The following is a 279,422-nucleotide window of genomic DNA, read 5'->3' on the forward strand; positions in this document are numbered from 1 at the left end:
TTGTCTTGTGGCCTAGCATGTGATCTAACCAGGTGAATGTTCCATGTGCACTTGAAAAGAATGTGTATTCTCCTGCTTTTGGATGGAATGTAATATAAAGTCCATTTGGTCCAGTGATTCCTTGATTTTCTCTCTAGATGATCTGTCCATTGATATAAGTGGAGTGTTAAAGTCCCATACTATTACTGTTACTGTCAATTTTCCCCTTTATGTCTGTTAATATTTGCTTTATGTATTTAGGTGTTCTATGTTGTGTGCATATATATTTTTATTCATTGTTCTTGGATTGATCCCTTGATCATTATGTAATGTTCTTGTCTCTTGTTCAGCCTTTGTTGTAAAGCCTGTTTTGTCTGATACAAGTATTGCTACCCCAGCTTTCTTCTGATTTTCATTTGCATGGAATACTTCTTTCCATTCCCTCACTTTGTGTGTCTTTAGATCTGAAGTGAGTCTCTTATAGGCAGCATATATATGGGTATTATTTTTGTATCCATTCAGCCACCGTATGTCTTTTGATTAGAGCATTTAGTCCATTTACATTTAAAGTAATTACTGATAGGTATGCACTTATTGCCACTTTCTTAATCGTTTTCTGGTTGTTTTTGTAGTTCTTTCGTTCCTTTCTTCTTTTTTTTTTTTTTTTAATTTATTTTTTTATTGAAGTATAGTTGAATTACACTGTTGTGTTCATTACTGCTGTACAGCAAAGTGACTCAAGTTATACATATATATACATTCTTTTTCATATTCTTTTCCATTATGGTTTATCACAGGATATTGAATATAGTTGCCTGTGCTATACAGTAGGACCTTTCTTCTTCTTTTGTCCTATTCCTTTGTGAATTGATGACTATCTTTAGTGTTACATTTGAATTCCTTTCTATTTTTTGTGTATCTATTACAGATTTTTGGTTTGTTATTACCATGAGGTTTACATATAGCAATTATATATGTGTGATTAAGTTGCTGATCTCTTGATTTCAAATGCATTTTAATATCTTTTTGTTGTGTACCCTTTACTCATCGTGAGCATAGATGATTGTACTACTTTTGCCTTTTAACCTTCCTAATAGCTTGTATGTGGTTAACTTACTACCTTTCCTGTGTATTTGCCTTTACCAATGAGCTTTTTCTTTTTGTAATTTTCATGTCTCTAGTAGTGGCCTTTTTTTTTTTTTTTTTTTTTTGCTTAGTCAAGTCCCTTTAACATTTCTTGTAATGCTGGTTTTGTGGTGCTGAACTCTTTCAGCTTTTGCTTGTCTATAAAACTTTTGATCTCTCCATCAAATCTGAATGAAAACCTTGCCGGGTAGAGTATTCTTAGTTGTAGGTTATTCCCTTTCATTACCATATCATGCCACCCCCTTCTGGCCTGCAAAGTTTCTGCTGAAAAGTCAGCTGATAGCCTTATGGGAGTTCCCTTGTATGTACCTTGTTCCTTTTCCCTTACTGCTTTTAACATTCTCTAATTTTTGCCATTTTAATTACAATATGTCTTGGTGTAGTCCTCTTTGGGTTGATCCTGTTTGTGACTCTGTGCTTCCTGGACCTGAATGTCTGTTTTCTTTCCCAGATTATGCAAGTTTTCCACCATTATCTCTTCAAATATGTTTCCTGCCCCTTTCTCTCTCTCTTCTCCTTCTGTTCTGGGACCTCTATACAGTGAGTGTTAGTGTGCTCCAGTTGTACCGTCCCCACTTCTTTTTATTCTTCTGCAGCAATTGCCACTACTGTCTTCCAGCTCACTGATCCATTCCTCTGTATCACTTTAATCTACTGTTCTTTCTGGTGTATTTTTCATTTCAGTTATTAAATTCTTCATCTCTATTTCATTCCTCTTTGTATATGCTTTCTTAAAAACTTCTAACTCCTCACTCTGTTCATCCATTCTTCTCTGAATTTCTTTGATCATCTTTACAATTGTTACCTTCAACTTTTTATTGAATAAATTGCCTATCACCTCCACTTCACTTAGTTCTTCTTCTGGGGCTTTACCTTTTTCCTTCATTTAAAACATGTTCCTCTGTCACCTCATTCTGCCTGATTTGCTGTTTTTATTTCTATGTAACTGCTAGATTGGTTGCATTTCCTGACCTTGGAAAAGTGGCATTTTGTAGGAGACGTCCTATACATCCCAGCAGTGCACTCCCCTCTGGTCACCAGGGCTGTATGCTCTAGGGTTGCCCCTTATGTGGGCTGTTGTGGCTAGCTAATTACTATGGGCAGTCTGGTAGGCAGAGCTGGCCCCCAGTCCAGTTGGCTTCTAGACCCTGCCTTGTGCAGAGCCCACCAACTAGTTGGGGCCAGGTCACAAGGCAGCTGCTTGCAGAACCCCAGGGGGCCCCAGGAATCCTGATGTTGGTGTCAGCCGGCTAGCTGGGTGGTGCTAGATCCTGGGTTCTCTGGCTAAGAGGCCCAAGGTGTCCCAGAGCTGAAGTTGACCTGCTTGTGGGCAGGGCCAGGGCCTGGGGGATGCTAGGGCTGGTGCCTACCTGCCTGCTGATGGGTGGCCTAGGTCCTGCCATGGCATGCTGTGGTCTGCGGCTAATATCTACCTGCTGGTGGGTGGGGCTAGTGCCTGCTCACTGGTGTGAGGTTGGTCCTCAGCCTAGTGCCAGCTCACTAGTACGTGGACCCAGGGCCTAGGGTGTCTTGGGACTGGTACTTGCCAACTGGTGGGTGGAGCTGGGTCCTGGGTTTAGTGTGTGAGGTGAAGTCAGGTCCCGTGCCCTCCAGTGGACACTGGCTGTGAGTTCAGAGGGTCTTAAGGCAGTCTGCCTGCTGGTGGGTGGGGCTGCCCTGGACCCCAATCCGGCCCACCAGTGGGCAGACACCAACCCCAGGACCACTGCAGCCCTGCAGTTTGCTATGTCAGGACCCAGCCAACATACCAGCAGCAGACGGGTACCAGCCCCAGGACCCCCTGAGCCCTGGCTAGTTGCTTGGCCTGAGACAGCCCCGAACTGGTGCCTACGGGCTGTTGGGTGTGAGCAGTGGTGGGGCTAGGTCCCAAGGCTAACGAACTGGAGGGAGAATTCCAAAATGGTACTTACCAGCACCAGCGTCCTTGTGGCAGAACAGGCTCCCCAAAATGGCTGCTGCCAGCGTCTATGTTCCCAGGGTGAACTCCAGTTGTGTTGCCTCCTGCCTCTCTGGGAGACTCTCCAAGATCGCGGGTGGCTCTGACTCAGGCTCCTTTCAAATTACTGCTTCTGCCCTGAGTCCCTGAGCGTGTGGATTTTGGGTGTGTCCCTTAACAGTGGAGTCTCTCTTTTCCACAGCCCTCTGGCTCTCCCCAAAGTAAGCCCCGCCAGCCTTCCAAGCCGTTCTGGGGGACTCATTTTCCCAATGGCTGGGGAGCCTGACGTGGGCCTCCGAGCCCTTGCTCCTTGGGGACAACCTCTGCAACTGTAATTACTTTCGTGTTTGAGGGTTGCCTGCTCCGGCAGTATGGGTCTTGACTATACCCCAACTCTGCCCCTCTTACCCATCTTGTGGTTCCTTTTTAATATCTTTAGTTGTAGATCTTTTCTGGTAGATTCCAGTCTTTTTCACCAACAATTGTTCTGTAAATAGTTGTAATTTTGGTGTGCCCATGAGAGCATCTTCCTACTCCATCTTGGTCAAATTCCCTCAGTCCCTTGGTGTCTTAATCATAAGTTCTCACAAATGGGTCTACTTCTGGATTCTCCTTCCTCATCTATCCATTGATTTATTTGATTATTCCTGTGTCACTATCACATGGTCCTAAGTAGAATGCTTTTACATTTTGATATTGAAGGTACTCATCCTTTCTCAGAATTTTCTTGGCTATTCCTGAACAGTATCCAGAATTTTGAGCTCTGGAGACACAAAAGGTCATTAAATCTAACTACATGAGCCCTGTATTCATCATTGTTGGCCTCTTTCCTCTTTTGCCTGGAGGTACAGGTTAGACAACACAGGTCTGGTTAATGGCCACCTCCTGCTCTAACATTTCTTGGTGAAATCCCTGCAGCCACAGCCCAAGTCCTGCTGCAGAGAAAATGGCCCTTGTGGTCAGTCTCTAGAATTAGGCCCTTGAGGGTTTGAACTGGTGCCAGAATTTCACAGCTCTTCAAGATTAGGTAAAGCAGGAATAGCCCAACAGGGGACCACACTCTGCTTGAGTGTAACTGAGAGGATTTTAGCATAGGTGCAGCACTCTGCTCATGACTGGCTCAAGCCCTCTCTCAGTGAATCCTGGTGACCATTCTTTTATATGAGACATTCCTCATTTGAGTTTGTAGCGTGAGACTCATTTATTTTTACATCTATTTTAAATGTGTGTAATAGGCCACTTAAGTTCCTGCATCAAAACAATATAAATAAAAGATAATATCTGAGTATACACTACATGCTAAATTTGTAACTATGAAGCTAATATATGTGAATCACTCACAACAATCACCTTAAGAGAAAACACTCTGTCTAGCATCACAAGGCTAGTAGTACACAGTGAACAAAAATTGTATCTCCAGAACCCACACTATTAACAACCATGCTGAGCTGCTTCTCCCAATGGAAAATTTAAATTGAATTACAAGGTTTTTGTCACAAAAGCAGCAGCCCCTGCCTCATCAGCAGAGAACCTGCGCCGAGTTCCCAGCTCGGGATGCCTCCCCCACCTGACGTGAGCGGCTACAGCACCAACACAAGATGCTTTACTTTTCAGCTTCTACTGCACACTCAGCGGGATGCCTCCCCCTCCTGATGTGAGCGGCTACAGCACCAACACAAGATGCTTTACTTTTCAGCTTCTACTGCACACTCAGCCCCATCACTGGGTCTAATCTGCTGAATTAAATAAATTTTCCTTCAGGTTTCCCCAGGATTTTGGGCTCCTGTTCTCTAGTTTCCTGAGGTTCACAGGTTCATCTTTGGTGAGTTTGCTGGTTTTCTATTTCTCTGCTTCTTCCTGACTGCACTCTTCAGTGCCTATTTCTCAGCCATCCCAACTCAACACACAGGGTTTTCAGTGAATCTGTGATAAAGAGTGACGTTCTGTGGACCCTTTCCAGGATCGCAATGTTCCACCCTATCCCCTGGGAAGGAACTATAGAGCTCAAGACTTCAAAATGTTTTCATGTGAAAATACCTCACCCCCGCAACCTCTCATGTCATCCAAGCACAAATCCTTCTTTCATCCTGTAACCCCCAGAGTCAGTGTTGACTGGAGTTCAAAGGACAAAGTGAAGGCTTTAAGTGTCACTTAGCTGAAGACTTTTCTCAGCAATCTGGAAAAACCCTGTTCACTTTATAATTTAGGAGAGAACAACAGCTCACCTTCTGGCAGAGCTCATGGTCACAAGGGAAGAAAAAGTCTTACTGAAAAATATTTTAAATGATTTAAAAGCAATGATTCAACAGTAAGATTAACAGGCCATGCACAGCAATGCCAGTTCCCTGAAAAGCATTCCTTGCTGTCACTTATCAACATGGGGAAAGTTCAGCCTGTGCGGAGGCCTCCACCTCTCCTGCCGGAACTGGCCTCAGCTATGGTTCCATCCTGGCCTGGGCCTTACCAGTTGGAGTTGCTGCTCATGAAGCCCACAGCCCTGCCTCTGCCAGCACAGGGCTTACTGGCACAAAACCCTTCAGAGCTGTAGTTGTCAAGATGGGGCATTTGCACCGCATATGGTACAAAATATCCACTGGCGTCATGCAGGAAAAATTAGTATTTCTAATTTTAAAAGATAACAGTAATAAAAAGTTAACTTCATTGTATTTTTAAGTGACACTGGTACCCTCACTGGGATCCTCATGCCATGGTTCACCTCTTAACAAGATCAGTATCCTAAGGTCACAGAGGCAAATTCAAGATTATGACCAACTGCAACTTACGTGCTACAGGATGTAGTGGTTTTGTGGTCCCAAACAGTATGTACCCCCTTTAAGAATGCTGTTATTTGAACTTGGAAATCATTTTCTGACCTGCTGACAAGTCTTCCAAATGAAGAATCTCAGTGGGTTTTGACTCATTTATTTAAAAAGTAATAAATGCAGCCAAAAAAGCACCTATTCCACTTGGATTTACATATGTTTGAGACATACTCTTTTCAGTTATGACAGTCAGTTTATCTTGATAGTTTTTAATGAACTTTCAACTAGAACTTCAGAAAATGTTAAGCCATGATTTTAAAATTGTTTCTCGAAATAGGCGGAGGAGAAGGACGTGAGCTCACCTCTTCTTACAAAAACACCAAAATCACAACTAACTGCGAAACCACCACTGACAAAAAAATGCTGGAACCTACCAAAAAAGATATCCTACATCCAAAGACAAAGAAGAAGCCACAACAAGACGGTAGGAGGGGTGCAATCGCGATAAAAATATTTCTCACTTTGCTCAGTACAACGTTTCTTTTAGAGCAGAAAAGTGTTTTTTGTACTGTTAACCAATAAAATATTTAAAAACATTTATTTCACCATAAATTCATCCATTACATCTTAATGTGTATAATAAATAAGTGGTAAATTTTTATTTAATATATAAATAATTTTTAAACTGATAAATATGTCCAAACTTCTGGCATCTTATGACTCTAAGGTTCTGTTTCAGTTACTAGTGCTACGTAACAAACCACGCAAAACTAGTGGTGTAAACACCATTGTTTTATCATGCTCATGGATTCTATGGGTCAGGAATCTGGAAAAGGTACAGGAAAGATGGCTTGTCTCTGCTCTCTGATGCCTGGGACCTCAGCTGGAAGACTCAAAGGCTGGGTGTTGGAATCATCTGATTCACATCTGAACCATGTCTTGTGGCTGATGCTCAACATAGGCTGGGACCTCAGCTAGGTCTGCTGGAGGGACACCTACATGTGGCCTTTCCATGTGGCTGCTTAGGCTTTCTCACAGCATGGCGCCTGGGTGCCAAGAGTGAACATCTCAAGAAACAGGACGTGGAAGCTGCCAGTTTCTTCAAGGTCTGGGCTTGGAAATTGGCCCAGCATCACTCCACCATATTCTGTTAATCTAGCACTCACAGAGCCCATATTCAAGGGGAAAGGACTTAGACCCAAACTCTCAAATAATTAAGAGTGGCAAAGAATTTGGGGAACACGTTATAAAACTTGCACAGATTCTAAGGTTGGGGCTCAGTCAACCACACTGGTCTGTCAGCTGCATAAAGATCTCCAAATTTACAGAGCTTCCAACATTCTCTTTTGATCTTGTGAAGTACCAGCTTGGCAGGCATTTAAATAACTTGGGACTCCTCTTCCCCCTCCTGGATCCCTAGTGACCTCTGCCTCTGTATCTTTACCTTAGTTTTCCCACTCTGCTCCCAGATCCCACAGAAAAGCTCTGCTCTCTGGAACTGTTCCACTGAATACAGGCTAAAGATCCCCAGGGCACTGGTAGGCTGCCTTTCTAAAATGAGACTCACAACCCAACTTCTAGCTTTTATTTGGCAGGGAGGGAGGGGGAAGGAGGAAGAAATGAGCTTGTTTGGCTGAGTGACTAATCACAGGAAATCATGGATCCTCCTGCAGAAACCCCTAGACTAGCTGGATGACTGTGTCCAGCCTGGGACACCACACAGTGAGAACTTGAAATTACAACAGATGCCCAAGACAGGGAAGAACTCGAAGTCGTATTTAAAAGGAGAGGCTGAAGAGTTCCTTAAACCACAGAAGGAAACAGTGAAAGTAGAAAGAGATGACAGTATTTTCATGTATTTGATTGCTTGTCAGAGGGAAAAGAGAGAACAGAGGTGCTGTGCCGTTCCAGGAAGCAGAACAAGAACAAGTCAGAGTTTCAAGGAGTCCAGCATCCAGAGGCTATTTTGTGGCAGTCTGGGTGAGAGATGATAGCAAGCACTGAGAGAAGAGAGAGATCAGAGACATTCTGGAGAATAACCTGCCAGGACTTGGTGAGGAACTAGCTAGGGAAGGAAAGGATGAAGGAGATGGTGGTGGTGAGGATTTGGGGCTGGTCATTCAGAATAACTTCTAAGTTTCTTCTCAACTCTCAGATACTGAGATTCTATAAAAGTCCAAACTATGACAGATGTCTCTGGGATGAGGGCATGAAATTATCCCTGGAAGGAACTATTGAGAGAAGGCTGCCAAGATATGTGGACTGGCCTGGTCTCAGTGGAGGTGGGACGGGTAGGTCCACCCTTCAACCGATCAGGATGCTACTCTTACCTTCCCTCTTCAGCCTAAAGTGTCTCCACTAGATAAACTACTCAAAGGCAGCCAGTCTCCCACTTACTAAGCAATACATCCCTAAGAGCCAGTGTACAAAGCACCTAGCGGGCTGTGTGTGCGTGTGTGTGTGTGTGTCTGTCCACTTACTAAGCAATACATCCCTAAGAGCCAGTGTACAAAAGCGGGCTGTGTGTGTGTGTGTGTGTGCAGGGGTGCAATGAACCTGTACATGGGACCACAGGGCTAGGCAGAGCTGCGTTAAGACTCCAGGAAAGAACCTGACCTCCATCAATTTAACAATCTCTCAAGCCACAACCTGGAATTGACTCAAACATGTTTATTGAGCTAAATCAGCAAGGCACAAAAGAGGCTAGGAAAGACATTCCCAAAATACAGAAAAACGAATGGGCTCCTTCCATTCAACACAGGCAGTGCCCCTCTCCAATACTGAGGCGAAGCTCCCCCCCCTCCAAACAAACAGCAGAAAATAGGCACTCTGCTCAAACAGAGGGACAGAGCCATGGTGCACCAGGAAGGACAGGGGGCTTATGACTGCTCTATCCTAGCAGCACCAGAGAAAGGTCAGTCAGAGAAAGGTCAGGTTAGAAAGGCACAGCCCACCTCTCCTTCCCCTCAGAGACCAGGGGTGGGGAAGTAATGATTCCTTTCGCTCCGTTTCCCATTGGCCTTTTCCAAGTGGTCATGTCGTAGAGGTGGGGAGTGGAGATGGGGAGTGGAGATGGGGAGGGACATAGGGTCATGTCAGAAATCCTACAATGAGAAAGATGAAAGTAAGAGATACAGAGACCTAACAACAGACCAAAGGGCAAAGAGATGACTGCAAGGTCCTCCAGAGGACAACTCTCATTCTCTTCCTGTACCACCCCTCCCCCAGGATACTTCTAAAGCCCCAAGGCAGCTGAGACAGCAGGTCAGGGGCTGTGGCCTTTCTTTCCACCTACTTGACAGGCACATGTGCTCCCTGCCAGCATCTCCCAAGGATGCACAACTCCTTTTAACCTGCCTTCCAGTCTGTGTTGGGGATGCTCACCTCAGTGTTCAGCTCTGCAGAATCTAAGAGGTCCAGCCCGTGCTCACTGGAGGAAGACTGCTAGAGAGAATAGGATCAAAGATCAGAAGGGTCCCTCCCCACTCCCATCACCTGCAAACAACAACAAAAGGTCCCTTTCCAGTCTCTTGCGGCAAGCTTGAAGGCTGGGGTAGGCCCCTGAAGCAGCCAGGGAGGGAAGAGGGGCAAAGTCAGAGTGGGCAGCAGCATCAGAGTCATCAGAGAAGTGCTTCCTCTCCTGGCCTGCCAACTGAGACCCTTAAATTCGTTCAGCTTTGGAACGAGAGAATGGGGTTTTTCCTGAGGGGACTTTAGGAAAGACTAATAGAGGCCTTGCTGTCTAGTCTCTGGGTTGAACATGTTATCTGGTTTTCCCTTTGAGCACAAGACCTCCACTCGCCTCTTCTACTGTGTCCTTTCTCCACCTTCAAAGAGCAGAGAAGGGAGCAGAACAGCAGCAGACACACAATACTTTTCTGTTTATAAGGCGCCTTCACTTCGTATTCTGTGTAAAAGGTCCATTTTAAAGATGAGGGGGTTGAGAGGGGTTAAGAAGCTAACTTGATAAAGTGGTAAAACGGAAGACTTCTAGGTCTCCTCACTCGAATTCCATGCTTTTCCTACTGAACCGGCAGCATATCCTCCTGAGGAAGCAGGCAGGCAAGGGTAGAAAATGGAGTGACTGGAGGAAGAGGGGCTGGGGCAGCCCTGTAAGGAGAGAGGAAGGAAGGAGGGCTCTGCCTGTGTGCATGTGTTATGAAGAGACTTGCTGAACGGGCTGCAAGGTTGGACTGGGTGACCTTCCATCTCTATCTAGCTCTAGGACTCCCTTTAATTCTTAGGAGATTAAGAGGAAAAATACCTCCAAGGGGATTGAGAGTGTGGGAGTGCTATTCCAGTCCTTTTTGGTATTTAAAATTTTTTCCCCCTATTTCCTTAAAGTCCAAGCAAAGTCAACAGCAACTTACAAACCCTTCCTCCTTTACTCTGTGATTCTTTCAAAACGTCTTGGGCAGCTTCCAAGGACAGGGCTTCATCAGGACAGAGGAGAATCACAACAGTTTCTCTCCCTCACATCTGCTTCCAGTTCTAGAGGGAGAAGGGACTGTTGGATCCACTCACCTTGTCTGTACCTTGCCACTCTTCACTTAAGTCATTCTGAATTTCTAATTCTTCTTCATCCTCTTCCATCAGGCTGAGCCTGGAAACAGTGGCAAAGAGTAGAGGTTTTCAAGGACCCCTGAGAGTTTCTCAGAGGCACCCCAGGGGAAGAGGGTGGGCAGTAAGCAGACCAGGGCTCCAGAGTCCCACTCCAGCTTCAATCAACGTAGCTCTACTTATACCTGTTTTACATACTAGGGTTCCACGTTACACTGGAAGGAAGTGTTCTGTGGTTAAAACAAGTCCACAAAGGACCAGCATAGAAGCAATGAGAAGGAAAGAACCCCCTCACAATGGGTGACAACTGAAGTGAAGACAGAAGATGATGAGAAAAGCTCACCGGGTCAGCCGGTTGCCCAGACCAGGACGCAAAGAGTTGAGTGGAGTCTGGAAATGCTGTGGACTCGAGGACCTTAACCTCTGGGCACCTAAAAGGGACTGGCTGTTGGGAATGAAGGTGGATCAGTGACAAGGGTTAAAAATAAAGGTAAAAAGAGGAGGTAAAGTGGCCAGCATGAAAGCCAGTAAAAAGCTCAGAGTGGAGGGAAAAAGAGAAAATGTAAAGCTAAAGAAAGGGGAAAGGACCGGAGAAGAACCCGAGAATGAAGGGGTGCTGTGGGAGGGAACAACACAACAGAAATGACGAGACACCAAACTGGGACATCAGAGCCGGGCTCTCCTGGGGCCGCACCCTTGGGTAAATGCCAATTCTGAGCCGCCGCCTTCTTCCATCTCTTCCAATCCCCCCAGGGGCTGCCTACTTTTCACAGCCGTTGAGGTGAGGGTGGGTGTGGGTGGGATACTGTTCAGCTGTAGGCTTTCCTCCTGTGATGCGGAGATGTCCTCTCTGTGCCACCTGGAGGGGCCTGCAAAGCAGCAGAGGCACATGTTAACTGTAGACCAGGTACCACCACAGACACTTTTAGTTTTTCAAGACCTGCTCAGGATTTGGTAAGGAAAAGTTATAAAAGAAGGGAATGGAAAATCTAGATGGTCTCATTATGACACGACTAAAAACGAGTACAGCACTATGTACTATAAAAAGTAGGGTTTACAGAATTGTACCAAGGACTTGTCCAAGAAAATCTCATTACACAGCTTAGAAAACAAGAAGGAAAGAGACATACATTCCACAGATAAACAGTAACATACAGAGATTAACCAAGATGGCGGAGTAGAAGGACGTGCTCTCACTCCCTCTTGCGAGAGCACCAGAATCACAACTGGCTGCTGGACAATCATCGACAGGAAGACACTGGAACTCACCAAGGAGGATACCCCACGTCCAAGGACAGAGGAGAAGCCACAGTGAGACGGTAGGAGGGGCGCAATCAGAGTACAATCAAATCCCGTAACTGCTGGGTGGGTGACTCACAAACTGGCGAACACTTATACCACAGAAGTCCACCCACTGGAGTGAAGCTTCTGAGCCCCACGTCAGGCTTCCCAACCTGGGGGTCCGGCTACGGGAGGAGGAATTCCTAGAGAATCAGACTTTGAAGCCTAGTGGGAATTGATTGCAGGACTTTGACAGGACTGGGGGAAACAGAGACCCCACTCTTGGAGGGCACACACAAAGTAGTGTGCGCATCGGGACCCAGGGGAAGGAGCAGTGACCCTGGGGGAGACTGAACCAGACCTACCTGATAGTGTTGGGGGGTCTCCTGCAGAGGCGGGGGGCGGCTCTGTTTCACCGTGGGGACAAGGACACTGGCAGCGGAGGTTCTGGGAAGTGCTCCTTGGCATGAGCCCTCCCAGAGTCTGCCATTAACCCCATCAAAGAGCCCAGGTAGGCTCCAGTGTTGAGTTGCCTCAGGCAAAACAACCAACAGGGAGGGAACCCAGCCCCACCCATCAACAGTCAAGTGGATTAAAGTGGATTAGAGCTCTGTCCGCCACAGCAACAGTCAGCTCTACCCACCACCAGAGCCTCCCATCAAGCCTCTTAGATAGCCTCAACCACCAGAGGGCAGACAGCAGAAGCAAGAAAAACTACAATCCTGCAGCCTGTGGAACAAAACCCACAGGTACAGAAAGATAGACAAGATGAAAAGGCAGAGGGCTATATATCAGATGAAGGAACAAGAAAAAACCCCAGAAAAACAACTAAATGAAGTGGAGATAGGCAACCTTCCAGAAAAAGAATTCAGAATAATGATAGTGAAGATGATCCAGGACCTCGGAATAAGAATGGAGGCAAAGATTGAGAAGATGCAAGAAATGATTAACAAAGACCTAGAAGAATTAAAGAACAAACAAACAGAGATGACCAATACAATAACTGAAATGAAAACTACACTAGAAGGAATCAATAGCAGAATAACTGAGGCAGAAGAACGGATAAGTGACCTGGAAGACAGAATGGTGGAATTCACTGCTGCGGAACAGACTAAAGAAAAAAGAATGAAAAGAAATGAAGACAGCCTAAGAGACCTCTGGGACAACATTAAACGCAACAACATTCGCATTATAGGGGTCCCAGAAGGAGAAGAGAGAGAGAAAGGGCCGGAGAAAATATTTGAAGAGATTATAGTCGAAAACTTCCCTAACATGGGAAAGGAAATAGCCACCCAAGTCCAGGAAGTGCAGAGAGTCCCATACAGGATAAACCCAAGGAGAAACACGCCGAGACACATAGTAATCAAAATGGCAAAAATTAAAGACAAAGAAAAATTATTGAAAGCAGCAAGGGAAAAATGACAAATAACATACAAGGGAACTCCCATAAGGTTAACAGCTGATTTCCCAGCAGAAACTCTACAAGCCAGAAGGGAGTGGCATGATATACTTAAAGTGATGAAAGGGAAGAACCTACAACCAAGATTACTCTACCCGGCAAGGATCTCATTTAGATTTGATGGAGAAATCAAAAGCTTTACAGACAAGCAAAAGCTAAGAGAATTCAGCACCACCAAACCAGCTCTACAACAAATGCTAAAGGAACTTCTCTAAGTGGGAAACACAAGAGAAGAAAAGGACCTACAAAAACAAACCCAAAACAATTAAGAAAATGGTCATAGGAACATACATATCGATAATTACCTTAAACGTGAATGGATTAAATGCTCCAACCAAAAGACACAGGCTTGCTGAATGGATACAAAAACAAGACCCATATATATGCTGTCTACAAGAGACCCACTTTAGACCTAGGGACACATACAGACTGAAAGTGAGGGGATGGAAAAAGATATTCCATGCAAATGGAAATCAAAAGAAAGCTGGAGTAGCTATACTCATATCAGATAAAATAGACTTTAAAGTAAAGAACGTTACAAGAGACAAAGAAGGACACTACATAATGATCAAGGGATCAATCCAAGAAGAAGATATAACAATTATAAATATATATGCACCCAACATAGGAGCACCTCAATACATAAGGCAACTGCTAACAGCCATAAAAGAGGAAATTGACAGTAACACAATAATAGTGGGGGACTTTAACACCTCACTTACACCAATGGACAGATCATCCAAAATGAAAATAAATAAGGAAACAGAAGCTTTAAATGACACAATAGACCAGATAGATTTAATTGATATTTATAGGACATTCCATCCAAAAACAGCAGATTACACGTTCTTCTCAAGTGCGCACGGAACATTCTCCAGGATAGATCACATCTTGGGTCACAAATCAAGCCTCAGTAAATTTAAGAAAATTGAAATCATATCAAGCATCTTTTCTGACCACAATGCTATGAGATTAGAAATGAATTACAGGGAAAAAAACGTAAAAAAGACAAACACATGGAGACTAAACAATACGTTACTAAATAACCAAGAGGTCACTGAAGAAATCAAAGAAGAAATCAAAAAATACCTAGAGACAAATGACAATGAAAACACAACAACCCAAAACCTATGGGATGCAGCAAAAGCAGTTCTAAGAGGGAAGTTTATAGCTATACAAGCCTACCTAAAGAAACAAGAAAAATCTCAAGTAAACAATCTAACCTTACACCTAAAGAATCTAGAGAAAGAAGAACAAACAAAACCCAAAGTTAGCAGAAGGAAAGAAATCATAAAGATCAGAGCAGAAATAAATGAAATAGAAACAAGGAAAACAATAGCAAAGATCAATAAAACTAAAAGCTGGTTCTTTGAGAAGATAAACAAAATCGAGAAGCCATTAGCCAGACTCATCAAGAAAAAGAGGGAGAGGACTCAAATCAATAAAATCAGAAATGAAAAAGGAGAAGTTACAACAGACACTGCAGAAATACAAAGCATCCTAAGAGACTACTACAAGCAACTTTATGCCAATAAAATGGACAACCTGGAAGAAATGGACAAATTCTTAGAAAGGTATAACCTTCCAAGACTGACCCAGGAAGAAACAGAAAATATGAACAGACCAGTCACAAGCAATGAAATTGAAACTGTGATTAAAAATCTTCCAACAAACAAAAGTCCAGGACCAGATGGCTTCACAGGTGAATTCTATCAAACATTTAGAGAAGAGCTAACACCTATCCTTCTCAAACTCTTCCAAAAACTTGCAGAGGAAGGAACACTCCCAAACTCATTCTATGAGGCCACCATCACCCTGATACCAAAACCGGACACAGACACTACAAAGAAAGAAAATTACAGACCGATATCACTGATGAATATAGATGCAAAAATCCTCAACAAAATACTGGCAAACAGAATCCAACAACACATTAAAAGGATCATACACCACGATCAAGTGGGATTTATCCCAGGGACGCAAGGATTCTTCAATATACGCAAATCAATCAATGTGATATACCATATTAACAAATTGAAGGATAAAAACCATATGATCATCTCAATAGATGCAGAAAAAGCTTTTGACAAAATTCAACACCCATTTATGATAAAAACTCTCCAGAAAGTGGGCATAGAGGGAACCTACCTCAACATAATAAAGGCCATATATGACAAACCCACAGCAAACATCATTCTCAATGGTGAAAAACTGAAAGCATTTCCTCTAAGATCAGGAACGAGACAAGGATGTCCACTCTCACCACTACTATTCAACATAGTTCTGGAAGTCCTAGCCACGGCAATCAGAGAAGAAAAAGAAATAAAAGGAATACAAATTGGAAAAGAAGAAGTAAAACTGTCACTGTTTGCGGATGACATGATATTATACATAGAGAATCCTAAAACTGCCACCAGAAAACTGCTAGAGCTAATTAATGAATATGGTAAAGTTGCAGGATACAAAATTAATGCACAGAAATCTCTTGCATTCCTATACACTAATGATGAAAAATCTGAAAGAGAAATTATGGAAACACTCCCATTTACCATTGCAACGAAAAGAATAAAATACCTAGGAATAAACCTACCTAGGGAGACAAAAGACCTGTATGCAGAAAACTGTAAGACACTGATGAAAGAAATTAAAGATGATACCAACAGATGGAGAGATATACCATGTTCTTGGATTGGAAGAATCAACATTGTGAAAATGACTATACTACCCAAAGCAATCTACAGATTCAATGCAATCCCTATCAAATTACCAATGGCATTTTTTACGGAACTAGAACAAATCATCTTAAAATTTGTATGGAGACACAAAAGACCCCGAATAGCCAAAGCAGTCTTGAGCCAAAAAAATGGAGCTGGAGGAATCAGACTCCCTGACTTCAGACTATACTACAAAGCTACAGTAATCAAGACAATATGGTACTGGCACAAAAACAGAAACATAGATCAATGGAACAAGATAGAAAGCCCAGAGATTAACCCACGCACCTATGGTCAACTCATCTATGACAAAGGAGGCAAAGATATACAATGGAGAAAAGACAGTCTCTTCAGTAAGTGGTGCTGGGAAAACTGGACAGCTACATGTAAAAGAATGAAATTAGAATACTCCCTAACACCATACACAAAAATAAACTCAAAATGGATTAGAGACCTAAATCTAAGACTGGACACTATAAAACTCTTAGAGGAAAACATAGGAAGAACACTCTTTGACATAAATCACAGCAAGATCTTTTTTGATCCACCTCCTAGAATAATGGAAATAAAAACAAAAATAAACAAATGGGACCTAATGAAACTTCAAAGCTTTTGCACAGCAAAGGAAACCATAAACAAGACGAAAAGGCAACCCTCAGAATGGGAGAAAATATTTGCAAAGGAATCAACGGACAAAGGATTAATCTCCAAAATATATAAACAGCTCATTCAGCTCAATATTAAAGAAACAAACACCCCAATCCAAAAATGGGCAGAAGACCTAAATAGACATTTCTCCAAAGAAGACATCCAGACGGCCACGAAGCACATGAAAAGATGCTCAACATCACTAATTATAAGAGAAATGCAAATCAAAACTACAATGAGGTATCACCTCACACCAGTTAGAATGGGCATCATCAGAAAATCTACAAACAACAAATGCTGGAGAGGGTGTGGAGAAAAGGGAACCCTCTTGCACTGTTGGTGGGAATGTAAATTGATACAGCCACTATGGAGAACAATATGGAGGTTCCTTAAAAAACTAAACATAGAATTACCATATGACCCAGCAATCCCACTACTGGGCATATACCCAGAGAAAACCGTAATTCAAAAAGACACATGCACCCGAATGTTCATTGCAGCACTACTTACAATAGCCAGGTCATGGAAGCAACCTAAATGCCCATCAACAGACGAATGGATAAAGAAGTTGTGGTACATATATACAATGGAATATTACTCAGCCATAAAAAGGAACGAAATTGAGTCATTTGTTGAGACGTGGATGGATCTAGAGACTGTCATACAGAGTGAAGTAAGTCAGAAAGAGAAAAACAAATATCGTACATTAACGCATGTATGTGGAACCTAGAAAAATGGTACAGATGAGCCAGTTTGCAGGGCAGAGGTTGAGACACAGATGTAGAGAACGGACATATGGACACCGAGGGGGGAAAACTGCGGTGGGGTGGGGATGGTGTTGTGCTGAATTGGGCGATTGGGATTGACATGTATACACTGATGTGTATAAAATTGATGCCTAATAAGAACCTGCAGTATAAAAAAACAAACAAACAAAACAACTAATACTAAACTTTCAATGGGTTATTTGTATGGAAATATGTTAATATAAATGTTTCAGACATTACATGAAATTTCTAGAAATCTTATATGTTCTGGTATAATGTTATAAGTCATAATCCTAGTTATTACCTTAAAATGTATATCTCAGAAATAACTAATTTTCTTGTCAACTGCATTATTATGAACTTTCATCAAATTTTTAACTGTGGTCACTTTTAAGTCTTTTGTCATTTACAGACAGTTCTGTGTGTACTCTGATGCTTTTGCAAATATGTTCCTATAAAAGGGTTTCATCTTTAAGAAATTCATGGAAAAGACTCTGACAAGCACAGGTTTCTGGTAACTGACTGTACTGCTGAACTGAATGAATAAGCATTTTCAGAACTCTAATGAAAAACTGATGAACTCATAAAAGTGCTAACAAAAGATCAAGATGAAAAAGAAAAATTTAATTACATGGGACTGAGTGAACTGATGAGGATGAGTATAATTTTTGTGACTTTCTGTCTGAATTAAAAAAAAAAAAATCCAACAAGGACTCAGAGGCAAAGAATATACAAATCAATTTTCACTGCAAAGTAAAGGAGCTGTTACAGTGGAGGATTACTGGACTGAATGTCAATATTATGACATAGTATGAGTGTGTTTCATGTTTGGTAATTGCAATCATTGTTGCTTTTGTTGTGGTCATCCATGTACAATGCTTGGTGTCAGTCTATTTATCTCTTGTAAAAATAAAATACAGTGTGTGTGTGTGAAAAAAAAAAAAAAACAGTAACATACAAACACAAATGTGAGAGAGGGTTGGAGTCCCTAAGATTGAGAGGTCTCAGTTAATCAATGAAGACATCTGAGATCCTATTCATTCAAGATTTCTGTAGTGAGAAAAAGCTTAGAATGGCCTGAAATGAGGGAGGAAACATGAGGGTTAAGGAGAAACAGAAAAATGGGAGACTGGATTTTTTAGAAGCCAGAAAAAAATGAGATAACTGCAATGTCAGCACAGTTCTAATATGAAGGGTAAATGGAAGACCTGGGGCTCAAAATATTAAGGACTCTCTCCTGCAGAGCTCCAGGAAGGCAGAGGAGGAGAAAGAACCCCAAAATGTCTTAGAAAACCTAGGTAATGCTATTTTTAAAACATAAGTCAAATCCATATTAATATCTGTCAACTGTAAATGTTCATACCCCCATTTTCCTCCCTCCCCACAGCCTTGTTTGTACACTGAACTGGCAACCGGAGAGTGAGCTGCTTCTGGTTTAAGCAGAGGGCTACCGAAACAGGGAAGAGCCACGTCCGTGAGCTTGTGTTCCCAGAGAATAAACCTTGGGCCCCCACGTTGACTCCTAATCTCTCCAACCTATTATCACTGGCGTAATGTCCACGGATTCAGCCCTGGGACCTCTCCCTATCTCCATCTTCCCTGGCTTCCTTAGCCATTCAGGTTCATGACTTTAAGTACCAACTCCCACATCCATCTCAAGCTTCTGCCTGCCCCCCTCACTCCAGATTCCTGTCTGTCCAACATCTCCAGCTGCAGTAACATGGCTCATACCAAAGCCCTGGTCTCATTTCTCACTCACAGCCTTCCCCATCTCAGTTTCTATCAACTCCATCCCTCCAATTATTAGGCCAAAATCCTTGGCGTCATCCTCAACTCCTTTCTTTCTTACATCTTACATTCTTTCTTATCATGAGGTCCTATCAGTGATATCTTGGAAGTACGTCCAGAATCTGGCCGCTTCTCACCACGTCCGCCGCTCCCCTGGCTCACGCACTCTCATCTCCTGTCTGGGCCCCCACAGCAGCCTCCTCACCAGTTCCTTGGCTTCAACCCCTGCCTCTCCTTCGGTCAGTTCTCAACACAGCAGCCAGAAGGAACCCCTTAAAATTTAAGGCAAATCCTGTCACTCCTGTGCTCAAATCCTCCAATGTTTACCCATCTCACTCTGAGTAAAAGCTGGAGTCTTTATTCTGGCTTGTATGCTCTGGACTCCTACGACCTCTTTGGTTTCATATCCTACAGTCTCCATTCAGCAATACCGGCCTTCTCTGCTGTTCCTTGAACGTGCCAGAGACATTCCCACCATGGCCTCTGGACCGGCTGCACCCTCTAGTCTGCTATTCTGACATACACAAGGCACCCCCTCTCTCACTTCCTTCAGTTTTCTCCCCTGCATTCATGTTCTCTCCAAGGCCTTCCCCTGATCACTCTTTGTAAGACTGCAATCCCCGCCTCACCAGTATTTCCCCATCCTCTTCCACAGCATGCATCACTGTCTATCTGACACTGTTCGAAAGAAAGTTCACTGCAGTATTCCCAGCACAATTGAGCACAAGGTGCTCAGTAAGTGTCTGCTGAATGAACAATGGAACCGATCTTTTCAGTTTTCTCCTACCTTTACAAACTGTTTCAGGCAAACCAATCTATACATCTATGTGCTTTGGCAAACTCTTACCTTTCTATGTTCTGCTTGTGCTCTTCTGCTAGCCCATGATACTCACTCCTCCTCTGTTCAACTTATATAAATCTTACCCATTTTTCAAGATCCAGCTTAAATCCCATCTTCTTGATAAAGCCTTCATAGATCAACTAAACTTAAAATGATACCTTCCTTCCCTGAATTCTATAGCATTCATCTGTCAAATCCTTGGGAATTTATTACTTACTGGTGACTTCATAACTCAGATTTTCTATAAATGTATCTTCTTTCTTTTCTATTAGATGGTAAGCTGCTTGAGAATCCTTCATGGCCTCTAAAACACCTAACACAGTATCTCGCATAGAGTACGTCCTTAGGTGGTATACAAAAGACATTAAAAGGAATTCATACCCTACCTCACAACACACACAAAAATTAACTCAAAATGGATCACAGACCTAAATGTATTAGCTGTAACTAGAAAACTCTTAGAAGAAAACACAGGAATAAATCTTTGTGACTTTAGGCAATAGCTTCTTAAGACATCAAAAGCACAAACAACAAAAAAAATAGATAAGTTGAATTTCACCAAAATTAAGAACTTCTGTATTTCAAAGGACACCATCAAGAAAATTAAAAGACAACCCACAGAATGGAAGAAAATTTTTCTGTACCATGCATCTGATAAGAGACTTTTGTCTAGAATATGTAAAGAACTCAACAAGAAAAGGACAACCCAATTTTTAAATGAGCAAAGGATTTGAACAGACATTTCTCTGAAGAAGATATACAAATAGCCAATTAAGCATGTGAAAAGATGCTCAACAGCATTAGTCCTCAGGGAAATAAATGCAAATTTAAACTACAATGAACGAGATACCAATTCACAGCCACTAGGAGATGGATAAAATAAAAAAGACAATAACAAGTGTTGGCATGAATGTAGAGAAACTGGGGCCCTTGTACATTGCTGTTGGGATTGTAAAATGATGTAGGCACTTTGGAAAACAATTTGGTAGTTCCTCATAAAGTTACACATAGAGTTACTGTATGATCCAGCAATTTCACTTCTTAGGTATATCTCAAGAGAAGTGAAAACCTACATCCACACAAAAACCTACACATGAATGTTCACAGCAGCATTATGCCTAACAGTCAGGAAGTGGAAACAACCTAAATGTCAATTAACTGATGAATGGATAAATAAAATATGGCATATCCACAAATGGAATGTTATTTGGTCATGAAAAGTTATGAGGTACTGATAAATACTAAGTATGGATGAACCTTGAAAACATGATGCTTAGTAAAAGAAGACACACAAGGCCACATACCATATGATTCCATTTATACAAAATGTCTAAGAATAGGCAAACCCAGAGACAGGAAGTACACTAGTTATACTGCCTAGGCTGAGGGAATGGGGAGAATGGCGAATGACTACTAATATTCTAAAATGTACACTAAAAAGCACAAACTAACACCTCAAACTTATGATTTCTAGGATATAACCACTTAAGATGAGACTATATCAAAAAAAAAAGAATATCAGTTTAAAGAAAAAAACAGGTAAATTACAAGACAGGTAGTGATCTGAAGATTAAAAAATCATGAAGGTTATATAAAAATCTTTAAAAATTGGAAAATAACAAGATGTCACAGAGAGGCATCCTAAATGTACAGATTTCTTAGTTCAATCTCTGGTTTTATGATTAGTTTCTACTTCATTTTTCACAGAAGTTCGCTGTTTTTAGTTGGCTAGATTAACCCTGAAGAAAATGAGTACCCTTAATGATAGTAGGTGATCAATGAAATACTTATGTGACCAAACGCAAGAGTTTGAAGGAGGCAAAAGCCAATATGCTGCTTATGTAGGTAGTGGCGATCAAGGAAGTAGCACTGAGCACCCTGATACCTGCATTCACAGCACTTTACCTTCAATGCGCCTCTTCTTGGAGCTGGGGTAGCCCTGAGGGTTGGCCTCTGCTGTACTCTCTACAGGGCTGAGGGACTGGCAGTAGGTGGTGACTGGACCCCAGGGACGGCCAGGTGCCTGGGAGACACGTTGCAGACACTTTTCCAGGTAGGACAGTCTAAGAAAGGGGTGGGATGGAGAGGCTGAAGTGGTCACAGGCCCTCACCACACCCTTCTTCTCTAACCCCCATCTTTATCCACCCACGCCCTAACTTACAGCAGCTGCTTGTCCTGATGGAAGAGTCGGGGGGAGAACTCTGAAAGGAGCTCCAGGAATGCCAGATTTGGGGGCTGACTGGAGGAGCCAGCTGGAGGAAGCTCAGACAAGGAGAACCTGATGCCTTCCCTTGGTTGAGCAAAATCATTTTAGGAAGATAGTCCCTTCCCACTTCCCTCCCAGGGCTGAGGCATCCTGTCCAAGTGCTTCTTCCCCTGGACCCAGCCTGTCTCCAAAGGATACCCGCTCACCAACTCTACTGCGACTCCTCGGCATGTTTACCCTCCCCCTCTGAGACCTCACTCCCAGCCCTCCCTGTACCCAGCCTCTGGCTCAGCCCTCTTAGGAAGATTCAAGTACCTTGCTTTCCAACCAATACTTCCTTACTTGTGTAGCATGACCACAAGGTCACGGTTCTGTAGCTGCTGGGGTCCAAAGCTCAAGGCAAACCTCCTGGCCAGGTCCCTCATCTCGATGAAGGCTGGAAGCTCATTCAGGCCCTGGGGCCCCTGTTCCTGCAGCAGTTCTGTGTATAACTGTGTCCAGGGGACATGGCACATTTGGGAAAGGGAGGAACAAGATAGAAACAAGGTAGTATAGCATTCCCTTCTCTGCCCAGAAATCCAAAAGGGCTTGGGACACCATCTGCTATTTTTACTCTTTCTTTCCTCCTAGGACACTGACCCTATTCCTGACCCCCTTGCAAGAGAGAGGCTTCACCCTGCTCTGTAACAATAAAAATGTCTGTAGTAACTGAAGGGGTTGAGAGAGAACAGACTAGAAAAAGAATGAGGAATTCCCTATCACTTTACTGTTGGTGCTCCCATGTCCTAACTGACATGGAGTTTCTATGGGGTTGGCGTGGAAACTGCCCAGACAGTTAAAAAAATACTTTTTATGGCTCTACTAACTGTGAAGGTGACTGTCATGTGGAATAAAAGCCAAAGTAAATCAGAAACTTCCTGCTCTGAAGGATCTCACGTTCTAGACGGCTGTGGGTGGGCTGCAGGGAGGGCACGTCAGGTCTGAGGCACTGTAGGCGGAAGGGCGTACCTGCTTGAGGCTCAGCAGCAGGATTCGGGAACAGTGACTTCGGTCGATCTGCCTTGCTCTAGTTAACGTTTCCTTGATAATGTCACCATAGTCATTGTAGAACTGATGGAAAGGAAGTGCAGAAGATACTGTCTGACCACAGGAAAAAACTATTTGTTTTGTTTCTTTCTTCACGGCCCTAACCGTATCTCCTTCCAAAACAGCCTTAGGTAGGGAAATGTGAACCTAAGCATAAAACAACTCATACTAGACCACACCTCTAACCAACAGGTACAAAGCCCCAAAGAAATCAGTTTAGGCAAATAAGGGAAGAAACTCTGCCCTGAGCCCATTTCTTGGAGAAGAAGGGCAGTAAGCATGCCAGAGCCCAGTGTCATCCAGCACCGAAGCCTTTGCTATTTGTCTTTCCCGACTAGAACAGAAGCTCCAGGAAGGAGGAACCATTGACTATTTTGTTCACTGAGGTGTCCTTAGTGCCTGGGATAGTACGTACTCAACGAACAGAAATCAACACAATGGTGGGTTGAGGAAATGAGGTATATATCTAGGTACCTCGTGAGGATTGAACCCTCTTCCATTCTTATTTCCCTTTCTTACATTACCCCATTCCATAGACTAGATTCACATTAAAAAAAAAAAAAGTCTGGACAAGAAGAATAAGATACTTTCCCTCCAATGAGTTTCTTCCTCCTAACAGTTTTTTCTCCATTAACTATTTACTACTAAGTCTCTTTTCTTTATCCCTTTATTCTAAACTATTGGCCTTCCCCCCTGCTTCTCCTTTTAAGCCTGATACCATCATCTCCCCAACCCTCCTTTCTGTAGTGCTACAGCATCTGCAGCCATGGCCGTGCTCAGCTTGGCGCCCTGCTGTACCTTGTTGTAGTGTTTGAAAACATCCGAGGCTGCGTCCATCTCCAGCACCCCATAAAGCAACAGCTTGCAGAACCCAGCCAGGAGGCGGCGCCGCTGGTGCAGCTGCTCTATCTGTAAATGATCCTCCTGGGAATGACCTGGTTCACATCAAGTGGAGAATGGAAACATCAGAATCACAGATTCAGACCTCCTGCCCTATATGCCTGAGCCCCAGGTATAGAGCCCCTGTACCACTGCCCAGTTCTCCAGGCTGGATGAAGACGTGGTCCATGAGGAAGCTGGCCAGCTCAGACTGGAGAGTGGCTTCAGGAATAAAGACAAGGGGCTTAAGGAACTCTCGTCCCCCGACAATCATCTGAGGGCTGAAGATGAGCAGCAGATCACTTAACAATACAAAAGCCTGTCAGGGAAAAAAATGAACGCTTAAAAAGGACAGAATATTGACCAAGACAGAAATTACATTGCTAATTTCCCCTCAGAACGGGGTTTCCTCAGACCACAGGGTCGGGGTGGGGGGAATGACTCGCGTCCTGACATACGCTCACTTGAGTAAACGCTCACCTGCTCCTGAATCTCAGGATCCACATCCGAGAGGCAGTTCTGGCAGAGTTCACAGAAGGTCACCATCCTGCCCTTCAAACTCAGCAGCTGCTTCTGTGGAGACAATGGCTTCAGCAGGGAGAAATGAAGGAAGACACGGGCTCCTCCATTCCCGTTCCCCCTACTCAGACCCATATTCACCTGGGAAGCACCTGATCCAGAAACGTGGGTTAGTGTCCAGAGAATGGAAAAATAGACAAGAGTCAAGGCTGGCAGGATCACCTGTAACAACCAAATGTTACAAAATGAGGGTCAGGAGTAAGAGGCAGGTGGGGAGAGAGAGACAGACAGGCAGATACACACAAAGGAGGAAAAAAAGAAAAAAGCAGACAAGAAGAGAGAAAATGAGATTAGGAGAGACCCAATTCCTTTTCTGGTAGAAAAAAACTGATTCTGGAAGTCTTCAGAGGATTCTATCCTGAGTAGGAATGCCACCTCTCCCTAATTTATTTAAAGTCTCCTAGACCCCCTCAATATTATCCTTGACTCCCCAGAAACCAGAGAGAATGGCTGTTTTCAGGTGCTGGAAAGTACATTCACCTTCCAAGATTGGGATGGAAGGAACGACACACATGATCAAGATCTCTCTCTCTCACCCGCTCCACAGCCCTGGGACTCGAACTGCGTGTGAGGCGGCCACCTAGGACATGGCCCTTAAAACTCCTCTCCTGCCTCCACGTCTCCAACTTGTCTACTTGCCTGGTGAGGAACCTCTCCTGTGTCCACAGCCTTCCGGAGGAGTTGGTAGCACGGCTCATAGAGCTCCCAGCGGGTTAGGTCATGGGCACTTTGGGGGGCAGGGAGAGAAAAACGTTACACTGGAAGAGAATGAGAGAAATCAACCCCACAGACAGCGGTAGAAACGGAAGAGGGAGCAGGAGGGGAGCTGCTCACTTGTAGAAGGCAGAGAGGCGCTTCAGAGTGGCTGCCAGACTGTACACCTCATCCTCATCTAGGAAGGACGACTGAGGAAGAAAGAAGGTCCACAATGGGATTTTCCCAAGAACTCACAGATCCACACCCCCATCTTGGGGCCTCTCCCACACAAGACTGGGGTGTCCTGTCATGCAGCCCCACTCCCAACCTGCAGCTGCTCTTCAAGCTCCTGCTGGAAGCGGTCAGTTAGCAGATCCACAAGCTGGCTGCGGGCAAAGTCCACCCGGCTGAAGAACGTGAACTCCGGATTACAGAGCAGATAGAGGGCATGAGCACCAGCCTCAAGCACCGCTGGTTCCGCGTGCTTCACCACCACCTCTTGGAGCTGCTGCAGGAGCAGCTCCAGGTGCTGAGAGAGAAAAAGGTGGGAGAAGACCGTGCTGTGGGGGGGCGGGGAGGACAACTCCTCCGGAGGGGACTAGAGGTGGGGAGAAAAGAAACAGGGTCGAAAGCTTTAAACTTCAAGGATAAAATGCCTCAGAAAGGGAGGGCTTATTGGTTTTTCTAGAATCCAGGTTCTTGAGAAAAACCGGATACTAGGAGTAGAACCTTTGGCCCTAGGACGTAAGTAGCAAAGTATAGGGAACGTGTCCTCCTCTCTCACTTTCTCCAAGCGCCTGGTGCAGTAGATGTTGAGGTCAAAGTAGTTGAGAAGCTGCAGCAGGGGAGCAACCTTCTCCGCATCAGCTGAGAACTGTGGTGATTGAGAGGGAAGCCTACTTATTACCTGCTATACTGCTAATCTGGAGGCCACTTCCTTCCACCCGCTCATTCCCAGAGGCTGAGCAGTGGGGCACCTCTACCTTGGCCAGGAGCTGGGGGAGCAGGGGGATGAGGTGCTCAGTCAGCTTCACCTTGTCATCGGCTTGGATCTTACGTTCTTTGGGGGTTAAGCCCTGGAATTACAATCATTTGGGGGTGGGGGTAAAAGTGTGTGTACATGTATTCCTCTGCCCAACAATCTTATCTTCCCAGGAAGGAAAACTCAGCAGCCCCCTTCAGATTTCTTTCTCTGGAAATGGAATTCTTTGAGGGGCAGAGGAAGGAGCACCCGAACCTAAAACTTGAGGGTTAGGACGGACAATACCTGCCTGGATTTAATATTGCTAACCAACCTACCCTGCCACTCGTGCCATACCTTCCTCCCCGTGACCCGCCCCACAGGCGGGTGACCCTCGGAAGCTTGCCGGACACTGGACACAAGGATTTCTATCAGTGTGCTCTCCTGTACGTCGCCCAGGTCTAAGGTGGCAGGAGGATGGAAAACACAGAATCACAGGGTGGCACCCTCCATCTCCAAGGACCCCACCGCCCCACCGCCCATGACACCTATGCCTTTCACAAGTCAGGAGAGAAATCTCTCCTGGTTTCCTACTAGGAGATGAGAGGTCCCCTGCCCTGGCTACCAGATGGCACACACTCTGGTCCTTCTCCAGCAGCAGGCTTGTCAGACTCTCCCAGTCCTTCAGCTGAGGCCCTGCACAGTCCCACAGGCTGTCTACTAAGTATGCAGCGTGGTAATGGAGCTGTGGAAGAAGACAGATGTTAAGTTACTGAAGCCACATGTTAGAACTCTAGGAATTGGCTACTAACGAACCATTTCTCTCCTTTCTGCAGTGCCAGCTCCCATCCTTCTCTACCTGAAGGTCTTACGCATGAGAGCCCAACAGCTCCTTTCCATACGTCACCTCACTCTCCACAAAAAAGGACAGCAGAAGGTGGAAGAAAGTCCTCTGGGAGCGCGGACTTCGGCGTCGCTCTCTCTCACCCACCGTTCGTGTCTCACACTCAGGGTAGAAGAGCCTGGTAGAGGGGACACAGGGAAAGGGCATAGCACGGAAGGAAGTAAGCAGTGCAACAGTTACCATGGAAGGAAGAAACAGTCCAAGGAGAGGATTAAAGGAAAAAGAGGCGCAGAGCTAAGGAAAGCCCCAAGGCGTTGAGAAGGGAAGGAGACACCAAGGGAGACTTTATAGGTATGGGAAGTCCTTAGAAAGAGCAGCAGCAGATGATGGAGAGAAAACAACAGATGATGGTGTTGAAGGAACAAACGAAAAGAGGCCCACTCACTTCCAGTACAGAAACTCCCCTACAGCAGAGGCCAGGGCTCTGTTAGAGGCGTACACAACAGGGTAGATGCTCTCACAGTCTGCCTCTGTCAGCACCCCTTCCATGTTCCTGCCAGGAGAAAAGCAGAAGAAGCAGGTGGACATAGATGTCGTCCTCTAGCACAACTAAGGCTAGAAACAAAAAGGGAAAACCAACAAGGATTAACTCACAAAGAACTTTCAAATGGAAGAGTGGAAAACAGAGGGATATGAAGAGTTAGAGAAGCTAGGAAATTTGCCCCCTGGAGATCCTGCAACTTGGGAGTGACCTCTGTCTTTCAACCTGTATATAAACAAGAGTCAACCTACAATCCGTGGAGGGATAGGACTCTGGAAGGGCCTGTCTGATGCTGAAAAGGTAAGTCTGAGATGCTTGCCTCTCCACTTCCCAGGACTCACTTAAGGATAAGTGTTAGTAACCTGACGGCCTCCACTGCCACGTCATACTCTCTGTCCATGACCATGGAAACCAACCGGTCCTGTAAGAAGGAGAACATTGCTCAATAGCTCATTGTATCCATCCCAAAACACCGTTTTCTTAGAATCTGAGGGATTCCTAAAGACAGGGTGTAGAAGCAGACACTGGGATATCTATGGATATATAAAAGTAACAGACATGGGTAAACGAGGTGGGGAAATGGGAACCACAGACAGAGCCAAGCACAGGAGCACTGTCCCGATTTTACCTTAAAGCGGCTGGTAAAGAGCTCCAGGCGTGCAGTCCAGTCTCGGTTGCCGTACAGCCCTTTTAGAGCCTTCAAGCACTTCAGACGGACTTCTCGATGCTACTGAGGAGAAGGGAAATGTGGCCGACTCCTCCTCTACTCACCCCCACTGGGCCTCCATACTTCCCTCTCAGATTACTCATTCTGGGCCTGGGTGTCCTCTGTATCGAGGACTCTGAAATGTCTCAGAGACAATGAACAGCTGTCTTCTCACTTAAAATCCAAAAGGATCACAGCAGAATTTAGCAATCATGATTAAAAGGATCTTTTGGCTACCACCCTAGCACTTGCATTACCACCCTGTCAATAACTTTCTCGCCTTTCTACAGGGAAAGTCTTTCTCCACTCGACTGTGGTTTTGAGGCATTTAATCGCCGAGATATATCTTTCTCTCTCCTAACTTATCCTACCCTCCCAAATACTGGGGGAGTTTCGAGGTTCAGTGTCTTGATGAGCTGATCACTGACCACTAGTGAAACACCTAAGTGGCAGTACCAGGAAAAGCTGAAGCATCCCAGGGCAGGGAAGAGGACTGACTCAACTCTCACCTTATCATGCAGGGTCCAGCCAATATATTTTAAATAGCTGTCAGTGAGGAAAGAGGTACTGTAGCTTTGCATCCAAGACCCAAGCTCCTCAATGCAGATAGCACGGATCTCAGGAAGGACATCCCTAGGCACAGAGAGAAACTGACCCTTATTACCTTCTCTCCAAACTCACTTTCCATCCCAGCAGATATCTCTTTGTCACAGGAGAATCTATTTTCTTGACTAAACACCAGGTACTAGGCCTTTCATTTCCTCCTCCCAATGTGAGTATTTTAAAAAGTGAACACTTTATTTCTGTAACCAACCTATAAAATAGTTGAACTTATCCTCCATGCCCCTTTTAAAAACTGATTTTGGAATTTAATTTAGCTGTTGCCCAAACTGCGTGTGTGTGTGTGTCTGAGGTACAGTTGATGTACAATATTATATAAGTTTCAGGTACAACATAGTGATTCACAATTTTTAAAGGTTATATTTATAGTTATTATAAAATATAAGCTATATTCCCTGTGTTGTACAATATATCCACGTGTCTGTTTTGCTTCCACTTCAAGATAAGATTACATCAGCTAAAGGGTTCTGGAAAGGCAGAGGTTGAAATCTAGGTAAGAGTGAGACACAAATACTGAGGAAGATGTTCTTTACAGTATAAAACTCCCCTGCCTTTAGCACAGTGTAAGGCACAGTGAAGTGGGCTAGGAAAAGGCTTGCCGAGCTGTACACCCTCAGAAAGGCCCTGCCTTTTGGCTCTCTGCTCTTGTCCTCTCAAGGCTCAAGCCCCAGGAAGATGGGGGAGGGGAGGTCTCAGGCAAAGCTGGAGCAGAAGAATACTCAGCAATGCCTTACCCTCTTATCGTCTCTCCCAGAAGAGTTTACACAATCCTTTGTAGGCGGGGATAAACTAAACCTAATTTGGAGCATTTGTTGTTAGAGTTTTTGCCCCTGCTGCACTAGCTGTGGGACTAACCAGATAACTCAGGGTTAGGAGGAGACCTTGTCACACTTCCACAGACTCCATAACTGAGGACCAGCTGCTTCAATGAGAGGAGCCCAGTAACTCACCTGTACCGATGTACAAAGACACCCCTGAAGAGGGCATTCATCATTCCCTCAATCTCCTCTTGATGCTCTTGGAGCTGGAGGACAGGGAGTAACAGGTCAATCTCTCATGTCCCCCAGTAATATAAGGCCACAAAAATATAAGAAAAGCATGACATCCACCTACTTCCTATTAATAAGAGGACACAGTCTGAACCTCTGGTATCCTTTGTTCCCTTTTAAACCTTCTAATTTTTTTTTTTTTAATTTTCAGGACATATGGCTTTATTTCCCACACGTTCATAATACTTCTTTCTCCCCAAGTCATTTTTTCCCCCACATGAGAAATACACATCTATAGTAAGGTATGAAAGTTACAGGCCTCTAACTTTCTCTTTCTATGGATTAGATACCTTGGAAAAGAATATCACCTACTCATCCACTTGTGACAGTGGATAGGCCGGTGAAATCAGGCAGTCAATAGATACATCTAAAATACAAAGTTGATGAGAAGGGTGGAGTTTGCAAATGAAAGTAATGAAACTTATCAGTCAAAAGCAGCGAAAAAGAAAATGTAGCCAATACGTTCTCAGAATAGAAAAAGGTTAAACCTTCTAATTCTGGAAGAAGCCGTATAGTCAACTAATGCCTCAGAGATCTGTGTTTGGAAAAAATAATATCCCTTCTGTGTCTCATTATTTTGACTATCTTTGGCTATTCAGAGGCCCTAGCTGGTAGTTACACATGTTTTTGACTAACAACAATTGGGAAAAAATTTTTAATAAATGCAGTTTGTTTGGCAAAAGAAGCGGAACTAACAAAAAAAGAGAAGAGATTGTATCAGTGGTTCTCAACTGGTGGCTCCCAGGGGACATTCAGCAATGTCTGTAGACATTTTTGGTTGTCATAACCTGGGAAGGTACTACTGCCATCTAGTGGATAGAGGCCAGAGATGCTGCTAAACATCCTGTAATGCCAGGACAGCTCCCTAAATGCCATTGTTGAGAAACCCTAGATTAGATGAATAACAGATAACAAGGAAGCAGAATTACAAGGGAACATTCTTTAAGACAACTGCCCCAACTCTTCAATAAATCAATATATTGGGGGAAAATGGGGGGTGGGCAGAGGTTCTGTATAAGAGACTTAAGAAACACAACAACCAAATGTAATGCATAGTCCTTAATTAAATCCTGGTTGGAATTAACCAGATATAAAAGGTACTTTGGGGACAAATGGAAAATTTTAAATATGAATTGCGATTACAAAATATTAGGGAATCATTGTTAATATTTTTGGATATGAAAATGGTATTGGGATCATGTAGTAACATTTTTTTTAGACGACACACTTAAGTCTTCAGGTTGAAATACCAGTATGTCCATAATTTAGTACAAAATAGTAAAAAAAAAAAAAAAAAAAAAAAAGATGATGAGGCAAATGTAGTGAAATATTAGTTAAATCTAGATTTAAATCTAGTTAAATCTAGATTTAAATTAAATAATCTAGTTAAATCTAGATTATTTATATGCAGCGTTCATTCTACCAGTGTTATCTATTTTTCTGAACGTTTGAAAATTTTCTTATTTAAAGGAAAAGGAAAGAGAGGGAGGGAGGGGCTTCCCTGGTGGCGCAGTGGTTGAGAATCTGCCTGCCAATGCAGGGGACACGGGTTCGAGCCCTGGTCTGGGAAGATCCCACATGCCGCGGAGCAACTAGGCCCGTGAGCCACAACTACTGAGCCTGCGCATCTGGAGCCTGTGCTCCGCAACAAGAGAGGCCGAGATAGTGAGAGGCCCGCGCACCGCGATGAAGAGTGGCCCCTGCTTGCCGCATAGAGAAAGCCCTCACACAGAAACAAAGACCCAACACAGCCAAAAATAAAAATAAATAAATAAATAAATAAATAAAATTTAAAAAAAAGAGAGGGAGGGAAGGAGGAAAGGTGGGTCATCAGTACCAAATTCTATGTAAGTTGAAAAGGGAGACTGAAAAAAGGTCATTGGCTATAGGGATTAAGAAGTCACTGGTTTGGAGAAAATAACTTGAAAGAAAAAAATGGGGATAGAAGCTACGTAGTGAAAGGATTCAGTTGGATATTAAGGAAGTAAGGAAATACTAAAAGGAAGGATAGAAATGGAGTAGCTTATACAGGAGAATGAAAGAAGATTCAAGGGCTTATATACATTTATAAGTGGAGAGAGGAAAACAGTGGGGAGGGAGAGATTAAAGACAGGAAGCCAAACGATAACTGATGAAGCAAGAGCCCAGAGAAGTCCAAATAATAGGAGTCACCCTAATGTATATAATTTAAGATTTGAGACACACCCAGTACACATGAGGTTTAAGACATACTGACAGTGAAAACAGCAAAAGAGAATCAGGAAGGCATAGATTTTTCTCTAATGATTTAGCATGGAAGATATCCTTGGTGAGAGCTGGAAAACAGTCAACTGGCATAGTTAGACATGATGAGTCCTGCCAACCTCATGGTGGGGGAGGTCTCAGATACTTAGGGGGAATGAGGGGAAAATCAGTGTTAGTCTCATGACAGACACAGCTGTTTGAAGGTTTAATCAGTGTAAAAGATTTTGTTGGGGTTTATGTCCTCCAGTGGTCTTCTTCAAGTTTAACAGGAAACAAAGCAAGTACCTACTATGTGCCCAGCTAGGCAATTTATTCATCTCATTTAATCTTCACAAAAAGAATTATCCCCTTTTTAAAGGAAAGGAAACTGAAGCTTAGAGGTTACATAAGGCCATGGAGCTAGTAGCTAACTGGAACAGAATTTAAACCCAGGAGAGATTGAAAGGCCTGTGTCCTATCCATTCCTTGAAAACTTGGCCTCCCGCATCAGTGGTTCGCCTTCAGTACTCCTGTGGTAACCTGCATACTGCACACTTGACAAGAAAGTCAATGCTTAACCCCCTGCACAAGATGCAGGCACAACATTTAAACACCTGTGATAATGAATGCAGACAATGGAAACTGAGCAAAAGTGGAATTATAGAGAACTCTAAAATTTACTCTAAACTAGAAATGCTCTATTGAGCCCACATCCCAGAAACAAAGTGAGTATGCAATAACCTCTGACCGGAGGGGTCTATTAAACTATTGCCAGACTCCATCATTCATGATCTGAAAGCTTGCCTGGGGGACTGTGCCTTGGCAGAGAGAAGCTTGGGGACTGATAAGGTGGGCTGCAGCAGCTGTGATGGAAGCCAGGAGAGGAGGGAAGAGGCAGGGAACACTTCTCACCTCTTTGCGTTTCTCCAACAGGCTCTCCAGTCGCTCAGGTGACCTCTGTCCTGGCCCCTTGTTTCGTTCAGCCTCGTACTGACGTTGATTGTTGTCCTTGTGCAGACTCAGTTCGAGGGCAACTCTTACCAGGGAGGTCATCAGCTTCATGGCTTTGTGTCAGTAAAAACAAGATAAAGAGATCATTACTTAAGTCAGAGGGAGGGAGGGTAGGTTCAAAAAAGAAGGAAAAAAAAGGGCAGTGAAAAAGAAAAGCTAGAGCAGGGTGACCCTAAAATCCTAAGACTCACTGTTCTGGAGTGGATTTTTTCTCTCCCTAACTCTTTTGGGCTTCCTTTAATCCTTAGCATATTCCCAGTGGTGAGCTATAAGAAACACATTAAGGTTGGAAACTATCACTGTAATCCACTCCTTTTTACAATTCCACTAATGAGAAACTGGATGGAGGTTTGGGATAAAAGAAGCATGACCCTGAAGTAAAGAGCTAGAATGCAGGTAGGAAAGAAGATCCAGGATTGGAGAACAGAGGAAAGTTCTACCAACCCCCAAGAGAACATATACAGAATAAAAGTGACTGCCTACCAGCCAGGGTGCTAGTGTGACGGAAGGCACGGACTTGGGAGTCTGAGAGGCCAGTGAGCAGAGAGATGAGGTTGTCCATAGGGAAGCCATCATAGAGGAGACTATACTGGCACCGATAGACCAACGTCCTCACAAATTCACAGAAGCTGCCCTGGAACTTCTTCCAGGATGGGCCTGGAGCTGTCAGAGGATAGTCTCCTGAGTCCTGTAAAAGAGTTCATGAAAAGGATGGAAAAGTTATTACCAGGTCTACGAAGTCACAGGGACTGGATGTCAAAACCCAATAGTATAGTAAAAATGTATCTCTTATACCTCATTCTCAACTCTACAGGCATATTCAGATAACGTGTATAGGTCCCCTTTGCTCCCAAGAGATTAAACTCCTCTTTCTAAAAGCTATCCTATTTCCCAGAATCCGAAAGAAGAGGATAATGGGCCTTGTATTTTGAAAAAAGAGTGGCAAGAGGATCCTGGACTGTCTTCCCCCACCTCATTAAACTGTTCTGTTAGGTGCTGGATGATCTCCGAGTTGGACATCTTCTTGAACATCTCAGCGGTCACAGTGCCTGAGGAATGGAGGAGATGAGGTACTTAGAAGGCAAATAACAGGACACTATGACCATTTAACATATACATTTGAAGATGAGCTAGGAAATGTACTGAAAAGAGCTTAGGTGGGGAATCAGAAGACCTGAATCCTAGTCATAAATCTGCTACCATCTAACTGAGTACCTGCTATAAGGCAACCTCTCTAGAAAACCCAAGGGAATCAAACAGTGGAAAACTATGGTTAAAAAAAATATTCCAAACAATCAAAAAACAAAGAAAACTATGCCAGATTCTTATAATACAACCTGCAGTCTTATAAGACTAAAGTTAGGTCATGGCCTCTGGGGACCTGGGGCCCCACAACTTCAGTGGAGAAATATGAGATGAAGTGGCTGAGAAATAAGGAATAAGAAAATAAAAGATTATTTCATTTAGAGAAAGGAAGAGTAAAAGTCTGATGGTCCATTTCCAAATTTGTAAACAACATACCATCACATTAGCATGATTATTTATTTTTCTCCAAACGGTCTTGTCTCCAAACCAATACATTTCCTTACTGGATCACTTCCCTATTTACCTATCAACAATGTAGTTGATACTAGTTAAATAAGTGAAATTTTTCTTATGCTTTTCCCTCTCCATTTATTTAGGAAATGCCTAATCCTACACATCTAAAAGGAGAAAAAGTTTTACAATATAGGAGCAAAGGCTGGGGATTAGAAAAGGGTAGGAGTTTCCTCACCTTTACATCCACATGACCGGATGAAAAAGTTAATGAGCTCCAGGAATCCTGCATCCTGGTCTTGCTTGTAGCTATCCAGCCACTCATCTACCAAGGACTAGGAAAACAATGTGGATGATTTCTATTTCTGGCAATATGACAGACTAGAAATTCTGTATAAGCTTTCTAACTGAAGCATCTAAACTTCTGATTAAAATATTAAAACATCTTTTAAAATGTATTGCTAAACCAGAATGAAAGGTAAAATTCCATAAAAGCCAAAAATGAAGTGAAGGTAGCAATTCTGAGAGATAAGCAAGCTGACTTTTGCTCTGAGGGGTCTCTTAACTACAGACAGAAAGTTAGGAAGCTAACTTTCTGTCCAGATGGCTGCATGGAATGTAGAGCATAGGAGATAGAGCCTAAAGGGCTTCCAAAAAGAGTAGTCCAAAAGGAGGTTCCTGCAAAGAGTCACACCCTCATGAAAGCAAGAATGAGAAATAAACCTATAGGTAAGATGGGGCCAGCAAGAAAACTAGCTTGTTATGACCTTAGTGTGGGGTATAGGGAAAAACGAATTGTCCCTTGAGAATTCAAAACCATAAGCCAGTTCCCATATCTGGATTTGCAGTCCAGATCCACATTACCTCTACAATCAAAATACCCTCAATCAGATAATTTAATTAAAAGTGATTCTGGAGTGTCCTCACTCAACCACCAGAAGCAAACGTAGGTTTCCTCTCTTAACAACCCATCTTCAACCCAGGCCCCAAAGAATTCCAACACATAGAAACCAGTAACAAAAATAAAAATAGAAAAACTCCGTATGTTTGAAAATTCTAAATTTTTCTAAAAACTATAAAAATCCACACTATACATCAATAAGGGTGAATCTCAAACAACTGAAATAATTTAAGTCACAGAAAACTAAAGAACGACTCATTCACTTAAATTAAGGAAAACACATTCATTAGTGATAAAATTATAATGCAAGACAAGAGAATGGTTAACAGAAAATTCATTCTAGTAGTGATCTCTGGGTGGTGAGGGAACTAGGGGAGTAAGGTGGAGGGAAGATACACAAGGGTCTCTACAGCACCATTAAGGTTTCATTTCTTGAGCTGGGGCTAGGGCCTGGGTGATCACTGAAAAAAAATGTTTAAGTGCATATATGCCTTACATGTTTTTAGATGATAATAGAATTACAATAAAATTATTGAAAAAGAAATGTAAGAAGAGAAAAAGTATGTGGGGAGGGAAAAAAATTAGGTATAACTGTAAAAGTGGAGCTAAAAAGTGACAAGGGTGAACAAGTTGCCACCCAAATCCAAGCTTCTTTTCTACATTATCCAATGCCTCTCCTTGTCTCCTCCGTCAATCAATCAAGGCAAAATCTATCCTGTTCTGTGATACTATTAGGAAAGGAACATTCCCTCTCATGTAAGATCCCCCTTATATCAATCACTCCAAGGATTCACTCTGTGGTCTTATCTGCCTTTCCTGATACAGGTTACATTCACTAAAATGTCTACATTAAATGAAGTTTGTAGGCACTTCTACTTATCTTTCCACCCAACAAGGGGTGAGAAGGTATCAAGAAACAAAGGTGAGACACTCTGTTTTACCTGCATGTCACTTTTGGCAGCTTTCACAGCATCAAAGAGATCACTGGCTGGTGGCTCTGACTCTTTCTGACCATGAGCACGTACCATTCGGGACCCCTTCTTTGGACGTTTTGCCACCTAGTAAGTGTAAAGAGATCATGAATATCTTTAAAAAGTCAAAGTGACATTAACACTTGGTCTCATCACACAAGTAGGCTTAAGCTGCCAATTCCACAACAGAGTTTGAGTTACTGACTCAGATTAGAAATAGCTGATTTTTATATTGTAAACTTTATTATTTCTAGTCTCTTGTCCTTTTAAAAGTCCCTAAGCCCCATTCCTGTTCCTCTATACCCTAATACCCTCTTCTCTTATTCTTTGCTCTTCAAAATCTGCCTTCTTCCTACTTCTGTCCCTTAACACTTTTTAAGCCTTGTCCTTTCATCAAGCATATCAGCTGACCTCTTCTAGGTTTTCTTTTGCTGCTTCCCAGACCAGGTTCAAAAACAAAACAAAACAAAACAAAACTGACTCACTGGGGTTGTTTTGAGTGGTCGTTTTGCTGCTCTCTTCCTTACATTTCGTCTCAAGTTGTCTTCGAAGTCACTGCCTTCACCAGCTGACAAAGATTCACTATCCCTATGAGGAAGTGTGGTTCTGCTTAGATACAACACCCTAGTCCCTATATATAAAAGGGTAAATGAATTATAATTTCTTTTTGTCTCTAACTTTACACCCCTCTCCATGAGAAAAATATATTCAGATTTTAAGAGGAGATGAGCTTACTGTTGCCAGGAAGTAGGCACAATGTCTTAAGGGAAAACTTTCACTTGAATAAAGCACTGGAGATGAAGAATGAAGAACTGAGGTAGGTGAAGGACAACCCTTTCTTAGTATCCTCTCTGACTAAGAGAATCAAAAGATATTCACATAAAAAAAAAAAGATATTCATGTAAGCAGTGAGGGGATCACTGCTGAGTAGAGAAAAATGGCTCAGGAAGTCATGTATTACTAATACACAAACCAGAGATTAATATGTGCCTGGTGTTAAATTTTACCCCTTGAAAACAAATTCACGTCTTGTTGATTAGGGTTAAATTTACAAAATAGATATAACCTGGTGCCAAACAGCAGCACGGACAAATAGAAATGATTCAGAAGAGACCAATTAAAATTACCATGGGATATTCTTATAACTGAAGCATAACCTTTAAAAATTGTGAATCATTATGTGGTACACCTGAAACTTATATAACATTGTATATCAACTACACCACAATAAAAAAAATTACCAGGGGATAAATCAGACCTTGATTAATTTTTTCCTGGAAAGATTTTTGTAAAACCCAAGACATACTCATATAATCTTCACAGAATAAGCTCATAAATGTTAACAGATAAGGACCTGTTTATAAAACCCCAAACAAAAGAACTACAGGACACCAGCTAAAAAGTATACACCAGTTTTCAGGCACCAAATAAAGAACTCTTTTCCCTGTCCCCCATCTGTGGGCCCCCACCGGAGGCTGTCCGTGAACATACAAAAGTGTTCAAGAAAGGTTCAGGCAAGTTGGATGATGGATTCAGAACAGGATGGATTATTCCTGACGCCTCCAACACATAGGACAGCCGAAATCCAGCCTGTTCTGAACCAGTATAGCATCTCCTGGCTTTTCATACGTCACACACGTGTTGCCACTTTACCCGTCTGTTAAATGAAAACGGGAAAAGCTGCGGACAAGGCAACGATGTCCCACCAACCCCACTCACCCCTCCGAAGTCTGGTCCGAGTCCCTGTCATCGCAGGGCACCGCGACAGACGAACTAGAAGACGCAGACAGGCTCCTCGGCCCAGTCCCAAGCGCTCTGCGCAGCGGGGAGGACACGCTGCTCGGGGAGGAGGAGCTATGCAGCTGGGAGGAGGACGACCGCAGGGTGGGCATGGTGGTCCAGCTGCGGGAGAGAGCGAGAGAAGGGGGAAGGCTTCCTGCCCCACCGCGTCTCCATCCGCAGCCCCGACGACCCCCCTTGTTTCCAAGGGAACTGCTTTGGAACTCGGGGAGTGGGGGGCCCACAAAAAACAAGACGGAGAACACACTGTAGATCAACTACACGTCAAATTAAAAAAGAAAAAGAAAAGCACAGCTTTTATGGTTTCTCCTGGGATAAACCATAATAGAAAAGAATATTTTTAAAAACGTATGTGTGTGTATAACTGAGTCACTCTGCTGTACAGCAGAGACTAGCACAACATTGTAAATCGTCTATTACTTCAACTGAAAAAAAAAAAAAAAAAAAAAAGACGGAGACAGTCCCGACCTAAGGCATCAGGGCGATAAAGACACCACGGCCCCAACGCCGACCTCCGGTTTGGAGTCACTCCCCAAACACCGAGGAAGGCACACACCAGGGCAGCTTAAAACACACCCCTATCCCCAGGATTCGGAGTCAACTGCCCGTGAAAGGAAACCAGCTCACAGGGTGCAAACGAGAAACAAGAACCCCCCCCCAAAACCCCCTCACAGAAGCACCTAGACTTCCATTTCTACAAGGCTAGAACGGGACTCCTCAAGGACCCGACTGCGACGCGCTTAACGATTTGGGGCTAGAGGCGCCATCAGAACCAGGCCGGAAACACTGAAGGAGTCACGGAAAGCTCGCATTCTCCATTTTTCCAGAAGAGGTGATCTCTACTCAACGCTGGGCTACGCTATTTGGGCGGAGGAGCCGTCTAACCGCTCAGGAGAGCGACTATCAGCCTTTGGGTCTGGGATTCCTGGCCTCTGTGGAGGAGGGTATGGAGAAGGGAGAGTCCTCTCTCAGGGCCGGAGTGCGGGGAAGGGCGACCGCCTGGGTCAAAGAGGAGCCTCACTGTCTGAACCTGGAACAGCGACTTCTGGCCGAGCAGCGCTGAGGAAAAGTCACCACCGCGGGTCCCTCGGGTCTCTGTGGTCACCCTCCCCCCGACAGCCCCACAGTCCGGCACGGGCGCCCGCCGTTTCCCTTCTGGGGGCAGAAGAATCCAGAAAAACGCGGGAAGGCGCGAGCCGTGCAGTGCGCAGGCGCGAGCCCAACGGCTCGTCTCGGAGGGCAAATTGTCGCGAGGCTTGGGCGTGTGCGAGCTCGTGCTCACCACGTTCCAGTCACGGCGCTCCGGCAGCCTCGTGCGGCCACGAGCTCTTCAGCGTGCCGCCGTGTCACGTGGGCTCCGGCGCGCTGGCCACCTGCTTCAACTCGGCTCCTCCCGGCCCCGCCCCAGCCCCGCCCCTCTGCCCCCAAGTTCCCCCTCCATTGGCCGGGCTTCACACTGCACTAGCAAGAGCTCCTTTAATCTGGCTTCTCAACTGCCGCAGGCTGGGTTCCACCCAGGCCCCGCCTCGCGACCCAAATAGCCACGCCTCCGAGGAAGGCCACGCCCTTCCCCCAGCCTCCTTAGTCCTGCCGAGTCCCGCCCCGCTGCCGAGCTTCCCCAGTACATTGGCTTAATTTCTCCCTTGATCCCGCCCCTGAGGCCGGCTCCTTACCATCATTGGCCGGGCCCCGCCCCGGGCCCCGCCTCCTGTCCGGCTCCCGCTCCCATTGTCTCGGCAGATGCCGCCTAGTCCCGCAATCGTGCTCCGTGTTCAGTTTTCGGAGGTCGTGCTCTTTCTCTGGCCGGCGGGGCGATCCCGCTTCAGAGAACCGGCTTCCTGAGTTCGGGCGGCTCTTCTTTCCTCCTTAGGACCCACTTTGCCGTCCCAAGGTGGCAGCAGCTATGTACGCGCTGCGATCTCTTCTGCTTCTCCTGTTGCCTCTGTGTCCCGGTCCTGGTCCTGGACCCGGTATCGAGGCAAAGGTCACCCGGAGTTGCACTGAGACCCGGCAGATCCTGGGGGCCCGGGGATATAGCTTAAGCCTACTCCCTCCCGCCCTGATCTCAGGTGAGGAGAAAGAGGAAGACTAGAGAATTGGGGGCGAGGGAGGGGGCGGGGGCCGGTCCCCCCCATCTCACAATAACTCTTCCCTTTCAGAGTGGCCGTTATAATAATCTTTTCATCTCATAGTAATAATGTCTCTTCTCCTCCGGAACTTCTTTACCAGGATCACAATAACACTCCTGTTCACATAATACCTCTCTACTCCACCCCCACCCCAGGAATCCCTTTCTAGTAATTAGCACCCCTCTCTGTGTTTCTTTATTCACAGCCCAATTTGTTCCCCTCGCTATTTCCATGAGCCCCTTCTATGACAATACTTTCTTTCTTACCAGGTAATCCCACCCCTCCAAACCCCATTCTTCCCATTGAAGCCATCCTGTAAGTCCTTAGAGGCCTAGGGTGTGCGATGTTAGGCAGGCTACCTAGGACCCTCTGATCACTAAATCGGCCCATCCTTATTTGATCCTATGGCTAGTGGCAGTGGACTTGGGGTGGGTGAGGGGACAATAAGAAGGGGGTAGAGCCAGGTGGGAATGAGGTGGCAGACAATAGAAAAGAAACCAGACAGTTCGAAGAGAAAGGATGGCCCCCAGAGATCAGCAGGAGAAGGAAGGAATTTCACGACACGACTTCCCACCATTCCTTCGTGTCTCGTCTATCCAGGTGAGCACCTCCGGATCTGTCCCCAGGAGTACACTTGCTGTTCCAGTGAGATAGAGCAGAAGCTGACCTGGGAGACTGAGGCCACCTTCCGAGGCCTGGTGGAAGAGAGCGGCTCCTTCTTGGTTCACACACTGGCTGCCCGGCACAGAAGATTTGATGGTGAGGACCTGGCGTCCCCAAACCTGGCCTCGCACCTCCTCTCTGTGCTCATGACCCGAGCAAGCATCCCGTCCCCGCTCCTGACTCTACCCCTAAGGCACTCTGGCCCTGGCTTAGCCCCCGCATCCCCACCCTAGGCTCTCTCAAGGTCCTGCCCTCCACCCCCAGCCCCAATTTGCCCAGACCTCTAAGAGTTGCTTAATTTCTGACTCACTTTTCTTTTCTCTCCCATGCCCATCTCTTCCTGCCTCTGCCCTTTCACTTTTCCGTCCTTCTCTGGCCTTACCCCACCTCACACCCCTTTCTCTGCACTTGCCACAGAGGTTTTTCGGGAGGTGCTCTCGTCAGCCGAGCACTCCCTGTCCCTGCTCTTCCCCCGCTCCTTCGGCCGCCTGTATGCCCAGCACAACCCCTTGTTCAGTGGCCTGTTCTCTCGGCTACGGGACTACTATGAGAGGTCCGGTGAGGGGTTAGATGATGCCTTGGTGGATTTCTGGGCTCAGCTCCTGGAGAAAATGTTCCCCCTGCTGCACCCACAGTACATCTTCTCCCCTGACTACCTGTTCTGCCTCACGCGCCTGGCCTCTTCTGCTGATGACTCTCTGAAGCCTTTTGGGGACTCACCCCGCCGCCTCCGCCTGCAGGTGAGGGGCCCCAAGGCCTGAGCTTCAGCCACCTTTGACCTAGTGACCTCTGAAGTATGTACTACTCACCTCCAGCCCAATGACCCCCTTTCCATGCCCCAGTCACCCCTGACCTGGTGATCCCTCTATGCTGCATGGCAGCCATGTCTGACCTGGTGACCCCTATCTTGAGCCCCAGTCATCTCTGCCTGACCCAGTGCTCCTTGGTCTCCTTTAATTGGATGGCCCCCCTTTCTGTGTCCTAGTTTACACAAGTTGCTGACCCACTCACCTGCTCTTGCCTCCCCCCACCCCACCTTTCTGCCAAGTCCTCCCTAATCCCAATACCTTGGCTTCCTCTGGTTCAACTAACTGTGAATTAGACACTTAATATTTAAGAAGGATTTTCATTTATAGTCTCTCATTTAATTACCATCATAACTCTAGGAGGTAGATATTAGCATTCCTATTTTACAGATGAGGAGACTGAACTTCCCAGAGGTTAAGGTCTCACAGCCAATAAGTGGTAGAGCTATGTTTCACACCCAGGTCTCCTGGCTTCGGGTGCAGTGTTTGTTCTGATACAAGCCCCTCTCTCTCCAAGCCCTGTAAAATGTAATCCCTCCACCTCTTCCCAAGCCCAGTTCCCCTTGGTCCTTCTAGACTGTGATTCTTTTGATCCTCTTGAACCTGCCTCCAGGGACCACCTGACACTCCTAACCACCCCAAGATAACCCTACAAATCTCACCCCCCTGCTCATCCCCTTGGCGCAGTCTCTTGGTCCCAGTGTTGACTGACCCTCAACAGTCCTGTGGTTTTTCTCACCTTCTTTCCCCTCCCCCAGATAACCCGGGCCCTGGTGGCTGCCCGGGCCTTTATCCAGGGCCTGGAGACCGGAAGAGATGTGGTCAGCGAAACGCTTAAGGTTAGAGGGAGCCTGAGCATGGGCAGGGCCCAGGGAGGGAGACAAGAAGTAGGAGAGGTCCCATGAAGAAGAGTCCGGTGCCAGCTGGCAGGAGAGGCCTGGGGCCTTCCCATATCAGCCTTGAAGCCCTGGCATCCCAGGGTAAATCAGGAAGGCTGGAGTCTCCCTTGTGTCATGACTCATGATCTCCTCCCACCTCTGACCCTCTGATGACTCTTACCCCCTGCCAGCCTCTAGGGGCCTGCTCATCTCCGTAGCATCTCTGAGATTGGAGTACTGGCCCTCCTGGTTTTCTCCAGGACCACTCAGTGGCTCCCTCTTCCCTGCTGCTGGAGGCCAGATTCCTGGCTTGGCCTTCAAGGCCCTCTCTCGACCGCTCATTCTCTCCCTGACCTCCCAGCCTTACTTCCTGCATCCTCATTCTCCTCTCTCCCCAACCACGATGGGCTCACTCTTGTCCTTGAACCTTTTCTCAGATCCCTCACTGCCCCATCTCTCCCAAGAAGCAGCATCTGCAACCTGGCCCCTAGGAGCCTCCCTCCTCTGATCTGTGGCAGTCCTGGGGTCACTCCTGCTGCCACACGGGGTCATCAGTCCTAGATGTTCAGAGCCTGGGAAAGGTGGGGTGGGGTATTTGATTTCTCTCTGTGCCCAGCACCAGGCTTGGCTGAGGGCAGCCAAGCGTGGATGACACAGGCCTGCTCTCTGCTCCCAGATGCCGCTGTCCGAAGGCTGCAAGCGGGCTGTGATGCGTCTGACAGGCTGCCCCCTTTGTCGGGGGGTCCCCTCGCTGCCACCCTGCCGGGGCTTCTGCCTCAACGTGGCCCACGGCTGTATCGGCAGCCAGGGACTGGATCCTGACTGGGGGGCCTATCTGGGTGAGGGGATTCAGGAAAGCCTGGGAGGGCTGTCTGTGTGGCGGTGGGCAGGGTGGACCAGGGAGGGAGTGTTAAGCGGTACTGAGGGGAGAGGATGAGGAGCGGCTCTTCTCATGTCAGTTTCCCCCATCTAAGACCTGCTGCTTCCCTCCAAGGCCGGGGTCAGGATTTGCGGGAACATCCTACTTCAGTGAGTATCTCCCTGGATGTCCCCTCATTTCACCCTTTCTCTTTTTTTCCCTCTTTCAAGATGGTCTCCTGTTCCTGGCCGAGAAGATCCAGGGCCCCTTTTCCTTTGAGCTAGCAGCACAGTCCGTCGGGGTGAAGATCGCGGAGGGTTTGATGCATCTGCAGGAAAACAGCGTGGGGCTGTCAGCCCAGGTACGGGGGGCGACGAGAAGAGTGGGAGTTGGCGGGAGGAGCGGAGAGAGAAGGGTGGAGGGGGAGGCCCCGGGCTGGGGGTACAGTGCGGGGTGTCAGGGAGACACTGTAGGGCCTCTGGATAAACTGGGGTGTCGGGGGCGATTGGAGTATTGGAGTGTGGTTTTTACCGCGGGACGACTGTCTGTGGGGTCTCTTCCCGGTGCCGCAGGTGTTCCAGGAATGCGGGAGCCCCCAGCCGGCGCCGGCCCGCGCCCGCCGTGCCCCAGCCCCCCGGGAGGAGGTGGGCCGGCTCTGGTCGGCGGCGGCGGCGGAGGAGGAGCGGCCCACGACTGCTGCGGGCGCCAGCCTGCCCCGGCTGGTGAGTGGCGGGCGGCAGGCGGGGGTGGGGGGCGCAGGCGCGGCGAGGGGCGGGGGGCGCGCGCACCAGCTCCTCCCGGGCTCTCTTTGCGTCCAGGTGTGGGAGCTCCGCGAGCGGCTGGGCCGGGTGAGGGGCTTCTGGGCCGGGCTGCCGCTGACAGTGTGCGGGGACCCCCGCGTGGCTGCGGACCTCTCCCAGGAGGCGGCGCCCTGCTGGACCGGAGCTGGGCGGGGCCGGTGAGAGCCGGGCGGCGGCGGCGGCGGCGGGCGGGCGAGTCGGACTCCGTGGGCGGGGCGGGGCGGGAGCCTCCGGGGCTGCTCTGCTCGCAGGTACCTGTCGCCCGTGGTCGGGGGTCCCCAGGCCGGGCAGATCGACAACCCAGAGCTGGATGCGGAAGCCTCGAGCCCCGACCTCCAGACGCGGAGGCGGCGGCTGCAGCTCCGGGCGGCCACGACCAGGATGAAGGCGGCCGCCCTGGGACGCGACCTGGAGCTGGAGGACTGGGGTGAGGCCCCGGGCCGCCGCGAGGGCCTCGCTCCGCCCGGCTTTCCGCGATTGGACCCGGGCCAACCCGCAGCCCGGCCCCCTGCTTTCTGTAGTCCCTCCCCTGGCGTCTCTCGGTTACTATCCATTCATTGACTCACACGTTTTACACGCACGTATTGAGCGCTTTACTCAAAGGTAGGGGGTAGAGCACCAATGACAGGGTCTCTATCCTTGAGTTCATGGTTCCCTGGGGGAGACACCAAAACACTCTTACAGAACGGTGGGAAGCTCCTAAGAGTGGGCAATGGGTTGGGGGAGACTGGGGAGGGCGGGCAATCCCGGGAGGTGGGGAAGTGGGGTGCGGGCGCCGTGGGGCTGGCTCCCCAAAGTAGAATTTGACAGGGAAGCAAGGCACTGACATCCATTTTTTTTCTCTCCCACTGTCTGTCTCTGTCTCTCTTTGTCTCTCCTCCCCCCCTTCCCGTCTGCTCGCTGCTTCTGCGTACGTCTGTTTTCTCTGTCTTTTCCTGTGTATCCTCTCTCTCCATCTGTCTCTTTTTTGTCTGTCTCGTTGTCTCTTCCTGTCTCTCGTTGCCTTCTCTTATTCTCATGTGTCTGATCTCTCTCCTCACCTTCCTGTCATTCGCTTTCTCCCTCTTCTCACCCTGCCTGCTCCTCCACCCCTCCCCTTTCACTGTTTTTATCTCGAGTCCTCTTCCTCGCTGCCTGTGGCTCTTTCTCTCCCCCTGTCTCCCGCTACCTCTCTTTGCCATCCCTGTCTGTTTGCGATCCTCCCCCTCCCTGCAGAGGACGCTAGCGGCTCTGGAGAGGGACAGCACTATGCAGATGACTGGATGGCTGGGGCAGCAGCTGTGGCCCCCCCGGCCCGGCCTCCTCGCCCTCCTCGAAGGGATGGTGCTGGGGGCAGAGGAGGAGGTGTCATTATCCGCCACAGCCAAGACAAGAGCAGGACTGGAGGAACGTCTGTCGGTTTTCACACCCAACCCCTCCTCATTCTCTTCCTCTCAGCCCTGGCCCTGCTTGGACCTCGATAACTGGGGAGGGGTGCCCTGGCATCAGAAGGGTTCGTGGCCCGTCCCCTCCTCCCCCCTCTGCTGGGTCTGGGGAGGAGTCGAAGGGGGCTGCGGAGAGGGTAGAGAAGGGACTTTTTTGGGTGAATGGCTGGGGCCCCAAATCCAGGAGATTTCCATTGGTGGGTTGGGTTGGGGGTGGGTGTTCACAATATTTATTTTTTCATTTGGTGTCTGGGGAGGAGGGGCCGGGGGTATTTATTTAGGAAGGAGGTGTGGTCTCTCTAACCCAGCCTCTATGGTTAGGCTGGTGGTGAGCCCCAACAGAGAAAAAGGGAGGAGTTTTAGAGTTGCGGTGGGGGGGGGGGTGGGTTTGAAGGAAGTTGAAGGTGGGGATGGGTGGGGGCACCCGGTCTCAGAAACAGACAAAGCTGGGTGCTTGTGGGGTGCAGGACAGGGGACTAGGATGTCAGGATCTATGGGTCTGGGTTCTATCGAGTTTTTTCAGTATCACTTTCTTAAACTAGAAAAAAGAAAGAAGAAAAAAAAAGCATATCTCATGGCCTCTGCCATCCGCCACATCCTTCACAAGCTTCCCCATTTCATGTTTCAGTGTTCGACTCGCTGTTTATTCTATAAATAAATGGCTAATTTATTGGACCCTATGTGTGACTTTCTGTACCTTTAGCCCAGAGCCTCTGTGACCAGCAGTTCATTTCTGCCTGCTTATCTTGGAACCTGTCCCCTGGGATTGAGTTTGGGCAAGCTGTCCACCCTCTGGGTCTGAGCACCTTCATCTGCAAAACGGGGAGAATTGCGGGGAGGGGACCGCAAAACTCTTTTGGACCCAAGCCACCGTTAATATTACCACACCACTGACCCTGCCTTCAGGGTCGGGGCCCCAGTTCTCTGTGTCAGCCTCTGGCTACCTTGTCATGTCCTTGACAATGCCTGCTTTCAACTCTTGTCTGTTATTCTCCTTTCTTCTTTCCTTCTTTCCTTTGGTCGCCTGAATGAGTCTTTTGTTCTGCAGAAAGCTGAAAGAAAAAGTATAATTGATTCCTAAGTGCCAAAGGAGGGTAGAACTGGTGCCTCCCAATGGCAGGCTGGGTGCCCTGAAGGAGAGGGAAAGGTGCAGGGAGGGAGAGACCCAGAGACGCGATCAAAGCCGAATCAGCTGCAGAGACTGGCGGGACAAAGGGAGGGAGGGGGAGGAGCCTGGGCACTGAGAAAGTTTATGGGGAAAGTTGAGCCGAGCGAGGAACCGGGCGGTGGCTGGAGCAGGCGGGAGGGCCAGACCCCGATTTCCCTGCTGCTCCTCAGGTGGCCTGGTGAGTGGGCATGTGAAGCCGAGGCCTCGGCCAGTGGAGGGACTCTGTAGAGTTTATGGGAAGAGACTTGGGGGGTTTCATAGAACCCCAGAGGGAGCCGACCCAGGGCTGGCAACAGACTGAGCAGTCACCAAAGCTGGAGGGAACTGCGGGCTGGAATCGGGGGTAATGGGAGGAGACAGGGATGGATGGAAGGAATAGAAGAAATCTGGACACAGGAGGGAGTCCGGTGAGGGGCTGGATCCTGGAGGCTGGGTTGGGGGAGGAAATTGGGGGATGATGCCAGAGGGGGCGGGTCTCTAGGTGGCAAGTGTGGGTTCTCTGCCTGGGGTCGCTCCGGGCTCGTCCTGGAAGGGGGCCGTCGGGGCTTGGTGGAGGGGCTGCGGGTTGGAATTGAAGGGGCAGGTTTGGACTCCCAGTAGATTGGGAAGCTGGGGCCTGGGAAGGAATTCTGATGCCTGGCGTTCGGGTTTTGTCTCTTTGTGTCGCGGAGTCTCTCTCCAGCCCCACCCTCTCAGTCCCCTCTGGGTGCACTGCTGGGGTTGGAAAGTGGGAATGGGGGTGTGGGGGATCTGGGATCTGGACTTCCTAAACAACCCTACACCCCCCAGGCCCTCTCACACACTGGGCTCTGCCTGGCGCCGAGAGGGAAAGCATACCTGAGCTTAGATGAGCTGGCCGACTCTTATTCTTTACAAAGTTGCTCCTGTGGTTTCACCTCCCTGGGTTCCTAAGCTGGTGCCTTGTCTGGCCCTCATTCCCTCCTTATGGCTTCTCCTGTCAGCCTCAGAATGGGGCTCTTCAGCCCGACTTGTCACAGACAGAGGGGCAGAGGAGGTGGTCAGGGGCCTGGTGATGTCCGTTTCACTGGTCTGAGCGGACTGGTCTGATCCTTCTCCCCTTCCCTTCCAAATCCCTGGGGCTCAGTGAGGAACTGTCAGTGGGGGTTGGAGGGAGCTGCAGGCTGACAGCAGAGAAGCAGTCGTGGGGCACCTAGAAGATCTGGGTGTAGAGAGGGCTCCCCCCTCTGCTGCCCCCCTGCCCGGAATGAGGTCTCAGCTGCAGCAGCAGCAGCAGGAGAGAAGGCTCTACCCCTTCCTTAGACTCTCCTCCTTCCCCCTCGTTTCCCTTCTAGACGCTGACAGAGGCAAAAATCTGCTAACTCAGGGGGCAGACTCAACCGGGGCTGCGAGCAGATCTGGGGAATGAACCCCCGAACTCGAACCGGCGCCTTCCGCGGCTGCACGGCTGTCTCAAGCTGTCTCTGCCTCTGTGCCTGGCCCTTGCCCTGTCCCTCTCTAGTGTCACCCTTCCCTCTGCCACATGGGCCCTCTGTCTCCTACCAGGACCATGCGCCTCTGGGGGCCTCGGAGCCTGGGAGTGGCTCTGGGAGTCTTCATGACCATCGGATTTGCCCTCCAGCTCTGGGGGGGTCCCTTCCAGAGGAGGTGAGTTCTCATCTTGTCCCAACGCCCCACAGATGCCCCCCTCACTTGCTCCTCCCCATCCCACCTGGGGCTGTGACTCTTGGGGACTCAGAGGACACTCCACGCCCTCGTCCTTGCTCCACAAGACACCCATCCACCTGCTGGTGAGGGACAGGACACTTCCCCTCCCGTCTCTCCCCAGGCTACCTGGGCTGCAGCTCCGACAGTCCTGGGCCTCAACCCCAAGACCAGCTGTTCCATCCTGCCTGCCACGGCAGCGACTCGTGTTCCTGAAGACGCATAAATCCGGGAGCAGCTCTGTGCTGAGTCTACTTCACCGCTACGGGGACCGACACGGGCTGCGCTTCGCCCTCCCTGCCCGCTACCAGTTCGGCTACCCAAAGCTTTTCCAGGCCTCTCGGGTCAAAGGCTACCGCCCTCAGGGTGGAGGCACCCAGCCCCCCTTCCACATCCTCTGTCATCACATGAGGTTCAACCTGAAAGAGGTGAGGAGTGTCGAGGGGGTGGGCAGGACTGGTGAGAGATGGGCTCATGCCTGTAGTCAAGACCACCAGGGGAGGAGACCCCAGGCCTGGAGGCTCCCCAGGCATCCCCTCACCCAAGAGTTGGGCATGGGGGCCACAAAGGTGAGTCCTGCTGCCCCCTCCTCAGCTGTCCCTCCCTCAGAATTTTCTGGTAGCCGAAGTTCTGCCCTCTCCCATCTAGAGTTTACTGCAGTCTCTCTCCTTGACCAATTTATCCTGCTGGCATCAGTGTCCCGCCAACTCTGACCCCACCCCAACCCTCCCTCCAGGTGCCCTGGCCCTTCCTGGCCCCTTCCATTGGCATTACCAGGGCCCTGCGCAGTCACTGCCTTCTGACCTGTCTGCATCTCACTCCCCTCACCACATCTGCCAGATTTTGAGGATCAGCTACATGCCAAGCCCCAGTCCCAGCCCCACCCCCAAACCCCCGAGCCTCAGTTCTAAAGAAGGAGATGAGTGCACGTACTCACAGGTCATCCGTACACACACACACACACACACGAACCTCTTGGAGGAAGAAAATCAATGGGCAAATGAACACATACAGGGAAAGAGCGAACTTTCACTGAATACTTCTTGGGTGCTGGGTAGTCATCTTACCATCATCCTGCCAGGAAGGCATTATAGGTGTTTCCACTACACAGATGAGGAGGTGGAATCTCAGAGAGGCTAAGTGACAGGTCTCTGTTAACGGAAAGCGACAGAGCTAGCATTTGAACCCAGGCCCAGCTGCTCCAAAGTCAAAGCGCCTTCTGTGGGCTGTGTGCGTATGTGTGTTTGTATTTGGAACTGTGGGGAGAATATTCATCAAAAGAGGTGGGGCTTTGTGGAGAGGTGGGTTTTATAGGAAAGGGTGGACATGACTTTGTAGTAAGGAAAATATCAGGTGTTCTTAGAGCAAAACATCTTAAAGACATGATGTCAGTGGTGTGTGTGTAGGTGGTAGAACTTCAGTGGTGGCTGCAAAGGCAGTCCTGTTGGAGCTGGAGCTGGAGAAAGCAGCTGAGCAGCATGAATGTGATCTAATGGGAAGCGAGGGGGCACTGCTGGGAGTGAGGCGAGGGCAGCGATCACTGAGGCAGGTTCCTCTGGCGTTTAGGATGATCGTCACCACCCCTCACTACCTCCCATGTTCCCCACACTTCCACATCCTTCAAGGTAAGTGTTAACCCAGATTTATTGATGGAGGCTCTGGGAAGGCTCTGAGAAGTTCGATGACCTGCCCAAAGTTACACGGTTGGTAAATGGCTGAATTGGGATTTTATTCCAGGTCCATCTGATGCCACAGACCGTTCTCTGCACTGTTCCCCTATGCCTTCAAAGAGACATACAGCTCACAGGCTCGCCCTGCAGGCATGCCCACATCGGCAGAGCAGACTGGAAGACTCGTCAGGGAGTCAGGTTCAATGACAGAGGTCACGTTCAGAGGCGGAAACCCTTCAAGGAGCCCCAGAGCTGGGTTCTGGCATGGATCTGCCTGCAGGACCACGCCAGAGTGTGGCTCAGCCCAATTCCCACCTTCCTTCTCGCCGAGAAGTGGGATCACACATCCCAGGCCTCAGAGCAGCACCGTACCGAGTGGCCATGGCTCCCCAGTGCCCATTCCAGGGGTGTCTCTTGCTCTGCAAGATGCCAAGGAGCCCCAGGAGTGCCCTGTCCTTCGGCCATCCTGGGCTTGGCCTGCCCACCTGATGCCTATACCTGAGACAGCGTTACGACTGCTCTGTCTCCTCCCTATTTGCTGCCAGTGATCCTCCTGAGGAGGCCTGAGGCCAGCTCCTTTCTTGGAGTTGTGACAAAGAGTCCCAGGGTAGGCACTTAGGTTTTTGTTGGAGAAGTAAACACAAAGCTTGATTCCTAGAAGTGTTACTGACCAAGGCAGACAGAAAGGCCCAAGGAAGTTAATGTTCTCCAGGAGCTTCCCATGTTCCAGGTTCCTTCCTATCCTGTCTCGTGTAACCTCCATAATCACTTGGGAAGGAAGGTATGATGGATCCCCGTTTTGCAGATAAGCAAATTGAGTCTCAGAGATGTTAAGTACCTTACCCAAGATCTATATAGCTGGTGAAGGAAGCTGGGGGTTCCCAGCAGAGCTGTCAGAAGGAGGTTGCAGGAGGCTGGGGGATCAGTGGGCACTGGGTTTGCTCTTAGTTTCTTCCTGGCCTAGTTTTCTCTCCCTATGTCTGTTTCCTCTTCTCTACAGGTACTTCAGGTCATGCCTTCTGACAGCTTCTTCTTTTCCATTGTCCGAGACCCAGCGGCTCTGGCCCGCTCTGCCTTCTCCTACTATAAATCCACATCATCGGCTTTCCGCAAATCACCATCCTTGGCTGCCTTCCTGGACAATCCCCGAGCCTTCTACCAGCCCGGGGCCCGTGGGGACCACTATGCACGCAACTTGCTATGGTTTGACTTTGGCCTCCCCTTTCCCCCCGAGATGAGGACCAAGAGAGGGAATCCTCATCCCCCCAGAGATCCCAACCCGCCACAGCTGCCTTCTGGTGTTGGCGCGCGAGCCCTCACCTTGGATCCCAATGCTCTCTTCCATCCCATTCCCACTGTTGCTGATGGTCACAGCCAGACGTCCAGCTCTGCCTCTTTAGATTTGGGGTCTTCATCCTTCATCCAGTGGAATCTGGCCTGGCTGGACTCTGTCTTTGACCTGGTCTTGGTGGCCGAGTACTTTGACGAGTCATTGGTCCTGCTGGCCGATGCCCTGTGCTGGGGTCTAGATGATGTGGTGGGCTTCATGCACAACGCTCAGGCTGGAGGTGGGCAGGGCGGAAGTGCTGTCGGCGATGGGGGACTGACTGCTGAGGACAGGCAGCTGTCTGCACGGGCCCGAGCCTGGAACAACCTGGACTGGGCTCTCTATGTTCACTTCAACCGCAGCCTGTGGGCCCGGATAAAGCAATACGGCCAGAGCCGGCTGGACAGCGCTGTGGCGGCGCTCCGGGCTCGCCGAGAGGCCCTGGCTAAACACTGTCTGGTGGGGGGAGAGGCTTTAGACCCCAAGTACATCACTGACCGGCGGTTCCGCCCTTTCCAGTTTGGGTCAGGTAAGGTTTTGGGTTACGTGCTTCGGAGTGGCCTGAGCCTCCAAGACCAGGAGGAGTGTGGGCGCCTGGCTACCCCTGAGCTACAGTACAAGGACAAGCTAGATGCCAAGCAGTTCCCCCCAGCAGTCTCTGTGCCCCTCAAGACTTCAAGGCTACCCTCCCCCTAGGCATCAGACCACCGAGTCTTAGGCTGAAAAGCAGCTGAGCCACAGGGGCACAGTGATGAGTGTGAGGCAGCCAGATGCCCTTTCTGCTTCCCCCAGAGACCATGTCTGCTCCCCAAAGGACCAGTGGAACTTTGCACGGATGTGGGCCCCACGTCCTCCAGCCTGTGCCGAGGAATCCTAGTCCTAGAAGCATCCTCCCCCCATCTTGCCCCTTCCCCTTTCCAGCACCTCGTCGTCGTCCCCCCCCCCCCCCCAGGTCCAAACAGCACTCTCAAAGTCCCCCTGGAGGAGCAAACCATGGAGTACGGCAGAGATTGTTTGGGACACAAGGGATCGGAATAATGCGTCCACCTCTCTATGAAATATTTGTTACTGGGCTATACTCATTTCACTATGAAATGTTTGTTGAATGAATAAATAATTTGAAACTTTGACCTGCTCTATATAGGGCGGAAGGGAAGGGGACGGAGCATCTTCCTGGGAGAAACGGGGCTGGAGGGCGTTCTTTTCATAGTTCTTCTCTAAGAAAGGGGTCTGTCTGCAGTCTCACCTAAACCCTTCGGGCAGCAGCCTAACCACAGGCACACGCCGCTCCTCTTGTCCAAACTCCGGTCGCCCACAAATTGCGGCGCCTCCGGGGCCACGCCCCTTCCCTTCCGCTTCCGGTGTCTCTCCAGTCATTCGGCCCAGCACCCCGGTTCCGGCCCCACGGGGTCTCGGTTCCGGGCTCGTTGCCCCGGTTCCCGGCCCCGGCTGGTCTGTCGGGCCGGTCCGGCCGCGCGCAGCACCGGTCGGGGCTCGGGGCTCCCCGGGCCCCCCCCAGCGGCCCCCTCGCCCTCCGCCGGCCACGGCCCACCTCGCTCCCCAGCCCGCGCCGCCCTCGCCGCCCATGGAGTCCCAGTGCGACTACTCGATGTACTTCCCGGCCGTGCCGCTGCCGCCACGCGCGGAGCTGGCGGGGGACCCGGGCCGGTACCGGGCGCTGCCCCGGCGCAACCACCTCTACCTGGGGGAGACTGTCCGCTTCCTGCTGGTGCTGCGCTGCCGGGGCGGCGTGGGGTCCGGCGCCGGAGGCGGCCCGGGCTTGGGCTCCCGAGGGGCCTGGGCAGAACTGGCGACCGCGCTGGCCGCCCTGGCCTCGGTCAGCGCCGGAGGGGCGCCCGTGGGCGGTGGCTCCGGCGACCAGGATCCCGAACCCCCGGGGGGCGGGGACCCTGGTGGTGGGGGGTTGTTTCGAGGCTGCAGCCCCCTCCTCACCCACGGCCCGGGCCCTGCTACCTCAGGGGGAGCGACCACGGTGAGGAGCTCGGGGCGACACGGCACAGGGCGAAGGGGCGGTCTGCTGGGCTCCAAAGACCGGAGGGGAGAGGGACGCTGGAGGGAAGCGGGAGGCCGATGACGGGTGAGGAGAGGGGAGGGCGAGAACCACGTACCGCAGATCTTAAAGGGAACGCTGGCGCTGCGGGCGGCCTTGACTCTTCTGACCTCTTCACCCTTTTCACAACCCAGCTGCCTGTGGAGGAACCAATTGTGTCCACAGATGAGGTCATCTTCCCACTCACCGTTTCACTGGATAGACTGCCCCCAGGGACACCTAAGGCCAAGGTAAGGCTGGCACGGGGTGAAGCTGTTGTCCTAATTCAGACGCCCTTTCTGAGGCTGGCCGTGTGTCTCTCCTCTCGACTGTGGTCCTGTGTCTCCTGTGCTCAGATTGTAGTGACCGTGTGGAAGCGGGAGGTTGAGGCACCAGAGGTCAGAGATCAAGGCTACCTGCGCTTGCTGCAGACCCGATCTCCTGGGGAGACCTTCCGGGGCGAGCAGAGCGCTTTCAAGGCCCAAGGTGGGGAGGAAAATGCAGAGAGGAAATGCTGGAGTCTGGAATTTGGGGGACAGTGGAGGGGTGATACTGGCAAGTGCCCAAGCTGGAGAGAAGAGCAAGATTAGAACTGTGGGTTGGAATGAGGCTCACCCAGCCCGTCATCTCTTGCCTCCACCCCCTCCTGCAGTGAGCACCCTGCTGACTCTGCTGCCCCCTCCGGTTCTGAAATGCCGCCAGTTCACTGTGGCTGGAAAACACTTGACGGTGCTCAAGGGTGAGCAGATTGGCGGCTCAGGTCTTGGGGGGCAGCAAGGGCACTGACTGGGTGTCAGTTACTCTGGTGGGGATAGATCCATTTTAGGGGGGATAAAGGTGGGGTCCAGAGGGTCCAGATACTCTGAGCTGAGCTGGTTCCCTCCGACAGTGCTGAACGGCTCCTCCCAGGAGGAAATTTCCATCTGGGATATCCGCATTCTCCCAAACTTCAATGCCAGTTATCTGCCTGTCATGCCCGATGGCTCTGTGCTGCTGGTGGACAATGTCTGGTGAGGTCCTGGGGAGGGACAGGGCCGCACAGTGGTGGGGATAGGGTCAGGGCCGAGAGCTCTGGTGTGGAAAGATCCAGTTCTGGTCCCTTTCTTCTGAACTAGTCACCAATCTGGGGAAGTCTCCATGGGCTCCTTCTGCCGGCTCCCTGGTACCTCTGGCTGCTTTCCCTGCCTGCTTAGTGCTCTGGAGGAACACAACTTCCTGTTCCAGCTCAGAGGGGGTGAGCAGCCCCCTCCAGGGGCCAAGGAGGTGAGTATAAGGGACTGGTGTGTTCAGGAGAAAGGGTGAGAAAATGCAGTGGGAGGAAGAGGCCAGGGGGTTGACTAAGGGGAGAGGGAACCTCTGATACATGTGATGTTTCCCTTTGTCCCTCTGGCAGGGCCTAGAAGTTCCCCTGATCGCTGTGGTTCAGTGGTCCACGCCGAAGCTGCCCTTTACCCAGAGCATCTATACCCACTACCGGTGAGTTTGTGGGACACCCCCCCCCCCGGCCCCCCCGGGCACCATCCTGTTCATCTTTGTTTCGAGACACACACATCCTGCTTCCCTCTCTCTCTCACTGCTTCTAGCCTGCCCAGCATCCGCCTGGACCGCCCGTGCTTTGTGATGACTGCTTCTTGTGAGTCACCTGTTCGGACCTACGAGCGTTTCACTGTCACCTATACGCTGCTCAACAATCTCCAAGACTTCCTTGCTGTGAGGCTCGTGTGGACGCCGGAGCACGCCCAGGCTGGTAGGTGGCTGCCAAGCCTAACCTTGTCCCGAAGGGAGGGGAAGGGAAGCAGTCACAGAGATGGGTGACTGTGGCCACTGCTTCGGCTCTGAACCGGGGTGGTCTCCATGGTGTCACAGTGGAGAGTTTAGAGAGGCCGCGGGGCAGAGTGATTTTAAGGGCCTTGACACTGGAGCTGGGCTCCCTGGTATGTTTGACTTGTCCCTCTCCCACTTCTTAGCTGTGTGACCTCTGGTAGGTTACTTAACCTCTCTGAGCCTCAGATTTCTCATCTCTCAAACGGAGATAATAACACCTCGTGGGGCTGTTACAGCGACTTAGTGAGTTGATATTATGTGAAGTGGTTAGAATAGATCTCAATACACAGTATTAGCTATCGTCATTTATAAAATTCAGCAAACAATAGCGTATACTCAGTTTACTCCACAGAGTGGCTCTGAGGATCGAACAAGACTGGGCTCGTGAACGCCCTCTGCAAACTGAGGAACACCATACAGATGTGTTTCCCAGCCCCCGTTTCTGCCCCCCAGGAAAGCAGCTGTGTGAGGAGGAGCGCCGGGCTATGCAGGCAGCCCTGGACTCCATCGTCTGCTATACACCCCTCAACAACCTCGGCTTTTCCCGGAAGGGCAGCGCGCTCACCTTCAGTGTGGCCTTCCAGGCTCTGAGGACGGGGCTCTTCGAGGTGGGCTGGTGGGGGCCAGGTTGTGTGCTGGGTGAGGCAGAGCGTCAGGTGGAAGGAGTCAGGGCCGCTGGCTTCTGTGGCTGAAGCATAATGGGTGGTGCTACAAAGCCGCGCGGAGGGAAGGTGGAATTTAGATCCGACTTCGGCCTGTCAAGTGGGGAAGATGACCTGAAAGGAGGTCGGGGGCCTGGAAGCCGAGCTGGGTGGCTGATCCACGTCTCCCTACCCCAGCTGAGCCAGCACATGAAACTGAAGCTGCAGTTCACCGCCAGCGTGTCCCACCCTCCGCCCGAGGCCCGGCCTCTCTCTCGCAAGAGCAGCCCCAGCAGCCCTGCTGTCCGGGACTTGGTCGAGAGGCACCAGGCAAGCCTGGGCCGCTCTCAGTCCTTCTCCCACCAACAGCCCTCCCGCAGCCACCTCATGAGGTACGGAACCGCGGGAGGGGTGCCAGTTGACTTGGTAGAGGCCGGAGTTGGAGAGGGAGCAGGAAGGGGCCCTGGGTCCAACCAGAGCTCATAGCCTCTGCCTTCCCCCAGGTCGGGCAGCGTGATGGAGCGCAGGGCCATCACGCCCCCCGTGGCCTCCCCTGTCGGCCGCCCCCTCTACCTGCCCCCGGACAAGGCTGTGCTCTCTCTGGACAAGATCGCCAAGCGCGAGTGCAAGGTCCTGGTGGTGGAGCCCGTCAAGTAGCACCGTCCGGCTCTCCTCCCTCTCACACTCCTGGAAGTCAACAGCCCCCGGAGCGGTGCTCCCTCCAGGCTGTGCCTCCCCTGGGATGCCTCCCACCGAGGGTGAGGAGGCCCTGCAGGGCCGCCTGTCTGTGTCTGCTGATGTGGGACGAGGGAAGAAGCTGTGAAACGGACAGGGATGGCTGCGGCGTGAAGCCAACAGTATTTCCTGGACCTCCTGGAGGGGCTGGCCCCACCCCTCGGCCAAGGCAAGGGCTCCAGGAGCTCCCTTGCCCCCTGCCTTGCACCCTGGTTCTAAGTTTACAAAGTGTTTTCTTCGTTCCTTTAAGTTGTCTTCCCTGCCTCTGACATTCCCTCCCTCCCTCCCACCCGCAGGGCTGAGATCAGAGGGTGGTGATGGTAAAGGGACCCGACAATGACATGACCCTCCTGTCTCAGGTCCGGGGAGAGAGCTTGGTGGCCTCCCCTCGCCTTCATGTTTACGTTTGCAGTTTGAAGCACTTTATGTGGGGTTTTTTGGTTTTTTGGGTTTTTTTTTTTTTATTTGTCTGTTCCTGTAACTTATTCTCCAACTACTGCTTCCAACTGAAATAAGACTATTAAATGCCTGTTCAGGAGGGAGAAGAATGACTGTTCTTTGTGTGTTGGTGGCAGGAGCAGAGACCCAGGGGCTCAGAAAGATTCCCTTCAGCATGTACACCAAGTAGCTCGCCTCAGCTCCCTTCCCACCCATTTTGTTTTCTTCTGAGTCCCAGTTTTAGATGTCTAGAGGAGGCCTTGCTCCACTCCTCTGGGCTGAGGCCCTAGAAGCTGGAAGACACATGGGGCGTGACCCTCCTCCCCCAATACACACGACACATCCCTGGGCCTGGGAACATCAGACTCACGTTTATTAGGAGGGAAGGTGAGGAGAGGGAGGTCCCCTCGCCCTCACTCTCCTTAACATAGTACAGAGTCCCCAAGCCTCTGCCCTTCCCGGTAGGGGTGAGGAAGTGGGTGAGCAGACAGCCTTAGTTCTAATGGCAATCAAGAGAGAGGTGGGCAGAGGTTTGCGTCTTCCTCATCACAGAGGCTCACGGCCCCATCCACCTCTGCCCCTCGCCCTCTGGCAGGCTCACACGTCAAGGGGCTCCCGGCCTCGGTTCTGCCTCTTCACCACAAACACCCTCTGTCCCGACACGGTCACCAGCAGCGTGTGTTCTCCAAAGACCACTGGAGGGGAGACACACCTTCCCCCGCCCCGGGAGAGGGAAGGGAGCAGAGAGTTAGTGGGGTGTGAAGGCCTCCCTGGGGGGTCACACACAAACTGGCTGGGCTCCAAAGCCAAAGAAATTTGACAGTTCCAAGCTCAGAGATTTGAAGATGGGAGGTCTCCATTAAATCCCCTTCCTTCTCTTGCTTTCTCATAATTCTGATGCAGGGGTGAATACCAAGGGGAACAGAGTGGCCAGAACGAGGGACCCCAGGGAGGTGGTGGGCGGCTGGTAGGAGATAGGTGCTTTTCCCTGAGAAGAATAGCCTCGGGGAGCAGCTCCCCCCAACACCGTCACCAGGGCCAGGGGCTCACCCGACAGGCGCTTGAAGGGTACGTTCATGCTGTGGTGCAGCCGGAAACCGCAGGCCGTGCTGACCAGCTCAGAGATGGCGCTGGCTGCCTGCTCGTCATTCTCTAGATCCCCAGATGACTGCATGCAGACAGAGGAGGGAGGATGGCAGGAATTAGGGAACAGAATTGGGAGAAAATTCCAAGGACACTTTGGCTCTAGCACTTGTAACCTGCCTCCACTTTCCAATACCCCAAGGTCACCCCCGGTTTTGGAAAGACCCACCTAAAAACTGCCCCGTGACGTTGTTGCCCCTCTTGATGCCATCCTGTTTGTCATCCTTAAAATACCGGGCTTCCTCCCGGGAAGCAGTGACTCTCATCCATTTCTTTACTGACGCTGTTTTCTTAATCCCTGAATCTTGATTTCTCTCCCTGTTCCCACTTATTTGATAAAACCACATTCTCAAACATCAGTGCCCACCCACCACAGACTTGTTCCAGGTGCCATCTTTTCCTCAGTCTTCCCGTTTGTTGCCCTGTCTGCAGAATCTGAAACATAAACATCCCCTTTGTCCCTGAACCCCTTCCTACTACCTAGCCCTTGGGTAATGATGTCACAGTGGCCTGGGCTTCCTCTCTTCTCGTGATGATCTCAACTTCCTCTTCCTACCTCCTCAATATGGGCCTCCCACTGAGTCAAATTCAGCACCCTTTGCTCTTTTGGACATTCTGTACCTCAGTTACCTCATCTGTAAACTGGGGACAACGATACCTATCTTATGGGCTTGTTGTGAGGCTTACGAGAGCATATTAGCAAGATGCTTAGAATAACTCCTAGCATTATATATTTAATTGCTATTATTCTATATCAAACTCAGTGTTTAAAGTTGAGCCACCAAAATTCCCCTTACCTCTCCCCCTCCCCAATCAACTTCTTAAGTCCCTGTTTGTTAAGGCACCATCATTCTAGGCTTGAGTTCAAGGTCTTACAGCATGGAAAAGTTATCTCCTCTATTACCTATCTCTAGTCATTACGAAGACATATTGATCCTTCCTTTAAAAATCTCTTCTCTGCTTGCTCCTTCTCACTGCCACCAGCTGTTTCATACCTAGATTTCGGCAACAGCATCCCTGCTTCTGAATCCCGCCCCTTCTGGCTCATCTTTACACCTAATAGAACAATTCCGCTCAATCACTTCATCAGCTCATGTTTCTGTTCAAAAACCCTTCAAAGCTCCTGTTACCCCCCAAGATTAATCCACAGGTGTTAACCCAGCCTTGAAAGTCCTCCACAATCAGATCTTTCCTTACCATATCCTCTTCTTCACTCAAACATTTCCAAATCTTTTCAACGTAAACCCACCAGCAATTCAGACAGGCTGATGTCACACTCCTGCAAATATGTCCACCTCCCAGCCCTGAATATGCTCTTTCTTTTCTGCCTGTTCACAACCATCCATCTTTTAAGGCCAGCTGAATTCTTGCCTCTTCCATGAAAGTTTCCTTGCCAAAACACAAGTTATAACACGAACGGCTGAATCCTTCACTCCCTGGACTCCTTCAGTTACCTTTACCACGTGCAATACTTTGAACTTTTAACCTTAAGCCTTGTCTCTCTAGCTAGATTGAAAACTTCTAGAGAGCTGACACTATATTGTACTGCAGAACAAAATACCAAGCCTCTTCAATAAACACCAAATAAAGACATACTCAAGAATAACTCAGGTAATGTCAGTTATCAACAAACCTGTAACTAGTCTGACTTTGGTAAAGTCAGTAAACCTCTTTTACCTCAAAACAGTTACAGGACTAAGATTCCAGAGATAGATTAATTGATTTAATCCCTGAATTTAATTCCTATATGCCAGGCATGACACCAGGTAAAGATCAAGAACAGAGACAAATCAGGCTAAACTGGGCAACGTTAGAAGGCATCATCGGGAGATGTGTATTGGAGGAGCCCCCCCCCCCCTTTTCCAGAACGCACCGCCAGCACTGCGCCTTCACTCAGCACCAGGTAGCCGAGCTGGTCTGGGATTCGCTCCAGCCCCTGGGTCAGTGCAGAAGTCTAGTGGGTAAAGATGCAATCAGTGAGCAGCAGGCCAAGAGGACAGCCCTTGGCAAACCCAAGTCTCTCTCTTGACAATGGCCCCCCAGGCCTCTTTCCCCAGCCAGGGCCCTTCCAGACCCTCTTCCCTCTACATGGCCTTCAACACTGATCTTCCTGAGCCTCCATCAGTCCTCACTCTCTGCCCCTGGGCTCCACCGGCCTTCCACACCCCACCTTTGCTACCCCACGGACAACTCCCCTCAGCCCGGTCTCCAATTCCACCTGTGGCCCGCCTCTCCCCCTCAGATTACTCCCCAGCCTCTACACACCCTCCCACCGACCCCTGCTCAGCCCTCTACGTCGCCACCCCTCCATCTCCATTCCCTCTCGGTCCCGGGGCGGATAGGAGGTGTGGGCGGAGTGCAGGCTCAGGACTGGGCGACCAAAGAGATGGGGGGGCACGGACACCGAACCCCCGGCGCGTAGTCCCGCGCATGCGTCCTCACTCACCATCGCAGCCTTAGGTGCTGGGGGGCGCTCACTGCCAGGCGTAGCTTCCGGCTCCAGTCCCAGGTGACGTGATTCCACCCGGCGGTCTCCTCCTCCTCCTGCCTTGCACCGCCCGACTTGAGTCCCGCCCCCAGAATGCGGATTGGAGAGTGGCTACGTCATCAGACTGACTCTGCCAGTGTGGAGCGCCGCTTCCCAGAGACGCACGCGGATTGGCCGCAGACCCTCTTTAATATTCATCTCCTCTTCCCTCAGCCCCAAAGCGCCTAGATGGGGGTGGGGGGGGGGGTGGGGCATGTCGGCGGAGGGGCGGGCCTGGGGGGGCGGGGCCGGAGGGAGGAGGTTGGGCTAAGGGTTTGCGCCTGCGCACACAGGCGGCCCGGGTTCCACCTAGGGGTAGACCGCCTGCAGTGGGACAGTGAGAGAATAGAGTAAAAAAACGTGAAATGCGGATGAAGAGCTATTCAAATGCTACTCTTGTGCCTACTGCGGGCAGCTCTCTAAGACAGGAATTTGTTCCCAAAATGGTTTTTTGTCCCGGGATTCTGTAAGAAACGGTGTGATGGTGCATTGATCCTCGCTAGCCAAGGCAGCTGCAATACTGAATATTCTCTGCCAGGAATAATTAGAAAATGACCTTGGAGTCATTTTTAAATATATGAGTGTCATAGAAATTTTTTGTTTTAATTTAAATAGTTTTTAGGCCTGCTGCAATATTAATGTGCGTGAGGGAAAATGATAAGTAGTAATAAAACAGTAAATACTTGATGAGGATGTGGAGAAATTGGAGCCCTCATACATTGCTGGCAAGAATGTAAAATGGTGCAGTTCCTGTGGGAAACAGATTGACGGTTCCTCTAAAAGTTAAATATAGAGTTACTATATTTATAAATGAAAATTAGATGTAGAAAAGTTAAATATGACCTAAAAATTCCACTCCTAAATACATACCTAAGAGGACTGAAAACATACATTCACACAAAACTTGTACACAAATGTTTTTAACAGCATTATTGATAATAGCCCCGAAATGGAAACAACCTAAATATCCATAAACTGAAGAGTGGATAAATGAAATATGGCATGTTCATACAGTGGAATATTATCCAGCCATAAAAAGGAATCAAGTACTGATCTATGCTACAACATGGATAAACCTTGAAAACATTATGCTAAGTGAAAGAAATCAGACACACAAGGCCACATATTGTCTGGTTGTATTTATGTGAGATGTCTACACTGGGCAAATCCATAGAGACAGAAAGCAGATTAGTGGTTGCCAGGAGCTGAGTGGAGGGGGAAATGGGGAGTGACTCTAATGGGTGTGAAGATTCTTTTTGGGTGATGAAAATGTTCTGGAATTATAGAGTGATGATGGTTGCACAACCTTGTGAATGTAATGAAAACCACTGAATTGTAAAGCTTAAAAGGGTGAATTTTACAGTATGTGAATCATATTTCAACAACATAAAACAAAGTGTTGTTGCTTGAGGAGAAAACTAGAGAAGATGGATGCCTTTTTAAAAGATGAGGTATGATTATAATATAAAATTTAAATTGGAGGAGGATGTAGAGAAAGTTCTGTAGAGATGCTTGATTTGCAAAGCCTTCCCTGGCCTTAGATATTGATGACAGTTTGTGGTATCAATTTCTTTTTTTGCACATACTGGTTCTGAGCGTTTTCATCTGTACACTGGCCTAACCCTGTAGGGTTATTATTATTAACCACCCTGTAATAGTATTCCCAGATACTATACAGATGAGGAAGTGGAAACAAGAGAGACTGAGCCTTGCTCACGGCACACAGCTGGCAAGTGGCAGAGCCAGATTCCAGTCTAAGTCTGCTGATGCTGAGGCTGATGCTTTTTCCATTGCTCCATTGGCCAACTACTTTTTGTTTTTTTAAGCTACATTTAATTTTACCTCAGAAATTCCCTGTTCTCATTTTACTTAACACAGAGGAAACTTTTACAGGACATTGCTCGTCAGCCATCATTAGAATTGTTTCATTTTCACAAACAGCTTGAATCCTACTACTCATGTAGGGAGCAAAGTTTTTCATTCTTTCATTCAACCGGTGTTATTGAGCACCTTCTATGTACCAGACACTCTTCTTGGAATTGAAGATACAGCAGTGAATAAAAATAAGACATATTTTTTTTTATTGTTTTCAAGTTGTGAGGAAGAGGGTGAGTCAGATAATAAATAAATATATTATGTGGTGAGAAGTGTTATGAAGAAAAATGAAGCAAAGTTTCCACTCACAAGACCCAGACCTAGTGAATTCTGTAAAACAGACCTTATTAAAATCATTCCTTTCTTTCCTTAGCCTCCCCACAGTTCAGTTACTTTTCTACAATCACCTCTTTTTGTTCTATCTGGTATAAAAGCACGTAGATCTGGCCATTTCTTTGGGTCTTCATTTTCTTGTGAGGGCTCCCACGTCACGTAAAACTTGTATTAAGTCTGTATGCTTTTCTCCTGCTACTCTGTCTTATGTCAAGTCAATTCGCAGACCCAGCTGAAAACCCTAAGAGGGTAGAGGTAAAAAAATTTGCCTCCCCTACACTGTGAAGGTACTTCTAAGGTAGGATGAGTATTTAATTTTGAACAAAGCACATTAGCCTCCATAATGTGGATGGGCTTCATCCAACCGGTTGAAGATCTTAAGGGAAAAGACTGAGGTCTCCGGAGAAGAAGGAATTCTCATCAAGACTTTAATAACATAGAAACCCTCCTGAGTTCCGGCCTGTTGCCCTGTGGATTTCACGCTCAAAACTGCAATATCAGCTCTTGCCTGAATTTCCAGTCTGCTGACCTACCCCACAGATTTGAGACTTGCCAGTCCCCAAATTTTGTGAGCTAATTCCTTAAAATAAATATTCTCTCTCTCCCTCCACCCCCCTTCGCCTTATTCTCTGGAGAACCCTGACTAATACAGTGGTTAACTTATGGCTGGTTTCTGTGGGTTTGGCATCTTTGCTGCCTCGGTTAGCATCCTTTTTCTTTTCGATTCTGAGTTTTGGGGGGTGGTTGTTGTTTGCTTTGAAACTAGACGTCCTTGCCTCTTATTTTCCCTTATTTTCCTAGTACCAATTCTTACCCTATCAAACGGCCATCAACAAACTTCCCAACCCCAAGTCTGCCTTTCTTGATTCTCTTCACCTTGACCCACCCCTTCAACCAGCACTTTTCAAAGACTACAGTGCAATTAAATTTTTAAAAATTAATTTTTAAAAAGACTATAGGGTAAGAGTCAGAGTCATGTGCTTTGACCCCATAACTGCTCAGCTTGTAAGTGAGCGAGGCAGGCAAACAAAGCGTCACAGTGATGTGTAGTAACTGCTACACTAGAGATGAGCCCCTTAGGTCCCGTGGGACAAGGTTTGTGCGTTGGGAGGGGTCGAGTTGGGGGTAAATTTTAAAATGTGTGGTTTCCAGTCAGGAGGCTCTGCTAGGCTGAGAGACGGGGTGTTGGGATCATTTGGAAACGGCTTAGACAGAAAGGAGGAGGCCAGCTCTGCCACTGGGATGGACGAAAACATGTTATTTCACGCCTCACGATTTGTTCCCTCCTTTTCAAGAGAAGGAAGGGCAAAGAGCAAAGTTAGAGACCACGAGGCCAAAACAAAAAGTCTCTAAAAACCAGAAGGAAATCCTGGGAGCAGCTGGAATAATATAGAAAAAAAATTATTCAATTTGTAGGTTAGCAACGTGCTAGGTACTGAGGTAGACACTGGAATTGCAAGGTGGACCAGGTCCTCATCTTCAAGGAACTCATTGTCTAAAACAAGCTCAGTGAGCACTCACCAGCGTATTCTTTTTTTTTTCTTTCTTTTCATTTTATGCGTATTTACATACTCAAAAAATTAAATTGTGGCTATATTACAAGTGCTATGTGTCGTCCAGTTTGTCCTGTTTATAGTCATCAGTTTTCTCCCATGTCAGGGTCACATTTCCCAGTCTCTAAGGCTACTTAGCATTCCAGGATTCAGGTATCATAACTGATCTAATCGTCTCTAGTGTTCATTATCTTCATCAGAATATTCTTAACATTCTTCCTCCAGGTATACAGATACTTGCACAGCGAACTCCCTCAGGGTCTCCGCCCAGTTTTCACTTTATCCGAGAAGCTGATCCTGTCCCCTTGATAGAAAACAGCACACCCACCACCACCCTGACCTTCTACGTCCTCTCACCCGACTTTGTTATTAAACTTTATTCAAAAGCAGAAACTAACACACCATTGTAAAGCAATTAAACTCCAATAAAGATGTTAAAAAAAAAAACTTTATTCAAGCGTAATATACGTACAGGAACAGTTCACATATCATAAATGTACAGCACAGTACCTTTTCACAAACTGAACGCACACGCACCAGCATCCAGATCAAAAAACAGCATTACAGCCCCCGAAGCACTCTTCTTGTCCAGTCTCAACCTTTCTCCCATGGAGAAAGAGACTTCTAACAGCATCGAGTAGTTTTGCCTGTTTCTGTACTTGACATAAATGGAGTCACACAGAATGTACTCTTGTGTGATTGACTCCTCTCCTTTAGCATCAAGGTTGTGTGATTCATTCATGTTGCCATGTGGAGGTTTCGTTCGTTCATTCTCATTGCTCTACAGTGTTTCATTGTGTGCACGTGACACAATTTATTTATCCATCCAACCATTGATGGGCATTTGGGTATTTTCCAATTGTAAGTTATTAGGACTAAAGCTTCCATGAATGTTCCAGTTCATGTCTTTGGGTGAACATACGTACACATTTCTGTTGGGTAAATACCTTGGGGTGAAATTGCTGAGTCACAAGACCTACTTTATTTTTTTAAGATTTTTTTAAATTATTGAATCTTTTATGTATTAATAACAGTGTGTATGTATGCACACACACACACAGAATGAGAGAGAGAGAGAGAGAGAGAGAGACACTTAGATCTTAAGAAATAGAATATTACTGCCATAGTCCATTCAGGCGGCTATAAAAGAATAGACTGGGTGGTTTACAAACAACAAACATTTATTTCTCACAGTTCTAGAGGCTGGGAAGTCCAAGATCAAGGTGCTAGCAGATTTGGTGTCTGGTGAATGCCCACTTCCTGTTTCCCAGATGACATCTGTGCTGTGTCCTCACATGGTGGAAGGTGTGAGAGGTCTCTGGGGTCTATTTTCTTTTCTTTTCTTTTCTTTTTTTATAGACCTTTATTGGAGTATAATTGCTTCACAATACTGTCTTAGTTTCTGTTGTACAACAAAGTGAATCAGCCATATGCATACATATATCCCCATATCCCCTCTCTTTTTTTTTTTTTTTTTTAATTTTTATTTCCCCTGTCTAGTTTAGATCCTCTTTATGTATTCTTTTTTTTAAAATTAATTAATTAATTTATTTATTTATTTTTGGCTGTGTTGGGTCTTCGTTTCTGTGCGAGGGCTTTCTCTAGTTGTGGCGAGCGGGGGCCACTCTTCATCGCTGTGCGCGGGCCTCTCACTGTCGCCGCCTCTCTTGTTGCAGAGCACAGGCTCCAGACGCGCAGGCTCAGTAGTTGTGGCTCACGGGCTTAGTTGCTCCGTGGCATGTGGTATCTTCCCAGACCAGGGCTCGAACCTGTGTCCCCTGCATCGGCAGGCAGATTCTCAACCACTGCGCCACCAGGGAAGCCCTCCCCTCTCTCTTGAGCCTCCCTCCCACCCTCCCTATCCCACCCCTGTAGGTTGTCGCAAAGCACCGAGCTGATCTCCCTGTGTTATGCTGTTGCTTCCCACTAGCTGACTATTTTACATTTGGTAGTGTATATATGTCCATGCTACTCTCACTTTGCCCCAGCTTCCCCCTCCCCGCCGTGTCCTCAAGTCCATTCTCTATGTGTACGTCTTTATTCCTGCCCTGCCACTAGGTTCATCAGTACCATTTTTTTTTTATTCTGTATATATGCATTAGCATATGGTATTGGTTTTTCTCTTTCTGACTGACTTCACTCTGTATGACTCCAGGTCCATCCACCTCACTACAAATAACTCAATTTCGTTTCCTTTTATGGCTGAGTAATATTCCATTGTATATATGTGCCACATCTTCTTTTTCCATTCATCTGTCGATGGATACTTAGGTTGCTTCCATGTCCTGGCTATTGTCAATAGTGCTGCAATGAACACTGGTACACGTCTCTTTTTGAATTATGGTTTTCTCAGGGTATATGCCCAGTAGTGGGATTGCTGGGTCGTATGGTAGTTCTATTTTTAGTTTTTTTAAGGAACCTCCATACTGTTCTACATAGCAGTTGTATCAATTTACATTCCCACCAACTGTGCAAGAGGGTTCCCTTATCACCACACCCTTTCCAGCATTTATTGTTTCTAGATTTTTTGATAATGCCCATTCCGACTGGTGTGAGGTGACACCTCATTGTAGTTTTGATTTGCATTTCTCTAATAATTAGTGATGTTGAGCAGTTTTTCATGTGCCTCTTGGCTATCTGTATGTCTTCTTTGGTGAAATGTCTGTTTAGGTCTTCCACCCATTTTTTAATTGGACTGTTTGTTTTTTTGATTTGGAGCTCCATGAGCTGTTTGTATATTTTGGAGATTAATCCTTTGTCCATTGTTTCATTTGTAAATATTTTCTCCCATTCTGAGGGTTGTCTTTTCGTCTTGTTTATGGTTTCCTTTGCTGTGCAAAAGCTTTTAAGTTTCATTAGGTCCCATTTGTTTATTTTTGTTTTTATTTTCATTACTCTAGGAGGTGGGTCAAAAAAGATCTTGCTGTGGTTTATGTCAAAGAGTGTTTTTCCTATGTTTTCCTCTAAGAGTTTTATAGTGTCTGGTCTTACATTTAGGTCTTTAATCCATTGGGAGTTTATTTTTGTGTATGGTGTTAGGTAGTGTTCTAATTTCATTCTTTTACATGTAGCTGTCCCGTTTTCCCGGCACCACTTATTGAAGAGGCTGTCTTTTCTCCATTGTGTGTTCTTGCCTCCTTTGTCATAAATTAGGTGACCATATGTGCGTGGGTTTACCTCTGGGCTTTCTATCCTGTACCACTGATCTATATTTCTGTTTTTGTGCCAGTTCCATACTGTCTTGGTTACTGTAGCTTTGTAGTATAGTTTAAGTCGGGGAGCTGGATTCCTCCAGCTCCATTTTTCTTTCTCAAGATTGCTTTGGCTATTTGGGGTCTTTTGTGTTTCCATATGAATTGTAAAAATTTTTATTCTAATTCTGTGAAGAACGCCATTGGTAGTTTGATAGGAATTTCATTGAATCTGTAGATTTCTTTGGGTAGTAGAGTCATTTTCACAATATTGATTCTTGCAATCCAAGAACATGGTATATTTCTCCATCTGTTTATGTCATCTTTGATTTCTTTCATCAGTGTTTTATAGTTTTCTGAGTACAAGTCTTTCTCTCGGGTCCATTTTCAAGGGTGTTCAAGCCATTCATGAGGACTCCACCCTCATGACCTAAGCACTTCCCAAAGTCCCCACCTCCAAATACCATCAAATTAAGGATTAATATGAATTTGGCAGGTTGGGGATGCAGAGAGACACAAACATTCAGTCTATAGCAACTATCAACTCTTTGAAACCCTTTGTGTGTCTCTCTATCCCATCCCCCTCTCTACCCCAGAAGTAACCATTATTTCAAATTTTGTTTGTCACTTCCTTGATCTTCTTTATCATTTTGAGATAGATTTCTAAGTAATACCTAGTTTTGTTTTTCATGTTTCTGCCAAAGAAGTGGTAAAACCTACATGCCTTTATACCAAGTTGAGCAAAGAGGTGATTGTGGAAAAGTAACTAAACTGTGGAAAGACAGGAATTATTTTAATAAGGTCTGTTTCACAGAATTTTCCAAGTCTTAACTTCCCATCCTTGATGATAAGAATGTTACTTTCCTTCCGGTAGGAGGTGGACACATCTTCCATATGAAGGTCTTATCTCCTGCTTTCAGGAAGAAAAAGGGGAGAGTCAGAGCATCCTTCTTGCACCTACTGGTAAAAATACCTTTAGCGCAAAGTAATTTTTATGTCAAAGAGGCATATTTTGGGGCAACATATCCTGGTTTCCTTCAATAGCGACATCTAGACTGGTGTTTGACCAGACAACTGGGCACACAACCTAGCCAAATTGGCACATAAAATGAACCATCAGAGCCACAAAACCCCAAGAGGGCGGGTGCCCATTTGCTGTGATGGTTTTCATGGCAGCATTCATACCTGGGCCTGTAAAAGGGTTCTTGGACTCCATTGCTATGTATGTGTGTTGCAGGGCGGTCCCCACACTAACAAGGAATTCTTGGGGCACCAGCTGGGAGTCTGAGAATTCAACAAAATTCCACTCAATTCTGACACTGTCTACCCAGAGGTAGCATCAGATTACACAGTTTAAGGGCTCAGTCTACAAGACTGCCCCCTCCCCCACTACAGAGACCAGTCAAAGCCCAGGTTAACACCTGTGTTTTTGATCAACTGGCTCTAGATTGGAGGTTCCAACAATCCCCTCCTCGGGTTTGATTAATTTGCTGGAGTGGCTCACAAAACTCTGAGAAAGATTTTGCTTGCTAGATCACTGGTTTATCATAAAAGGATGGAACTCAGGAACAGACAGATGGAAGAGAGGCACAGGGCAAGGTATGGGGAAAGGGCAGTGGAGCTTCCATCCTCTCTCCGAGGGCACAATTCTTCCTGAATCTCCAACCCAGAAGTTCTCCAAATCCCGTCCTTTTGAGTTTTTATGGAGACTTCCTTACAGTCATGACTGATTAAATCATTGACCATTGGTGTAGGAGGTGGGGATGGTGAGACTGAAAGTTCCAACCCCCTAATCCCTTGGTTGGCTCCAATGACAACCAGTCCAGAACCTCAGAGTCACCTCATCAACATAACGAAAGACACCTTTGTTGCTCTCCTCACTTAGGAAACTCTAAGGATTTTAGGAGCTCTGTGCCAGAAATGGGACAAACACCAAATATATATTTCTTATCATAAATCACAGTATCACAGGCTGCACTCCTGGGTAATCCTTCCCACTTTCCCTTTTTTACCCCTGCCCCTACTCAGGAGTATTATGGGATAACTGAGCAAAAGGGAAGGAATGTGCTTTGTAAGAACATATCTTGGGGGAAGCTTGGGGAGCCAGAAGGGTAGGAGGCATTTGGGGTCTGGGACCTGGCAGCCGGCAAGCGCCATGTAATGTTGCAGAGTCCACTTCCTTGGTTCTCTGTGGCCAAGAGGGGACCAAGCCTATCTGACCTATGCAGGCTCTCTTAAAGCCCAAGCCACCTCCATTTCTCAAATTTAGTAGTATGTGAAAACCAAAGAGAAGCAAAAGCAGGGTTCCAAAATTGTGGCACGATTGAAATAGATACATTTAACAAATGAATGCTTTTAACAGGGAGACATTACAAACCTTTATAATTTTGAGAGTCATGCAATAATTACAGGGTTTACAAAGTTAATCCCTGAGGCAGAATGCTGTAATGAGACACCGGTTAAACTGTAGGCTGAAAGTCTCCTTCCTTTATAGTGGGCATGTCTCTGGCTGAATATATGACCAACCCCCTTTAGAGGACTGTTCAAAACCTACATTTGAGGCTCTTCGTGAATGAGGCCCAAGAAAAGAATCCCTCTCGCTCTGGCTAGGCTCCAGATACAACTTTAACGTGCCTCAATTTCTAGTTATTCTTATGACCCTAAGGAAGGGGTCCGAGACAGAATTAATAATGTGGTCACGAGTCACATCCTCAGCTCTGGCCTCATACTTTTTTTCCACACTCAACTGAATTTATAGTTCCTTCTAGGACTATAAGTTTCCCAGGACTGGAAAGGGTTCATTCATTTATTAAGTTAGCTTAAATCATCTAAGATCCTACAGCAGTCTGCTTTTCCTGTATTTGGAAATACTAAAATTTAGGACAGTGTACTAAGTTCAAAGTTCATAATGCTTTGAAGTATTTTTATGCTCTGAATGTTTACATTTTCTTGTCAGTTTCTTGCCATGTGGTAACTATACAACCTGCCTAAAGACGAATATTTTTCTACTGGTATTTCAATTTGTGACCTAAATGTTCAGGCATTCAGAATGAGAAAACTATCCAGATTTGGGAAATGAGGCTTTATTTATAGAGGTTTTTAGTAACTTATAAAACTAACAGCGTTTGACAAAGTTTGCCAAGCTTTATAGTTAGAGATCAAGGGCTGTCCACAGCAGGGAAGAACAGTTTAGAAAAATTATGAGCTATCCTATTTTTAGGTAGGTTATGAATGTTATCTATCTGAGTGAATTCTTATGCCTTGGTCAGAGGTAATAGCTATACAAAGGAGTTGCTTACCTTGGCTTTCAAGTCTGACTTTAAAACTGCAAATTTTGACATAGTTTGGTTTATTAGCAGCCTTCTTAGGAGGTTCCAATGTATAATTATTTAGCTAAAATCACTAGCTCTGGGAATTGTTTAATTGATAACGCTGTTCATTGTGATTTCTACCTGTAAACAGCCTACTTTAAATTATTTGTTATAGCCAAGAGAAATGTCTCTAAAAACAGTTTTATCATTTTTAGTGTACATCTACCCATTGTCTGCCCCTATGCTCTATTTTTCCTCCTGGTTACTTATGGCTAGAATGGGCATTCCTGTGTAACTGGTCCAGTTGATTGCATATGTAATGGATGATCTACCTAACTTATGTTGTCTTAGAGTTTTTGCCCTCGAGGAGAAAGTATGGGTCACTTTCTTTGGCAACAGGGCTTGTAAGGTGAGAGGTTTGGTGGCCTTGTTCTAGGTCCTTTGGTGGAAGCCAGCCTCTGCAGGTAGAGAATGCAGAGCTTGGAGATGGACATCATTTGAGGTTATGTTGTGGAGGGATTTCATGGTGGGAGCTGGTAAATGAAAGGTCACACGGAAGATTTAACTGAGATGGTGAAATGGCATATCTACAGACTCGTGTTTTCCTACCTATGAAGTGAAGTATTGAAGTGGGTCTGTTTTTTGAATTCTGGATTGCAGCCCTTCAGCGGTTCAGGATCAGCATTAATCACTGACACCTCCCCACACAGCCCCAGCCCCGCCCCACACAGAAACTATCGGTGTGTCTTACGAAATTTTTTCTCGGTACTTTTGTTTCAGTAATATATAGGTGCACTGGTGTCACCAGTGTTCGGGGCCCTGTGCTTTTGGTAGAAGCAGCATGCATCCTCGCTCCTATGGTTCCACTCAGTCTAATTGTTTGAAAAGTCAATAATGCATCGCTTTAGAACCTACTTGGTGGACCAGGGAAATGAGACGGTAGAACACTGCCATCAGTTGCTGTAGTAAGTGACCTCCTTTTCATCCTGTTCCACCTATCTATGTAGTCCTGTGTAAAGAAAACGTTTATGTCCGCTTCAGTGACTCGGTGAAAAGCTACTAAATTGGGTCCTTATCTCATGCATATTTTTAAATTGGCTTGTGCTGTGGTGCTTCTGATTAATTCTAAAATGGAGCTTGTGGTTCTTAAACCTGTTGTGTGCTAGAAATACCTGAGACTAGCTCTGCTCCCACCCTGAACAATACTAAAATTGAAAACTGGGAAATGTGTCTCAGGACACTCTTTTCAAAAGTTCCCCGAAATGCTTGTGACACAGCCTGTCACCACCAGTTGGTGGAAAGTTTAACAACTTTGGACCTACATCTTGTTTTAGTTGTCTTAAAACTTCATGTCATTTTGTATTATCTTTTAACTTGTTCCCTTTCTGTTTCAGGCTATACTCTTCAGTGAGGGGAGAGGGTTGTGTATTTCATCACCAGCAGAGGACTTCCGTATACTTGAGCATAGCAATGTGACGACTGCTCTGTCTTATCACTGTCTGTAGTCTTTAGACAAGGTTTTGTTGCTGTTGTTTGTTGTTGTTGGTAAAGTTAAAATATAGAGGCAGTAATGATGCAAAAAAGTTAATATGCAATGTCTAGTAAAATCTTACTAATTTATATGTGGACGTGGCATATATGAATTAAATGTATGAAAAGAAGAAGAAGATGATAAGTGCTATGGGAAAAAAAAAAAAAAAAGCAAAAGTAGATCAGGGCAAATGGGATCCAGAGTGTGCTACAGTATTAAATAGGGTGGTCATGGTGGGCCTCTCTGAGGAGACATTGAGAAGAGTCGAGTGAAGACCGGCAGGAGGTGAGGAGGTCAGCCTGGAGGAAACCCGGGACAGAGTATCCGCGGCAGAGGTAACATGATGCCAAGGCTCGGTGTGTGTGCACGGATGTGAGTGCCTGATGTACTGGAGAATCGGCAGAGAGGCCAGCGTGGTTGGAACTTTCTGTGCTCAGGGAGGTAATGGGCCTGATCTCATAGGGGCATATGTAGGAATTTGATTTCTTCCTCTGAATTAGTGGTTGTCAACTTTTTCAAACTTATCCTGCCCCTTAGGAAACTTTCTAGACAATTTTATTTTCCTAATGGCTATCCTTTCATAACCTGTTAATACCACAGATATAACATATATTTGTTTACGTACTGTGGCCCTTTGGAGGGCCACTAACCATTGTACAATAATATCCAAGGTTCTTTTCACTCCCTGCCCCCCGCCCCAAACCACTTTTACCCCCTTGGACACGATACTGCTCCTGTTGAGAATATATGTTCTGAGTGAAATTCTATATAGTTGGTCCTGCCTGTCACAATCGGGGGACATCCTGGGGTGGTGGGTGATGGCCCTGAATCACTCTGAGAGGCTGCTCAGGACCCTGGCAGGAGCGAAGGAAACTTTACTTTCTCACAACCCGTAATTCAGACCCACACTGTTTTCGTACATTAAAGAAAATTCGAACGTGGACACGAATTTACCTCTTGCCTCTTCGGTAGGAAAACCCCTCCCACAGATCCCATGCCCGTTGCTCTCATTTTTTGTTTCCTTGTGCTTTATTTCACTGCCCCCCATGACCAAGTGAGTAATTGTGATCCTCGGTGGGGGACCCGTTTCACCTCCTCCCCTTCACACCCACCACGTGGGCACCAGTGCACTCGCACAGCATTCCTAATGCTCTTGATCACGCTTTCCTGCCCCAAATGCACTGAGAGCCCAGAGTGGGGAAGGGCAGTAAGGGAAGGAGAGGGAGTAGGGTAGAGAGGAGGGAGAAAAACAAAGGAAGGGACAAGTAAAGCGCGAGTAGGTCAGGGTTGGGAAGTGTTTGGGATGAGAAGATGCTAATTATTCCCACACAGCTGGTACCCTGCAACCCCCTCTCGCCTGATGGGGAGACGTCTCAGTGATCCTGTAAGCCCTCTCCCAAGACCACAACAAAAACAAAGCTAGGAAACTCTGAATTTGGTTATAAGTCTGAACTCTCTAGTCAGGCTTAAAAAAATACTTCATGATCTGGCTGTAATCTTCCATTCCGGCTGCATCTTCTGCCTCTGCCTTCCTGGGATTATCCGTTTTTCTCTCTCTGCAGGTGGCACTTCTGTCTGGGATGCTCTTCCCTCCCTCCTCTGCCTATCTGTGAACTATTTCATTCTTTAAAGCCCTCTTCAAACCACCACTTCCTCTGGGAAGACTCTCCTGTGCCCAGAATTAATCGCAGGGTCCTCTGTGCTGTTCTAGAAATTACAGCATCATACTGCAGCTACTAGTCTGTAAGCTGGGTTCCCACTTTAGCGTTGAGCTCTTCACAGCATTCTAGCAGCGTGCCTGACCCAGCCGTTGATCTATGTTTGCAGAAGGAATAAATGAAAAGAGGTGGGTAGTTAGAACACTCCCTCACATCATACACAAAAATAAACTCAAAATGGCTTAAAGACTTAAATATAAGACAGGACACCGTAAAACTCATAGAAGAGAATGTAGGTAAAACATTCTCTGACATAAATAGCAGCAATACTTTTTGGATCCGTCGCCTAGAGTAATGGAAATAAAAGCAAAAATAAACAAATGGGACCTAATTAAACTTAAATGCTTTTGCACAGCAAAGGAAACCATAAACAAAATGAAAAGACAACCTATAGAATGCGAGAAAATATTTGCAAACAACGTGACTGGCAAGAAACTATCGGTGTGTTTCAAACAGCACATATGGCTCAATATCAAAAAACCCCCAAACAACCTGATTAAAAAATGGGCAGAACTGAATAGACATTTTCAGAGAGGAAATGCAGATGGCCAACAGGCACATGAAAAAATGCTAAACATTACTAATCATCAGGGAAATGCAAATCAAAACCACAGTGAGATACCAACTCACACCTGTCAGAATGGCTATCATCAAAAGGAACACAAATAACAAATACTGACGAGGATGTAGAGAAAAGGGAACCCTCGTACACTGTTGGTGGCAATGTAAATTGGTGCAGCCACTGTGAAGAACAGTATGGAGGTTCCTTAAAAAAATAAAAATAGAACTACTGTATGATCCAGCAATCCCACTCCTGGGCATATATCTGAAGAAAACCATAGTTTGAAAATATACACACACCCTAATGTTCATAGCTGCACTACTTACAGTAGCCAAGACATGGAAGTAACCTAAATGTCCAGTGACAGATGAATGGATAAAGAAGATGTGGTACATATATAAAATGAAATATTACTCAGCCATAAAAAAAGTATGAAATAATGCCATTTGCAGCAATATGGATGGACCTAGAGGTTATCATACTAAGTGAAATAAGTCAGACAGAGAAAAGACAAATACCATGCACTATCGCTTATATGTGGATTCTAAAAAAATGATACAAATGAACTTATCTACAGAAATAGAGTCACAGATGTAGAAAACAAACTTATGGTTACCAGGAGGGAAAGTGGGGGAGGGATAAATTGGGAGATTGGGATTGACATATGCACACTACCATATATAAAATAGATAACTATTAAGGACCTACTGTACAGCACAGGGAACTCTACTCAATACTCTGTAATGACCTATATGGAAAAAGAATCTAAAAAAGAGTGGATATATGTATATGTATAACTGATTCATTTTGCTGTACAGCAGAAACTAACACAACATTGTAAATCTATACTCCAATAAAAACTATACTCCAATAAAAATTTTAAAAAACAATGCAACAATAAAATTCTTATACATGTGAAAAAAAATAAATTTCTTCATATTATAAAAGACTTAGAAATTAGGAGAAAAGGCACCAACAGTCCCAAGACCTCAACTACAATCACTATTATTATTATTTTTAATTAATTTATTTTTTATTTATTTATTTTTGGCTGTGTTGGGTCTTTGTTGCTGCGTGTGGGCTTTCTCTAATTGTGGCGAGCGGGGGCTACTCTTCGTTGTGGTGCGCAGGCTTCTCATTGTGGTGCCTTCTCTTGTGGTGGAGCACGGGCTCTAGGTGCGTGGGCTTCAGCAGTTGTGGCACACAGGCTCAGTAGTTGTGGCGCATGGGCTTAGTTGCTCTGCAGCATATGGGATCTTCCTGGACCAGGGCTCGAATTCGTGTCCCCTGCATTGGCAGGCGGATTCTTAACCACTGCGCCACCAGGGAAGCCCCATTATTGTTATTTTGATGTAGTTTATTTCTCATATTAAAATGTATTTTTAAACATGGAAAAAAAAAAGAAAAGATACATACACCCCAACGTTCATAGCAGCACTGTTCACAATAGCCAAGATGTGGAAGCAACCTAAGTGTCCATCAACAGATGAACGGATAAAGAAGATATATATACATTTATGTATGTATATATACATACATAAATGCAATACTACTCAGCCATAAAAAAAATGAAATAATGCCATTTTCAGCAACACGGATGGACCTAGAGATTATCATACTAAGTGAAGTAAGTCAGAGAAAGACAAATATTATATGACACCACTCATATGTGGAATCAAAAAAATAGTACAAATGAACTTATTTACAAAACAGAAACAGACTCACAGACATAGAAAACAAACTATGGTTACCAAAGGGGAAGGGGGCGGGGAGGGATAAACTGGGAGTATGGGATTAACAGAGGCACACTACCATATATAAAATAAACAACAAGGATTTTCTGTATAGCACAGGGAACTATATTCAATATCTTGTAATAAACTATAATGGAAAAGAATTTTAAAAAAGAATATAGATATATACGTATATATGTGTAACTGAATCACTTTGCTCTATACTGGAAACTAACACAATATTGTAAATCAACTATACTTCAATTTTTATAAATAAATAAATAAGAAAAGAGATTGGTGAGGAGGGAGAAAGAGGAAAGGAGAAAGAGCAGAAAAGGAAGAAAACCGAACTAGTAATCAAAGGAGGCAGGAAGTAGAAGAATAAGAGGAGGAGAAAAAGAACAAACAATCATGCCTCATCCAGAATTTGTAATGTGCATTTTATGTCTTCAGAGCTTTTGCAGGTTATATTTACCAACTCAACCACTTTGTAATGTAAATAAGGTAGATATGATTAATTTCATTACAGAAGAAACAAGTTAAGCAAGTTATGCAAGATATACAGTAAGTAGCTAGATATTAACAGTGGGTATGACCTGAATCCAGGATTTTTGAGGGGAGTGGTGGAGGTGTATTATGTATTTCTTTGCAGAGATAAGGAAAAAAACAGATTGTGAAAGGAGAAGACCACCCCCACCCATCCACCCCTCCCCAAAAAAGGAAGAAGTAAAATATTCAGGAATTTGGAAGGGATGGGGTGGGTTTCATGTCTGTTTTTCTCTTAAGTCAATAGTCACATTTAGCTCCTCAACCATACAACTCTAGAGGATGGATTTGAGGTTATTTGTTTTGGAGAAATGAAGGCAGAGGAGGTAAGGGGGAAAGGAAACAAGTTGAGTCTTGGGGTTAAGGAATATAGTGACATCTAATTCTTTTGTCATTAGGACTAGATGCAGCTTAGGACAGTGCAGACTGGAGCCCAAAAGGTGCAAAAATGGGAAGGAAAAGAAAGCATGATGGGTTTTGTGTAGGGTCCCTAGATGAAACTGCATCCCTAGGGCAAAGAGATGGAGGAGGTTTGTTGATGAAGGCAGTTAACATTTAAAAATCTATTTTAAAAACCAAACAATACAGAAGAATTGTAGCAACATTAGGAAACATGCATAAGCAAAAAGGTGAGAATAAAAGTTACCCACCATCAGGGCTTCCCTGGTGGCACAGTGGTTAAGAATCCGCCTGCCAGTGCAGGGGACACTGGTTCGAGCCCTGGTCCGGGAAGATCCCACATGCCGCGGTGCAACTAAGCCCGTGCAGCACAATTACTGAGCCTGAGCTCTAGAGCCTGCGAGCCACAATGACTGAGCCCGCGTGCCACAACTACTGAAGCCCGCGCGCCTAGAGCCCGTGCTCCGCAACAAGAGAAGCCACCGCAATGAGAAGCCACCACAATGAGAAGCCCGCGCACCGCAACGAAGAGTAGCCCCGGCTCGCTGCAACTAGAGAAAGCCCATGCGCAACAACAAAGACACAACACAGCCAAAAAAAAAAAAAAAGACTAATGGAAAAGAATAGAGAACTAAACTAATAGAAAACTATCACAAGACTTGTGACTTATCTCCCATTTAGAAAAGAAAAACAGACACAATATCTACAGCGATTATTTTAAATAAAAGTATATCCCAAGTAGCCAGCATCAAGTACAAGTCTTGAAGGCATCTGAAGAGTAGGAAGGTAAAATAGAAAAGCTAGCCAGTTGTTCAGTGATCATGATCTCTGTGAACTCAACTGTAAAGTTGGCATCAGACTAATTGTAGCACTTGCTTATCATGCTTTTGAGAAAAGTCCAGCTAATTTATCCCTCTCCCCCTTTCCCCTTTAGTAACCATAAGTTTGTTTTCTATGCCTGTGAGTCTATTTCTGTTTTGTAAATAAGCTCATTTGTATTTTTTTGATTCCACATATAAGTGATATCATACAGTATTTGTCTTTCTCTGTCTGACACTTCACTTAGTATGATAATCTCTGGGTCCACCCATGTTACTGCAAATGGCATCATATCATTCTTTTTTATGGCTGAGTAATATTCCATTACATATATATACCACACCTTCTTTAGCCATTCGTCTGTGGATGGACACTCATGATGGCTGCTTTACAAATCCTCATCAGATAATTCCAACATCTGAGTAATCTTGGTGTTGGCACTGGGTGATTGTCTTTTCTCATTCAAGGTGTGATTGTCCAGGTTCTTGGTATGATGAGTGATTTTCTCCTGTATACTGGACATTTTAGGTATTATATTGTGAGACCCCAGGTCTATTTAGCAGGCAGTCACCCTGTTTAGGTGTAGCATGTAGGTCCAGGTGGGGGAGGGATGCTCAGCTCCCTTTGGGTCCTGCTGATGCCACCCTGGAGTAAGTGGAGCACCAATTCCCATGGCCTTGTTGCCTCCAGATGAAGGGGGAAGTTCAGGTCCACACTTTGCACTACTGACATCAGGGTGGGGGAGTGCAGTGCCAACCAGCATTTCTTCACTCCATTTTTTCCTGCTGTTTTGCTGCCAGGTGGGAACAGAAGCTCAGATCCCTCCTGGAGTCAATTTTATTTTGATTAGTGTATATGTTACTTTGAATTCTTTATGCCCTACAAAGAACCCAGTAGATATCTTGCAAATGGAAATATTCTTTAAGAATATTCAGCAGATGGAATAAATAGTGGAATGAATATCGCTTTAGAGCAAATCAGCTAAAGATTTATTTCAGAATTCAGGTTCTCTTCCTCATCGCTACAGTATTCTTTAGAATTCTCTTTACTCTGCTACAGTTAATAATTCTTTATGTTAACTTTCCCTGTTCCAATTAATGTGCGATTTCTTTCTCCTGATTGGACACAGACTGATACACTAGTAGTTCCTAATGAATCCCTTTTTTGACATTTCTCTTTTTTGCAGTAATAAAAATAGCCCTGGAATTTCAGTGGCTGTTTGACACAAAAGTTTATTTTGAACTCACCTGAAGTCCAGCCAGTGTCTGGGAGCAGCCTTCCACACTGCTGTCCTCCAGGCTGCTACTCGAGAACCCAGGTCTCTTTCATTCTATGTCTCCACTGTCCCCTAGGGCCTCCCCAGAGGTCACTACTCGTCCTCTGCACCCAGCCCACTGATGAGCTGAGACAGAGAGACAGAGACAGAGACAGAGAGAACAAAGGATTGCATGAGATGTTTGATGTCCAGGCATGGAAATGGGATGCATCTTTTTTTTTTTTTTTTTTAAAGTGGATTTTTTTTTTTTAATTAATTAATTTTATTTTTGGCTGTGTTGGGTCTCCGTTTCTGTGCGAGGGCTCTCTCTAGTTGTGGCAAGCGGGGGCCACTCTTCATCGCGGTGCGCGGGCCTCTCACTGTCGCGGCCTCTCTTGTTGCGGAGCACAGGCTCCAGACGCGCAGGCTCAGTAGTTGTGGCTCATGGGCCTAGTTGCTCCGCGGCATGTGGGATCCTCCCAGACCAGGGCTCGAACCCGTGTCCCCCGCATCGGCAGGCAGACTCTCAACCACTGCGCCACCAGGGAAGCCCGGAAATGGTATGCATCTTCACTGCCCAAGTTCCAATGACCACAACCTATTCACGGTCCAAACAGGGAATTTGGGAAACACTGTCTTCAGGAAAAGAAAATGCAACTAGCTAGTCCCCGCTTCCCATCTTTCTAATGTATTTAGATTAATTTTAGACATAGTAATCTGTGTCTAATATATTTTATAATTATATATTTTTATAATTGTATATTTTTCTCTTCATAGTCAAAACTAATACTGTGATTTAGTTTCTTGTATAGTGATTCGTATTTCCTTGTGTCTCTTTCTTCCTTCCTCCCTCTTTCCTTCCTTTCTTCCTTCTTTTCTTTCTTTCTTCCTTTTCTTTCTTTCTTTCTCTCTCTCTCTCTCTTTCTTTTTCTTTTCTTTCTTTCTACTTTTCATCAATAAACATTTATTAAGCACCTGTGATGTCCAGGCAGTGTTCTAGGTTCTAGGAAAATAGCAGTGACCAACAAGAAAAAAAGATTCCTGTTTTGTGGTGCATAAACTCTGGTGAAAAGACTCAGAAACAAGTAACAAAATAAATATACATACGACTCCGAAGAATGAAAACTTTTGTGAGAAAAAGTAACGTGAAAGTTCAAGATGACGAGGAGGAGGAAGATGTTTCTGAGGCAGTGTCATTTGGGCTGAGTCCAGAACAATATGGAGCCAGCTCTGTGACGATCTTGGTGATCATCTCTGTCTCATGCAACCCTCTGCCTCTTTTTCCACTACACCTCTGCAGCTGAACATGCTTGGAGAAAAAGTTCAACCACACTGAATGTTCTCACTTTAAAACCTCAAGGGGGCCTAATGCTGCACAATAATCACGGTGGTTCTCAGAATGTGATCCCCAGACCGGCAGCATGAGTATCACCTGGGAGCTTGTTAGACATACAGCTTCTCAGGCCCCACCCCAGACCTACTGAATCAGAAATCCTGGGGAGAAGCTCAGTCTGTGTTTCAACAAGCCCTCCAGATGACTCATGCACACTGAAGGTTGAGAGCCACTGCACTCATCCCACTGTACTTCTCTCTCCTGAAACCCTCCTCATCCTCACACTCAGCTGATGACTATTTTCTTGGACAAAACGAAGCAAAAACTTTCCATGCTCCGACCTACAATTGGTCCTTCCACTTCAGCCCTAAACCTCATCCCCTCTTGCCTACTCAAGAACATCACTCGACCAATTTTCCCCTCTCCCTCCTAAATCATCTTCCTTCTCGATAGCCTTATTTCCATCACATTCCCATTAGCATATAGACATGTTACTTTTTACTTTATTTTCACATGCTTAAGTATTTTCAAGTGAATTACAGACATCATGATGTTCCACCCCCAAATATTTCAGTATAAACCTTTAAAAAAAACAGAATATCTTTAAACATAACCAAAAGTAGATTCTTTGCATCTAATACCCAGTTCATAATCAAATTTGCTCAATTGTCCTTCACAAGTTTATACAATTGTTTTTTCAAAGCCAAATCCATTCCAGGATCTGGTGTTTTGTCCCTTGATTTTTTTTTTTAAATGCAGGCCAGTCCTTTCTTTTCTTGACCCTGATGTATGGAAAAGCCAGGGCCATTTTGTCCTGTCAAATGTTCCACCTTTGGATATTTCTGATTGCTTCCTTATGGTGGCATTTAGTTTGTCCTCTATTTCTTGTATTTCCCATAAACTGGAATTTAGAGTTAAAGGCTTGATAGACTTAACTTAAGCATTTGCAAAAGTGATGTTGAATTCTGTTTGCAGCACATTGGAGGATGCAAAGTATCTGATTGTTTACCATTAGTGATGATAAGAGTGACCCCTGGGTAAGAGGAAAAACGCCTGATCCCTCCACAGTACAGTTATGTTTTCCTCTTGGGGCCAGAAAGGAACCCAGTATTATTTTGGCATTGGAAAAATTCCAGAAATCCTCATTCCCATCCTCCTAATTATTTTAACACAACTTATAATTATTGCATGTGTATATATATATATATATATATATATATATATATATATATATATATATATATATATAAATGAGTGCACATAATTTAAAATTTTATTATAAAATATAACAAAACATAGAGCAAATGCATAAAACAATTTAACAAATTGTTATAAAATGGTCACCCATATAAGGTCCACCCAAAATAAGAATGAGAACATGACCCTCAGTCCAGAAGCCCTCTGGTACCATGTCTCTCCACAGTTACAACTCCCTCTCTCTCTCCCATTATTCTAGGTGTACCCATGATTCTAACTTTTATAATATTTATGCCCTCATTTTTCTTTATCATTTTGCCAACTTATTAGGCATTCCTAAACAATCCACGTGAGTTTTGCCTGATTTTCAGCTTCATATAAATGAAAACATACTCTACGAATTGCACTGTGTCTGGCTTCTCTATTCAGTATTATATATTTAAGATTCATCCACATTCTCTCATGTAATTGTAGCTCATCCATTTCCATTGTCATGTGGTCTTTCGTTGTATGATTGTGTCACACTATATTTTTACATTCTATTGTGTATAAGACTGCTATAAAAATTGCTACTGGGCTTCCCTGGTGACGCGGTGGTTGAGAATCTGCCTGCCAATGCAGGGGACGTGGGTTCGAGCCCTGGTCTGGGAAGATCCCACATGCCGCGGAGCGGCTGGGCCCGTGAGCCACAATTGCTGAGCCTGCGCATCTGGAGCCTGTGCTCCACAACAAGAGAGGCCGCGATAGTGAGAGGCCCGCGCACCGCGATGAAGAGTGGCCCCTGCTTGCCACAACTAGAGAAAGCCCTCGCACAGAAACGAAGACCCAACACAGCCATAAATAAAATAAATAAAATGAAACTTAAAAAAAAAAAATTGCTACCATAGGGGGAATTCCCTGGCAATCTAGAGGTTAGGACTCCGCTTCCACTGCAGGGGGCACGGGTTCCATCCCTGGTTGGGGAACTAAGATCCCATGAAGTACAGATGGTTTACAATGCTGTGTTAATTTCTGCTGTACAGCAAAGTGACTCAGTTATACATATATATATACATTCTTTTTCTTTTCTTTCTTTTTTAAAATTTTTGGCCATGGTACATATATAACATAATCTTTTGTCTACTTATTTTACCAATTACTGAGAGACATGTATACAACTCTCCCAGAACAACTGTGAATTTATTTCTCTGAGTATGTGCATATTTTGAAGTTCACTTTATTTATTTAATGCCATATTGCTATTTAGAATTATATCAATATAATTATAGCAATATAATAATTATAGCAACATAATAAATGACATATCCCTGGCAAACTGAACTTATTATCATTATGAAGAAACCTTTCTTATTTCTAGAAATGATATTTGCCTTAAGGTCTATACCAACTTTCTTTGCTACTGTCTGCATGGTTTATCTTTTTATACTAGGTTTGTCTGAATCAGGATTCAAATAAGATACACACAATTGCAATTGGTTGAGTTGTTTCCATTTCTTTTAATAATTATGGTGCTATTCAGTTACCTATTGCATATTAGGTGAGTTGTAATAGTTTGTGCTTTTTAATGAATTGGTTTATCCCATCTAAGATGTCAAATTAATGTGCATGGAGCTGTTTGTAGTATTTCATTATTATACTTTTGATGCTTGCAGAGTCTGTAGTGATAGCCTCTATTTCCTTCCTGGCATTGGTAATTTTTGTCTTCTCTTATTTTTCATTTGATTTTTCTATATTTTCAATCAACTGTGATTAGATATGGAATTTTCAAGAAATTCTTTGGCTTTGTTGGGATCTTTGAAACAACAGATAGATGCCCCTCATTAGGTCTTTAATTATTTCTGGGGAATTCTCAGCTACTGTCTCTACAAATGTTTTTTTCTCACTATTTTCTCTAAGTTCAATCAGGTCCCATTTGTTTGTTTTTGCTTTTATTTCATTTACTTTAGGAGATGGATCCAAAAAAACATTGCTGCAATTTATGTCAAAGAGTGTTTTGCCTATGTTTCCCTCTAGGAGTTTTATAAATGAAAAGACAACCCACTAAACGGGGAAAATATTTGCAAATGAAATGATTAATACGGGATTAATGTCCAACATATTAGCTCATAGAGCTCAACATAAAAAAACACCAAAAAACCCAAACAACCTGATTAAAAAATGGGCAGAACTGAATAGACATTTTTCCAGAGAGGAAATGCAGATGGCCAACAGGCACATGAAAAAATGCTAAACATTACTAATCATCAGGGAAATGCAAATCAAAACTACAATGAAGTACCAACTCACACCTGTCAGAATGGCTATCATCAAAAGGAACACAAATAACAAATATTGGTGAGGATGTAGAGAAAAGGGAACCCTCGTACACTGTTGGAAAGTAAACTGGTGCAGCCACTGTGGAAAACAGTATGGAGGTTTCTCAAAAACAAACAAACAAACAAACTAGAAATAGAACTACCCTATGACCCAGCAATTCCAATCCTGCATATATATCTGAAAAAAAGCTCAAAACACTAATTTAAAAAGATACATGCACCCCTGTGTTCATAGCAGCATTCTTTACAATTGCCAAGATATGGAAGCAGCGTAAGTGTCCATCGACAGATGAATGGATAAAGAAGATGTGGCACATACATACAATGGAATATTACTCAGCCATAAAAAAGAAACGAAATTGAGTTATTTGTAGTGAGGTGGATGGACCTAGAGTCTGTCATACAGAGTGAAGTAAGTCAGAAAGAGAAAAACAAATACCGTATGCTAACACATATATATGGAATCTAAAAAAAAAAAAAGGTCATGAAGAACCTAGGGGCAGGACAGGAATAAAGACATAGACCTACTAGAGAATGGGCTTGAGGACACGGGGAGTGGGGAGGGTAAGCTGGGACAAATTGAGAGAGTGGCATGGACATATATATACTACCAAACATAAAATAGATAGCTAGTGGGAAGCAACCGCATAGCACAGGGAGATCAGCTCTGTGCTTTGTGACCACCTAGAGGGGTGGGATAGGAAGGGTGGGAGGGAGGGAGATGCAAGAGGGAAGAGATATGGGAACATATGTATATGTATAACTGATTCACTTTGTTATAAAGCAGAAACTAACACACCATTGTAAAGCAATTATACTCCAAAAAAGATGTAAAAAAAAAAAAAAAAAGAGAGTCATGTACCACAGTGTTCATTGCAGCTCTATTTACAATAACCAGGACATGGAAGCAACCTAAGTGTCCATCGACAGATGAATGGATAAAGAAGATGTGGCACATACATACAATGGAATATTACTCAGCCATAAAAAGAAATGAAATTGAGTTATTTGTAGTGAGGTGGATGGACCTAGAGTCTGTCATACAGAGTGAAGTAAGTCAGAAAGAGAAAAACAAATACCGTATGCTAACACATATATATGGAATCTAAAAAAAAAAAAAAAAAAGGTCATGAAGAACCTAGGGGCAGGACAGGAATAAAGACACAGACCTACTAGAGAATGGACTTGAGGACACGGGGAGGGGGGAGGGTAAGTTGGGACAAAGTGAGAGAATGGCATGGACATATATACACTACCAAATGTAAAACCGATAGCTAGTGGGAAGCAGCCGCATAGCACAGGGAGATCAGCTCAGTGCTTTGTGACCACCTAGAGGGGTGGGATAGGGAGGGTGGGAAGGAGGGAGACGCAAGAGGGAAGAGATATGCGGATATATATATATATACATAGAGCTGATTCACTTTGTTATAAAGCAGAAACTAACACACCATTGTAAAGCAATTATACTCCAATAAAGATGTTAAAAAAATAAATAAAACAAATAGAGTTTGCATGTGAACCGCCCCCGCCAAAAGTGGCTGGTGAAAAAGTCACATTTCCCAGACTTTCTTGCAACTAGGGATTGCCATGTGACATACTTCAAGCCAATGACATTTCTTTCCTTTTTTTTTTTTTTAAACTTTGGGTTTATTTATTTATTTATTTATGGCTGTGTTGGGTCTTCGTTTCTGTGTGAGGGCTTTCTCTAGTTGCGGCAAGCGGGGGCCACTCTTCATCGCGGTGCGCGGGCCTCTCACTATCGTGGCCTCTCTTGTTGCGGAGCACAGGCTCCAGACGCGCAGGCTCAGTAATTGTGGCTTATGGGCCTAGTTGCTCCGCGGCATGTGGGATCTTCCCAGACCAGGGCTCGAACCCACGTCCCCTGCATTGGCAGGCAGATTCTCAACCACTGCGCCACCAGGGAAGCCCAAGCCAATGGCATTTCTGAGTTGGGCTTCAGGAAAGTTCTTTAACAGGCAGAGAGACTTGGCTGGTGAATGTCTTTTGCCCTTTTCTCTTTCTTTTACTGACCTCCTAAGATGCAGCTCTGGTGCTGGGAGGGAGCAGACATCTTGTGACCATAGGAAACAGAGCAAATACTAAGTTTGGTTGAAAGGAAAGTTACAGGGAGCCAGTGTTCCTACTGGGATCACAGGTCTGCTGTGCCCCCGCCCCCAGGCTGCCTTCTTCCAGACTTCTCCTTATGTGAGACACACAATTTTTCTCTAATTTGTTTAAGCTCCTGGGTTTTGTTTATTTGTTTCTGTACTTCAGAGCTGAATCCATGTCATATTTCACACAATTGTGGATTTTTCAGCTTATTCTAATTCAAACCATTTTTCTTTCACATGATTGAAATCTGTATTATTACATGCATACCAAAAAAAAAAAATTGACACAAAAGAGCCAACATGAGGGCATCACTTGTAAAATCACTGACATTTAAAAATAAAGAAAGAATCCTTTGGGCATTTAAGCAAAACAGGTTTAAGTCACCTATAAGAGAAAATTTTAGATTGACTTAGATTAATAAACAACAACATTGACCACTAGAAGACAGTGGAACAATGCTTGCAAAGCCCACAAACTATAAAAAAAAAACCAAAAACACCCAAGAATTTTACACTCACATCTTCAAGGAATTCATGGAAAAGACTCTGACAAGTACAGGTTTCTGGTAACTAACTATACTGCTGAACTGAATGAATAAGCATTTTCAGAACTCTAATGGAAAACTGATGAACTCATAAAAGTACTAACAAAAGATCAAGATGAAAAAAAAATTAATTACATGGGACTGAGTGAACTGATGAGGATGATTGTAATTTTTGTGACTTTCTGTTTGAATTAAAAAAAAGAAAATCCCGCAAGGACTCAGAGGCAAAAAATATGTAAATCAATTTTCACTGCAAAGTAAAGGAGCTGTTACAGTGGAGGATTACTGGACTGAATGTCAATATTATGACATAGTATGAGGGTGTTTCGTGTTTGGTAATTGCAGTCATTGTTGCTTTTGTTGTGGTCATCCATTTACAATGCTTGGTGTCAGTCTATTTATCTCTTGTAAAAATAAAATACAGTGTGTATGTGTGAAAAAAAAAAAATTGTCGAATTCCACCCATGAACTACGCTGAACATTTCCCTGGACTCCCCTGGTCCAGGCATTATGCTATTTGTATTCATTAAAACTGATTACGGTTTTCTTCATATTTATCACCAGTTTGACTTCCATAGCTGAGGCTTACTCTGCTATCAGCAGGATTCCTTGTCTCCTTTGGAAGTTTTCAAAGTGAAAATCCAAGAACACAAATGAATTCTGGCAGCCGGAAGTCCTTAATGTAGTGTGTGGGTTCCAGTGAGATGAGAGGAACTGTATTTTAGGATAAAACAATTAGATAATCCTGAATTAAACTTGTGGTGTACTCATCACATTCTTTTCTTGGATTCACGTGCAATGTACATGTACTTGACGTGATTCAATTACGTCTTAAGTTCCTGATTGCCAAAGCTAATTGAATAATAAAAGTGTAATGTACCAGTCATATTTACAAAAGTTGCATAGAGCCAATGACCCTGGAAAGGGCACCTTACCTCTAATTGTGCATTATGGGCCGTGTGGCCCCTACAAATCATAAAGAATAATCATTAAAATGCTAAAACTCAATTATGAGTTCAACAAAAGGTAGGGACTCTCCATTACATTTTATTAATATTGAAAGAGGATGAAGAGCATGAATGGGCATCTTTTTTTTCTGGTCTGTTGTGTGGTTCCAACCTCAGGACACTTACTGTGATCACAAATGCCTGTAATCCCTTGCACATCTGAAAAATCTCATTAAAGAGAAAGGTGTCCTGAAAAAAAAAAAAAAAAGAATTTTACACTCAGCTAAAGTATTACACAGCTGTGAAGGCAACAGACCAACATTTCAAATACGTGATAACCCAGGAAATACAGCTGACTTTCTAAAAGAACAACAAAAGTCAAACTTCAGTCAAATAAGAGATTACTGATATGATTCAGCAATTCTACTCCTGGGTATTTACCTGAAGGAAAGGAAAACACTAACTCAAAAAGATCTCACCTCCAGGGCTTCCCTGGTGGCGCAGTGGTTGAGAATCTGCCTGCCAATGCAGGGGGACACGGGTTCGAGCCCTGGTCTGGGAAGATCCCACATGCCGCGGAGCGACTACGCCCGTGCGCCACAACTACTGAGCCTGCGCGTCTGGAGCCTGTGCTCCGCAACAAGAGAGGCCACGATAGTGAGAGGCCCGCGCACCGCGATGAAGAGTGGCCCCCGCTCACCGCAACTAGAGAAAGCCCTCGCACAGAAACGAAGACCCAACACACCCAAAAATAAATAAATAAATTAATTAAAAAAAAAAAAAGATCTCACCTCCATGTTCATACAGTACTATTTACAATAGCCAAGATATAGAAACAACCTAAGTGTCCATCAATGGATGAATAAAGAAAATGTGGTGTATATACATAATGGAATATTATTAATCCATAAAACAGAAGGAAATCTTGCTATTTGCAACAACCTGGATGGACTTTGACAGCATTATGCTAAGTGAAATAAGTCAGACAGAGGAAGACAAGTATCGCATGGTCTCACATATATGCGGAACCCCACTCTCCATCCTTGTGCGAGAGAGTTCTTTTCCCTTAATAAGGTACAACCTGTCACAGTCACACCCACACCTTCACATCTTGGGTCTTAAATGATGCCTGTGTCAGCTTCAGTTTCTTCCCGATTTCTTTTATAAGAACAAAATACACTTTAAAAAATTTATTCACAGTTTTTGCCTTTCAACTCAAAAGGCAAAAATGCATATAGTTTTTTGAAACTTGTAAAGTCAAGAAAGTAAATAAATTTTTTTTTAAAAAGTGTCCTTTTCACCTTTTAAAATAATAAATAAATAAATAAAATAAATGTCCTTTGACAGATGAATGGATAAAGAAGACGTGGTGTATATATACAATGGAATGTTACTCAGCCCCAGGAGGGTGATTCCTTTGGACTACGTCACCCAGGTGCCTTTGCCCTCTGGTTTCCTATTGGGACCTGCCAATGGGAGACACCTGCTGATCGAGGGGAGGAGATCCCCTCCTTGCTGAATCACCTTGGGCTGCTGTTTTCCTCCACCAAAGGCCTTCTCCCTACAACTAGGGCTACTTCTTCCAGTTTCTGGTAATTGTTCCCTCTCTTTGCTCCTTCAGGCAAATGGGCAACAAGGACTGCACTCTTGCTAGCCCAAGATGCCCCACCTCCCTTGTCGGCGTCCCATAATCCTCCCCATTCCTTCAGAAATGGTTCCTTTATTAAACTCTCCTCCGTTCCCTCAATTTGAGAATGTCATCTGTCTCCTGCCCTGAGTGATACAAATAGAAACTAATCTCCCAGAATTTACTAAAGTTACTTAATTATTTAATTTAAAAAGAGAAATGGCCTGATTGCATGGGCCCATGTGTACCAAAGAAATAAGAGAAACATGTAGATGCATTATAATGAAAGAACATCAAAGACAAAGAAAATCCTAAGAACTTTCCAAGTAAGAGCAAGTCGTGTACAAAGGAACAAGATTCAGATTGTTATTACAACGGTGACAATGAAGTAAAGTGTTGTAGAAAAGAATCTTGAACCGGGCGCCCCCCAATGGGTCCCTGGAGGTCCGTCTGCAGAGGACCCCAGCCCCGCCAGAGAGAAGAGCATCCTGGGAGACGCTGTGGGGGTCGCGGGAGGAGGACAGAGTTGTGACCCAACCCACGTCCAAGACCCCCAACCCCTTCGTGCTGGGTCCCTCAGCCCCGCCCCCGCCCACTGCAGCTGGCCCAGCAGCCCGGACGGCAGCTGGACCCGAGCTCAACCCTCCCCAGACCGTCCTCAGGACCCTCCCTCCCCCGTGACTATCCCCTCCCCACCCCACTGCGATCCAGCAGCGGGTCGCGAGAACGCGCTCACCCCGTCCTTCTGCCCCTCGGCGACCCCAGAGCCCTCCTTCCCCAGTCCAGCCGCACGCACCCTCGGGCTCGCCCCCTGGCCCGACCCTGACACAGTTCCCAGTCCCCAGCCCGCCGGAGCCCTCTTCCCCACCCCGGGGGGTCCCGCCGCCTGTCCCCGTGGCCTGAAGCTCCCGGCCCGCCACAGCCCAGCGCCCACTCCCAACCCTCCGGGTAGCCCACCGAAGGCCAACAGACACATGAAAAGACGCTCAGCATCGCTAACCATCAGGGAAATGCAAATTGAAACCATAATGAACTACCGCCTCACACCTGTCAGAATGGCTGTCATCAAGAAGACAACAAATAACAAGTGTTGGAGGACGTAGAGAAAAGGAAACCCACCGTGCCCTGTTGTTGGGAATGTAAATTGGTACAGCCACTATGGAAAACAGTATGGAGATGCCTCAAAAAATTAAGAATAGAACTGCCATATGATACAGCAACTTCACTTCTGGGTATTTATCTGAAGAAAACAAAAACACTAATATGAAAAGGTATATGCACCCCTATGTTCATGCAGCATTATTTACAGTACCCAAGATATGGAAGCAACCTAAGTGCCCATCAGTAGATGAATAAAGAAGATGTGGTATATATAAACAATGGAATATTACTCAGGCATAAAAAAAAAATGAAATCTTGCCATTTGTGGCAACGTGGGTGCATGTAGAGCGTATTATGCCAAGTGAAATAAGCCAGAGAGAAACTAACACCATATGAACTCACTTATATGTGGAATATAAAAAATAAAACAAACAAAACAAATGAAAACAGACTCACAGAAACAGAGAAGAAATGGGTGGTTATCAGAGGGGAGAAGGTTGGGGATGAGGGCAAAAGAGGTACAGGGGATTAAGAAGTACAAATCTACAGTTATAAAGTAAGTCATGGGGATGTAATACACAGCATAAGGAATATGTTCAATAATATTGTAAGAATTTTGTATGAAGACAGATGGTTACTAGACTTATCATGGTGATCATTTCATAATGTATGCAAATGCCAAAACACTATGTGGTACATCTGAAACCAATGTAATATTGTATATCATCTATATTTCTATAAAAATAAATAAAAAGTACAGGAGGATTGTGTAGGTTATATGCAAATACCTATGTCATTTTATATAAGAGATTTGAGCATCATAGAAATCTGGTATTCACATCCTCGAATAAAAAAGATCATCTACAGACTAGAGAAAATACTTGCAAACACACATCTGATAAAGAACTTGTAACCACAATATGTTAAGATCTCTCGGTACTCAATAACAAAAATTCCAGCTTTTAAAAATTGGAGGGGCTTGCCTGGTGGTGCAGTGGTTAAGAATCCTCCTGCCAATTCAGGGGACACAGGTTTGAGCCCTGGTCTGGGAAGATCCCACATGCTGCGGAGCAACTAAGCCCATGTGCCACAACTACTGAGCCTGCGCCCTACAGCCCGTGAGCCACAACTACTGAAGCCCGCGCACCTAGAGTCGGTGCTCCGCAATGAAGATTAACCCTTGCTCACTGCAACTAGAGAAAGGTTGCGCACAGCAACGAAGACCCAACGCAGCCAAAAATAAATAAATAAATAAATCATTTATTTTAAAAAAATTGTACAAAAGATTTGAACAGATATTTTATCAAAGAAGAGATACAGATGACAAATAATGACGTGAAATGAAGTTCAAAATTATTAGTCATTAGGAAAATGCAGATTAAAACCACAATGAGATACCACTACAATACCAAGAATTGGTGAGGATGCAGAGCAACTAAAACTCTCACACTTCACTGATGGGGATGAAAAATAGTATGACCACTTTGAAAAACATTTTGACAATTTCTAATACATGTAAATACATATGTACCATATGACCCAATAATACCACTGCTAGGTATTTACCCCAGAGAAATGAAAACATGTTCTCACACAAATTTGTACACTAATGTTCATAGCAACTTTATTCATAATTATCCAAAACAGAGGGAAAAATTGTCCCTCAGCTGATCAACTGGTGAGTGGGTCAACAAGTCATGGTACATCCATACAATGAATACTACCCAGCAGTAAAAAGGAATCAGCTACCAATACACATAAAGATGTGGACAAATCTCAAAAGTACTTTGCTAAGTGAAAGAAGCCAAACTCAAAAGGCTACATACTGTACAATTCCATTTACGTGACAATCTGGAGAAGGCAAAAGTATAGGGACAGAATTCAGAGCGGTCATTGCCAAAAGTTGGAAATGGGAGGACAGTATTGACTACAAAGTGGCATGAAAGAACGCAGGGTACTGGAATATTCTTTGTCTTGACTGTAATGGTGGATACACAGCCCTATACCCTTTAAAACTCATTGAGCTGTAATACCTAAAAAGGATAAATTTTACTTTATGTAAATTATGTCACAATAGACCTGAATTAATAAAAAAGATACAATTATCCAAAACAACAAACAATACGCTATTAGGAATAATGTGAATAAATCTAATAAAAGAAATGTAAGACCTTTTTGAAAAAATATAAAACTATTGAAATTATTTTATTTTATGCCATGGTCATGAATAGACTCAATATCATAAGTTAAATATGTCAATTCTCCTCAAATTAGACCATAAAGACATACCAAACCAATAAAAATCCCAACAGGTTTTATCATGGAAATTGGTAAGCAAATTGTAAAATGTAAACAGAAGAGCAAAACACCTAGACTAAATGAGATTTTGAAGAACCAAAATTAGATGGGGGTCTTGCATACCAGGTCTCACATCTTGATACTAATTAAAAAGTTACTGAAATTAAGACACTGGCTTTGGCACCAATAGAGCAATGAGAAGAGAGCATGGAAATATATCCTTGCGCACGTGGAAACTTTATATATTAGAGAGATGGCATTACAATCCTACGGGGAAGGATAGCCAGGACAATTGGCCATCCATCTGGAAAAAACTAAATTCCAACTTCACACCTTACACAAAAACCAATTCCACTGGATATGATTTAAAACTTAAATATGAAAAGCAAACTTTTAGTCTTAAACAGAAAATACAGGAGGCTGTCTTTATGACCTTAGGAGTAGGACAGGATTTCTTAAATAAGACACACAGTTAGATAAATCTGAAAAGATTAGATTTAAATTCCTATAGTTCAAAAGCACAATAAAGTGAAATAACTAGCCTCATACAGAGAGATGATGTTTGCAACATATATAATCAGCAGAGAATTAGAATTCAAAATATCTAATGAACGACAAATCAATTTAAAAGTAGAAAAATACATTACCGAACCTGGTTCATTCGCCCAATGCACAGCAGGCAAACCATGGGACACCAAAGTTTGCAGAGAAAAGGTTTATTCACAAGGCGGCCAAGCAAGGAAACAGGAAATCTGCTTCCCGGAAGGGGTGGGGCTCAGGATATTGATGGGATAAAGATGAGGTTTGGGGAGCTTGGGGAAATGTGATTGGAGGTAAGAAAAGGGTGAGGGAATTGTCCTGCTGTGCAGGTGCAACTAAGCTACAGAACGTTCAAGAAGTCACCTCCTTAACCCAGTGGCAGTGGAAAGGAGGTTGTTATAAATAACAATATACTCATTTCACCTTTATGGCTCTGAAGCAATTTCAAGAACGGAGGATAAGAGACCAAACATTATAACAAAAGATGTTCCTATTGCTCTTATGGCTCAGGAATTTCCAAGCGTTTTGGGAGCTGTGAGTCAGGAACTGTGGAGGAAAACCACATATATATGAGAAATATGTTTTGGTCATCCGAATCACCAAGTATATATATTTCTTATCAATCACAATATCGCAAGAATAAGAGGCAAGTTGCAAATGAATGTGTCCTGGAAGATACCTTGCATCAATCATCCAATCCCCAGGGGCCCAAAGGTAAAGCCTGGGCTTTAACCAGCCTCCAAATCTCTGGTGACAAGAGACAAAGCCCGGGCCAGAGCAGGATGGAGATCAGACGAGATCTTTGCATAAAGCCAGGACCCCTAAATCACTGACCCTCAGAAAGTGAGCCAGAAGAAAAAGAACTGCCATGAAGGGAGAGGTAGTGGAGACTGATTCTTCAGCCATAGCTTTAGAGAAAAGCATGAAAAATATCTTCCCTCAGAGCATCCCTAACCCTCACTCACACTCTCGAGGGTGTAGGCCAAAATTTACAATGCCTGTGAGGCTTGAAAAATATAAGCCAAAAATGTCATTTAAAGTGACCCTCATGCGTAGTATACCTGTACCCAGCAGATGTAAAAACAGATCCCCTCTGGAGGAAGGCCCTTACACCTAGGCCTCAAAGAATTCCCACAGATTAAGTTCCAAGTAAGATGAAATATCAATTAAAAAACCATCAAACAGGACTCCCCTGGTGGCGCAGTGGTTGGGAATGCGGGGGACACGGGTTTGAGCCCTGGTCCGGGAAGATCCCACATGCCACGGAGCAACTAAGCCCGTGTGCCACCACTACTGAGGCTGCACTCTAGAGCCCACGAGCCACAACTACTGAGCCTGTGTGCCACAACTACTGAAGCCCATGTGCCTAGAGCCTGTGCTCTGCAACAAGAGAAGCCACTGCAATGAGAAGCCCATGCACCGCAATGAAGAGTAGCCCCGGCTCGCCACAACTAGAGAAAGCCCGTATGCAGCAACAAAGACCCAACACAGCGAAAAATAAATAAATAAAGTAAATAAATTTATTTTTTAAAAAACCATCAAACACAACAAAACAACTGATCATGAGCAAAAGAACTACAGAAACAATTAACTGCAGAGTTAGACCTTCAAAGATTGCTGATATTAGAAGTATCTGACACTGCTCATAAATCAACATGTGTAAAGAAATAAAAGAAGATATTGGAAGTATGACGAAACAAGAGAATGTAAAACTGACCAGGCAGATTTTGGGGAAAAACACAAATAGAAACTCTACAAATGTAAAATATAAAAATTGAAATAAAAGAGTAAATGGGTACATTAAACAGCAAATTAAATACAGCTGGAGATAAAATTTGTGGGTTGGCTTAAGATAGGTCCAAAGACATTGTCAGAATGCAGCATGGATGTACAGAGAGGGAAAATATGAAGGAAAAAAAAGTCAAATATAAAAGACAGAGTTAAAAAATGTCTGACGTGTCTAATAATACAACTTCAGAAAGAGAGACTAGAGAAACTGGGAAATAAGCAGTATTTGATAAGAAAATGAATTTTCCAGTATTGATTCAGGAAGCCCAATAAATTCCAAGCATAGTAAATAAAAAAGTCCACAACCAGAAACATTCTAGTCTAACTGTAAAATACCAAAGACAAAGAGATGTTAATAGTAGGCAAAATTTAAAAAAACAAGTATCTACAGAAGAGCCACAAATAGACAGCTAGGGACTTCCCTGGTGGTCCACTGGTAAAGAATCTGCCTTCCAGTGCAGGGGACATGGGTTTGAACCCTGGGCGGGGAACTAAGATCCCACATGCCACAGGGCAACTAAGCCCCCGCACCACAACTAGTGAACTCCCACGCCTCAACTAGAGAGCCTGCATGCTGCAAACTACAGAGCCCATGTGCCCTGGAGCCTGTGCACCACAACTAGAAAGAGAAAACCCGCACACCACAACTAGAGAGCAGCCCATGTGCGGCAACAAAGAGCCCACGTGCTGCAACGAAAGATCCCGCGTTCCACAACTAAGACCCAATGCAGCCAAAAATAAATAAAATAAATAAATAAAATAATAAATCTCTTAAAAAATGTATACAGCTAACTTCTCACTGGAACCCAAAAGATAGTGCAATGTTATCTTTGAAGTGTTGAGAACAAAACTATGTCAACCTAGAATCATGTAGCCAGATAAGTTATTTTCAAGAATTCCAGCAAAATAAAGACATTTCCAGACAAAATAAAAGTAACAGAAAGAAGTAAGGTCTGAGGTACAAAAGGGAATGGTGAGAAGAAAGAAGCAAGCATACGATAAATCAAAAGTAATACTGAGCTTATAAAACAGTAACAATGATGCCTAATTTGTGGGATTGAGAATATCAAGGTAGGAGTCCCAGGTCTGGTTAAGATGAGTAAACACACTCCACACTATCTACCCCCCACTGATTACAACTAAAACCCTGGACGAATACATGAAGCAACAATTGGAAGACCCTGAAAAGTAAGGACTAGCAGACAGATTGGAGAGAGGAATCAAAACTCATGGAAGGGTATGGCAGTGAGTTTATGGTTTGGTTTGGTTTGGTTTCCTCCCATATCTCTCAGCTCAGACTCAGCGCATCCTGAATCCCAGAACTGCATAGCAGGCACAGGAAGAAAAAGCTCCAACAAAAACCCTCTTTTTCTGATCAGAGACCTAGGACAGAGAGAGTAGGAGGAGAATCCTGGTTTTATTTGTAATCCCACCCAACCCTGCCCTGAGGCCAGACCCTGTCCCAAAGATGCACTCTCATGGCAGTAGTGGCAACCCAGAAGCAGCAGCAGCAGCCATGCCCCCCTGACAGAGCAACTAGGAGAGAGAAAAAATCCTTCTCTCTGACCGCAGAAACCATATTTCACTACTACGTATGCTCTCGAGGCTACTGTGCTATTGTATCCTCATGGTGGGAAGGCTGTACAATAACACATGCTGTACATTTCCTCCTGACTCACATTCAGTGATTTCACATTGGTAGTTGTATTATCTGCTCAGGCTGCCAGAGCAAAATAGCACAGACAGAGTGGCTAAAAAACAGAAATTTATTTCTCACAGTTCTGGAGGGTGGGAAGCCCAAGATCCAGGTGCTGACAAGGTAGGTTTCACCCTGAGGCCTCTTCCCCTTGGCTTGTAGGTGGCCGCCTTCTTGCCCTGTGTTCACAATGGCTTCTGAGCGCAGACTGGTAGAGGAGGCAGAGGGGGCACTCTGGGGTCACTTCTCATGAGGACATTACTCCTATTGGGCCAGGGCCCCCTCCTCATGACCTCATTCAACCTTAAGCATTTCCTTAGGGGCGCATCTCCAGATACAGCCACACTGGGGGTTAGGGCTTCAACATATGGATTTGGGGTGAGGGGCGCACACAAACAGTCAGTCCCTACAACAGTTAACTTGACACATGGAAATTGGAAAAGCCTACAAATCAGGACTCCTTTTCTGGGGATGGTTTGGTGAACACTTAGCAGCACACTGCTCTGAGGGGAAGTGCAGAAAATGATCTCCTGGTCCCATTCTTCTGAGTATCCTTCACTTCTCCCAGCCTGGGAGCTCAGCAAGGTTGGGGGTCAGCCTTTGATCCCCAGTTCTCAGCCCTCTACTCTCATCTCCTTAGAAGCCCAATCAGCATTTGTCAGATTGACCAGGAGCTGAAACGCATGCTGGTGGCATGAAAAGGAGGCTGACAAGAGAGGAAGTCTCGGTCCCACAAATATGAAATTTGTGAATATGACAGAAGCAGGAACTACAGACACAGGCTCTGGAGTCGACTGTGGGGCGGATGACTTCCCTTCCCTGAGCTTCGGGTTTCTCATCTGTAAAGTGGGGGTGATAACAGTACCTCCCTTGGAGGGTCCCAGTGAGGACAGGATGAGGTAACACTGAGGACCCTGCACACGGCCTGGAAAGCTACATGTATCTTCACACAGATACCCATCCTTTAAAGATCTCTCCTTCTTCCATAAACATTCAGTCAGCACTGACTGCCCCACTCACGGTGCCACGTGACAAGGACCCAGAGCCCCCTGAGCCAGTGTCCCAGTCAGTCCTCAAGCTTCTCTCTGTGTAGCAGGAAGACAACACAGAAAAGGGAAGCGTTGGTTGTTAATGGGGCCAGAGAGCTGTTGACCTTCCTCACTGCGTGGGGAAGTGGTAGGGAGCACGGGCTCTGGGCTCAGACCCAACGCTGCAGCGGACATTTACATGTGATGTGACCTCAGTTAAATCTCATAATCTCATTTGGGACCTGAGTTTCTTCCTGCATAAAAATGAGGATCAAAATAAACCCTGCCTACCTCCTGGGGTTGTTGGGAGAGTTAAGAGCTATTTTAAAACATAAGCTGGATTTGGTAAATTGGTGCAGCCACTATGGAAAACAGTATGGGGGTTCCTCAAAGAACTAAAAATAACTACCATGTGATCCAGCAATTCCACTCATGGGTACATATCCATGAAAATGAAAACACTAACTTGAAAAGATACATGCACCCCAATGTTCATAGCAGCAATATTCATAATAGCCAAGACATGGAAGCAACCCAAGTGTCTATCAACAGATGAACAGATAAAGAAGATGTGGTGTGTGTGTGTGTGTGTGTATAATGGAATATTACTCAGCCATATAAAGAATGAAATTCTGCCGTTTGCAACAGTGTGGATAGACCTAGGGAGTATTACACTCAATGAAATGTCAGACAGAGAAAGACAAATACTCTGTTATCACTTATATGTGGAATCTTAAAAAAGACACAAACAAATGTATATGATAAAACATAATTAAGACATTCTGCCCTGCCATGCCCTGCTCTCAAGAGACACAAGTCATCTCCCCCAGTAAATGGGCCCGGCCTGCGGAGGAGGGCGGCATGCGGCTCCGCTTTGCCTGGCTTTCAGAGCACGCCACCACTCCGACCAAGGGGTCTGAGCGCGCCACGGGCTATGACCTGTACAGTGCTTATGATTACACAGTACCACCTATGGAGAAAGCCCCTGTGAAAACAGACATTCCTTCTGGGTGCTATGGGAGAGTAGCTCCACGTTCTGGCTTGGCTGCAAAACACTTCATAGATGTAGGAGCTGGTGTCGTAGATGAAGATTATAGAGGAAATGTTGGTGTTGTACTGTTTAATTTTGGCAAAGAAAAGTTTGAAGTCAAAAAGGGTGATCGAATTGCCCAGCTCATTTGTGAACGGATATTTTACCCAGAAATAGAGGAAGTTCAAGTTTTAGATGACACTGAAAGGGGTTCAGGAGGTTTTGGTTCCACTGGAAATAATTAAGATTTATGCCAAGAACAGAAAATGAGAAAATGTACATTTTCCTTGAAAATAAAGACTTTGCTTAAAAAAAAAAACACATAATTAAGGGATTAAGAAATATAAACTAGGTATAAAATAGATAAGCAACAAAGATATATATATGGCCTGGATTTGTTTTAATCAAGTATGGTGAGACACACAGACACAAAATTGGCTGTTATGAAGGAAGCAGTTTATATTCACAAAACCATAAAAACAAGATGCCCAGCACTCCATGCAGGGCCATGCAGGGAGGCACCAGGGTCAGTCAGGAGGCAGAGGGAGGGAGGGGGAAACGTGGGCAGGAGCCTTTGTTGTAGGTTCTGTGAGAGAGACAAGGCAAGGGAGAGCAGGCAGGTTTAGGATCAGCTGGTATGAATGATGTCTGCGGGAGCTGGGAATTAGGGGCTGTCCCTAGTTGCCTGGTACCTGGCCCTGGGATGAATACGGCAGAAGAACATGGGCCTCCTGGAGCATGAGAGCCACACAGAGGAGGTGGTGGGGAGTGTGGGCTCTGGACTGGTTGGTTTGCATGTGACAGGTGAGCTCCTGGGCACGTCCATTGCTCTTCTAAGAACTGGCAGCCCTGGGAGGGACAGTCTCTCCCTGGTCAGTGAGGCCCCGGATGTCAGAGCATCAAGAATACAGCAAATAAGGAAACATAGCCAACACGAGTGCAAAGCACCCGACACACAGGAAGTGGGAGATGTCATCCCTGCCCGTTTCAACTTTGTGGGGCCTGGGTCTCCCTCTACTTGCTTCACATAGTGAAGCAAGCTGAGAGTCTTCCCTTCCCAGCTGGACTCTAGTTCCTGGAGGGCTCACTGCACGCCTGCACCCAACCAGGGCAGGAGAAGCCTTCTCTGGGCCCCTCCCTGCCTGCAAAACAAGAGGAAGTAAACAGAGTGCTGATGTCAGCAGAGGCCCGTGGACAGCCCATGGGAAAGAGCAGAGACCAAGACCTTGCCCTTCGTCCCTCCCCCTTCCCTGTGCTCTTTCTTTGCCTCGTGTGTCCTGCCTCACCTCAGGGGCCACACTCACATCCCTCCTGCCTTTGTTTCCCCAGACCCTGAGAAGTGGCCAGCTGAATGAAGCACAATGAATGACCCCCCAGGATGGGCTGTGGAAGGAAGGGGAAGTGAGGGAGGTTAACGGGGGTGGTTGGTGGGGGAGGGGCAATCGGGGCAATTTTGGGTAAGCGCCAAGCTCATGAGGCAGACAGACCTGAGTGTGGTCCAGATCCAGACGTGGAGGGAACCAGAGTAAGTGAGGTCACCTCTCTGAGCCTCAGTGTCTTCCTCCGTCAGATGGGAATCAAATTCCTTTATCTCACAGGATTGCTGTGAAAAGTAAATGTAACACACAAAGCAAGTTCCCAGCATCAGTCCTTGCCCCAGGGCAGTGGTTCTCAAACTTCAGCAGGTCAGGCTGGGGCCTGAGAATTGGCCTTTTCCACAAGTCCCAGGTTGATGCTGCTGGTCAACACTGTGATACCAGTGAATGGTATGACTATGTCAAACGCTAGATGTATGTTCAACTTTTTAAGGAATGGCCAAAGTAGTTGTACCATTTCACATTCCCACCTGCTGTGGATGAGAGCTCTGGTTGCTCCACGTCCTTGCCAACAGTTAGTATGGTTGGTCTATTAATTTTAGCCATTTAATAGATGTGTGGTGGTATCTCATTGTGGTTTTCATTTGCACTTCCCTAATGACTTATGATGTTACACATCTTTTCATGTGCTTATTTGTTACCTATGTATCTTCTTTGATGACGTATCTATTCACATCTTTAGCTCATGTTCTTTTTAAAAATAAATTTATTTATTTTTATTTTTGGCTGTGTTGCGTCTTCATTGCTGCGTGCGGGCTTTCTCTAGTTGCGGCGAGTGGGGCTACTCTTCGTTGAGGTGTGCAGGCTTCTCATTGCGGTGGCTTCTCTTGTTGCAGAGCACAGGCTGTAGGCACGTGGGCTTCAGTAGTTGTGGCACGCAGGCTCAGAAGTTGTGGCTCACGGGCTCTAGAGCTCAGGCTCAGTAGTTGTGGCACACGAGCTTAGTTGCTCCATGGCATGTGGGATCTTCCCGGACCAGGGCTCGAACCCGTGTCGCCTGCATTGGCAGGCGGATTCTTAACCCTGCGCCACCAGGGAAGCCCTAGCTCATTTAATTGGAATTTTGTTTTCTTATTAATCTTTGAGAGTTCGTTATATATTCTGGATACAAGTCCGTTGTTAGTGACATGATTTGCAAATATTTTCTCCCTATCTGTATCTTGTCTTTCACCTCCTTGACAGTTTCTTTTGAAGAACAGAAGTTGTTAATTTTGATGAACTCCAATTTTTCAATATTTTCTTTTATGGGTCATGCTTTTGGTGCTGAATCTAAGAAATCTTTGCCTAACCCAAGGTCACAAAGATTCTCTCCTATGTTTTTTTCTTCAGTTATATAATTTTAGGACTTATATTTAGGCCTACAATTCATTTTGAGCTCATTTTAGAATATAGTGTAAGTTCTGTTGTTTTTTGTTTTTTTTTTTTAATTTAATTTTATTTATTTTGGTTGTGCTGGGTCTTATTTGCGGCTTGCAGGCTCCTTAGTTGCAGCACGTGTGCTCCTTAGTTGTGGCCGGTGGGGTCCTTAGTTGTGGCATGCATGTTGGATCTAGTTCCCTGACCAGGGATCGAACCCACATCCCCTGCATTGGAAGGCGGATTCTTCACCACTGTGCCACCAGGGAAGCCCCAGTTCTGATAGTTTTTGTGTTGGGTTTTTTTTGTATATAAATATCAAATTGTTCCAGTACAATTTGTTTAAAAGACTATCATTTCTTCACTGAATTGCCTTTGCATCTTTGTTGGAAATTAATTGATCAGAAACGTGTGGGTCTATTTATGTACCCTCTGTTCTGTTCCAGTAATCTATTTGTCTTCCTCGATGCCAATACATCTTGATTACAGTAGCTTTGTAATAATAAGTCTTGAAGTCAGGTAGCATAAATCCTCCAAATTTGTTCTTCAACTGCAAAGTTTTTTTTGGCTGTTCTAGGTAGTTAGTTTTCTATAGGAATTTTAGAATTGTCTTGTCAATTTCTACAAAAAAAATCCCAAACCTACTGGGATTTTGACTGAGATTGTGTCAAATCTACCTATTATCCGGGGAGAATTGACGTATAACAGTATTTAGTCCTCTCATGTGTGAAATCTCCATTTATTTGTCTTCTTTAATTTCTCTCAGCAATACTTTGTAGTTTTCACTGTTCAGATTTTGCACATCTTCCATCACATTTATTCCTAAATATCTGGCATTGTTGATAATATTGTATATAGCATCGTTTTCATCTCAATTTCCAATTCTTTGTTGTTAGTATATATAAATAAAATTGATTTCCATATACTGATCTTGTAAACCTGCTTAACTCACTAATAGTTCTGGTAGTTTTTTTGTAGATTCCATTGGATCTTCTACATAAATAACCAAGTCATCTGTGAATAAAGACAGTTTTACTTCTTCCTTTTCAATCTGGATGGCTTTTGTCTCAATTACTATACCTGCAGGATTTTAATTTATAGAGGTGACTGACTGACAACTCAGAGAGGTCATTGAAAGAAGATTTTTTTTAAAGATTTATTTATTATTTATTTATTTTATTTATTTATTTTTGGCTGCCTCGGGTCTTAGTTGCAGCACGCGGGATCTTCATTGAGGCATGCGGGATCTTTCATTGCAGCGCACGGGTTTCTCTCTAGTTGTGGCATGCTGGTCTTCTCTCTCTAGTTGTGGCACGCAGGCTCCAGGGCGTGTGGGCTCTGTAGTTTGCGGCACGCAGGCTCTCTAGTTGAGGCGCAGGAGCTAGTAGTTGTGGCGCGTGGGCTTAGTTGCCCCGCGGCACGTGGGATCTTATTTCCCTGACCAGGGATCGAACCGGTATCCCCTGCTTTGCAAGGTGGATTCTTTACCACTGGATCCCCAGGGAAGTACTGAAAGAAGATTTTTATTACTTATATTTCCCAAGGGGAGGGTGTACACCACCCCTTATAGGTGGGGAAGCACCAGAGTCATTCAGGAGGCAGAAACAAGAATGAGGATAGGCACTTCCCTGGTGATGCAGTGGTTAAGACTCTGTGCTCCCAATGCAGGGGGCCCGGGTTCAATCCCCGGTCCGGGAACTAGATCCCACCCATATGCATGCCGCAACTAAGAGTTCGGATGCCCAAACTAAGGAGCCCACCTGCAGCAATTAAGACCCACTGCAATCAAATAAATAAATATTTTTTTAAAAAAAGAATGAGGATAAAGAAAACAATCTTTATTATGTTTTCTGCAGGAAAAACAAGGCAGGACAAAAAACAGTTTAAGATTGGCTACTCTGAATAATTCTGGTGGGTGTTGGGCTATAGGTGCTTTCCTTAGTTGTCTGGCACCTGGCCCTGGGTTAATTTAGGGCAGGGGAAATATTGGGTTGCTGTGTGAGAGTTAGATAAAGGAGGTGGTAATGAGTACGGGGCCGGGAGTGGATAGTTTGTATATGAAAGGCGTGTTCCCAAGAAAGCCCTTTGCTATCTATCTCTAAGAATTAGCTAGATCTGGAAGGAGCAGTAACTCCTGGTCTCCCAGATGTCAGAGCTTCAAGAATACAGAAAGTAAGAAAACAGTTAGTACAATTGGCCCTGTGATAAATGGATGCCAAACAGATAAATATAGAATCTAAGAAAATACAGCTGGAAAAATTTTATTTCTGTTTCTTGCCTTAGTATATGGGCTAGAACCTTCCAGCACAACGAATGGAGATAGCGAGAACGCACATCTTTGCCTTATCGCTCATCTTGGGGGGAAAGCAAGAGGAGGGTGAGGTGCCATGGAAGGGGAAGAGGCTGGGGCAGTGACGGACGTGGCCAATGAGGAAGGGAGGATGGAAACTTGGGAGAAAGTGCGGAAGATCTAAGGCAGTGGTTCTCTCTCTCATGTGGTCCATGGCTCATAGCCCTCACCTGTCCCTGCTGCTATCACACAGTTTCTGACCTCTCCCTCATGTCTCCCTCATGTCTACCTGGGCTAAAGGGCTGCATTTAGGCTCTGCCCATCTTTGAATCACAAAACTCCAGGCCCTCCTCCTCCCACAAGCCTCCTCTGTGAGTAGAGCCACAGCACCAGGCTGAATCCCAGGCCCTCCCATGCCTACTGGGGAAGGGAAGATGAACAAACCTAGAGACCACGTGCCATCCCTGAGCAGAAACCACACCTCACAAATCCTACCCTCATGGGGCTCCAACTGGGTCCAGGGGCCTGAACATGATGTGAAATGTGCAACTTGCATCTAGGGAGAACTTCTGTGGAAGCAGCGGGGCCTGAGGGCACCTGGACAGTGGGTGCTTGCAAAGGTTACCCAGAGCCTGTTTTGTAAAAGTTCTGTGCTGCCTAAGAGAATGGGCAGTGGCGCCCCCTGGCGGGGTCCAGCCCCCTCCTCCGGAGGCCAGGCAAGGAGACATTCCAGGTCCCAAGCTAGTGGGGTGAGGCAGGAATAGAACCCAGATGTCTCCCCACACACAGGGCAGGTACCCTCTGAAGGCACTGCCAAGAAGCCGGTGGGTCCCTTTTCCTCTCTTCTGCCCCCCTTTCCAGCTGTTACCAATTCAGCCCAAGCATCTTTCACAGCCCAGAGGACTCCATGATATTAAGACTCTGTGCCTCATTTTCCCCCTGGGTAAAATGGAGATAGGAATACATTCATCACAGAATGTTGTAAAGCTGAAAAAGAGAAAATGGATGTTCAAGGCCTGACTCAGATAAGAGGGCTCCATGAAAGTGCAGAATCACTCTTCTCGGGCCTGGGAGGAGAGGTAAGAAAAATAGATGCAAAGGGAGGGTGGAGGCTGCTTGGCTGGCTATGGGAAAATTATGGAAAAAAACTATTAGAATTGGGGGAAAACTAAGAAAAGGAGAAAGGAAGCTGGTCTGCTTTTTTCCACCTCCAGAGAACTAATGCCACTTCCTAATGAAATCATGTCTTCCCCTGCCCTCCTTCTACCCAGTACCAATGCCAACATCATCCTGGGGAGGGGGTGAGCAGAGCCTCCATCCCAGCCAGCCCTGGGGGGTCACCAAAGTTCCCAGCCCCCAATCTCTCACTCCGCCCACCACCAGTCACAGGCGGGCAGGGCCTCCATCAGAGAGGGTCCCAGGGACTGTCACCAGGATGGCTCATGACTGCTCTGACCTTCATCCCCTCTGTCCAGGGAAGGCTCTGGATGAGCCAGGGTCGCACAGCTGCAGATGGAACCCCCGAGAAGCGTTATTAAATACAGCCTCCGGGCTCACCTCCAGAGCTCCACACTCACAGGGTGAGGCCCAGAGATTCTGTGGTGCAGCCAGGAGGAAGCGTCCAGAAGGAGCAGAAGGCCCGGTGGGCTCAGCAAGACTGGAGTTCAAGTCCTGGACCCGCCACCTCAGAGTCCTGGACGTGGGGCAGGGCGTGTCGGAGCCCCGGTGTCCTGCTTGTAGAGTGTGAGGACAGAGAGCCCTGCAGATCCAGTCTTGCCTCTGTGGGTGGAGGCGAGGCCTCCAGAAGGCCCACCCTCTGGGTAGGTGGGAACCTGCGCCCACCCTCACCTCCTCACCTCAGGGAGGGTGTGAGACTGCACACAGGGAGCAGAGCAGGGTGGGAGGGGCCTGGTGGGCCTTGGTTCTCCCTGGGGACTGCAGGGGGGCACTGCAGTGTCCCCTACCTGGAGAGAGAGAGACCACTAGCATGCTGGGTGCCCCTGGTGCCTGGGCTGGGGGCTGAGGCTTGACCACCAGCAGCTCCCTCCTCCCCCTCCTCTCTAAGGGGCTGTAGCTGGGCAGGGACTCAGGGCCGTGGACCTCTCCCTGAAGGAGCCTGAACTGGTCCTGCTGTTGCCCCTTTCCCTGGGAGGAGAGAGACACTCCGAGAAGCAGGGAAAAGGAGAGAGAGACACACAGAGACACAGAGACTGACTCCTAAGGAGATGCCAACGGGGTGGCAGAGGCAGGGAGCTGAGGGAGAGAGGCGAGGCCCCAGCTGGCCCAGGTCAGGACCAGCCCCTCAGTGTGCAGAGGGGGGCAGGGAGCCCTAGATCATGGTTCCCTTTGCACTGACCACAGAGGGGCCCTTTTGAAATATAGGAAAAGAAGCCACGTTGATAAAGGAAGTGCCAGTCACGGCAGGGGTGGGCGGGTTTCAGGAAGGCCCCTACCCTCCTCAGTCCTCTGAAGGAGCCTGGTCGTCGCTCTCCTGGTGCTGAGATTCCCCGCAGGCGGCCCCTCCACAGGCTTCCCCTCTGGCCTTGAAGGCTCTGCTTGTCTTCTCATCCCGGGAGGAGGGCAAGGCCATGGGTCTGCCCTTGCTGCTGTCCCTGCTGCTGTCCCTGGCATCTCTGCAGGCAGGTGAGAGGCCGGGACTGTCCTGCTCTGCCCAGGGCCGCAGGGACCACCCCCCCAGGGAGGGGCTATGGCTGCGTGTCCGTAGAAGGGTCCCCTGGGGTAGCCGGCCAGGTCTCCCACCCCCAACAAACAAAGAGCTGGTCCCACAGTGCCGGGTCCCCCCAACCCCTCACCCTCCTCCCCGCCCCAAGCCTGGAGAGGGGCTCACCCAGGCCAGAGGGCCAGTCCTACCACCTGTCACACATCCCCTTGTAGGTGAGGGTGGCTGACGGTCTGGGGTCACCTTCAAAGTCTCTCCCTCTCCCTCCCTCCTCTAGGTCACTGGGCAGAACCCGATCCAAGCATTGACTTTGGGATGAACCAACCAAAGAAACTCTCAGCCCCCAAGGGTGGCTCCATCCACATCCCCTTCTCCTTCTATTACTCCTGGGAATCAGCCAAGGTTCCCAACGTGAGACTATTCTGGAGATGGAAAGACTTCCATGGGGAGTTCATCTACAACACAACCCCGCCGTTCATCCACAAGGATTTCAAGGACCGGCTCCTCCTGAACTGGACCAAGGGTGGGCAGAGCGGCTCCCTCCAGATCTCGAAACTGCGGTGGGAGGATGAGTCTAGGTACTTCTGCCAGGTGGAGGTGGACACGCTGAGAAAAGGCAAGCAGACGTGGCAGTCCATCGAGGGAACCGCACTCACCGTCATCCCCAGTGAGTCCAGCTGTCCTGCCTGAGGCTCTTGGAGGCCACTGGGGTCTTGTCTCCCAGGCCTGGCCCAGGCCCCCTCTTCCTCTCTTCTCTCAAACTCCTCTCCGTGCCCCCTCTACTCCTCCCCAGGCCTCTATCAACCCCTTTTCACCTTAATCTTCCCAGCCCTGGGCTGCCTCCCTTGCCCATCCTCCTCTCTGCCCTCCAGATCCAGCCCCCTCCCTCATCCTCAGGCCTCCGCCCTCTGGGCTCCCAGCTATTCTCCTTTCTTGCTCCAAGCTGGGGCTGCACCCTCCCCTGCCCTCACCCCATGTCCTCCAGGTGACTTGACATCTTTGGGATGCGGCCGCCTCCCCTTTGTCATGTGTCCATGTGTGGAGGCTCAGCTACCCCATGTCTGTCTCCCCACGGCCATGAGCTCAGCCCACACGCACACAGTAGGTGTGCGGTGGCCACCAATGGTGGCCCGAGGCGTCCCGTGTCCCCATCACCTGTTTCCCATCTCCCCCTTCCTTCTGCTGCTCTGCTCCCCAGAACACGGCCCTCAACGCTCCCACCCCCACCCCATCTCTTTCCCATCTCCTCTTCCCCCGCTTCCATCCTCTTTACCTCCTTGCCGCCCCCCACCTCTCCCTGTGTGCTTCTCGTCACACTGTCTCCGTTGTCCACCCTGATCTCGCTCCTCTGTCCTGGTCATGACGAGGCAGCAGCAGCGGTAACGGCAGCTCCCGCTGACTGTGCCCTGCGTCCCGGCTGGACACCTTGGCAGCATCAGCCCAGCTAAACCCCAGCTAACCTTCCCCACGACCCCGGTAACAGTCGGCCCTGCTGCCATCCTCCTGTTACAGGAAGGGAGACTGAGGCTCGCACAGCAAACACCTGCCCGAAGTCACTCCTGGTGCAGGTGGGGTTTGACCCCAGTTTAACCCCAGAGCCTCCCTTGTTAACCATGAGTTGCTCGGCCTCACCTACTGACCTCATCATCTTGGTGTCTTGACCTCTTTTTAACCTAATAACGGACACGCTGCATTAACAGATCTCCGTCTGTCACTCAGTGGGGCATTGGAACTTGCACCTCAGTGTAACTATCTCCAGAGCAGGGGGGAGGGGGTTCTCTCTGACAGGCAATGGCAATAAGGGTGTTGTTGTCTGTAATTTTTTAGAAAACTAATAATTGACTAAGACAGTCTGCTCTTTATAATCACTTGTGCTGGCAGTTGTAAACAGTGTCCATGATGGATTACTGCTGTTGGCCGGAAAGACACTCTCCCTGTCTCCCCTCTTGGAAAACCACCGCCCCTTCTTGACCACTATGCTCGTTTAAGAGCAAACAGATAGTGACTCACAATCCGAATTAAGTAAGACAGCCTTGGATTAATATTTCCTCCTCCATATTCCCTTAAATCAGGGGTCCGCAGCCTGTTAGGAACCGGGCCGCACAGCAGGAGGTGAGCAGCGGTTGAGCGAGCAAAGCTTCCTCTGCCGCTCCCCATCGCTCCCCATCACTCTCATTACCAACAGAACCATCCCTCCCCGCTTCCGAGGAAAAACTGTCTTCCACAAAATCGGTCCCTGGTGCCAAAAAGGTTGGGGACCACTGCCTTAAATGACCTTTTCTGACAGATTTTTGGTCTCCTTAGATCCCTCTTCTTTTTTTTCTAATTCCCTAATTTCCTCTCTATTCTTTATTTTTATTATTAACGTACAACATTATCTTTTGAATGTTTACTTTTTATACTTTTCATTGTAAAAGGAAAGCATAAATTCTGGCCAAGATAGAGAGTTATATGCACATGTTTACCTCCACTCCCTCCCAAAATCTACCAAAATGACAGCAAAGGGAATTTTTAAGACAAAAACCAACAAGGACAAAAAAATTGCAAGCTAGGACAAAACCAAAATTTGGGACACTGGAACAGTCAGCTCTACCCACCACCAGAGCCTCCCATCAAGCCTCTTAGATAGCCTCAACCACCAGAGGGCAGACAGCAGAAGCAAGAAAAACTACAATCCTGCAGCCTGTGGAACAAAAACCACATTCACAGAAAGATAGACAAGATGAAAAGGCAGTGGGCTATATACCAGATGAAGGAACAAGATAAAACCCCAGAAAAACAACTAAATGAAGTGGAGATAGGCAACCTTCCAGAAACAGAATTCAGAATAATGATAGTAAAGATGATCCAGGACCTCGGAATAAGAATGGAGGCAAAGATCGAGAAGATGCAAGAAATGATTAACAAAGACCTAGAAGAATTAAAGAACAAACAAACAGAGATGACCAATACAAAAACTGAAATGAAAACTACACTAGAAGGGATCAATAGCAGAATAACTGAGGCAGAAGAACAGATAAGTGACCTGGAAGACAGAATGGTGGAATTCACTGCTGCAGAACAGAATAAAGAAAAAAGAATGAAAAGAAATGAAGACAGCCTAAGAGACCTCTGGGACAACATTAAACGCAACAACATTCACATTATAGGAGTCCCAGAAGGAGAAGAGAGAGAGAAAGGACCAGAGAAAATATTTGAAGAGATTATAGTCGAAAACTTCCCTAACATGGGAAAGGAAATAGCCACCCAAGTCCAGGAAGTGCAGAGAGTCCCATACAGGATAAACCCAAGGAGAAACACGCTGAGACACATATTAATCAAATTGGCAAAAATTAAAGACAAAGAAAAATTATTGAAAGCAGCAAGGGAAAAATGACAAATAACATACACAGGAACTCCCATAAGGTTAACAGCTGATTTCTCAGCAGAAACTCTACAAGCCAGAAGGGAGTGGCATGATATACTTAAAGTGATGAAAGGGAAGAACCTACAACCAAGATTACTCTACCCGGCAAGGATCTCATTTAGATTTGATGGAGAAATCAAAAGCTTTACAGACAAGCAAAAGCTAAGAGAATTCAGCACCACCAAACCAGCTCTACAACAAATGCTAAAGGAACTTCTCTAAGTGGGAAACACAAGAGAAGAAAAGGACCTACAAAAACAAACCCAAAACAATTAAGAAAATGGTCATAGGAACATACATATCGATAACTACCTTAAACGTGAATGGATTAAATGCTCCAACCAAAAGACACAGGCTTGCTGAATGGATACAAAAACAAGACTCATATATATGCTGTCTACAAGAGACCCACTTTAGACCTAGGGACACATACAGACTGAAATTGAGGGAATGGAAAAATATATTCCATGCAAATGGAAATCAAAAGAAAGCTGGAGTAGCAATACTCATATCAGATAAAATAGACTTTAAAATAAAGAATGTTACAAGAGACAAGGAAGGACACTACATAATGATCAAGGGATCAATCCAAGAAGAAGATATAACAATTATAAATATATATGCACCCAACATAGGAGCACCTCAATACATAAGGCAACTGCTAACAGCTATAAAAGAGGAAATCGACAGTAACACAATAATAGTGGGGGACTTTAACACCTCACTTACACCAATGGACAGATCATCCAAAATGAAAATAAATAAGGAAACAGAAGCTTTAAATGACACAATAGACCAGATAGATTTAATTGATATTTATAGGACATTCCATCCCAAAACAGCAGATTACACTTCCTTCTCAAGTGCACACGGAGCATTCTCCAGGATAGATTCCCATATGACCCAGCAATCCCACTACTGGGCATATACCCAGAGAAAACCATAATTCAAAAAGACACATGCACCCCAATGTTCATTGCAGCACTATTTACAATAGCCAGGTCATGGAAGCAACCTAAATGCCCATCGACAGACGAATGGATAAAGAAGTTGTGGTACATATATACAATGGAATATTACTCAGCCATAAAAAGGAACGAAATTGAGTCATTTGTTGAGATGCGGATGGATCTAGAGACTGTCATACATAGTGAAGTAAGTCAGAAAGAGAAAAACAAATATCGTATATTAACGCATGTATGTGGAACCTAGAAAAATGGTACAGATGAACCAGTTTGCAGGGCAGAAGTTGAGACACAGATGTAGAGAACAAATGTATGGACACCAAGGGGGGAAAACCGCGGTAGGGTGGGGATGGTGGTGTGCTGAATTGGGTGAGTGGGATTGACATGTATACGTTGATGTGTATAAAATTGATGACTGTTTTAAAAAAAAAAGTCTTATCTAAATAAGAAAGAAGCAAAAAAAAAAAAAAAAAAAAAAGCAGCAGCAGCAAGAATCTATAGGAAAGAAAAAAAAAAAACCACAATTGGGGCCTTCCCTGGCGGCACAGTGGTTAAGAATCCGCTTGCCAATGCAGGGAACAGGGGTTCGAGCCTGGTCCAGGAAGATCCCATATGCCACAGAGCAACTAAGCCCGTGTGCCACAACTACTGAGCCTGTGCTCTAGATTCTGCATGCCACAACTAAAAAAAAATAATAATAAAAATTAAAAAAAAATAAAAAAATAAAAAAAATTTGGGACGCTGGAAACAGATAGATGAATGTAACTGGCTCAGGAGATCAGAGTGGTTAAACACTAAGCCACCAGCGGGGACACCAAGAAGGAAGGTGATTTACACTGGAAAAAGGGTAAGGAATGGCAACCCCTAATATCCCTGAAGGTGGGTATGGAAGCAATCCAGATTATGATTGAGATTAGCATAAGGTTTTTTGTTTTTTGGCTGTGTTGGGTCTTTGTTGCTGTGCGCAGGCTTTCTCTAGTGGAGGTGAGCAGGCTTCTCATTGCGGTGGCTTCTTTTGTTGCGGAGCACGGTCTGTAAGCGCACAGGCTTCAGTAGCTGCAGTGTGTGGGCTCAGTGGTTGTGGCGCATGGGCTTAGTTGCTCCGTGACATGTGGGTTCTTCCTGGACCAGGGATCGAACCCATGTCCCCTGCATTGGCAGGCGGATTCTTAACCACTACGCCACCAGGGAAGTCCCTAGCATAAGGTTTATGTTACTATTTTACAAAATGAATTAGAATTGCATTATTTTCCATATTTCTATGTTCTGGAACCTTCTGTCTGGGAATTATCTACTCCTTAAATTTTCACAAGAATTTATCCATTAAAACTTCTGAGCTTGAAATCTCTATGAAAGGTAGTTCTTTAATCCTGTTCTCAATTTCTTCTTTGTCTATGCATTAAAGTTTACTATTTCTTAAATTAATTCTTTTAAATTTTTCTTTGTCTCAGAAAATCATCCACTTCACAAAGGTTTTTAGATTCTCAACCTATAATTGAGCACACATGCACTCATAATTTCAACAGACTCTTTGTCACTATTAGGTTTGCAAGAGTCTTGTCTGTTTTCTTATTTGTTTTTCCCTAAATAACCACTTCCTGAATTTTTTAATCCTTCTGCTGTTCTGTTTCCTTAAAAATGTATCCTATCTAGGTTTTCATTACTTTCTATGAAAACTATGAGTTTCCTTAGAAACTCCTCTCTGTTTTGGGTACTCTTTTCTTGGATACTGAACCTTTCATTCATTTAAAAAATATCTTCACATTTAAAATAATGAAAGTTTTTAATACTGTGAATTCAACTTTGAATGTAGCTTTAGTTTTGTAGGGTTTTTAACATGCGTTCCTATCACTTTTATTTTATCTGACATGTTAGTATAATTAAGTAATTTTTCTTTGATTAAGTAATTTTTAAATTATAAAATCTTAGTTGAGGGATGGTATTTACACTTTTATTATTAATTTCTAATAAGAGTGGACAGTGAATTTGGTCCACACTAACCCAAAGACTTTATTGGAATTTAGGTTTTTTTCCTTTTGGCTGGGTATTAAGTAATCTTTTCATGGTCTATTAAAAGAGGTGCAATCTGTTTGTACGACTTAATAAGTTAACCTTAGAAACGCATTCCAATATACATTAGGTGCAGACAAATACTGTTTGATTCGACTTATAGGAGGTACTTAGAACAGTCATATTCACAGAGTCAGAAAGCTGATTGGTGGATGCCAGGCTGGGGGAAAGGTGATGGGGAGTTAGTATTTAAAGGGGACAGAGTCTCAGTTTAGAAAGGTGAAAAATTCGGGAGATGGATGGTGGTGAGAGTTGTACAACAGTGTGAATGTACTTAACGCCACTGAACTGTAGAGTTAAATATGATTAAAATAGTAACTTTCATGTTATGTATCTTTTACTACAATAAAACAAAATTTTTTTAATCCTGTGATTTAGTTCACCTATGGGTGGGTGATAAAATGAGGTTCTGAGATCACGGCACTGATCAACGGTAGGGTCAGGATTTACACAGAGTGATGAGGATTCAGAGCTTCCAGCATCTGCCCTTGTTACTCCCCTCCCTGTGGGAGAGCTTCAGAGACTTGCTCCCCACCCCCCCACATTCCCCAAACTAGGGAACAGGATGTGACAGCTTCACCCAGATACCTCCAGCCCTTTAGTGAAGAATTTGCATATTTCTCATGTCTTCCCAGCTGCTAAGCCAACCACCCTGGGCTCCACTACACCTAGCATCAGGGTCCCAGATGGCAAAGAGAGTTCAGAGCTGTGGTCCCTAAGTATGGAAACTACAGTCGGGTTGTCATTGGCCAGCGCTACGCTCAAAATCGCGATTTTGGGATGGATCATGTACCTCAGGTGGAAGAGAAGCAAAGGTAAGTGGTCTGGGACCTCCAACCTCTCCCCAGGATTCCCAGCTAGGTGTTTCTCAGAACCCTCCTGCATCAGAATGATCCAGGTGTCCATTAAAAATGCAGATCCCGCGTAAGACCATACAAATGAAAACAAAACAAACAAACAAAAGAAAAAAACAAACAAAATGCAGATCCCTGATGGGCCTGAGGGCTGGGCTTGGGAATCTGCATTTTTAATGATCTGCTCAGGTGGTATTTGTGTGTCATCAAGTTTGGGAACCACCACTCCAGACCAATCCCTCTTCATACACCTGATCACTTTCCAGTTCTGGATGCTTGACTTAATCATTTCTCAGTCCTCGCTTTTGGTTCATGGGAGGGACGCTCTGCCCTGGGAAAAGGAAGGTGAGAGCAGAAGGAACAGGAAGTTGGCTCCTATTTCCCAGGGCCTGGCTTGTAAATGGAGATGCAAAAGTAAATAAAGCACAGGCCCTGCTTTCAAGGAAATGGGGGATAAGAGGATATGGGGAGGACAGTTGCCTCAAGGGCTAACTGACCCACTTAGGAAGAGCTAGGTTGGGAGGGGAAGGAGGGGTAATCAAGGAGGACTTCCCAGAGGAAGCAACTCCTGCAAAAAGTCTCAAAAAATAAGAAAGAATTAGCCAGGCAAGTGGTGAGGGTGCTGTAGAGGTCACTGTCCTTCCAGGGGAAGGAAACCATTCTGGGAATTCTAAGTAGCTCAGGGCTGTGGAGGAGGCAGGAGATGAGAGAAGATGACCTTGGAAATCACACCCCAGAGCCTCTGATCCCAGAGGCAAAGTGAAGCAGCAAAGTGGAAACCTTAGCTTGGCCTTGCAGATACACAGTCTGCGGTAGAGGGGCCGGAGGTGGGCCAGCCTGGGGTCACTCTAATGCCATGGCAGCGTGGATGGAGGGAGAGGGCCAGATCCTGGAAAAGTTTAAGAGGGGAAACCAGTAGGACTTGATGATTGGATTGATAGAAGGATGAGGGAGCAGGGCTTAGTCCTGTGTTTCGAACTTGGGTGAGTGAGGCCATGGTGAGCCCAAGTAAAATAGGGGCAGAGGAGGTCAAGGACCATGATTGGGAGAGAAGGATGATTCTTGAGTTTGGAATAGTTTATATTTGTGTGGCATGTGAGTAGAGATGCCCATCAGAAATTTGGATGTATGCATTCACAGCTGAAAGAGACCACAGGGTTAGAGGCATTAATTATTTATGCCACAACACCCACCAAAATTGATTTGAAATAATTTTTTAAAAATGTGCAATGAGAGATGAGCCCTGTGAAATAGTAAAGCTCAGAGGTTGAAAAGCATAGAATCTGGCATGACTGCAGCCAAACCTGTTTCACACCCTGGCAGGGTAAACTCTGGCACTATGATATGACTGCTCTGAGCCTCAACTTACTCATAGGTAAAATGGGAATAAAAATAGTACTTCCCTGGGGTTGTCATGACAAACAAAAGGCATTTAGAATAGATCCTGGTGCAGAATAAGCACTATATGAGGATGAGGACTTACAATTAATAAGTTACAATAATTAAAATGATGTAATTCTGGCATATGATAGATAAACAGATGGAATAAAAGTGAAAAGTCAAATACAAGCAGGATGAAAACAGATCCAAATATATGAGGGAATTTAGCAGGTTAAAAGGAAGCATTTCTAATCTAGGGGGAAGGATGAATAGTTCAATACATGGTCCTGGAACAATGGAGTAGCAGCTGAGAAAGAATAATGTTATCTCCCTACCTCATAATTTGCACCAAAATTGAAGATATAAATGAGGAAAAAATAACCCTAGTACTAGTAGAAAGCATGTGAAACTATTTTACAACCATGGATTGAAGATGACCAGCCTAAGTATGAAAAAGTCATGAATAAAAATATTTATAAATTCAATTACATACAAATTGTTTTTTAATTCTGCAGAGCAAAAACCACAGTGGTTGTGTCCTGGGAGTGAGGATGAGGGTCAGAGACAAAGAGAAAATGTGACGTAGTCACTAAGGAAAGGCAAGATGGTATTTGAGGACCAACTCAGATGAGAAGACATAAATCTGTACAAGCATCATTGCACATGATTATGTTTTCCCCCAGCAGTATTCAAGCATGAAGGTTTAGAAACATTTAGGAATTACTGGTTAGAAGTTGTGTTCAGCTGCTAGCACCAAAGTCCAGAAGGAACAGTAAGTTAAATAACACAGAGTTTACTTTTTTCCCCTCATATAAAAGGATGTGGAGCCAGAGAGCAGAAGCTACCACCTATAAGCACTCAGGCTTCTACCTTTCTGCTCACTGTCCTGGATCCTGGCTTCTATCCTAAAGGTTACCTCATGGTTCAAGATGGCTGCTAGGACTCCAGCCATTATTTCTGAATCCAATCAGGGATGAAGGAGGAAAGGACAAAAAGACTATGACCCAGCTGTCTGTCCTCCTTTTAAAGAGCCTTCCTGAAAGTCCTACCCACAACTTCCCTTTATATCTCACTGGCTATATTTAGTCATAGGTCCCACATCTATCTGTAGGGGGGCATGCTGCCACTCCAAATAAAATCAACGTTCTGTAACTGAATAAGAAGAAGCAAATGGATATTGGGATAAGCAAATAGCATTCCCTGCCTTAGGACACATCCAGGACTGAAGATGTGTCAGCAAGTGTGGCAGAAGGGCAGGGGAACACAGGAGGTCAAGGAGCCAGTGAGAGGGCAGAGATGGAGAGTAGAGGGCTCAGCAGGGAGCCTGGATAACCTGAAAGAAAGTGGATCATCAAGAGACAAGAGTTAGTGAGGTTAAGCACAGGTACAGAGGGATGATGACAAAAGAGAGCTGGAAGGAAAGACAGTAGTAGCATAAAAATGATACTAGCATTTACTAGGTCAGAGGTCTCAGCTCGAGTGATTAAAAAAAAAAAAAAGGCCCAGGGTGTGGCTGAGTGGAGCAGAGGTCACTGGAGCTGGGGGAAGTGGGCAGGTCCAATGTGTTCAGAAGGTGAAGGGGCGCAGGGCGCAGGGAAGAGCTGCTCTCCTGATGGGTGTTGAGGACAAGGCAGGACAGGTGTGGGCAGCCTCAGGGTGCCTGCTGGGTGCAGGCTCAGGTCCCAGGCCCTTCCCAGGTGGGTTTCAGCCGAGCTGCTTCGCTGCTCTGGTCTCTCCAAGGATGAGCTCAGGGTGGGACGGGGCAGAGAAGGCAGGCAGGAGACCGGCCTCCATGGATGACACATTGACACACTGTTGGTCCCCCTACAGGTCTGCAGACTAAAGCCAGAACCCCAGCCAGGTGAGCGCTTCTCCTCCAAGGGGGGAGGGGGGTGCTGTTTTGTGAAGCAGGAAGTTTCCTTCTGAGAACAGCACTAGGGAGCCTTTCACAGCCCCTCCCCGACTGGACTCTCCATCCACACCCTCCCAAGTCCCCTAACAGGCCAGGCTCTTCACTTCCGGAGGCTCCAGCTCTTTAAAAAATCGAGAACAGTGGACCAGCACTTTCTCTGATTCTTTCCCGGAACATCTCCCCCCTCTGTCTTTCTCTGGCTCCCCCTTTCCTCCTTCAGCCCCAGTTCATCCTGGCTTCTCTCCACCTCATCCTTCCTGAACACACCTACCACCTCCACGTTCTGTCCTCTTTCTTGCTCCTCATCCAATCTGTCCTTTCCCCCTGTGACGCGCGACCTCCAGCTGCTCCGCCCTCTGTCTTTTCTCAGAGCAACTTCCCTCCCGGCTCCCAGCCTGGCTCCCTCTCCTCGGGCCCCAGCTCCTCTTCCTTTCCTGAGCTCTTACCCTCCTCATGGCCCCCCTCTTTCCTTTCTCCATCTTTCCTTCCACTTCCAGGCTTTTCCTTCTCGCAGCCCCTCCCTCCTTTCTCTCCCTCCTGACTCTTGACAGCTGCCCTCCTCGGACCCCTCCCCATGGCGATGGCATCTCCTCTGGGGACCAAGGCCTGAGCACCGCCCAGGGGACCTGAGATTAGCTTCCTGGTTCTCATGCTCCAGTTTTAACTGAGGCGCTGCGGCAGAGAGGACAGGAGCTCCCCCTCCTGCTTCTCCTCCCTGTGTCCCTGCAGTAAAGCCGCTTCTCCAGAACAATCCACCTCAGTCAGCACTCAGGGACAGGGCTACACCGCAAATGACCCCTCAACCCCGTCCAGGCGGCCTCCTTCTGAGAGCCTCAAACCTCTGCCTTCATCTTCCGAGTGCGTCCGGGCAGGTCACAGAGCCCCCACCAAGAGAACCAGCCCGATGCAGGTGGTAACTCTTTTCTGTCCAGCCTCTGACACATCGCCCCCCTCCTGTTCCCACACAGGGGATCCTTCCAAAACCCGGAGGAGAAATACGAGAACACTGGGAATAAAGGTAGGTCCTGCCGCCATCATCCCCGCTCTCCACTTGGGCCTTCCTTCCTCCCCACACACCCCCTCCCCACACACGTGCCCTCAGCATCCTCCTCTCTCCCCTGCCTCACCCACCCTCCCCCAGACCCTGTTCCTGACCTAAAGATGACCTCACTACTGGAGCCCCCTGCCCACTTCTCTACCCTTGCTGCCAGGCCACCTAACCCTGGCACATCTTGATTTTTTCTAGGACAACATGCAGGCCCCAAGCCTGTATGTTTTCCAAGCTGGACACCAAGGTAAGCAGCTCAGATTAGGTCCTGAAAGAATTAAAGGGAAGTTTGGAGAAGGTGGGGTGGAAGAACAGAGGGACTGTGGTTTTGGCAGGGCATCAGCTGTGGGATTGCGGCTCTGAGATGGGACAGCTCCCCCTCTGCTGCCTAACCCCCTCCCCTTTCCATTCTCCCCCAGGATGACGACATCTTCTATGCCTCCCTCGCCCTCTCCAGCTTGACCTCACCAGCAGCGCCTCCCCACCCGCCTCCCCAAGGGGGCCCCCAGGAAGAGACGCTATACTCTGTCTTAAAGGCCTAAGGAGTGGGACTGAGTGAGGACCTGCTTAGAGTCAGCTGCACACAGGGATCTCAGTTCCTCATAATCACCCTGGACAGACACAGACGACTCAGAAGCCAGCAGGTGTTGAAGGCCACCAAGGACCTGAGAGACACATAGCCACCTGCTCCAGTTCCCTCTTCAACTTCCTAGCCCTTGACCACAAAAATAAAAGTCCCTGTACAATTTGCCTGAATGCATCTAAGGAGAAAGCTGACATCACCTTCAACTTCTGTCCTTCTTGCCATAAATGAACCATAATAGATAGCTCACACCCAGATCCCTCCCCGAGTCCTTTTGTTCAGTGACTGCCTCAGGCCAGGGACCAGTAAATCCCCAAACACTGGTAGTCAGTCTGGAACCCAAGGTCTGTCTCCTCATTTAACCATTCTACTTCCCTTATGATAATAATTAGCATGCACTGTTAGTGCTTTGCCTCATTTCAGCATCATCAAGCACCCTATATGGCACTGGAGGTACCATCTGAGGCAGGATAACAAGACCCAGAATGGTTACGGTGCTTTTCCCAAGGCCATGTAGCTAATAGGAGGCTGAGGCAAGATTTGAACCCAGACCTGCCCTTCTCAGTGTCCTTCTCCCAGGACTCTGGTGTCATCACCTTCCCAGTTCCCTATACTGACAGGCCTCCCACCAGAAAGCACCATGGGCCACAGTGACACAGAGGAGGAGGGAGAGAAGCCAAAAGAAAGCGTGTGGTTAGAGATGAACCAAATAAACTAATAACCTCATTTATTAACACATCAGCTGCACAACTCTGACCTTAGCCAACCAACCTCACAGCCAATGAACAAGCCCAACATTTATCAGCTTCTCGGGGATCCTCTGAGAGGCTCTGCCTCCTGCTCCCACAGAAGGGATGAGAGAGCAGGAAGGAGGTGCGAGCCCACAGCTATTCCTCACAGGAGGCCACGGCGAGCTCCCCTGCGTCGTCTCTGTGCTGTGGCTCCTTCCTCTGCTCCGGCTCTTCTCCAACATCCGCCATGAGTTGGTCCAGGTCCAGGTCACTGGAGGCTCCATCGTCAGAGGGGACACTTCCAGCCTCCTGAGGCCGTGGCTCCTGGGGTGCAGGCCCTTCTTTCCCCATCATGGGACAGGCCCCGGGAGGAGCTGGTGGGGTCAGGACCTCTGGCACTATTCTAGCTTCTTTTTCCTCAGATGAGTCACTTACTGGGGCCTTGCTTTGGGGGGCTTTAAATTTTTTCTTAGGGCCTAAATGAAAAAGTGACAAAACTGAGAGTCTTTAAGTTTTACATATCAAATTCCTAAATTTCTAATTCCAAAACAATCTCCGGAAAAGATGACATTTTTCAATAGACAGAAAATGGGCTTTGGAGTCAGAAAGACCTGGATTTAAGCCAGAGAACAGCCACAGGCTAGACACTGGTCTTAAGGAAATTTTAAAACCTTTGAGCCTCAGTCTCCTTACCTTTAAAATGGCAAATATCCAATCATAGAGATAATGAAAGAAGTAAAGGGAAATAAAGGGAACAATCATAGAACTATGTATCTAGCCAGCCCACAGAAATGTCAATAAATGTTAGTTCCCGCCTCCTCACCATTCTCCTGTCCCTGGAACAAATAAAATCACTAACCATTATGTTTCTATAATATGTGCTGCATTCATATAAAATGCTCAATTAAGACCACAAAAGGCAGAAAAAGAGTGTAAGACAAAAACAGCAACAAAGAACAAGGGCAAAAAAACCAGTAAGGAATGTTGTACGTATTAATCTAACTATATTCATAATCACTTTGAACGCCAATCACTTTGGTCTAAGTGAACCAATTAAAAGCTAAAGATTGTCAAAGTGGATCAAAAAAACATTGCCCACCTATATGTCGTCTACAAGAAACCCACTTTAAAGACACATATATGGGACTTCCCTGGTGGCACAGTGGTTAAGAATCCGCCTGCAGGGGCTTCCCTGGTGGCGCAGTGGTTGAGAATCTGCCTGCCAATGCAGGGGACATGGGTTCGAGCCCTGGTCTGGGAAGATCCCACATGCCGCGGAGCAACTAGGCCCGTGAGCCACAACTACTGAGCCTGCGCGTCTGGAGCCTGTGCTCCACAACAAGAGAGGCCGCGACAGTGAGAGGCCCGCGCACCGCGATGAAGAGTGGCCCCCGCTCGCTGCAACTAGAGAAAGCCCTCACACAGAAACGAAGACCCAACACAGCCAAAAATAAATAAATAAATAAATTAATTAATTTAAAAAAAAATCATGACTGCAGTTTAAACACAAGAGCCAAAATCCATGTTGCTTTAAAAAAAAAAGAATCCGCCTGCCAGTGCAGGGGACACGTGTTCAAACCCTGGTCCGGGAAGATCCCACATGCTGTGGAGCAGCTAAGCCCGTGCGCCACAACTACTGAGCCTTTGCTCTAGAGCCTGTGAGCCACAACTACTGAGCCCGTGTGCCACAACTACTGAAGCCCGTGTGCTCCAGCTCCTTGTGAGTCAGTTTTCACATAATTGTCTAGAAATTTGTCTATTTTGTTTAGTGAAATGTATTGTCACAGACATAACTTTTCATATCTGCACAAGCTCTAGTTATGTCTCCTTTTTCGTTTCTGGTATCGACCCACTCATGCTTTCTCTCTTACTTAATAAATCTTGTTAAAAGTTCATTAATTGTCTGAGTCTTTTCTTTTTTTTAATATTTATTTATTTATTTGGTTGCATTGGGTCTTAGTTGCAGGATCTTCATCACGGCATGTGGGATCTTTCATTGTGGAGCGCAGGCTCTGCATTGCTGCACACGGGCTCCTCTCTAGTTGTGGCGCTCGGGTTCTAGAGCGCTCAGGCTTAGTTGCCCCGTGGCATGTGGGATCTTAGTTCCCCCACCAGGGATCGAATCAGCGTCCCCTGCCCTGGAAGGTGGATTCTTAACCACTGGACCACCAGGGAAGTCTCCTGAGTCTTTTCAAAGAGTCAAATTTTGGCTTTTTCTATGCTTTCTACTTTGTTTGTTTTCTATGAAATTACTCATTTTATCTTTATTATTGACTTCTTTCCACTTTGTTTGGATTATTTTGCTCTTCTTTTTCTAACTTTTTGAAATAGATATATAGCTCAGTCCATTTCAGCCTTTTTTTCTTTTCAAATAGAAGCATTAAGGCTATAAAACTTCCTATATCCTGCTTTAATTGCATTCCCCAAGTAACTATGTGGTCAGAATGTTATCTCATATCCATTTTTATTTCTTCTTTGATCCATACATTTTTAGAACTGTGTTTCTTGATTTCCCCAAATGACTTTTTCTTGTTTATCTTTCTGTTATTGTCTTCTGCAGGGGAAGTAGAGTTATTTGAAAGCAAGAAGGCCATTCTTGTAAGAAGGCAGAGGTGATACCATTGTTATTTTTTTTTCTTTTATTTGAAGACATAAACTTCTGCTTCATGAAGAACAGCTGCTACCTTCAAATAAATATGGTGGTGACTCAGACAACAGGCTGATGAGTGACAGCCTGATACAGGTAGGACAGAACTGCTGGGTTCTACCTTGGTGACTGGAAATCTCCTTCCCCTTAGAAAGTGAAGGAAACACAAACCACTGATAGATTCTTCTTTCACTACCCACAGGTCCTCTATTTCAAGATGTCCTGGCCTGACAGTAACATCCCTCAGCCCCTGGGACCCTACTCTGCCTCTAAATCTGCCTCCAAGTTCTCAGAATCTCCCTCGCTCTTGGACTTTCTCCTCCAGGAGCTCTCAGACCTGACCCATCTTCTGTACTAGCCTCCAACCGTGGGCGATGGTGAGGGATTTTTGAGCCTCCACGAGCCCCCAGACCTTCACCTACCACCTAAGGGGTCCTGCTTAGGCCAACTGTGCCCTGGCAGGCTACCTGGAAGCATCCTTGTGACCACAGACCACCAAGAGGGCAGACCCATGACCCACAGTGGAGATCTGCTTTGGGCCCTGCCCTGAAGCCCAGGGTCCCTGGGGATATCCAGGATCTGGAAATGGCACATACCTGCTATCCTTCCCCCTGCTCTGGTGCAAGTGCAGCTGATCTACTCTAACAAAGTAGTTGGTGTTTTGGAGAATATGAAGAAAGCAAAGGACCACAGTAGATTTCATGGGGTATTTCCATGGAATTTGAAAACAAGTTAATTAGAAAACACCAAAACTGACATACAAGAGGAGAGAGAGAAAGAACAGAGCATGCAAGAGCTGTTGGTAAACGTCCAAGGTCTAACATACTGGTAACTGGAATTTCAGAAGAAAAGAGTGAAAAAGAATGCAGAAGAAATATTTGAAGAGACAACGTCTAAAGTTTTCCAAAATCAATTTAAAAACATCAACCCACAGATCCAAGAAGCTCAGAAAACTCCAAGAACACACACACACACACACACACACACACACACACACCCCTAAACACATCATATTTAAACCAATGAAAACCAAAGAGAAAAATTCAAGGCAACCAGAGGAAAAATATGGCATCTCATACAAAGAGGAACAAAGATAAGAATTACAACAGGCTTCAGGTCATAAGTTAGAAGAAAATAAAATGACATCTCTGAAGTACTGAAAGAAAAACTACCAATCCAGAATACTATACCCAGTAAAACTAACTTTCAAAAATGGTGACAAGGGACTTCCCTGGTGGTGCAGTGGTTAAGAATCCATCTGCCAATGCAGGGGACACAGGTTTGAGCCCTGGTCCGGGAAGATCCCACATGCCACCAAGCAACTAAGCCCATGCGCCACAACTACTGAGCCTGCGCTCTAGAACCACAAGCCACAACTACTGAAGCCCGCATGCCTAGAGCCTGTGTTCCACAACAAAGAGAAGCCACCACAATGAGAAGCCCATGCACCACAACGAAGAGTAGCCCCTGCTCGCCGCAACTAGAGAAAGCCTGTGCTCAGCAACAAAGACCCAACGCAGCCAATAAATAAATAAATTTATTTATTTAAAAAATGGTGACAATATGACTTTTTCTGACAAACCAATGTTGGTGAGGATGTGGAGTAACTGGAGTTCTCAAACATTGCTGATGGGAATGCAAAATGGTACAGCCACTGTGGAAACAGTTTGACAGTTTCTTATAAAATTAATATACACCAAATATCCTTCAAATACAACAACCCCAGTATAAACAAACTGGTACATCCTTACAATGGAATACTACTCAGCAATAAAAAGGAACAAATTACTTTTACATTTAACAACATGGACGAATCTTAAATACATTAAGCTAAGTGAGAGAAGCCAAACTCAGAAGGCTACATACTCTATGATCTATTTTTATATGACATTCTGGAAAAGGTAAAGCTATTTTAAAAGGAAACATCAATGATTGCCAGAGGGAGGTGACTACAAAGGATCATGAGGGAAGTTTTTAGGGTCATGAAAACATTTTGTATCTTGATTGCATTTGTGGTTATGCTATTACATGTCCATCAAAATGTATAGTTATAACACTAAAAAGTAAATTTCACTGTATGTAAATTATACCTCAGTAAGTCCAAAATTTTTAAATGACAAAAATACTTTTAATGTTTTAAAATGCATTGATAGGACTTCCCTGGTGGCACAGTGGTTAAGAATCCGCCTGCCAATGAAGGGGACGTGGTTTCAAGCCCTGGTCCAGGAAGATCCCACACGCTGCAGAGCAACTAAGCCCGCGAGCCACAATGACTGAGCCCTTGTGCCACAACTACTGAAGCCCCCACGCCTACAGCCAGTGCTCCGCAACAAGAGAAGCCACCGCAATGAGAAGCCCATGCACTGCAACAAAGAATAGCCCTCGCTCGCCACAACTAGAGAAAGCCCACGCGAAGCAATGAAGACCCAACGCAGACAAAAATTAATTAATTAATTTTAAAAAAACATTCTGGGCTTGCCTGGTGGCACAGTGGCTAAGAATCCACCTGCCAATGCAGGGGACACAGGTTCAAGCCCTGGTCCGGGAAGATCCCACATGCTGCGGAGCAACTAAGCCCGTGAGCCACAACTACTGAGCCTGTGCTCTAGAGCCCACGAGCCACAACTACTGAGCCCACGTGCCACAACTACCGAAGCCCGCACGCCTAGAGCCCGTGCTCTGCAACAACAGAAGCCACCATAATGAGAAGCCCGCGCACCACAACAAAGAGTAGCCCCCGCTCGCCACAACTAGAGAAAGCCCGTGTGCAGCAATGAAGACCCAATGCAGCCAAAAATAAATAAATAAATAAATTTATTTTAAAAAAACACATTCTATCTACTTTAAATAAATAAATAAATGCATTGATAATCTGTCAAATTTTAAAGGAATTATCAGAGGGCAAAATCTAAATGAAACTGGGAACTCAGAGAGTAATACACTAAAGACTGCTTTCCCCTTGAGGGCATTTGCCAAGCTCAAGAAACTTGAGATTTGGTGTGCAGGAAGCCAAGAGCAGGATACAAACCCCGAAGTCTTTGACAATGTGGTGAGTCTAATAGGAAATTGCCCGCCTGGCATAAAGTCAGGGTCTCAAAGTTCTACACCTTCATATTGTGTGACCTGGAGACCACCACCCCACACTCAAGCAGAGGATTTCAAAGAATTTGACTGTCTTCGACCTTGGTCCAGAACAGACAGAGAAAACTCTTTCTGGAGAATTTATACCCACAAGCCAGCCCTTAGGTAGATGTGCAGTCCAAATTCACAGAACCATTGGTCTGAAAAATCTCAACCTGTGTTAATTTAACACACTCTAGGACGTTATTAGCCTAGATTTTTGTCAGAAGCAAAAATTTTCTTTGGAGAAGCCCACTATCAGGTGGGATTCTTCTATGCCTATTTGGTAACCTCTGAATTCAGTACCAAATTAATAGAAAATTCAATACCAGATTAATGAGCAAGGGATCTTATTTGGGTCACATTTAAATTAACCATAAGGTGTTGCTATTAATAGGGGTAACTAACCCAGAGCCAAACATGCTTATGACTTAGATCCATTAACTGTTCCTCACAGTCTCTGTGGCCTTCAAACCAGCTTTCCCATTTGTTACTTTTTGGCCATCTTTCCAATTTCTTCTTTTAGTTTTTTGCTCTTGTTAGCAGCTTTGACTTGAATTTGTCATTCCAATATCTAATATTAAATTAACTGCTTTAAAAATTATTTTTCCCCAGCTTTATTGAGGTAAAACTAATAAAAATTGTATATATTTAGGTTGTACAGCGTGATTTTTTAAGGTGTACAGCATGATGGTTTAATATATGTATACATCGTGAAATGATTACCATGATCAAGCTAATTAACACATTTCATCACCTCACATCGTTACCTTTTTCTTGTGTATGTGGCAAGAACACCTAAGATCTACTCACTTAGCAAATTTCAGGTATACAATACAGTGTTGAGTATAATCACCATGCTGTACATTAGATCCCCAGAACTTATAACTGAAAGTTTGTACCCTTTGATCAACATCTCCTCATTTCCCCCACTCCCCAGCCCTTGGCAACCATTTTATCCTCTGGTTCCATGAGTTCAACTTTTTAGATTCCACATACAAGTGAGATCACACAGTATTTGCCTTTCTGTGTCTGGCTTATTTCCCTTAGAAAATGTCCTCCAGGTTCACCCATGCTGCCAAAAAATGGCAGGATTTTCTTTTTTAAGGCTGAAAAATATTCCTGTGTGTGTGTGTACACATATGTGTATCTCACATTTTCTTTATCCATTCATCCATTAATGAACACTTATGTTGTTTCCATATCTTGGCTATTGTGGATAATGCTACAGTGAACATGGGAGTACAGATATCTCTTTAACATACTGAGTTCATTTCATTTGGATACCCAGAAGTGGGATTGGGATCATATGGTAATGGTAATTACCATGGTAATTTTATTTTTAATTTTTTGAGGAAACTCCATACTGTTTTCTATAATGGTTATACCAATTTACATTCCCACTAACAGTCAGTACACACAGGTTCCCTTTTCTCCTCAATCTCGCCATCACCTGTTATCTCTTATCTTTTTGATAATAGCCATCCTAAACAGGTGTGAAGTGGTATCTCATTGTGGTTCGGATTTGCATTTCCCTGATGATTAGTGATGCTGAGCACATTTTCACATACCTGTTGGCCATCTGTATGTCTTCTTCGGAAAAATGTCTATTCATGTCCTTTGACAATATTTAAATTGGGTTGCTTCTTTGCAATTGAGTTGTATGAATTCCTTATATATTTTAGACATTAACCAATTATACAGTTTGCAAATATTTTCTCCCATTCTGTAGGTTACCTTTTCATTTTGTTTCCTTTGCTATGAAGAAGCTTTTTAGTTTGAGGTAGTCTCACTCGTTTTTGCATTTGCTGCCTTTGCTTTTGGTGTCATATCCAAAAAAATCACAACCAAGGCCAATGACAAAGAGCTTTTTCCCTATGTTTTCCTCTAGGAGTCTATTGCTTCAGGTCTTACATTTAAGTCTTCAATCTGTTCTAAGTTAATTTTTGTGTATGGCATAAGTGTCTAATTTCATTCTTTTGCATGTGGTAACTAGTTTTCCCAACACTACATGGTAATTCACAAAATTGAATACTACGCATGTGAAAATGAATGAATTACAGCTACCCACAATAAATGGGTAAATCATCCCTCTTCTGGAGGTGAGCCTGGGTGCAGGTGCAGAGTTTTCTGGTAAGGTGGCTTGAAGCAGAGATAGCAGGGACAATGGTCTTTGCTTTCTCTGTGAAGTAAGTGCTGCCCCCTTCCGGAAGTGAAGAGGGAATGATGTGATGTGATTGACAGGTGCTTTGGGCGATGGGAGAAGGCATAAAAGATTGCATTTAAGAATGTATATAGGGGCTTCCCTGGTGGCACAGTGGTTAAGAATCTCCCTGCCAATGCAAGGGACACAGGTTCGAACCCTGGTCTGGGAAGACCCCACATGCCGCAGAGCAACTAAGCCCCTGCGCCACAACTACTGAGCTTGTGCTCTAGAGCCCGCGAGCCACAACTACTGAGCCCACGTGCCACAACTACTGAAGCCTGCGTGCCTAGAGCCCGTGCTCCGCAGCAAGAGAAGCCACTGCAATGAGAAGTCCACGCACCGCAACGAAGAGTAGCCCCCCGCTTGCCCAGTTAGAGAAAGCCCACATGCAGCCACGAAGACCCAACATAGCCCAAAATAAATAAATTAAATAAATAAAATTTAAAAAAAAAAAAAAGAATGTATATAACAAAACACGGGAATTCCCTGGCAGTCCAGTGGTTAGGACTTGGCAATTTCACTGTCGGGGCCTGGGTTTGATCCCTGGTCGGAGAAATAAGATCCCACAAGACACGTAGCGCAGCCAAAGGCGGGAAAAGAAAAGAAATGTATACAACAAAACAGAAACAGGCTCACAGATATAGAGAACAAAGTAGTGGTTATCAGTGAGGGAAGGGAAGGGGGAAGGGGCAAAATAGGGGTATGGGATTAAGAGATCCAAACTGCTATGTATAAAATAAATAATCAACAAGGATGTATTGTACAGCACAGAGAAATACAGCCACTTGTAATAACTTTAAATGGAGTACAATCTATAAAAATATTGAATCACTACGTTGTATACCTGAAACCAATATAATATTATAAATCAACTATACTTCAATTTAAAAAATCAAAAAATAAAAATAGAACCTAGGATAACCACCCCACCCCCCAAAAAAGAAGGGGAACTTTTAGCATCACCAATTCGTGCACTAACCCATTGTGGTATGTTGCAACAAAAAAAATGGCAACAAATTCTTTGCAGCTCCTTCTATCAAGATGGAGAGGCTATTTCCTCATCCCTGAATCTGGGCTGGCCTGCTTTGGTCAACAGAATGTGATGTAAGTGATATTGTGCAATTTCTGAGCCTAGACCTCAAGTGGCCTGGCAGCTTCTGCTCTCAAGGGGCACAGTGGGGAGAGGACATTTCCAGAAATAATGACCAACACCAGGTATCACCTAATGCTAAGTGAACAATATAGAGAAGGCATAGCTAGAGTTTAAAATAAGGTTGGCACATTCAGGGGAGGTTTTCTGTAGGAGATGAGAGAGCTGAGCCTGGGTGTTTGAGATGGTGGAGAAAAGCGAGAGGATGGGGAGTGGGGGGGGAGTGGGCTCAAAGGCCCGCAGGAGAGGAGGATGTGGGTCTCTGAAAGGCGGTAGGCAGTCAGCCAAACTGGAGCGGAGAGCTGTTCTTGGAGAGAACTGGCCAAGAAAGCCTGGGTTATTCTGCAGCCAATGTCTGCCAGTGACTTGTGAGGAGAGGAAGCTGATCATATAGGTCCAGTTTTCCTAAGAGTTTTCACAAAAAAGAAGTTTGAAAGAAACAATCACTCTGGGCCCAACCTCCTAATATCTTAAGCACTTTTTCCGTCTGCTGTCAGCCCCACGCTGTTGTCCTCACTCCCTGTCTCTAAGGGATCATTTCCATCACTGTTTGTATCCATTCACAACTCATCTTGTAAACAGCTGAAAACACAGTCAGAACAGCTTAGGCACGAAAGGAGTTGATTAGCCCAGGTAACTGATGAGTTAGCAGCGGATCTGGCTTCCCGTGCTCACACCTGTCATCTGGTCTGTTTCTCTTCACTGCCCACTTCTGCCCCCTACCGTTCAGCTTCATTCTCTCATTCTCAGTCCCTCTTAGGTGGCCCCAGCAGCAGCGGGCTCTTCCAACAAGGGGGCAAGATGACCCATCCTCCCATGTCAGTCTTGCAGGAAAGAACGAGACTTTTTCCCTTAGCTCCAGCAAAACCCCTAAGATTACTAAGGTGACCCGTCCATCCTGGAGACAATCAGTGTGGCCAAAGGGATGTGTTGCTCTGGGTGACCAGCCCTGAGTCAAGGGCAGGATACCCATGTTCTAGAAAGTAAGTCGAGACTGGAACTTTTATCTGTTTAACTTGAGAGTGTACAGCTCTAAATAACCCGTCCCCTCCTCTCTCATCCTCCGTGCAGCCCTGAAGCCAGTGGATCTACACACCACGTATCAGTTGGGTTCTCTGATGGCCGTGGACACTGCTCGGGGCATAGTGCGGCACTGGCACGCACAGCTGGCCCCTGCGCTCCCTCCACACACCAGTGGCCTCATTACAATTGGTGGCCCATGAATTGGGGGTGGCCTGGCTGGGGGCCCCCACACCGTGGTGGTGCCTAGGCACCCACTTCACCACCTTCCCTCCGTCCGTCTTTGTGCAACGACTGGCAGGGATCCAGGCCGCCGTGGCTGCACTGCTGGCCTGGGAGCCCCGCACTCTGGTGGTCATCAAACTGGCCAACACCGGCTACAAGTCCACGTACAGCAGCAACTGGTTCTCCCTCCAGGTGAACCGGCTCCTCTGAGCTGCCTCTGCTGACCATGTGGCCTTCGTGGATGCCTGGGAAGTGACCTCCAGCCTGGCCCTGCATGACGGCATCCACCCGGAGAGGCTCATCGTCCACAACAAGGTGGACTTCCTCCTCTCCTTCCTCTCCCCAACCTGAGTGCTTCTGTCCATCCTGGGGCTGTGTGAACAGAGGGCCCAGGCACGGGGACCCAGTTGTGAAGAGGACCACAGCCACAGTAGGACTTCTGGGATAAGGGCAGGTGCCATCAAGCTCTCTCACCTGGAAGACCGCAACGGCTTTCGATCTAGTCCAGCCCATTCTACTGTTGCCCCACTCCAACCCCTTCTCCACTCAGAACAAGAGTGAGTATTTTAAAACATATATGAGACCAGGTCAACGGCCTGGTCTTTTGTATCAGTATAAAGCCAAAGCCTTCTATCTCAGGACAAATCCAAACCCCTCACTATGGTTACCAAGGCCCTGCAAGATGGCGCTGCCTAACTCTGTAGGCTCATTTATTGCCACTCTTCCCCAGCGCTCTGCAACCCAACCCCAAGGTCTTCTTGCTGCTCAAGTAGGTCAAGCCTGCCTCGGGGCCTTTATACCTGCTGTTCCAGCGCCTGGAATGCCCCTCTCCCATACCTCCATGTGGCCAGCTTTTTCTCATTCAGTTCTCTCATCAAACATCACCTAGGAGGCTTTTCCTGACCACTCTCCCACCCCAGTACTCTACACCCTTCTCACCCTGCTTTTTCTGCATATCAGTAACCAGAACCCGTAATTATCTGATTTACTACTATTATTATTATTTACCTGTCTCCTTGAGTTTGTCTGGCTTGGTGTGTTAAGCAGCATTCATTGAACGAATTAATAACTTAAAGTCAGATGACTAGAATGATACCTGTCTGCCCTGCACCTTCTCTCAGCAAGCTGCCTCCTCTGAGAAACAGGCGATGTATCGCCAAAGTGTCCCCTTGTTGCACTTGCTGGATCTTATCTGCATGATTATCACTATGAATGCTTCACATTTACATTTAGGGCAGTATGATTTTTTTTCTTTTTTCTTTTTTTATTGGAGAATAGTTGAAGGGCAGTATGATTTTCAATGCAGTTTCTACTTTTATTTTGGAAGACTCTCCCAAGAACATTCTCCCATTTTACTAATGAAGCCCGAGAGGTGGCACACAGCTGAGCCAGTCCTCGGTCCTAGTGATACTGGTGACAGCTGTGGCAAAAGTACTCTGTCCTCGCTGGAAAACTGGCCTCCTGGAAGCGCTGGAAGTGACAACCCATGACTCCTCTCTGACACGTCCTCTTGTGTCCTGGACGTCAGTTCCTTGTCTGGGGGTGGGGGGCTGGGGTCCCTGAAAGGAATCCAGTCAAGACTGGGGTTTATCGGTGCACCGTGGGCTCCTTGTCTCCGATCACGAGATCTGGCCGGCTGTTCCCCAGACTCTCTGTCTCTGGCGCCGAGGCTTCCCTGATCACCCTAAAGGGGGCTCCGTGACCAGGCACGACCACGTCGGCAGTGCCTAGGACCCTCCTCCGGCTGTGCTCCTGGGACACCGGGTCTTCGCTCAGCGCCTGCCACGAGTCCTCGTCCCCATCACGTTCAAACACATCGCCCACTACCATGACGGTACCCAGGGCCGTGCCAGCCACCACCACGCTCACGTCCCGCTGGCCACCATGGCCGGGCGTGGCCCACACCTCGAGTCCCGGCCCCAACCGCAGAGGCTGCTCCTCAGCCAGCCCGTGGGGGAGGTAGCGGCCCCCGGGGAGGCAAAAGTCGTGCGAGACCAGCAGGGCCGCGCCGGGAAACAGCCCCAGGTTCCCGATGTGGTCCGAGTGTCCGTGGGTCCCCACCACCAGAGTCACATCTCCCGGGGCCACGCCCTGCCCCGCCAGGGCCCCCAGGAGCGCCTCTCGAGCCCAGGGCCCCGCGGTGTCCACGAGGATGGGGCCACGCGCCGCCTCCTCCAGGGCGGTCTTCGCCTCGTAGCCCTCGGGCGGGGGCTCTCGGTGGCCGGAGGCCGGGCCCCAGGCCTGGGGCAGAACAAGGGTCACGGAGCCGTCGGCGCGCACGGCGTCGCCGACCCCCTCGGGCTCCGCGTAGCCCTGCAGCAGAACCACCACAGAAAAGGCATCGCCGGGCATCCGCAGAGGAGGCTCCCCGCGCAGCGGCTCGGTGCGCACTAGACCGCTCATGGCCGGAGAGGGACGGGCTGGGGAAAGGAAGTGGGGCCTTCGGCGACTGTCCGCTCCCTTCGGGTTTCCACACTCGCCCAGCCTCCGCGGAGTGAATCTCAGTTCCTTGCCACCCCTCTCACACCCTTAAGTTGGCATCGCCCAACTGAACTTCGGCGAGAACGCACCCGTCCCTCAGCGTCTTCGGCCACCACCCCGCTCGCGTGTGAGGGCCTCAACCGCCACCTTCCGGAGATAACCTTGTTATTTTCTTCATTCTAACCGGAGCTGCTCTCTACCTTGGACCTAGTTTTAGCGCCTCTTAGGTCTTGCCTCACTCTGAGGAAAGAAGAGACAGCGGAAAAGCGCGTGGGAGTTTGTCCTCTGCGAGCTCCCGTAACCCAAGTAGGGCGGCCCAGGCGTCGCCGCGCACGTAACTTAATTACGGCGCGTTTTCAGGCATGCGCGGACCGCGGCTGCGCAGTCCCAAGCCTGAAATCCGTCTCATCCTGCTGATCCGTGCCACCCTCCTTGGGCTGCAAAACTACAAAGCACCGTTAGCTTTTAACAGGACGGCGACCAACGGCCCTATTCACTGGGCGCTGTCGTACCGGCCAGCTAAGATGTGTGCACGGCAGTTGTTTGAAATTTGGGGCCCAGCTGATATTTTAAAAAAGTTTACTAGCGTTATAGAAAATTTGGCACCTTTGATATTACGTGGTGGCCCCGCAGTGAAATTAATATGAAGTAGACCAAGTGTCTACCCCAGCTAACTTATCAATATTACCCCTTCCCCATCCAGTGTCCCCTTCCCGTTCACAGATTGTTGGCATGTGGCCTCCTAGACGCCAGCAGCGTGTATAGGTCGTAGAGAATGTCCATTCTGCTTCTTTGTTATGAGTCTAAAAACAGACCCTCGAGGGGCAAAGTGACTTTGCCAAGGTCCACTGCTTCTAAGCCATGCTGATCTCTGGGTCCGGTGGGGAGTAGCGGACATATTTAAATATCTCAATACTGTCACCACACACACCTGACAAGGGGATAAATGGCAGGTAGAGGACTCATATGTCGGCGCCGGGCTTCCACCTACTGCTCCCACTTTTCTCCCCATAGCTATGCCATGCTGCTCCACCAGGATCCTGCCTGAGACTACACGGGAGAGAAGAGCTACAGGCTCTAGGGTGGGGTCACTCACACATACACACACTCTGAAAGCTGTGGGGCAGGGAGCGCTCAGACTTCAGAGGGTTCTTCTCCAAGACCCCTGTCCCTCCTGGGGGCTCAGAGGCAAAGGTCAGAGTTCCTCTGGGTCATGCTTGGGGTGGCCTGGTGTGTTAGTCACCTCCTCCTCCTCCTCCTCCTTCTCTTCCGTCTTCTCTTGCCCATCTGTGAGCTTCTCCTTTCCAGTCCAAGTTTCCTGTAGACATGCTAGGTTGGGTGATAGAAAACAATTTAGACATTGGTCCTGGGGAGAGGGAAGGTTGTGGCCTGGCAAGAAAGGGGCCAGCCCCCAGGCTTACCAGTTTCAGTAGCTCGGAGCACATGACCTTCACAGAGAAAATGCTGTAGGGGCTGCTCCTGATGGTGGAAATACCAGTCTCCCACGACGTCTTCAAACTCCTCCAGCATCGTCTCACACTGGTCAGGTGGAAAGGTCAGAAGGGTAACTGCTCTGCTGGCCTCTGCAGACCCTCCTCTCTGCTCTTCACTCCCTGTCTCCCCACCCCACTTCGGAAAGGCAGGGAACCAGGAGGTTAAACTTGGCTCATTAGATGTGTGATCCTCATTCATTCAACAGACATTTACCAGCACCTACTCTGCCAAGTAAGTTATTATACTCCGAGTCTCAGTTCCTTGCCTGTAAAATGGGAAGTGGTAATACTACCTACCACATCAGGTTGTTGTGAGGGTAAAATGAGGCAGCAGCTGGAAAGTATGTGGCCCCAAATCGGGCACACAGTAGGTGCTCAGTAAGTGGCAGTATATATCATTAGCCTCCATTATTACTTCTTGATATGCTCCTGGGCCCACTTCAGTCAATGGCAGAGTCCCTGCTCTGCTCAAAGATGGACCTCCTTAGGATCTAGCTCCCCTCTCAGGTTCCCTTCTCACCTCCCTGGGCAGTGCAGTATCCTATCCTACCTGCTTCTTGAGGAACGTGACCTCCACGCTGGGCTCATCCCACAGCTCCAAAGGGATCCCCAGATCCACCTTCACCCCCTTCTGCACCAGGCCTTTCAGCGTTGCCATGGTCTGACTCTGCCCCTGAGAGATGGGAATTTGAGATCAGCCCAGGCCACTGCCCTGCCTCCTCCCCTTTTTGCCATATCAGCTTTGTCAACTACTGGAGACCCCGGTGAGTTCCACAGAGAAGAGATGAGGGAGTCTACGATGGGGAGGGGATACTCCAGAGCTGGGGGGAGCTGGGCAGACATCGTGAGGACCTCGGGGTACAGGTTGTAGTTTCTGAGAGATGGGATCCTGCCCTGGAGAAGAGTCTGACCTTGGCATATCTCAGTGAGCCCTCGCGCTCGGCATGAACACTGTAGTCCAGGATCCGCTCACATAAATTCTCCAAGGCCTCTTCCAGCCTTGTCTCTCTGTGGGAAGAGGGGAAACAAAGACTCCCTGGATGCTGTGGGCACTCCCAGGGCTCCTTCAGGGATTGGAAGGTGGAAGAACACCAAGAAGAACTCACGAAACACTGTAAGGGATGTGTCTCTTCCTCTTGCCTGTGTCCAGCACCTGCCCCAGCTCCAGCACCTCTCGAGATCGGCCAGTGCGACTCAGCTCTTCCTGTAGCTCCAGGCTCAGCAGTTTACATACTAGATGTCCAAGGGGACGTGAAAGACAAACAAACATACCAGCAACTCATTCGGCAGATAAGCAAAGGCAGCAGAGCACAGTGGTTATGGGTGCAGGCTCTGGAGCCAGCCTGGCAAGGCTGGAATCCTGACTCAACCACTTAGTAGCTGGGTGACAATCCTGCTGTGCCTTGGTTTCTTTACCTCTAAAATGAAGATAATAATAGTACCTCCCTCACAGGGGTGTGGTGAGGATTAAATCAATCAATCTATGTAAAGCCCCAAGAATAGTGCCTGGCACGTGATGAACACTGCCTAAGTGTTTGCTGTTTTCTGCAGTTATTTATTGAGCCCCTTCTGGATGCACAATAGCAATACAGAGAGCAATAAGACCCATGATCTATCCACAGGACGTTGCCAATGTCTCTGGGGATAGATAAAAAGATGATGACAATATTGTGTAATGGACTCTACCAAGAGACTTAATCTCACTAGGAAATGCAAAATTCATTCAGTGGTCATTCATGGACTTCCTACTAGCCTACAATTTCCTCAAGGATGAGCATTGTGTCTCTTCCACCACTGTCTTCCCAGCACCAGTGGGTCCCAAGAAAAGGACAGGCCTATACAGAAGTGCCAAGCAAACTAAACACAGGGGCAAGGAGCCAAAGTGTCCCAAATGTGCCTATGGCACTATGCTAAGGATACACAGGGAGACACAGGTACTCTCCTTCCCTCCAGTGCAGTGGGAGGTGACAGATAAGGAAGGAGGCTTCCAAGGGAGGTGACATTTAAACTGGGTCTTGAAGAACCAAATACAGAAGGGCAAGGATCATTCCAGGAAAAGGAAAACAACAATGTGCAAAGGCAGAGAGGTGTGAGAGGATGAGGCAGCCTCAGTGACCGCTGAGAAGTTCAATATGGCTGAAGCATGGGCACTTTGGGGATGGGAGGTGGGGTATGGAAATGTAAGAAAGATGGAGGCCAGACCACAAACACTTGGATGCTATGCCAAAAACGTTGGCTGTAGTCTCATCACAGCAGGAGGCCTGAAGAAGTGTTAAAGCAAGGACGTACACAATTGAGTCTGTGTTTAGAAAGACTGACAGGTGTAGGGGGTTAAGAGTAGGGACACAAATGAAAGGAGAGGAGAGATGAGGACCAAGTCAGGAGGAACATTGCTACTGAAATGCAGCATGGAGTGAGGCGAAGGGGAAAAGAATCCAGGAAGAAATTAAAGCCAGGGAGGCAACAAACCAGGGAACCAGGGCACCCTGAAGTGCCCCCTCCCAGCTGGGCCCCATAGGTGATACAGCCACAGAAGATGCTGCTCACTGTAAAAGCCATACAGTGCACACCCTCTGCAAAACCTCACAATTATGGGGAACCTCTCCCAGTTGTGTGGCCTCCTCTTTCTTTTATGAGCTTCAAAGGCTGACATACTCACTCCCAAACCCCCTCAGGAGGGCGTGGGGCCTATAATTTGGGAGCGTCTCCGCCGGGGTGGAGCAGAGGATGTCCACAGGTAATGAGCCTGACCCCTCACTCCTGCAGGCTCTTCAGATTTAGGTCTGGTGGCATGGAGGAGACGCACACACTCACACACACGATGCTCAGTAAAGTGGTCGGTCCTGGGCCGATAGTCTCTGCACTACAATTCCCACAAACCATTGGGGGGCCCAAACCAGCAAGAAAAAGCGGGCTCACTCTGGATGTCTCATGGGAATTGTAGTGCCATAGTTTTGGGGTAGCGCTATGTGTTCCCTCCGTTGACCCCATTCGAATTCCACCAGGCTCCATCAGAACCTCCCTCAGGTCCTGAAGGAGGTCAGGTGACCCACCCATCACGGTCCATTTGGTCTGGCCCAGACGGAGGTGGGGCAGAGGGATGCGAATAGGGGCTACTACTCCCTTTAGATACCTTCGCATTTGCTGGGCAAGCGTTCTGTGTTATCGGCCTCCTCCTTCGGCGTCCCAGACACAGTCAAAATGAAAAGCAACATTCCCAACCTCACAGGTCCCATGATCAAGTGCCGTCCACAGCCAACCACCTCCTGCCTTCAAACCAACTTCGGGCAGGCAGCGGGCCCTTTAAATCCCAAGGCTGTCGGCTGCAACTTTAATCCAGCCTGGCATGGGAAGCGCAAGCGCAGTGCCGGCTCGAAGAGGGCGGGGCTTCGCTGCGGGGCGGGCTTCCCCGCCTGGTTTTGTGGCGCCTCCCAAAGGTCCTGGCTGCCGGATAGTGAAGGAATAAACTGAAGTAATTACAGCAAGAGGGTGTGCTCCTTACACGTAGGCACAGAGACAGCATTTTATATAATTTCAGGCCGTGAGCCTAGGGGGCTTATTCCGGCTCGTGGAAGGGGCAGTGACCTGCTCTCGGTCTCTGCCAGGACCTGTTCCTGGAGGGGGCGGGGCCAACATGGCGCCGAGCGCTGGGTGAGCGGCGCTTTGGCGGCGGTGAGAGGCTTTTCCTGCGTTGGGCGCTCGACTGGCGGGGGCGGGTCTGAGTGGTGCCCGGGACTAGACCCTTTGAAGGGCCCGTGTGGGGTCCCGGAGGAGGACGGTTGGTTGTGTATCCGTGCACGTGGGGACTGTGCGTGTGCATTGGAGGGATGTTGGGGGGATGAGGTGGGCTCTCTACGCCTTCTTTCTCGCTGTACCCATTGCCTGGGGACCTTAGACCTGCTTCCCTGCTGGGGAAACTGCTATACGGATCTAGGTCAAGTTAATCTTCTGGGAAGCCTTCCTGACGACTCCACTGATCTGAGGTTTCCTGAGGCCGTGGCGTGTTATTTGACCCTTTACTGGCAGAGGGTACCGCGGGGTATTGAAGGATTAGTAGGAGTTCGCCAGGGAACTGGGACATGACCGCCTCCTGTATACCCGGCTCCAGGCACAGAGTATGTTGAATAAATGTGTTCCCTGCAGATAAGGCTTATAAAAGCGGGGGAGGAGACCTGGGATGGTCTGAGAAGAACTAACTTGTATTTCGCCCCCATCTTCCCGCCCCTCCATCAGGCCCACACCCGCACTCCACATACACCTCGCAGTCAGTTCAAAACACTTTTGACATTAGTCTTCCTAATGCCAGCTTGAAGCGAGCCACTTTCCTTTTGGACACAAAGTAGATTCCAAGCTTGGGCCTATATCTTGTTCGTTTGATAACAGTGGTACTGAGGGTTTAGTGAGCACCTAATTCCTAAGCCTTACAGTTCATTCATTTATTCAACAGATATCTATTGAGTATCTAGTGTGTCTCAGGCACCAGTCCGGGGTCTCAGAATACATCAGTGAATGTAACAAAGATCTCTGTTCACACAGTGTGGGAAGGGGAGATGTGGTGGTGATAAACAATAAGAAATAATACAATATATATCAAAAGATGTTAAATTCCTTGGGAATTTTTTTTAAAAAGCAGAGTGGGGGTGGGGTGCAGTATTAAACAGGGTGATGGGAATAGGCAGCCAGGGAACATCTGGGGAGGAGCATTCCAGGCAGAGGGAATAGAGCAAATGTTTGAACAGCAAGGAGGACAGTGGGGCTGGATCAACGTGGAAGAAGGAAGGAAAGGAGGTCAGAGATGCGATGGGGAGAGAGTAAATCACGAAGGAGCTTGTAGACCATAATAAGGATTTCGAATTTACTCTGTGGCACATTGGGAGCCAGTACAGGGTTTTGAGCAGAGAAATGACCCAATGTGGTTTATTTTTTGACAGAATCACTCTGGTTGCTATGTTGGGAATAGATGTAGGGAGCAAGGATGGAAGCAGGAAGACCTTATCAGGAGGCTATTGAAGTTCCCCAGGGGCTAGATGCTGGGGAGCTGGCCACACAGTGGGAGTGGCGGATCAGGTTGGATCACCTGGTGGATTTGCTGTGAGGGCTCACATAATGAATGAGCGCCTGGATGAATGGCGTTGCTATGAAGATGAGAAAAGCCGAGGCTGGAGCTGGTGGGGTGGGGGTCATCAGGAGTTCAGTTTAGAAGCGATTCTAAGTAGCCAGTTTGATATACAAGTCTGGAGTTAGGAAGAAAGCTCTGGGCTGGGGATATAAATTTGCCATCATCAGCCTATAAGCGATACTGAAAGCTGTGAGAATGGTTGAGGTCACCAAGGGAATAAGTATAGCTCATAGCTGTACAAGGACCAAGCCCAGGGCACTGCAACATCAAGCAGACGAGGAGAAGAGGAAGAACCAGCAGAGGAAACGTAGAGAAAGTGGCCAGTGAAGGAGGAGGAAAACCAAGAGAAGGTGGGGTAGCAGTGGTGTCAAGACAGTGTCTCCACAAGGTAGTAGGCAACTATGCTCTGTGCTGCTGAGAGGTCGAGGAAGATGGGGAAGGAGATGGGACTTTGGATTTGACAATGTAGAGTCACAATGACCTTGATGAGTGGTTTCAGGCACCTGATGGAGTCAAAAGCGTGACTAGAGTAGGTTCAAGAGGAATTAGAGATAAGACAGCTCTTTCAGGGAGTTTTGTTGCAAAGAGGAGCCAAAAAAACCCCCAGAGTATCGCTAGTAGAGAAAGTGGGATGAAGAAAAGATGTTTTTTTCTTTTTTAAATTATTTATTTATTTATTTATTTATGGCTGCGTTGGGTCTCCATTGCGGTGCGCGGGCTTCTCATTGCGGTGGCTTCTCTTGTTGCGGAGCACGGGCTCTAGGCGTGCGGGCTTCAGTACTTGTGGCACACGGGCTCAGTAGTTGTGGCACGCACGCTCAGTAGTTGTGGCTTGCGGGCTCTAGAGCGCAGGCTCAGTAGTTGTGGCACACGGGCTCAGTAGTTGTGGCTCGCGGGCTCTAGAGCGCAGGCTCAGTAGTTGTGGCGCATGGGCTTAGTTGCTCTGTGGCCTGTGGCATCTTCCCAAACCAGGGCTCAAACCCGTGTCCCCTGCATTGGCAGGCAGATTCTTAACAGTGCCACCAGGGAAGTCCAAGATTTTTTAAAAATTCTTAATTGTGAGATACACATAACATAAAACGTACCATCTTAACCATTTTTAAGTGTACACGTTAGGGGCATTAAGTACACTCACACCCATCACCACCATCCATCTCCAGAATGCTTTTCATGTTGTAAAACAGAAACTGTACCTATTAAACAGTAACTCCCCCTTCTCCCCTTCCCAGCTTCTGGCACCCACCACTCTGCTTTCTGTCTCTATGAATTTGACTACTCGAAGAACCTCATATAATTGGAACCATACAGTATTTATCCTTTTGTGACTGGCTTATTTCACTTAGCACAATGTTCTCAAGGTTTATTTGTGTTGTGGCGTGTGTCAGGGTTTCCTTCCTTTTTAAGGCTGAAAAATATCCCATGGTATGGGTGGACCACTGTTTTGTATTTTGAAGATGGGAGAAATAACTGCATTTTGTAGGGCTAATGGGAGTGATCTGGTAGGTCGAGGAATTGACGATGATGCAGGGAGGGTGGGGAATGCTGGAGGGATGCTTGAGTTGGGGAGGGGCATGACCAGAATCTCTACAGTGACAGGGAAGGCAGAGCATGTGGGCGCCGGTGCTGCTCAGTGGGTGGACGTGGTGGTGGGAGCCTGGGGAGGTCTCTTCTCCTGGCCAAAAATCAGGGAGGAGAAGAGGTGTCAGATGAGACAGAGGGAACCTGGGTGCACTGAAATGTAGGACCATCAGGCAGCATTAAGGGCCCGTTTGAAGTTCGTGGCCATGAAAAAAGTGCACATTGGTCAGGATGGTTGTGCATGTTCTCATCACGTTCAATTGTAAGGGCACACAGGCTCAGACAGGGAGAGTTGTTTTTAACCAATGTTGTCTTTTTGTCAAGTGTGAATAATGATGCATGACGGAGCAAGACACATGAAAGCAGGCACATTAACAACCTTAGGGAAAAAAGATGCTTTCCACATTTTACAGAGAAGAAACCCAAAGCTGGGAGAATTTAAGTAGCTTGCCCAGTTAACATAGCTAGGTAGTGCTGGGGCTGGGATTTAAACTGAGAGCTGAGATCATTCCACTATACCTCACTTGCACTGTGCCTGGCATAGAATCAGCTCGATAAATTGTGTCGAATTGGGTCCAAGTGCTACCTCCTCCTGTTCAGCCCGTGCTGCTCACGTGGGGATGGGCAAAGGGCACCCCCCGAGCCCCTTCCCTCCTCACCTCTCCACTGTCCTCCCTTTGTTGTGGCCCCTCCTGAACGGACAGCCCCTCTTCTTGGGATGTCACTCACGTTTCCTCTCACCCCCCTGCCAGGGTCTCCATCTCTCTGCCCTGGGGCATCTTCCTTTGGGGGAGGGAAGGAGGGGCTCCAGAATGGCTGAGGAGAAGAAGCTGAAGCTGAGCAACACCGTGCTGCCCTCGGAGTCCATGAAGGTGGTGGCCGAGTCCATGGGCATCGCTCAGATTCAGGAGGAGACCTGCCAGCTGCTGACAGATGAGGTCAGCTACCGCATCAAGGAGATTGCACAGGTACCCTGGCCTCCCTGCACTGTATGGAGGGTGCTGCCCAGGCCGCCTTCCTCCCCAGGGTCTCGGGCTGACGTCTGTCCTCCCACCCCTAGGATGCCTTGAAGTTCATGCACATGGGGAAGCGGCAGAAGCTCACCACCAGTGACATTGACTACGCACTGAAGCTAAAGAACGTCGAGGTGATGGGAATGCACAGGACTGAGGGAGGGGGCAGGGTACTGAGACCTCCCAGACGGTACATTTGCCTCAGCCAGACCTGCCTGCTTGGGCTCCCTTCTCATCCCAGCGTCTCTCTCCGTCCTGTTGTAGCCACTGTATGGCTTCCACGCTCAGGAGTTCATTCCTTTCCGTTTCGCCTCTGGTGGCGGCCGGGAGCTTTACTTCTACGAGGAGAAGGAGGTTGATCTGAGCGACATCATCAATACCCCTCTGCCCCGGGTGCCCCTGGATGTCTGCCTCAAAGGTTGGGGAAGGGGAGGGGAGAGCAGGGGATGGGGAGGAGGGGAAGGGGGGAAGGAGCAATGCGTATTGGTGTGAGGAAGCACACGGTGAAGGAGCCCTCAGTGTGAGATCCCTGCTGAGGAACAGGAAGGAAAGCACGCATCCCTTAGTGTGGAGGGACTTCCTGATGTCTGCGCTCAGCCGTTCACCTTGACACCTTCCTTCCTTGCAGCTCACTGGCTGAGCATTGAAGGCTGCCAGCCAGCTATTCCAGAGAACCCACCCCCAGGTAACCTCCGTGCCCAGCGTCCAGCACCCACCCCTCTCCCTCCTCCTCCCTTTACATCTCCTGCCTTGACTGCTTTCCCACCAGCTCCCAAAGAGCAGCAGAAGGCTGAGGCCACAGAGCCCCTGAAGTCAGCCAAGCCGGGCCAGGAGGAAGACGGCCCCTTGAAAGGCAAAGGTCAGGGGGCCACTCCAGCTGACGGCAAAGGTCAGTACTGCTGGGCCAGGCCTCTTGCCCCAAAGCCAGATGGTCATTTGTGAAGTGGGTGAGGTCAGGGCAGAGGGCGAGACCTCAGGCCAGGAGCCCCAGAGAGGACCAAGAAGCGCAAGGGAAGCCGGGTCTCCCTGGGTGGGGGAGGTGAGGGTTGAGGTTTGTCTGGTGCTGAGGCCTCCTCTGGAGCTTTCTTTTCTGAACCTGCCTTCCCACTTCACACAGGGAAAGAGAAGAAGGCGCCACCCCTTCTGGAGGGGGCCCCTCTGCGGCTGAAGCCCCGAAGCATCCACGAGCTGTCTGTGGAGCAACAGCTGTACTACAAGGAGATCACAGAAGCCTGTGTGGGCTCGTGTGAGGCCAAGCGAGCGGTGAGGCCCCGCCCCCGTCCTGGCTTTACCCCTCGGAGGCCCCCCGCCCCGCCCCCCCCAGTGTCGGCCCCTCCTCACTCGCTCCCCTCCCCCCACAGGAGGCTCTGCAGAGCATCGCCACGGATCCGGGGCTCTACCAGATGCTGCCGCGCTTCAGCACCTTCATCTCAGAGGGGGTGAGAGGACGCGGGAGGGGGGGACCTAGGACGAGGTTCCGGGGTGAGGAGGAGGGAGAGGAAGCTCACCGGAAGGGTCCCGCTGCCCCATCGCTTCCCTCCCCGCAACCAGGTGCGCGTGAACGTGGTGCAGAACAACCTGGCCCTGCTCATCTACCTGATGCGCATGGTGAAGGCGCTGATGGACAACCCTACTCTGTATCTAGAGAAATACGTGAGTGGACCTGCCCGCCCACCTCTCATCCCAGGCTCTGGGGACCCTGCCGCCACCCCCAGGAGACCACTTGTCAGAATCAGCTGACTCGAGGCTTCTGCCTTAGGTGCACGAGTTGATCCCGGCCGTGATGACCTGCATCGTGAGCAGACAGCTGTGCCTGCGGCCAGACGTGGACAACCACTGGGCGCTGCGGGACTTTGCCGCCCGCCTGGTGGCCCAGATCTGCAAGCACTTCAGCACGACCACGAACAACATCCAGTCCCGCATCACCAAGACCTTCACCAAGGTGAGCCGCTGCCCATCACTACCCGGGGTTGTCACCAGAACAATGAGAGCTTCACTCAAACCAGTGTGGCCGCAGGAAGTGATGCTGAAAACCAGGGGCAAGAGGGCGGGGGGTGGGGACTGGGACTTGAGCTGCATCTGTAGTGTCTTTTTTTTTTTTTTTCCTAATTGTGTGATTCCATTTACTTAAAGTTCAAAAACCAGAAAAACTAATCTCTGGTGGTAGAGGTCAGAATAGCGGCTGCTTTGGGGAGGAGAGGGTGGCTGGGAAGGAGCTGTCATGTCTTAATGGTTTACAAGGAAAATGTGTGTATGAGAGACTTTGGTCCTTAGTAGTTAGCTTTTCACACCCCTTTGTTTGGGTTTATTTTCCATCCCCTTACAGAGCTGGGTGGACGAGAAGACCCCGTGGACAACGCGCTACGGCTCCATCGCAGGCCTGGCAGAGCTGGGACACGACGTTAGGCCCCAGTGCGGGGAGCCCCGGGGGAGGGGGGGGGGGATCGTGAGGTCAGAGTGGGCAACGGCCCCCTGACCCGGGAGACCCTGTGGTGACCCCAGGGCCCCGGCTTCTCCCCTTCTCTTCCAACAGGTGATTAAGACTCTGATTCTGCCGCGGCTACAGCAGGAGGGGGAGCGGATCCGCGGGGTCCTGGATGGCCCCGTGCTGAGCAACATCGACCGCATCGGGGCTGACCACGTGCAGAGCCTCCTCCTGGTGACGAAGCCCCACCCCCGCCCTCCCCCACTTCTTCCCGCGGATCCCCCTCTCCACCCCCCACCACACACACACACAAGGACAATGTTTAGCAAACATACAGCATCTTCCATTCATCTACCCCGTCTTCGCCTCTTACGTTCAGGGCACACCTCAGAGTCCCATATTGCTTCGCAGCTGGAAAAACTGAGGCACTAAGGAGTTAAGTAAGAAATAAGAGTCTTAACTCTCAGCCTGTGACTTCAAGCCTGCACTGCCCCTGATGCTTCTGCATCACTCTGGCCCATTCTGTGCAAGGCACATGCCCTGTGGACCGGCTGGCCCTTAGATATCACCAGCGTAATTACTCAGCAAGTTCTCCACTCCCACCAGCTGGTGCCCAGGTTCTCTATGAAGAAAAACCACAGCATTCCTTACACACTGATAACCCAGCACAGCCTGGCTTCCAGCGTGAACACACTGAAATAGTGGGTGACCTCCTTTCTCACCCCTTCCCCCGTCACGATTCTCAGTCACTGCCCTCCCTCTACCTGGCTGCTCTTCTCTGCAGAAACACTGTGCCCCTGTTCTGGCAAAGCTGCGCCCACCGCCTGACAATCAGGATGCCTATCGGGTAGAATTTGGGTCCCTCGGGCCCCTGCTCTGCTCCCACGTTGTCAAGGCCCGGGCCCAGGCTGCTCTGCAGGCTCAGCAGGTTAACAGGACCACTCTGACCATCACCCAGGTCAGTACAGGGTCCGGGGAGGACAGGTGAGCAAGTGGTACGGTGAAATGAAGAAACACACGGCGGTGGTTCCCATCCGGGCGGGACGCACAGACAGACACCACGTACTCGGGCACACACACTGACTTTTGTAAAACACAGGGCCCCCTGAGTCAGCCGTCTTTGGGGGTGTCTAGGCCCCCTTTGTGATGATGCCCCAAACCCAGTGAGACCCACTGAGGAGCAAGAGGAGCCCTTCTTTCCATAGTTGGTAGTTTTCGTAGATGGTGACATTTTCTTCCTGCTGCTTCTTCCTACAGCCCCGGCCCACGCTGACCCTCTCACAGGCCCCCCAGCCTGGCCCTCGGACCCCTGGCTTGCTGAAGGTCCCTGGCTCCATCGCGCTGCCTGTCCAGACACTGGTGTCCGCTCGAGCTGCTGCCCCGCCTCAGCCTTCCCCTCCCCCAACCAAGTTCATCGTCATGTCATCCTCCTCCAGCGCCTCATCCACCCAGCAGGTATGTGGCGCCGTGTGGGACCAGGGGTGGTGGGGGCTGTGTCACCAGGTCACTGATTATTTGGCTGGGGCAAGGGACGTACCCCCGGCCTCGGGTGTGGGGAGAGTGCAAGGCAAGCGGCACTGCCTTTCTTCCCGCCCAGGTCCTGTCCCTCAGCACCTCGGCCCCTGGCTCAGGCTCCACCACTACCTCTCCTGTCACCACCACCGTCCCCAGCGTGCAGCCCATCGTCAAGCTGGTCTCCACCGCCACAAGCGCGCCCCCCAGCACTGCCCCCTCTGGTCCCGGCAGTGTCCAGAAGTACATCGTGGTCTCTCTTCCCCCCACAGGGGAGGGCAAAGGAGGCCCCACCTCCCATCCTTCTCCAGCCCCTCCCCCGACCTCAGCCCCCTCCCCGCTTGGGGTCAGCGCCCTATGCGGGGGGAAACCGGAAACTGGGGAGAGCCCCCCTCCCGCTCCAGGGACTCCGAAGGCTAATGGCTCACAGCCCCCCGGATCTGGCTCCCCTCCGCCTGCGCCTTGATGCTGTCACACGTCTGCTGACCTTCTTCTCTCCCCTGTATTCTCTCTCTCTCTCCCTCTCTCTCTCTCTCACACACACACACACACACACACACACACACACACACGCACACATGCTGGGTGGAAGGAAATAGTAGTCAGCTTCCCCCACATGACTTTCTCTTTCAGTATTGTACAGTCAGTTCCTCAGAATAAAAGCTTGATTTTTAAATTGTGATCCACCTCAGTCCTTCCTGGGTCAGATCCCACGAACGGGCGGTCGGACCCGTGGAGTCCCCCTACTCTCTAGGAGTCAGGACTCTTCCAGCCAGAGCCACAGCCACAGGCCAGGATGCTGGGAGAGGAAACATCGTCCTTCTCCTGATGCACAGATCACCTCCTTTGCCACCTCTGTCCTCATTTGGGAGCCTCAGATCCGAATGACGTAGGCGTCGCTGTGGCTTAGGTGTCGCACCCACTTGTGGGGATTGGCGTTGCCGCATGGTCTGAACGCCAGCCTGAGGAAGCGAACCTGGAGGCCAGAGCATGTATGCCGGGGAAGTTCAAACGAGAGGCTGGCGGGGCCCAGCCCCAGAGGAGGAGCCGAGGTGGCGGGGCCTTGGCCGGGAGGCCCGGGGAGGCCCGGGACGTCCATCTGTGAGGGGCAGAGGCAGGAGGAGGGCGCTGAAGGCCTCAACAGGAAGGAGGGCAGGGGAGCCAAGGGGCCAGGAAGCTGACCGCGCTGACCGACCGCGTTAGGAGGCTATGGGTCAGGGCTGAAAGTGGAGGTGGGAGGAGAGGGCCTTCGAGACTCAGCGGCTGATACCTGGAAAAGGCCTGAGAGCTGAGAGCCTCCCTGCACCCGAGGCAGGTCCCAGCGAAGGGCTCCCTCCCCCAGCTCTGCCTTCTGCTCTGGGCTGCTCAGCTCCTGAGACAGGCTGGAGTCGGGAGAGGAAAGGTGCTGGGGTTAGCCCCTGCCATCCCACAGCTCCCACTCTCCTTCCCCAGTGCTGTCCTGTTGTCCGGAGAAGCTGGTAAACCCACCCGCGGACCCACGGTGCGTACACGCTCACCTGACCACCCCCCGTGGCAGGGGAAGGTGCAGCCTGACGTTGAGAGCCTGGCTGCAAGGGAAAAAGGAACAGAGTCACAGCCCCAGGAGGTCGTGACGTGTCCCATCTTCATTAATGTCACGACTGGAGCTCTGCACAAGTGCCACCCCACTCCCTTCCCAAACTCTAGAGCCTCTATAAACGATTCTGAGGCTGGTGGCCGCACCTGAAGGTGGAAACAGCAGGTACCTTGGCCTTGTCTCCTACCCTACGTAGCTGGACAAGGCTTGGCTACCCCCACTTACCTCTTTGGGGGCAGGTCACATCGTAACTTCAGATAAACCTGGAGTCTGGGTGGGAGGGTACAACACCGTTACTCAGGCCCTACCCTACTGGCATCTCACCATCCCTCACACAGGGCCCCCACGTGTGGCTGTGTGGATTTTGCCCCAAGAAGGAGAGAGAAGGGCTGAAATCCACCCAACTCCACGAGCCACTACATTCACGGAGCTGGGTCCACTTGTGGGGGAGGGTGCCTTTACTAACTCGGAGCCAATATCACCACCACCACCGCTCCTTCACAGCCAGTCCGAGAGGTAAACAGATACGTGTATATATGTGTGCACACACACACACACGTACATGCGTACACATGTTGGCTTGGGCTCCAGAGAAGTTCTAGAACAGGGAAACGGTCTCACCTGCCTGAGCCTCGGTCCCAGTGCACGGAGGGAAAGAGCCGGAAGGGGAGCGGGGAGGGGAGGTCATCTGAGAGTTGATACCTCATCACGGTCAGCTGAGACCAGAGAGGAACGGAGGTGAGTTTGGTCTCCTCACACCTGAACTGCCTCCCTTCCCCTCGGTAGGTGGAATGTGCTAGGCCAGCCCGATCCTGACCTCACCCTGAGGTGGCTGCAGGCGGAGGACTCGATGAGATTCAAACTCATCCAGATGCACCGAGCTGTGAAATGAGACCTCATCCACCCGAATTCCTGGCCCATAACCTGCAAAGAGAGAAAGACCCCTCTCATAACCGATATTTTGGGAGGGGGCGGGGATCTGTCTCTAACTTCCTTCCATGAAACCTTTGACAGTGACCTCGACCTAGGAGAGAAAGACCCACTTTCTCCTCACCTCTCAGTTCTGACTTCCCCACACAAAACTCTTCCGTCAAGCCGATGCGCATCTCTGTCAGAGGAAAGAACAGAAGAAGAAGCTGCCAAATACCCCATACATGCCACCAAGGAGCCTGTCCCAAACCCCACCCTGGTCCAGCCTGCAGGCTGCTCACCAGAGCCGCTGGGCAGAAAGCTCTTGAGTCGGATCTCTCCCTGCACGTCCACCTTCAGCAGCGAGCCCTGAGAGTGACAGGAGGTCAATGCCCAGATGTGACCTCCCCAACACACTTTCCAAAGGCCGCCTGTCCTCAGCCACAGGGCTGGGGGCCCAAACTTACGTTAGAGGCTATCAGGACGGACAATCTCTCGACCACATCCAGAAACACTTCATTCTTTTGGCTCTAAGGAAAGAGGGATTTGGGGACTGATCGGCCTGTGTTCTAACGTGGACAGGCAGAAAGGACAGGACAGTGGAGGCTGGAGCCCTGGGGTGGGGACACGGGTAAGGAAAGGGATCATCCACGTCTAGGGAGGTGGAAAGATATGCTGGGATCTTGGACTCTGGGGGCTGAGAGAAAAATCAGAGGATCTGAACCCATCAATCCCTCCCTCACCTGGTCAGAGCGGCTGGACAGCACCGGGCGGCCGGCTGCACTGCTGGGGGCCACTTTGCTCTGTTGTGTCTCAGCCCCGAACTGGAAATTATCCAAAGCAATCAATCCTCACGTATGACACTTCCCACTAACCCTCCTCAATCCTGGCCTCATCTGTCCCTGGACTGACCAAGCCAACGCTGCTGAGGTCAAAGAGGCTGAAGGGTTTGCTGACCACGGCCTCCGTCTGGATGAAGTTCCTCAGCATCTCCGTGGATGTGGTCTGTACATAGCCATAGTCCTATGGGCAAAGGAAGGGCAGTCTTTGGATGGTCAGGGGGGGAAGGGGTGAAAATGAATGGACTCAGCCTCCCAACCATGGGATGCATCTTCAGGGAACGGGGGGCAGGGAGGGACATCCTTGGGCCTCACCAGCACTTCATCCAGAAGTTCGTAGACCAGAGCCACGTTGCGGGAGATGGTCCCCTCACCCAGGGAGCCACAGTAATCACCCAGGAGCGTGGCTAGCCTGCAGAACAGGACAGAGTGTGCATACCCTCCTCCTCTCTGACCCCCACGCCCGGGTGCCCAGCCCCGCCCTCCTCACCGGGAGAGCAGCTCTAGGAGGCTGAAGGGAGAAATGTTTTCTGAAGTCGTGGCCACCAAATAGAGACCGCTGTGTCTGATGTGAATAAAATGACGGTCATCGTGGTGCTGAGGCAGAGGCAAGGGGAAAAAGCATTAGCAAGAAAGAGTTGTGGTGATTCCTGGCCCATGAGACCTGGGCTGGTATCCTGATTCCTCTACTTACTAGCAGCGTGACTTGTGCCACATACGAAACCTCCCCAAGGCCCAGCTTCCTAATGTGTAAGTGGAGTTAATAATAGTACCTACTCCAGAGTGGCTGAGGATTGAGACGTGCGGGGAGCTGTGCCTGGTGCATTGTGAGCGCTCAATAAACTTCCATTAATATTATTTAGAGGAATGTACCCCCCAACTGGAAGCTCTCAAGGAAACAGCCCTGGGAGGAGGCGCCCCCCACCCAGACCCACCAAGCGCATCCCCTCCACCCCACCCCCGCCAGTGGTTACCATGACAACCGGAGACTCGTCTCCAGGCAGTCCCGTCAGCTTCCGGTAGAAGAGCTCGGCCACATCCCGGCCGCCGCTGTCTCCGCGGACTGACCGGGTGGAAGGACAGCTAAGGAGCTGGCGACACTGGCTGGCTGGGGGGCACTAGTGCCACCCAGCCCCTCCCCCCCGCCCCGCTGGCCAAGGATACAGTCCTTGTAGATGAGCGGGTCCCCCTTGGAGGACAAAATGAAGAACTGGGAAATCATGGCCGTTCTGGAGAGCAGACCAGGAGACAGCGAAAGTTGGGCCTGCCCCGCCCTGCGGCCCCGGAACAAAAGGACGCGAGTGGGCTGGCCCTTTAAGAGCGATTCGCCTTCCACCGCGGGAAACCCGGCGCCCGCCCAAGCCTCGCCCAGCCTTTCCCTCCTGACCCCCGCGCCGCTCCCCCGTCACTCAGCCCAGGTTCGCCCGCTGATTGGTCGTGGCAGGGGCCCGTGGTGAGTGGGAGGGGCGGAGGGCGTCTTCTCCGATTGGCCCGCACTCAGCGGCGCTGGTCACGTGGGGAGAGACGTTTCGCGCCAATTTCGGTTGGTCGGCCGCAGTCCGCCGCGCGGACCTTTTTAGCTGTCCGGGGAGTGAGAGCTCAGAGCCCGCCAACTGCTGCCGCACAGCCCTCGGCAGCAATGGCACTTAAGGACTACGCGCTCGAGAAAGGTGAGGGTCTACAAGTGTGGGAGGGGCGTCCTGCGCGGGAAGTTTCCTGGTCAACACCTGTTTGGGTGAGCTGGGGTCCCGGGGGGCCGGGTTCGGCGCGTGAGGCCCGAGGCAGGGTCGGGAGGTGGCGGGTTAGAGGCACACGGTGCCTGGGATGCGCACGGGGCGCCGAGGTCGGGGGAACGCTGGTAACCGCGTACGGGAAAGAAGTAGGGGTCGTGGTGGGTGGGCGGGCACCCCGGCTCTAAGTTCCAGAAGGAAGGGTCGCGCCAAGGGGAGACCAGGACCTCAGGGGACTCTGTCAAAGGTTCAGGGTCGGCCACCCCCAGTCCCACTTCCCTCCGCACTCTTAGGCGCTCGGAGCGCCCGAGACGCGCCGAAGCCCGGGGGGCGGGCAGGCCGGCCGCTGCGCTCCGGGATTGGCCGCGTTAGGCCCACCTCCAAGCGGAAGTGAAGGCGGGCGGAAGTTGCGCGACGCCGCTGGAAGGAGTGTCGTGTGTAAACAGTGTCCTTCCGCGCGGTGGCCTCGGAGAGAGCTGCTGAGGGTGGGGGCCTGCCTGGAATTGGGGTGCTTATCAGAGGCAGAGGGAGGAAGTGGTGGGGTGGGACGGTGTGGCCCTTGACGAGCCGGCCAATCGCCGGACGGGCTCCCGCCCTGGGCGGAGGAATCCCGGGCTGTGAGGCGGCGGCATCTGGGCCCATGTGCTTCTTTGTTTACTAAGAGCGGAAGCCGTGGCGGGAGAGGGGGTGGGGCGGAGGACGGGCCTGGTGGCGGAGATCCCAGTGAGAGCAGCGGTTTAGGGGATCGAAAGAAAAGGAGAATAAAACGCGTAGAAGAAACGCTGAGAACCTTGAGACCTGAGTGTGTTGCCGGCTGTGAGAGGCCCTTAGGAAACGGTACTGAGATTTCTAACTAAGGCAGAGAGTGGAATTCCCCTGCGGGGAGGGTATTGGTTAATACTCTAAACTGCCTGGGGCCACTTTTTCTTCCCTAGGCCAAAACAGGCTTGTGAAAAAGAGTTCTGCCCTGTTTGGGGAGAATTAGGTAGGCTTATTTGAGTGTTGTTTCGATTGATGAGTTCATCGATCTCATTTTAAATGGAGGTGAGTTTCTTAGGTTTCTCTCAGACGGGTTTTGCAGTAAGGTATCTGAAGAAAGGTTGATTCTCAGGGTTTTACGCTTTCTTTATAGAAAAGGTGAAGAAATTCTTACAAGAGTTTTACCAGGATGATGAATTTGGCAAGAAGCAGTTCAAGTATGGGAACCAGTTGGTAAGTTTAAGGTTGGGTAGAGGGAATGGGGCGGTGACTTCAGCTATGAGAGTTGTTAGCAAATGCATTTTTCTGTAAGTGACAAGTTTAGCACCATACTTGATACCTGTGTATCACTAGATTCACAATAATTAAGGTATTTTCAGGAGTTAGGGGGGCTGAGTAATGAGTCTTGTTCTGTCTCACACTGCTGTTTCTCCCACGTGGGGCCTGGGACCTGTGTGCTGAGCTTGTGGTGACAGATTTTTGCTTGTCAACACTGGTAAGGTAAATTTGGCCCCGTGGCTATCTCCTCCCCACCCCAGGTTCGATTGGCTCATCGGGAGCAAGTGGCAGTGTACATAGACCTAGATGATGTAGCTGAGGATGACCCTGAGCTGGTGGATTCAATTTGTGAGAACACCAAGCGCTATGCCAGGCTCTTCGCTGATGCTGTACAAGAGCTGCTGCCTCAGTACAAGGAGAGGGAGGTGAGAAAAATGCAGGGTAGGGACCTTAGGTTTTTTTCGAGAAGGTTCTTCGGGGCAGAAGGCTGGCTTTCCAAGCTGGCAGAAAGGGGGCGGTGATTTCTGCCTGGCCCCCTTTATGCGCTCTTCTTTCACCATCCTGATTTTTTCCTATTTTCCTTTCTTTTCCTTTAGGTGGTCAATAAAGATGTTCTGGACGTTTACATTGAGCACCGGTTGATGATGGAGCAGCGGAGCCGGGACCCTGGGGCAGCCCGGAGCCCCCAGAACCAGTATCCTCCTGAACTCATGCGCAGATTGTGAGTGGTCTCGGTGGGGAAGGGTGTGGGGTTTGATCCCCAGAGCCTTGCTAACGACGATTTTTTCCCTCAGTGAGCTGTATTTTCAAGGCCCCAGTAGTAACAAGCCTCGTGTGATCCGGGAAGTACGGGCTGACTCTGTGGGGAAATTGGTAACAGTGCGTGGAATTGTCACTCGCGTCTCTGAAGTCAAACCCAGGATGGTGGTGGCCACTTACACTTGTGACCAGTGTGGGGCAGAGACCTATCAGCCGGTATGTATGGAGCAATGAACAGTGGTTTTTGTAAGAATTAATTTTGTCTGCTGATGTTCACTTGTTATTTTCTGTGATTATTGTAAAACATGCTGGTGTGTTCACTTTTCATCTTCTTTTTAGCGTGGAGTGGTCTTTCTATACATTCTGTGTTTTTTGTGTCTGTCGATATCCACCAGGAATAACTTAAGACATTCTCGAAAGTTCCATGGTTTTTGCGACAAAGAGGAATGTGATTCAAGTGACTGACTCTGAGGGGCTCCTTTCCTTATGATTTCCTTTGGTGCTTCCTTTTTTGCATCCTAGATCCAGTCTCCCACTTTCATGCCTCTGATCATGTGCCCGAGCCAGGAGTGCCAGACCAACCGCTCAGGAGGGCGGCTGTATCTACAGACACGTGGCTCCAAGTTCATAAAATTCCAGGAGATGAAGATGCAAGAACATGTGAGTTTGGGGTGTGTGGTCCAGGACCCAGGGAAGGTGGAGCTTGGGAGTCCACTGGAGTAGAAGGAAGAAAGCAGAACAAGAGAGAGAGGAGCTGAGGCAGAGAAGTCATCAAGAGCAGCAGGGAGGTTTAACTGGAACTTGCTGATTGAGTTGGGAAGAGGTAAAGGAGAGCTCAGCGTCCCTCCTGTCGGCTTCCGTGAGGCTGAGTAGGCCGGGAAGCGGTAGAGCAGCGTGCCTGGGGAGGGGGGGTTAGTCCTTGGAGGCCTCACGTACCCTTCTCCCCCAGAGCGACCAAGTGCCCGTGGGAAATATCCCTCGCAGCATCACGGTGCTGGTAGAAGGAGAGAACACAAGGATTGCCCAGCCCGGGGACCACGTCAGCGTCACCGGTATCTTCTTGCCAGTCCTGCGCGCTGGGTTCCGACAGATGGTCCAGGTGGGAAAGGGAGTTTAAAATGAGGAGGTGGTTTTCCCTGTTTCTTCTCATCCCCTAATTCTTATCCAGCCCCACAGAGAAAAGTGTCAATAGCAGAACACCAAGCAAAGCAGAACGAAAGGTTTTGTCAGGAACTCCTGAGGGAATCACGTGGATGGGCAGGTTAAAGAACTTCATTTATACCCTGGCATCTTCCTGCCCAAGGGTTTACTGTCGGAAACTTACCTGGAAGCCCATCGGATTGTGAAGATGAGTAAGAGTGAGGATGACGAGTCGGGGGCAGGAGAACTGAGCAGGGAGGAACTGAGGCAGATTGCAGGTGAGGGGTCAGGGGGAGCACTGGGAGTGTGAGTTTCATCCTAGCACCTTTTATCCCCCGGAGAACACTCTTTACCTTTCCCTTTCCCACAGAGGAGGATTTCTATGAAAAGCTGGCAGCCTCCATCGCCCCGGAGATCTACGGGCACGAAGACGTGAAGAAGGCGCTGCTGCTTCTGCTGGTGGGAGGGGTGGACCAGTCTCCTCGAGGCATGAAGATCAGGGGTGAGTGCAGCGTTCGGGAAGAAAGGATGGGTGACCAGGGCCAGTGTCCCATAGGTCACAGAATAAAAGAGCAGGCGTCTTGGCTTCATGGGCACGGGGTGGGATTAAAAGAAATGGTGCTGGGCATGATGGGGGCAGATCTCGAAAGCACTTTTCTCTGTGTTTGGACAACTTGCATTGAAGGAATAGTCATTCAGGGGCTTCCTTCCCTTCCTCCAGGCAACATCAACATCTGCCTGATGGGGGATCCTGGCGTGGCCAAGTCTCAGCTCCTGTCTTACATTGACCGCCTGGCCCCCCGCAGTGAGTAGTCAGACCCTGGGAGAGGCAAACCGAGGACAGGAGTAGGACCACCACGCTTCCGTGTGTGTCCTCTTCTGGGAGCGTTGGGGAATGGAGATTGGGTCAGCGCCACCACTCCACAGCCCTGCAGCTGCCTCGGGAAGGCCTGGCTGGGTCAGAGCAGTTCAGTACAGGCCTTGCCTCACTAGCCCTGTTTCTTCTGTCCTTTGCCCCGTTGTTGCTCCCTTGTTCTCTTCGCTTTTCCTAAACACGTCTATTTTCTTTCTCCCTGGCCCTTTTGTTCAGGCCAGTACACGACAGGCCGCGGCTCCTCCGGAGTGGGGCTCACAGCAGCAGTGCTGAGAGACTCCATGAGTGGAGAGCTGACCTTGGAGGGTGGCGCCCTCGTGCTGGCTGACCAGGGTGTGTGCTGCATTGATGAGTTTGACAAGATGGCAGAGGCTGACCGCACGGCCATCCACGAGGTCATGGAGCAGCAAACCATCTCCATCGCCAAGGCAGGCATTCTCACAACGCTCAATGCCCGCTGCTCCATCCTGGCTGCCGCCAACCCTGCCTACGGGCGCTACAACCCTCGCCGCAGCCTGGAGCAGAACATACAGCTTCCTGCTGCGCTCCTCTCCCGATTTGACCTCCTCTGGCTGATCCAGGACCGGCCCGACCGAGACAATGACCTGAGGTGAATGCAGCTCAGCACTGAAGGAAGACACCCCTTAGTAACAATCTCTGGAGAGGGAGGAGAAATTAGAAAACTCTTCATTGTCTGCTCATGGAAACTCCAGAACCTTTCCCTCATACAGCAGGGGCTGGTCGACAGTGGTTACGAGTGGGTCAGGGTTGAAATGTTGATGGTCTTTTAATGGGAAAGTTTGTCCCTGCCAGGCTTTGAGGTGGAGAGCTGAGGGGCCAAGATGTAGAGTTCGGGTGTGACGTGTAGCACCAAAGAGACAGGGTTCCTACTTGCCTCCCCTCTTCCCAGGTTGGCCCAGCACATCACCTACGTGCACCAGCACAGCCGGCAGCCCCCCGCCCAGTTTGAACCTTTGGACATGAAGCTTATGAGGTAGGAGAGCTGGGCGAGGACTGGTGTACTTGTCCTGGTGCCATGGGTGGCAATGTCTTGGCCTGGGTGTGCGTCTCTTGAAAAGCTTTCACTCCTCCTCCACCACACGTCCTGGGTCTGAGAACAGTGAGTCTAGGTCCCCCCAGCCTGGCCATCGGAGACCATGACGCAGAACCTGCCTTTCATGCTGCCTCCACCACCTGCCCATCTCAGGGTTGAGACAGGTTCAGATTTTTGGCAAAGCTGCATCCTGCTGCACGGATACTTGATAGCACTATTCTCTCCATGGAGTCTGTCCAGGGGTTCCTCAAGTTTTTCTTCCTTTTACCTATTCTCTTGAAGTTAACAAAACCGTCATATGGATTTGTCATATTCACGCAAAGGCCATTTTCCTAAAAATTTGGGAATAACTTGAAATGCAGCATTTGGAGAAATCCATCAGTGTTACTTAAGCAAGCAAATACTCATCTGCTGACTTTGTTTTTCCTACTTAAAAGTACCCCCCGCCCCGCTGCCAAAGTCGTCTTAAATGGAAAACTATTAATGCAGAAAAAACGTACTCTTTGCCCCCCCGCTCCTGCTTTCCCACAGACGTTACATAGCTACGTGCCGGGAGAAGCAGCCCACGGTGCCGGAGTCTCTGGCCGACTACATCACAGCAGCGTACGTGGAGATGAGGCGAGAGGCTTGGGCCAGTAAGGACGCCACCTATACTTCCGCCCGGACTCTGCTGGCTATCCTGCGTCTGTCCACTGCTCTGGTGAGTGCCAGCCTGTCCTGCTGGAGGGTGGTCTGTTTGGGCTCTCCTGGGCAGCCTGCCTTGACGTGGCCCCTCTCGCTGCCCCCCCCTCCGCTCAGGCCCTGCCGGGGCTAAAGTGCTGACAGTGCAGATAGTGGTCCTGTCCGTGCTACCGCACTGTGGGTACTTGCTGCCCCAGCAGGGCGCGCCCCGCGTCCGTGGAGGGAAGGGCCTTCTCCCTGCTGCTCCGACCTCACCGAGCGGGTGGGTGGGCTAACTGCACTCCCTGTGTCCTAGATCCTGTGCTAGGAACCTTCATTTCTGTCCTCACATCTTGGACCTTAGTCCTGGGGGCTCCAAAGTGCTGTTCGTGCAGGTAGTGTGATTACCTGACCTACTGCTGAGCTAGCACTTCCCGAGCCCCAGGGACACTACCTCTCTGCCAGTTGCTTTCTTGGCTGAGCTCCCCAAGCTCCATCTGTCGTGGTGGGGAGCCCAGTGGAGTTCAGAAGGGTCTGGTCTCCCTCACAGGACAGCTGAACACCGGGACTGGCCAGTGTTGAGAGGCGGAGACTTGGGCAATTGCTGGACGCTGCCCTGGGCATTGCACTTGTCTCGGTCTGACAGTGCCGGCCCCACACTGCGGATGCTTGGCGGGAGGGGAGGGGCCTCTACTCCTTTGTGAGTAGGAACACATGGGTTGCCCAACCTTAGAGCTGGGGGCGGGGGGGTCCCTGACTTTGTTCCACTCCCCTCCTCCCGTTCCCATCTCTCCCTACCTTCCCCTTAGGCACGTCTGCGAATGGTGGACACTGTGGAGAAGGAGGATGTGAATGAAGCCATACGGCTAATGGAGATGTCCAAGGACTCACTTCTGGGTGACAAGGGGCAAACAGCCAGGTGAGTGGCTTAGTGAAGGATGTCAGGGGTCACCTTGACCTTCTTGAGCAGAAAACTTATCCTGTGGCTTCTGCGTCCCTGTGTCTGTGATGTTGGCCTCAGAATTCTAACACTGACCATTGCTGTTCTGTTGGTACTGGGTGTTCTTGTTGTACCCCGACCTTACACACCCATGCTTGTTTCCTCCAGGACCCAGAGACCAGCAGATGTGATATTTGCCACTGTCCGTGAGTTGGTCTCAGAGGGCCGAAGTGTCCGGTTTTCCGAGGCGGAGCAGCGCTGCGTATCTCGCGGCTTCACGCCTGCTCAGTTCCAGGCGGCCCTAGATGAGTATGAGGAGCTGAATGTGTGGCAGGTCAACACTGCCCGGACACGGATCACTTTTGTGTGATTCCAGTCGCTTGAGACGCTGGTACCTACTCTGCATATCGTCCTAATCCCCCTTCCTTTAAAGATCTGGAGATGCCCTTGAGGGGAAAGGAGGATCCCCTGTTTTTCCCAAACTGCACTTGTATTACTCATTCTTTTTGCTAATAAAGTGTTTGTTTGTACATTTGCTGCCTTCTGTTAAAACAGGGTATTTTGAGTTTTCTAGATTCCTATCATCTATCATCTTTTCCCTTTACGCTTGTCTTATTCCAGCCACTCATAAGTCTACTCAGGGGAGTTCCTGCTCTGCCTGCCAGGCACTGATGGCAGAGACTGCACTGGGTCTCCACTCCCACCCCCACTCCAGTTTACAGTCTCAAAGTATGGACACGAGTACCTCTGCCTTCTGGGGTTCAGGCACATACCTCCCTGTGGTAAACACTCAGTGCCGCAGTAACTGAAAAACGCCTCCCCCTCGGCCAGCCACCGAGCCCGTAGGGTCAAGGCTTTAAGATCCAAGAGTGTGGCACCTAACAGAGAGGACAGAGCCACTAGAAGGGGTGCGGAGGGGCTGCTCCCCTTTTATTAGCAACAGGTTTCTCTAAACGGAGTGTAGCGCCCTCCTCTCGACAGCTGTCCGACCCCCGTGCTGCATCCTTTCAAGTATCCTCTCAGAAGAAGAGCCCCCGCATCCGCCTGCCAATGCCTTGTCGGTCATAGAGGACGTTGAACTTGTTCACGAACTGGTTCATGGTGTTGCATGTCTTGGTGATGGTGCCAAGGTAGGCCATGAGCCCCACGTCATTGCATTGCTGCGAGGGAACAGAAAGAGCCAGTTCCCCGGGGCTCTGGGTCCCCCGCTGCATGCCCAGGGAACAGCCAGGTCCCAGGTCCTGCGTGCAGAAATGACGGCGCGAGCCCCACCTCCCTGTCCTGGGCTTTACACTCACGTCGTAAAAGTCTGTCTTGAACTTGTCTGTGCTGAGCACTGGGAGGCAATGACACAGAGCATAGGCCTCGCGCAGGATCTCGTGGTTAAAGGGGACCTCTCCTAAAGGCACAACAGAGGCTGCGTTAGCGTGGATGCTGTCGCTTCCCCAGGAGGGAGAGGAAAAGGGGTTCAAGTGCCAGGGAGACCCCTGTCCTACCTGCTTCGGAGGCCTTGACGTACTCCAAGATGAGCTTGACGCGGCTGTGCAGCATCTTGATGGCGCTGTGCTGTGCGATCAGGTGTTCGGCCACTGCAGGGGGGCAAGGACAGGCCAAGGTGGAGAAGGAGTGGGGCCACACCTTCCACCCCCCCCCCCCACTTACGAAGCCCCTGCAGCCTGCCTTACCAGTGGAGTTCTCTCCACTGCCTGTTGCTGTCATTCGCGCCACGTGGTCCACACCAATGCGTTCAGCTTCCTCTGTGGCCAGAGTGTAAGTCAGCTCAGCAAACAGCATTGTGGCCTACAGGGCACACACAGTCAAAAGGAGGAAACGCCAGGAGCAGAATCTGAGGGTTGAAGGGCAGGGCATTACCTACCTCTCCATTGATTATATCTATGACAGACTCAAAAACGCTGACGGGAAGCTGTAAAGAAGAGATGGGAGAACAGCTCTTACATCAAACACACCTGAACCTATATATTAAGTGCCCAAAACTTGGGCCTTGGCCCTTTCACATTACATTTTCTCATCTAATCTTCCCAAGGACCTAGTGAAGTAGGAATTACCCCATTTTACACAACGGGGAAAATGCACTTCGGAGGTGAAATGACTAACCCAAAGTCTCACAGTTGGTAAACTGCAAAAGAGAGATTCAATTCAGTAAAGATGTCATACGGTTTAAGATAGCAGGGGATGAGAATGAAAGATGGCCATAGCGATGGACAAGCAGGACAAAGTGGGCACGGGGTCAGTTTTACTCACATCTGTGTGCTTGGTCATAGGGTTCAACTTAAGAAACAGAGGGCTCTCAATTATCTCGCACACCTGGAAGAGGGGGAGGATGCACACGAGTGTCAGGGCCCATCTTCTTCCCCTCCCCCTCTAGTCTCTGCCCCAGCATGCACAAGTGTGTGTATACCTGCTTATGGACGTGGATGTCGGAGGGGTCAGGCGGCCCCCCTGTGGTGTACCAACCGAGGAACTCCAGCTCCTTGAATACCTGTTTAACTGCAGAGGAAGGGGCCAGAGTATTTCTTTAAACCATCCTTCCTTAGTTTGAAGCTCCTGGTGTATTTTTACTAGCTTCTCCTCTCCCCATGCTGGCTCAATTTAGAATAATTAATCTCAGTCTTCTCTCACTCCTTACCTTCTTTGCAGGGAATAACTGAATGTGTCCTTTTTCTAAGGTCTCTTCAGCTACTCTCCCTTCACTTTTCCTCTGTTCTCGTCCTATCCTGTTTATTTTTTTTCCCAACCCTCTCCATCTTCCCCACTCTGCTTTTTTCCCCCACTCCCACTCCTCTTCCCCACGTCTATTCCCCTCTCACACTGCTCCTCCTTGGTGTAATAATATTCCTTGTCAATGATAATCTTCTCTTCCACGGTGTGGGACAGCAGCTCAAAGGAGTTCATCACCTCGATATTTCGGCCCTCCTGCTTCCCGATCAGAGCCCCAATCACTGGATGAGAGAAGGACACATAAGAGGTGAGGGTAAGGAAACCCCAAACTTCCCTAATCATTATAGCTTGAGGGTCTGAGGTCAGTGTGAACCAAATATTAGGGAAACGGTGATCTGCGGAGGAGGAATTGGCTTCAGTAAAGGAAGGGGGAAGACCACCATTTGGGGGAGGTGACCAAGGAGAGGAGGCTGGAGAATTACGCCGAACACTCACCCTGCATAGGCCGCCCCTCCTGCGAGCGCATGCGAATCCAATGATCTGAGATGTTGAGAATGACGAGGGGATGAAGAGCGACTGAAACGCTGCCAGTCACTCCGGAGGCCATCACGCTGGGCACGACTAAGGGAAGAGGAAGAGCGGGTGAGAGTCCTCCCGGGAGACGGGAGTGGGAGACGGCAGAGTCGGGCCATACATCCCTCCCGCAAGTTAACCCAGGGAGCTCGCTTTTGACCCGCCCCCCCGACTTCTCCCGGGAGTCCAGGACGGCCTTGACGTGCCCCCAAGTAAGTCTCCAGAAGCCGCTCCCGCGCGGCCCATTACCTGCTGCATCCACCTCCATCCCGCTGCTCCCTCCGGTCCCGTTCGCCGCCGCCGCCGCCGCCATTTCCCCCGCGCCCGCCAGCGTCGGCCCCGCCCCCTCCCTCCCTCCATCCTACCCGCCCTCCCTCCCGGCTTCCGTAGGCAGAGGCGCATGCGCAGTGTCGCCGTGGCGCGCGCACGCCCCGAACCTGGGCTGCACCGGCTGTATTTGCCTAGCCTCGGTGGGTGGCGCGGGCGGCCCTGGGGTGGGGAGAGCCGGCAGGTTTTCGTAGCCCCTCTAGCCTTCAGCTGACCTTGAACAAATTACCTAACCACACCCTGATCGTCCTCGTCAGTAAAAGTGGGATTAGACTACCTAGTTCCTAAGGCTGTTGCAGAATGAATGAAACGTCCCGTTGCTGCCCTCAGAATAAAACCCAAACCTCTAACCACGGCCTGCAAAGCCCTGCAAGATCCGGCCCCTGCTGCCAGTCACTCCGGAGGCCATCACGCTGGGCACGACTAAGGGAAGAGGAAGAGGGGGTGAGAGTCGGCCCTGGCCTCTGCTTTTCTGCTTCTCGGTCCCCGTGCTTCAGCCACACCGGCCCTCACGTCTGTTCCTTTCACACGCCTCACTCACCCCCACTTAAGGGCCTTCTGTCGCCTTCATCACTGTAACCCCTGTGACCAAAACTGTACCTGACACATGGGCACCTAAATGATTTTTGAGTGAATGCTTTGGCGGTGGCGCCTGGTATTGAGAGGCTCCATCCACACATCCTATCTTTCCTCCTTCTGTATTACCTAGGGCACTAGGAACACCCCCTAGTGTTCTCTAACCTCTTCCAACCTCCCTCTACCCTCCATCTCCATCATTCTTTCCAAACTCACCTCTGGCAAACCTGGCCTACTCCAGCCCTCTCCCCAACCCTGCACCCAAGCAAGCTGTGTACACTGCGTTTACTCCATCTTGTTGCCCCTACAATTTCGCTGGCTCTTTTAGTGTGCGTCTGCACTGAACCCAAAGTGTTAGCTCTTAGAGAACAGGTAGAGACCTGTATCTTGACCCTATGGAGCCTACTCGTGCCCAGAACCAGCAGGTCCCAGGAGATGTTTTCTGGTGATGATGGTGCCTTCTGTGAATTAAGCAGTCTTTCCTAAATGGAGCCTGAGTGAAGGGAAGTTAAAGGGCAAGCAGCCCTCAAAGGAAGGGGCCTGAGAAATCCTGCAGGGAGAGACGTCTTCTGGCCAAAGGGAAGTTAAGAGTTTCTCTCGTTTTAATCCCCAGCAAGTGAAAAACCTCCCTGTCAACTGAGAGGGTTATGGGAAAACCTCACTTCTCTATATATGCCTCACTTCTCTTAGGAAAAGTGAGGTCAGAAACATGTATCTCTTAAATAATAGGCAGCTTCTGAGGACTGTAATGCTTCTCAGCTAGATTGAAGACTCAAAAAAAAAAAATTATTCTGGTGTTGAAGTTGCTAGTTTGCATCGCTGTTTCAATCATTAGAGAATTCCTTTGTCTTTTTGTTGTTTCAAATGCTTTTGAAACATTGTTCAGATAACTATACAACACATAAAACAGTGGTTATTGTGAAATTTAAAGATGACTTGGAAATTGAATCAGTTGTTTATACATGCTTTGGAAGTAAGCTCAACTGAGCATTTCTTTAAAGTGCATTGTATTTTAAAAAACTACCATCAGGGACTTCCCTGGTGGCGCAGTGGTTAAGAATCCACCTGCCAATGCAGGGGACACGGGTTTGATCCCTGATCCAGGAAGATCCCACATGCCGCAGAGCAACTAAGCCCCTGCACCACAACTACTGAGCCGGTGCGCCTCAGAGAGCCCGTGCTCTGCAACAAGCGAAGCCACCGCAATGAGAAGCCTGCGCACCCCGACGAAAAGTAGCCCCAACTAGAGAAAGCCCGTGCGCAGCAACAAAGACCCAACACAGCCAAAAATATAAATCAAAAAAAAAAAAAAACAAAAAACTACCCTCAAAACCTCAGGTTGAAATGATGGTGTTAAAGCAGCTATCCCACTGTTCTTTTTCTCCCTTCCAACAAAACTAAACATACTGTATCACTTTGTTGTTTTGTTAACTTTTCCTTCCGCAGAGTGGAGGTGACTGGGCTGGTGGGGAAGAGAGCAGAGGATCTGCTCAGAGAGCCTGCAAAGGAGGCACATGTGTGAAAGCTGCTAAGAGAGTACAACTTTATTTTTTAATTTTTTTTGGCCACACTAAGCAGCTTGTGGGATCTTAGTTCCCCGACTAGGGATTGAACCCAGGCCCCCGGCAGTGAAAGCACAGAGTCCTAACCACTGGACCACCAGGGAATTCCCGAGAGTTCATCTTAAAAGTTCTCATCACAAGAAAAAGTAACTATGGATGGTGGTGGATGTCACATCCCAGTAACTATGGCTTCTCCTTTTCTCCAATTATCCCCTATTTCCAGACCTTTTGTTCAGAAGGGTCAGGTGTGAGTGATGAGGCATTTTTACAAAATTTACAAAGACCCATTACTCTGGCCACCGTGGCACATGTATTTGTTTCCCATCGTTGCTGAAATAAATTACCACAGACTTCGTGGCTTAAAACATCACACATTTATTGTCTTACAGTTCTGGGGGTCAGAGGTCTGAAATAGTTTCCACTGATCTGAAACCAAAGTGTCTGCAGGGCCACATTCCTTCTAGGGGAGAATCCCTTTTGATGTCTTTTCCAGCTTCTAGAACTGCATTCCTTACATTTCTTAGTTCATGGCTTCTTCCTCGTCTTCAAATCCAGTATTTTAGCAGTGTCTTCAAATCTCTCTCTTTGCCCTTCTATTCCCATTATATCGTATTGCCCTCTGTTGTAAAATCTGTCTCTACCTCACACTTGGGATTACATTTAGTGCCCACTGGGATAATCCAGGATAATCTCCCCATCTGAAGATTCTTAACTTAATCATATCTTCAAAATCCCCTTCACAGGTTCCAAGGATTAGGACCCAGAGATCTTGGGGGCCACTGCCCAGCCTGCCACAGCAAGTGTGAGCCACTATAGGGGGGCTGGAGACAGCAGTGTCCTCAGTCACATGATCTAGAACCACATCAACCCAACAAGAGAATCCTGATGGCTGGGCCAGAATTAAGCTGGAATTCTCTAGGCTCCCTTTTGGCTGGGCTGTACTCAAGACAGTCTACCAGCCAGGCTGGCCTAGGGTAGCTATTAGGGGAAAGAAAAGAAATGCCATACCAACAAGTGGTCAGGGCAGATTCTTTGATTTTCAAAATAAGTCTAGAAAGCCCCCCATCCCTTTCATCCTGATCATTACCCAAGAGATGGCCAAGAAGGGACAGCCACATTCAGTGAGCAGGCTGCCTAACTACAGTGTGTGGACCAGAAGGAAGTGCGGGAAGTAGAGCTGACTTGAAAGAGGTCATTCCAGTGCTTGGTACCCAGATGCTGTGGGTGGTAGGGAGTGTGGAATGTCCATCCAACACCTTGACTATTGGCCCCCGGTGACTGGCTTTTGTAACAGAAGGTGCATCAATATCAGACTGTAGAGGATCTGCAAAGCCTAAAACATGACACAGTTTCAAGGGCTATAATGATGTGGCCTGAGTCAGCCGACTGGACTGGAACAGGGACACCAGCATCAAGAGAGCCCACAGCAGGTGTTAAAGGTTCGACGGAGTCAATTTACCAGGAACAGGAGGGAGCTTCTGGGCGCTGCAGGCTTGATCAACAGCCAGGGAGTCTTATCAGAGACCAGGTCCCCACTCTGGGCATCCACATGAATGACCCATCTGTCAGGTAGGACCAAGGTGTGATTCCATAGTTTACCGCCCCAAGCGTGTGTCTTTAATTCTCCATATCTGTCATCTTCCAAGTGAACCAAGCAGCCAGGCCATTGGCTAGCAGCCCAAGTCAGTAAAATGTAACAAGGTTCATCAAGGGGAGTGCTGGCCAGACTCAGGATGAGAATGGCCTTGACTTCTGCCCATGGTGACATCCACTTTCGGTTTTACGTATCTGGCCATGAAGCTGGATGGCAGTGGCCACCCAACGCACCCATCAGGTTTCACCTTGGCTAAGTCATCGGTGAACCAAGGCCGGGCTTTTAGGGGAACCTGTGACACTTGAGGGCCCCAGATTCAGGATCTTGTTTCAGGTGGTTTCTCCCAAGGCAGTAGCTGCCACTTTTTCATGTAAAATCTCTCAAGGGCCAGGCTGACTGCGCTTTTAAATATACCATTTCTATTTGACTAGCGAGGCCTTTTAGGCTCTTCCCATCTTGTTAACTGTCAGGTTCGACTTGACTCATCCCAAAATGGGGTATCAGGCTGGAGCGCTACAAAGCCTCCTGGGTCTGGAGTTCTTCAGTGGCAGAGGTACCTTGTGGCTGTGTCAGCAGGTGGCGCTGTTGCAGTGAGAGGGGCCTCTCTGAGAGCACAGGCAACAATCCCGTTTTTAAGAAAAGCTGTGATTTCCCTTTCTTGCTTCACAGTCTTTATTGTTTCTGTTGGACCATCGGAGGTGGAAGGAAGGAGGGTTGGGGAGTGATCTCCGTGTTCCACTGGCACCCTCTACATACAGCAGTCCCTGAATGGGAAAATCCCCTCTAACACTTAAGGGACTGGAAAAGTGCAAGCATATAAGCCATCAATTCCTGCTACGTATACAGGTGCAGAAGCATCAGTTGAATTCAGACACCTCTTCCCCTACAGGAACAAGGACCAAGAAATCTAACACCTTTGCCAGGGGCAACAATAACCACCAGCTGGAGACCCCACTAATCCTCCAGCTGAGGCTGCAGGGCAGCGGGGAAAGCTAGCCTGCAGGGCACGGTGGAGGCGGCAGAGGGGAAACCGAACCCTCAGCCTTCTCCTTCTTGGGCCTCGCACTCCAGGGTCAGCACCCACGATTCACTGCTGTCCCTTCCCTTGCATGGAGGGTTGGTACCTCCTGGCCTCCTGTAAATGCCCCAGCCCAGGGGGGCCCTTTCTTTCTGCACCCATGCATGTTGCTGCATTTCACCCTGCAGTCCTTAGGACCTTGCCCACCCCTGTGCCGAGCACCCTGACCTTACTACCAGGAGCCAGGTACTGCGGCTGGGTTGTGAGCCCAGCCCAGCAGATACTCAGGCCACTGGCTTAGGCAGCACTGGCATAAGCCAGTGGCCTGAAAGGTGACCTGTCCGGACACCCTTGCCTTGCACAGAGGGGTGATGACTCACAAGGCCACCATGACTGCCCCCTCCAAACCCACAATGATGAAAACAAGTGGCCTTGTTATTGGGCTGGGGCTGCACAGGCCCCCTGGGTCACTTGTGGCAGCCCCCCATGTGGCGGGAAGAGAGGACGAGCTGGCCAGCTTCAGTTCATAGAATCCTATGGTGCCGGCCTTGAGTACATTCCTGGAACACACAACGGGCTAGTAAGCTGTGGGCAGGCCACATATCCTGGGCACTTCCTCCCCCCCACCCCGGAACCCCACACCCACCCCCCCCACACACACACACCACTGAGCTCTTTATCCAGGAAGATAAGCCAAGAGAGGATACGCATTCACCCTTCATTCAGGCCTGGAGGCGGCCAGAAGAGTTTAATCTAGAAATAAAGCATCATTAGTTTTCTAATTGATTAAGGCTCTGTGGGGGTAACTAAGATAAATTTGCCCACATGTCTCTCCCCTGGGAATTACAATCCAGAAAAAGAGAGTGACTAGTATTCAAATGTTGCAGGAACTAGTAGACTCTGAGTGGATCCCAATGCAGTGAAGGTCAAAAAATTATCATCTCTTCTAGTCCTCTGGGTCCCTCATTCTGGGCGTTTAATCCGTTGCCAAGTGCTCTTGGTTTTACCTCTATGAAATCTCCCATACCAACCTCCTTCTCCCCGTTTCCAACGACGCCACCCTAAAACCACGCAGCCTGCTGGCCATCCAAGTGCCGAGGAGTCTCTGCTCACCTGTAACTCGTCCCAGGCACCTAGGCTGGGCACCTGGTCGGAAGCCCCTTTTTCCTCAACCCTGACCCCTCCACTCTCACCCTGCCTCCTGCTTACCAGGAAATAAAGTTTCTTTGGTACGACTTACGTCGACTTCCTGATCTCTAACAATCCTAGCGGGTATATACATCTCTCTCCACCTCCTCACCTGTAGTTTCAGAGGATGAATCTTACCTGGAGTTTCATCGGAACATCTTGCGGGAGCCAGTCACGACTCGAGGGCTACAGGCAGGCCTTACTGGAACAAGCAGCGGCCGTGGAGATAAACGGAAGGGCCGCAGTCGAGTGTGGCGGCCACTGGGAGATGACCTGCCAGGCGCGGGTGCAGGACGCCCGCCCTCCACCCACAGGAAGCAGACAGACTCTGGGCTCCAGCCCAGCCATAGCCGTTCAGAGCATGTGCCATCCAGGGAATCTGGCTACTTATCCAAAATTGAAAACTTCATTTGCAAAAAACCCATATGAATTTTTGCCACAGCTGAAAATAACTGACAAGTGAGCTGACCTCCCAACAGAGGCCTTCCTGTCCTGTGGCCACCAATGGGACCCACTCCTGGATGTAAAAGCGCATTATCTCCCTTCCTCTGGCCTCAGAGAAGCCTTCAGTACGGACAAGAAAGGGTGGCTGAGCCTCCTAACTAATCCTGGGGTCCTGTGCGCATGCGCACGAGTAAGCGGCGTGGGCTCGTAGAGAGGAGAATGGAATCGACCCACAGAGGAGGAAGCTGGGTCAGATCGCTTAGGGAGTGCCTGCTTCCCTTAAAGTTCCTTGAGTTCCCAACTCTGAGACGGATCCTGCCTTCGGATTCTGCGTGCTGTCCGGGGCCCTTCATCACCCTCCTTCCCCTACTTTGCACGAGTTAGTCTGGAGAGGCTAAATTACACGCGCGATGAAGCACCGGATTGCAGCGCTAACACCTCCCTGAGGCCAGGAACTTCCAGTTGCTGAGCAGGAAACGCTTACAGCTGGATGCCCCAGAGCCGCCGTTGCCCTGGGCTGTGCGGTGTAAAGTGGTGATCCAATGGGATTAGCACAGCAGTTCTGACCAAAAGACAGGATTAAGGGGCCTCTCTTATTCCAGGGATGTGAAGAATGCCATCCCCGTACAGAATCTTAGGGCACTTGACGTAAAGGTGAAAGAGAACTATAGAATCATGCATCCGTTTCCAATAACCACTAAAAACTAACTAGAGTGCCCCTCTAATTCAGTTTGGGGTCCAGGTGGATCCCCTAAGAATGCTCACACGCACAGAGCTGGAATAGAAGGACATCCAGACGTCCTGTCTGTCCCTCTCCAGAGCTTCAAGCCTGCTCCCTCCCACTGTCCCGGATGCCCGGAGTACTTAGACCCTGTATTTTTTTTTTTTTTTTAAAGAAGCAGCATTTTATTTTTATTTATTTATTTTTAATTTAAATTTTTTTTTTTTTTCTTTTTGGCCAAGCCACCGGGGCATGCAGGATCTTAGTTCCCAGAGGGATCGAACCCCCCTGTGCCCCCTGCAATGGAAGCGTGGAGTCCTAACCACTGGACCACCAGGTAATTCCCTAGACACCTGTCTTGAGTCCTCTTGGGTCCTATACTGAGATGTTGGACAGGAGAGGCCAGGTGATGGGAAGAAACTGGCCTGGTGATGGTGGTTCCTGAGCACAAGGGTGGAGTGGAAGTCCTTGCTCCCAGGCTGGCCTTGGGGCTGGCACAGGGTCTTACCCTCAGGGCAGCAGCTTTTGCAGGCCAGCTCCTTCCACAGTGTGTCACTGGATGAAGGCAGCTCGCAGACAAATAGGCTAAAACCTTTTTTCTACATCCTGGGAGCCAGGTTGCCCTGGAGCAGAAAAGATGCGGCAGCTTCCTTGTCAATTGTCCCTCAGGGATGGGACTGCAGCTTGAGCTCAGTCAGCTGAGGAACTTGGTTGAATCTCTCTCAAAGGAGACAAACTACACGAGCAACAGCGCTATTCCCAAAGCCACGTTTGGAGTGTGGTCATGGAATCTGGTACTCGGCTCCAGCTGCTACTTCCAGAGCCAAAGTGCCCTTCCCCAGCCTCACCAGTTCTCTGAAGGAAGGCAGCCATCCTAACTAATCTCAGGGAGAGACCTTTTCACCCTAACCCAGTGGTTCTCAGCTGGGGGCGATTCTGTCCTTCAGAGGTTTGGTTTCATAGTTCTATGTTTCATGAGTCCTTATCATATGGGCAATTATACTATAATTATTCTGTAAAATAAATATTTACATAAAAATACTGAATTACTATAATGTACACCTGAAACTCATATAACATTGTAACTCAACTTTACTTCAATTTTTTTTTAAGTGTGAAAAATAATATTTACACAAAAAATGATGTTATGTCTGGGATTTGCTTCAAAATAATCAGGAGGAGGATGAGTGGGACTGCAGATGAAACAAGATTGGTACCTATTGATAACTGATCGACTTATCATAATTCTCTGCAAAAAAATTGTATATAAACTGAAATTTAATTACAGTTTTCTATGAACATAAGGCTTTAAGTATTTTAAAAAATTTCTCCTGGATTGGGTTATCATGATAAGTAGGACTTCACAATTGATCAAAATAGAAATGTACAACAGGGACTTCCCTGGTGGTCCAGTGGTTAAGAATCCACCTTGCAATGCAGACGACTTGGGTTCTATCCCTGGTTGGGGAACTAAGATCCCACATGCCACAGAGCAACTAAGCCCTTGTGCCCTAGAGCCCGAGTGCCACAACTACTGAGCCCCCTTGCTCTGGAGCCTACGCACCTGCTGCAACTAATGACCCTGCGTGTCACAACTAGAGAGAAGTCCGTGCACCGCAACAAAAGATCCTGTATGCCGCAACTAAGGCCCGATGCAGCCAAAACTTAAATAAATATTAAAAAAAAGAAAAGAAATGTATAGCAAATCTGATCTATGAGTAACAAAAAGTTATTTTTATTAGAATTTATCTCAGTGAGATACAGGGAACTGTCTTGTTTTTCTCAATAGATGGGCATTACTTATTACCGGAATGAAATATTATGTCTATTACTACTTTTGGGTTTTTTTTTTTTTTGTTTTTTTAATAGGTCTTCATTGGGGTATAACTGCTTCACAATACTGTGTTAGTTTCTGTTCTACACCAAAGTGAATCAGCCATATGCATACATATGTCCCCATATCCCCTCCCTCTTGAGCCTCCCTCCCATCCTCCCTATCCCACCCCCTAGGTCATCGCAAAGCACGGAGCTGATCGCCCTGCTACTTTTGTTTTTTAATTTAATTAATTAATTAATTAATTTAGGCCGTGCCCCGCACAGCTTGTGGGATCTTAGTTCCCCGACCAGGGATGGAACCTGGGCCCCGGCAGTGAAACCGCCGAGTTCTAACCACTGGACTGCCAGGGAATTCCCTACTTAAGTGAGATGAGTGGTGAAAGCAATATAGTTATAGCAATGTCAATTTTATCTGCCAAAATCATATTGTGATCTATCACCAGCGATGGCCTTGTCCTCCTCTCATTTTTTTTGGAGGGAAATAATAGGAAATCACTTGAATCACAAAGGATTTATTCACCTACTCGATATTGGCAGCAAGATTCCCAATGAATACTTTTGTTTGGTACCCCAGAAGTTTTGGGGTACCAAGAAAAAGAATAAAATACCTAGGAATAAACCTACCTAAGGAGGCAAAAGACTTGTATTCAGAAAACTATAAAACACTGATGAAAGAAATCAAAGATGACATAAACGGATGGAGAAATACACCATGTTCTTGGATTGGAAGAATCAATATTGTGAAAATGACTATGCTACCCAAAGCAATCTACAGATTCAATGCAATCCCTATCAAACTACCAATGGCATTCTTCACAGAATTAGAACAAAATAGTTAACAATTTGTATAGAAACACAAAAGGCCCCAAATAGCCAAAGCAATCCTGAGAAAGAAAAACAGAGCTGGGGGAATCAGGCTCCCTGACTTCAAACTATACTACAAAGCTACAGTAATCAAGACAGTATGGTACTGGCACAAAAACAGAAATATAGACAAATGGTACAAGATAGAAAGCCCAGAGGTAAACCCACGCACATATGGTCACCTAATTTATGACAAAGGAGGCAAGAACATACAATGGAGAACAGACAGCCTCTTCAATAAGTGGTGCTGGGAAAACTGGACAGCTATATGTAAAAGAATGAAATTAGAACACTACCTAACACCATACACAAAAAATAAACTCCAAATGGATTAAAGACCTAAATGTAAGGCCAGACACTATAAAACTCTTAGAGGAAAACATAGGAAAAATGCTCTTTGACATAAACCACAGCAAGATCTTTTTTGACCCACCTCCTAGAGTAATGAAAATAAAAACAAAAATAAACAAATGGGACCTAATGAAACTTAAAAGCTTTTGCACAGCAAAGGAAACCATAAACAAGACGAAAAGACAACCCTCAGAATGGGAGAAAATATTTGCCAATGAAGCAAAGGACAAAGGATTAATCTCCAAAATATACAGACAGCTCATGGAGCTCAATATCAAAAAAACAAACAACTCAATTAAAACTTGGGTGGAAGACCTAAATAGACATTTCACCAAAGAAGACATACAGATGGCCAAGAGGCACATGAAAAGATGCTCAACATCACTAGTTATTAGAGAAATGCAAATCAAAACGACAGTGAGGTATCACCTCACACCGGTCAGAATGGCCATCATCAAAAATCTACAAACAATATATGCTGGAGAGGGTGTGGAGAAAAGGGAACCCCTTTGCACTGTTGGTGAGAATGTAAATTGATACAGCCACTATGGAGAACAGTACGGAGGTTCCTTAAAAAACTAAAAATAGAACTACCATATGAACCAGCAATCCCACTACTGGGCACATACCCTGAGAAAACCATAATCCAAAAGCACACATGTACCCCAATGTTCATTGCAGCACTATTTACAATAGCCAGGACATGGAAGCAACCTAAATGTCCAAGTACAAATGAATGGATAAAGAAGATGTGGTACATGTATACAATGGAATATTACTCAGCCATAAAAAGGAACAAAATTGGGTCATTTGTAGAGATGTGGATGGACCTAGAGTCTGTCATACAGAGTGAAGTAAGCCAGAAAAAGAAAAGCAAGTATCATATATTAACACATATATATGGAATCTAGAAAAATGGTACAGATGAACCTATGTGTAGGGCAGGAATACAGACGCAGACGTAGAGAACGGATGTGTGGACACAGTGGGGGAAGGAGAGGGTGGGACAAATTGGGAGATTAGGATTGACATATATACACTACCATGTGTAAAATAGCTAGTGGGAACCTGCTGTATAGCACAGGGGGCTCAGCTTGGTGCTCTGTGACCACCTAGATGGGTGGGATGGGTGGGGGGTAGGAGGGAGGGCCAAGAGGGAGGGGATGTAGGTATACATATAGCTGAATCACTTCACTGTACAGCAGAAACTAACACAACATTGTAAAGCAATTTTACTCCAATAATAAAAAATATATATTGGCCGCAAGATTCCCAGAGAATCCTTTTGTTTGGTACCCCAGAAGTTTTGACACCCTGAGGGCAATGCACCATTGCAAGATTTGGGGGTGAGAAGCCTATCTTCTGCCAGGTAGGGAAGGCGACCGAGAAAGAGGGTGCCCTGGCCACTGGGATGCTTTCCAGGAGAGCAGTTTTAAACGTGAACAGATAGAAAATAAGGATCTGGGGCAAACATGGCACTGAAAGCTGTGGGGACTGTGCAGGGCCGAGGTCTGCAGTCTGTGCATCGTCTCTGTTGCCGGGGCACACTGGCCCGGCTCTGCTGTCGGGTCGTAAATTCACAGACAAACATGAATGGGTAACAACAGAAAACGGTGTGGGAACCGAGGGAATCAGCAATTTTGCACAGAAAGCTTTGGGAGATGTTGTTTACTGTAGTCTGCCTGAAGTTGGGACAAAACTGAACAAACGAGGAATTTGGTGCTTTAGAAAGTGTGAAAGCTGCTAGTGAACTCCACTCTCCTCTATCAGGAGATGTAACAGAAATGAATGAAGCTCTAGCAGAAAATCCAGGACTTGTCAACAAATCTTGTTATGAAGATGGTTGGCTGATCAAGATGACATTCAGTAACCCTTCAGAACTAGATGACCTAATGAGTGAAGAAGCATATGAGAAATACATAAAATCTATTGAGGAGTGAAAATGGAACCCCTAAATAAACTACTTTGAAACAACTTTAAAAAAAAAAAGAAAGAAGGATCTGGGAATTGATTCTTTCAGAACTGGCTGTGTCCTCACACTCTGTGGGAAGATTTGTGTGTTCTCCACCCTCCCCCTTCCCTATGCCCCCTCCCCCAGGTCCTCATATCCTTGTCTGAAAACGGCTACAGTCTGACATGAGACCCACATACGGCCACCAGTACCCTTCCTTCTATGGACCTCTGATAAGGCTTATTATTTTTAAAATGAAATTAATATTTTTACTGCTTCATCAAGGACATTCTTAAATGAAACTGGATTTTAAAAAAAACTGCGAATGCATGGCAATGAAGAATATAATAGTTCAGTTTTGTGCCATTACCTGAATTTATGCTAAGGCATTAGCAGTTTCACCCACCATTACTTTTGTAGCATCACTGCAAAGTCAACACAGTGAAAAAGACAAAAAAATCTATCTTATGAAAACAGTTTTGACCTCCCAGACCACCTGGTTGCAGGGACCCGCACAGATCCACAGAACATACTTTGAAAACTGCTCAAAATTAGATACTTCAAAGATAAGATAATGTTACAAATAATATCATACCAGAAGATTCGAGATTTTAGATGAAACAGATGAATTCATAGAAGAAATTAACCTACCAAATCTGATTCAAGAGGAAACAGAGATACAAAAAATTCTAACCCAAATTCTAGGCTTCTGTGGAAGTCTCTTCTGAGATACAGAACAAGATAGATACAATTTTGTTCTAATCTGTTTGCAAAGCCACAGCTGCAGCTTACTTTAGGACAAATGGACTGTTTCATGACTTTAATATTTATTTATTTATTTGGCTGCGCTGGGTCTTAGTTGTGGCATGTGGGATCTAGTTCCCTGACCAGGGATGGAACCCGGGCCCCCTGCATTGGGAGGGCAGAGCCTTAGCCACCGGGCCACCAGGGAAGTCCCATGGCATCACTTCTTAATGGTCATTTCGTTGGCCCCAGGTGACAGGAGGGGGCGGGGCGGGGGCGGGTGGGGGCCCCCGGGCTCCAGCCAGGTCAGGAACTTCCTACTCAGAGCCGATCAAGCCTCAGCGGCTGTGCTTACCAAGGCTTACATTTTTTACTCTATTTTTTCCCCTTTCTTTTAGATTAAAGCTATATGGAAGTTTAAATGTTTTCTTCCCCACCTTGACGGACTGCCTTGGGTATCCCCTCCGTGACTCATGGCACTTCTAAGTCCACAGACTCAAGAAAAGCATTAATAGCAGGGCTTTTGAGAACTTGCTGGGAATTAAACCAGGCGGCTGCAAACTGACTTCTAGGCCGCAGAGTAATAGAGTTGATCGTATTGACCGTGCTGGGACTCTAAGAGCTGTTTCCTGAAGGCTGTCACTAGGTGAACGTTTACAAAACATACAATCCCACTTCGAGGAGCACCACTCTGCTCCACCCTTCCCTCCTCCCCTTGCCACTGCCTCCTGCTTCATCTCTGTTCTTGTCCTGGAGAGAGGAGTGGAAGAATAAGGTACTGAGAAGAGGAAAAGAAAAGAAGGGGGGAAGTGAGACTACTGAACGGCTTGGCTATTCCGAGTATGTGCTCAGATTCTCACTGGGGTCTGGAAGGACTGGAGATGGGTCACACACCCGCACCTCTCAGGCCACCCTCAGGTTTTGTTACTGTGAGTTGTTCTCATACCTCGGGAGCTTTGCCCTGGCTGCTGCCTGTGCAGATAACACTCTCTCTTCCCCTCACCAGCCTGCATCACTGCTGGAAAGTCTTCTCGCCTCTGGACAGGGTCCTGCTCTTCATCACCTTTTCTTAGCACTTACCTTATTTTCTTGGAATTGATTAGATTACTGTCCTTAGAGTGAAGTCCCAGAAGAGTAAGGTCTGTTACATTGCAGAGCTGAATGGGTGCGCTATAAATATTGGAGGCAGTAAAAATTGAGATCAACTGCGAGGCAGGGCCATAAGGGAAATCAGGAGATCACAAGAGTTCGTTTTGTATATCATCTGAAAGACTTGATTCTCTCACTACCAGGATTCCTCCTGTGAGGGCATAAAAGTGAGTGAACCTGAGTGAGCCACGAAGCCTCGCTCCTCATTCCCTCAAGCATTTCACGTGTTTCACACCTTCTTCACAGTGATGGGGCTTCACCAGTTTTCTACGATCTGAATGGATCTACATCGGTAACTTCCCCGTCTTTTCTGCTCGCTTGCCTTGTACAGGTTTTGTCCTCACGTGAACTCTCTGATGGGCCGGAATGTTTTCTTCAGATTTTAGTAATTTAAAGGAGGCATTTTTACATGAAACAAACACAAAACTTGGTTTGTTTGGAAGCATAAACTTGGTTTATTTGGAAACTTCAAGTAAGGGTGAATGTTCTATATTGAATCCTTCCAGCGTCCTCCTGTTTGCTGCGTGTCGGCTTGGGACTCCGCTCCCTCGGACACGGTGAGTAACGCTCGGCCCTCGGCGGCCCCGCGGGAGACCACGTGGGAGCGCAGCCAGGACTCACTCAGCCCCCTGCGCCCCGCCTCCCGCGCCCCGGCCGAGCATGCGCCCTGACGACCAGGTGCGCGGCGCCCCACCCGGCCTGGCCAGCAGGGGGCGCGGCTGGCGGTGCGGCAGGCCTGGAGTGTCGCGTCGGTGCTGGGGCCCTGCGCCCAATCAGCAAACCACCGAGAGGCGAAGACCTTCCATTTTCCTAGAGGGAACAAGTGGATGTGGGGGGACCGGGGGAGGTGGGGGTGGTGGTGAAAGGACAGACCCGGAAGCGAAACGGAGGGAACTTCCGTTCTTTGTTCTGTCCCCGGTGTGTGGGTCTGTGACAGGGTCCGACGGGGCCTGGTCGGTGTGCGGCCCCCCAAATCTCCCGTCCCTGCCCCCAGGGTGAGTCCGGCCGCCCCCGGGGCTCGCGGTGGGACGGAGGCAGTGGTCGCCGGGGAAGGGGTGGTGTCCGTGCCGCTGCGGCCCGCGGGGTCCCCAGGCCCGCCCCGGGTAGGGTGCCGGGAGGCTCTGGTCCTGACTCCGCTTCCCCAGGGACCCCGCCCCCCAGCGGGCCCTGCGTCGCGGGAGGAAAGGGGCTGCGGTTATGGTTCTGTGACAGCGCCCAACTCGAGTACTTTGAAGTTCTGGTATGGCTGGATAGGCGTTCCTCTCTTTAAAACAGCTGATGACAACGACCCTAACTTGGTCGTTCCCCGAGACGCTTTCATTTGATGTTAACACAGTTAGTTATCCGCGCCCGCGGCACGAGAGAGGGTCGATTTTTCACTGGGCTGGGTCTGAGGACCAGAGAATGAGGAGTTCAACGAAGTGTGCGCAGTTAAAACTATTCAGATTCCAGAATAATCCCCTTGGCGCCCAGTAAATCGAGTCTTTTTCGTAGAGTGGTACAACTGTGGCCCATTTCCAGTTGTAATAGATCCCTGATTGGATTCGCTTTTCAAGTGGGACTGAACACCGACCGGTGTTTCCATTCTGAAGGGCACGTGTAAACTCCAGGAGAGGATAAGCAGGATGCTGAACCTGAAGTCTGGGGGATAATTAGAGGAACTGAAGGTATTTATCCCCAAGAAGAGAAGTTTGTGGAGTGGGCATCATTTGGTTTCAGGTGTTTGGTGGAGAATTGTGTGGAAGGAGAAGATTCTATCATTGAAGCTCCATAGGGCACTAAGCCTCTGAGAGGTGAAGGTCCAAGGGGCAGGTTTTTAGTTTACCATCCGAAGACCTCTCTAATGGCTAAGCTGTGCAGCAATGGGGCAGACTCCCTGCTGAAGCAGCTGAGAGTGTCTAGCAAGTTAGCTGCCAGAACCTTAGGAACCTGAGAAGGTGTTTGTTGCCCTGGGTGGGAGGTTGACCTGGAGAACCTTGACTTCTGTTTCAGCTCTAAGGGTGCAACACAAATACCAGTTGTTGTCTTAATCAGTACTTATTAGCATATGTCCCCTCTCTTTTCCTCTTATCTCTAAATATCTAGATTAGAAGTGACGTTTACATAAACATTTAAAATGCCTTTTTTTTTTTCCTTAGTCCTACAGCACTGGCATCAACTAAAGTCAGAATTCCCAAGAACTTGAACAGAGGCTGCCAAGTTCCCAATAATTGCTACTCTGGCCTTTTACAGACCAACTCCAGAGAAGGAAGGAAAGAATCCAGGAGGTAAAGCTTTCCATGACTTGTTCTCACTGCCAGGTCATCTTTCCCTGTCCCCAGGAGCACTCCAGAGAGTGGGGTTGGCAGTGGAGCAGGGGAAGGGCCCTGCCAGGACCTGAAGCTCTGGGGGCACAATGGAGGTTTTTCTTTCTATGAGAAACATTGTTTACTGATCCAGACACCGGGGACTTGTTCTCAACAATATCCGTTTGAGCTCCAGCTTTGGTTAACCCAGCTGGGAGGAGGGAGTGTTGCTTTCTTCTCCGGAGACAGAGCCTCTGACTTTCCCTTCCTTTCTAAAGGAGAGTTTAGACTGAGAGCGGATTTGTTGGGGGTGCCTGCTTATAACCAATCCTGGAGATTGTAAAGTTCATTGACAGAAAAAGATGGCTGGCTCTGAGAAAGAGTTGAAGGGCCCCAGCCAAGAGGGTGATGGTGGCAAGAGGGTGTGTCACCTTGATTGTCAGTGGGTCTGGCTTATGCCTGATTCATTGCTTTTCACTGTGTAATGGCACTGGTGATGGGCCTTCTACATCCCCTTGCTGCCCAAAGAATAGAGTTCTCTGAACTCTGAGTGACTCTCAGGGCCCCTCCCCTTTCTATGCCTTAATGTGAATGCAATAGTCTGTAATGATGAAGCAAATACCTTTTGCATTGCTGATTTTCTTACTCCTTTCAGTAGTGCTTTGCATTGTTCATTGGCACTCAACAAATGTTTGTCACAAGAGCAAATGAACAAAGAGGGAGGCAGACAAAATCCAGGGGTTTTCCCTGTTCTTGCCTCAGTGTAAGGATGCTCTGGCGGCTGCTGCACCTATTTTCCATCTGTTGATTCTTGCCACAGCGTTCAGTTGTGAAAAACAAACTTGTACTTGAGATCCAAACCTTAGTCTAGGTACTAACGTTACATCTTATTCCCTGGAGCCACAGAGCACAGCAACCAGGGAGTGGGGACCTTAGGAGGGACAAAAATGGAGTAATAAATAATCTTATGCTTTTTAAAAAGCATTGATTCTTGCTTCAGGGACTTACATTCTGATCCAAGGAAATCTCTTATGAGAGAAGGGAGATAAAAAAGAAGGTTGGCTGCTACCTTCTCGGGGAGAGGAAACACAGCAACTGGGGCTAGTCTCTCAGAACCTGGCGAATATATACACCCACCCCTTTGACGAGACGACACACGGACCACAAAAAGGGACTGAATCCTTCAATAACATCCCACCTTTGACTGAGACTGGAAGCAGAAAACTTATCTTTTTTTTCTGGCCACACCGCACAGCTTGTGGGGTATCAGTTCCCTGACCAAGGATTGAACCCAGGCCACAGCAGTGAAAGCGTCGAATCCTAACCACTAGATTGCCAGGGAGTTCCTGAATTTATCTTAATTTAATAGATCTGAGCTATTTGCCCTGGTTCTGTGAGACAGGTATTGTTTCCTCAGGGTTTTTAAATTAAGACAGAACTTATGGAAACTCCCCACAGTCTCTGTTATTTGGGTGCTTTTTCATGGTCCCTCTTCCTCTAAGGATAGCATCTACATTTAATATAACAGCTAGAAACCTACCACAGTAAGTTTTTTTTCTTCTACTAATTCTAACATTTATGAGGGTTTTTAAAAAAAAAATCTGTATAGGGCTTCCCTGGTGGCGCAGTGGTTAAGAACCTGCCTGCCAATGCAGGGGACACGGGTTCGAGCCCTGGTCCCGGAAGATCCCACATGCTGTGGAGCAACTAAGCCCGTGCGCCACAACTACTGAGCCTGCGCTCTAGGGTCTGCGAGCCACAACTACTGAGCCCGCACACTACAACTACTGAAGCCCGTGCGCCTACAGCCCATGCTCCGCAATAAGAGAAGCCACCGCAATGAGAAGCCCGCACACCGCAATGAAGAGCAGCCCCTGCGCGCCTCAACTGGAGAAAAGCCCGCGTGCAGCAACAAAGACCCAGTGCAGCCAAAAATAAAATAAAAAATCTGTATACATTAGCTTTATCCATTATTCCAACTATTCTTAAAAGTTGATATGGGGCTTCCCTGGTGGCGCAGTGGTTGAGAATCTGCCTGCCAACGCAGGGGACACGGGTTCGAGCCCTGGTCTGGGAAGATCCCACATGCCGCGGAGCTACTGGGCCCGTGAGCCACAACAACTGAGCCTGCGCATCTGGAGCCTGTGCTCCACAACAAGAGAGGCTGCGATAGTGAGAGGCCCGCGCTCCGCGATGAAGAGTGGCCCCCGCTTGCCGCAACTAGAGAAAGCCCTCGCACAGAAACAAAGACCCAACACAGCCAAAAATTTAAAAAAAAAAAAAAAAGTTGATATGATACTTACATTTTGCAATCTGTGTGTAACACTCTTTTTCACTTTACTCTAATATTTTTCATTTGAGTAGTTGCTTCATATTTCATTCTGCTAATGGCATCATTTGGCCCCCGTGTTCCCCATTTTTGTTGTTAGAAATATCACTCAGTGTTGCGGGGGGAGCCTAAAGTGGGATGTGGTCCAGGAACTTTGGCCTTTGACCTAAAAGGCTAATCCCAGTTGCTGCATTTCCTCTTTGCTGCTCTGGTACTGACTGAAATGCTAGTTCCCCTCTGTCTGTATTCAAGAGGGTTTTTAAAAATTATCTTTGAACCTTGAACTTTTCCTTCTACAGTGCTTCCTCATTCTCATTCAAAACCTGCTTCCTGCTGACTCTGCAAATAGGAGACCAGAGATCCGAGCTTCAAGCCCGACCCATGGAAACTCAGGCTGATCGAGTATCTCAGGAACCTCAGGCCCTGCTTGAGAGTGGTAAGGAATCAGGGTTCCCTCCGTCTTTTTATTCAGCCATTCAGCAATCACCTGTTGAAATCCCTCATTCACCAAGTGCTGGGCTAAATTCTGGAATCCAGACTGGATAGGACATAGTCCTTGCCTTTCACTAGCTCCCCGCCTAGCGGGGAAAGGCGGAATGAAGCCATTAGTTAAGTATAGCTTGGAACTTCCCTGGTGGCGCAGTGGATGAGACTCCATGCTCCCAATGCAGGGGGCCTGGGTCGATCCTTGGTCAGGGAACTAGAGTCCGCATGCCATGGCTAAGGAGTCCGCATGCCGCAACTAAAGATCCCGCATGCCGCAACAAAGACCTGGCGGAGCCAAAATAAATAAATGTTTTTTTTAAAAAAAGAAATACAGGAAAAGATATATGATCAAGCACAGAAACAGGAAACATTTGTAGTGTGTAGATTTGATCTGGGGATAGAGAAAAAAGAGAAGAGTTGTGGGCATTGTGTCTTCAGTCAGGGCTGGGATGAAGCCCGTTTTCCTCGGTCAAGAATTTTGTCCAGGGGCTTCCCTGGTGGTGCAGTGGTTGAGAATCTGCCTGCCAATGCAGGGGACACGGGTTCGAGCCCTGGTCTGGGAAGATCCTACATGCCGCGGAACAACTAGGCCCGTGAGCCACAACTACTGAGCCTGAGCATCTGGAGCCTGTGCTCCGCAACAAGAGAGGCTGCGATGGTGAGAGGCCTGCGCACCGCGATGAAGATTGGCCCCCGCTCGCCACAATTAGAGAAAGCCCTCGCACAGAAACGAAGACCCGACACAGCCAAAAATAATTAATTAATTAATTAATTAAAAAAATACATGCTCTGAGATTTTAAAAAAAAAAAAAAGAAAGAATTTTGTCCAGGAGTTTGAGATGTGGAGAATGACGGAAGGGACATGAACAGGATAGCCTGTGTTCTGGCCAGGCTTGGGAGGATGGACGAGAATACGCTAATCACTAACAGTAGTTCTGGGCAGATGTCATGGAGAGTAGAGTGACTGGAAAGAAAGAAAGGCACCTGGGGCAGACCAGAGAGCCTGGGTCACCAGGGCTTTGGGCATCTTTCCTCAGGCAGGAAGGCCCACGCTGAGCGTGCCGGCCGTAAGCGTAAGCACCTTCCGTAGCTGCAGAAGGAGTGCACTTAGAAATGTAAGAGGGGGTGGGTCCTTGGTTGTCCCAGGACCTGTGAGTTTTCTGTAGGTCGAGAGGCTCGAGTGCAGATCGACTGACTCATGGACCCTTTAACTGTCCTCAGCTCTTCCTTCCTCAAAAGTTCCTGCATTTTCCGACAAGGACAGTCTGGGGGATGAGATGTTGGCCGCTGCACTGCTAAAGGCCAAGGCCCAGGTAAGCTGTGCTTTTCTTTATCCTCCTTTCCCTTCCCATTTTGCAGGAGTTTTTTGTGTAGCAACATCCCATTCAGTGCCCTAAAGTATGATTCCCTCTGTCAGGACTGTGGGCGTTTCCTGCTAAACAGTGGAACTTCACTTTATCTCAGACGCTCTTCTCTCCTCCTCCACCCTGACCTCCTCTCCCACTTCCCAATATGCGTTATTCAGCCCCATCCCGAATTAGCTTTTGGCTCTGCCAGTCCCATCCCTCAGCCTGAAATTGCACGGGAGAACATGTTGTTTCAGGAGTTGGTGACCTTTGAGGACGTGGCTGTGTACTTCATCCGGAAGGAGTGGAAGCGTTTGGAGCCTGCTCAGCGGGACCTCTATAGGGATGTGATGCTGGAGAATTACGGGAACGTGTTCTCCCTGGGTAAGGAGCGATGCTTCCTCAGTAAAACTCCCTTGCCATTTTTCTGCTTCCTTGTTTGCTAGTAATAGTTGAGTCACTGAAAATCATTAGCTAAGGACTGACTTAGTCTCAGAAAATTCTAACAATAGTAGCAACTCCCATTTGTACAGTAATTTGCAGTTCATAAAGAGTGTTCATAGATATTCTCTCATTTAATCCTCACCATGATGCAGCTATTGAGGTAGCCAGAATTAGCCTCATTTTATAGGTGAGGAAAGAGAGGTCAGAGGTCTTAAATGCTTTGCACACAGTCATATTGCTAGTGACGGGCAGGACTCGAGCCCTGGCCTTTTAATTCTATCCTTCTTTTTAAATCTGGCACTTTTTTCCATGTTATTCTTAGGACTTAACATTAACATATAACCCAGAGATTTTCCCAAAAGATTACATATTGGGGTCCCTAAACATGTGAGGTACTGCTCAGTGCCCAAGTGAACATTCTGGAACTCTGTCTAGCTCCTCCCCTTCTCTGTCGGACTTCCTTTAGGGATCTGTTGATTTGTGGACGGACCTAGTGTAACTGCTGCTCTTGTAGAAATTTCAGCTTGTGTTAGGGAGCAGTTAGCTTCTTAACCTGTCGTCTGTGGACTCTTCATTCCTTTACCCTCACCTGCTTTCAGTGAGGACATTCTCCTGGGCAAGGCCAGGGGGTCTTCCTGACTCCCATTTGAGAACTCCCCATGCATTTCCTCTCTGTCCCCTGCAGATCCTGGGTCTGGGATTGAGCTCTGGGGCCATTTGGTATGAACAGGATAAACCTTGTCCCATGTCTTTCCCTGTGAGCAGGATTCCCATTTCTGAATTTTGACATGATCTCTGGGCTGGAGTGAGAGGAAGAGCCGAGGGTCCTGGGTTTGAAGGGCACTGAGCAGAGAGGTCCTGAGAGGTACCTGTTCAGGTGAGGGAGATACAGCTCTTTCTGTCCCTAACACTCACTGCCCTGCCTTTACTCTTAAAATGTTGACAGATTAAAAATGTTAACAGTCTGGACCCTTTACCCTTGTCCTCTGTGCCTGAAGTTCCCTTAGAAACCCCAGAGCAGTGAAAATAGCGAAGGCAAACCTGGAAACTGTTGACATAGCCTCACATCGTAGCACAGCTTTCTAGGCCTGGGGCCCAGAGATGGACTGACCTTTGTCTCAGGCCTGTTTCCATAGACTTGGCATATAGTTGCCACGACTACAGACCCGAGTGTCCTTTTCTCCTGGGGCTACAGGGTTTCACCCTTGTCGCTTTGTATTCATCACCTTCCCACTTTTCTCCACACCATCTGTGGTTAGTTTCTTGTACCTGCTCCCCACTTCATCCTCTAACTGTTCTGCAGTCACCATCTCCCAGGTTATCTTCAGTCTCTGACCTCTAGGACTTTGTCACTTCATTAAACCGTATGTCCTGTCTCTTCTGTTTTTGGTTCCCTGCCTCTGCCTGATCCAACTTTCTCTACACTTCCACCTCTTTTCTCGATTTTCCTGCCTGCCTTTCTCTTTCCCTGTTTCCTTGGCCCAGTTCTCTTATTCTGCCTTAGCTACATACAGCCTGGGTAGGCCTCTTTGCACACAGATAAGAGGCATGTGCTTTTAGCCTGTGAACATTATGTGATTATACTGTCTCTGGTTTTGATTCTTTTTCCCACAAAGAACAAGTGACATTTGTGTTTTGTATTGTGCCAGATGGTGAGACCAGAACTGAGCATGGTCCAGAAATTTCTGAAGATACAGGATCACACGGGGTACTATTGGGAAGATTCCAAAAGGGTATTTCTCAGGGTCTTAAGTTTGAAGAAGCCTATGAACAAGAAGTCAGTCTGAAGAGGCAGCTGGGCAGCTCCTCTGGAGAAAGACTGAATAGGAAGATACAGGATTTTGGTCAAGTGACAGTTGAGGAAAAGCGAACCCCCATGGGAGAGAGAAGTGAGAAATACAGCGATCTGGGGAACAGCTTCACTGTGAGTTCCAACCTTATTTCCCAGCAGAGACTTCCTGTGGGAGACAGACCCCATAAGTGTGATGAATGTAGCAAGAGCTTTAATCGAACTTCAGACCTTATTCAGCATCAGAGAATCCACACCGGGGAGAAACCCTATGAATGTAGTGAGTGTGGGAAGGCCTTCAGCCAGAGCTCACATCTTATTCAGCATCAGAGGATCCACACTGGGGAGAAACCTTACGAATGTAACGACTGTGGGAAGACCTTCAGTTGCAGCTCTGCTCTCATTCTCCACCGGAGGATCCACACTGGAGAGAAACCCTATGAATGTAATGAGTGTGGGAAAACCTTTAGCTGGAGCTCCACCCTCACTCACCACCAGAGAATCCACACTGGAGAGAAACCCTATGCTTGTAATGAGTGTGGGAAGGCCTTCAGCAGGAGCTCCACCCTTATTCATCACCAGAGAATCCACACTGGAGAGAAGCCCTATGAATGTAACGAGTGTGGGAAGGCCTTCAGCCAGAGCTCACACCTCTATCAGCACCAGAGGATCCACACTGGAGAGAAGCCCTATGAATGTATGGAATGTGGAGGGAAGTTTACCTATAGCTCAGGCCTTATTCAGCATCAAAGAATCCACACGGGGGAGAATCCCTATGAATGTAGTGAGTGTGGGAAAGCCTTTAGGTACAGCTCAGCTCTTGTTCGCCACCAGAGAATTCACACTGGAGAGAAGCCTTTGAATGTAATGGGAGTGAGCAAAAGTTCTCTCCGAGTTACTGCTGAATTAAATATCAGAGAGTCTACGTGAAAGAGAGCCACACACCTGTTTTCCTCACTTCCTCTGAGTTTCAAGAGCTCCTGCCTTACTATATAAGTATGAACAATTTGGGACGTGTCCCTTCCGACTCCATCCTTTCGCCTTAGAGAATGGGGCATATTGGGCAAATCATCGTGGCACAGTGGTTAGCAACCTAGTCAGTTTTCCCAGGAATGACACCAGCCTTGAAAAATTAGGGCGCAAGCAGCAGATTAAGTGCTGGGAGTAGAGGGAAGCTCTGGGACCAGTCTCCTTCCATTTGGGAAGGGAGTTTGCACTAGACCATTCTTCTCACACCATTTCCAAGGTGGGGATGGAAGCACAATAGGAATAAAATTCCAAGGATTCCTCTAATTGGAGTCAGCATAGTCAGCACAGAAGAAAGTGGAAAGAATGTTCTGGGTCGTGTTTTTGCTAGAAAGGGGAAATGGAGGCTGTATTTCAAAGCCACTGCTTCTAATCCAGCTTTAAATTTTGATAAGGAATGTGCTATTTTGTTTCATGACTTCATTAATTATGGGAATCTGGTGCTGAGGGATTTGTTATTTTGTTGGGCATGGGGGAAGACCCCAAGAGAGGTTTTCTGTAGTGACTGTATATCCTTCAGGGCTCTTGGAGCAGCAAGACCAAGTTTCCAAGAGCAGTCTGACGATTTGGGTGGAGAACTCACTCTTCCCTTTTGTGAAGGTGAGTCTAACATGAGGGAAAGGATCAAAAGCATTTAGCACTGGCCTCTGTCTCGTTCCCTCCCCTCTCCCTCTTCCTCCTGCCACTCCTGTGATGGAAAGTGATTTAATCTAAACCCCTAGCAACTAAGGACACTTAGGATCTCGCTCAGCCAGCTTGCCCTGCCCTCTGATACCGATCACCTCTGACATCTGGCCCCAGCAGCCCGACCTCTCCCGACCCCACCTCTGACTTCAACAGCCAAGTGTGAATGCAGAGAGCACAGCCCAGAGGAGGAAGCTCGGGCCTGAGCCTGGCATCAGGGCTCCTTGCTGGCTTAGGATGGAGCTCCCCGAGTTTTCCCAGCGGAAGGGATGACCAAATCCTCATCCTGTCGCATAAATGAAATGCACTATTAAACAGAATAGTTTTTCAGAAGGACAGATGGAGTGTGTTTTTGTGTAGGGGCCAAATTTATTTCGGTTTAAACTAGAAACATTAGTGACTGTAAATGGAATCTTTAAAAATCAATCTTTAAAACTTTTTACAGACAGCCATTTCTCTTCTAGTCTCAAATCTGTGACCTCTCTCCCTTGACTCTGTCCTTTCCTCTGCACACTGCCACAGACTATCTCATTTACACAGCCACTTACACATTCGTACCCACCTTTAGGATTTCATGTGCTGCGTGGCGTTCTGTGTTGCACGATACTTAACACCAGCAACCAAAACTAGAAAGGTGTTTCTGAGTATGGGGTTCTTGACAAGAGCATACTTGGATGTTGGGTAACAGTAGGCATATTGAGGGAATTCCCTAGTGGCCCAGTGGTTGGGACTCAGTGCTCTCATTGCGAGGGCCCCGGGTTCCATCCCTGGTTGGGGAACTAAGATCCCGCAAGCAGCGTGGCTTGGCCAAAAATCGCCCCCCCCCCCCCAAAAAAAAACCCAATAGGCATATTGAGATTTCTTGGTTTGGCTCTTGGTGGGAGGCTACAGTCATGGAGAAGGCTGAGATGAAAGTCTGATGGAAAAGACGAGGAAATGTCTGGAACTCTGACATCTGAAAAATTTTGGATCATATATTGTGACTGACTACCTAATATGTTTTTAATTTCTTAAAACTACCATGAAACATCATTTTTGGCTCTTCTTTGACACCCACCACAGACTTGAGATTGACTGAGTGTAGACCATGAACTATCATAGCAGGGTCACGAGGCTGCTAGTTAGTAATGCAGGTGTCTGAGCCCCAAGTCAGACCTATAAAGTATAATTCCTGAGGGTAGAGCCTAAACATTTACACTGAGAAGGAAGAAACAGTAAGGAAATGGAGGACATTTCTAAGAGATAAACCTGAGCTAGGCCTTGTAAGACCCGTGTGTAAAGGAGAGGAGGTTCCAGGCAGGACAGTTCGGGGTGGGCCTGAGCCTGGCTGCTCGTGTGCAGGTTCAACTGCGAAGCTCTGGGAAAGACCCCTGAACAGGTAGAACTGCGGGGTGATGGACCGTCACTGCACAGCAGGGCTCAGCCTTCTGACCACCCCCGACCCCGACCCCGACCCCGACCCCTACCCCTGGAAGCCTTTGTGACACTCCTCAGAGCATCTCAGGGGGGGCCCCTGAGACTGAGCAGGGCCATTTTGTGAAAAATATGTTTTTTTAAAAATATCATTGAGGGCTTCCCTGGTGGCACAGTGGTTAAGAATTGGCCTGCCAATGCAGGGGACACGGGTTCAAGCCCTGGTCTGGGAAGATCCCACATGCCGTGGAGCAACTAAGCCCATGAGCCACAACTACTGAGCCTGCGCTCTAGAGCCTGAAAGGCACAGCTACTGAGCCCGTGTGCCACAACTACTGAAGCCCGCGTGCCTAGAGTCCGTGCTCCACAACAAGAGAAGCCACCGCAATGAGAAGCCCACGCAACCACAACACAGAGTAGCCCCCGCTTGCGACAACTAGAGAAAGCCCGTGCGCAGCAACGGAGACCCAATGCAGCCAAAAATAAACAAACAAACAAATAAATAAATTTATAAAAATATCTTTGAAACAGCTACAACATCTGATTCACCTGATTCTCCTGATTGTTCATTCCTTTTTCTCCTAATGATTCCTCTTTTCTCAGTCCCTAATTGAGCATTCCTTAATGTTCAGTCACGGTATCGGTGGTCTCTTCCTATGCCATTATCCTTGGAACCCATTTATTCCCATGGCTTCGACTGTTAACCTCTATTCAATTAAAGTGAATCTGCACATGGGGTACTGATCACTCTCAGGCTCCAGTCTCGGGTCTCTAGCAGACTGCGGGGCATTTACACTTGGTTCTTGCTAGAACTGGACTTTACAAGGAAGTGCACAGAGGGGCCTGAGAAAAGGTTCGGGAGCCTGAGTAAGGTTTGCTCAAGCAAAGAATCTTTGTCACATCGTATAGCAAGATGAGAACAAGGCCCCAAACACACCCTACATCCTGCCCGTGAGGTGGTTCACGCGCAGTGTGCCCACGTCCTGCTCCAGCTCCTTACCTCCAGCCAGTGAAAATCAGAGTCCAAGAGGGCCTGTTTCAAGGCGGTCTTCAACCTCCACTCAGTGCAGACACTAAACAATAGCAACCTGGGCGGACGGCTCTCGGGTCTCTGTGGTGGTCTCTTTAGGGATGGGAGGCTTGTGGTTACCCCAGGCAAAAGCAGGTGATTCCACTGTTGAGCTTTCTGACTGCTGGAAATTAAGTTGCGCTGCATGCCGCCTCCTTGTAAGATTCTGCCTTCCACGGTTAGCTTTGCCTTCTCACCTGTGGAGTGATTCCGAAGGATATTATCAGTCCTAGCAAAAGCAATTTCCTTCCTGATGCCCCCGCCCACCCCAAGTCACGCCTGTCTGAGCTCCAACTGAAATAATTCTGAGAGAGGATGTTAAGTTTCCAAGCAGAGGAAAAGCCTGGTTTTACCTGAACACTGCAGCTGACAGGAATGTGAGCCACGGGGTGGTGGTGGAGAAGAACATCTTAACAAACTGTTCCTTTTTAATTAAAAGATTGTTTTTAAAAGCTCCCCGAAGACATTTCCTTTTTTTTTCATTTTCATAAATTGTTTATAGAGCTTAAGGTTTTTTTCCACTTCAAAAAATAAAAAGAAAGCCCAGTCAGGTACATTATTTTTTTTTTAATTTTTATTTATTTTTTTACAACCTTGTCTTTATTTATTTATTTATTTATTTTTTAACATCTTTATTGGAGTGTAATTGCTTTACAATGGTGTGCTAATTTCTGCCTTACAACAAAGTGAATCAGCTACACATACACACACATCCCCAGGTACATTATTTAAAATACATCAACAATGAAGAACTGAAGATTTTTTAAATGAGTCCAAATTCCCATGGACCATTTTCTGCATACGCAGATAAACGTGGTCGCCAGAGTGGTTTCTCGGGAATGACAGAGGACTCAGTACCTTCCTCCACAGCACAGTTTCCCTTGTGTATCCCCTCCTCTGGTTGCTGAGAGCATCAACTTCCCAGTCAGCCAAGCCCCAAACCCGGGCCTCGTTCTGGCTGCGCTGCTGCCCTCCATCTCCTCACCCTTCACGTCTCTCCCTGTCCTGCCTGGCCCATTCCTGGGACTTCTGCATTGGCCTAGGCCGTCTCTGACTTGTTCCCAGACTTTGGCACCAGCCTTACAGTAGGTCTCTTCGCTCCCAAAGTCCCCTCCAACCATTTGTCCTGCTATGAGTGAGTCATCGCTCCTAAATGCTAACTGGCTGACAGCACGTCCAAGCCTTCCAGGGGCCCCTTCTCAGCCCCCAGGTTGAAGTCCAAATTCTTCATCACAACACAGGGCTTTTCACTTCCTGGCCCTGCCTACTTCCCCGTCCCCCCTCCTAGCACCCCTCTCACCCCAGCACCCACCCTCCTGCCCTCCCGTACACACTATACTGGAGCGATGCACAACTACAGTGACAGCGGCGCAGACGCTATTTAATGCCCCGGTGCCTTTGCACATGCTAGGTAATGCCCTTCCCTGCCTCGTCCACCTAACAAACTCCTATTCATCTTTGAAAACCTCCTCGTATGTAAGCTTCACCTTGTCCGTGGGGTCTTTCCAGGGTGTGGGGGACGGCACCTTCCACCCCCACCGAGTACGTCATTTCCTTGAGCTGCCTCTGCATCTTATACACATGTTCATTATTGTGTTCATCTCCCCGCTCCTCCATCTTTTACTTGTTTGCTCATACCTCTGACTCCCTCACTATGGTGGGGGGTTTTCCTGCGTTTTCACACTTTTCTACCATAAATAAGTATGGTGTTCATAATCAGAAAAAAATATACCAAGAAAAAGAAAAGTAGTAAGAAGGAACAGCCATGGAGCACTTCTAATGTGTCAGGCATTGTTCTAAGCATTTTATCTGGTAACTCATTTAATCCTTGTAGCCATCCTGCGAGGTAGGTACTATTTTTGCCCCCATTTTTATTCCCTTTTCTTCAGGAAAGAAGAAAGGAAGGAGAGGAGGGAGAGGAGTTCTCCAGGCACAATAAATGGTGCAGTGAGACTCAGCGGCTTTGGAGCCCAAAGCCCGGGCTTGCCCTCCCTCATCACAGTCTCCCCAGACCTCCTGTCACTGATCCTTGAAGCCCTTCGCCAGCAGCTCAGCGAGTGCCATGGCGGGCACAGAGGCGAACCACCCATTGTTCTGCACTAAGGAGGCGCCAGCCTAATGGGAGCCAGAGCAAGACCCCAGCAGAGGCTGGTAACCATCATGACAGCTGCCCTTTACTGACCACTCACCTACACGCCAGCATGGGCCGTCTTCAGTACAGTCAGTATTACCGTCACGCAGTCATACGTGCTGTTAGTCCTATTAACATCCCCCTTTTTACAGATGAGAAAACCAAGACACACAGTGCAGTGGAGCAGGGGTTCGAACCCAGGCAGTCTGGCTCCAGAGCTTGGGCTCTTAATTACACCACGGTACTCTCTCTTTACAAATGAAACGGGGGAATCAAAAGAAGCTAGCTTGTGTTCCCCATGGGGAGGGGTGAGGCACATGGTGGTCACCAAAGGCTTCATTGAGGAAACGGCATTAAAGCTGAGTTGAGAACGTGGGTTGGTAAATACAGACAACCATTCCTCTTTTAGTCACCAGGGTGTGACCTCTCTTTCCCTCAAGACTCCAGCATATTCCCCTGGATACCGCCCCAGACTATCTCGACATTACAGTCACCGCCACCTTCATGCCCACGTACAGAAATTTCTGTGCTGCGTGTTGTTCTGTGCGGTATGATACTTAAGGCCGGGGGCAGGCAGGCATCGTCTAGACAAAACTGTCCAGAACCATGAAATACCACTGCCACCTGCCCCCACCCGCCCCCGTCTGCCTCATCACAATGTGGACACCAGGTGAAAAGTTCCAGTGAAAAGAAAGTTTTATGTCGTCTCTTCTGCAGGAAGAAGCTGATGCACCATCAGAATCACAAAGAGTAGCAAGTGACAAAAAAGTTGCTTTTAAAGCTACTTACATTACCTGTCATGTATCCCAAATTAAACACAGAATTTTAGTAATACTTATCTGCTCTAATTACACCATGGAAACACGGGACCCCAGCAGCTGCACGATTCCCTGGGGTAGCCCCGCCCCATTTTCTTCATGTCTCACACCTCTTCGGGAACTGTCACGCTGCCCTGTCACAGATTTCCGTCACTGACTCCACGATCTGCCATTAAGGCTTCTCCGCACACCAGCCTCCCCAGGACCCACCAGCACCTTCTCTCAAGAGTGTGCCACATACTCTCACCACCCTGCCTTTGCTGGTACTGTTCCCTGTTTGCAGTGTCCTTCCATCCTTTCCCTGGTTGCTAAAATCCTAGTATGTTCATATCCGGGGAAAAGCATTCCAAGCAGAAGGAACAGCAGCTGCAAAGGGCTCTTGAAGAGGACCGTGATTGCCACGTTCCAGGAACAGCGAGGGGCACTGAGATCTAGAAAGGGTTGCATTCTGAAAGTCAGATCATCAGATGGGAGGGGGTTTTCTCACACAGAATTCTTGATCCTCAATCCAGTTGAAACTGATGGAAAACTTCCCTACGGTTATTAGATGCAAGGGTAACTGCTGGCATGAATCTTTTCATGTCTTTTCACATCTGACTCCCCAGTGCATCTTCTACTAAGCAGCAGCCTGTGTGGGCATCCATGGGTCTCCTCAGCATGAACCCTCCACTGCTCCACCAAGGCTGGCCCCTCGGCAAAGGCTCTGTATTTGTTTGCTTGAGTTTGTGTGTGTTCTTTAAAAATAACTTTATTGAGAAATAATCCATACACCATATCGAGTGGTTTTTAGTATCCAGAGTCGTGTAACCAACCGTCACAATTTGAGAACATTTCATCACCCTAAAAAGAAACCCCATACCCTTTAGCAGTCACTCTCTACTTCCCTCCAGCTGCCCCAGCCCTAGACAACTGCCAGTCTACTTTCTGTCTCCATGGATTTGCCTATTGTGGACATTTCACAAAACTGGACTCATAATCATATATGCGGCCTTTCGTGTTTAGCTTCTTTTGCTTAGTACGATGACGTCAAGTTTCATCTGTGTATGTTGTAATGTGAATCTGCACTTCATCCTTTTTATGGCTAAATAATATTCCATTGTATGCATACACCACATTTTGTTTATTCTTTCGTCCATTGATGGAAACATTTGGATTTGGGTTTTTTCTTCTTTTTGGCTATTATGAATAATGTTGCTTTGAACATTTGTATACAAGTTTTTGTGTAAATATGTTTTCATTTTTCTTGGGTATATATCTAGGGTAGCAATTTCTCAAACGCTCTATTTAAACTTTTGAGGAAATGCCAGGCTGCCTTCCAAAGTGGTTGTCCCATTTTACATTCTCACCAGCAGCATGTAAGCTTCTGATTTCTCTGCATCCTCAATACTTGACAGTATCTTTCTTATCACAGCCATCCTAGTGGGTGTGGCGTGGTCTCACTGTGGTTCTGATCTGCATTTCCCTCAGAGCTATTTTGAGCACCTTTCCATGCACTTGTTGTCTGTTTTTGTATCTTTTGTGGAGAAATGTCTATTTAGATCCTTTGCCTATCTTTTAATTGGTTGTCTTTTTTATTACTCAGTTGTAAAATATATTCAACACAGAAGTGCCTTATCATATATACATGATTTGCAAAAATGTTCTACCATTCTGTGGGTTGTCCTTTCACTTTCTTGACGGTGTCCTTTGAAGTACTTTGATGATGTCCAGTTTCTCTTATTTTTCCTTTGGTTCCTAATGCTTTTGTTATCTGTATTAGGTTAGACAGAGAGGTGGAAGCATCGCTGTTCACACATACTGGGGGTAGGATTGCTGGATAAGATGCCCAGTTACATCTGAATTTCAGGTAAACATTGAATAATTTTTTTAGCATAAGAAGTATGTCCCAAACATACTGTTTACCTGCAATCTAAATGTGCTTTTATTTGCTAAATCTGGCAGCCCTAGCCAGGGGTCCAATGTACATGTGTATCTGTGTGTGTCTAAATGTGTGTCCGTGTGTGACATATGGGGCAACACTCACAAGCATCTTCAGACCAAGCCAGCCTCGCAGCTCCCTGGGACAGTGTCCTTCCCAGCCCACCAGGGGTCCTCAACCACTCTCTTGGAGACAAGCAGGAACTGGCCTCCTAACCGTGGGAGGGGCGCACTGGGATTGAGCAGAGGTCAGGCATACCAGCTTCCCCCATTTGTGACCTGATGTCTCTGAAGGTCCCCAGCAGACCTGAGCACTGCCTGCCTACAGAAGAACCAGCTCAATAATGCGTCTCTTACTGGCTTTTCCTCCTCTCTCTCTCCTTGCTTCCTCTAGTCACCTGCTCCTGCTTCTCACTCCTGCTTCCTCTGGTCATCTCCCTAAGTAAACTATCTGCCCCCATGCCCTGGTCCTGGGCTCTGTTTTAGAGGAAATCCAAACTATGACAGTTGGTACTGGAAGTGCCCTAGAAGTGGAGCCCTCAGGATGGGATTCTGGAGCAGGTCATTTGCTGGTCAGATGGTAAAAAAAGGAGCCTGGTGATAAATGTAATGGTGGTAACCCCTGGCCTTCTACCCCAGGGCAGTTACTACTGTTCCTACTAGTTCTAGCAAGAGATGAGGTACAGGTACCAGGGAAAGCATCAGCTTATGCAACAGTTCTGTACCCCAAGCATTACTGGGATAGTGGCAGTTATAAGGGCTGCAGAGTTTCTCTCTCTCAAGCTTTGAAGAAAGAAAATGATAGACTTGGGGCAGCCAACTATCAGTTCAGGGCCTGTTGTGACAGCCAGAAGTCCTCCACGGCAGCGTTTGAGGAGAACCGCACCTTCTGTACTGAGAGCAGACTGGCCTGAAAATCAGGCGCAGGATTTAACTGTCAGGGTGGCAGAACTGCAAAGGTGGCTAAATGAAAAGCCCCACCAAGTCACTGATGCCAAAATTCCAGGCCCTGATTGGGAAAGACTGGGATCCTGATGTATGTGACACTTGGGTAGGTGTGCCTGAGCACCTGGAACCCTAAATTCCCAAGCCCTCTGGCCTAACAAAAGCACCTCCCTTCCCCCTTGATACAGGAAAGGAGCCTCTTTTTGCCTGGAAACCATGCAAAGATCTCACCTGAGGCAGATGCCTCTCAAGACAATGCTCATTCTCCTCAAAATCTGTCCCCACCTTCCCCAATACATACAGACTGTGATAGTGTGATTTATAACAATATGAATTTAGTCATTCACATGACCTGAGCAGGTCCAGAAGTCACAAGGCGTGTAAGCAGGGGGCTCAGACCCCCCCGTTTCCTACCTTTGTTGAACTGATGCCTCTCCCTCTCCTCACACTTGTGGATTCATTCCCCGTTGACTTGGTGGAAGAAACAAGTAGGGTTTGTGTTTCACAGAGGGATCAGCTCAATATTTTGGTGTGCGAACCAAAAATGTGCTGATTCACACGGCCTTGCTCAGGAGTGGCCCTAAAGGCCAGAGTGAGGGGAATCTGGTGGGCAGAGCTGTGAGCAGTCTATCTGGCACCAACTTTTCACGGAGGGAGAAGTGGCCTGCTGGGCTGTGACTTGTCTAGACAAGGGGTCTGCAAAGAATAAGGCTGAAAGTTTGGATTCAAGGAGATCAGAGGAAGACTTCAGCTCGCAGATGGACCGATGGGAGCTGAAAGGAAGTGTGTGGACCTTTGCCTCACGTCAACGCCCATCAGAAACTACCACTGCACAGAGTCAGGAAGGTAAGGGGCAGGACAGATGGGGGGCCCAGTCCCCCCTCACCAGAGGAGGACGAGGGCTCAGCAGGCTCCTCACGGCCTTCATCTAGAGCAGTTTCAGCGGGGGCCCTACAGATAGCCAGCTGCCACCTAATCACTAAATTCTGTGGGCCTCCGGGAGGGTTAACATTCAAACAGGATGGCTCACACGAAATGTCGAGTCTAAGGAGCTGGCAGGGATGTCCAGATCGTCAGCAGGCCACCAGAACAGTAAGAACCCTTCAGATTTCAAGCACTATTGATTCTTTTTCAGTAATGACCCCCCTCCCCACCCCAATATATTTGGCTGCTGCATAGACTCATTACCTGTAGTTTAATCTGATCCCAGGATGGCATACGAGGCAGTTTCCAGCGATCAGAACTGGTACTAGACATGACACTTTCTTGCTGTCCCCAATCCTGGCATGTCAGGTTTGTGTGACCACTAGGGCTGCAGCAGCAGACAAAGAGATATTTCAGTGACTACTAATAGGAGGTGGAAAAAACTCACAATATGAAGATAAGCAAATGATAGGAGCAAAGAGTGAAGTCGTTGGGTTTCCAGGTAACAGGAGGACCAACTGGCCAAAAGCCATACCTTAAATCAAAGAGTTTGCAGTCAGAGGGAAAAGACAGGATGGATTTAAGGTAATCATACTGTGTATTACTGGCTTCTGGAACTTAGAAGGAAGCTTCTCAGGGAGTCAGATTTTCACAGACTTCGGCAGAGACACGAGTATACACGGCCAAAAAGCATGAGGCTGACAAAATGTTCCCAAATGCTGGAAAAACGTGTTCTGTACGCAGGAAACGCACAATGAAGACTAAGCTGCAGCTACCCTGCACACCCTGCCGCAATTTCCTCACGCACACACTCACAAGCACTGAAAGTTCTATTTACCCCAAATCCAAATTTTCCAAAAGCAAAACCAGTAGGAAGTTTCCTCTCTAGAATAGTGTTGAATAACTAACATACAATTTTTTAATAAAATAGTCCTGAGGCATCACAGGATGTTGTAAGTTTATTCTGAATCGGATTAAACTGTGTTCAACATGGCTCATTTCTTTACAAATCATAATTCTTGAATATACGTTAAAACAGTTAAACAGTTTTAATGTTTCCTCCTTAATTATACCGGATACACAGCAGTTTAACTATACAAAAGGCAATGTCCGCATGGTTTATGGGACTCGAAGTGCGGTGAGGGGACCCTGCTGCAGCCAGCGGGCAGGTGAGGAACCCGCCGTGTCCCCCCACCTGTGCTCTCACTCTGTCCCCTCGACATCGAGTGAAACGAAACCTACCCCAGAGTTCACATTGCAATTACTGGGCTTTCTCCCTAGCATTCACGTTCTAAAGTTAAAAAAACAAAAACCATCAAGAGAGCATACCTGACAGTTAAGGCCCTTCTCCCTCTGCAGTGTGGACTCTCTGATGTTTGGAAAGATTGGACTTACTACAGAAGGTTTTCCCACAATTATTACACCAATAGGGCTTTTCCCCGGTATGGATTCTATGGTGTTTATTAAAATTGGAGCTGTGGTTGAAGGCTTTCCCACACTCCTTACATTTATACGGCTTCTCTCCAGTGTGGAGTCTCTGGTGAGAACTCAGACCTGCGTGCTGACTAAAGCTCTTCCCACACTCGTTACACTGATACGGCTTCTCCCCGGTGTGTATTCGATAGTGTCGAATGAGGCTGCCTTTCCCGCTGAAGGCTTTGCCGCAATCTTTACACTGGTAAGGAGCCTCTTCAGTGTGCATTCGCTGATGTTTAAGGAGGTCCGAGCTCTGACCGAAGGCTTTTCCACACTTACAGTCATAGGGCCGGTCCACCAAGTGTGTTCTGTAGTGAAGGGTCAGGTTGGAGCTGTGGCTGAAAGCTTTCCCACATTTGGTGCACACATACGGTTTCTCCCCAGTGTGTGTTCTCCGGTGTTTAGTGAGATTTGAGCTATTACTAAAGGCTTTCCCACACTCAGCGCATATGTAACGTCTCTCTGCTGGGGCAGGTTTAGTCATTACTTCTCTACCTTTTGAGGAACCTTTGTCTTGGAGAGGAATTTTTGTTCCTCTTCCCTTTTCCAGGTTAACCCACTGCCTTTCTAACCTGGCCTCACATTTGTTGGCAATAATCATGGGAAGAGAACCCCTTCTGAATCCTTCTGCGTGAAATTCTTCAGAACTTTCCTGCTTATCTGTTGATTCCTCATTCTGGGTGTTCGACTTACGATCTGAAACAGTAAGTAGAATAAGGACATGTCAGTTGTTTCCTGTCCTGAGAAGAAACTGTTAAATGAGAAATAGAATCACCAGGTGACACTGATGGATTCTAAGGGGTAACCAAATATTGCTCTATGAAGTTACAGTACCACACTGATACAAATAAGTCATTATCAGATCTAGTTTACGATGCCAGACTTTTCACGCAAGCCCCCTACCAGAAGCTATCATGGTATAAGAAGTACATGGTGTTCTCTGCCAGGAGAACTTCGGGTATAGAGGGCAATTAGGCAAAACCAAGCATACTGAAACAGCAGCAAAGGAGCTGGGTGATGCTCAGGTAGAAAGAAACAAGAAAGAAAGATTGTGGAAGGGTCAAAGTTGATAAAGGAAAATAAAAAGGATAATTAAGGGAGAAGAAGCTAGTGGCAAACTCACAAAATCCTTATTCTCACAGAAGCTGAATATAAAAGCAATAAAAGAGAACGTTTGGTCCACTTATAATCATTCTAGTCCCAGATCCTTACTAATTTGAATGACAGTACTTAACTCCCATGAGGGTTTAACTCTCATCATTTCACCTACATTGGCTATGTTTTATCATTCTCTTAGTTATAAAGTAACTGTCAAAATCAGACTGAAGCAGTTTAGCTTTTTTAAAGCACTTCACCAGGCAGTCACACCTCTTAAAAGTCCACCTAACCATCCACATACACAGAAAAGGGGAGTAAGAGAAATTCACACCAAAAAATGGGCTCCCTTTGAGAAGTGTCATCCCTCGGCAAGTCCAGAAGCCTCAGTCAACAAGGTACTTTCCTCTAAGCCGCCTTCTCCTCGTCCCTCTGTCCCTCTCTCCACCCACCATCTCCTTCCCTCCTCTGCTACCAGCTGCTTCTAGGCTCACCCCCTCCTCACTGTCCACTGCTGACTGAAGCAGCAGCTAAAATCCCTCTCAGTCCCCATGATGAGCAGTCACTTGGCTACACGTACACACTTCCCTTCAAGTTGCCATGAACTATGTGTGGGAAGTAAATAACTTAAGAAAAGTTAAACATTTTAAATAGCTTAATGAGGCATAAGTTGAAAAAGAAATTACCGGGACCATTTCTGCATAATCCCAAACTGATCACAGCAGGTCCACTAAGTCATTAACAAATGAACCAGCACCACCTCTTATTGGTTCATTCAAGCTGTCCTCGCTTCCATGAACAGTCCCCTTACTAAACTCACTTCAACTCTCCCTTTACGAGCGTGTCATCTGTTCCCACGCCAGGACTGACTGAGACACACCTGAGGGAGGAAAGGAACACATTCTGCCTCATCAGCCAGACCAGCTGAGTCAGCCTAGGGGACCACCTCACAACCAGGAATTAGGATGATTGTTTCTTCAACCACAAAGGCCTGGGCACCGAGTGGGGGCCTGACAGATGGTCCTACCTTGAATCTTTCTCAGCTCTGGAGTGAAGTCCTCCTCTTCACCAGTCTCTTGGATGTAGAGGGGCCCCCAAGACTCGTATTTGTAACTGGTCTCCAAAGACCGTGGCTGCGGGCTGTTCAGGGATTCCTCCACTGTTCCTGAGGATGCCATCTTCTCCCACCACTGTTTCTGTTCACTGGGAGGCGGTGAGGCCTAGAGACAATTAGGAACGGCTGGGTCTGTGCACAGCTCACTTTAAGAACCAGAACAAAAGAAAATCTCAGGACAGCTATGTAGAACCTCTAGGAAAGAGGAAAGAGAAAAGAAGAGCATCCATCCCATTCAACTCCCAAGGGTAACTCCCTAATTCCATATAGGATAGCAGAAGAAAAACAGGAGGAAACATGGTCTAACTCAGCGGAAGGTCCATTCAGTTATCCTCAGTGTGTGAACAAACCCGCTCCTGCCTGGACTGCTACGCTTGCAATCTCACAGAGTAAAAGGTCTCCCCAGCCTACCTGCTGTGCTGGCTCATCCAGCTCTCGCTCCAGATCTTCCAGGAGAGTGACGGCCTCTTCAGCGCTCTCTGGGCAGTGCTCCTGCACCCAGGCCTGGAGCTCCTGGGGCAGGATGGTCAGGAACTGCTCCAGCACCAGCAGCTCCAGGATCTGCTCCTTGGTGTGAATCTCAGGCCTCAGCCACTCACAGCAGAGCACCCGGAGCTGGCTGAGGGCCTCCCGAGGGCCAGGGGTGTCATGGTACCCAAACTGCCTGAAGCGCTGGCGGAACATCTCCAGGCTGGGAAGGCGCTTCCCTTTCTCCTCCTCCTCCTCCTCGACCTTCACAATCACAGGCCCCTGCTCTTGTGGAGTTCTAGGGCCCAGAACTGTGGCCATGCCCAGTACCTTGGTCATCATATAGGTACTGCAGAAACAGTGTCACTAAAATGGGGCTCTGTGTAGCAGGAGTACTGGTTCCTTTGGGTTTCTGGTTCTTTAGGGCTACACGTTAAACCTATGAAAATATGGTTACCATAAAATTACCAAAACAAAAAGTATGTATGCTTTTTGGTCTTTATAGCCACACCTTTAGCACAGGAAATGGTGGAAATTATGGCCATCGTAAAACTACCATATAACAATGACTGTCAAATATCTTCCTGGAGTCAGCTCAGGATATCCTATTTTGATTTGACTTTGCCTCCACTCTCTGAAAAAGTGCACTGTGGCTCAACCCCACTCCTGCATATATGTCTGAAGAAAATGAAAACACTAATTCAAAAATATACATGCACCCCAATGTTCACAGCAGCATTATTTACAATTACCAAGATATAGAAGCAATCTAAGTGTCCATCAACAGATAAACAGATAAAGATGATGTGGGGTGTGTACGTGTATACACACACACACACACACACACACACACACACAAAATGGTATACTAGTCAGCCATAAAAAAGAGTGAAATTTTGCCATCTGCAACAACATGTATGGACTTGGGGGAGGATATTGTTTAGTGAAAAGTCAGACAGAGAAAGACAAATACTGTATATTATCACTTATATGCAAAATCTAAAAAATAAAAAAAACTAGTGAATATAATAAAAAAGAAACAGACTCACAGACACAGAGAACAAACCAGTGGTTACCAGTAGGGTGAGAGAAGGGGGGACGGGTGATACAGGGCTGGAAATTAAGAGGTACAACCCACTATGTATAAAAGAAATAAGCTACAAGGATATACTGTACAGCAGAGAGGATATAGCCAATATTTTATAATAACTATAAATGGAGTATAATCTTTAAAAATTGTGTATCACTATGTTGTACACTTGTAACTTATATAATATTGTACATCAAATATACCTCGATTTGGAAAAAAAAAAAAAAAAAAAGAAAAGCACTGTGGCGTAAGCTTAAAACTAAATTTAAATTAACTTTGCTCCAAAAACTGCTTCAGAATCTTACAACTCCTGAGATCTCAACAGGCCACCTACTGGCCAAATGAAGTCTGTCTAAACCTACAACTTTTAGCTTCAGCATTAAAAATTTACTAGTTGAATGACAGGGCTAGTTAGCAATACCAGGAATCATGTTAGAAGCCTGGAATTAACTAACATATTTTTAAATGATTGAGCATAGTTAGTGATGTAATTTGAGCTTCACTTGACCCATTTTAAGCAGGGCGTACTCTTGTTTTAAAATGCCATTTAGGGGCTTCCCTGGTGGCGCAGTGGTTGAGAGTCTGCCTGCCAATGCAGGGGACACGGGTTTGAGCCCTGGTCCGGGAGGATCCCACATGCCGCGGAGCAACTGGGCCCGTGAGCCACAACTACTGAGCCTGCGCGTCTGGAGCCTGTGCTCCGCAACAAGAGAGGCCGCGATAGTGAGAGGCCCGCGCACCGCGATGAAGAGTGGCCCCCGCTCGCTGCAACTAGAGAAAGCCCTCGCACAGAAACGAAGACCCAACACAGCCAAAAATAAAAAAATAAATTTAAAAAAGATCATCATGTCCAATATAGTAGTAAAAGCACAGGTTTTAAAAATAAAATAAAATAAAATGCCATTTATGTTTAGCTTTCACAGAAAGACAAGTGGAATGACAAGAGATTAGACTAAAAAGCAACCTATATTCTTTCAGAGGTATTTCTTTTGATGAGACACATACTGCTGAGAGGAAACTGAAGGGAGAAATTAAACCACAATAGACAGCACAAACAAAAGATGTTTAAGAGTATTTTTTCTTTTAAATTTTAAATATTCTACATATTTGTCAGTTGATATATTAGAACACTGAAAAGATCTATAGTAAATATAATTACTTCCATTTTCTTCATATGCCAAAAAAGTGAAATCCATTCACTCAACATTTGCTGAATACCCGCCATGGGCTCCACGCTAGGACTGCAGGGATGCCTACGACAGATACACGCCTACCCTCACACAGCTTTCAAGTCGTGGGGGAGATGGAAAAGAAGTGAGTAAACAGACAACAGAATCAGTCTATCATTACTGGCATTCATTAAATATAGTACTCTGAAAGAAAACTACGTAAGTTAACTAATTTTACACACGTGTGACTGGCCTTCCTGATGAGCATATTTTCAAACTCTAAGCAGCACCTTTCCTGTCACACAGGGGTTCCTGTACTGGATTCGAATAATCTAGACCAGGAAAACGCCAGTGGTCTCAAGAAAGAGCCAAACACGTAAAAAGTCTACGTGGGTGTTCATTACATGAAATTATATTGACAACAATGGTAGAGACCATAAAAAGGATGTATAAATGGCTTATAAAAGCTGAAGACGAGGGAACAGGAGTTGCAGATAATCTAAAGCTATGGCATTTAAAAAGTTGAGTATGCTAATTTCTAACATGCGTGTCCATCTCCGTGGATCTGGCTTGACAGCACTTGAAATACCATCTCGCACACACACTCATAATATACACACAATCACAATGAAGGAAAAAGATAAAAACACGAACAGTGATATTTCTGGGTTACAGAATTATGAATGATTTCAATTTTCTAAAGTCTTTTCTTTATTTCCTAAATTTTCTATAATGGGTATTATTACTTTTGTAGCCAGAAAAATCATAAAATCTCCAAACGGATCATACGCAGTTTTTAACAATTAAAACAGATTTTACTTCTAATGCCCAAATTCCATGCCCTTCAAAAAAAGAAACCCAGGAAAACAAAAAAGCAGCAATTCCAGCCCATGCAGAACCTTCCAAAAAAGGTACATTTATGTTACAGTTTTTATATCAGACATTTAGTTTCACACATTTAGTAAATATGTATTAAAAACATGTATTTTATATGACTCTTCCCCTTTATTTTTGTAATCAATTTTGGTAATTACAAAAATATAGGAAGTGGGGTTCTAGGACTAAAACCTCAATATGTGACCTTGCCTTTAGGAGAAAGTCAATAATTACCAGCTGCTAATTAGTTCAGAACTCTTGGGACGCTAGCTGGGACTCCCCTCTACTGTACCCAAATTCTGAAGCATCCTATGAGGCGCCAACAGCTATTCCCACACAGTGGACCAGCATCAGCACTGAACACCCGTTTATGCTACCCTCTGCACCCAGTACACTACTGAAGCTCCCAAGTTCAGGATTACTTGAAAACTGAGTGGGGGTTGGGGGGGGGGGGTGGGAAGCACTGCCATCTAGTCTCTTAAAATAAAGGCATTAGCACCAAAGGCTAAAATAACCTAAATATAGATGTAGCAGCGCAGGGAGCATTCCTTAGAAATCCTTTCAAGTGGACCTCCTAAGTGTTGGAATAACTTTGTAACATAACTGGTTACAAAATTTCCCACTCTCTTCAGAGGAGGGCACCCCAAGAACAGGAAAGACTGCTCAGCTTCTGGGATCCAGCCTGGGAAACTCTGCAAGACACTAGGAGTTATAACCCAGCACAGGAGGCATTAAATAGGGAGTGTCCTATATCACGTTCACATGGGATCTGTTCCCAGAAGTTGGCGAGTTCAAACTCACAGATGCCACTATATCACACAATCGCCTTTGCAAAACACATACATAGTCATAATTAAAGAAGAAAGTTTCCCTAGATGTTGCTGCTGGGCAACTGGCTGGGCTGGCTCAATAGCTCAGTGGTTTATTCTAGCACACCAGTTTTGCAGTGCCCACAATTCAAATTCATGCCTCAGCAAGGCCACAAACAAGTGGAGGGCTGGGTGCTTGGAGCCTTCTTCCTAACTGTACTCACTCTTTGGAGAGTTCATCCAGTTGCGTGGCTTTAAGTACGATCTATATACTCAACAGCCGCCAATTTATCTGCAGCCTGGACCTCTCTTCTGAACTCCAGACTCACACAACAAACTGCCCACTTGACGTTGCCACCAGCATGTCCAGTGGCACCTCAAGCTTAACACGCCCGAAACTGTACTTCCCATCTTTCCCCCAAAGCTGCTCATCTTAGTTAATGGCAACTCCACCGTTTTTTCCGGACCAAAAAAACCTGGGCAACTCCATTGTTCTGTTTTTCAGACCAAAAAAATCTGGTCACCCAACTCCTCCTTCACATTCTGCACACAATTCATGAGCAAATCTCTACATCTAAGAGATTCAGAGTTCGCTACCTCCAACACTGCTGTCCCACCAGCCCATCATCTGTTGCCTGTTAAATACAAGTCAGATCACATCATTCCTCTGCTCACACCTTTCAAGGCTTTGTGTGTCATACAGAGTAAAAGCCAAAATCATCACAAGGCCAACAAGGTCTCAAAGATTTCAGCCCCTGTTGCCTCTCAGATCTCCTTGTCTCTTGTCTGCCTCTAGCAAAGCCAGTATTGGTCATGACCACATTGGTCATGTTTAGTTCGTCTAAAGGTTCATTAGGGATGCCCTTAAGGTCTTAGCTTTCGAATTTTTCTTAATAAGGTGTTTATAAAATAAAAAAGCATGTGAATAGAAAACAGAGGCTTCATTACTCACACTGTCTTCAACCACAGTGAACTATTTTAAGCTCGCTAGAATGTTTAGCACAAGAGGTCCATCAAGGAAAAGTTCATGGTCTACTACAAGCAGAGGTCTCTGTTCTGTTCCGAGGTTTTCCCCCCCCCCTCATTTATGCCGATTTCCCAAAGCTTATATGCCCTTATCAAAGTGCCCCAAATCCATTCTAGAACAAGATGAGGCATAAATAAACCAAATTATTACAGTCTAACAATTTAACACGACTTACCAATTAATGCTAGAATGCTTTTGACATACTCATTCTGTACCTGAAAACTCCTACGCAGGCAAACTTGATAATTCATGAGGCACAGATTTCTACTGCTGGACAGTTCTAATTGTTACAGGTTTTCTTTAAACTGCACCAAATTCTGCATCACTTTTTATCTTCTTTCTTCACTGATCCTAGTTTGGTCCTAGACCCAAACTTACTTTCTCCGTTGTAGGCTTCCAATACCTGAAAACAGTTGTCTTTTCTTCACAGTTCTTTCAACTGCTCCTTATATAAGAGGTTTCCAAGTACCTCACTCACCAGACCACCTTTCTTTTGACAAACTATTTATAAATAAATGGCCCTCTAAAAATGTGTTTCCAGACTGGAGCAGATCCCTGTTACGTGCTTTCTAACCTGAACAAAGCCCTCCCTATTCCCTCCCTTGGAACAGACACTACCCAGGACTTCTGAGGCCCAGTTTCTCACACGAGGTCCCCAACCCCCTCGGGCGAATTCTTATCAATTAGCCTTGAATTCGGACCGCCTACTGAGAGCCAGGGAAAAAGAGAAAGCAGCCCCACTCAGACTGACGGGCCGTTCGGCTCAGGGAGTGCAGAGAAAAACTGCTCTGGAACACGAAAGAGACCAACTTTCCCTTTTTAAACCCCTGGCGGGGTGCGTGGGAGACGGGGGGAATGCTTTCAAGGGAGCTAATGCCTCCGTCGTCTGGGGCTGGGCAGGGACTGGGGGCTCCTCCCACCACCCTCCCAGGACCGGTCTGGGGAGTCCCCACAGGCCACAGCTGCCTAACCCACTCGTCCCTCCCCGCACCCTTCGGCGGACACTCCCGCTTCCGCCCGCCACGCGAACCGGAGACCGGGAGGCTCACCGTGAGTCAAAGCCACTCGGGCCGCTGAACACTTCGACGCTCACCGCCGCCGACGCAGCCGGAAGTGCGTCATAGCCCCGCCCGCGGAGAGCTGTGCGGGGCCGCAGAGTCCCCTCTAGGAAGTTGGGAGGTCTTTTTGGCATCTCGTTGTCTCGGGTACTCGGGAGGTCGAGGAGCGAAAACGACTGGTGGAGGCGCCCTCGCAATGTGAACAGGCGGGGACCTCTTTCCCATTCCTTTTTTTTTTTTCTAACCAAGGAGGGACCAACCAGATGAAGTCTTGGCGGTTTTCGCACCCCGCCCCCGACGCCCCGGGCCAACGACAGGCGTGGGCTCGGCGCGGCGGCCTCGGTCCTCCTCGTGGACTTCAGAGGTCGGTTCCCCTGTGACCCTCAGGCCGGTCACCGCGTGAGAACTCGGCCCCCGTTTATGGACACGGAGCCCCACGCTTAGCCCACGAAGCCCGAGATTCAGTTATCACACTCAGATGCCCGGCGGCATCCACCTGAAGTAGCTGTGCCCTTGGGGCTTTGCGGGTTCGAAACTTCCTGGGCAGAAATCTCTGAGGCCGCCTTCCAGAGGCTCCTGATGCTGCAGGACTTGGTACAGAGGTCCTTGCCTACATTTTCCCCCGCCGCTGTTGCTCAACTGCAGGTTACGGGACTGTAGATTCTCAATGTTTTCGATCTCAGCCCCACCCCGTCCGGCCCTCACTGAGTTTGCTTTCGCCTGGTCCCTCAAAAGGCACACATGTTGAGGGACAGCAACGTGCCTGCGCAGGGAATACCGTGTGTGAATGCACCATAAATTTGTAGAGATGAGACGTTTTTCCCTGATGTTTTCTATGATCATTTAAATTAAAAAAAAAAAAAATTCAAAGACATACAAAAGATCAACAGTGAGTCCCCTATGTACCAACTGACCAGTTTCAACAGTTATCACACAGTCAGTCTTGTTTCATTCATTCCCCCACGCACTGGTCAGACGTCTAAGATGGGCCCCTTCTGGGTGGCACACGTTAAGAGGAGTGTTCAGAACCCAGTGATCATCCAGAAATGACGAAATCATCGGGAGGTGTGAGCTCTGAACACCATGCCGTTCCACCTAGGAGAATCTGGAGAATTTTTCTTGCCTTAGGTAGGAGAGGACAAGGGGAGAATGAGAGACAAAGCAGTCTCAGTTTTCAAATTTGTGAAGTGTCATCACTTGAAAATGAAGTTTGTCTTCTGGGGCCCAGAGGACAGAACTAAGAGCAATGAATGGAAATGATAGAAAAGTTCAATACAAGGAAGGACTTTCTAAGAGAGTTGCTCAAAAACGGCCACTTCCTGCATCATCTTGTGCTGCTTTGAAGTGGGAGAGCCCTGGGAATGGGGAGGACAGGAGTTTTGCAGAGTGAATTTTGGGGCTGGATGACCTACAGCTTGCCCCAGACTCCTGTTAGTTTTTCCCTTCACCTCCAGCCCCAATGGCATTCATTCACCATTACCACTCCCTCCACACACTTCCTCTGAGTACTTACTGTGGGCCGGTACTGTGTTAAGCACTTGGTTTCAATTCTTTATTGCCGCATAAAAAACTACCCCAAAACTTAGTGCCTTAAACACAACAATTATCCTGACTTCTTCTAACTTAGAGGCAGTAAGGGGCTTAAACTCTGAAGAAAGAGCCAAGTTTGAATCTTGACTTTCCCACATCTCACTTGTATGACACTGGAGAAGTTACTTACTTTCCTGAGCCCACGTTTCCTGATCTACAAAACAGAGCTTTTAATATTTCACAGGGGTAAGTATTCTCAGGATTATAATGTTTCAAAGGATTGATAAATTGAAGATAAATGTGTGTAGCAGATTGTTTCTAAAAATAGTCACAATATTATCTCCCATCCCACATGCTCTTTCGCAATGTGGCCAAGAGCTAGATATAACAGAATCACTCGGGCTGAGGGGGAAACCAGAAACCTCAGAAACCTGCATAGTTCCATGAGCCACACGTGTTTCGTTGTTGTTGTTGTTGTTGTTTGGTTTTTTGGCCGCACTGTGAGGCTCGCAGGATTGAACCCGTGCCCTCTGCAATGAAAACTCAGAGTCCTAACCACTGGACCGCCAGGGAATTCCTGAGCCACACATGTATTGATGCCTTGGCAGTGCTCTGTCCAACCTCTTAGACAAAAGGATCTTTGCCGAGTCATGCAACCAGTAAGCTGTGATGTTGAGGGTTAAAGGAAATCCTTCCCGTTCCAAGCCCATCGTTCTTTCTACAGCAAAAGGCCTAGAGTTGCAAAATACTGATGGCAAAAGAGACCTTAGGGAAAACCTGGTTAAACTCTTGTTTTCAGATGAAGAAACCCACCTGTGGCTGAAGAGGTCAGCTCGGAGGCGCACTAGTGAGCTAATTAGTAGCAGAGCTGAGAGTAGAATCCAGATGCTCTAATTCAATCCTGTGTCCTTACTATATCTCAGCAGATTAAAAATAACAATATGCTCCCATCCAAATCAGACTGTGGTAAAATAAGTTAACTTACGTGATCCATTATCATCTATTGATATAACCACGGCCATATGACAAAACCACAAGAAAGCAGACGAAGGAAAAGTTAGCCATTGCGGCTGGTGGCTCTGCATTTCTTCTTCAGAACAGTTTTGACTTCCAAGAGCCTCATACTCTTCCAATGAACTCATTCCGCAAACACTTACCAAGAACCTACAGTGTGTCAGCCATTGGCTTCAGGCACAAGGAGAAAATGAAAAATGAAAAATACACGTAGTTCTTGGCAGATACGTAAACAAATAACTATGGACACGGTCCATAATAATACGTGGTCCATGATAATACAGACGAGAGCACTAAATGGTGACTAAGTGACGTGTCATCTTGGGGATGCACAGTGTGATGTCTCCTAACATGCAAAGCTCTGTGGCAGGGAGTTTACTAGAGGACAGTTCCCGCCTTTTGGAGAATTCTACTTGCTAAAAGTTCTTTCAATTAAAGCAAACATCTAGGGGACTTCCCTGGTGGCGCAGTGGTTAAGAATCTGCCTGCCAATGCAGGGGACACGGGTTCGAGCCCTGGTTCAGGGGGAATCCCACATGCCGCGAAGCAACTAAGCCTGTGCACCACAACTACTGAGCCTGCGAGCCACAACTACTGAAGCCCGTGCACCTAGAGCCCGTGCTCCGCAACAAGAGAAGTCACCGCAATGAGAAGCCCGTGCACCGCAACAAAGGGTAGCCCCCGCTCTCTGCGACTAGAGAAAGCCCGCACGCAGCAACGAAGACCCAACACAGCCAAAAATAAATAAAATAAATAAATTAAAACAAACAAACAAAAAGCAAACATCTGCTTTCTTGTAATTTCAACTCATTGATCCTAGTCTTTTTTTTTTGGCTGCACCACAAGGCTTGTGGAATCTTAGGTCCCCGACCAGGGATTGAGCCCAGGCACTCGGCAGTGAAAGCACAGAGTCTTAACCACTGGACCGCCAAGGAAGTCCCACATTGATCCTAGTCTTTTTTTTTTTTTTTTAATTTATTTTATTTTATTTTTTATTTTATTTTATTTTTGGCTGTGTTGGGTCTTCACCGCTGCGCACTGGCCCTCTCTAGTTGCGGTGAGCGGGGGCTACTCTTTGCTGCAGTGCGCAGGCCTCTCATTGTGGTGGCCTCCCCTACTGTGGAGCACGGGCTCTAGGGCGCGCAGGCCTCAGCAGTCGTGGCACGCGGGCTCAGTAGTTGTGGCTCGCGGGCTCTAGAGCGCAGCCTCAGTAGTTGTGGCGCACGGGCTTAGTTGCTCCGCGGCATGTGGGATCTTCCTGGACCAGGGCTCGAACCCGTGTCCCCTGCGTTGGCAGGCGGATTCGTAACCACTGCGCCACCAGGGAAGGCCTGATCCTAGTCTTGATTGATCTTTTTCTCTCACAAAATGCATGTAGTTGTTCTTGTCAGCCCTTCAAAATATTTGGAAACTACCATGTGTGACTGTCCCAAAGACCACCTACAACAGTTCTATGATCTTGTCTGAAAGTTGCTTCTGAATCTTGGAATGTGAAGTGTATAATGACCCTCTGAGGGTCCATGGTTCCTCATTTAAATGACCTCCATACTCTCCCACTTAACTTTCTCTGCATTACTCGGTTTTCTTTTGTCATTTTTTTTTTTAATTGGAGTATAATTGCTTTACAATGTTGTGTTAGTTTCTGCAGTACAACGAAGTCTTTTGTCTTGAAAGATTATTTGGTTTGAAAAGGAAAAAGACCCCGCTTTGTAGCAGAGGTCTGGAAGGGGAAAAGCTACGCTGGTTACTGCAGGTCTGGGGTCCCTCCCTCCTCTTCCAGCAGGGAGGTCGTCGTTCTCTCTAAAAAGGTTGCTTTCTGGATCTTCCTCGCTCAGTCTCGCCATCACTCACTTTTGCTGCCATCACTATGCTTGGCCAGCAGAGGGTGATCAAACCTTGGTTTCTTTTAGAACAAGGCAAGCTCCTCACCCATCACAGCTCTGAAAACTTCTTTTTTCTTCCCAGAGGGAGTCCACCTGTACAGCCTGTTGGGAAGCTGCAAAGACATTCATTCAGCTAAAGAAAATGAAAAGAGAATAAAGGTGATGTAGTTGCACAACCCCATAGCTTAGAGCTGGAGTGCTGTTGCTAATGAGCCTTAGAGGACTTGAAGATGCAGCTTAATTATCTGGAAAATGGGCATTATAATAACCTGCTCTGACAACTTCAAAGCGTTTGGATCACATGAGAGTGAACTAGCTTTGTAATTACCTGTACCAATAGTAAGGACATTTTCATCTTCAAAACTCTTGGCTACCATTTTATTTCTGATCTCTGTTTTAATGTCAGCGCACTGCCCTCCCCCCCACCCTGCCCTAGGATGTGGCTCTGCCCATCACAGATCCTTTTTTGCTGTTGTTGTCCTACCCCCTCTGGAGAGGGCCACTTGCCTTCTTAACAAGAGACGGTAAAGTTTCCCGCCAAGGCTTTTACAAGAGCAGGTTGCCGGCTTGTTCCCCGTTGTTGGTGGAAGATCCCAGAAAAAAATTGCATAATCTCTGAGTAGGAGATCACCAAGGGCATCCAGCCCAGCCCTCCCCCCTTGCAAAATCCCTTCCTGCCCAGGACCCCTGGGTGTCATACCTGACCTGATTCGATGCAGACACCTGCTCTGGCTGGCTCTGCAATGAGGTTCCTTCTCCCAGCGTCTTCCACTAGGGCCATTCCTTCTGGGTGTGCACCTTGGGCCCTGCAGAACCCTGGGGCCACCAGTCATCTTCTTATCAGGAGTTGTACGGTTATCACAACTCGCTAGCACAAGGCAGGCAAGTGTCTTGAGGAAGGGGTGCCTTTTTCTAATTTGCCCAAAGTCCTGGTAGCAGCTGGGAAGAGCTGGCTTTACTTATCTGCCTCACTCACTGCAGGACCTCTTTCTTTTTTATTATTCCTGACACCCAGCACATGGCCTGACAATAATGCTTGTTGAAAGGGATTTAGATTGATTTCTTGGAGGCATGCAGAACAAACTGAATGCCTCTTCTACATGACAGGCCTTTAGATACTTGAGGGCAGAGACCAAGTTCTCATGTGTTTTCTCCTCACCAAGCAAAACCCTTTATTGCACACCTGAGGTGGTTTTGGTTTTACCATCCTGCGGTTGGTCTGCCTCTCTTTTAAAATGTGCAGTCCAGAACCAAATGCAGGGCGCACGATGACAGAAAATCCAGGCAGGGGGGAGTCGTGCTAGCACGTGTGTGTTCAAGCATCTGGAGTGGAGGCCGTGCCAAAGACACCTGAGACTTGGAGGCAGTGGTGGTGACTACTGGTGAAGGGACGTGCATAGTTTGGGACAAGAAAGGCCTCTTAAACCTGTGCAGTAATGCCCATGACTCCAGAGGAAATACCATTCCCTGGAGGATTTGGAATTGCAAGAGCTGAAGAAGGATTGGGGTATGGGAAAGAATTGAGTAGGGATTGGTGCAGTTTGAGAGACTCAGAGGCCATGTGAAGTTCTGTCCATAACATAGGGGACTGTCACGGGTCCCAAATTTTCACAAAGACCTGATTTCAAGGTAACGTCTTTTAGGGACTCATGGGATGGAGGACACTGCCAGCATGTTTCACTTAAAGAAGGGAGACTTTTGTGAGGGGTAAATTAATATTCAGGAAAGAGTGAGAGGACCATGGAGGAAATAATAGCTAGTATTTCTGGAACACGTAGGTCAGGCACTGCTGTAGCTGCCTTACATGTAACGGCTCATTTAATGCTTATAACGCTATGTCCATTTTGCAGATGAGGAAACTAAGACACAGCACGTAAGTGGTAGATGAAGGATTTGATCCTGGGCACACTGGCTCCAGTGCCTGCGTGTGTAACCACTATGCTAGGCTGCTCCATAAACGTAGTTGTGGGGTCACAGAGGTGGCGTATGTAGGTGGGAGAATAACTGAGCTCAGAAAGGACATGAAGCAGTGGATAGAACCTGATTGCTGGAGTCAGACACACCTCGCTTTAAATCCAGCTCTGCCACTCATGGGGTCAGCTGCTTCACGTTATGGGCCTCAGTGTCCACATCTGTATAATGGGGCAACTGTCTCTGCAAAGTTGATGTATGGATTAGAGAAACCTCATGGTTGTTATTATTCAGGAGTGAAGGAGGAAGAGAGAGAGGAGTTGATGGGCGGTGCAATGCAAACAACTGACAAGGTTTCAAGGAAATGTCAAATGCTCTAGAAAAGTAAGGGAGAATGAAGACGAGAGAAAGGGCTCTGTCAAGAACACTTGTGACCTCTAATGGTGCCATCTAAGTGGCTAGGATGAGAGCTGAGTTACAAGGGAATTCCCTGGCTGTGCAGTGGTTAGGACTCTGTGCTTCCACTGCAGGGGGCAGATCCCTGGGGAACTAAGATCCTGCATGCCGTGCAACGTGGCCAAAAAATAAAAAAACACACAAAAAAAGAATGTTAAAAAAAAAAAGAGCTGAGTTACAGGGGCTTTAAGAGGGAGGATATCAGCGGTGAAGAGATGAAAACAGCAGTTCTGGTCCACGTGGCAGAGGAATTTGGTAGCTAAAAGGAAGGGTCAAAGTCAAACCAAAGATTTTTAAAATTTGCTTTTGCTCCTTAAAGCTACAAGTTTGTGCTTATTTAAATGGAGAACAGGTACTGAGGGGTGAGGAGGAGGCTGGAGGCACTCGAGAGCAAGGCCACATCCCTCGGCAGGCAGCAAGGGAGGGGCTCCAGGGAGCAGGGAGGACCAGACAGCGAGGCATCGGGATGGCCTGAGGCCCCTGGGAGAGCATATCAAGGGGGGTCTGCTGAGAAAGGGTGAGGTAAGGCCATGGTGGGCCTGGGAGCTTGGGGAGCAGGGGACACCAGGACAGCGGCCCCAAGATTACGGCAGAGAGGAGGGTAGGCTAGCAGGGGCGAGGGTCGTGGAGGGGCCTCATCTGCGGATTTTCCCCGGGCAGCTTTCTGTAACTAAGGCACAGGAATGGAGGGAGAAGGAAGCTACCAGGGTTTGAACTGGACACAGTGAAAGGCTGAGATGCTCTTGGAAGGTGACCTTGACCCTTACGACTCCTGGGGCTCTTGTCTACACTGGGGACGCTGGAGTCTCTGGTCCTCTCCACACCCAGCCGTTAATGAACTCAGGACCAGAATCTCTCACAGGGCTCGTTGTCCACAGCAGTGACCAAGTTCAATAATGCACTGGATTTCTTCCAGCTTCTGTCTACCCTGCTGTTCTCAGGAATCATCTCCTAAAATAAATCATCTGCACACGAGCCCTGACCTCAGGTTCTGCTCTCAGGGAACCTAGGCTAAGACAGTTGGACAGGATAGGGTTTAGTACCCCGGAATTAAGATTTGGTTGTGATACCTAAGTAAAAATACATTGCTTTTTCACATGTGCCACCTTTTACTTTTTAAAAAATTTGTTTATCTCACCATAGCCCTGAAAAGCAAGTGAGGCAGGGGTTAGTATTCCTTTAGGATAAGGAAACTAAGAGCAGAGGAAAACAGAACACTCTGCACTTCTCTCTGGTTTCTAAATAGGGTGAAAAAAAATCAATTATTTAAATGAGACAAAGTGAAAACAATCACATTGAGTTTGTTTCAGTAAGTTATGCAAAAACAAGGTTATTAGGTTAGAGTTCATAGTTTGAAGGTCTAAAATATCAACTTCACATGTTGCTCCTACTATTAGGATGTTCAATTTTTTAAGTCTCATAAAGTGGTCAAAGGTTTTGTTTTTGTTATTGGAGTAGAGTTGATTTACAATGTTGTGTTAGTTTCTGCTGTACAGCAAAGTGAATCAGTTATACATATATCAACTCTTTTTTTAGCTTCCTTCCCCCTATAGGCCATTGAGTTCCCTGTGCTATACGGTAGGTACTTATCAGTTACCTGTTTTATATATAGAAGTGTGTATATGTCAATCCCAGTCTCCAAAGGTTATTTTAATGGTTCCATCCTATGAAAAAATTATATTTTGGGGGATCGTTAAAAAGCAACTTTATTCCATGGTTTTTCATTCTGTTGCCAAGAAGCTACCTAAGCGCTTGTCAAATTACCTAGAACATGTCATTTGGGTGAGGATTGTTTGTGTCACAGTTCCAGTTTTTGACTTTGAAATTATACTTTTTTCTTTACCCAAAACATGCATTTTATGCAACCAAGGACAACAAAAAACAAACATCACAACTATTGCCACCTAGAGATGATAATTTATTGTTTTACCATGATCCTGAAGAGAAACAACATAAAGAGAATATTTATTACAAATCCCCACAATTTCCTTCCCCCACCTCACTACTCTAAAATTTGCCAGACACCATCGGCCTCCTAAAATGGACCACTGACTATAAATGCGTTTACCAATTGATTTTGCTGCCATTTCTCACGACTGAAACTTTAGTGCTCAATCAAATGACTATTTTCAGTGGAGGAGTTTCCTAGCTTTAAAAAAAAAAAACCCTTTTCCTCTAAAATTCCATTATTTACTGAAAGAAGCAGTTCTAGAAATGTTAATGAGGATTTTAAATGAACAAATTCAATCAAAAAATCATTCACTGAACATCTACCAAACATCTGGACGCTTCAAAGATCAGGGAAATGAAAAGGCCAGGTTTTAACAGCAATAACTTAATTCTGCGGATATACAAAGACAAGTCAGTTTCTTTTCGTCTAATTTATTCTAAGAAACTAGGAACTGACAAAACAGGAAAGGTTTGTTTTATCCAGTCTACAGATAAACAAGACAATGCCTGAGTTAGCTCTCTATATAGATTTAGGCTTATCGTGTTGACCTGGGTGTAAATAACCTCTATTTAACTAAAAGTTAGTAAAAATACTTATGTTCATGTTAAAATAATCGCTGATTTTGCTTACATATCCCGCCCCTTGCCCCTAAACTCATAGATTTTTAGAACAAGATTTTCCTGTGTCGTCACAACCTGCTTCCCCCTGCCCAGCCCTCTCACGTAAGAACCCCTGCAACCAGCAGAAGCACGTCTAAATCTAATATGCTTTGTCCTCGCTCGGCGGAATAAAACCTTACTCTGTCAAGTGGCCGAAGTGGAGGTAGGGGGTGGGGAAGGCAGGCGAGCACTGGCCCCCAGCACACGCCCAGCAGTCTCTCTTCTCTCCCTCCGCACGCAGGGCTCCCTCCCCACTCTTCCACAGCTGGGAGTCTGGCCCCTACAACCCTCCCCCCACACTCTCCTTCCTAGCAAACCTGACCTTGTCGGGAGATGAAACAATAGCGACTCAGGCAGCTGCCCCGACCCTTCCCTGGACCAAAGGAACTTGAAACCCGCATCTGAAACTGGAATGAAATCCCAGTTTCAGCATCACCTTTCAATCCCTCACAGAACTTACTCTTTGTATCTTAACGCACTCAGCCTGACTGCTTAACGAGTGCTTGCTGAAGGGAGAAAATTTAATTTTAAGACCAATTAACTTTGCTGATTACTGTGTAATTTGAAGTGAGCCATGATTCTTTAGTGAATGGAGGTGAGAATCTCAACGATTAAAAGAAAAACAAAACAAAAAACCTGTTAAAATAACAGCAGACCATTGTTCAGAAGTCAACCTAATGCCCACTCTTTACCTTCTTCCACTGTTTTAGGATAAGAGAAAAACATGAGGTTTGTGGTATCCACTGTTAAACAGAACCAGACAATATGAAACTAAGTTCTCATGTTAAGACATTCTGTATTATGAGATGTCCAAAATAGTTCCCAAACTTTCGTTTGACCTGCAGAATTGGAGATGGCTTACCTCCCTATAACTTCAAGTTTGTTTTACAAAGCTCTGAAAAGTAAAACAGATAATTTCATTTTTAGATATAATAAAAAATTAATTTGAATAGCAAAATAAGTAACTACTTTTCAATGTACAGTAGTGTGTCCATTCTAAAAACGAAACCTAAATGTTAGGGAAACTTTTCAAATAATGCTTTTTATTATATTCTCCAGTAGTAGCTGAAATAAAAATCTACTCTAACTTCTATGAAAAGATCTATTTATACCACTTAATTTCCTCTTCTCTGATTCGACGTTTCACTTTGCAATCTGCAGACCTTCACGTGGTTTCCCAGCTGGGGAACCATAGCCCCCTCATCAGCATTTCTGAGAAGTTGCACAGAGTGGGACCCACAAACACATGGCTCCGCTGGTAAGTACTGCTGTCACTGTGTGACTACGTTTTAATACTGTTACTCCAATTCACACGATGACTCTTCCGTGAGGATGGTAGGGTGAACCTGGTTAGCTAGCTTTAGATGAGGACGTCAGGACGACGAGATCCTGCAATAAAAGGTGATCAACTCTAGGATAAAAATTAGAAAAAAGTTCTTTCCCAGCTATGAATCTTCACAAGCCCTCTCTAATCACAGGCCAGGGGAAGTGAGTGGAGCAAAGAGGGTACACAGGAGACAGCTGAGACAGGAATATTGCAAAATGCTTCTCAAGCCTTCCTGCAGTCCCAGGGACTGGATGCCTGTGTGTCTGTTTTCCAGGGAAGAGCCCATCCTGGTGTTTTCCTATCCCAAGTTTTCTAAGCACAGAAATTTAAGAGTTAGTGGAGGAAGCAGGACTATGCTTCACACCATTGGGTCAAGGTAAGTGGTCCCACTGGCCCTCCCAGGACACGCCCTCTTCTTGACTGATGGGGGCAGACCTTCTTCCTCCCCCGACAAGCTCAGAGAACCCATTCTCCTTGCTTGAAATGGTGATCTGGCAGCTAAGCGGTCAACTTCCTGGCTTTGAAGAGAACACTCTCAGGAAGCTGCAGATGTTTCTAGAACTGTTCCATTTTAGTGCCCTAGTCACCTGTCTCTCCTAGCGATTCCACTCATCTCCTAAGCTCTTGGCTTGATAAGCACCAAACTATGAAGGTTTTTTTCTCGTTTTCCCCTTTCTCAGTTCTGTGAACTGACTTGTTTATGACCACATCAACTTCTTCACTACTCCAAAACTTTGCTCTTTTGGAGTGATGTGTTCTGTCAAATAGATTAAAATAAAAATACACTATCTGTTTACAGGGAATATACAGAATAAAACAGGGGCTGGAGGTACAAAACACAGACACTGACACTATGGTCATACAAAATATATAGAAGTACCCAACATTAACAATTTTTGTCAGAAGTTGTACATTTTGCTATTTCTTTAGCATTTTCCCACATTTTTTTTTTTTTTTCCTTCTGTGGATCCTCTGGAGTTAAGATCGAGCTTCCTCTGCAGTGTTTCTGAAATTCAACACATGATTGGGACATACTGACGGAATTCATTTTCTGTCCAAAGCAATGAGTGCTACACATTAAAGTTTTCCTCACATATAATATTAATAATGTTTATTTACAGTGTGAGTTTTCTGATGCTAAGGGCTGAGATGTGATTAAAGGCTTTGCCATATTTATCACATTCAAGAGGTTCCTTCCTGGGATGACTTCTCTGATGCCAGGTAAGATGTGAATTGTCTTAGGTATCAAACGTGTCAACCTCTCTGTACATATTTAGCACAGTTTCACTTTTATGCCTTTAATAAAATACTAAGTGCCTTCCATATCAAGATGCCTCATACATCTGTAGTCTTAGGCTTTAGCCTTGCCTGCCAGGATGAAGTAGAAACAAATGCCCCAGAACTTGAAGACTTATACTTCTCTTCCTGGCAAGGTTAAGGTATATTTTTAAAAACCCCTCAAAAACTTCCACTGGGTCAACTAGCATGCTAACAGTGAACTAGAGTACTGAACCTGTTAACATACTTCAGCCAGTCGAGAACTTTCAGATGAGTATCCTGAGCACTAATTTAGATGTCGTAAGCCTTTTGGGCCATGACTCTATTACACTTTGCGCTGAAGAGCTGATAAATGAATGCAATGCAGATGGTTTTATAAACAGTGGTAGCCTGTCTTCTTCAGAAAACTTGTCTTCAAATAGCTGCTTCAAGGAGTCCATCTGCTGAAGATCTGGAGCAACGCCCGTGGCCATCCCACACAGTCAGTACGATGTCCCAGGAAATGGGAATTAAATGTGGGGCACAGGCTATAGTTAACTTCCATTAAAAAGAAATAATGGCTGAATCATGTCCGCATAAAAAAGCCAACGTGGGTGGACCTGACCAGTGTTCTTTCCCTCTTCACAACAGTCGGTGCTTCGATCGGTGTCTGGAGTTAAGCACCTCACTGCTTTCAGTTGCTTCCTGGCAGCAAAAGTCTTTGCTCAAAAGCATCAGCAGTTTTCTACGTGACCACCACTATGTCTCACTCTTTGAAGAAAATTCCTAAAAGCATTTCTTCTACCTTCCCTTACTATAAAAAGTTACTTAGGTGCGCTCTTCTGGAGTCTCTCTCCTGTTTTTCTTAAATTGGATGGATAGAATACTCTGGTCACCAGCTGACTTCCTTAAAGTTCCCCCAGGCAACACAGATGCAACTGCTTAGGAGCTACCGGGAAGCTGGAGTTGGTCCAAGTTATAGAGAGAGGCCAGAGAAAAAGTGCTGTTTGGCCCGGAGCTGAGGCCACAGCTGCCCCCACCTCCATGGTTCCCCGTGAAGTGGCACTGTCTCATAGGCTTGGGTTGTTGGCTAGCAAACCAGTGACGAGTGACAGTTTTAGTTCTTGACGGAAAATCTCAAACTCTATGTGAGGGGTCTCCCATTATGGGGCTAGTCTTCAGGTGTGTTCTTAGTCTGTTTCTAAGTCCCTGCAGGGCTGTCCACAGTCATTCACGTGCTCTCACGAGCAGTTACCTCTACCCAAGGCCCTGATGACTTCCTATGTGACCCACGCTGCTTGGGTCTCTTGTGTGTGCATCTGAAAATGGTCTGTCGCTGGCTTCTACGCAGAAGCTAACGCATCCTCCTGCACAGATGATGGGAAAGATCAAAGTTTCATAACCTCACCTCAGTCTCTAGTGATGAGAAACAGAAAAGACATTGTGCGGTATGACTACAATACGACCAACCACATCTTAGCACGTTGGTGAGCTTCTCAGAGCAACAGACACGTTTAGTAATTGCCAGCTAACGATCTCAAATGTCTTTTCAAAGTTTCTGGAAGGTGTGGGGAAAAAAAAATGCTCCCTCCAATGTTCCTTTTTCTGAAAAGCAACAGAAATCACATCTTTTGAACTTTAAAGTTACAAATGATTCACAAAGTGCCCAAATCATCACGTTGTTCAGGAGCTCACTGAAGAAATTCTGGTTAAGATCTTTGCCATCTTTGCCTTAGTAAGTGATCACATTGTTCTTTAAGATGATGGATGACAACAAAGTCGTTTCTGACATTTCATGGTATTTACTCTCTGATCCGTGTCTAGATAGTCTATGCTGGTGGCTGACCAGCACCCTTCGTTTATATTTAGGACAAAACTAGCATGCGACCCTAGAGCTTTAGCCACGCCTCGGGCTCACAAGCTGGGCCAGGCTACCGTATTTCAGGTACTCGTGACTCACAGGCCTTGTCGTGAATGTACAAGTCCTGCTAGAAGTCAGGTCTAATGAGCACTTCTCATGTGGTCAGCACTGTGTCCAGGGCTGTCGGGGATATAAATATATCCCCCGATGAGAGAAGCATCTCTTTTGGGGAGTGATGAAAACTTTCCCACACGGAACAACGAAAGATTCAAAGACAGTATGCAATCAAGTGCTAACCTGTGGAGAAACGCAGTTAGGAGTGCGATAGTGCTTTAGGGAATTTGGGCATTTTGCGAAGGGAGAGAAGTGTTTTGAATCACGGTTGCCATTTCAGTAGGATTTATCTCAGTCATGAGGAGGGAACCATCTACATCTGCGGCCGTCCTTTGGAACTGTAGACTGGTGCGCATGCCCTCTCTTTCAGGAAGAGATAGAAATCTTTGGTTTGATACTGACAGCGCAGTCCTAGATTTCTATAGCTTTGGTAGGCTGCCAGTGACTGTACAGAACTTACCGTATATACATATAACTAGTTTGAGCAGCATGTGCCGATGTAGTTTTTGTTCAAACTGTCCCTCTTTTTTGAGAAATAGGGTTCAGCAAGACGTTGGCCCAGTAGGGCGTTTGCGGCAAGCAGGTTTTGAACCTCAGTGTCATTTTCACAGAGCCGATCTTAGTCTTTCAATTATGTACTGTGGTTGCGAAGAGTTCAAGAGCGCCTTAAAGGTCTCCTCATTACTGAAAGCTTGACATTTTCCTGTGTGTGTGCTTCTATCCTGTGTGGAAACAGCATGTGGATTATCCATCCCTATGACTAGCATTTCCCTGCAGGGGCTGTGGAAGAATTATACGCCCACAGACTAGGCAAAGGCAGAACACTGCTGATGTAACTGTAAGGATCCGTAACTGTGATTTTTTTTTTTAACCTGTTGAGGCTGTTTTTTTTCCCCTCCATGGGCACACATCTCTGAAATAATTTTAGAAACGAAAAGGGGAAATGGCTTGTTGACAAATTCTTGCTTTACACACAGCTTTTCAGGAATGCTCCGAAAGCATCGAGGGAGGCGGGGCTATACTCGGAGGCTCGCTCTCTGGTGTGGATTCTGTGATGCAGAGTGAGGGTCGAGCTCCGGGTGAAGGCCTTGCCGCACTTCGTGCACTTATAGGGCTTTTCTCGGGTGTGAATTCTCCGATGCAAAATAAGGTATGAGTTTCGGTTGAAAGCCTTTCCACATTCACTACATTCATAGGGCTTTTCCCCCGTGTGGATTCTCTGATGCTTAGTGAGGTCTGAGCTCTGGCTGAAGGCCTTCCCACACTCGTTACATTCGTAGGGTTTCTCCCCAGAGTGGATCCGCTGATGCAGAATGAGATTTGAACTGTGACTGAAGGCTTTGCCACACTCATTACATTCATGAGGCTTCTCTCCTGTGTGGATTCGCTGATGCAGGACAAGGTTTGAGTTAAGACTGAAGGCTTTCCCACACTCACTACATTCATAGGGCTTTTCTCCGGTGTGGATTATCTTATGGCGAATAAGGCTTGAACTCCTTGTGAAGCATTTACCACATTCATCACATCTGTGGGACTTCGCTCCTGTCGGAACTTCTTCAGGGGTGTTGAAGTTTGAGCTCAGACTGAAGCTTCTCCCCAGTCCTTTACCCTTTTCCCTTGGACCTCGCTCTCCTGTGCTGGGGTTTTTTTTTTCCTTGACTGTAGCTGGCCCCGGATCTCTCTTTTCTTTTCCAGTTTTCTCCTCAGGGTTTCTCTGCTGCCTTTCTACTACTCTGCCCTGCTGTTCACGTTTTTCTCCGAAATCTTTCTGGAATTTTCCTGTGGTCTCCCCATGTGATGCTGAGTCTTCTGCAATTTCAGCCTTTGAGGTGGACTCCTCATTCTCATTCCTGTTTTCACAACCTGACACGATAAATAGAAAATACAAATAGCATCTTTTTCTGTTGAATATGTGGGTTACTCAAGTGACACTGTTTTCCAGGAAGCTTCTACCTGCCTGCAAAATGACCTCACAATATTAACTGGAGATAAAATAGTAGAAAAACAAGGGAAAAAACATAGGGACAACAGGGAGTAGAATTGGGAAATGAGAGGGCAGGCAAAGCGTGGAAAGGACAACGGAGGGAGCGTGCAGAGAGGCCAGGAGGGAGCAGAGGGAACAGAACCAGGCGAGGAAGGACGGAAGGCATGAGGAATTAAGGAACATAAGAGGTCACAACTCATGGTTCTATAATTTGGTCACCCGGTAATTAATTTGAAAGAATAAATACACATTAAAAAAATCATGGTCCAGGGACTTCCCTGGCGGTCCAGTGGTTAAGACCCCGTGCTTCCAATGCAGGGGGTGTGGCTTCAATCCCTGGTTGGGGAACTAAGAGCCCACATGCTGTGAGGCTAAGAAAAAAATTTAAAAAAAAAATCATGTTCCAGTTCTAATTAAGAATTTATGAGTTAAAAAAAAGAGAGAACGGACAGGTCTTTCCTAGAAAATGATAAGTGGTATTACCAGAAAGAAAGGAATGCAATTAATAAAAGAAAAGCAAATACTCCGCCAATTCTGTGAGATTTTTATTGACAAGGTGATAGTTAACAGGCAAAACAAAGAGCGCTGAACCTGGCAGGTTACGCAGACCTTCAGACACAGAAACTAGTTTCTCTCCACTAGGGAGAGCAGCACAGAGCTGACAGTGCTCAAGCAACAGGGATGAGGGTGAAGAAGCTGGTTGGGGCATTAGTACATGTAACTGAAACCTGCACTGACAAACGACTGAGAACTACTGAGAACAAAGAGACTGAAAACAATTCCAGAGACAGCCCACAAAGGACATAATATAAGATAACATCTTACAAATGCAGAGCTGATCTTCTGATTTTAGCAATCTGCCTGTTAAAACACCGGAATATATTCTTATTGTGGACTGCTATATTCTGTGTGTCACCCTGTTTTTTAAGTATAGACTAAAAATTGTTCAGTACAAAAACACTATTTTATATATGTTTACATTTGTCTAGAAAAAACCCAAACTATCCCAAATCTATTCTTTATTTACTTGGCCTTAAGAAACCTTTCCAAGTGAGTGTGCACTATCTCAACGCAATCACTGAAGGAGTTGAGTATCTAATTCCTGACTTGAGTGATGAAATCACCATAAATACTGACCTGATCATAAGGAAGAGGAAATTGGTCTACTTCTTTTGAATTCCAAGCCTAGGTCCTTGATGATCTGGATAGTTCCCCGGCTGTTCCCAATGTTTTGTTTTGTTTTGTTTTAAGTTAGCAAGGGGTGGGTACTACCCGGCTCACAAACAGAGATCAGTTTTTTGGCTTAATTTTCACCTCATCCAAAGAGCAAGTACTAAGAAACAACAAACCCCAGTTATCCCTATGGTCCAAAACAAAACTTGAGGTTTCTGTAGTAACATCCTTTCTTCATAACTTCCCTTCATTCACCCTACCACTGCCCTCCCCAGGCAGAAGTCTTAGGAAGTGGCCTTCCCTATGACAGGACTGATCTGAGAGCTTCCTGCAGTACTGTCTCCCAGGGGTTAAGACCTAATAGAGACAAATGGGACTGTTTGTCAACTGTGTCACCTTGTCTTATCTGGTTGATGCCTCTTAGAACTTCTTTGTTCTTACTACACACTCAGGAGCCAGAGCTCTTCACAGAAGATCACCATTAGGTTTGAAATCTGGGAATCCTGACCATAAGGGAGGTACAGGTGCAAGTTCATGGAATTATACAGAGCTGTCGTGGAGCAGCGCTCACAGGATGCAAGACTGAAAGCCCATGGAAGGATGCAGTGTAGGTTCAGGAACACGGTCCCAGGTTAGGATTAGATTGATGATCAATTCTCACCTGGCCCTCTATACGAGGAAATACAGACACTTCCCCTGACAAAAGCACTTAATTGTATCCACAAGGAATGAAGCAGAATCCTCAATGGTGACAGAGTAGTTGAAGAGGTGGGGATTCAGAACATAAAAGTATTTCTGCTTTCAAACAGCAAAAACTACCTAGAGGTAAAAAAATCCACCTGGAATCAGGAAGTCCCAGTACCAGGCTTTTGGGATTAAAGAAACTCAAATTGTTCTCCTTCTCTATCTGGTCTGAAGAAAGGGGCTCAGTAGTCTCTAACACCTCAGAGATCCCAGAACTAGCAGAAAAAGAGGCAATACAATCTTATCAGACAATAATCCTGCAGCCATCTTACCCTGGGAAATCACGTTCCCATAATTCTCCTGCCTGGTGTCCCTATTCAGATTCCTCCGAGCCAGGTTCTGACATCCCCATTCCTCCAGGATGAGGGACACGGCCATGTCCTCGATCTTCACCATTGCCTGAAATAACATGAGATCCCCACACTCAGTTCCCCCAAAGTCCAGGGACAGTCCCACTGCCCGAACCTGGAGTCAGGGACGGAGGTGACTGCAAACCTACAGGATGCTGGGAAAGAAAAGGTGACCATGCCAGGCTCTAGTGGACAGGTGGTGAGTGGGGCTACTCTGTGGGCAGGGACATCAAGAGCCAGTGTGCTGGTGAAGACCGCTGAAAGAGCCCCAGGAAGAGGCAGATGCGAGGGACTCAGGAGGGCAGAGGGGCCCACAGCTCACCTGGGAATCTGCCGAGAACAGTGCAGATGCCATCGCCTGGTCTCTGGGACCCCCCTCGTGATGAGGGGCAGGAACGTGGGTGGCAGGGAGAGCTGAGGGAGGAGAAAGGAGCTGTGAGTGAAGCCAGCTCTGCTCTGGGCCTCCCCTCAAAGGGCCCACGGGCACCCTCTTTCCTGTACCAGCATGCCCAGTGTTCAGTGTTTAACTACAGAACTGAGAACTACAGAGAATATAAGAAAGAAAAGGCATGATGTGTGTCTTCCCAAGACCTCTGTTCTTAAGCAGAAGTAACAAGGAGTCATAAAAGGGTCCTTAAAATCACCTGGTCCAACTCCTTCATTTTAAAGAAGGGGAAACCGAGGCCCCAAGAGGGTAAACAACTTGCCTAACATCATCCTGTTAAGAGGGCAGAGCCAGAACTAGAACCCGGGTTCCTACTCTCAGCCACAGAAGTAGGTAACACTCAGCCCACATTCAAGTCTGGCTCATAATTTAATTTTCTCCAGTCCAACGAACAGTGTACCAGGACTTCAGAATCCTGTTCAGTTGTGGAAAATGGAACAGTTTTAAAAATCTTTAGTAGTAACATCTTGAAACACAGAGAAGGAAGGGCCTCTTCTTACTTCTGGGTAAGTTTCTGCCATTTTTTTGTCCCTCTACTTTTCTCCCTCACTTAGCCACAGTTTTTGGATAAAATGCACACATGGTTCGAATGTCGATGAGACATTTACAAATGTATAAAGGTCTGGGTTGACACTCATCTAATAAAAGACATCGACAACATAGGATCACACTAACTGCGATGTGCAAGAAAAACTGGAAAAATTTTAAACGGCAAAATCAAAATCCTCCCTTGCCAAGTAATGTTAGATTTGGAAATGTTACTGGTGAACAGATGATGTTACTGTGCTGCAAAGATACTAAAAAACTAATATGAAACGGAATTAGTAAATCTTGTAACTATTTCAGAATATACGGCAATAATATAAGCTAAAGCAAAATGTAGACAAAGATCAAGTACCTAGCACTTTAACCCTCTGAGAGTTAGGAACACTCTGGAAGATGAGCAGCACAAAGAGAAACTGAGAATAAGTGCATACGCCTCAATTCCTTCAAGAACTATTTACGACATAACAACTGTATGTTCCAGGGTCTGGAAAGCTGTTACTCTGGTAACCTGAAGCCCTAACCTGGCACTTAAAACCACGAAGATCCTCCTCCGTTTCCTGACTTCACCTGGTGGAGTGTGAAGAGAGCTCACAAACCCTACGAGGACCTAACGGGACTGGGTAGACAGCGGTGGATAAACATCACAGCGCACTGCTTGGCTCACAAGGCTTGCTCCAGCTTACGAGCGCTGGCTGTCCTGCAGAACGCACGGAACACAATACTTCCTTAAGCTCTAATGTTCCTATCCTGAATGTCATCATAAATACACACACTGGTTAAGTGTGCCTTTGTCAACTCTTGCTGAACAACCATACTTTTAGCATGTTATTTTTTTCTCTTTCACTGATATTCTAGGTATCAACTTTGACTTTAAAATTGGATAAAAATATTGTTAATATTTCCCTCAAGGAAAAAAAATTCAACTGATTTTTATTTATATGACCCTGAAGTGATTTTTTTGCCTCATGTTCCTCAACCAAAAACAAAATATTTTTTCCATCCTTCTCCCATTCTTTGGAATTTTTGAAAGTAACCTAGAAATAGTGATGTTATACAGTATTTTATACATTTTAAATAAAATGAATTGATAAATGATCCTTTTAAAGATAATTTACGACATACTAGAGTGTTGGCTATATTTCATCTGTTCCTAGGACTTTCCTGTAAAAAAAAAAAACAAAACCTGCTAGACATCCAGAATACTAACAATTCAACAAATAATATAATGTCCACCCAAGTTCATCATGCACATTTCGCCTTACCTCCTTGGTAACATTATTTAACTCCTGAAATTGATCTGTAAGTTATATTTCCTCTGATATTTAGTAATAACGACAATAGAAACAAACATACTTCTCTATTGCAGGCATTTAGCAACACAGAGAGGGCACTCCCATCCTGAATAGTTTGCTTCTTTCCCCCCATGTGAAACCTTGCTTCTTACCCCGTGGTTGTAAGAGGCGGGGTTTCCGAGATGAATGCTTGAAATGGGACTGGGTGGCCTCATGAGGAAGGTCAAAGCTCGAGGACTCCTGTACTGGATCCAGAGGCACCATCCCCCTTGCGAGCATCTCAGGTCCATGAACTTGACCTGGGACCTGAGGACAAACAGGTTGGGCTTGTGGGTAAATCACTTTTTAAACAGGAATTTAAACAAACGAAAAAAGACAGTAAATATACCAGTGGCTGCAGGAAGGACAGGGCTAGAATACTTTTTAATATCCAAGCAAACAGGATCAAAGCACCACAAGGACTATTAATACGAACTTTAAGTCAGTAACTTTCTCTCTGCTCCAGCCTCAAAGTCCACGTGCTGCTCACACATGACAGGTTTCCCCTCTTCTTACCTGCTGTCCTGATAAATCCAGCTCCAGATCTTCCAGAAGGGTCACAGCCTCCTCCCCACTATCGGGACGGTATTCCTGCAGCCAGACCTGGAGCTCCTTGGGCAGAATGGAAAGGAACTGCTCCAGTACCAGCAGCTCCACGATCTGCTCCTTGGTGTTTATCTCTGGTCGCAGCCACTGGTGACAAAGTTCCTTCAGTCGACTCAGGGCCTCTCGAGGCCCAAAAGTGTTCTGGTAACAGAAGTGCCTGAAACGCTGGCGGAAGATCTCTGGGTCGGGAGGAGGAGACTCCTGCAGACTGGCGTCCTGCCCCCACATGTGCTCTTCCTCATCTTCCTCTTCGACCTTCACTATCACGATGCCGTCCTTCTCCTGGGCAGCGTGGGGGGACAGACCGGTGGCTTCCCTTGACTCAGCAGTCATCATTCAGGCTCAGGGACCTGACTTGATCCAAACAGGGTCTGTGCTCTCCTTTCTGTCCTGGGAGATGTTTTCTGATATCTGTTTCTGTACTATTCCTGAAGGAGTAAAAAAAAAAAAAGTTATTGGTACCTTTATGAAAAGTGACCTGTGCTGTTAATACTTCATACAAGGCTACACATCAAGGCATTAAAAATGCCTCTGGGGGCTTCCCTGATGGCACAGTGGTTAAGAATCTGCCTGCCAAAGCAGGGGACATGGGTTCGAGCCCTGGTCTGGGAAGATCCCACGTGCCGCGGAGCAAATAAGCCCGTGCGCCACAACTACTGAGCCTGCGAGCTACAACTACTGAGCCCGCGTGCAACAACTATTGAAGCCTGTGCGCCTAGAGCCCGTGATCCACAACAAGAGAAGCCACCGTGATGAGAAGCCCGCGCACCGCAACGAAGAGTAGCTCCCGCTCACCGCAACTAGAGAAAGCCCACGTGCAGCAACGAAGACCAGCCAAAAAATAAATAAATAAATAAATTAATTAATTAAAAAAAATGTCTCTGAATAGCAAAGGGGGAAAAGAAAGCCTCCAGAGCCACACTGTTTTCCCTGCCACTTTAGATATTAAGGTTTGCAAACAAACTTCCAACTGGCAAATTCCCCCCTCAGGGTGTTTGCCTGAGCCTGAGCACCGTCCCTCCAGGAGGAGGGCAGGCTATGACATCATGTGTTTACACGCTAAGCCCAGTGAGAGCTGAACTTAGTTAGTGGGGGGCCAGGCACCCGCTCCAGCAGCACACTAGCCATCTTAGCCCCTCCCACGACACCCTTGGAGCACCACCTCACAGATGACACAACTGCGGCTCGGATGACTCAAGTGATCTGCTCAGGAGCAGGAGGCTACCTACCTAGTAGCGTCAACACTCAAGCCAAATTTGAAGGCCAGGACTTGCTAACCCACCGTTTAGCTATTTCTATTATTTTTATGGGTGCCTTGGTAAGTACGAGATGATCCACTTTGGACAGAGAAAGAAAGTATCAGAATGTCTATTTATATTTTAAAAGTGAGAGAAAATAAACCATATTTAATGTACAAATGGACACTACCAAGCTCAGTTGGTCTAAATGCTGAACTGTCACATGTCACACAAGAGACAAGCGTTGGGGGGGGGGGTGAGCAAAATGGGTCAAATGATACAAACTTACAGTTATCAAATAAGTAAGTCCTGGGGATGTAATGTAGAGCATGGTGACTACAGTTAATAATAATAATGTACTGCATATTTGAAAGTTGCTGAGAGTAGTTCTTAAAAATTCTCATCGAAAGAAAATAAAATGTAGGGGACTTCCCTGGCGGCAAAGTGGTTAAGAATCCGCCTGCCAATGCAGGGGACACGGGTTCAAGCCCTGGTCCGGGAAGATCCCACGTGCCTCGGAGCAACTAAGCCCGTGTGCCCCAACTACTGAGCCCACAAGCCCCAACTACTGAGCCCATGTGCCACAACTACCGCAGCCTGTGCACCTAGAGCCCCTGCTCCGCAACAAGAGAAGCCACCGCAATGAGAAGTCCGTGCACCGCACCGAAGAGTAGCCCCCGCTTGCCGCAACTAGAGAAAGCCTGTGTGCAGCAATGAAGACCCAACGCAGCCAAAAATAAGTAATAACAGAAAAGAAAAGAAAAAAAGAAAATGTAACTATGGTGACAGATGTTAACCAGACTTATTGTGGTGATCACTTTGGAATATACACAAATACTCAATCGTTATGTTGTACACCTGAAACCAATATAATGTTATATATCAATTACATCTCAAAAAAAAGAGAGACAAGCAGCTTTAAAGATTCTTTCAGAGAAACTACAATTAGGGAAATACTAACGATGCAAACACACACAAACAAGAAAACTGCACAGCAATTTTTAACTCAGCGAGGTTAGAAGGTAAAAACAAATGTGGAACTAAATCAAACTTAAGAAGTCAACCGATAAGTGAGAAAGTAGCTGCTTAAAAAAAAGTGTGAGGAAAGAACTATTATGAGAACAGATGTGTGTTGTTACATAATTTTAACTGCCAAAAATGATACTCAGTTTCCTGGAAAATATTATCTACACATTTTAAAAACTTGGAAATATTTCCTAATTTGTTTAAAAGTCTTCCAAATGAGGATTTTTAGTGGGTCTTAAATCTGTTTGTTAAAATTATAAAACACCTTTTTTTTTTTTTTTTTTGGCTGAACACCTTTTTATTTTTTTTATTGGAGTATAACTGCTTTACAATGTTGTGTTAGTTTCTGCTGTACAAGGAAGTGAATCAGCTGTATGTATACATATATCCCCTCCCTCTTGGACCCCCCATCCTCCACCATCCCACCCCTCTAGGTCATCACAGAGCACCCAGCTGAACTCCCTGTGCTATACCGCAGGTTCCCACTAGCTATCTATTTTACACATGGTAATGTATTTATGTCAAACCTAATCTCCCAATTCGTTCCACCCTTTATAAAACACCTTCTGATTAGTTTGTAAGAACAGGTGATTTAAGGGCATGGAAAATGGAAACGTACTAGCTGAATTTCAAGAACAAAAATTTAACATGGTTGGTGGATAGGATCAATCCTGAGTTACTAAGCAGAGGCAACAATGTGTCGCTTCCATCTGAACTGACAAACCTTTGTGAAGCATCTTTTTTTTCCCACCTCTACGGCCATCAAAATTAAGCATCAAATTCAACTTTTAGAGACAAGAGCATCCAACTGTTCTATCACAATAAGATAAGCCAAGAGTTTTCAACTAGCAAAGTATTTTTAATTACATGGCTCTCACTGAAAAATTATTTTGATGGAAAAAGGATCACGTACATTGAAAGCACAAAAATTTTTCTAGAATAGCACAACTTAATGTATTTTTTTAATTATACAAAACATTGGTACATGTATGTAATTTTTCTAAATAGTTTTTACTGACAGGAACGTGTGACCAGAAAAGTTTGGAGATGACTCTTCTAATCGCAAAGAATATGATTTTAATCTGAGATTTATCACAGGATTAGTTTTTTTCTCTCTCTCTCTTTGGTCCTTAATGACAACCAGAAATCCTTATTAAAATAGCAGTCTATAATAACAATAAAGAATATTACATTCAAAAAGGCTTTCTACATAAATGTAAAAACAATGTGGGAATTAAATCATTTCTCCAATGATTTTAATAAACTGGTAAAAGTCCTGTTGCAAACCATCTTCTAGACCTTCCCATCCACTCCTTCAGACCTGTTTTGCACTCCGCCCACCTTGCTGCAGGAAATGTATTTTGTTTTTCAACTTCGGAGCAGCTTTACCTGGAAAGTCCTTACAGTTACGAGTATTCAGTTTCCTAACCGTTTCTGCAGATCTACAGCGTGCAAAGTGTCCTGCTAGACTGAGCGGAATAAAAAGATGAGAAGCACCATTCCTATTTTTACACAAATAATTACAGTACAAAGCAGATGTGCCAACAGTTCTAAGGAGGTTACAACCTGAGTGCTGGAGAAGCCCTGAGGAGTGACTGACAGCTACAAGGCAGCTTCCAGGAAACAGCCCCCCTGGAGCTGGGGCATCGGAAGAGCCAGGACCCAGACAGGAAGAGGCAGCGAGTAGGGAGTCCAAGGGATCACTCCTTTGGCTATCTTTCTCCCAGCTGGAGGCTAAATAATTCCTGTAAGGCTGAGTCTCTCTATTTCATTCTGAAAAGTGAAAAGAAAGACTATCTTTTCCAGCTACGCCTCCCAGAATTGTCTTCCGCCACCCTAATCCAGGCTCCACATCTCCTGCCGAGACTAGGGCCTTAGCTCCATACGGTTTCTCTAGCCTCCATTTCTCTCCTTTCCAATACGAACAACATACCAAGGTCAACCTAGTATTGCCAAAGTATGCTTCTGGTCATTCCCTCCTTCCCCTCACTTACTGTCAATGAATCCTTGACATCTACCAATCTAGTGTTCAAACAACACACCCCACTCGACTTTTCCACTCCCATTACTTTCCTTAGTAGTGATCCCCTGTATTTCAGCCTATTGGGCCCATTAATAGGGTTCCCCAAGCGTAGGGTGTGAGTTTGCATCTTTACCCCTTTGCCGGGACCAATGACTCTGCATCTTCACCCCTTTGCTGGGACCAATCTCCCACCTTTATCCACCTCTATGGCCAAATTTTCACTCACCCTTCAAGATGTACACTGTCTCCTGACATTCTGAATTAAGTAAGATATCTTCCTCCTTTGAACACCCTTGGTACTTTCTCTGTTCCTACCTTAGGCACTTCTACTCTCCTTGTATTACCATTACTTGAGTTGCAGTTCCTATCTCCACCTCCCAACTAAGCCCCTCAAGGACAAGGACTTTTGTTTACTTATCTTCTAGGGAACTGGGGAGACTGTTAAACGGCACAGAAGAAGTAAGAGCAATTCAGGGACTTCCCTGGTGGTCCAGTGGTTAAGACTCCGCGCTCCCAATGCAGGGGGCCCGGGTTCAATCCCTGGTCAGGGAACTAGATCCCACATGCCGCAACTAAGACCCAGCACAGCCAAATAAATAAATATTAAAAAAAAAAGAAAAGGAAAAGAAAAAAGAACAACTCCAACTATTACAGCTCCCCCTGCCATCTTATTGCCTTTAGTGGCAATTAGTGACCAGACAGCCCACAAATATCTCATCACTCAGGCGCAGAATCTCACCTTCCTTGACTCCTCTCTCCTTGCGTGCATTCAGTCTCCAAGCACCAGGGAGAAGTAATTCTTTGTTCATACTTATTTTTCTATCTAGCTCTGTGGAGGCCAGCTTCCTCTCTTTGGTGCCCTGCCTTCATCCCCCCCTCCAGTTCACCTCCCACCTTGCTCTCAGATCTTCTTCCTAAAACTCTAGAGCCTTGCAGTCAACACTCCCCAGCACCTGGTCCCAGTTTCCCCATCAAGCTTCATTTCCCATGAATTTCTCTCCCTCCCCTGCACGAACCTTTTCCATCCAGCAAAATGAGTCTACTCAGTACTTCCTAAATATGTCTTGTATTTTGAACACCATCCTTTTCTCCCATGATAATGCCTGGCATTTCCCTCCCAGTCTTCTCTGCCTTTTCAAATCCTACTTATCCTTCAGAGCTAAGCTAAAATGCAACTTGCCCCTCATCTGTTCAAGAAGCCTCCAGTAGGCATTACAGGAAGAACCAATGTTAACTGAGTGCTTTCTATGTACCAGGCATTTCACACAACACCCTTAGGAGGTAGGTACCATTGTTGTCTACTGTATAATGACAAAACTAAGGTTTACAGATGTTAAATAACATACCCAAGGTCACAGGGCAATTGAATGGTAGAGCGAGGATTTGAAATTAGGTCTGTGGGACCCCTCAGTTCAAGCTCCAACCATCACACCAAACTCATTCTGTCCCAACGTGTGGGGTAAGGAAAGGCTTCTGTGGACACATGGATTCTTTCGAAGAGGAAGGCCTATGAAGGATGACCACTCAGGAATGGCCCTCACCTGCCATCCACTGTTTTCACTGGAGAGCTGCGTGACTAAGAAGACACGGCAGGAGATGCAAGTGGGAATCATCTAAACTCTAACCAGGTGGGACCTTCAAAAGAGACAACTGAGGGGCTTCCCTGGTGGCGCAGTGGTTGAGAGTCTGCCTGCTAATGCAGGGGACACAGGTTCGAGCCCTGGTCTGGGAAGATCCCGCATGCCGCGGTGCAACTGAGCCCGTGAGCCACAGCTGCTGAGCCTGCGCGTCTGGAGCGTGTGCCCCGCAGCGGGAGGGGCCGTGATGGTGAGAGGCCCGCGCACCGCGATGAAGAGTGGACCCCGCACCGCGATGAAGAGTGGCCCCCGCTTGCCGCAACTAGAGAAGGCCCTCGCACAAAACGAAGACCCAACACAGCTAAAACAAACAAACAAAATAAATAAATAAATAGAGTAGCTAGTAATTAAAAAAAACAAAAAACACGCAAATGTCTGTCTGCCTTAAAAAAAAAAAAAAAAAAAGAGACAACTGAGCAGAGCTAGTGTGGCATCTAGCCTGGTGTCAGAAATCTCATTTATTGGACTCCCCTTCTGGCGCAGTGGTTAAGAATCCACCTGCCAATGCAGGGGACATGGGTTTGAGCCCTGGTCTCGGAAGATCCCACGTGCCGTGGAGCAACTAAGCCCGTGCACCACAACTACTGAGCCTGCACTCTAAAGCCCTCAAGCCACAACTACTGAGCCCACGTGCCACAACTACTGAAGCCCACGCACCCAGAGCCCATGCTCTGCAACAAGAGAAGCCACCACAATGAGAAGCCCATGCACCCAACAAAAGAGCAGCCCCCACTCGCCGCAACTAGAGAAAGCCCACGCGTAACAATGAAGACCCAATGCAGCCAAAAATTAATAGTAAATAAATAAAATTAAAAAAAACAATTTCATTTATGAAAATTCTGTTCCATCTTAGGCATTTAAGGAGACTAAAGGAAAGGAATCTTGATTTGTGCCCACACCGTCACCAGTTTTGAAGAGGAGGCTGCTCCTTGGGTCAGTGGGACTCAACAGGAAGGGATTCTGAGGAGGAAGTGAGACCTAAAGGGACAGAGATGAGGGCACGGTCAGTCCCTCTTCCCCCAATTTCGACAGGTACCCTCCCCCCCCAACATTTCTCTGCTCCTACTTTGGGCAGGAGAAAAGTCACAACAGCGGCGGGAGGGCTGGGTTTTATTTTAGGTTTCAGAGGATCTGTGCACACAATCTTTTCTCCTCTCTCTAAACTCTAAGCCCTAATGGTCTCCACCAAGCATTTGCTATTCAAGCTCTTTCTTGGTAATTTAATTTTTCATGCCGTCTTCTTCGACTGGACTATTGTTAAGAGTATGTGTCTTTGCACCTCTTAGACTACTTAGTATGACCTCTTTGCACGCACCAGTTTTTAAAAAATACTTGACTGAATGTTTCTCTTTTTGGCCCATTCATACAGCATTCAAAGTTGCCCTCAAATTACAGGCGTGGAAGAGTTTCACTAAGCTGCATCACCACTTACCAGCTGATTTTAGGTTAGTTACTCTAAGTACAGATGTTTCTTTTCTGGGTTGAAAAACAGTATTTGTCTCACAGAGTTGCTGTGAGGATTATAGGAGTTAACATATATGAAGCACTTAAAACAGTCTCTGGCATTTAGTAGGCACTAGAGAAGTGTTTTAAATTTTTTCAATAAACTTAAGAGGTGTAACTATACTTTCCAATTTTCAGCCTGCTTAAAAGATTAAGCAACAGGAGAAATCCTGTAATAGTGAAAGCAGCACAGGGCGGAACACCTGAATCCTAGTCTCCCATGAATAAGAGTGAGTCCCTCCCTGGGTGAGTTATTTAACCTCTCTGACATCCAGTATCCTTATCTGTCAAATTGGGGCGAGGTGGGGGAGGGAAGAGAGGAGCAGAAAACTACCTCTGGGGTCCCTTTGAGCTGAAAACCATTCTGACACACTATCCGATTTAGATAAGATTACCCCCAGTACCTGGTTCTCCCCGAAGGTAAATACGAAAGATTTTCTTACAAAAAAAGGCTTGGAGTTACAAGCTCAGTTTATTCCAAAGGCTATTTTCTAAACAGGCCAGTATCTTCTCCAGGGCATAGTCTTCAAAGTTTAAACTGCCTCTCACCCATTTCTGAACAGAGCTCTAAGATGTTTTAAAACATGAAAAAGCTACCTTTAAAAGACAACTAGCTACCCAAAGAATACTGATACTCAGAATGAAAAGGTAACATTTAACATAACACTCATCTGTATTCAGATACAATATAAAGTTAGAAAAAATTTAAATGCTTAGATCAAGTAGGGAATCAGCAAAAGACTATGATATTAAGTAGCTAGCTTCCCTGTTTGTATCTCAAAATTGGTGAAAACTGCATGAAATAATGAACAAGCATCTTGCATAGTAATTCAGAGACATACAAACTTGGAGAAACATTCTGGGGCAATTGATCATTATGGTTCCCTAAGTAATAAAGCTATTTCTCCACACGTGGCTGGCAATATAGTAACAGGGCTTTGTTGACCGGTTACAATGAATCCTCCACAATTCAATTCGACAACTATTTACTGACCACCTCCAATCCGCCTAGCAATGGTCTGTACAATAAATGCTTTCTTTGGTCCCAGGCCATGTAACAGCTGCTCTCTATAATGAAAGTATCTTATTGAGTACTGGAGGCACCGCAGGAAACGGAGGGCAGGGGGTCAGTGTCAGGCTGAACTGTAGCTGAATTTTTCAATTACATTGACCAAATCAAATTATCTCAAAGTTGGAAGGGCCTTTGGAGAAAACCTAGTTAATTTGATTGATGACAAAACTGAGAGTTGGCGGAAGTGTCTTATCTTATCCAAGGTCACTCAGTTAATCAGTCTCCTAAAGGCCCCGCGCAATTTCCACAAATTCCTTTCACTCTTCACCCCTTCCAAGCCAGGCAGAATAACTACTACCCAGAAATGGAAAATCCACCTCATCTACCGGACAGCTCGTTTTCAAAAGCCTTCGAAATAGTCCATAAAGCTGAAAGAGAGTGGGATGTACATATAATCTCTACTAGATCCGAATCATTTCTTTACCCACTCTGAGTAGGTTTCAAAAGCTCTTTAATCACCGCTCGGGGGTGGGGGTGGGGTGCGGAGAAGCAGGTGATGTGGAAACACGTATGCGGCACCTTGAAACGTGTCCATTTCTCAGCCTTCCGCATTTTTCACCTCGAGGTCCTGCAAGGACCCCGAAAAAAAAAATCTCTCACTGGAATCAAAGCAAATGGCGACGAAAGCGGAGCAGAACATTCAGACAGGGGTCGGTTCGCTCGCGACCCGGTTCTCAGAAACGTCAAGCGACGATGACGACACTGCAGGAGAGGGGCCCGGAAGAGGCCCGCAGACGGCCTCCCAGGACCCCCGGCCAAGGACCGTCGCCCCCTCCCCGCCTGGGCCCGCGGTGGGGAGGGGACGGCCGGGCCTGGGGCGGGGACGCGGGCACGGACTCGCTTCACGCTGCGCCCCGGCCGCCCGGAGGGGACCCCGGGGCCGCAGCTGCAGAGCCCACCCCCACGCACACACCCCTGCGGCCCCGCCCGCCCCCCCAGAGGCTGGCCCCAAGTCTCACCGTGAGCCCCGGGAACGGCCTGGGGGCGCTGGGCGAGCAAGGGGAGCTGACTCTGGGGCTCAGGCCGGCCGAAGGGCGCCGCGCACGGACCTAGGCCCTCCCGACGCCTCGACACAGACACAATGAGTCACAAAGGCCGGAAGTGTGTCAGCACCTCGTCTTCCGGGACTGCGCCGCGCTTCCGGGTCCTCTCTAGGAGCGCGGGAGGTTTTGGCATCTCGGTTCCCGAACGCTGGACCCGTCCCCAGCCCTGCAGTGGTCCCAGTCTCCCGCTTTGGGGTCTCCGCCCTCAGCCTGTGCGCCCCGTGTTAAGGCTGGGGACGAAGGAGAAGGGATTCAGGCCTTTCGAGATACAAACAGACTGTCCAGTTCTGACACCAGTCCATCTGATAATTCGATTTCTCCTTTTTCATCTCGGGCAGTCCTTGTAGCAATTATAGTTATTGCCAAGCAATAATAATACTTAGTAATTGTATGTCTGTGGCAGGGGAGCTGAAAGAAGGGTGTACATAGAGGAAGATCAAAGTGAAGCCAGCGGTGGCTGGTTTCACAAAACTGCCGTGGTAGTTTCTCTCGGGCCCTGAAGATGCCTGACAATTGAGTGGGTGGTATTTTTAAATACTTGGCCTGTGGCTGAAGGACGTCTTTCTACACCCAAGCTAGTTATAGGTTCTATGTTCTGCTCATGTGACATATGCTATTATAGCAATTTGAAAGAAGTTTTCAGAATAATAACAGACACTTTTGCCTTCAAGGTGCTTTCACAACCTACAATTATGGCCTTCACCTGGCAAGATAAACCAGAAATAATACTCCGCCTGCTGAGCAAGGGTGACCACAGGCTTTAATGATTGTGACTTTGCTGTATATTCCAAGGGGTGTTTGGGGGAGAGACTGAACTTAATAGCTTGGTTGCATGACTCCTATTGCTTGGAGGAGATTACTTTTTAAAAAATATTTGAAAACTAAAAGGCAATTACAGTATCATTAAATGAAAATTGCAAAATGGAGAAAAATAATCAGCTGTAATCCCTCCATCGTAACCCAACTATGATGGCTTTAATGTATCCCTTTCCTATCTGTTTTCATATGTATATGTTTTTATTATTTTAAACATGGTTCAAAACTATGATTGTATTGGATATGTGGCTGGTGTACTTGAAGCACCTGCCACATTCATATTGTGTGGCCACTTTTTGGACCAGAGCTGATAGAAACAGTTTTGGGCACTTGATGGAAGCACAGCTTATATGCTGAGGTGGTCTGGTCTGGGAGCTCTGATGAATGGGACAGTAGGGAACTAAAGCAACTAGATCTCCTTTCTTGGGGAGTTCAAATGTGAGACACACAGAAAACTGGGGCCAAGCAGAAATCAGTCAGCAGAAGGCATTAGGTGACAGAAGCCACAAAGCCGTGGGTGTCATGGGTAAGCAGTGGTTTCAGTAGAGAAAAACCAACTGAGCTATAGAGACAAAGACCAAGAGGGGCTGATGCACCACACGGCAGAGCTCACAGAAGGGAGCCCAGCCACCTAGGGCTGAGAACCCACAGCATAAGGAGGTGACAGCCTGAATAACCCTCAGGTCCCAAAGTTTTATTCTCTGCACTGCTTGACTTTGCTGCAGATGCTCTTGTATCCTGTCTCCCTACTTCCCCGTGTGTTCGTGTGTCCTTAGAATAAATCCCTTGCCAACAAAAGAGTCTCCCTTTGTTCCTTGCCACAAAGAAAAGCCCGATGTGGTTGATGAGAAATAATGCATGCTACTTGAAAAAGCTTAATATCATATCATTAACATTTAAAATTTTGCTACACAGAATGGATAATTATCATTTTAATAGCTGTATAGTATTCCGTCAAGCAGCTGTACCATTAATTATTTAATAATTCCTGTATTTCTAGACATGCTGAATACTTCAAAAGTTTCGCTAGGTTAAGAAATATTTAAATGAAGATCTCTGTGCAGATGTCTTTTGGATTATCTAAATAGGACAGATTCTGACAAGCAAGTTTACTGAGTTAAAAATATATATATATATACATATATATGTATATATATATTAACATTATTTACACTTGCCAAGATATGGAAGCAACCTAAGAGTCCATCAACAGATGAATGGATTATGAAGATGTGGTGTGTGTATACAATGGAATATTACTCAGCCATAAAAAAGAATGAAATTTTTCCATTTGCAACAACGTGGATGGACTTGGAGGGTATTATGCTAAGTGAAATAGGTCAGACAGAGGAAGACAAATACCGTATGATAGCACTTATATATGGACTCTAAAAAATACAACAAACTAGTGAATATAACAAAAAGGAAACAGATTCACAGATATAGAAAACAAACTAGTGGATATCAGTGGGAGAGGGAAGGGGGAAGGGGGAATATAGGTGTGGGAAATAAGAGGTACAAACTATTATGTATAAAATAAGCTACAAGGATATATTGTACAACACAGGGAATATAGCCAATATTTTATAATAACTATAAATGGAGTATAACCTTTAAAAATTGTGAATCTGGGGCTTCCCTGGTGGTGCAGTGGTTGAGAATCTGCCTGCCAATGCAGGGGACATGGGTTCGAGCCCTGGTCCGGGAGGATCCCACATGCCGTGGAGCAACTAAGCCCGTGTGCCACAGCTGCTGAGGCCCACGTGCCTAGAGCCCTGCTCCACTACGGGAGGGGCCACCGCAGTGGGAAGCCTGAGCACCACAACGAAGACAACAGCAACTGGAGAAAAGTCCACGCGCAGCGACGGAGGCCCAACGCAGCCAAAAATAAATAAAATTTTAAAAAAAAGCATACATAAAAAAAAAAATTGTGAATCACAGTTCCCCTGTAACTTATATAATATGGTATATCAACTATACACTTCCATAAAAAATATGCATACAACCATATTTCTTCCCCAAAGAGGTTTAATTCTTATCTTTGTCCTGCAGCAAATCTACTTACACCAGAAGGGCGGCAAATGTCCTTCCATTGACCTTGCTTAATTTATTGGGTCACATCAGAGTTATGGCAAAACTTATTTATTCATAACCATTGATCATATAATATGTATCAGGGATTATGCTTGACTTTGGAGGATACAAAAGTGACATAGCACTGGTCTTCGAGAAGTTTAAAGTCTGGTGGGGATATTAGATCAATGCATGGGTCACCAAAATACAAAGTGAAATGATGCATATATCCACAGCCTTATAAATACACTTCTCTGTCCTGACTGCAGGTTTCCCAGGGCAGAATTAAGGGATCTGTGGGGCCCCTCTTCCAAAGGTTACTCTCTGGTCGTAGAAAAAGGGGTTGCCTCTTGCATAGCACAGGGAACTCTACTCTGTACTCTGTAATGACCTATATGGGAATAGAATCTAAAAAAGAGTGGATATATGTATACGTATAACTGATTCACTTTGCTGTGCACCTGAAACTAACACAACATTGTAAATCAACTATACTCCAATAAAAATTAATTTAAAATAAAAGAAAAAGGGGTTGTCTCAAGCCTGCTCCAAGGTCAGCTGTGACAAGGTCAGCTGTGACAAGGTCAGCTTCTCCTCCTGCTGCCCCTAAGTGCCACTGCCCGCTGTTGTCTACTCTGAGACCCCTGGCTTGGAATAGCCTCTTCTTCAGTTCCTGGACTTATGAAAGGTCCATAACACAAGATTGTTGTGCACCTGTGCCAGCGAGGCTGTGGGCAGGGCAGGGCAGGGTGGAAGGGGCCGGGCCAGGGAAGGAGCAGTCCCCACGTGAGGACCTTTCTTAGGTCGGCCACCTCTGTGCTGACTGAGGGCCTGGCCCTCACGCCTCCCCCCTCTCCCTGCCCCTGCATGGCACATCCTCTGTGACCCCAGCTGTCCCACAGTGTGTGGCCTCTGGCCTTCCCACCTGTCCCCTCTTGCTTCCTGTGGCTCCACAGAGAGACCACCACCGGCAGCCAGCCTGCTATCTGGCCCTCGTCAGCGTGTCTGGGTGCAGTGGCTCTGTCCCTGGGCTTGCCTCCAGCATGGTCGCCCCCCTCACCTGCTCCGTTACCTCTGATATGCTGTGCAAACATATTTCTGGATAAAATGCTGGGAAGAAAAAAGATTGTTGTGCACAATAGATTTAATGCTCAGTTTCTGAATCAATGAGGAAGATGATAACATGCAGATTGGAATCAAATTCAAGGTGAATATTCAACATTTGCAACCACTGCAGCCATCTCAGGAATTTATACCCGCCTAGCTCGCTAATGCTTAGCCCTCCCCCCCGCCCCCCAAGCTCTCTGCTTTACCCAGATCCTCCCTCTCATCTTCTTCCTTCTAGGATTTTAACAATCTCTTGGAGCTTTTATTCTATTGAACATCATTGTCTCTTTATGTACTTCCATCCGCCCCACCCCCAAGTGCCCCCAGGGGCCAGGCAGCCAGTGGCTGGGATAAATTTAATTGTTACCTGAGCTTGAAGTGGGACTGTGGGTGGCTGTTGGTCTGTTGAGCACAGGCCCTGGCCGAGGGAGGCACTCACCCTTCGGGCTATTGCCGCCGAGCGAGGTGTGGACTCAGAATTTCCAGAAAGGCTAATTCTTCCAAGGAGAAAAGAGAAATGGGATTTTTAGATGAAGTTTCTCAATTTTTACTTGGTACTCAGCAAACAAACGAGGGGCACACTGGCACAGGGCAGGCACACAATACACCCCCTCTGAGTTGAGTGCAGAGAGATTTGCAGGTGGCCGTGTGTGCTACCTCTTGTCTAAAGAGCCCCAGGGCCGAGGGGCCTTCCCTTCCTTATACAAGTCCCCTCCAGGGGTTTTCCTAAGCAAAGAGCCATCCGCATGTGAAGTGAATGCTGATCCCCCACCAACAATATGGAAGCACTATTGCAATTCCTTCCCTTTCAAAAAATAGTCGTTTTCTTTGCACTGCATGAGGAAATTGTACATCCTGGAGGTGGGCGGGCCCTCTGGGAGAAGGATATTGAGGGATGTAGCTGGTTGTTTTGTGTTTTTTTTAACATCTTTATTGGAGGGTAATTGCTTTACAATGGTGTGTTAGTTTCTGCTGTATAACAAAGTGAATCAGCTATACTATACATATATCCCCATGTCCCTTCCTTTTGCATCTCCCTCCCACCGGCCCTATCCCATCCCTCTAGGTGGTCACAAAGCACCGGCTGATCTCCCTGTGCTATTTGGCTGCACTGGGTCTTTGTTGCTGCGTGCGGGCTTTCTCTAGTTGCGGAGAGCTGGGGCTACTCTTCATAGTGGTGCGTGGGCTTCTCATTGTGGTGGCTTCTCTTGTTGCAGAGCACAGGCTCTAGGCGCACGTGCTTCAGTAGTTGTGGCACAGTGGGCTCAGTAGTTGTGGCTCACGGGCTCTAGAGCGCAGGCTCAGTGGTTGTGGCGCACGGGCTTCGTTGCTTCATGGCCTATGGGATCTTCCCGGACCAGGGCTCGAACCCACGTTCCCTGCATTGGCAGGCAGATTCTTAACCACTGCGCCACCAGGGAAGTCCTGCAAAGTCCTTTTTACCATGAAAGATAACATATTCACAGGTTTCGGGATTAGGGCATAGATATTTTTTTGGGGGGGTTCATTCTGCCCACCACAATTTCCTGGGGGAAGAATTCTTCAAACCCTCCCTGCAGGCTGTCCGTCCAGCTCCCAAGTCCTGGGCACGTACGGACCTGTATCCCCAGGCCATTGCTTCACCATCAGCTGTCAGCTTGCCATCACCACCATCAAAGATGTTGCTGCTGCCACTACCCCCAAAGGAAATGACACCAGAATCACCGGCTGGCAAAGGAGTCTGGAAAGTGTAATTTGCACTGTCCTAGCTTCTTCCATACAGAGTGGGAGCCAGAAGGGAGAGAATCAAGCTGGGAGCTGAGAGCAGACAGGAAGAGTCCACTGCACTCATTCTCACTGTTCATCAAGATTTAACTTCCATGTGGCAGCAGCAACAACAAAACACATTATACTTTCACTTAAGTTGTTGCAATGATCCCTCATACACATGAAAAGCTTTTGCGCCTTTCCACAAAGCCCCATCGGTCACTTATTCACCGTTGGGTGTTAATATCTGGTTCAGTTCCAATCTCACCTGTATAGTCTGTAACCTGAAATCTAAATTGTAAGTTAACCATTTCTGATGTAAAATTAGTAACACTCTTTATATAAAATAATAGGAGAAACAGAAGAAAAAGGACAGATTAGTGAATACCTAGAAATATATAAATACATATATAACTATATACTACAAATAAGGAAGAAAATATGCATGGTTGCTACAGGTCTTACTTCCGTAACTCACTGCACGGTTGTGTTTGGGGGCTTTTTAATAACCTCTCTAAGCCTTCAGTTCCTTCATATGTAAAATAATGATAATTAATTACTGATCATTATTGATAATCATTGACAATGGTGATAATGATACTAACCTCATAAAGTCTTTGTGAGCATTAAATGACATGATGTATAAATAATGTATTAAATGCATAGCAAAATGCTTGGTACACAGTTAATACTCAAGGCCTGTTACCTATCATTATCATTATTATTGTTATTCTTATCATAATCTGAATCAGAAGAGGAAATAATGGAGCTTACATCCACCTGGGGGAAAAGACGCAAGTAAATAATCAAGATAGTTTCATAGTGGTGCTGTGAGAAAAGCAAAACAATTTTGTGCATACTCATTAAAGGCATCCCTGATGATTTCTTAAGGACAGATTCTAAGAAATGAGATTGCTGGCCCCCCAAATAGTCAGAGGGTCTATATGAAATAGTGCTGGTAGCTCCAAGGTTCTAGACCAGTTGGCAAACAAACTCAGCTAATGAGATCAGGTGGCATCACTCTGAAAGAACTCAAAGGTAAGAGTTGAGAGTACCACTCAGTGTAATGATTTACCATTACAAAGAGATGCTGTGCTTACGGACTGACAGGCTGCCCTGAACGAATAAAAGTTTCTGTAGGGCACTCTGGAAACTGAAGGCTCCCAAGTTTGACTTCCAGGCTGTGAAAGCTGGTGGAGTTGATACTGAAGGGGTGCCTCCCTGAAGGTGTTGGTGACACCAGGCACTAGGGACCCTGGGGGTATTTCATTGTGAGTTCCTCAGCGTTCTCTCTGCAGGGGTCTGTTGAGCCCTGGGTTTATAGTGAGAATCTGTGTTTGATTCAGTCTTGTACCAGGAACATTAATAAGTTACAGTCACTATAAACCAAATTTAGCTAGAAATCTTTGGGGTCACTGAGATAGTGTGATTTCAGACCACAAACTTTGGAGAGGGTGGTCTTGTGGTTGGGAAATTTCCAAGGCCCAAATAGCCACATCCCCAACATCCTCTTCCTTGGTGTGGATTTTATTCTTACTCACCCCTCAGAGTGTTGTCCTTTGAGGTTCCTAGCTTTAGGCAGAGGTCTCAGGCCCCCAGCTTTGTCTTCCATCGCATCATGTGTGGCCTGTTAAAACCCAGGCTCTGGACACCAGAGATGAGAAAACACTTCAGGGAAAAGTCTCTCACGGGTGTGCTTATCCCTCTGGATTGTCCTTTCTGGCCTCCAGGGAATTCCTTTACTTTCCAACCAGCTCTTTCACATACAGTATTAATAAAAGATGCCTTTTCCATGGAACCCATCGTTTTTCGGTATGCTCTATGGGGCGAGTTTCTCTAATCATCTTACCTGCTATACGGCCAGGAGTAGAAGTCCAGGAGGATATTATATGTAAGACTTGTAAGTCTGAAAAATTATAGGTGGCATGGCTGGAGTAAAACAGGCTTAATCATTAAATCTTGGAACACTAGAGTGAAGACGCTCGTGCAGAGTACAAAGGACAAATACCTGGAGATATTGCTTCTTAGAGAATATAGTGATTTTATGGATCTTATTCCTGGGGGACAGGCTGGAAAAATGTGGCCCTCAATGACTGTTTGCTATATAAATGGAAGGCAGGTAAGGGCAGAGTTGGATGGAATTTTTAGTTGGTTGAATTACCAGACCCAAATTCTATTAACAAATTCATATCAACTTTGGAGTCTCCAGAGACTGCTACCGCTGGGCTCCGTACTGCTATTCCCATTCAGGATCCTCTTATATGTGCTTTATATGACCTGTTTCCTCTTTTATCAGTGTCATACTCAAGAATGTTGGTGTCATAAAGTTGGATTAGCGCATGATCCTAAGCTAACGGTGTTAACTAATGCGTTGAAGGTAAAAAAGCAATTTCTGTCCCTCCTCCCCTGACCCCAATCCACAGACAGGGAATGGATGAGTTAAAATATAACAGGGCCAAGTGTTCTGCTTGTAGGGTGAAAAGTCTACAAAACATCCCTGTGGCTACCATCCAAGGTGGAACATCAGTCTGGAAAAAATAAGTATAGAAGGCCCAGAAGTGGAAGATGTGGCTTTTTGACAGTAATGTTAGTGAACAAAGCCTGGGGTTCTTTACGGACTGTAAGCTCAAAGTGAGCCAAGGGTGAGTCAATCAAAGTTAAATAAATCTTAGGCTCCGTGAGCAGCGGCACAGAGTCCAATGAAGTGAGAGGCATGTCTTCCTCCGCAAATGGTCAGGGCAACTGGTTGCAGGGCTTTGCCTCTGGGCACTGGAACTAACCAGAGTGCAGGGAGGGGAGAGGTAGCCACATGGGGAAGGAGCAAGGGAAGATCCCTGCTCAGTAAGAAGAGCAGGGTCTGCTTAGGCTGAAGAGGGGGCTTAGCTGGGAGCCTGTATTAGTCTGCAGTGGCCGCCATAACAATATATTGTCTTAACATCTGCAGGCTTGGTTCCTTCTGAGGCCTCCCTCCTTGGTTTGCAGATGGCCTTCTTCTCCCTGTGTCCTCACTGGTCTTCCCTCTGTGTGTTTGTGTCCTAATCTCCTCTTCTTTTAAGGACACCAGTCCTACTGGATTAGGGCCCACCCCAGGGATCTCTTTTAAATTTTTTTTTTTTAAAGTTACCATCTTAACCATTATTTTTTAATTAATTAATTAATTTATTAATTTATTTTTTTTGGCTGCATTGGGTCTTCGTTGTGGTGCGCGGGCTTCTCACTGCAGTGGCTTCTCTTGTTGAGGAGCATGGGTCTCTAGGTGCATAGGCTTCAGTAGTTGTGGCGCACAGGCTTAGTTGCTCCGCGGCATGTGGGATCTTCCCGGACCAGGGCTCGAACCCGTGTCCCCTGCATTGGCAGGCGGATTCTTTTTTTTTAAACTTTTGGGTTTATTTATTTTATTTATTTATTTATTTTTATGGCTGTGTTGGGTCTTCGTCTCTGCGCGAGGGCTTTCTCCAGTCGCGGCAAGTGGGGGCCACTCTTCATCGCGGTGCGCGGGCCTCTCATTATCGCGGCCTCTCTTGTTGCGGAGCACAGGCTCCAGACGCGCAGGCTCAGTAACTGTGGCTCACGGGCCCAGCCGCTCCGCAGCACGTGGGATCCTCCCAGACCAGGGCTCGAACCCACGTCCCCTGCATTGGCAGGCAGACTCTCAACCACTGCGCCACCAGGGAAGCCCCGGCAGGCGGATTCTTAACCACTGCACCACCAGGGAAGTCCACCTCATTTAAATTTAATTGCCTCGTCAAAGACCCTGTCTCCAAATCCAGTCACCTTCTGAGGTACTGGGGGCTAGGACTTCAACACATGCACTTTTGGTGTGGGGACGATGACAGATAATTCAGCCCATAACAATGACTGACTCTTGTTTCCACATGCAGAAAAGGAAGTAGGTTTCTCTTTTGCGATTCCAGCAGACAAAGCAAAGACCACTGTGTAGGAATTATTAGGAAGGCCAATTCTGGCTCAACAGGAAAATCTTTGTAAGAAAGAAGAAAGAGCTTTGCCTTAGGAAGGGATGGTTTCAAAGACGGTCAAAAAGAGGGTGGATAGTCTCCTGTTGGGAATGTTGTATCTGAGAAAAGGCAGACTGGATGAATCCTCAAGATGCATCTATCAGCCTGAGGTTCTTTGATGCTGAGGGTACACAATTGCAAAAATATCTCTTGTGTTTCCCCTTAATGACAAAATACCAGACCTGGAGAGTCATGGTTTTGGACTGGGGTACCATTTCTTCTGTACTTAATTTTTTTAAATGGAGGTATAATTGACGTATAACCTTATATTAGTTCCAGGTATACAACATACTGATTCAATGTTTGTATATATTGCAAAACAATCGCCACAATGTCAGGTTAACATCCGTCACCACACATGTTTACAAAATTGTTTTATCTTGTGATGAGAACTTTCCAGACCTACTCTCTTAGCAACTTTCAAATATGCAATATGGTATTATTAAATATAGTTGCCATGCTGTACATTGCATCCCCAGGACTTATTTATTTTGTAACTGCAAGTTTGTACCTTTTGACTCTTTTCACCACTAACCCTGACCCTCCAGCCTCTGGCAGCTACCAATCTGTTCTCTGTATCTACGAGCTTGGCTTTTTTTTTTTTAGATTCCACATGTAAGTGAGATTGTATGGTATTTGTCTTTCTCTATCTGACTTATTTCACTTAGCATGATGCCCTCCAGGTCCACCCATGTTATTGCAAATGGCAAGATTTCATTCTTTTTTATGGTTGAATAATATTCAAGTACACACACACACACACACACACACACTTTCTTTTTTTAATAAATTTATTATTTTTGTATTATTATTTTTTAAATCAACAAGTATTTATAGCCTCTTACAATTTCTTTTTTTTTTAAATCATCACCTTTTTTGACCAGGATTCTTTCTTTCTTAATTTATTTATTTATGGCTGTGTTGGGTCTTCGTTTCTGTGCGAGGGCTTTCTCTAGTTGTGGCAAGTGGGGGCCACTCTTCATCGCGGTGCACGGGCCTCTCATTATCGCGGCCTCTCTTGTTGCGGAGCACAGGCTCCAGACGCGCAGGCTCAGTAATTGTGGCTCACGGGCCTAGCTGCTCCGCGGCATGTGGGATCTTCCCAGACCAGGGCTCGAACCCGTGTCCCCTGCATTGGCAGGCAGACTCTCAACCACTGTGCCACCAGGGAAGCCCAAGCCTCTTACAATTTCTATGTGGGTTAACTGGACCCAACAGTGCAATTCTATACCATGTGGCAGGGCTGCAGTCTTCTGAAGGCTCAACCCGGCTGGAATATCCACGATGGCTCGCTCCTGGGGCAGGCAGTTGGAGCTGCTTGTCGGCTGGGAACTCAGCTGGGGCTGTTGATTGAAGGCCTTGATTGTTCTCCACACAGCTTCTCCATGTGGCTTGGGTTCCAAGAAGGAATACTGTAAGCGTGCTTCTACATGATAGAAGTCACCTTTCTTCTCTCGCAGTACTAGCAAGCAATTCAAAGTTCAAACCTCAGAGGATAAGGGCTGGAAAAAGTAATTTCCTCTCCTGTCTGCTTGAAGTCGATCTCCTGGTGGTCTCATTTCCTATATGAACCACCACTTGTAATCTTGGTGACTGAAATGGTAACCTACCACTTTCAGGGGACACACTGGCCTCTCAGAGACCTCACCTAGGCAAGCAATTCAGAGTTGAGCTGACAATGCCAATAGTCATTCTAGGGATACACACTTATATAGATTGCAAAGGGGTGGGGTGGGGTGGTGGTACATTTCATTGCAGCCTCATGACAATCGCTATCTTACTATTGTAAGAGAACTCTGCAAATGGGCTACATATTTACACACTACTTAAGAACGAAATAGACATGGGAAAACAAAAAAGCACAAATCAACCAATCTAGTATATGTCCATGTCAACTACGTTAAATACTTCATTAATATTTTATGTCTTTTTTAAAATTTTATTTTATTTTTTATACAGCAGGTTCTTATTAGTCATCAATTTTATAACATCAGTGTATACATGTCAATCCCAATCTCCCAATTCATCACACCACCACCACCACCCCCTGCCACTTTCCCCCCTTGGTGTCCATACATTTGTTCTCTACATCTGTGTCTCTATTTCTGCCCTGCAAACTGGTTCATCTGTACCATTCTTCTATTTATTTATTTAGGCCACGTTGGGTCTTCGTTGCTGCATGCAGGCTTTCTCTAGTTGCGGCGAGCAGGGGCTACTCTTGGTTGCGGTGCGCGGGCTTCTCATTGCGGTGGCTTCTCTTGTTGCAGAGCATGGGCTCTGTGCGTGTGGGCTTCAGTAGTTGTGGCATGTGGGCTCAGTAGTTGTGGCTCACGGGCTTAGTTGCTCCGCGGCATGGGGGATCTTCCTGGACCAGGGCTCGATCCCGTGTCCCCTGCATTGGCAGGCGGATTCCTAAGCACTGTGCCACCAGGGAAGTCCGATACCACATTTTCTTTATCCACTTATCCATTGATGGACACTTAGGTTGTTTCTATATCTTGGCTATTGTAAATAATGCTGCAATAGACATGGGGTGCATATATTTTTGAGTTAGTCTTCAGTTTTAAGTGCAGAAATGAGAAGGAACAGTGGCTGGACTGCAGTGAGGTGACCCAGAAGGAGGAGGAAGTCAAGTCCTGCTTGGTTCTGCCCAGCTGGGGCCACTGGTGGTCCTTTCACAGGTGAGCTGCCCCTTTGTGTGCAGGCCCGTTCATATCAGGGAAAGCTGTGAGGGGACCCAGCTGACCCTTAGGTCTCAGCAGAAGGTCACTCTGGTTGCTCTTGGGCACCAGTTCTATGACCTGATTTTCTGTTTAGTTCCAAAGACCAGGTCTCCTTAGATCTGAGTTCCCGTGTCTGGAATCCTGACTTGTCCCTGTGCCTGAAGTCCTGGTTTAGGATTTATCTAGAACTCTGGTCCATTTAGGGCTGGCACAGGGCTTTGCATGCCCCTCTATGAAATTCTAGGACTCAACTTTAGGACATGTTACTAGGACTTCTCTGATCGTCAGAGTTTCGATCACGGGCAAGCTGGGAGTCACCTCTCACAATGCCTCCCCTAAACTGCCTTCGGTATAATGCCAAACCTATAGGTAATAGAACACAGGACGTGTCTGAGTTGGGATAGAACCCAGAGAGCAGCTGAACTAACCCAGAGCTTCCTCTAAACATCTGTGTAGTTTATAAAGGAAAAGGACTTTCACGGCTGCAAGGAGCTGGCAGGGTAGAAGCAACGTGCGGATGTGCAAACACACCAAGGCAGCACGGGGTGGCTGGCCGTGCGGTGAACTGTCATTCATGGCCACCTGATCCTTAAAGCTGCCGGCTCCAGGAGTCACATCTGAACAATCGATGACAGGCTCTGAATGTTGAGAGAGAAGAAAGAGACAGGAGAGGGCTATTTAGAATTTTTGGAGGAAACGAAGTGAGACCTTCACATTAGGAAGAATGCTTGAAAGTGTATAAGGAGCAATTTATCAGGAAGGTAGTGAAGATCTTAACGTAGGTCGATTAAAAGAATAATGACAGGCAGAGCTCAGGTGCATTGAAGGCAAAGACAAAGAAAAACAACAACTCACAAACATCCAGTGTTAGAGGGACTTCCCTGGTGGTCCAGTGGTTAAGACTGCACACTCCCGATGCAGGGGGCTGGGGTTCGATCCCTGGTCAGGGAACTACATCCCACATGCCACAACTAAGACCCGGCACAGCCAAATAAATAAACAAGTAAATACACAAATAAATAAATATTTAAAAGAACAACAACCCAGTATTGGTAGTTTAGGCAGGGGATGCATAGAGATCCAGCAGGGAGGAGAAGCTAACTCTTAAATGTGAGTCGGTATGAATGTTTATCTATATGCACGTAGGCAAATGGACTTTGCAAGCTGTAAAACATGGTAGCACATTAGTTGTCACAGGAAAGTGGTCCCTGAAGGATGGATTGGTGAGAAAAGAGGGGAGATAGGATTTGACAGCGACGGGAAAGACCAGTAAGTGAGGCCGGCCAGGTGCTGAGTCAGGTGCTGGAGCTGGGCTAAGTGTGGGTGGGAGCAGAGCTGAGAAATTCCAGCTGACCTCACAGGTCAAAGCAATTTGGATGGAGCAGGGCAGCTGGACTTAAGGGACAGAGCTGGAACTCAGGTAACGGCTTCAGGTAGACACGCACAGGTTTGAATGCAGGGGTACAAGCCCAAGAGGAGGCAGGGAGAAATGAACCTGGAGGAAAGCTTCAGTGGTCCTATAGCACGTTCCCCTGCCGCCATGATTCCACTGGTGGTAGAAGAGTGTGTACGTTCCGTGTCGTTTCACCCGGCTGGTCCACATAAGGCTCTGTCTGGTGCCCGGGGAACGCCCCATTGGTGGTACCCATGGACAGACCCCGTGGTCCGGGCACAGTGCCCTGCAGCTCACACCGCCTTTGCTTTCCGCTAGGTCCCTGAGATGCAAGGCTCTCTCCCAGGAGCCACTGGAAGGACGTAACATATTGGAACAAGGTCTCCGCATACCTTGCTTTACAGCCAAGTGGGAGGCAGGGGACGGAGTAGAAAAAGCTCATAACCTGCAGTCACTGGGCCTCTGCCTCTTGTCGGGTGTGTGGTTTCGTGCCAGTGACTTGACTCTCTAAGTGTCAGTTCCTCATTGGTAAAACAGGGATGATTTTGGCCGCAGCTACCCACCTCCTCGCTGTCTTGAGGGTCACGTGAAACGGTGGAAATGTCAATGCTTTGTCAACTGTACCTCGTGTGTGAAACATCACCATTCCTTGAGTGCTGAAAATGGCATTTCTCCCCACTTTGAAAGGTCCTAGATGATTTATTTGGCGTGGGTATGAATTAAAGGGGAAAATAATTAGCACTGTTTTGAGAATTTTCCCCAAATCCGCCAGATTCACTCTCAAAGGAGAGACAAGAGCGTCTCCAAAAGACTTTGGTCAGGGGCCTGCCTTCCCCGAGGCCCTGGAACACAGACGGGGCCTGACCTGCGAAGGTCCCCCGCCCGCTTCCCCGCTCAGCCAGAGAACGGCCAGATGGCACTGCCACCTCCCTCCCTGTGCAAACATCTCTCACCCAGCCGAGTAAACAGGCCTTCTGGGTAGCGGCGCCTCCGTGCTGCTTCTGAGTGATGTACCCCAGGAAACGAGGAGCCTTGGCTCTGGACTTGGGTTCTGTTTTCAATCCGGGCCCCCGGGCGACGGGGTCATCTGTCTTGGCTCCTTCTCTCTTTATGTAAACAGGGCTGGGGGCCCCTGTGGCTTGAGTACAGCCAGGCCCCTGCTCTCACTCCTCCCCGTGTAAACACATTACAAAGAATCTTTGTAGCTGTCCAGAGGAAGGGAGCTTGAATCAGGAAGTGGGTGGTGGTGGAGATGGGGGTGGCTGCAGGGAGGGGGGAGAGGGGAGGTGGCGAAGAGGTGATGCCCATCAATACTCCCTGTGCCGTGTGATGCAGAAAGGTCTGCTTTGCCCAGTGTCTGGCCATGGGAGGAGTGGGTCTGTCCCCTGCAGCAGAAACCAAGCGGGCTGTGAGAAAAGGGGGGGAACAGACCTGATATCCTTCAGCCCTGACACCTTCCCTACTATAGAATTTCAGGTGTGGTAAGAAAAAGAACTAAGACCTCCTCTTCCAGCAGTGCAGGGTAGAAGAAGGAATATCAGCTGGAGAGTCGAGAAAACAAACTCTATTCCTGCCTCCACCCTTAATGAGCTGTGTGCCTTTTGGATGGTGCCTTAACCTCTCTGAGTTTCCTTGTCCAGATAAATTAGAACTATACTCTCTGCCATTTGTTGAGCCCCTTTGATGTGATGGGGACTTTAGGGGGTATGTTATTTTATTAATCCACACAACTACCCAATGAGGTAGGGAATGATTATCCCCATTTTAGAGATAAAGAAATTGAGGCTTAGTAGGTAGACCTGACTTGCCCCCAGAATGCACATTAAGAATTGGAAGATTGGGATTGACATAAACACACTGCTATATATAAAATAGATAACTAATAAGGACCTACTGTAGAGCACAGGGAACCCTACTCAATACTCCGTAATGACCTACATGGGAAAAAGAATCTAAAAGAGAGTGGATATATGTGTATGTATAACTGATGCACTTTGCTGCACACCTGAAACTAACACAGCCTTGTAAATCAACTAGACTCCAATAAAAATTAACTAAAAAATAAAAAGAAGTGGCAGAAGCAGCTCTTCTCTCTGCCAAACCCCCATTTTACCCCCGCAACTGAGGATTTCTTTCCTTGACAAGTTGGAAGCTGAGCTAAGAAGGTCCTGGCCTACGGAAAGCAATCTTTCTTGCTGGAGACAGAGGTTCTGACTCATAAGCTCCAGGCCTGGGAGTCAGGGCTCTGTCTCAGGGGCCCCACCCTCCCCAGACATCTCCTCTCCCTGCACTCCTGTATCACCTTGGGTAAAATCCAGGGAAAGAGAACAGTCAGCGACTTGTTCCACCCGGGGTAGAACTTGGCAGGAACTCTCGGAATCGCTGTCACCACCTTTTCCACTCCAAGGCAGTTCATAAATGTCTACGTTTCCATGGCACGTCTTGGAGGCTGCACGAGGGAGAGAGAACCGGTAACCCTTATACCTACAGATAAAAATCAGCGCTGGGAGCATTGCTAAGGGGAGGAGTAAGAGAGCTTCGGAGGCCTTTGACAATAAACCGTCGACCATGATGTTGTAGGACTGGGATGGGCAAACCTCCACCACTGGGCCAACTGCAGCTTGCTACATGTTTTGTAGAGTTAGCGACCTAAGAATTTTATGTTTTTATTTTTATTTTTTTAAATTTTATTGGAGCATAGTTGATTTGCAATGTTGTATTAGTTTCAGGTGTACAGCAAAGTGATTCAGTTATACATATACATATATTCATTTTTTTTCAGATTCTTTTCCTATATACGTCATTACAGAATATTGAGTAGGGTTCCCTGTGCTGTACAGTAGGTCCTTGTTGGTTATCTATTTTATATATAGAATTTTATGTTTTTAAATGTTTGGGAAAAAAATCAAAAGAATCATTGTTCATGACATGTGAAAATTATATTAAATTCAAATTTCAGCCCATAAATAAAGCGACTTTGGAAGGTAGCCACGCTTCTTCGTTTACACAGTTGCCTTTGCGCTAGGATGGCAGAGTTGAAGAGTTGTAACATCGACCACGTGGCCTGCGAAGCCTGAAATATTTGCTGTCTGGCCCTTCACAGAAGAAGTTTGTCATCTCCTGTCCTAGGAAAAATTATGTGCCTGGGACAGGGGCTTGGGGGGAGGGTCTCACCATTCAGGAGGTAGATATTTATTTCACCCCTTGTTTTTGGTACAGCACCCACACCTCAGCTGCGCCTGGTGGCCTCGATCCAGCTGGGTCTAGTTGGTAGCCTGAGGGGTGCAGGCTCCCAGACCCACAGTGGATGAGTGGCCTTGTCCTTCACCCCCTACCCTTCAAGGGTCAGGTCCTTTCCTCCCCGGGCATCCGGAGTACTGGCAGCCAGGCTTGGACTCCTCAGGAGGGAGACTGGAGGGTTTTCCCCTGGAGAAACTGACCAAGAGACGAGATCTAGATGCTGACAGTTGGGAGTTGAGGGAAGCTCGTGGTGGACAAGGGCTGCCCACACCCAGGGCCTTCCAGAGTCCCACGATGACATGTGAGTGGACGGCCGAGACATGTGAGCAAAGCCCCCACCTTTAGGTCTGGTGAGGTGGAGAATTTCAGCGCTGACCAAGGAAGAGACAGGACCACGACGTGTCAGGATCACAGAACAGGCCTACTGGGTCGGGACTGCGTGAAAAGGACCTTACAGACAGCTGCAGGAGACCTTACAGGGGCAGCTGTGGCACCCAGAGGGGGAACAGGGCAAGGGAACTCCCAGGAGAGAGTGGAATTGCACAAGGGACTTTTGTGTCTCTGTGGCATCACTCAGCAGTGCAGTGGGGAGTTTCCAGGTCAGAGAACCCTGAAGGGCAAGAGCGGATTTGGGGTCTTTAATGGCCCCAGCGTTTGTCTTATCTAAGGTAAGCTGATGCTGAGTGCAGTTTTGCAAAGTGGGCAGGCTCAGGTGGCTAAAAATACCCTTCTTTGGGCTATATTTAAAGCAATCTGATGTGTGAGGATTTGAATTTAGCACTGGTGGGCTTGGAGCCTGCTGTGAAGAAGTAAAAAACACTGAGGTCATCTTCAGCCCATGAAATAACAGCAGCCACAACAAGAGGAAGACCAGGAAGCCATGACAATGCAGGGAGCAGGAGAAAGTCGTGAACAAGAACCTCTGCTGTTAACGTCCTGAGATATGAGAAGAAATTGCAGGGTGCTCTATAAAAGGAACACTCAGAAAACAAAAGGAGTATCTCTGAAATGGAAATTAGTGGAGCAAAAATGGAAAATTCAACAGAAGGTGAAGGAAATAGGACAGCAAATAGAACAAAGAAGACAAAGAAATTTTTAAAAATGAGTGGAAAATGAAAACGAGAGAAGCAAGCCAGGAGGTCCCACGTCTGAATTTTAGGAATTTTGGAAGGAGAGAACAGAGAAAATGAAGTGGGGGAAATTATAAGTAAAAGAATTTAAGATAATTTCTCAGAAATAGAGAACATGCACAGCCCACTGAATACTCAGCAAAATGAATGGGAAAGAAACAAACCATAGATGTGAAATTTTTGAGCCTAAAGATTTCCAGAAATCAAAAAGAGTTCTCATATAAAGGACGAAGAATCAGAATGTTCCTGGGTGGCTTAATCGCAATATTAGAAGTTAGGAGACAAAATTCCATGGGAAAATAATTTCTAAACTAGAATTTTATGCCCAAACTAAAAAAAAGAGTTTTTTTAAAGGAGAGCAAAAAGACATTTTCAGATATGCAAGGTCTCAAAATACGAACTCCAACAGGCACTCTATCTCAGGATGCTTATAGAAGAGTATGCTTCACCAAAAGGAGGAATAATCAGGAGAGAAAGGGGATCCAGAAGCAGGAAATCCAACATATGGGGGGTGGGGATGGTTCCAAGGTGACACCAGCGCGGGACTGAGAAGCAGCCGGGCATTTCTGGGGCACGAAGCGAGAGCTCCAGAATTTTTCTAAAGAGTAAAATACATGCCTGTATTCAGGTGATAAATTGAACTGTTCTCAAAACCGAAAGAAAACATTTTAGCCCCAGTGGAAAAGGACTCCTCTGCATTTCTTAAAAAAAAGAAAAACTTTTTTTTGCTGTTGTTGTTTAGCAGTTTTCAAAAAAACCAATCAAGTCCTTCTGTTCTTCCATGTCGTTTGTCATTTGTGCATCTATATGATAATATGAAGAAGACAAAATTTGGGGTAAAGAATATTCCAGCATCTCTGGCTATCTCTGGAACGCAAGATCATACTGCCCTCTTGTCTTAAACACTTCAATTTTCCTCTTGAATATTGTGCAGCACAACTCCCCCTAATGCATAGAGCCCATGGGTTTTCCAGATGGCTTGGGGCCTGTTCTAAAATGTGAGCACAGTAAGAGCCTATATCTGGAGGATTTTAGTGAAAAGAGCCTGAGCTTTGAACCTGAACAGACTAGCCTCTGCCACTCTGCAGCTGATGCATTTTGGCAACTGTTCTGACTTTTAAAAATGATCCTGTGCTCGCTTCGGCAGCACATATACTAAAATTGGAACGATACAGAGAAGATTAGCATGGCCCCTAAGCAAGGATGACACGCAAATTCGTGAAGCATTCCGTATTTTTTGTGTATCATGGGATAAAGTAAATGAATGATTATATTGATTTCTTTGAGAACTGAGATTTTCAGCATGAGCCAAAGAAGACATATATGTAAGATCGATGCAGTTAAATAAAAACTCTACAGTCTTCAAAAAAAAAAAAGATCCTATCGTGGCTGCAAAGCATCTAGTACCATGGGTGGTTCCTAGAGATGCTTAATGCCTTGTGGCTGTGACATGTGTTAATGTTCTGTAGTTTCCACAGTGCTTTCATCTGTCCTTTCTCATCGACTCTTCATTGAGGTGGGAGGGCGGGTTGGATGTCTCCACTTAAAAACAGACAAAACCAAGGCTCAGCACAGTCTAGTCCTCTGGGATGGACCCTTTGGTGGCGTAGCATTTCTCGTCACTGGGCAACGCTCTACCACAGATAGAGCCATTGAGAAAGGAACTTCCTTGAAAGAGCATTCATCCCTGCTGTGGTTTTACTTCCCGTCCTACCATCCCAGCAGCAGGACCATGTGGTTGAGAACAGACTGTGATTACAGACCTGCTCCCAGAAAGAGGGTGTTTTGACGTTCCAAGTGGGACCAGGAGGGATAAGTGATGACAGGACAGAGTGGATCCAGGAAATAATGTTTTCCTATCCATTGCCCAAAGGAAATTGGAAAACAAGTGTGTATGAATCACTTCACTCCTGTAAATACGTTTACTACATAGATGGGATAAGAAATATCAGGGCAGTCTGCAGAAATAATAAGGACAAAGCCCCAAGCAAAGGATAGAGCTTTTATAGAGCTTAAGCAGGCTTAGAGTTCCTCTTTGAACATAGCTAAGTAAACATTTGTGTTAAACCATGTCTTTAAAATGGTGAATGGGAAGGATTGTGCCAAGAATGCCATTTTAAACAAATTCAGACTTCTCGAGTCATTTAGAAATAACTTAAAAAGCTTCAGAGACTGTTACAATAACTGCCATGAGAGCAGGATTCATATTTAATTGTCTGAGCAAATTATCTGTGTATATGAGACTTCTGTTTACTTTTTCTTTTAAAAGAAACGTACAGGACTTCCCGGGTGGTGCAGTGGTTAAGAATCCGCCTGCCAGGGCTTCCCTGGTGGCGCAGTGGTTGAGAGTCTGCCTGCTAATGCAGGGGACGCGGATTCGAGCCCTGGTCTGGGAAGATCCCACATGCCGCGGAGCAACTGGGCCCGTGAGCCACAATTACTGAGCCTGCGCGTCTGGAGCCTGTGCTCCGCAACAAGAGAGGCCGCGATAGTGAAGAGGCCCGCGCACCGCGATGAAGAGTGGCCCCCGCTTGCCGCAACTGGGGGAAGCCCTCGCACAGAAACGAAGACCCAACACAGCCAAAAATAAATAAATAAATAAAATATTAAAAAAAAAAAAAGAATCCGCCTGCCAAAGCAGGGGACACGGGTTTGAGCCCTGGTCCGGGAAGATCCCACATGTATTGTATTAGTTTCAGGTGTACAACATGATTGATAGTATATATATATTGTGAAATAACCACCACAATTACTTAACACCATCACCTCACATAGTTAACAATTTTTTTTCTTGCGATGCAGACTTTTAAGATCCACTCTCTTAGCAACTTTCAAATATATAACGCAGTATTAACTATAGTCATCATGCTGTACGTTACATTCCCAGAATGTCGTATAACTGAAAGTTTGTACCTTTGGACCACTTTCACTATTTTTAGCAGAAATCTCTAGAGCAGGGATTTGTGGCCACACATTTTTTAATCTCCACTACCCAGTGCAGAATAAACATTTACCAGAACGGTATTGAAATATTTACCGCTCTCTCTGCTGTGCTCCCCACCCTTTCACCTTTAGGCTTTTGCACCAGCTCTATCCGGAATATCCTTGGCTGGTAGGGCATTGCCACAGATCCAATTCTTACTCTCCTTCGAATACCACCCCCGCCCCAACCCCCCTTTGCAAAATCTTCAGGATTTGATCTCAGCCGCCGCAGCTCTTTATCGGTATCTCTCCATCTCTCGGTTGTATCTCACATTATATCGACAACACATGTCAGTTCCCTTGCTAGAGCGCCCAGCTCGGGAAATGCAAAAATCTAGCCTGATGTTTATTCCCCCTACACCCAGGCCAGTGCTCGGCTGATTAAGTGCGTGTGGAAGAATAAAGAACATGCAAAGCCGAGGGATACAGCGTGTGTTCTGCGGTTCAACAACCTGGACTTCCCACAGGGTCGTTTCAAAAGGAGTTTCTGTGGACGTGGGAGGGGGCGGGGGCGGCCTGAACTCCGCTGCCAGGCTGGCTCCAAGGAGGCCAGAACGAGGGGTCAAACCTCGGACCCACCCCCGCTCCCGCCCCAAGTCTCCGTAAGTCCCCCCGGGCTGGCTGGGAGCACAAAAGGAGAGCAACACCAAAAATGCGAGGGTAGGAAGGGAGACGTGGTGCCTGCAACTGGCCGCCAGGCCTTCTTGAGCCCCACAGGCCGAGACCGGCACCGCGTAACCCGGTAACCCACGCCTTCATCCTGGGGGCCTCAGAGCCACGCCTCACCGCGCACCCCCGCAGACGCGAGCGCAGAGAACTGACCCCCCGGGCCGCCGTCGACTGCGGCACACAAAGACCGGAAGTAAGTCGGCGTCAGCCTGGCGAGGCGTCCTCTCTAGGACCCAGGAGGCCCCACACCTCAGTGGTTCGCCAGACTCGCAGGTGGCGGGAGAGGACCAAGACCAGACCCGGCAAGACCTCGTCTCCCAGGGCGTGTGCCCCACTCCAGGGGCAGCAAAGTGAATCGAAAGAAACAACTTGGAAATCAAATCCAGAACTTTTATGTGCAAGAGAAACTCCCCTTAAATGTATTCAGGCCTGTTTCAGCTAAGGGTTTGGAGCACAGTGGGTTATCCTAGCTCCCCGCAGAGGAGGAGGAAACAACCTGGAGAAAGTTCTCCGTGGCTCAGGGCCTCTCACTGACAGAGTGGGTCAGAACCCGGACCTGTGCCACCACAGTCAGTGCACTTTCTGCTGCCCGGGGCTGCCTCTCATCAAAAAGACTCAGTAGGCACAGAAGAGTGTCTTCAGTAAATGGTGCTGGGAAACTGGATTACCACCTGCAGAAGAATGAAACTGGACCCCTATCTTTTACCAGTCACAAAAACTAACTTGAAATGGATTAAAGACTTAAATATAAGACCTGAAACCATAAAACTAATGAAGAAAACACAAGGAAAAAGCTCCTTGACATTGGTCTTGGCAACAATTTTTTTGAAGATGACAACAAAAGCACAAGCAACAAAAGCGAAGATAAATAAGTAGGATTGCATTAAAATAAAGAACTGCTCAGGGTAAAAAAATCCGAAAAATGAAAAGGCAACCTATGGAATGGGAGAAAATATTTGCAAACCATCTATCTGATAAAGAGTTACTATCCAAAATGTATAAGAAACTTATACAACTTAACAGCAAAAACCTAATAATCTGTTTATTGTATAATGGACAGAGGACCTGAATAGACTTTTTTCCAAGGAAGACATACCAATTGCCAACAGGTACTTGAAGAGATGCTCAGTATCACCAATCATTCAGAAAGTACAAATCAAAACGACAATGAGGAGCTTCCCTGGTGGTGCAGTGGTTAAGAATCCGCCTGCCAATGCAGGGCACATGGGTTCAAGCCCTGGTCCGGGAAGATCCCACATGCTGCAGAGAAACTAAGCCCGTGTGCCACAACTACTGAGCCTGTGCCCTAGAGCTCGTGAGCCACAACTACTGAGCCCGCGTGCCACAGCTACTGAAGCCTGTGTGCCTAGAGCCCGTGCTCCGCAACAAGAGAAGCCACTGCAATGAGAAGCCCGCACACCACAACTAAGAGCAGCCCCTACTCGCCGCAATTAGAGAAAGCCCGCGCGCAGCAATGAAGACGCAATGCAGCCAAAAAAAAAAAAGACAATGAGATATCACCTCAGATTTGTTATAATGGCTGTTATCAAAAAGACAAGAGATAACAAAAGCTGGTGAGGTTGTAGAGAAAAAACCTGGTGCATTATTGATGGGAATATAAATTGGTACAATGACTATGGAGAGCAGTACGGAGGTTTTTCAAAAAATTAAAAATAGAACTACGATATGACCCAGCAATCCCACTTCTGGGTAGATATCCAGAGGAAATGAAATCAAGATCTTAAAGAGATATCTGCATTCCTGTTCATTGCAGCATTATTTGCCATAGTAAAAATACTGAAACAACCTAAGTGTCCATCTGGGGATAAATGGATAAAGACAATGCGATATCTATCTTCTTCTGGTATAGGGGATTATTCAACCATGAGAAAGAAGGACATCCTGCCAATTTTGACAACATAGAGGGATCTTGAGGGCATTATGTTAAGTGAAGTAAGTCAGACAAGAAGTCTCTGGGTCCAACAGCCAGTTCTGGATTAAGCCAAGCTCTTCTGTTTCTTAGTAGAATGTCCTCAGGTTCATCCATGTTGCAGCATGAGTAAGGATTTCCTTCCTTTCTAAAGCTGAATAATGTTCCATTGTTTGGATAGATCACATTTTGTTTATCTGTTCACCCTTTGATGGACACTTGGGTTGTTTCCACCTCATCTTGACATTTAAGAGAGAAATGACGTGATCTTACCTGTGTTGTCAGAGCATCGAGCATGTTAGGAAAGGAGACAGACTTGTGAGGACTGAATAATTGACGGAGGTGCAGTAAGACAGGCGCAGTCTGCGGGAGAAAAGGGCCCGAGTCAGAGCATAATTCGGTGACATCTAGGCTGCCGGGGATGAAAGGGAGGGAACAGGAACCTTAGCTTGGGAGGTTGGGAGGAGAAACCCAGAGGAGAAGGAGCAGGAGGCGGAAGAAGAGGAGGATGGTGAAGGGGGAAAGTAGTTTTGGTTTTCTTTGGGGGTGGGGTGGAGTGGGGAAGATCATGCTGGAATTGGGACTCGTGATTCTGAGACGTCTTCAGGACATCCAGGTGGCAATGCTGGGGAATAGGTGTGAAAACGGAGTGAGATGATCCCATAATTATAAAAGGGATCAACAAATACAGTGGAAGAGAGATGCCCTCCTCTCTCCTCTCACCCAGGGCTCCTGGCCAAGCCCTGCAGGTTCTTAGAGCTGCTGGGTGAACCTCTCCGAGCCCGTTAGCTGGACACACAGTGCCCTCTCCTGGCGATAACTTGCAGCTGCAACTGAGCCTGCACCCTAGGGCGGAAATGCCTTTGCCGCTGATCATCCTGAAAGCCGCAGCTGCGGTCCATTAGCCTAAGAAAGAACTGTGACTGACCCGCATGATGGGTTTTAAGATCCTGCACGTGAGGATTGCGTGCTCGAGGGTCCAGAGAAGCTAATCGCCCCCTCAGCAGGTGCCGTGAGCCTCGGAGGCACCTGCGGGACAGCAAAGTGGAAATGGGGACCAATACGGAAGGTTCACGCCTGACTTAAAGGAGTCCGATGCTTTTGCTGTGAACCCCGTTGTTTATTTGAAAGCATTCACACATCGGGAACCTCACAAACAGAAGAAAGACCCAGGGCTGTGAGAGCTCCTTCATCCCTGTGGTCCCTTGAGGGCGGCAAGGGCAATGTTGTAATTCCATCATTTTTCTCTGCCCGGCCCCTGCCGCAGCCCCGGCTCTTTCTGAGAAGTAGACCCCGTCTCCTAATCCCAGCTTCTTCCGAGGCCTGGGACTTCACACAGAGGGGTCTGGCCTCTTCTGTGTGTCGGGAATCTGAGCAGCTCCCAGGAGCTCCAAATCCCATCCTCTCCCCAATCAGGAAAAGTGCTGCGTCCACCCAGCCCCGGGCGGATCCCCGGCATCTGAGTTTTGAGGTGCCCAGAGCTGGCTTCATGCCTTGGGGGTTTGGAGGAGAGGAAGGAAGGGGGAGAAGGCAGCACAACAGAACCCAGGAAACAGTCTAGACTGAGCTTTTCTCGTCAATTCTGAGAACTCTCCCCTGTCCTGTTATCCACAACATACCACGATTTTTTCCTGATTGGGAGGCCTCCCGCGGCTTAGACTAAACACTCCCCTGGTTCTCAGAGCTCCGGGTCTCCCAGTGAATTCTCTGCACAGGTGCAGCCCAAGCATTCGTTCCTCCTTCCCCTCTTCCCGGGAAAGCATCCTGCCCCGGTGCTCCCGGCCACGAGGGCACGCACCCACACCGTGAACCCAGCCTCCTCCCTCCCGGCCACGAGGGCACGCACCCACACCGTGAACCCAGCCTCCTCCCTCCCGGCCACGAGGGCACGCACCCACACCGTGAACCCTGCCTCCTCCCTCCCGGCCTCGAGGGCACGCACCCACACTGTGAACCCAGCCTCCTCCCTCCCGGCCACGAGGGCACACACCCACACTGTGAACCCAGCCTCCTCCCTCCCAGCCACGGACCCAGGGCTCTCCGTCACGTGTGAGCCTGAAACCACATAATCCACGGCCCACTGGGGACACGGAGTGTGCACAGGCAGGAAGGGTGACATCTTGCCAAGGAGCTGGACTTGTTGATAAAGCAAGATTTAGAGGCTCTGGCTTTGTTTACAGAGCAGAGAGAGGGACCCCCCCCCCCCCCCCCTTAGCGTGGGGAAAGGCAAAATCAAGGTCAGCGATGGGGTGGCGTTGGGGGTACTCACAGCAGTGGCTCTGGGGACAGATTTTTAAAATATGTAAATGTTGAAAAACTGTCACATGGCTTCACTAAGGGCCTTTCACAAGCCTGGTGACCATGGGGAGAGAGGGTGAGAGATGTGAGAAGGAATGCCAGTGAGGGGCGGCTATGTGGTGAACTGCCCCGTCCTGGGCATCCTCCCCTGGTTGCTCTCTGCCCGTGTCACTCACCTGGAGGCCCGAGCAAGGGCTTGTCCACAGGCAGAAGCGCACAGAGAAAAGAGCCTTCTGGCCGGAGCCCACCTGAACCCCAGCTCTCCCCCAGGCCCTGCTTCCAGCCACAGCTGTGTCTGCCTCTTCTCTTTCCATTCCCCCTCGGAGGAAAGAAGACCAGCAGCTGGAGGCAGTCCTCCTCCTGCCTGCGTTTGAGAAGCAGCAGAAACATGGTTTCCTGAGCAAGGGGTGGGGCTGGAGAATCACTCCGAAGCCAGTGTGGAGGCAAGGAGGTAATGCCTGGGAGGAGTGCCCTGGGAGAGGCTCTGATCATGGCAATGGCAGGTCTTAGAGCCCAGGGCATGGAGGGGCCCCGGGCGGCAGGAAGGAATGCAGCCCCCGGTTACCTTCCTAACTTTCCTCTGTGTCACCTCTTTGTCCCTGCTGTCTACCACTGTTCAATTCTTAGACCTTCCAGAAAAAAGCCCTGTGAGCACTGACTATCTCCAGTTCTTGCCCCACCATCACTGCTCAAGCCACTGCAACCTGGCAGCGTTTGGTTCTCTTAACCAGCGGGGTGGAGAGGAAGATGGGAGATGCCTGACGGCTGGAGTCAGGAGAGCTGGGAGAGCCCTGACCCTGGTTCCTAAAGAGAAGTGGCGCCGAAGAATGTTCCTGAATACAGCTCTGCAAGATTGCAGGTGCTGCAAAGGCAGGGGCTGTGCCTGTCACGCTGACCATTGTGTCCTAAGCTGGGTGTCTCACACGCAGTACATTTGAAGTAACAAGAAAACACAGTAACTAGGAAACAGAAGATGAGATGAAAGCAATCAATTTAACTGTGTCAGAAATCACAACATATTTAAATAGGTTAATTTCCTATATTAAAATGCAGATGTTTAGGACTTAATTCTCCATTTCTTGGAATCCTTGTTTTTTGCTTTTTTTTTAATTTTTACTAATTTGTGGCCATGGTATTCTATTTATTTATTTATTTATGGCTGTGTTGGGTCTTCGTTTCTGTGGGAGGGCTTTCTCTAGTTGCGGCAAGTGGGGTCCACTCTTCATCGCGGTGCGCGGGCCTCTCATTATCGTGGCCTCTCTTGTTGCGGAGCACAGGCTCCAGTCGCGCAGGCTCAGTAGTTGTGGCTCACGGGCCCAGTTGCCCCGCGGCATGTGGGATCCTCCCAGACCAGGGCCCGAACCCGTGTCCCCTGCATTGGCAGGCAGACTCCCAACCACCGTGCCACCAGGGAAGCCCCATTTCTTGGAATCCTTAAGAAGACATACTGTTACCCAAAAGGCCTTTATAGTTTTGCAGTGTGTAAAATAAGCATCAGCCCAGAGCAGAGAAGCAGGAGTTTGCAATCCAAGGGCAAAATGATGAGCTGAATTGTGTTCCCCCAAATTCATGTGCTGAAGCCCTAACTCCCAGGACCTCAGAATATGACTGTATTTAGAGATAGGGCCTTTAAAGAGGTAATTGAGTTAAAATGAGGCTATTAGGGTGGGCTCTAATCCAATTTGTCTGGTGCCCTTATAAGAAGAGGAAAGTTGGACACACAGGAGACACCAGGGTGTGCGTGCCCAGGGGGACAACTGCGTGACAACACAGGGAGAAGGTGGCCGTCTGCAAGCCAAGGAGAGAGGCCTCAGGAGAAACCAACCCTGCCAACACCTGATCTCAGCTTTCTCGCCTCCAGAACTGGGAGAAATAAATTTCTGTTTTTTAAGCCACCCATTGTGTGGTGTTCTGTTACGGCGGCACTAGGAAACTAATACAGTCATGTACAAGAACATCGGGTGCTGACAGGTTATGGGCAAGTTACCAAAGGCATTTGCTACAGGGGCCAACTCATTTCATCAGATTCTCAAGGGGGCGATGATCTCCCAAAGTTAGAGTCACAGCTTAGAGATTTCATAACTCAGAGTGGAGATAAAGGTAGAAAGTGCCCCTCACCCCAGCTTCCGAGGCTGCTCACCCTGACTCATTTGCCCGGCAGGAAGAGAACCCACTAGAAGGTGGTGTGTGGGGCAGAGGCTCATCTCCTATAAACAGCCAAGGGGCTGCAATGTGAGGATGTGAGAAAATTTGCGAAGTAACTGCATAAAGGAAAACCCTAGGGGCCTTGAGTCATCAGGCTGATCCTGTGCTGTGTATTTCAGTTATGATGAACTTTAACCTCCATACGGGGAAGAGGAAAATAAAATAAAATGAGGCTACCTGGGAGGGGGGGTTTGTCTTCTCTCCTTCTTCCCCTTCTGGGGCAGCCAGGGGCATGAGGAGACATCTGCCAAGGGGGCTTCAGGGAAAAGTTCAGTTGGGTCTCTTCAGTTTGGGCCACTTAGTTTAAGAATGATCGATAGCAGTTATTAACCTCCCCGGTAGAAAGTATTTCCACTTCCTGGAGCTCTCCTGCTGTCGGGGATATTAATCCAGTCACCTAGGCTGAAGATACACATTTGAGAGCTTTCAGCAGATTGATGGCTTCAAATCCATGCAAATGGAGTGAAAATCCTAGGAGAGGGTGGGCACAGAAAATAGAGGAAGGTCCATGCATTAATCGTGAAAGGCAAACTGAGTTATCAAAAAAAAAACAAAACCCTTCTGCATCTCAAAGGCTTAAAATAAAGGTGTGTTTCTCACTTACTTCACAGTTAGTGACTGAGACGTATGGCCCCGCCTAGATGTCAGGGGCCTGGGGACTGAGGCCATCCTGTGTATCCAGGAGGATGATGTATTGGCTTGGTGGACACACAGCATCGTCTCTGCCACAGTCCAGGCCTGGGCTTCCATCAAAGGAAGCTGAGGCAGGAAGCCCGTGTGCAATGTGACAGCCTGCAGAGGTGGGGCTGCAGGAAGTGGCTCAGAGCAAAAACCTGGGATGCAGACTTGAGTGGTCCCTTCTCCCCAACAGCTCATATCCAGCCCATCAGCAAACCCAGTGCTCGCAGATCCAGCAGCAAGTCCTGTAGGCTTGATCTCCAGGATATATCCTAATCTGGCTGCTTACTACCTTCTCCACTGCTGCCACTCTGGTCCAAGCCCTTCACTGGGGCCTGGATCTGGTTTCCTGATCTCCGTCCTTGCATCACTGTGGTCAGTTCACACAGCAGCTGAAGGGATGTTTTAAAAACTTAAATCATATTGCCACCTTGGCTAAAACCCACCAGGAGTTCCATTTGCAATAGAAACTCCTTTCCAAGGCCTACAAAGTCCTACGTGATCTGGTTTCAACATCTTCTCTTGGGGCTTTCCTCTTGTTCACAATGCTCCAGCCCCACTGGTCTTTATTCTATCTTTCAAACACCTAGATGGTTCCTTCCCCAGGACTTGGCATTTGCTGTGCCCTCTGCCCCAAATGCTCTTCCCTCAGATAGTCCCAGCTTTGATTTCTTCACTTTTCTTTCTCTTTCTTTTCATTTGGGAAGGAAAAAAAAAAGAGACTTGGTGATGGGTGGTCTGGGATCTCTTGTGACATCCTCAGATGGTGTAGAGATTGGCTTCACTCAAACTTCTTCTTGAAATCTCCCCTGATATTTCTATCTGAAAGAAATCTCAGCATGAAAAGAGTGCATGTTGGAATTGGTTATCATGGAAGCGGTCGTGGGAGGAGGTGAGATTGGAGCTGGACCTTAACAGTGAGGGTTGTTTCAATAAGCAGAATTGGGGTAACCTCCATGCAGGAAGGGGTTGTACCTACCTTGTTCTACTGGGTCTCCAGTCGTTATTAGAGTACCAAGCAGAAAATACTCAATATAGAATTCTTGAATGAATTCACCACTAAATGAACAAAGGAAAGAGAGTGAAAACACTAAATATGTGTGATGACGACGAACAGTAAGGTCTATTTGGCTGGAACAGCCAGTTCTAGCGAGAAACGAGGTTGAAAAAGCAGCATTCAGCTGAATTGAAGAGAGCATTAGCAGAGAATGTATTTAAGTCCTATACCCACTTGGTGTCTCCTGCCTAATTCGGAGCATGCCATCCCTCCAATCCAGCTGGTGAACTATCCCCAGAGAAATCCTCCATAGAGAGCCGAGGTAGTACTTAGGGACTGAGGAACTGTTGAGAAGGAGATAATTTGTGGCAACGAGCCTCTCCTGGGGTGGGACATCCTCAGATTGCACCGGAAGTTGGACCTGCCCGCAGGGAATCTGTTGGTGGGTCTTTGCTGGGTGGGCAGGAGGTGACCACGGCAGGACCCACATTTGGCTCTCTGGACTCCTTCTTCCTCCCTGCTGTGCCCAGTCGATGCCCATGGCCCCGCCCCACCCTCAGGTTGCTTCCCTTGTCAGGACTTTGCCACCTTCACATCTCAGCTGTCTCACACCCGACTGGTCAGGAACAATCTTTTTAACCTCTTCCTGGCAAGCTGTCTTAGGCTTCCCCTGAAATCTGAACTCCTCCAGGAAGTTTCTCTGGGTGTCCGAGTGGCTCTGTGCCCTCTCTTTGTCCCCACACCTGGCCAGGACTCAGGTCTTCTGAGGTTTTCTCCCCCTTGCCCATCTCTCCTGTTGTAAGTGGGGCAGATCTCACATTGCCTCAGCCCTGGCCTGTTCACGTGGACTCTGTGTCTCCTCGTTGATCTGAAACTTTTCTCCTGTCACGTGTTATTCTTTATTTGTTCAAAGGTCAGAAGTTGCTTTGAAATATCACTGGCTGTGTTACTTCCTTCTGAGTTATTTGGTTCTCCTTCCATGACTAATTATTAAAGACAGCATTTCCACGTATTGTCCACCAAATACAGGGTAAGAAAAAAATACTACTATGAGTGAGAATTATAGAACCATGGGGCTTATCCAGGCCAGTGTCTCCCTGGAGCTCAGGACAAGGACAGAATCCAGACTTAGGCCCTTTTCTTGAGTCTCAGGAGTGGGCTGACAATGTCCTTCCCTGTCCCCAACCTTGTCCTGAACCTACAGCTTTTGAGAGTACTTTTAGTGGGTTAAGCAGGATTCTGAGGAACACTGTTCCACACCTCTAAGCCTTCCTCTTTCCCTTCCACTGAGTCATGCACCCTCTTATGTCCGCTTTCCTCAAGGTTTCTTGGCCCTTCTTTTGCTCAATGCTGATGAGTAGAACATAAGAAGAAGTGAACACTTAGTCCAGGTAGTAGGTGATCCCTCTGAGCATCTCAGGGCACTCCTCCTCCAGGCAGCCCTCAGCCACTTCACTGAGCTGCTCTCCGATTCCCACTTCTGATGGGTGTCTGGGGCTGCAGGGTCCAAAGGGACTCAGGCTGGGATTTCTTTGTTGAACGTGATGAATCTGTCCATTGTAGGCATACCTCCAGAGTGCTACCCTGCTTTGTTTTTTTATTCGTGTTTTTACTCCAGAGCTTTCAACCCAACATTCCCTGGAAGGTGTGAGACCCTGAACGTATGGCCTCCTGGACCCCGTACACAGTCAGGTTGTCTGGCTTCATTTCCTGCTTCGTTAACAACATCACTTCCACCTCTGTTTTTAAAAAAATTTAATGTTTCATTTTTATTATTTTATCCTATAAAGCTATAAAAGCAGTTGAGCCTTGAGCCACATTTTTTTTTAAATTAATTTATTTATTTATATTTATTTTTGGCTGTGTTGGGTCTTCGTTTCTGTGTGAGGGCTTTCTCCAGTTGCGGCGAGCGGAGACCACTCTTCATCGCGGTGCGCGGGCCTCTCACCGTCGCGGCCTCTCTTGTTGCGGAGCACAGGCTCCAGACGCGCAGGCTCAGTAGTTGTGGCGCACGGGCGTAGTCGCTCCGCGGCATGTGGGATCTTCCCAGACCAGGGCTCGAACCCGTGTCCCCTGCATTGGCAGGCAGATTCTCAACCACTGCGCCACCAGGGAAGCCCCACATTTTTTTAAAATTAATTTTTATTGGAGTATAGTTGTTTTACAATGTTCTGTTAGTTTCTGCTGTACAGCAAAGTGTGAGCCACATTTTTTGTTTTAAATAAATTTCCACACAGTTACTTCCAATTACATGACCCTTTCGCAATTCTTTCCTTTTTCTGTTAATTACGTTCCAGTAAAAATTCTTTGCTTAAGACCATAAGTGTTTTTTTCCAATGCTTGGTTTATGCAAAAAGTAATATGGTTTCCAAAATATTTTTTCTTTATATTTCACGTGATGATTTTTCATATCTTTTAGCTGGTTATTTTGCAGATACTTACCTCCATGTCTCTAAATAAAATGCTTTCTTGCTATTTCATTATAAAGTCAATATCCTGGAAGATGATGATTTACCTTCATCCTTTCCCAGCCTCCACCACACACGTCCATTTCCCGTCATCCATCCTCCCAACATAAATACCTTATATGAGAATTTAGGTTAGATCGTCATTATTTTCATTATTATGACTCTGTAATATATTCACAGCTCTGCTGTGTAGTAAACTATAATCATTTTACTTTCCCACACAACTTTTTATTTTCAATGGAGCTAATAGTTATTACTTTTCGATGTTCTTATTCAACTGCAAGCTTCTCACCAGTCATATTAATCTCATCACAAGACATTCAGAAATCTCGGGTTTAGACAGGTTGCTCTCCACACTTGGGATCTCCCTTCATCATCCTCATCTTGGGAATTCCATCTCTTACCTGTGTGGCACCTTCTATGTCCTCTATACCATATATATATTCTTCTCTTAGTTTACTTTTTCATTTCGATGGAGCACATTATCAAGAAGCTTCTGGAGGTAAATTTTTAGAGTGCTTGTATATCTGAAAATGTCTGTATTATACCCTCACACTTGAGTGACAGTTTGGCTAGGTATAGAAGTTTAGGTTAGAAATTATTTTCTTCAGAAGTTGAGGCATCTCTCTGTTATCTTCTGGCTTTCATTGGTACACTTGAAATGTCTGGAGACATTCTGATTTCTGATTCTTTAGTATGTGACCTGGTTTTTTTTTTTGTGCCCTCTGGAAGCTTGTAAAAAAATTAATTTTTTTCTCTAGCATTTTGGAATGCTAGATATGAGTCTATTCCTCCTCAATTCTTTCTTTAGGGAACTCCTATTGTGTAGCTGTTGAACCTGCCAGCCAGGTTAATTTTTTAAATCTCTTTTCTCCTACTTTCTATTTCTTTTTCTTTTTACTATAGTTTCTGGGAAATTTCTTCAAACCACCCCCCCATGAGGGGCTACAGAAACAGAATGACCCATTGCTCTGTTCCTGTGCCTTATGGACCACCTGGAGCTTTCCAGGGCCAGTGAGAGGGGCTGGAGGCGGATGTCCAATGACGGGAGGACCCTCCCTCCCCTTGGTGGAAGGGGATCCCCAAGAGACAGGGGGACCCTGAGCCACACCTCACCAACCATATGGCTGAGGAGGAGGAGGAGGAGGGGGAGGGCCAAGGGGGCAGCAAGAAGAGCAGTCAATCCTCATGGCTATGCCTGGCCAGGAGAGCACTGAGTCACCACGCTGATCACCGTAAGTGAGGATGTTCCTCTGCCTAATTCATCTGGAAAGCCCAGCTACAAAGATAGGTGCTCTCCCCGCTCCCCAGTCTGATCTGAGAAACAGAGGGGGGCGTCCAGGTTGCTGGACACCAGCTGCCACCCTCACTGCCCTGGGGTGCTGTGGATTGGAGGGGGCACCTCACGGGTTCTCCCCGCGACCTCCAAACTCACACAGAAGGGTAGGGCTGTGGGCTGCTATAGCCCAGGATCCTGAACCCGTCCTGCGTCCCATGCCCATGAGAGCAACCAAAGATCAGTGTGTTAGCATCATTCTGATGCAGTCCTGCCTCACCAGCAGGAGCAATCAGCTCGTGTGGACAGTGGGCCAATCTGGCATAGAGGTGGGGGTTGGGGGCAAGGAGCTGGGGAGGGTGCTGTTGGGAGGGGCAATCTGCCATGGGTTTTGAATTCCCTGCATGTTCTGGGCGTCTCAACAATGCAAAGTCCTGTGTCATCTTTACCCAGGCTGTTTCTCAGGGTACTGCGTGGAGCCACCTCCAGGGATGAGGTATTGATCCCCTCCGGAAAAAGATCAGGCTTGTGCCAGCTTGCTGTCATTCCCCAAGCTCCGTGTTCCCTCCAAGCCTACCACCTGGGTCCTGTGGAGTCACTGTCTGGGATTTAGGGGCCATGCTGCTTGCTGTGCCATAATCATCAGTTCTTTGTCTCTGTTCCAGAGCTGTCCTGTCTCTCTCACATCCATGAAACATAACAGGCTAATTCATTGGCTTACAAGTAGGGTTCAATTCCAGAGTCTGACAAGCACCTGCCCCAGGGGATGGTCTCACGCCCCTCCCCTGCCTGCATCTGATTCTCTGCTGGCAGTGTGTGTTGGGGGTACTTTGTGTGCTAAGCTGATCAACCCACCTGTGTGCACCCCAGCCATGGATACGTCAGTGCAGTTTTAGGAAACCAGGTCCACCGCTGCAGGGAAAACAGTCAGGATGATCCAGCCCTCGCTGCCGGCCTCCTGGAACTCTTGTGGGGGACACCACACACCTTCACTTTAGTAAGGTCCAAACCCCACATTGGTACTTGGGTTGGTGGTTCTTAGACTCTTAGAGGTAATATCCCGTTTAGCCACAAGAGGAGCCTATCAGTGGGCTGGGAGAGGAAAATCAGCTCGGTGGGCACTCCTGAGTCGGCTGAATAGAATCTCTTTCTTTCTTTCTTTTTTCATTGAAATATAGCTAATGTACAATATTATGTTAGTTTCAGCTGTACTGTATCATGATTGTACATTTGCATACATTGTGAAGTGATCAGCTTAAGGCTAGTAACCTTCAGCCCCCATACAAAGTTATTACTATATTACTCACCGTATTATTCTTTATGCTGTGCATTATTATACATCCCTGTGACTTATTTATTATGTAACTGGAGGTTTGTACCTCTTAATGCCCTGCACCTATTTCACCTACACTTACTCACTCCCTTCTGGCAACATTCATTTGTTCTCTGTATCTGTGAGTCTGTTTTTGTTTTGACTGTTTGTTTTTTTAGATTCCACATATAAATGAGATCGTGTGCTATTTGTCCTTCTCTGACTTACGTCACTTGGCATAATGCCTTCTAGGTCATCCATGTTGTCGCAAATGGCAAGATTTCCTTCTTTTTAAATAGTTGAGGAATATTCCATTGTGTGTGTGTGTGTGTGTGTGTGTGTGTGTGTGTGTGTGTGTGTATATATATATACTGTACATACTGTATATATATATATATATATATATATATATCACATTTTCTTTTCTTTCTTTTTCTTTTTTTTTTGGCTGACCAGGGATCGAACCCGGGCCCTCGGCAGGGAAAGCGTGGAGTCCTAACCACTGGACCGCCAGGAAATTCCCTATACCACACCGTCTTTATCCATTCGTCTATCGATGGACGCTTAGTTTGCTTCCATATCTTGGCTATTGCAAATAAAGCTGCAATGCACATTGGAGTGCAAATATATTTTCGAATTAGATTTTATTTTCTTCAGGTAAATGCCCAGAAGTGAAAATTCTTCAGGTAAATACCCAGAAGTCATATGGTAGTTCTATTTTTAAATTTTTGAGGAAACTCCATACTGTTTTCCACAGCGGCAGCACCGATTTACATTCCCACCAACACTGCACGAACATTCCCTTCTCTCCACATCCTCATCAACGCTTGTTATTTGTTGTCTTTTTGATGACAGCCATTCTGACATGTGTGAGGTGGTATCTCACTGTGGTTTTTTTTTTTTAATTTTTAAAATTTATTTTTATTGGAGTAAAATTGCTTTACAAGATTGTGTTAGTTTCTGCTGTACAATGAAGTGAATCAGCTGTATGTATACCTATGTCCCCTCCCTCTTGGCCCTCCCTCCCTCCCTTTCTCCCACCCATCTGGGTCATCACAGAGCACCGAGCTGAGCTCCCTGTGCTATACAGCAGGTTCCCACTAGCCATCTATTTTACACATGGTTAATCTGCATCTCCCTCATGATTAGCACATGTGTGTGAGGGTGGGGAAAGGCAGAAATGTCTGGATATCTCTTCCTCTCCCTGAACACCTGGGATCAGTATAATCCTACCCAGGGCTTCCTCCTCCTTCCTCCTTCTGTCTACTCAGAACAGTAATTCTAACTAGGATTTAACCCAATATGAGTGTTTTGGTTAACTATCCAGGTTTTACAGACAGCATGTCCAGTTGATGTTGAATCCCAGTTCCATCACCACTGGCTAAATTTGTGACCTTGAGCAAATTACTTAATACCTCTGTGCTTCAACTTCTTCCTCAATAAAATGGATATTTTGATAACAGTTTTATCATAGAGTTTCTTGGGGTGAGAATTAAGTGAGATAATATGTACCTGGTACAAAGTACTTGCTCAATAAATGCTATAAATAAATGCAATAAATACTATAATTACCTAGTGTCCTGTTCTTTCTATCTGTCACCCCTGCTACTCATGACTCTGACCACAATCCTTCTGTTCCAGCCCACGTCTCTCCCAGTCCTCTGTGCCTTAATTACTCCTACTTAGGAAACACAATCCAGGCTGTTTTCCTGATCTCTCCTCCTGGAGATTCCAGATTCTCTGCAGCTTTCTGGGCATTCTTTTCTCTAACGCCGCTCTTTACCTCTTATTCCGTGTCTTGTAGCAATGGATCTGAGGAACTGGTTCTTGCCCTGGTCTGGATCTTGGAGTCTGTATCACCCAAAGAAATTATTTATTCTGAGTCTGTTTCCTCATGCATAAAATGGCCTGGAGGATTCGTGGGATTCCATGTAGCTATGACAGTCTATGGAAAGGAAAACATTTAGTGAGCACCTGCCATGAACCGTGAACTATGCACCGTATGTACTGAGCAAGTTCTAAGCGCCAAGCAATGCCCTTGGCAATGAGGGTCAGGGCAGATCAAGAGACACACCCTCCCTGTCCTCATGATGCTTACACAGGCTAGTTTTTAAAAATTGAATTCTCATAACAACCATGAGGTGACTCATGGGGGCAATGCTTTCCAGGTGATTAAGTTACTTGATTAAGTCACCAAGAAACAGCCAGTGACTGGTGGAGCCATCATGTGAACCCAGGTCCGACTGACCCCAGGACTCGCTCATTTTCCACCCAATAGCCCTGGACAGGGGTGAGTCTGACGCCTTCTGAAGTGGGAACAGCCTCAGGCAGATGCGGGGTGTGGAGCTGAGAGGTCAGATGTGCCTGGATTAGAGCTGACCCTGACATCACTTCCTGTGTGAGCTGAGGCCTGGGAATGGGGATGGGGGAGAGGTGGGGGAAGGGGGAAAGCAGATGAGTGTGGGGTTGGGGAAAGGCAGAAATGTCTGTGTATCTTTGGGGGCTCTGATATTTCCTTCCTGCTATCTCCCCTTCTCATGTCTACCTGGGACTGGCCCTTGAACTTGTGAAAATGGCCTAGCCCTACCTCCCATCCACAGCCCTCACTCCACCAGCCTTCCGCCCTTGGAATGGTCCACGATGTCTTTCAAGGTCGCCATGAAGACGTCCTCTCTGGTCTTCTGAACTTGGCTCTCTTCCTGTCCTCCATCTTTACCACCTGGCTCTAGGGGTCCAGGGGCTTACTGCCTTCACAGTCGTAGAGAAAGAAGGCCTGAACATTGGGGTGGGCAGTGGCCTAAAACATGGGGAACACTTCATGGGGCCTGGAAAATCTACTGTCAAGAAAGTCACAGAGTAAGGACCTACAAAATTGGAGAGGCCTTTGAGGTGTGGGTCTACTGTGAGTCCCACTGAGGGGCAGCAGAGGGCCAAGAAGGTCGTTCTTGGTCGCTGGGATCAACAGTTGTCCACAGCCTCTGGTCTCTAGCCTTTTCTTCCTGTCAGCCTCTCAGCAATGCATGCTCACAGGGGCGAGGACTTGCCTTCATGTGGTAGAAAGTGCAGGATGGAGAAATTTCTAGAAATCTATGTAATAAACCAGATGGGACAAAGCCAGGATGCTGCTCCCGTTACACTTCACCAGCCCTTTGAGTTAAACTCATTGCTAAGTCGAATCCTTGCCACACTGGTGGGAAATGCACTTGCTGACTCTTTGTAAATGTTACAGGTTTTAAACCTGCATAATATTAAAAAATTACTAGCTTATATTTTTGTGACTTTCAGATTGTCACGCAATGATGGGCCCAGGACTAGCTTAATCTCCCTTCTCTCCGGGTCACGTAGTATCCCCGGCCCAGTGCTGTCGAATCTGATTCTCTGGGGAGATGTTTTTCTTTCTGTTCTGACACTTTCCTTCTACTGACTGTAACTGAGCAGGGCCCTATCAGGCCTTTCCAAAATAACCACCACCACCCCCCCACCCCCATGTCCTCCGCCTGCCTTTTGTCTGCAGAAAAACTTTAGTCAACCAATAAATTTAATCAGAGAAGTGAGAAAACGCAGAAAGAAAGGAAAACAGTCAAGCAAGACAAACTAACGATACTTTAGCCATTAAACAAAGTCAAGGACCTTCACTTCTTCCTCAAGGGCTATAGATAATATTCTGAGCCATGTCCTCTGAGCTGTTTTGCAGATACTGAAACCCCCTCCAGGTGGAAGAAGTTAACCGTGAGCTGACCGCACAGGTAGGCGCTAGACCAGTGGGAACCAGAAGGTTGATGATGCTGACTCCCCATGACCTCACCACCGACCAATCAGCAGAATGTCCACGAGCTGACCACGCCCTGCTCCTAGAACACTGTGAGACTCCTCACTACCCCCTCCGGGGAGGGACACACAGTTTTGAGGGCATTAGCCCGCTCTGGCCCCCTTTGCCTGGCAAAGCAATAAAGCTATTCTTTCTACTTCACCCAAAACTCTGTCTCTGAGATTTAACCCGGCACTGGCGTACAGATGCCCAATTTCGGCAACACGACTCCTCCTCAACCCTCGTTCCTGGTGGTCTCTCACTCTCCCCCAAAGCAGATAGACACATCGAGCTGTGGAAAGAGGGAGGGAGGGAGGGAAGAAAGATTTCTCCCCCCATCACCATGAGGGTACAGGGATGCTCCCCAGCCTTGGGTGACCCCTGCACCCCGGGCACCCTGCTGCTCCAGGTCCTGGCACGTTTCGTCAACATATGGCTGTGGGAGGAGTCTGGTCTCATCTGCTGGGAGGAGGGGAGACAAAGAGGGCCTTGTTTGGTGGAATAAAGAAGTGGGAGGTGAGTCCTCTTGACCCTTGGGGGCTTCTTTCCTGGCACCAATCCTCAGAAACTTACTGTGAAAGAGAAGTTTGTCTTGGTGCTTTAGGGTCCTGTCAGAAGCTTAGAAATAATTAGGCAGAAGCCCCCTCCCCCAGCCTCCAGCACCAACCTTAACCTCCTGCCCTGATACCCACACTGACCCAGGCACTGGGGACATTTATAAATGCAGCCATTGAGGAATCAGGAGAAATCCAGGCAACTGTGAAAAATGTGCCTATTCCCCGAGTCCTGTGTATCTTCCCACTTCCCACCCCCATTACAGACAGTTAGTCCAGGACTTTGGTCACTGTGGCTGGACCGTCTGCATAGCCCCGAATGGCGGGCTCACAGTTCTCTGTTTCCAAGGAGGTGATCACATGCCGTCAGCAAAGAGGTGCTGTAGGCACCTGAGTCAGTGGCTCCTCCTTGAGAGGGGGAAAGAGTTGGACCCTAGATTCACCCTTGGTTCCCATCCTGCCTCTTCTACTTACTGCCTGTGTGGCCTTCACAAGTGATTCAACCTTTCTGAAACTTTGTTTCTTTGCTAGTCACCTAACTCTGTTATTAGGTGTATAAATGCTTAGGATTTGATGAATTGACCCCTTTATAATACCGGAATGACCTCTTTATCCCTGGTAATATTTTTGCTATGAAACCTAATTTGATATTAATATAGTCCCTCAAGCTTTCTTTTTTTTTACATTTATTTTACCTTATTTGTTTATTTTTGGCTGTGTTGGGTCTTTGTTGCTGCACGCGGTCTTTCTCTAGTTGTGGCGAGTGGCGGCTACTCTTCGTTGCGGTGCACGGGCTTCTCATTGTGGTGGCTTCTCTTGTTGTGGAGCACGGGCTCTAGGTGCGTGGGCTTCAGTAGTTGTGGCACATGGTCTCAGTAGTTGTGGCTCGCCGGCTCTAGAGCGCAGGATCAGTAGTTGTGGCACACGGGTTTAGTTGCTCCACGGCATGTGGGATCTTCCTGGACCAGGGCTCAAACCTGTGTTCCTTGCATTGGCAGGCAGACTCTCAACCACTGTGCCACCAGGGAAGCCCTCAAGCTTTCTTTTGATTAGTGTTAGCAAAGTATATTTTTCCATCCTTTTACTTTTAAACTATGTGTGAATTTATATTTAAAGTGAGTTATTGGCGGGACTTCCCTGGTGCTGCAGTGGTTAAGAATCCGCCTGCCAATGCAGGGGACACGGGTCTGAGCCCTGGTCCAGGAAGATCCCACGTGCCGTGGAGCAACTAAGCCGGTGCGCCACAACTCCTGAGCCTGCTCTCTAGAGCCTGCGAGGCACAACTACTGAGCCCACATGCCACAACTACTGAAGCCCACATGCCTAGAGCCTGTGCTCCGCAACAAGAGAAGCCACCACAATGAGACGCCCGCAGCACCGCAACGAAGAGTAGCCCCCACTCGCCGCAACTAGAGAAAGCCCGTGTGCAGCAATGAAGACCCAGCACAGCCAAAAATAAATAAATAAATAAATTTATTTATTTTTAAAAAATAAAAATAAAAAATAAAGTGAGTTACTGTGACTTCCCTGATGGTGCAGTGGATAAGACTCTGCACTCCCAATTCAGGGGGCCCGGGTTTGATCCCTGGTCAGGGAACTAGATCTCACACGTATGCAGCAACTAAGAGTTTGCATGCCACAACTAAGGAGCCAGCGAGCCGCAACTAAAGAGCCCTTGAGCTGCAACTAAGGAGCCCACATGCCACAACTAAGACCCAGTACAACCAAATAAATAAATAAATAAATATTTTTAAAAAATAAAGTGAGTTATTTGTACGTAGCATATAGTTAGGTTTTGCTTTTCTACTCAGTCTGTCTCTCTGCCTATAAATTGGAGTGGGTTGACCATTTACACTTAATGTGGTTATTTACATGGTTAGATTTAAACCTCCCATTTTGCTATTTGTTTGCTATTTGTCTCATCTGCTTTATTCCCTTTTCCTCCTTTTCATATGTTTATATGATCAATGTAAACATATTGATCATATGTTTATATTTCTATTTTGTCTCCTTTGTTGCCTATTAGCTACAATCCTTTTTTGACTATTTTATACTGCACATCTTCATCTTATCACAGTTTACCTTCAAGTGATACCAGACCATTTCACAACACAGTATAAGAATCTTGTAAAACGTACCCCTCTTTCTCTCCTCCTGGCCTGTATGTAATATGGGGTCACAGCACACTCCACCATGCTCTCACCGCAGGTGCAGGTCTTTTCTTACTGAAGTCAGTCTATAAAGTCTGGAAAAGTAGAGGACACTTCCCCACTGTATTCCTTACCTCATGGCCCCTTCCACACATCACTCCAGAATCCTGCCTCTGACATCACATCTCCCACCGTACTCTCTGACCTCCCGCCACCTTCTTATAAAGAACCCTGTGACTTCATTGGGCACACCCAGACAAGCCATGGAAATGTCCGCATCTCGAGATCCTTAACTTTTTTTTTTTTTTCCCGGCCACACTGAGTGGCATGCAGGATCTTAGTTCCCCAGTCAGGGATTGAACCCGTGCCCCCTGCAGTGGAAGCGCAGAGGCCTAACCACTGGACCGCCAGGGAAGTCCCACAATATCCTTAACCACATTCGCAAAGTCCCTTTTTCATATAAGGCAACATTCACAGGTTCTGGGGATTGGGATGCGCATATCTTGGGGGGCATTTCCCAGTCTACTCTAGCCAAGAAAAGGAGGCACAAATGGCCCCCAAACATATGAAAAGTAGATCAACATCATTAATATTCAGAAAAATGCAACTTAAAATCAAAAGGGCATGATCACAGAAAACTGTTGGGCATTGCCTTATAGGATTGGGTATATGCTATGTAACATTAGCCTACATTCTGGTAATTCCTCAAAGATGAAAACTCTAAAGAAAATCTTGCATGGGTGCAGATATAGAAATGCATGAGAAATGTGCATAACAATATTGATGAAATAGCAAAACTGAGAAACAACCCAAATATCATCAATATTAGAACATATAAATCATTGTGGTTTATTTAAACGATGAAGAACTACACAGCAGTGGAAATTAATGGACTTCAACTGCATGTATGGGCATTACTTATATTCATACTCATGTTAACATGTATGAGTCTAAAAATATATAATACAGAGGCAAAAAGGAAATCACAGAACTGTATAATTCCACCACATATATAAAAAGTAAAAACAGGCAGGCAACATTAAAAACAGATTTTAAACAAAGTAGATATGTGTTAAAAGTATTAAAAAAAAAAGGTATGATAAATATATATTTTAGGAAGATGGATACCCTGGAGGGTTGGGAGAAGGAGATTTTTAAAAGGGGCAAACACATCATTAAAAACTCTACAAATAACAAATGCTGGAGAGGGTGTGGAGAAAAGGGAACCCTCCTACACTGTTGGTGGGACTGTAAATTGGTGCAGCCATTATGGAAACAGTATGGAGGTTTCTCAAGAAACTAAAAATAGAACTACCATATGACCTATCAATTCTACTCCTGGGTATATAGTAAAAAAAAAAAAAAAGAAAAAAGAAAAACACTAATTCAAAAAGATACATGCACCCCAATGTTCATAGCAGTATTATTTACAATAGCCAAGATATGGAAGCAACCCAAGTGTCCATTAACAGATGAATGGACAAAGAAAATGTGATACACACACACACACACACACACACACACAGACACTATGGAATACTACTCAGCCATAAAAAAGAATAAGATTTTTCCATCTGTAACAACATGGATGGACCTGGAGGGTATTATTCTAAGTGAAATAAGTCAGACAGAGAAAGACAAATACTGTATGATATCACTTACATGAGAAATCTAAAAAATACAACAAACTAGTGAATCTAACAAAAAAGAAACAGATTCACAGATATAGAGAAAAAAACTAGTGGTTACCAGTGGGGAGAGGGA

The 279,422-nt window shown here is 47.1% G+C and overlaps 15 protein-coding genes, 1 long non-coding RNA gene, 1 other non-coding gene and 1 pseudogene across 32 annotated transcripts; 10 read left to right on the forward strand and 8 right to left on the reverse strand.

The window, feature by feature from the left end:
- Positions 1–8,591: 8,591 nt before the first annotated feature.
- STAG3 (STAG3 cohesin complex component) lies at positions 8,592–39,654 on the reverse strand. Its single transcript, XM_068565607.1, has 34 exons — positions 39,544–39,654; positions 38,433–38,615; positions 37,199–37,301; positions 36,684–36,800; positions 35,080–35,176; positions 34,278–34,354; positions 33,789–33,993; positions 33,207–33,358; positions 29,973–30,046; positions 28,911–29,034; positions 28,324–28,422; positions 28,037–28,116; positions 27,600–27,707; positions 27,218–27,332; positions 26,950–27,055; positions 26,668–26,771; positions 26,333–26,425; positions 26,134–26,223; positions 25,678–25,878; positions 25,488–25,558; positions 25,293–25,380; positions 24,735–24,815; positions 24,555–24,647; positions 24,225–24,393; positions 23,994–24,130; positions 23,118–23,219; positions 22,452–22,600; positions 22,065–22,193; positions 21,808–21,965; positions 11,099–11,273; positions 10,748–10,849; positions 10,369–10,447; positions 9,229–9,285; positions 8,592–8,948 (listed from the first exon to the last, which is right to left on the reverse strand). The coding sequence occupies exons 2-34, from the start codon at positions 38,603–38,605 to the stop codon at positions 8,940–8,942; spliced, it is 3,717 nt and encodes a 1,238-aa protein (XP_068421708.1). The 5' UTR covers positions 38,606–38,615; positions 39,544–39,654; the 3' UTR covers positions 8,592–8,939.
- Positions 39,655–40,253: 599 nt separating this feature from the next.
- Positions 40,254–46,263, forward strand: GPC2 (glypican 2). The gene is made up of 10 exons (XM_068524987.1): positions 40,254–40,582; positions 41,243–41,401; positions 41,723–42,045; positions 42,870–42,950; positions 43,666–43,828; positions 44,079–44,209; positions 44,421–44,570; positions 44,667–44,806; positions 44,900–45,075; positions 45,864–46,263. The coding sequence occupies exons 1-10, from the start codon at positions 40,417–40,419 to the stop codon at positions 46,109–46,111; spliced, it is 1,737 nt and encodes a 578-aa protein (XP_068381088.1). The 5' UTR covers positions 40,254–40,416; the 3' UTR covers positions 46,112–46,263.
- On the reverse strand, positions 45,218–52,628 carry LOC137750608 (uncharacterized). The gene is made up of 4 exons (XR_011070491.1): positions 51,914–52,628; positions 49,991–50,074; positions 48,078–49,135; positions 45,218–47,124 (listed from the first exon to the last, which is right to left on the reverse strand). It is a non-coding gene; the product is annotated as an uncharacterized lncRNA (long non-coding RNA).
- Positions 48,644–53,048, forward strand: GAL3ST4 (galactose-3-O-sulfotransferase 4). Its single transcript, XM_068524985.1, has 3 exons — positions 48,644–48,866; positions 49,048–49,351; positions 51,594–53,048. The coding sequence occupies exons 1-3, from the start codon at positions 48,742–48,744 to the stop codon at positions 52,614–52,616; spliced, it is 1,452 nt and encodes a 483-aa protein (XP_068381086.1). The 5' UTR covers positions 48,644–48,741; the 3' UTR covers positions 52,617–53,048.
- Positions 53,049–53,213: 165 nt separating this feature from the next.
- TRAPPC14 (trafficking protein particle complex subunit 14) lies at positions 53,214–57,714 on the forward strand. The gene is made up of 11 exons (XM_068524984.1): positions 53,214–53,913; positions 54,126–54,221; positions 54,327–54,456; positions 54,623–54,709; positions 54,860–54,980; positions 55,086–55,233; positions 55,364–55,446; positions 55,554–55,717; positions 56,248–56,402; positions 56,634–56,827; positions 56,939–57,714. Exons 1-11 carry the CDS (start codon positions 53,506–53,508, stop codon positions 57,090–57,092), a joined length of 1,740 nt encoding a protein of 579 aa, XP_068381085.1. The 5' UTR covers positions 53,214–53,505; the 3' UTR covers positions 57,093–57,714.
- Positions 57,715–57,954: 240 nt separating this feature from the next.
- On the reverse strand, positions 57,955–61,318 carry LAMTOR4 (late endosomal/lysosomal adaptor, MAPK and MTOR activator 4). The gene is made up of 4 exons (XM_068524986.1): positions 61,198–61,318; positions 60,625–60,705; positions 58,659–58,776; positions 57,955–58,303 (listed from the first exon to the last, which is right to left on the reverse strand). The coding sequence occupies exons 1-4, from the start codon at positions 61,198–61,200 to the stop codon at positions 58,206–58,208; spliced, it is 300 nt and encodes a 99-aa protein (XP_068381087.1). The 5' UTR covers positions 61,201–61,318; the 3' UTR covers positions 57,955–58,205.
- A 38,104-nt stretch (positions 61,319–99,422) lies between these two features.
- On the forward strand, positions 99,423–99,927 carry LOC137750020 (deoxyuridine 5'-triphosphate nucleotidohydrolase, mitochondrial-like). Its single transcript, XM_068524318.1, has one exon. It carries the CDS (start codon positions 99,423–99,425, stop codon positions 99,903–99,905), a length of 483 nt encoding a protein of 160 aa, XP_068380419.1. The 3' UTR covers positions 99,906–99,927.
- Positions 99,928–107,246: 7,319 nt separating this feature from the next.
- Positions 107,247–119,459, forward strand: LOC137750456 (paired immunoglobulin-like type 2 receptor beta). The gene is made up of 7 exons (XM_068524799.1): positions 107,247–107,325; positions 107,640–108,029; positions 114,439–114,618; positions 117,868–117,898; positions 118,918–118,967; positions 119,196–119,244; positions 119,417–119,459. The coding sequence occupies exons 1-7, from the start codon at positions 107,271–107,273 to the stop codon at positions 119,457–119,459; spliced, it is 798 nt and encodes a 265-aa protein (XP_068380900.1). The 5' UTR covers positions 107,247–107,270.
- Positions 119,460–129,639: 10,180 nt separating this feature from the next.
- On the forward strand, positions 129,640–131,030 carry LOC137750457 (NXPE family member 3-like; annotated as a pseudogene).
- A 943-nt stretch (positions 131,031–131,973) lies between these two features.
- On the reverse strand, positions 131,974–133,617 carry MBLAC1 (metallo-beta-lactamase domain containing 1). Its single transcript, XM_068524613.1, has one exon. The coding sequence runs from the start codon at positions 133,080–133,082 to the stop codon at positions 132,267–132,269; it is 816 nt and encodes a 271-aa protein (XP_068380714.1). The 5' UTR covers positions 133,083–133,617; the 3' UTR covers positions 131,974–132,266.
- Positions 133,618–133,722: 105 nt separating this feature from the next.
- On the reverse strand, positions 133,723–137,993 carry CNPY4 (canopy FGF signaling regulator 4). Of its 2 annotated transcripts, XM_068524614.1 has the most exons (6): positions 137,787–137,993; positions 135,760–135,886; positions 135,565–135,661; positions 135,204–135,326; positions 134,582–134,699; positions 133,723–134,489 (listed from the first exon to the last, which is right to left on the reverse strand). In XM_068524614.1, the coding sequence occupies exons 1-6, from the start codon at positions 137,887–137,889 to the stop codon at positions 134,356–134,358; spliced, it is 702 nt and encodes a 233-aa protein (XP_068380715.1). In that variant the 5' UTR covers positions 137,890–137,993; the 3' UTR covers positions 133,723–134,355. The 2 variants fall into 2 exon arrangements, with proteins under 2 accessions (XP_068380715.1, XP_068380716.1); XM_068524615.1 differs by lacking the exon at positions 135,204–135,326.
- Positions 137,994–138,232: 239 nt separating this feature from the next.
- On the forward strand, positions 138,233–146,976 carry TAF6 (TATA-box binding protein associated factor 6). Of its 4 annotated transcripts, XM_068524966.1 has the most exons (16): positions 138,302–138,325; positions 138,588–138,768; positions 142,103–142,318; positions 142,411–142,497; positions 142,628–142,781; positions 142,992–143,048; positions 143,133–143,252; positions 143,481–143,626; positions 143,725–143,802; positions 143,915–144,016; positions 144,123–144,305; positions 144,690–144,764; positions 144,897–145,022; positions 145,573–145,746; positions 146,046–146,243; positions 146,386–146,976. In XM_068524966.1, the coding sequence occupies exons 2-16, from the start codon at positions 138,733–138,735 to the stop codon at positions 146,764–146,766; spliced, it is 2,133 nt and encodes a 710-aa protein (XP_068381067.1). In that variant the 5' UTR covers positions 138,302–138,325; positions 138,588–138,732; the 3' UTR covers positions 146,767–146,976. The 4 variants fall into 4 exon arrangements, with proteins under 4 accessions (XP_068381069.1, XP_068381068.1, XP_068381067.1 ...); XM_068524968.1 differs by lacking the exon at positions 138,588–138,768 and having other exon boundaries at positions 138,233–138,325; XM_068524967.1 differs by lacking the exon at positions 138,588–138,768 and having other exon boundaries at positions 138,286–138,304.
- A 42-nt stretch (positions 146,977–147,018) lies between these two features.
- AP4M1 (adaptor related protein complex 4 subunit mu 1) lies at positions 147,019–150,992 on the reverse strand. Of its 2 annotated transcripts, none has more exons than XM_068524970.1 (15): positions 150,789–150,992; positions 150,599–150,687; positions 150,115–150,221; positions 149,940–150,036; positions 149,698–149,808; positions 149,529–149,609; positions 149,253–149,315; positions 149,088–149,154; positions 148,931–148,984; positions 148,694–148,800; positions 148,498–148,592; positions 148,102–148,146; positions 147,818–147,868; positions 147,571–147,682; positions 147,019–147,276 (listed from the first exon to the last, which is right to left on the reverse strand). In XM_068524970.1, exons 1-15 carry the CDS (start codon positions 150,844–150,846, stop codon positions 147,175–147,177), a joined length of 1,239 nt encoding a protein of 412 aa, XP_068381071.1. In that variant the 5' UTR covers positions 150,847–150,992; the 3' UTR covers positions 147,019–147,174. The 2 variants fall into 2 exon arrangements, with proteins under 2 accessions (XP_068381071.1, XP_068381070.1); XM_068524969.1 differs by having other exon boundaries at positions 147,019–147,399.
- Positions 150,993–151,131: 139 nt separating this feature from the next.
- Positions 151,132–158,568, forward strand: MCM7 (minichromosome maintenance complex component 7). The gene is made up of 15 exons (XM_068524964.1): positions 151,132–151,294; positions 152,487–152,566; positions 152,872–153,036; positions 153,208–153,332; positions 153,406–153,586; positions 153,893–154,030; positions 154,320–154,469; positions 154,674–154,788; positions 154,881–155,012; positions 155,232–155,315; positions 155,601–155,994; positions 156,295–156,378; positions 156,970–157,138; positions 157,908–158,017; positions 158,207–158,568. The coding sequence occupies exons 1-15, from the start codon at positions 151,264–151,266 to the stop codon at positions 158,406–158,408; spliced, it is 2,160 nt and encodes a 719-aa protein (XP_068381065.1). The 5' UTR covers positions 151,132–151,263; the 3' UTR covers positions 158,409–158,568.
- A 377-nt stretch (positions 158,569–158,945) lies between these two features.
- COPS6 (COP9 signalosome subunit 6) lies at positions 158,946–161,624 on the reverse strand. 2 transcript variants are annotated; one of them, XM_068565817.1, is made up of 10 exons: positions 161,540–161,624; positions 161,213–161,338; positions 160,867–160,998; positions 160,458–160,546; positions 160,301–160,363; positions 159,915–159,962; positions 159,724–159,838; positions 159,535–159,627; positions 159,337–159,437; positions 158,946–159,198 (listed from the first exon to the last, which is right to left on the reverse strand). In XM_068565817.1, exons 1-10 carry the CDS (start codon positions 161,601–161,603, stop codon positions 159,058–159,060), a joined length of 972 nt encoding a protein of 323 aa, XP_068421918.1. In that variant the 5' UTR covers positions 161,604–161,624; the 3' UTR covers positions 158,946–159,057. The 2 variants fall into 2 exon arrangements, with proteins under 2 accessions (XP_068421918.1, XP_068421917.1); XM_068565816.1 differs by having other exon boundaries at positions 159,337–159,455.
- Positions 161,625–176,504: 14,880 nt separating this feature from the next.
- ZNF3 (zinc finger protein 3) lies at positions 176,505–187,903 on the forward strand. 7 transcript variants are annotated; one of them, XM_068565899.1, is made up of 7 exons: positions 176,505–176,610; positions 177,110–177,282; positions 177,754–177,882; positions 180,529–180,665; positions 181,937–182,028; positions 182,319–182,445; positions 184,155–187,903. In XM_068565899.1, exons 4-7 carry the CDS (start codon positions 180,611–180,613, stop codon positions 185,222–185,224), a joined length of 1,344 nt encoding a protein of 447 aa, XP_068422000.1. In that variant the 5' UTR covers positions 176,505–176,610; positions 177,110–177,282; positions 177,754–177,882; positions 180,529–180,610; the 3' UTR covers positions 185,225–187,903. The 7 variants fall into 7 exon arrangements, with proteins under 7 accessions (XP_068422000.1, XP_068421999.1, XP_068422001.1 ...); XM_068565898.1 differs by having other exon boundaries at positions 177,137–177,282; XM_068565900.1 differs by having other exon boundaries at positions 177,146–177,282.
- An 8,262-nt stretch (positions 187,904–196,165) lies between these two features.
- LOC137778673 (zinc finger protein with KRAB and SCAN domains 1-like) lies at positions 196,166–236,121 on the reverse strand. 4 transcript variants are annotated; one of them, XM_068565897.1, is made up of 7 exons: positions 236,004–236,121; positions 226,456–226,973; positions 226,053–226,206; positions 223,940–224,031; positions 223,540–223,666; positions 220,389–221,229; positions 196,166–197,155 (listed from the first exon to the last, which is right to left on the reverse strand). In XM_068565897.1, the coding sequence occupies exons 2-7, from the start codon at positions 226,879–226,881 to the stop codon at positions 196,558–196,560; spliced, it is 2,238 nt and encodes a 745-aa protein (XP_068421998.1). In that variant the 5' UTR covers positions 226,882–226,973; positions 236,004–236,121; the 3' UTR covers positions 196,166–196,557. The 4 variants fall into 4 exon arrangements, with proteins under 4 accessions (XP_068421998.1, XP_068421995.1, XP_068421996.1 ...); XM_068565896.1 differs by lacking the exons at positions 196,166–197,155; positions 226,456–226,973; positions 236,004–236,121 and adding an exon at positions 225,731–225,769 and having other exon boundaries at positions 214,095–221,229; positions 226,053–226,124; XM_068565894.1 differs by lacking the exons at positions 220,389–221,229; positions 223,540–223,666; positions 223,940–224,031; ... (1 more) ...; positions 226,456–226,973; positions 236,004–236,121 and adding exons at positions 198,820–199,012; positions 199,318–199,813; positions 205,395–205,453 and having other exon boundaries at positions 196,166–197,393.
- A 19,341-nt stretch (positions 236,122–255,462) lies between these two features.
- LOC137750815 (U6 spliceosomal RNA) lies at positions 255,463–255,569 on the forward strand. The gene has a single exon (XR_011070597.1). It is a non-coding gene; the product is annotated as a U6 spliceosomal RNA (small nuclear RNA).
- Positions 255,570–279,422: the final 23,853 nt, after the last annotated feature.

This window comes from Eschrichtius robustus, chromosome 16 (assembly GCF_028021215.1).
Source record: "Eschrichtius robustus isolate mEscRob2 chromosome 16, mEscRob2.pri, whole genome shotgun sequence".
Lineage (NCBI taxonomy): Eukaryota > Metazoa > Chordata > Mammalia > Artiodactyla > Eschrichtiidae > Eschrichtius > Eschrichtius robustus.

Excerpts from the sequence above, each read along its gene's own strand:
- STAG3 (XM_068565607.1), bottom strand. The coding sequence starts at position 38,605 with ATGCCCACCCTGCGGTCGTCCTCCTCCCAGCTGCATAGCTCCTCCTCC. Across the intron at positions 34,355-35,079 it reads CCGGTCATGTGGATGTAAAG|GCACTGTGACCGCTGAGATG; the intron begins GTGAGGAAACTC and ends TCCATTCCTCAG. Across the intron at positions 27,056-27,217 it reads CCTTTTTTGTGGAGAGTGAG|CTCCATTACCACGCTGCATA; the intron begins GTGACGTATGGA and ends CTTCTTCCACAG.
- TAF6 (XM_068524966.1), top strand. The coding sequence starts at position 138,733 with ATGACCGCCTCCTGTATACCCGGCTCCAGGCACAGA. Across the intron at positions 142,782-142,991 it reads CCTGGATGTCTGCCTCAAAG|CTCACTGGCTGAGCATTGAA; the intron begins GTTGGGGAAGGG and ends CCTTCCTTGCAG. Across the intron at positions 143,253-143,480 it reads CACTCCAGCTGACGGCAAAG|GGAAAGAGAAGAAGGCGCCA; the intron begins GTCAGTACTGCT and ends CACTTCACACAG.
- LOC137750020 (XM_068524318.1), top strand. The coding sequence starts at position 99,423 with ATGCCCTGCTCTCAAGAGACACAAGTCATCTCCCCCAGTAAATGGGCC.
- AP4M1 (XM_068524969.1), bottom strand. The coding sequence starts at position 150,846 with ATGATTTCCCAGTTCTTCATTTTGTCCTCCAAGGGGGACCCGCTCATC. Across the intron at positions 150,688-150,788 it reads CCCGCTCATCTACAAGGACT|TCCGCGGAGACAGCGGCGGC; the intron begins GTATCCTTGGCC and ends CCACCCGGTCAG. Across the intron at positions 149,610-149,697 it reads ACCTCAGCAGCGTTGGCTTG|TTCGGGGCTGAGACACAACA; the intron begins GTCAGTCCAGGG and ends GATAATTTCCAG.
- CNPY4 (XM_068524614.1), bottom strand. The coding sequence starts at position 137,889 with ATGGGACCTGTGAGGTTGGGAATGTTGCTTTTCATTTTGACTGTGTCT. Across the intron at positions 135,887-137,786 it reads CTTGCCCAGCAAATGCGAAG|TATGTAAACTGCTGAGCCTG; the intron begins GTATCTAAAGGG and ends TTGGACATCTAG. Across the intron at positions 135,327-135,564 it reads GCTCACTGAGATATGCCAAG|GGGCAGAGTCAGACCATGGC; the intron begins GTCAGACTCTTC and ends CCCATCTCTCAG.
- TRAPPC14 (XM_068524984.1), top strand. The coding sequence starts at position 53,506 with ATGGAGTCCCAGTGCGACTACTCGATGTACTTCCCGGCCGTGCCGCTG. Across the intron at positions 54,981-55,085 it reads CTGCTGGTGGACAATGTCTG|TCACCAATCTGGGGAAGTCT; the intron begins GTGAGGTCCTGG and ends CTTCTGAACTAG. Across the intron at positions 56,403-56,633 it reads TGAGGACGGGGCTCTTCGAG|CTGAGCCAGCACATGAAACT; the intron begins GTGGGCTGGTGG and ends TCCCTACCCCAG.
- LOC137778673 (XM_068565897.1), bottom strand. The coding sequence starts at position 226,881 with ATGATGACTGCTGAGTCAAGGGAAGCCACCGGTCTGTCCCCCCACGCT. Across the intron at positions 224,032-226,052 it reads CCGCCTCTTACAACCACGGG|CTCTCCCTGCCACCCACGTT; the intron begins GTAAGAAGCAAG and ends CTCCTCCCTCAG. Across the intron at positions 221,230-223,539 it reads TGGGAACGTGATTTCCCAGG|GTTGTGAAAACAGGAATGAG; the intron begins GTAAGATGGCTG and ends TTATCGTGTCAG.
- LAMTOR4 (XM_068524986.1), bottom strand. Across the intron at positions 58,777-60,624 it reads GTGAAGGCGCAGTGCTGGCG|TCATCTGGGGATCTAGAGAA; the intron begins GTGCGTTCTGGA and ends GTCTGCATGCAG. Across the intron at positions 58,304-58,658 it reads ACCCTTCAAGCGCCTGTCGG|TGGTCTTTGGAGAACACACG; the intron begins GTGAGCCCCTGG and ends TCTCCCCTCCAG.
- ZNF3 (XM_068565899.1), top strand. The coding sequence starts at position 180,611 with ATGGAAACTCAGGCTGATCGAGTATCTCAGGAACCTCAGGCCCTGCTT. Across the intron at positions 180,666-181,936 it reads TCAGGCCCTGCTTGAGAGTG|CTCTTCCTTCCTCAAAAGTT; the intron begins GTAAGGAATCAG and ends AACTGTCCTCAG. Across the intron at positions 182,029-182,318 it reads TGCTAAAGGCCAAGGCCCAG|GAGTTGGTGACCTTTGAGGA; the intron begins GTAAGCTGTGCT and ends ATGTTGTTTCAG.
- GPC2 (XM_068524987.1), top strand. The coding sequence starts at position 40,417 with ATGTACGCGCTGCGATCTCTTCTGCTTCTCCTGTTGCCTCTGTGTCCC. Across the intron at positions 42,951-43,665 it reads TGGTCAGCGAAACGCTTAAG|ATGCCGCTGTCCGAAGGCTG; the intron begins GTTAGAGGGAGC and ends CTCTGCTCCCAG. Across the intron at positions 45,076-45,863 it reads CCTGGAGCTGGAGGACTGGG|AGGACGCTAGCGGCTCTGGA; the intron begins GTGAGGCCCCGG and ends CCCTCCCTGCAG.
- COPS6 (XM_068565816.1), bottom strand. The coding sequence starts at position 161,603 with ATGGCGGCGGCGGCGGCGGCGAACGGGACCGGAGGGAGCAGCGGGATG. Across the intron at positions 160,364-160,457 it reads ACATCCACGTCCATAAGCAG|GTGTGCGAGATAATTGAGAG; the intron begins GTATACACACAC and ends CCCCTCTTCCAG. Across the intron at positions 159,963-160,300 it reads CTATGACCAAGCACACAGAT|CTTCCCGTCAGCGTTTTTGA; the intron begins GTGAGTAAAACT and ends TCTTCTTTACAG.
- MCM7 (XM_068524964.1), top strand. The coding sequence starts at position 151,264 with ATGGCACTTAAGGACTACGCGCTCGAGAAAG. Across the intron at positions 153,587-153,892 it reads GGGCAGAGACCTATCAGCCG|ATCCAGTCTCCCACTTTCAT; the intron begins GTATGTATGGAG and ends TTTGCATCCTAG. Across the intron at positions 155,995-156,294 it reads GACCGAGACAATGACCTGAG|GTTGGCCCAGCACATCACCT; the intron begins GTGAATGCAGCT and ends CCCTCTTCCCAG.
- GAL3ST4 (XM_068524985.1), top strand. The coding sequence starts at position 48,742 with ATGGGCCCTCTGTCTCCTACCAGGACCATGCGCCTCTGGGGGCCTCGG. Across the intron at positions 48,867-49,047 it reads GGGGGTCCCTTCCAGAGGAG|GCTACCTGGGCTGCAGCTCC; the intron begins GTGAGTTCTCAT and ends GTCTCTCCCCAG. Across the intron at positions 49,352-51,593 it reads TGAGGTTCAACCTGAAAGAG|GTACTTCAGGTCATGCCTTC; the intron begins GTGAGGAGTGTC and ends TCTTCTCTACAG.
- MBLAC1 (XM_068524613.1), bottom strand. The coding sequence starts at position 133,082 with ATGAGCGGTCTAGTGCGCACCGAGCCGCTGCGCGGGGAGCCTCCTCTG.
- LOC137750456 (XM_068524799.1), top strand. The coding sequence starts at position 107,271 with ATGGGTCTGCCCTTGCTGCTGTCCCTGCTGCTGTCCCTGGCATCTCTG. Across the intron at positions 107,326-107,639 it reads CCTGGCATCTCTGCAGGCAG|GTCACTGGGCAGAACCCGAT; the intron begins GTGAGAGGCCGG and ends TCCCTCCTCTAG. Across the intron at positions 108,030-114,438 it reads CGCACTCACCGTCATCCCCA|CTGCTAAGCCAACCACCCTG; the intron begins GTGAGTCCAGCT and ends ATGTCTTCCCAG.